Source organism: Salmo trutta, chromosome 30, assembly GCF_901001165.1.
Source record: "Salmo trutta chromosome 30, fSalTru1.1, whole genome shotgun sequence".
NCBI lineage: Eukaryota > Metazoa > Chordata > Actinopteri > Salmoniformes > Salmonidae > Salmo > Salmo trutta.
The window spans coordinates 372,884-656,893 of NC_042986.1; the positions used below are offsets into that span (position 1 = coordinate 372,884).

The 284,010-nt window shown below is 41.7% G+C and overlaps 2 protein-coding genes and 1 pseudogene across 2 annotated transcripts; 2 read left to right on the forward strand and 1 right to left on the reverse strand.

The window, feature by feature from the left end:
* The first annotated feature begins 22,745 nt into the window (after positions 1 to 22,745).
* On the forward strand, positions 22,746 to 35,660 carry LOC115168924 (large neutral amino acids transporter small subunit 1-like). The gene is made up of 12 exons (XM_029724447.1): positions 22,746 to 22,974; positions 23,783 to 24,180; positions 24,314 to 24,485; positions 24,852 to 24,977; positions 26,928 to 27,033; positions 29,118 to 29,162; positions 29,537 to 29,660; positions 29,998 to 30,101; positions 30,251 to 30,347; positions 30,986 to 31,135; positions 32,872 to 33,046; positions 33,449 to 35,660. The coding sequence occupies exons 1-12, from the start codon at positions 22,896 to 22,898 to the stop codon at positions 33,556 to 33,558; spliced, it is 1,686 nt and encodes a 561-aa protein (XP_029580307.1). The 5' UTR covers positions 22,746 to 22,895; the 3' UTR covers positions 33,559 to 35,660.
* Positions 35,661 to 40,184: 4,524 nt separating this feature from the next.
* LOC115168841 (ladderlectin-like) lies at positions 40,185 to 41,426 on the forward strand (annotated as a pseudogene).
* A 1,392-nt stretch (positions 41,427 to 42,818) lies between these two features.
* On the reverse strand, positions 42,819 to 172,757 carry LOC115168925 (TOX high mobility group box family member 2). The gene is made up of 9 exons (XM_029724448.1): positions 172,132 to 172,757; positions 118,264 to 118,359; positions 102,199 to 102,258; positions 88,382 to 88,642; positions 66,931 to 67,158; positions 54,329 to 54,409; positions 47,641 to 48,012; positions 47,307 to 47,443; positions 42,819 to 44,324 (listed from the first exon to the last, which is right to left on the reverse strand). The coding sequence occupies exons 1-9, from the start codon at positions 172,219 to 172,221 to the stop codon at positions 44,282 to 44,284; spliced, it is 1,368 nt and encodes a 455-aa protein (XP_029580308.1). The 5' UTR covers positions 172,222 to 172,757; the 3' UTR covers positions 42,819 to 44,281.
* Positions 172,758 to 284,010: the final 111,253 nt, after the last annotated feature.

Consider the following 284,010-nt stretch of genomic DNA (forward strand, 5'->3'; position numbering starts at 1 on the left):
TATTGTTAGATTCTAAATAAACAGAGTAAAACTCATGGATGACTAGTAAAGCTCAAACCAAGTTTATTCACCCACTGGGTCACACAGCTGCATAAGACAAAGACAAATTTACACAAGTACTGATATTTATACCTTCCTCCTATGCTGAGTCTCCTCCTTACACATCTGGACAGCCAATACATTTCTGTTGCTAGACAGGACTTTAGTGAGACCTGTTCTTTCTCACTTCATCTGACCTCACCTCAGACAAAATTCCTCACTCCTCCCCAACTCACGGCTGTCCTACCTTATCGGTTGACTGAAACCAGACTGTGGCCCTTCTCCTGTCCATAGGATACCTGATGTCTAACAATAACATGGTCTTACAGAATGTACACTTTCTACATTCCCCTCTCTCTTCACTTGAAAAAGGATATTTCATATTTCAAGTTTAGAAGTCAGTACCCATCAATATACATATATCAATCCATTTCATATAAAAGGCAATGCTCTGTCACATACAGTTAGGCTGCCATACTTCAGCTACATTCAGTTCTTCTCATGACTGACTGAAATATTTATGCTTCCATTTGCAGAGTCCACATCTGGAACCATTCAAAGAGGACACGTTAGCCAGCACATAAGTCGGTGAGTCCAACTCAGACAGCCTATGGCCACTTCCTTTTAGATTTGGAAAAGTTTTCTATGTATATCTTAAAAGGTGTTACCCAAGACTTAAATTAGTTGACATAGTGAGATCCATGTATCTCTCAAAATGTATCTCCATGTATCGCTCAGTGTTTCTCTGCTACAGCGTCATTCATTATCAACACAGGTAGCATATCTCGAGTTTGAGAGTTTTAACATTAGAATGTCCAAACCAGTAGTTTCCCCCTCAACAGCACATCCTGCTGGTGCAGAGACAGATGTCTGTGAAGGACAAATACAAAGAGGAGTTCCAGCAGGCTCTGAAGATCTACACAGATGCCACAGTCTGCCAGACCAACAATCTGCAGTGGGTCTCTCTTCTAGATTGAAAAAATTGCCCATTGTTTTGATTTACACTTAAAAATGTTAGGCATTTAGCAGACACTCGTATCCAGAGCGACTTACAGTTAGTGCATTCATCTTAAGATAGCTAGGTCGGACAACCACATCTCAGTCATAGTAAATACATTTATCCTCAATAAAGTAGGGGGGAGGGTGAAGTGCGAGTGTTAGTTTACAAAAGGCAAGGGGGTGCCGAGGGATTATTTAAGATACTCTTTGAAGAGGTAGGGTTTCAGATGTTTTCGGGAAGATGGGCAAGGACTCTGCTGTCCTAGCTTCAGGAGGAAGCTGGGTCCACCATTGGGGTGGCAGGACAGAGAAGAGCTTTGACTGGGCTGAGTGAGAGCTGCCTTGCTGTAGGGGTGGAAGGGCCAAGTGACCAGAGCTTGCAGGATAGAGTACTTGGGTTGGGGTGTAGGGTTTGAGCATAGCCTGAAGGTAGGAAGGGGCAGTTACTCTTGCTGCTCCATATGCAACTGCCATGGTATTGTAGTGGATGCGAGATCCGACTGGAAGCCAGTGGAGTGTGCGGAGGAGCGGGGTGATATGGGAGCCCAGCCAACAGAGAGTTGCAGTAGTCCAGATGGGAGATGACAAGTCCCTGGATTAAGACCTGCGCCGCTTCCTGTGTGAGGCAAGGTTGTACTCCACGGATGTTGAAGAGCATGAACCTGCAGGAGCGAGTCACTTCTTTGATGTTTGCAGAGAACGACAGGGTGTTGTTCAGGGTCACGCCAAGGTTCTTTGCACTCTGGGCTGGGGACACCGTGGAGTTGTCAACTGTGATGGAGAGGTCATGGAGCAGGCAGGCCTTCGTCGGGAGGAAAAGAAGCTCTGTCTTGTCGAAGTTGAGCTTGAGGTGGTGGGCCGACATCCAAGCTGCCAGGCACGCAGAGATGCATGTCGCCACCTGGGAGTCAGAAGGGGGGAAGGATTAAAGTAGAGTGTCATCCGCATAGCAATGATAGGAGAGACCAAGAGAGGATATTGGACGAGGGGACCTAGAAACAAGCCTGAGGTGACACCAGTAGTGAGAGTATGTGGTGCAGACATAGATCTTCTCCACGTCACCTGGAAGGAGCAGCCTACCAGGTAGGATGCAATCCAAGAGTGTGCAGAGCCTGACACCCAGCCATGAGATGGTGGAGAGGAGTGTTGAAGGTAGCGGATAGATCTAGGCAGATAAGCACAGGGAAGAGAGAGAGAGTCATTTTTGGCGGAGTGGAGAGCCTCCGTGACACAGAGGAGAGCAGTTTCGGTTGAGTGACCCGTCTTGAGTCTGACTGGTTAGGGTCAAGAAGATTGTTCTGAGAGAGATAGTGAGAGAGTTGGTCAGAAACACTCGTGTTTAAAAAAAAGAAGGGATACAGTGTTGGTTTCTTGAGGACTCAAGCGTTGGCTTGAGGATGGGAGTGACTTTTTGAAGTCAGAAGGGACGCAGCCAGTGGTCAGGTATGAGTTGATGAGGGAAATGAAGAATGGAAGAAAGTCTCCAGAGAAGGGAGGAGAGGATGAGGTCGAGCGGGCAGGTTGTCGGGCGGCCGGACTTCACTAGTTGCACGTTTTCGACTGTAGAGAGAGGGTAGAAAGTGGTCAAGACCAGACGTCCGCAGAGACGGAGGAGGGAGGGGGTGGAGGATTAAGGAGAGAGAAGGTGGAAAAGAGTTTCCCAGAGTTAGAGGCAGAAGCTTAACATTTAGAGTGATAGAAAGTGGCTTTAGCAACAGATACAGAGGAAAAGAAGGTAGAGAGGAGGGAGTGAAAGGATGATAGGTCCTCCGGAAGTTTAGTTTTCCTCCATGTCAGCTCAGCTGCAAGCAACGCTGTTCTGTTAGTACGTGTATTGCCTGCCTTGTGAGTGGGAGGGGACTGGGAAAGGGTGAGGTCAAAACAGGCAAGGAGGGGAAAGAAAGAGGTGGAAAGAAATTAATTGAAAGTAGACGATGTGAGGTTGAAGTCACCCAGTACGATGAGCGGTGAGTCATCGTCAAGAAATGAGCTTATCAAGGTGTCGAGCTCATTGAGGAATTCGTAGGCCACCTGGTGGGCAATAGATAACGACAATATTACGCTTGAGTGAACAAGTGACAGTGACACCATGGAATTCAAATGAGATAGACAGGTGAGTGAGGAAGAAAAGAGAAATCTCCACTTAGGAGAAATGAGTAGCCCTGTGCCACCACTGTGATGACCAGATGCTCTTGGACTATGAGAGAATGCATAGTCAGATGAAGAGAGAGCACCTGGTGTAGCAGTGTTCTCTGGGGGCCAAAATCCGTCAGGGCCAAAATGTATAGGAACTTAAGGGTAACATAGGCTGAGATGAACTCGGCATTCTTGACCGCAGATCGGCAGTTCCAAATGCTGTCAGAGACCAGGAATTCCACATGGCAGCCTATTGTCAATCTCTTTTCCTGACTAAATGGAAATCACCCTAATCCTGCATATAGCTACTCTGGATTTGGCAATATAATTTGGGTGTTTCAATACTATACAATATACAATACAATAGCTGTCAGAGCAGCTCACAGATCACTGCACCTGTACATAGCCCATCTATAAATAGCCCGAACAACTCCCTCTTCCCCTACTGTATTTATTTATTTTGCTCCTTTGCACCCCAGTGTTTCTACTTTCCACACTCATCTACTGTCAAATCTACCATTCCAGTGTTTTAATTGCTATATTGTATTTACTTCGCCACCATGGCCTATTTATTGCCTTTACCTCCCTTATCTCACCTCATTTGCTCACATTGTATATAGGCTTATTTTTCTACTGAATTATTGACTGTATGTTTGTTTTACTCCATGTGTAACTCTGTGTTGTTATATGTGTCGAACTGCTTTGCTTTATCTTGGCCAGGTCGCAGTTGTAAATGAGAGCTTGTTCTCAACTTGCCTACCTGGTTTAATAAAGGTCAAATAAATCAAAATAAAATAAAAATACTGGAAAGTGGCTTCCTATCCTTCATAAGTATTGTTTTGGGATACTTTCAGATAGGTGCTTGTACTTCCTGTACCATGAAGGAAAGAATGTACAAGAAAATTACAATAGTTTAGACATTTTTGTGATGCAAAGTACAGCCCCTACTACAGGTAACTTCAAATGTTCGTCATCAAAATGCTCAGTTCATTACGTGACATAAGAGTTGTGACTTCATTATCCCACAGTGTGTCCGTTCAGAGACTTCCAAAGAGATCCTGCTTCATCATGTATGAGTTCTGGCAAGGCTGTTTCTCCTGGATGAGGTAGAGCATGTGTTCTGTAGTCCCAACAGTGTCTCAAATGAATTCAGTCAAATTGGTGAATGAACTGTAATGGTCATCCATGTGAATGTTAAGTCATCTGCTTTCTGAATTGACAACGAAAATGGGATTGCACCTAAACCTTGTAAGAGACTATGATTTAGTATAGCTGTTCGGAATTCTTCCAAAATCTGTTTTCCTGCCAAAAGTCTTGATATAGATGGGATATTGCAATGCTGTTGGGCTTGGCTATGATTAAAATACCTTCTACGAAGCCTCATTGACGGTGTGACAGCACTGACAGAGCAAGGCCACCCATTGACTCCTCTTTCCTCTTTCTCCATCCCTTCCTCCCTTCCTCCTACAGTTATTTGCAGTGCCCCTCAGCAAGACATTCCAGTGCAGCATCATTGACATACTGGGGGACCCGGAAATGGTCTCCACCATGCTCCTAAGTGTTGCATGGGTGGATGGGCTTTTGGGGGAGTGGATGGGGTGGGGATGGGTGGGAGAAGACATGAGGAATGGTTATATTGGACCTCAGAGAAAAAAAATATAAAAAAATAAATGAAGAAAAAAACTCAAACCTACCTGAGAGGATGTGATAATGCATGCCACTTTTTATGATAATGTATTGTTGTCAAGGCCAAATATCAAAATGATCAATCTATTTATTTTGGTCATTTGTTTTTTCAGCATCGTGGTGAATTATGAATAACAACTGAAATAAGTAAAGTTCCCATCAAAAGAATAAGAGGAGAAAGTGTTTTCTTAATTTGATTGTTTTGTAATGGTATGCTTCACTTAATTTGTTTACTCCAACATACTAAAAACTATTTCCTAGACATTATACTGTATTTACTGTATTGTAATAACTTCAGATAAACTTATGCACGACTTAACCATGACTGTTTAGTTAAATCAGTCAAAATCCTGATGCGTTAGAAAGAGAGAGTTTTGAAATATTGCAATAACTATTGTGTTATTGAAATCCATATCATTATAATAAGTATTTTTTCCTGTGCATCTTTCGATACATTGACATGTATTTTAGATGTAGAAATAGACGTACAAAAACAAAAATGTTTGCATGTATTTGAAAGATTTCCCAATGCTACTTTACTACTTTCTAAACAAACGTCATGTGAGTTGCTTTAACATCCCATTATATACTAAACTAACATGTCATGTGAGTTGCTTTAATTTCTCATTATATACTAAACAAACATGTCATGTGAGTTGCTTTAACTTCCCATTATATACTAAACAAACATGTCATGTGAGTTGCTTTAACTTCCCATTATATACTATGTTAGTTACCTCTAATGCATATACATGCAGGTAGCCTAGTGGTTAGAGCATTGGGCCAGCCAGATCGAATCCCCGAGCTGACAAGGTAAAAATCTGTTGTTCTACCCCTGAACAAGGCAGTTAACCCACTGTCCTAGACCGTCATTGTAAGTAAGAATTTGTTCTTAACTGACTTGCCTAGTTAAATAAAGGTAAAAAATAAAATATTGATTATGGTCTATGGTCATTCAATACACATACTAAAATAACAGCAGATAACTAACTAGAGGTAGAGTTTACCAGTGTGTGCAATGTTGAACCCTAGCTCATAGAAAAGGTCAAATAACAAAATACCACAACAGTGATTTCCTATAAGGTGGTTCTTATAGAATGTTGTTGCAGAACGGTTGGTTTACACCAAACCATGACTTGGATAAACTACATTGTATTTATAGTTACTGTATGTCACTCCTGCACTTTAGTTGTGAACAGTGGTTAAAATTAATGAATGGATCTATATGTTTATTTTTCTGATGATATGTTGATGCTTAAGTATGTGAAGGGGCAACATGGCAGGTGTTCAGTAACACCAAAGTGTAATCTCAATCTTGTGAGATAGCACTGATAAAGTAATATTTATAAAATAACAATACGAATATGGAACCTGTACTGCTATCCCTCAGCTAAAACAAGCTAATCTAAAGCCATCAGTGTTTGTTTATGGTAGATATTTTCCATTGTGAAAGGAAATGCAACCAACATTATATTATGAATGGAGAACAAAACAAAAGCAACATTGCTTACCCTGTAAGCAGTCCATGGACAACATGAAACAGCAATAATTTTGTAATTTGGGTGAACTATCCCTTTAAGAATATAACAAATAAGAATTTTCATGAAACTATAGGTAATTCAAAAATTGTAAAGGAGCATTAGTAGATAGGTTTGATAGCAGAGTGTTGATCATGTCAAATGGAGATTTAATTTTTTATTTATTTCACCTTTATTTAACCAGGTAGGCTAGTTGAAAACAAGTTCTCATTTGCAACTGCGACCTGGCCAAGATAACGCATAGCAATTCGACACATACAACAACACAGAGTTACACATGGAATAGACAAAACATACTGTCACGTCCTGACCAGTAGAGGGAGTATTTGTTTTTTCATTTTGGTCAGGAGGTGGCAGAGGGTATTTGTTTTATGTGGTTTGGGGTGTGTGTGTGTTGTATTTAAAGGAGGTTTGATTTGTTAGTTCCGGGTTTTGGGTTATGTTCTATGTTTATATTTCTATGTTCTTTCTAGTTCTTTGTATTTCTATGTCTAGGTTTGGGTGTTGGACTCTCAATTGGAGGCAGGTGTTTTTAGTTGCCTCTGATTGAGAGTCCTATATATAGGTATGTGTTTTGTTTTGTAGTTTGTGGGAGATTGTTCCATGTATACCTTATGGCCTTACAGGACTGTTTATTTGTCGTTGTTGTGTTTATTTTGGTTTTTCCTTCTTTCCTTAATAAAAGAAGATGGGTACACATATACCCGCTGCGTTTTGGTCTCAATCCGACGCCAACCGTTACACATACAGTCAACAATTCAGTAGAAAAAAGAAAACAAAAAGTCTATAGTTAAGTCAATAAATAGGCCATGGTGGCGAAGTAATTACAATATAGCAATTAAACACTGGAATGGTAGATCTGCAGAAGATGAATGTGCAAGGAGAGATACTGGGGTGCAAAGGAACAAGAGAAATAAATAAATACAGTATGGGGATGAGGTAGATAGATGGGCTGTTTACAGATGGTCTATGTACAGGTGAGGTGATCTGTGAGCATATAATATAATTCAATTAATTAAAAAACATAATTCCACTTTGACGTTATGGGGTATTGTGTATAGAGCAGTGACAAAATCTAAATTTAATCAATTATGAATTCAGCTGTAACACAAAATGTGGAAAAAGTCCAGTGGTGTGAATACTTTCTGAAGGCACTGTAAATTGCACACACACACACAGTCTTGAATAACTAACCTTCTTCGGACATACCATTCAGTCCCCTTCAAAATCGTATTTTCCCTAACCCTAAACCTAACTCTAACTCTAACCTCTAAACTTAAATCTAACCCTAGCTTCTAACCCTAAAACTAACCCTAGCTCTTAACCCTAACCCTAACCTTAACCCTAAACACCCTAGAAATAGAATTTTACCTTGTAAGGACTAATAAAATGTCCCCAGTTGGTCAAATGTTTGTTTGTTTACTGTTCTTGTAGGGACTTCTGGTCCCCACAAGTATAGTTAAACATACATGCACAAACGCACGCACAGTAAATCAAGGATAGTTGAAATCACAGTGTTAAAATTTTTGGGGTTAAATTGACTACTGGGAGTTACAGTATCTTAACCCTCAAAATTGATAGGCTCCCTGGAGTTAGTGTTGATAACTGAAGTTCATTGGGACAGAGTACTTTTAACTCCATTAAGCGTAACCAGAGACAGGGAGTTAAAGATGTCATTGTTTTATTTCCCATAATGCTTTGTTAAAGGTTGCTAAAAATATATCATACCTGTGTACATTGATTGATTTTGATCTTATGCTACAGAAAGATAAGAAACATATTTTTTTCTAAATTAATCCAATCTGTAAGTGGTTGGATGAATAGCAAACATTATTGAGATCTTCATGTACTGCATTTTCTTCCATACTCTGACAGGCATTCTAAATGCAAGTTGTGAGTGATGTAAAAGTGCTGGCTATCTTCCTGCAAGTTATAAAATATAAACTCAACATGCAATAATTTAAAAGATTTTACTAAGTTAAAGTTCATATAAATAAACCAGTCAATTTAAATAAATAAATTAGGCCATAATCTATGGATTTCACATGACTGGTCATGGGCACAGCCATGGATGGGCCTGGGAAGGCATAAGCCCGCCCACTTAGAATGATTTTTCCCCACAAAAGGGCTTTATTACAGACAGAAATACTCCTCAGTTTCATCAGCTGTCCGGGTGGCTGGTCTCAGACGATCCCGCAGGTGAAGAAGCCGGATGTGGAAGTCCTGGGCTGGTGTGGTTACACATGGTCTGCAGTTGTGAGGCCGGCTCGACGTACTGCCACAAGGTTGGAGGCGGCTTATAGTATAGAAATGTACATTCAATTCTCCGGCAACAGCTCTGGTAGACATTCCTGTCAATTGTATGCACCATCAAAACTTGAGACGTCTGTGGCAATGTGTTGTGTGACAAAACTGCACATTTTAGAGTGGCCTTTTATTGTCCCCAGCACAAGGTGTAATGATCATGCTGTTTAATCAGCTTCTTGACAGGCCACACCTGTCAGGTGGATGGATGATCTTGGCAAAGGAGAAATGTTCACTATCAGGGATGTAAACAAATTTGTGCACAAAATGTGATAGAAATATGTTTTTGTGCGCATGGAACATGTATGCGATCTTTTATTTTATCTCATGAAACATGGGATGAACACTTTACATATTGAGTCAATATTTTTGTTCAGTATAGATTGGATATCACATTGAAAACCACCATAAGGTGATACATTGAGAAATATTCAAATAAGGCTTTACACCCTTATAACTCAAAGGAAGTAAACTGAAAGAGAAATTTACTCTGCTGTAGTTGATTTTAAATTTACTCAATTTAGTGTTGTTTTAACTCCAACAATATCAACACCATGATCAGAGTAGTTTTAACACAAAATTGGGGTGGGACCATATAAACCCCAAAATAGTACTACATTTTACTCCATAGGAGTTGCATTAACTTTTGCAATTTTGTGGTGCACAAATGCGTGTGAAAAAGGAGCAATTCAGTAGACTTACAGGTAATTATTCTAGGAGAAATAATCTGTGGCGACCCGTCATTTTGAGCCCCACCTGTTTAACTATAAAAAAAAAAACATGTTTTGCATGTTATTTTTACATTAATACATGTCACATATCAGTTTGCAAACAATGTAAAAAAAAGATTGAGTTAATAAAGCCGCATACAAACATGGTCTAAAATGCCGGTGTTTCAGCCTAGCTCAGTGTTTTCTGTGGTGGTGGGGCAGCCTGTGGAAAATACAGAGTGTAGGGGTTATTAATGTTCTCTATTTGCTCCATGATTGGCTCAGTGTTCTGTCACTTATGGGGACACTACGTCACAGCAAAATCTATGGGGAGAGCTCGAAAATTCAAGCCCCATGGGTGCTTCCATAGCTTTACATTAGAAGTGTCCATCCAAGAAGGCTCAAGGTCATTGTCCACAAATAAAATGACGTCAAATCATGTCATATCTGCCGTAACTTTGATTGAACTGATCATGTCAACATCATTCTTTCAAAATCTTAACTAGCAAGCAGATATTTTTAAATCCTTGTCATATGAAGAGAAATTATAAATAAAATGTATCAGTGCTCATCGGCCATTGGACATAAATATTACACAAGGTGGAAATCGCAAATTCAACAATGAGCGGTTTGGAAGGAATCAGTGGCTAACTCGAGCGTTGCAAAACAATCACTAGCCTGCTATTCAGTGGAGTGGTCTCTTTTCCAAGCTTAAAAGGATAAACATTCACATGCAACACCATGGGCCAGAAAAGGTTGAATACAGTGGCCATGCTGTCAATCCAGCATGACTTCTGCCATGTTCAAAACAACTGGAAACTGAGAAATCTCAGACTTCAGTGAGTTCAAGACAACAGGGAACTCTGAAAAAAACTATCTACAACTAGGAAAAAAAACTATCTACAATTAGGAAAAAAAAGGTGGAACTCGGGCCTCTTTCTAGAGCTACAACCTGAAGATCACTGACATCATGATTCTACCTTATTTTTTCAGAGTTCCAAGTTATCTTGAAAGCACCGTAAATCCAGAGATTCCAGACTTTGATGACTGTCACGACTTCCGCCGAAGACCGGCTTTCTAGCCATCGCCGCTCCATTTTTCATTGATCCATTTGTTTTGTCTTGTTCCCTGCACACCTGGTTTACATTCCCCAATCACACTGCATGTATTTATTCCTCTGTTCCCCCTCATGTCCTTGTGTGATATTATTTGTGTTACTTCTGACGCGCCAGACTGGTGTTCTATTATTCCTTGTTGTTCACGAGGTATGTTTATTTGTTAAACAAACATTTTGTAAATGTTTGCACTTTTGCCAATTGGCTGGAGGTTTTGATACAGTTACATTTTTCATTTACATTTTAGTCATTTAGCAGACGCTCTTATCCAGAGCGACTTACAGTAGCGAATGCATACATTTCATTTCATGCATTTTTTTTTTAATTATTATTTTTTATCTTTTTTGTACTGGCCCCCGTGGGAATCGAACCCACAACCCTGGCGTTGCACACACCATGCTGGCGTTGCAAACACCATGCTCTACCAACTGAGCCACAGGGAAGATGTTGCGTCTGTCTGTTGGTTTCTCCTGCCTCAATAAAGTGTGCGCCTGTTCACAACCCTCTGCTCTCCTGCACCTGACTTCGCTACCGGTACGCACACCCTTGACAATGACAAAATTTGCCCACAACAAGGACCGCAGCACCACTTTCCTGTTCAAGTGAGCACAACACAACAAGGTGAGTCCAAAAATGTATTGTATGCTGCTGCATAAATGATGTAATATGCCATTGAGATATGCATACTGTAGCTAAGAAAGTAATAATTTAGTGTAAGCTGTTAGTAGCTCATGTGCCTCACCCTAATAATTTGGTCAATTACTCCCTCAACTTAGCCTACTGTTCTGACTTGTTGTTGCACATGTAGCCTATAGCCTGTTTCAGAGAAATGTAATCATCAAATATTGTACGAGCTTTCATTGTCTGCTTATATGCCCCCTTTATTTATCCTACGGTTCTGACTTGATGTACAGGGAGAATATTGTAAGAACTGCCCCATGTACTGAATTCTGTCACTGTACATTTCAAAAGTGATGAAAAATAGTTATTATGACTACGTCCGTCCTAGCTCGCTCATTAATGTCTTAATCAAAATTACGGATTGCCTCTTATTCGCTCTTCATTCCCTTATGTCATAGTTTGTACATCTCAATTGTAGAAACCACATTTGTTAAGCAAGTCAGACATATCAGCTATGTTTTTTTTAAAAGCAGTAAATGAGGCTGAATGAATTGTTTCGATGCCAGACAAGGATCCGCTGATAGCTAGGTGTAGCGGTGGTAAGGATTCACTCCATGTGCTGAAAAGAAAGCTCTGCTGTTGGGACAGTTTTATTTACAACAAATAATACAACAATTACAATACACAATATAATATTTTTAACAACGTACCTGACAGAAACAGCACAAAATTGCATGGCTCACCATCCAACTGCATTCACGCACTCTATAAAATATACAACCCACTCACCGGACACAGTAAGTTGCTAGCTAGCATTAGCTGGAATTCTCTACAACAAAATTCACAACAAATATGTACAAACACTGCCTCTTATATGTGATGTTCTAATAATATATACAAAGACATTTATAGAAATTGTACATTCAAATCATCAATTGGGAGTATAAAAATCACTTTTGACAAACAGTGCTTTGCAATCAACAACTTACCTCTGGTTTGGTGCTTGTTCACTGGGACGATTCTAACTTAAACATCCTCCCTCGTAAGCAAGCCACGCAAATCAGCCAATAAGATGCCATGTTGAGTAGGTGAAGGGAGGCAAAACTAAAACCAAAAACCCATTGGTTTAACAACAAAGTGGCAAGGGGATATAACCCTGTTAAATTCCCCCTGACTGCACAGCACAAACACACCAGGTATTTGCAAGAGGTGTCACTGCAGTACCTGGTTCGAATCCATACTGAATCACATACAGTCGTGATTGGGAGTCCGATAGGGTTGCGTACAATTAGCCCAGCATCATCCGGGTTTGGCCGGGGTAGGCCGTCATTATAAATAAGAATTTGTTCTTAACTGACTTGCCTAGTTAAATAAAGGTTCAATTAAAAATGTTTTAAATACAGACACTCAACATACAGTATGTACAGAATAATCCAGATATAAAATATATATACAGTAACAGTCCAAAGTTTGGACACACCTACTCATTCAAGGGTTTTTCTTTATTTTTACTATTTTCTAAATTGTAGAATAATAGTGAAGACATCAAAACTATGAAATAACACATATGGAATCTTGTAGTAACCAAAATAAGTGTAAAACAAATCAAAATATATTTTTTATTTGAGATTCTTCTAATAGCCACCCTTTGCCTTGACGACAGCATTGTACGCTCTTGGCATTCTCTCAACCAGCTTCACCTGGAATGCTTTTCCAACTGTCTTGAAGGAGTTCCCACATATGCTGAGCACTTGTTGGCTGCTTTTCCTTCACTCTGCGGTCCAACTCATCCCAAACCATCTCAATTGGGTTGAGGTCGGGGTGATTGTGGAGGCCAGGTCATCTGATGCAGCACTCCATCACTCTCCTTCTTGGTAAAATAGCCCTTACACAGCCTGGAGGTGTGTTGGGTCATTGTCCTGTTTAAAAACAAATTATAGTCCAACTAAGCCCACACCAGATGGGAGGGCGTATCGCTGCAGAATGCTGTGATAGCCTTGATGGTTAAGTGTGCCTTGAATTCTAAATAAATCACTGACAGTGTCACCAGCAAAGCACCATAACACCTCCTCCTCCATGCTTTACGGTGGGAAATACATATGTGGAGATCATCCATTCACCTACACCACGTCTCACAAAGACACGCCGGTTGGAACCAAAAATCCCCTATTTGGACTCCAGACCAAAGGACAGATTTACACCAGTCTAATGTCCATTACTTGTGTTTCTTGGCCCAAGCAAGTCTCTTCTTATTATTGGTGTTCTTTAGTAGTGGTTTCTTTGCAGCAATTCAACCATGAAGGCCTGATTCACAGTCTCCTCTGAACAGTTGATGTTGAGATGTGTCTGTTACTTGAATTCTGTGAAGCATGTATTTGGGCTGAGGTTGGTAAGTCTAATGAATGCATCCTCTGCAGCAGAGGTAACTCTGGGTCTTCCATTCTTGTGGCGGTCCTCATCAGAACCAGTTTCATCATAGCACTTGATGGTTTTTGCGACTGCACTTGAAGAAACTTCAAAGTTCTTGAAATGTTCCTTATTGAACATTTCAAGAACTCTTAAAGTAATGATGGACTGTCATTTCTTTTTGCTTACTTGTCACAACACAACGGATTGGCTCAAACACATTAAGAAGGAAAGAAATTCCACAAATTAACTTTTAAGACGGCACACCTGTTAATTGAAATTCATTCCAGGTGACTACTTCATGAAGCTGGTTGAGAGAATGCCAAAAGTGTGCAAAGCCGTCATCAAGGCAAAGGGTGGCTATTTGAAGAATCTCAAAGCTAAAACATATTTTGATTTGTTTATTGTTTAACACTTTTCTGGTTACTACATGATTCCATGTGTGTTATTTCATAGTTTTGATCTCTTCACAATTATTCTACACTGTAGAAAATAGTAAAAATAAAGAAAAATACTTGAATGAGTAGGTGTTTTAAAACTTTTGACTGGTAGTGTATATAATAATTTTACAGGCCTACAAGCAACAGAAGACTATTATTATGGTGGGAGATTATAATATGGTTTTAAATATTTCAATGGACCATAAGGAAAATCACACTATCACCCTCATGCACTTAAGGAAATCATGAATATCATGGATATATTGGAACTAGTGGATATATGGAAGCTTCCATATCCTGACCTAGTGAGATATACATGGAGGAGGCTCAATCAAGCTAGCTGTCATATGCCTTTTACAGAGGAGTGGCTTTCGTCTGGCCACTCTACCGTAAAGGCCTGATTGGTGGAGTGCTGCAGAGATGGTTGTCCTTCTGGAAGGTTCTCCCATCTCCACAGAGGAACTCTGGAGCTCTGTCAGAGTGACCATCAGGTTTTTGGTCACCTCCCTGACCAAGGTCCTTCTCCCCCGATTGCTCAGTTTGGCCAGGCGGTGGTTTGGTGGTTCCAAACTTCTTCCATTTAAGAGTGATGAAGGCCACTGTGTTCTTGGGGAACTTCAATGCTGCAGACATTTTTTGGTACCCTTCCCCAGATCTGTGCCTCGACACAATCCTGTCTCGAAGCTCTATGGACAATTCCTTCAACCTCATGGCTTGGTTTTTGCTCTGACATGCACTGTCAACTGTGGGACAGTGAATCAATTGAATATTCCACATGTGGACTCCAATCAAGTTGTAGAAACATCTCAAGGATGATCAATGGAAACAGGATGCACCTGAGCTCAATTTCGAGTCTCATAGCAAAGGGTCTGAAAACGAATGTAAATAAGTATTTCTGTTTTTTATTTGTAATAAATTTGCTAACATTTCCAAAAATGTGTTCCTTTGTCTTTATGGGGTGTTGTTCGTAGATCGAAGGAAAAAAGTATTTCATCCATTTTAGAATAAGGCTGTAACGTAACAAAACATGGAAAAAGGATAGGGGTCTGAATACTTTCCGAATGCACTGTACATCACTTATTCAGGGGATGCACAATGAAGTCATTTCAGCAAATTAGAGAAGAGTTCAACCTCCCTAGAACACTTAAGGAAATAGACAGGGTTAATTCTCCAACTGCATTAGAAAAGTTATTTGTAAACCTGCAACACAGGAGGGAAGGTAATATCTTGCATTTATCAGACACTGCTATCCATGGAACCGAATGGCTCCCTCTATATAAAGAGAAAGGGGGAAGCTGAAATAAATTAAGAAATACCTGTAGAGATATGGGACAATCTGCTCTGAGGCCCACCTAGTACCTGTTCAAACACTTGGAGGGAATTTAAATGGAAGATTCATTAGAACACCACATATAACAGGCAAAATGGGTCCTTCATTCTCTAGTGGGTTTTGGAGGAATTGTGTGGAACAGGTAAGCAACTATGTACATACACTTTGGTCATGACCAGAATGTATTGGGACGATGTTTTTACAGCTTTAAATTGAGGTTTACCATGTGGCTGTCCTGGGGGCAATTCCAGAGGGCATAGAGGGAAGGAGTCAATCATCTTTTGCAGATTTTGCTAACAGCCGCCATAAAAGGTATTACAATGAATTTGTTAAATCCCAATAACCAATGTGTAACTTCTTAATTTGTATCCTGAAAAACTCCCCAGTCCTTGCCAATGACAAGCATACCCATGATGCAGCCACCACCATGCTTGACAATATGGAGAGTGGTACTCAGTGATGTGTTGTGTTGGATTTGCCCCAAAAATAACGCTTTGTGTTCCGATAAAAATTCCTTTGCTCCATTTTTTTGTGATATTACTTTAGTACATTGTTGCAAACAGGATGCATTTTATGAAATATTTGCTTTTCTGTACAGGCTTCCTTCTTTTCACACATTTAGGTTAGTATTGTGGAGTAACTACAATGTTGATCCATCCTCAGTTCTCTCCAAACACAGCCATAAAACTCTTTAAAGGAAAGGTTCACCTATTTTCAAATGTTATATTGTTTTGTGCATCTCTGAGTGATGTTCTATCGATTCCCTGGGTCATTTCATACTTTCATGTGTGCATCTGAGTTATTGGCGTTCAAGCAGGCAGAAATCCGGCCGGTATTATGTAGAACTGTGAAAAGTCGCTCTCACTACACTGGAAGTTAATAGGAATACAAGTTTTAGATCGCAAAAACGTCTATCATACATGTCAGATTTCAATACTGGCCGATGTCATAACTCGGGAGAATGTCTTCTCTCGAATGATCATATTTTTGCAATATTCTTACCTCGAGAAATGTGAATTTGAATTCAGGCTGTAACAACAAAATGTGGAATAAGTCAAGGGGTATGAATACTTTCTGAAGGCACTGTAGGTTGGGACATAAACCCAACAGCTTCAATGATAAATATATATGATAATCGGATGTTAGGTAGTATAATTATTGAATATTATATGAATCCTATAAGTTAAAATGGCCAATTTGGGTGTAATCAATTAGCTTAATTTCTCAGAGATCCAATTATATTTCAACAAAATAATGTTTCAGGAATGATAATCTTATCTGTTTCTAACAAACGATTTCAGAACAATCTGAGACGGTGGGTGTCGACTTTTATCTTGTGCTTTTTGAGGTTGAACGACCCAGTAGCCTAATCAGATTAAAACATTGTGAATAGTTGTGTTTATGCCACACATACTGTAAAAGGTAATACATGTTCAAAGTTAATTGACAAATATTTAGGCTATATTGAACCGTTTTACGTTGAGTAATAGCCGCTCGGATCGGAAAGGACGCAGAACACGTGTTACGTTTTCCTGAATAACTGGGCCTGCTGGGAGCATAGGCCTGTAGAACAACTTCAGAGAATGATTGGGAAAAGATGCATCAGAAGTAAAAATACAGACAATCTGGCTTGCTACTGTGCCTATCTATAATCTGTCAAGAGTAGACCCACAGTTTATCCAAATGGAATGAAACATTCAAATAACAGGGCTTTTGCACCATTATTCAAATGACATTTTCACTACAGTTTACAGCTAGAGTAGAATTGTACTCACTTGACAACAATAATACAATTATTCAGTGTTGCAGGATAGTCTGGGTAGGATAATTGTATTGTCCCTAAACAACAACAACAGGGAAGCTGCATGTCTTCACTGTTCTTTCATGTGCAATGACACCTGGCAAATCAGCTATTCTTCTATCTTGTGGATTTATACTGAACAAAAATAAAATGCAACAATTTTAACATGCAACAATTTCTACGAATTTACTGAATTACAGTTTACATAAGGAAATCAGTCAATTGAAATGCGTTCTTTACACCCTAATCTATGGATTTCACATGACTGGAATACAGATATGCATCTGCTCACAGATACCTTAAAATAAGTTAAGGACGTGGGTCAGAAAACCAGTCAGTATCTGGTGTGACCAGAATTTGCCTCATGCAGCGCAACACATCTCCTTCGCATAGAGTTGATCAGAATGGAATGTTGTTCCACTCCTCTTTAATAGCTGTGCAAAGTTGCTGGATATTGGCGGGAACTGGAACACTCTGTCGTACACGACGATCCAGAGCTTCCCAAACATGCTCAATGGGTGACACGTCTGGTGAGTATGAAGGCCATGTAAGAACTGGGACAATTTCAGCTTCCAGGAATTGTGTACAGATCCTTCCAACATGGACTGCGCATTATCATGCTGAAACATGAGGTGATGGCGGTTGGTTGAATGGAATGGCAATGGGCCTCAGGATCTCGTCACAGTATCTCTGTGCATTCAAATTGCCATCGATAAAATGCAATTGTGTTTGTTAGCCGTAGGTTATGCCTGCCCATACCATAACCCCACCGCCACCATGGGGCACTCTGTTCACAATGTTGACATCAACATACCGCTCTCCCACACGACTTCATATACACGTGGTCTGCGGTTGTGAGGGCGGTTGGATGTTCTGCTAAATTCTCTAAAATGATGTTGGAGGCGGTTTATGGAAGAGAAGTTAACATTAAATTCTCTGGCACCAGCTCTGGTGGCCATTCCTGCGGTCAGCATGCCAATTGCTCGCTCCCTCAAAACTTGAAACTTGATCAGTGTCTTCTGATCCCTCCTGTCTCAGCCTCCAGTATTTATGCTGCAGTAGTTTGTGTCGGGGGGCTAGGGTCAGTCTGTTACATCTGGAGTATTCTCTTGTCTTATCCGGTGTCCTGTGTGAATTTAAATATGCTCTCTCTAATTCTCTCTTTCTCTCTTTCTTTCTTTCTCTCAGAGGACCTCAGCCAAAGGACCATGCCTCGGGACTACCTGGCATGATGACTCCTTGCTGTCCCCAGTCCACCTGGCCATGCTGCTGCTCCAGTTTCAACTGTTCTGCCTGCGGCTACGGAACCCTGACCTGTTCACCGGACGTGCTTGTTGCACCCTCGACAACTACTATGATTATTATTATTTGACCATGCTGGTCATTTATGAACATTTTAACAACTTGACCATGTTCTGTTATAATATCCACCCGGCACAGCCAGAAGAGGACTGGCCACCCCTCATAGCCTGGTTCCTCTCTAGGTTTCTTCCTAGGTTTTTGGCCTTTCTAGGGAGTTTTTCCTAGGGAGTTTTTCCTAGCCACCGTGCTTCTTTCACATGCATTGCTTGCTGTTTGGTGTTTTAGACTGGGTTTCTGTACAGCACTTTGAGATTTCAGCTGATGTACGAAGGGCTATATAAATAAATTTGATTTGATTTTGTGTATTCTAGAGCTATGCATGTCTATGCCATCACAAATAAGGGTTCTTTCTCAAGCTTTGTTAGTCTATGACATCACACATTCTAGCACTGTGTGAGTACATGACAGCACAAATAATGGTGAGTTCTATTGTCTTGTAGGGTACATTATAGAACTTAGCCAATGACATTGATCACACTGTCTCTCAGGAGACCTCAATAAAGATATAAACCATATAATTACTACAGTATAGTATTAGTATGCTTATTGTAGTATTCTGATCATTTATTTTAACACTAACAGATTTTGTAGCCTACCCCCCATAATTTGAGGTAATTTAATAGGACTCCTTTGGAAAGTATAATTGTTACCAAAGCAATTTGGCACAATGTCACCATGAAAAACCAGCATTCCACATCGTATTGGGGTTGGTTGACGTTTGTGGCACAGTCAAAAGTGGTTGCAGCCGTAAATGTACCACATTAAAATTGATTCAGTTGGTTTTAAAATTTGATTTAATGTTGAAGATAATTCAAGCACATTTTGCAATATTCTGAGTAGATAGCCCGGCATCACAGGCTAGCTATTTTGACACCCACCAAGTGTGTCAAAAGTCTCTCCTGTAGTGTGTACAAACTCACCACAGATAGGGAAACAATTACTGGGTGATTGGGGTTTTTCAGAGATGGCAGATTGATTTGCTCCATAATAGCCTTGAACCTATGGTCGTGACGTTCCGTCAAGGAACTGAGCCCTTCCAAAAGGCCCTGTAGCAACTCCTGATGTCTCCCAATGGTGGCTCCCTGCAGGGAGACAGCTTGGAGGAGCTGGTCCAAGTCTGCTGGGTCTGTCATGGCCAGTTCGTACTATCCAGGCACAAGGCGAGACCCAAATGCAGACACAGGAGGCAGATGGTTGGAGTCTTACAATGTTTATTAATAACCTCTTACATCTAGACGTTCCGCTAGCGGAACACCGCTCCAATATCCAATGATAAGGCGTGGCGCGAAATACAAACTCCTCGAAAATCCGAAAACTTCCATTTTTCAAACATATGACTATTTTACAGCATTTTAAAGACAAGACTCTATTTTATTTAACCACACTGTCCGATTTCAAAAAGGCTTTACAACGAAAGCAAAACATTAGATTATGTCAGCAGAGTACCCAGCCAGAAATAATCAGACACCCATTTTTCAAGCTAGCATATAATGTCACAAAAACCAAAACCACAGCTAAATGCAGCACTAACCTTTGATGATCTTCATCAGATGACACTCCTAGGACATTATGTTATACAATACATGCATGTTTTGTTCAATCAAGTTCATATTTATATCAAAAAACAGCTTTTTACATTAGCATGTGACGTTCAGAACTAGCATTCCCACCGAACTTTCCGGTAAATTTACTAAATTACTCACGATAAACGTTCACAAAAAACATAACAATTATTTTAAGAATTATAGATACAGAACTCCTTTATGCAATCGCGGTGTCCGATTTTAAAATAGCTTTTCGGTGAAAGCACATTTTGCAATATTCTGAGTAGATAGCTCGCCATCACAGGCTAGCTATTTTGACACCCACCAAGTTTGGTACTCACCAAACTCAGATTTACTATAAGAAAAATTGGATTACCTTTGCTGTTCTTCATCAGAATGCACTCCCAGGACTTCTACTTCAACAACAAATGTTGGTTTGGTTCCAAATAATCCATAGTTATATCCAAATAGCGGCTTTTTGTTCGTGCGTTCAAGACACTATCCGAAGGGTAACGAAGGGTGACGCGCGGACGCGTATCGTGACAATTTTTTTTTAAATATTCCATTACCGTACTTCGAAGCATGTCAAACGCTGTTTAAAATCAATTTTTATGCGATTTTTCTCGTAAAATAGCGATAATATTCCGACCGGGAGTCGTTGTTTTCGTTCAAAGACTGATAATCTAAAATGGACTCTTCATGTGCACACGCGCACCCGTCTCATTGTTCTCAGATCGACCACTATCCAAATGCGCTACTGTTTTTTAGCCATGGACTGCACAGTCATCATTCAACGTTCTGGCGCCTTCTGAGAGCCTATGGGAGCCTTAGAAAGTGTCACGTTACAGCAGAGATACTCTGTTATCAATAAAGAGAATAAAGAAGGCCAAGAAATGGTCAGAGAGGGTGCTTCCTGTTTGGAATCTTCTCAGGTTTTGGCCTGCCATATGAGTTCTGTTATACTCACAGACACCATTCAAACAGTTTTAGAAACTTTGGAGTGTTTTCTATCCAAATCTACTAATTATATGCATATTCTAGTTTCTGGGCAGGAGTAATAAACAGATTAAATCGGGTACGTTTTTTATCCGGCCGTGAAAATACTGCCCCCTATCCCAAAGAAGTTAAGGGGCCTGGTCTCAACCAACCCCACTACCTGGAGCCGTCAACTGGTCTGGGTGGAGTATGCCCGGAACACTCTTCCCAGTTCTGCCACGGGACTTTCCCCTTTCGAGTGCTCCATGGGGTGTCAGCCTCAAGTCTTCCCTGAACAAGAGCAGGAGGTCAACATTCCCTCAGCCCAGGTGTTTGTCCGCCGCTGTTGACGTACCTGGAGAAGAGCCAGGGCGGCTATTCTCAAGACCAACTTCAGGTATCATTGATGAGCGGACTGTTGCTGGAGCCCTGCTCCCTGCTACTGCATTGGGCAGACACAGGCTTAATCCTAGACACATGGAAGGTAGGGTGAATATAGAGGGTACGGGGTAACACAAGAAGGACAGCAGTGGAACTCAGGACTCTGGAGATGGGAAAAGGACCAATGAACCGGGGAGACTCTACCCAAAGGGGCAGACCTCGAGTTGAAAGCCATACGAGGCGAGGTGCTGGGTTCCTGCTAAAGACATCTTGGATATGTCGATAAGGTGTCATGTACAGTAATTTCCTTATTTTCCTTATTTGAGATATATTGGTTTAATAGATTAATCCTTATCACCTTTACCTTTTATGTTATGCAACCTGTCCATGCATTACCATCTGTAGATGAGATGTTCCGTCATGGATCGGAGCTTGGTACTCACAAGTCACCTTTGGCAGTGTGATAGGTATGCAAGTAATACTAGCGCATTAAAAGAACATGGCTCATTCTCAGAATGCACTTTTATGAAAATGCACTACTGGTTTGCAAGAACACTTGTGCAGTCAGCTTAGAACAAATGTTCTATATGTAGCTAACAGGAATGGGCAGCAAGAAATCACAAGCCATAATCACTTTATCTCTCCCATATGCATATGTAAGAGTGCCATCTAGTGGAGATACGTCAGATACATAAGTTGATGACAGCCATGCAGGGTTTCAACTTCATATTCAATCACACATATCCAGATATGAGGGCTAAAAAGTTGTAGTTACTTCCATAGAATCGTTATTGGATAGTGTGACTTGCAGTCATTAATTAGGCCTAATGGTGGTCAAAGGGTATCCTCCTGGAAGGATTGTATCCCAAGGGAAATGCGGTACTCTCTGTAAATATTTGGAAAGTGACATCCAAGATGGCTTTTTGGGGCTTTAAACTTCATCAAATTAGATTTGATGCATTCTATATGACCCATTCTATTCCCCCTGTCATCGTTCTGCATGGGAGAGAGAACAAAGACAATGGACTTCCCTGTCATGGCCACTAGGTGGAGTGTCGGAGCTTTTTGCATTCTTTGTCCGTGTGTCACGCTCGCATCAAAGCACACAGCCACACACACATCGTTGCCTCACACACGGCACAAAAAGATTTGTCACGTGGCTGCAGTCCCTCCATAAGCTGACAATGACCGAGTTCCCCCCTCTCTTGCTGAGCTCTCCATCTCTCCCATCATTCATCAGAAGTGGGCGTAGGCTAGGTGGCAGCATCACCATCACCACATCAGGCACCACACTAGGTCTGCTGCTACCTCTCCTGCACTCACTATCACACTGGAGAGAGGGAGACAAGCGGGACAAGAGATAGAGTGTGCAGGAGAAAAAGAGGGAGGAGGAGAGAAACAGAGGGAGGGTGTGTGTGAGAAAGAGAGACTCTAAGGGAAGCCTAGCTAGGAGGAAGAGAGCAAAAAAGGAAGGGTAAAAGAGATAAGGGGGCTAAACGAACAACAGGATGGCAGAGCCGGAGCTGAAACCATGGAGCAGCCAGGAGAACTTGAAGACGGCAACTGAGGGCCAGGAGAAGATGGAGGGTAGGTACACCGCTCCAGCACAACACACACAAACACACACACATCTAGGCCTAGCCTAGATACCACAAGGTGCAGAGTTGCATCAGATGCTCAGGCTACTGCATAATCTGGTGTAGCAATGCATGCATTTAAATATGGATGTTCATGTACTGTATATGTATTTGGTCATGCACAGCTTTCAGGCACAGCTATCTTGAGGTGGTATGAGGGCTAGCTAGGGTTTTCTAATGTTGTGATTTGCTGCAGGGCTACTGAGAGGTTAAGAGTGGGGATATGTTTTGACTTGTGAAATTGATCTGTCTGAAAGGCCTATGACAGCGCTTATACACACACACACACACACATACATACATATATATATATATATATATACATACATACACACACACACACACACATATATACATACACACACAGACAAACACTCAACATTTCTGCATTAATGCATTAATGAGATCTAGTCTGTCTTGGTAAACAGGTTCGAAGATACACTGGAGTGGTATTAGTCAACTTGGCATTCATCTGATGGCATCTGTATTATAAACCACAGATTTTCATAAGCATCCAATAGAAGTCATGGTGCTTGCATCATCCTACTTTCCCTTCATGGCATAGCTTATCAATTCCTTCCCTGTCTGTTCAGTCTATTTACAATACAGGGCCATGTAAAGTCAATGTGCTGCTCAACTCCTGAACTATCATCGATTGGAGAGTGCCAGCAATCCCTTTTCATGAACTCTACCCTGTCCCCCTCTTTCCCACCCTGTCACCCCCTCCCCTCCCTCAACCTTTCCCCCTCCTCCTGCAGCTGAGGCGGCTCCGGACAACCCTGACCAGACTCCGTCGCTGGACAAGCCTCCATTCAAGCTTGCCTCCCCATCCACCCCTACCCCTACGGCTGCCAACGCAATGGAAGCCACCACCCCTACCGCAGAGGCCTCCATCCCAGCCAAGGTGGCAGGCGGCAAGATTGAACTGAAGCGCAGCATCACGCTCTTTAACGGTGTGGGCATGATCATTGGCACCATCATCGGCTCGGGCATCTTCATCACACCCACCGGGGTGGTTAAGGAGGCGGGCTCGACCGGTCTTTCGCTAGTGGTGTGGGCCGTGTGTGGCGTGGTGTCCACCATGGGCGCCCTATGTTATGCCGAGCTCGGTACCACCATTACCAAGTCGGGCGGAGACTACACCTACATCCTGGAGGTGTGTGTGGGGGTGGGGTGGTTGTATTGGGGGTTGTGTTTGTGTGTGTCTGTGTGCTATCTGCGGGGCTTGAGAAACAAGCAGAAGCCAAAACTCTGTTGTTTGCAGCTGGACAAATAAAGTTGTATTGTAGGTGTACGGTGAGCTGGCCGCCTTCCTCAAACTGTGGGTGGAGATGCTGATCATCAGGCCGTCCTCCCAGTACGTGGTGTCGCTGGTGTTCGCCACCTACCTGCTAAAACCCCTCTACCCAAATTGCAGTGTGCCCGATAGTGCCGCCAAGCTCATCGCTTGTCTCTGCCTCAGTGAGTATAACCATCTCTACCTCCGGAATCAGGGTGGCCTGTACATTGCAGAAATAATACTTTTAAAAATATTATTAGTGAACTATACAAATACTGACACGTACTGCAACACACATCAACCAAACAGGTGTTTCTTAGCCAGCTGCATGATTTAATATTTGTTTACCGCTACTACTTCTGTATTCACTCAATTACTATTTTGCTGGCCTCCCTTGTCTTTTTTAAGGGACTGTTTTCCCCCACTGATGTTCTCTCACTTCTGCTGTATATTTATTTTTAAATAACAAATTACATTAATAAAAAACAAACATATGCAATTTACATTTGAGGGTCAATCATGTTCTACCCGGTGTTTCCCTCGGTCAGCATCGTTGACCTTTGTGAACTGCATCAGCGTGCGGGCTGCCACCAAGGTCCAGGACTTGTTCACTGCGTCCAAGCTCCTGGCCCTGATCATCATCATCGTCTTCGGCTTCATTCAGATCGGAACCGGTAAGTTCACACACCCAGTGCACACATGTACCGGTGTCTGTGGGTAAGTCAGACACACGTCTGACACATCCTGTCTATAGGTGCTTGTTATACATATTTCACCACGGCTCAGCTAGTCATGTGTATTATCCAGTGTTTTTGCAACCATCTCTTAATAAAATACTAAAGTGAAGCTGCAAATTATTTTGAAATTTCATAGCCTACTGTCTGCGATATAGCTAAACCATCTGCACCCTCATGAATTCCTAGCAAAACAGCTTTGTATTTAAAGACAACCCACCCATCGATGATACATTGTGCAGCCACCCTTTTCTCCCTACTACATCTGGTCCCGCTGCCACATGACCACACCGGCTACCTTGGTGCTGCACATATGGTTGCCATGGAAACTAAAACAAATCAATCAATCAAATCTTATTTGTCACATGCTTTGTAAACAACAGGTGTAGACTAACAGTGAAATGCTGTTCCCAAATCCATTCCCAACAATGCAGAGAAAAATAAAAAATTATATTTAAAAAAATAACTAGCCAATGAGCTTGTTCCTTGTGCTGTGCTCTAAAGATTCTTAAGACTAGAGTGGAGGACGGGGATATATGAACGCTCTGCCATCTGAAAAGAAGGGGTGTCTGTTTTAGTTCTCTCTCTAGCATCTTCTACCTCTCATGTAGATTCTAGAGTCGGAGAGACAGGACAAGGTGAAGGCAAGACTCATAGCTTTACATTGTACAGATATACTGTGCACACAAGAGAGCAGTGATAGAGAGATCAGCAATCACCAGTGCATACTACTCTAAGATGGGGTCCAGCTCCCCTCTTCACTTTTAATATGTCAATGTGTCATTGAACCCAAATTTATCATTTTAGGAGTCAAGGACATGTGGTTTCTGTTACAAAGCAAGTTAGTATATTTTACCCCACTTTTCTCCCAATATATGCTTGAAAATAAGCAAAGTAAATATTTGCCAAAGATAAATGATCTTACCGCTTGGGCGGATAATTTGGCATGTAGATTATCTTGAGTTCAAAATCAACACAACTATTTAAAAGAAATCTTGATGAGATTGCCGTTTTGCAGTGTTGTAAACCCTCTTCATCTTATCGCCACTGCACCTTTGATATAGGCCTGGATGACCACAAATAGCCACAACTCATAGAAGTCTCATTATTTGCCTCTAGAGATTACGTTCATTTATTCCAACATGGTCAATAAGGACTAAACTCTTCCAAGGTATGCACCCTTCTGCTTGTTCAGGGACGAGAGAGAGCTAGAAAGACAGAGGGGCAGAGAGAGAGAGAGAGAGGTACAGTATACTAAGCAGTGCTTCTATGGCAATCCTAGCAATGGAAGCGCTGTCATTTACAACTAAAATGGAAGCGCTGTCATTTACAAATACAATGAACAGGTAGACAAGACAATGGATTAGAAAACAAACATTTTCCATTTTCCAATCCTGACAGCATGTTCCCTTTCGGATGTAGGCCTCTATAGTAGGCTTTTCACTGGCCTGGATATTATGTGAATAATTGAGTGGATAGATGTTTGTTATCATCAAAAAGGTCTCCCTCCTCATTTTAAAATGTCAACTCCCAAACATTATTATATTCTCAGCGCATCAATGGCAGATGGACTAACCCAGGTTTAGGTGTTTGGAGGGTGCAGCCTATGTAAAAAAAAATGTCATCTCTATCAGTCAAATGTAGTCATACATAGCAAGTGTGCAAAGGCAAAACATATTGGGCCAAATCATCACAACAATTGTGACTTTATATGGCTTCATAATAAAACGCTCACTTGTGCGTGTGTACACGTGTGTGTCCACCATATTCCATGCAGCAAACGTCCATGCATTTAATATACTGTTTATATTCTCAGTTCATTGTTCATTGGAGTCAGTCCCTTTTGCCAAGTAGTGACATCTAATGCTGCTTTCTTGTCTGTCTAAACAGGTGATGTGCCATACCTGACACCAGAATTAGCATTTGAAGGCAGCAAATGGGGAGTCGACAACATTGTGTTGGCTCTATACAGTGGACTCTTTGCTTTTGGTGGCTGGTAAGGCCTTTGCAACACCACATAGGGCACATTTACACCTGAGTCGTATTAGGTTCCAACATTAAAAAAAAAGCCATATGCAATGGAAAGTGTAAACAAGCACTTCTTATTGGACAATTTCAAATAGTTTGCTTCCGTTTGCTTCTATTTTGTGCGTGGTGAATACGACCCTGGTATTATCATATGACTTTCGTTAATCAAGATGATCTAATCACAATTGATCCAGGGTTCAATGCATCTACACATGGTATTAAAAACATGTCTATTACATTGTGACAACAGTGACAGCATGTGTTTTGACTGTCTACCTACACAATCAGAATGTGGACACAAACTGATCACGGGATGCTTGTTATAGATGTAATTCCAGTGTGTAGCCTATAGAAGGTTGATGCTATGCTACTAATCTAAACGGATCTAATATTAGATGCTGTAATGTACAGTTGACTTCGGAAGTTTACATACACTTAGATTGGAGTCATTAAAACTAGTTTTTCAACCACTCCACAAATTTCTTGTTAACAAACTATAGCTTTGGCAAGTCGGTTAGGACATCTACTTTGTGCATGACACAAGTAATTTTTCCAACAGTTGATTACAGACAGATTATTTCACTTATAACTCACTATATCACAATTCCAGTTGGTCAGAAGTTTACATACAATAAGTTGACTGTGCCTTTAAACAGCTTGGAAAATTCCAGATAATGATGTCATGGCTTTAGAAGCTTCTGATAGGCTAATTGACATCATTTGAGTCAATTGGAGATGTACCTGTGGATGTATTTCAAAGCCTACCTTCAAACTTGACATGGGAAAATCAAAAGAAATCAGCCAAGACCTCAGAAAAACATTGTAGACCTCCACAAGTCTGGTTCATCCTTGGTACGCCTGAAGGTACCATGTTCATCTGTACAAATAATAGTACGCAAGTATAAACACCATTGGACCACGCAGCCATCATACCGCTCAGGAAGGAGACACGTCCTGCCCCATAGAGATGAACGCACTTTGGTGCGAAAAGTGCAAATCAATCCCAGAACAACAGCAAAGGACCTTGTGAAGATGCTGGAGAAAACAGGTACAATGTATCTATATCCACAGTAAAACAAGTCCTATATCGACATAACCTGAAAAGCCGCTCAGCAAGGAAGAAGCCACTGCTTCAAAACCGCCATAAAAAAGCCAGACTACGGTTTGCAACTGCATATGTGGACAAAGATCGTACTTTTTGGAGAAATGTCCTCTGGTCTGATGAAATAAAAATGTAATTGTTCGGCCATAATGACCATCGTTATGTTTCAAGGAAAAAGAGGGACGCTTGCAAGCTGAAGAACACCATCCCAACAGTGAAGCATGGGGTGGCAGCATCATGTTGTTGGGGTGCTTTGCTGCAGGAGGGACTGCTGCACTTCACAAAATAGATGGCATCATGAGGTAGGACAATTGTGGATATATTGAAGCAACATCTCAAGACATCAGTCAGGAAGTTAAAGCTTGGTCGCAAATGGGTCTTCCAAATGGACAATGACCCCAAGCATAATTCCAAAGTTGTGGCATAATGGCTTAAGGACAACAAAGTCAAGGTATTGGAGTGGCCATCACAAAGCCCTGACCTCAATCCTATAGAACATTTGTGGGCAGAGCTGAAAAAGTGTGTGCGAGCAAGGAGGCCTACCAAGCTGCCTCAGTTACACCAGCTCTGTCAGGAGGAATGGGACAAAATTCACCCAACTTGTGGGAAGCTTCTGGAAGGCTACCCAAACGTTTGACTCAAGTTAAACAATTTAAAGGCGATGCTACCAAATACTAACTGAGTGTATGTAAACGTCTGACCCACTGGGAATGTGATGAAAGAAATAAAAGCTGCAATAAATCACTCTCTCTACTACTATTCTGACATTTCATATTCTTTAAATAAAGTGGTGATCCTAACTGACTTAAGACAGGACATTTTTACTAGGATTAAATGTCAGGAATTGTGAAAAACTGAGTTTAAATGTATTTGACTGAGGTGTATGTAAACTTCCGACTTCAACTGTATATGTTGGAATATAATGCATCATGTTGTTTCCTCTCCTTTAGGAATTACTTGAATTACGTGACAGAGGAAATGATCAATCCAGAGAGGTGACTTATGTGTGATTAAAGGTTTTGTTGAGGATTGTACAGAGTTAACATAACTACCCTGTCAATATGTGTATGATTATCCATTTTGATTGGGTTTAATTGCACTTGATTGACTGTATGGAGGTGATGAAGCATGGGATGAACCATGGTGCATTTTAGATCGCAAGACAAATCACAGTACTACTAATCTAATATTCAGTATTTATCAAATATCACACTCATGTAATCACATTGAATACAGTCATAAAATTGCATGAATTTGAACACAATATTAGATCAAATCACACTGTTGACTCTGAACCTCAAATGTGATTGGCTGGCACATTATGAGTGCCCCCAATGACATGATCTTTAATTGATGACCTTGTTTCCAGAAACCTGCCCCTGTCCATCATTATCTCCATGCCCATTGTGACTGTGGTGTACGTACTGACCAACCTGGCCTATTTCACCACTATCCCCCCGAGTGTGATGGTTGAGTCCGAGGCAGTAGCTGTGGTAAGGATGGCTTTATTAAAGATCACGTTTTGGAGCAGGAAAATAGTGAGCTCATATTACCTTAGTTCCTGCCATTTATTTTGCTAACAAAAATGTAACAGACAGCATAATAATGGTAAAGATAATACATTTACATTTTAGCAGACGCTCTTATCCAGAGCGACTTACAGTAGTGAATGCATACATTTCATACATTTTTTTCCGTACTGGTCCCCCGTGGGAATCAAACCCACAACCCTGGCGTTGCAAACACCATGCTCTACCAACTGAGCCACACGGGACATTGAGATGTTGAATTGGAATGAGAGTATTCAATGGTAGTGCTTTCCCATTGCAGATCTTTGGGGAATACCATCTTGGTGTGATGTCCTGGCTCATCCCTGTCTTCGTGGGCCTGTCCTGCTTTGGAGCTGTCAACGGAAGCCTGTTCACCTCGGCACGGTCTGTATCTAATCAACACACAGATATCTTGACAGAGTGTGTGTTTTTAATTGTCCTTTCATACTTTAATTAAAGCCTAGAGATTTTATCAAAATGCTGCACAACTCCAGAACACTCAATCATCAGGGTTCGTCTGCCTCTTCTTATAGGCTGTTTTATGCTGGCGCTCGAGAGGGTCAGCTCCCTGCTGCACTGGGATTGGTCCACACTGACCTCTTCACCCCAGTGCCCTCCCTAATTTTCACAGTGAGTACTGCCATTGGTCCCTGAATTGATCTCAAATGTAATGCCATCCTTGGTTAAACAGAATTTTACATTTCAGAACCCAGAATTGGGCAAAGCTATAATCATAGTAATCTACTCAAGTCAATCTGGCACAGATTATTAGTTTGTACATTACATTTACATTTACATTTAAGTCACATAGCAGACGCTCTTATCCAGAGCGACTTACAAATTGGTGCATTCACCTTATGATATCCAGTGGAACAACCACTTTACAATAGTGCATCTAAATCTTTTAAGGGGGTGGGGGGGTTAGAAGGATTACTTTATCCTATCCCAGGTATTCCTTAAAGAGGTGGGGTTTCAGGTGTCTCCGGAAGGTAGATACAGCACATCTAAATATCTTCCATAGTAACTGAATAGCAGTTATTTCCATTGCAATAAAAAAATTGTATCAATAAAGTGGTACATTTACTGCATTTTAATGGTAACCTTTCACTGAAAGAAAGTTGGGTGTGGAGTAAACGTGTAAAGTAAATGCAAATGTATAGTCTACGTACTTATGCAGCTGGAGAACGCAATTAGCTATCACAAAATGAAATGAGGAATTCGGGTTAATACATGAGCCCAATGTCTATATATGATTCCTCTTCCTGCAGTGTTTCCTGTCCATGCTTTATGCCCTGTCCAAGGACATCTTCTCGGTCATCAACCTGTTCAGCTTCTTTACCTGGCTGTGTGTGGGCATGGCGATCGCCGGCTTGCTGTGGCTCCGCTGGACTAAGCCAGAGCTCAGGAGGCCCATCAAGGTACTGTTACTGTACACAGCTCTATGACCACAAGAAGTTGAAAATACATTTCAAAAACTTAGAAAATACATAATTCAATCAATTTTGCTCATTGGGAGGCTCAGGTTATGGTTTGAATACTCTTCAAATGCATCCTTCCTTCATCCCTACCTTGAAGTAATCACTGATCTGACATGGCTGGATTGGTGTACACCAGATTTTCTATACATTTCTTTCACCAGTTATGTTATGTCAGATAAGTGCATTTCAAAAGTATTGAACAGGGCATATGTCTTATGGCCCTACTCACGGCCGGCTACGTCATTAGGCAGGATTAGGCGGATCGACAGCTAAACTGAAGAAGACGCACCTCCAACAACAACACATAAAACCTCACATAATTCTGCCCAAAAACAATGACAGTTTCTCTCAACCAGTGACATATGGGCTTTTTGGGTAAATGCTGATGCCGCCCTTCGATATGCAGTACACACTTTGTCAAAGGAAGGTGCACGATATATTTTGCTTGTCCATTCCCAGCATGCCTCTCCAGCGTGCTGTTGGAGAGACGCATCTCTGCAGCGCTCCACCAACGTTCCATCAAAAACAATTATCTAACATAAATCATGTAGCAGATATAGGATATGGTAGAAAGAGTATGTGGCCTTTTCTGCAGCTGGAGATAAAATGTATGACAATGTAATGAGATGGACACTTTTTACATCAAGCAGGTTTCTCCGATCAAATAGCCTAACCTAAATTGCACTCAATCAAATAAAAAATGTGCTGTCATGTTATCAAACAAAATATCATAAAAACAGGACAGGTCAAAGAGAAATGAACAATATATAATGGACAATCACAACTGTTGTCCAGGAGGTTCAAACCATTGTCAGTGGTTTCAAGTTTGAATCTGTCCATTTTTGAAAAGCTGATCATAGTGAAAAAGAAAATATTTCTGCATTTCACACTGTGTAACCACAGGCTTGCAAATAGGCTCGCGATAACTCCTGATAAAGTTGGGTATATATTTAGAGCTTAAATAGCCAAATTGATTAGTCACAGGCATCAGGAATGCCAATACCTTTTGGACTTCTTTTTTTGGTGCTGTTCTGGACTGGCCTTGATTTCCACATCCACGGACATTGGTTTTTGGTCCGGTCCGGACCAAGTCTGAACCAATCATAAATGTCTTGATTTGACCCAAACATAGACGTCTACAAATTCATGATTTTCAACTTTCATTCAGAACCAACAATTAGCTTGATTTCAACGTCCGGAAAATACATATTTTCAATGTCTGTAAAATAAGTACTTTCATCATCCGGAAAATAAGTATTTTCAACTTTCATTCAGAACTGAAAAGGAACCTAATTTCAACATCCGGAAAATACGTTTTTTTACGTCCAGAAAATATGCATTTTAAACCAAAAGACTTTTCACCTTTCATTCAGAAACTAAATTGAATGTCTGGAAAATACGTCTTTTACATGCATTTTCAACTTAATTTTGCTTACTGGAACTATTCTAGTTTTTTGGGGGGTGGCATTTTTTGGCCTCACCTATGGCGGTAGAATGGCAAGGACCGGCCCTGGTCCTACTCAATTAAAATATTATGTTCCCGAAGGAAGTCGAATACATTTTTCCATCCACAGTGCGATAGAACATTTGAAGTGATATGAAGCTGAGCTCATTTTTGTTTCATCCAGTAACCATTGGGTTTGTGTACATGAATCCTATCTTATTTTCCCTGGCAGATTTGGTTGGTGGTCCCTGTGGTGTTTGTGCTGGGCTGTGTCTTCATGATTGTGGTGTCCTTCTGGGCAGCTCCCTTCGAGTGCCTGATAGGCAGTGGGATCATCCTCACTGGTATCCCCGCCTATCTTCTGGGGTACAAGTGGAAGAAGCCCCACATTGTAAAGAAGATCTTAGGTGAGCTGGATATACATTTAACTCTTCTGTCTGTATGTACAGTACTGCAAAGTTAAGGCCGGAGATTTTGTTCCTGTTTTTTATTTTGTTGCAAATGGCATTTTTGTTTTTGCACGTATAGTAACAAGCTGTTTTGTGTCTAAGGTTAATATCCACTCAAATAGATTTGTATGAAGTTTTTACTCAAATGCAAAGTTTGCATGTTTAAACCCAAATTAAATTGAACATACAAAGTAAATAAGGGTTTGAAAGAAAAACAATCATACAGGTTAAGGCAATTTAAAATAGTCACATTTACACGTTTCTACATGCAATCTTTCCATTCCTGCAAATTAAATGTGGCCTTCAGTTTTAGACTACCAGAAAATAACTCATGTGAAATGGGTGTTTTTCTATTTTCAGAGATCTTTACTCTGTTCTGCCAGAAGATTTTTATGTCCGTTCCAGAAGAACGTGAAGAGAAGGAGTCAGCTGAAGTAGCTGAAGAAGTCGAAACAACCAAGGATGACTGAGTCAATGTTTTAGTTGGAACATTACATGTTTACACTCATTGTTGCTTTTGTTACAGAGTTCCATGACTCTTGGTAAAGTAGGGGTTTATGCGAATTGCTTCGGTGTACATATTTTGTATTTTACATGCATTTTCTTACTGTATTGTCTCTTTGTACTCTCTCCAGCAATTCAATTCCACTTTTCAGTCATATAGTTTTCTTTCGAACTTTTTCAAATTTTTCCTAAACTAACCTTTTTTACTTTTCATATGTTTTAACCTATTTTGCACAGTTTGCAATAGGCCTGAATTAAGCTAAAAACAAATATTTGGAAAATGTATTTCTATTAACAAAAGTCATATGTGTTGGTATGTTCTCTAGACAATTATCCAAGCATCTTTGATAATGCGTACAATAGCCTGCTTTGTCTTAAAATGGTCTTCATCTAACTAAAGATAATTGCATATTTTGACTTTTGAATTATGTAACTATTAACCCCCACTTTAACTGACGGTATGTCTTTAACTCAGTGTAGTTGAAGGAACTAGCTACTGGTTACCTAAGTTGATTGAACAAGGGCCATAAATCTATGATAAACCCATTAATTTATTCAGGTAACTCATACCACACATTCTGTAAACTACCTTATTTTCCCTTTGACATGATTGCACTCATGATATAGATGTTACAATTTTAATTGTAAATTGTTTTGTGCACTGTATTGCTACAATCAGTTTTAAATCCATTGTTTGGAACACATAGTTATTTCCCATTCTCAAATTCACTTTGAAACATTTTCAAATCATTAACTAATTTATTTGACAGATTACTATTCGAAGCACATTTGTGCAAAGTGGATTTCTGATATGATATCTGTTCTGATGTGTTGCCTTAAGATTGTCACACAAGTCAGTTGCTTGTATTGATACCCAATGCCCTGTATACATAAAGGCATGTCAAACCATGCCTTTATGAAATCTTCGTAAACATTGTTTTATGTCATGGTTTTATGCCAGCAGTTATGAATATGGCATTAAGCCTGTCAATTTTCTTTGTCTCAACTTGCTACCGGTTTCCATACATTTTATTACCATTATATTCGCGATTACATTTGATAAATGTTTTTTTATTGCTTGTACAGATACCATGCCAGAAATGTGATTATCAACATTCAGCCAACATGACAATTTTGCTACTGATGTATACTTTTGTCATGTTGTGAGCATCATAAGTGGATATTGAAGGGTCTTTTCTCTTCGAATGAGCGATTACTGCAAGTACAGATCTAAGATCAGCTTTCCCTACCCCAGTCTAAACCTTTTCTGACCCCAAGCCAGTTCAAGCCAAAAAACAAACAAACAAAACACCTAAGGGCACTATACAATCCGTATCGCTGACGCATTACACATTTAGCATTAGAAATGTGAAGGTAATTTCTGATTGAGCCGACATATCCAGAGTTTACCATGAATGCCATCTCTGCCAATACGGGAACATTGCCTTTACATTTTTGTTGGGCTTTAGCACTACATTTCCGTGATATGGGTGGAATAGAGCCTTAATGAAATTCTGGAGGCACAAAATATTAGCACAAACATGTACATGTTACTGAATTAGGGACACAATGCAGTATAGAATGTTAACTGCTCCTATTATTATAAAAAAATATTTTCCTCATTGAATTCTTGAATTGCTAGGAAAGTAGGGACAATAGCACAATAGGTCACTGCACTTACAGAAAGCACAAACCGTGAAGTAACTTGACAGGCACAGAGTTTACAGATAGAGTAAACAAGGAAGTATAGGGAATAGGGACGTTTAAATAGATTACTGATATCTTTGTCTTGTAAGAGTATATTCATGACTGACAGCATGAAGGAGAAACTGTCGGGGTACCTTCATATTTTTGTGGCCCAAAATGCACCGCACAACATAGTTCAGGTGTGTACAAAGTCTTGCGTATTATGTACGGTAAAGCCTTTGAATGTATTGAATGTTATGGTAAAATACTTTTTATTATTTGAATCGGAAGAAACAATTGTACCTCTGTCAGCTATTGTGACTTAAATGTCAGTGACCATGACGGGTATGTACATGTACCATTAAACTATTTTTGTTCAAAAGGTCTGTGTCTTTGTTGCGAAATTAATAAACACATTTCTATTTCACATATTTCACACATTTTATTGTATTATCATTCTAATTTTAAAACCCATCTAGGGAGTGATGCTGGAAATAATTGCGAGCTAAAGCATGATGGTGCAATGCTTTGAATGTGTCAACATCTTTATTGCATCTGTCTATTTAAAATAAATAAGGATTTGTATTATTATGTACTTTCATGGGAAACAAAGTCAGCTATTGCAAAGCTCAGCAGACACTGGCTGCATACAGACAACAACCCATTCCCTGAGCGTAAGGGACCACACTAAAATCATTTTAAAAAGCATGGCACAACAAGATAACACATCTCCAAAGAACAAAATTGGCTATATGAGGGTCTCAGAATACAACCACTATACCCAGTACTCCATGATCATCATCTGATATGAAGTGTTTGGATAATATTAGTCTTGACTTTTGCGATTGTTTCTGTGTTGATTTCCAAAGCTAGTATCCCAAACGGTAATAAGATTGAGGCATGCTCTGGGAAAGGAGTTCATATCCGCTAGGAAAGGAAATGAGGATGCTGCCTCTGTGATTTGAAGCCAGTCGCGGATCCACTGAGGATCATATTAAAGATGGTAGATTGGTTCATAGATTTAGATAGTGGGCCCACTTGTTATGAAGCCTGTTTTAGCATGGCCTGAGCCATTGAGGACTTTTACAATTTTGAATTAGTCAAATGGGTGCATCTTCCTATGGGCTACGGAAGGATACCATAATTCCAACACTCCTGAGCAAACATTTGATAACTGCAGGTGGCAGTAAATCACCATAGCTTGGCTTCATGCCTGTTCAGAAAACACACTCCAGGTGGTGGTATGCACCCTTGATTACTGACTGTCGATAAACTTATAGAAGTAGAAGAAGAAGAAATGTACTACTTTAAAATGGACATTGCCCTCAGTGGCACTGCTCATGATGTCACGGATGCCATGATGTCACGGATGCCATTATGGCAAAGATGCAAAGGTGTGGCCTCTATCCAACTCTATGGCCTAGAAATACAGCTATGCATGGCGTGATGCCTTTTGACCAAAAGTCTTTGTCAGGCACCATAGAGATTGAGGGTTAATGTGTCACTAAAATCAAGGTGGAGCTCAGTTGGAATGTCAACATTAGATGATAGCAATAACAATATCTACACAATGTGTAATAAAGAGCAAAGAAAATAAAGACAGGGTTGTCGAAATTGAGAGTGAATTTGTTCCATCAGTCATCATTACAGAGGGACTGTTTGTAACTTTCACTCTTAACATGATACACAACTGGAATTTGTCTCTTGACAAATTCACCCTGCTTCAGGCCAGACTGGCTGGGCTGAAGCAGGAAGAACAGCAGAGGAGAAGAATATTGCCAGAGAGATGGAGAGAATTCATGAGCAGATCTCTCTGAAACAAGACCCGTAGAAAGACGACCTTACATTCCTCATGAGCTACAAACACACCCAGAACAACGCACACCCGGGTCCACAGCTGGTCTCAGGAGCGCTTCTCAACGTGGCCAAACCCCTGGGAAACCTGCAGTTCAGAGTCTGAGAGAAGAAGGAGTTGGTCCAATACACTCCTGTGATTCTGAACCCTAACACTGCAAACCCCTGTCTCTCTGTGTCTGATGATCTGACCAGTGTGAGATCCGAGCGCAGCTGGACTTCACCAGTGGGGAGGTGTCCTTTTACGACCCCAAAGATATGACACACATCTATGCTCACAAAGACACCTTTACTGAGAGACTACCCATATTTCCTTGTTGGTCTGGCTGATGACAACAAAAACCTTGATATACACATCTGTCAAACAGAGGTGACTGTAACGGTCATCGTACGTAATGGACCAAGGCGCAGCGGGTTGAGTGCTCATCTTAACTTTATTGAACACGTAACAAACAAAACAAGACCACGATCGAACGAACAGCGTTGCATGCTAATACACAGCAGTACAACAACAACTTCCCACAAAGGGACAGGTGAAACAGGGCTACCTAAGTATGACTCTCAATCTGCAACAACATTGTACAGCTGTTCCTGATTAAGAGCCATACCAGGCCAAACAAAGAAATACACAACATAGAAAACCCCAAAAACCGGAACACATAAATCAAACACCCCTCTTACATAAATACATATCCCATAAAACCCCGAACCACATAAAACAAATACCCCCTGCCACGTCCTGGCCAAACTACAATAACCAATAACCCCTTATACTGGTCAGGACGTGACAGTGTCTCGGACTGTGATGTCATCTCACCATTGAAATTGTAGTTAAAAAACGGGCTTCAATTTTTTTCTGTTTAAGACATTATTTCAAATCATCATCCCAAATGGTCATTTTTTCTGTATAAGATTCTAGACCTTGAATTCATTTTTTATAAATGTAAAATGTATAAATGTAAAATTATGTTTAGCTAATCCCTCTGTACGAGACATGTGATGTTAACAGTTCTGATGTGAACATGGCCCTAAAGTTGGCACTTAAGTAAAAAAAAATGGAATATGCAATCAAATCAAATGGAAGGTCAAATCAGTGAACCTTGGGAAATAGTACAGTGAACACCATTGTGCCTTTTGGTTGTCTTCTGTCACCTCTATATTAGCCAAAGAGTCAGAAATTCACAGATTCATTTGCATTATTTTTTGCCAATGCCTTACTTTATTATTTATTGGCATTATGGCATAATGTTATTGATTATAATGTGATTGTGCACAACAATCAATGGTATTTTGAATTTCTGATCATTATTGTCTTCTTCATCTTATTCCTTCTTGTTCATGTTCTTTTTCATCATCTTGTGCTTCAAATGTCAAAGTAATTGAATGCAAATGGATTTATCCACAGGGGATTGGGAGAATATATGGCAATAAGGAATGAACAGGGATACAAGATGCAATGAGTACAAAAGGGACAGTACAGAGTCAGGGGGATAGAAAGAGTCTGGGAAAGAGGAACAATATTCAGTATTCATAAAGCCCTTTTTACATCAGCAGTTGTCACAAAGTGCTTATACAGAAACCCAACCTAAACCCCAAAGACCCCAAAGAGCATGCAATGCAAATCTAGAAGCACGTGGCTAGGAAAAACTCCCTAGAAAGGCAGGAACCTAGGAAGAAACCTAGAGATGAAGCAGGCTCTGATGGGTGGACAGTCCTCTTCTGGCTGTGGAGCGTGGAGGTTGTGTACATGTCTATTAAGGTCAGATCATAGATCAAATAATAATAATAATAAATAATAAATAATAATCACAGTGGTTATAGAGGGTGCAACAGGTCAGAACCTCAGGAGTAAATAGCCGAACATTCAGAGGTCGAGACGGCAGAAACGGTAGAGAGACAGAAGATGACACAGGACACTACATAAGACAGGATAATTATACCAGATTTAACAGACTGACCCTAGCCCCCTGGCACATAGACTATTGAAGCATAGACACTAGGGACTGAGACAGGGGGAGTTGGGGGGCACTTCTTCTTCTTCTTTACCACCATGATCATCATCATTATGAACATCACGTGAAGAAACACATAGGTTCATCAGAGGTGGTTCCCTGCTGGTCATAGCACGTGTAACGTTTTCAAATGTGTATTTCTTCCTGTAATGTAATAAATCAACTAATCACCTGAACTAGTTACTCGACTCACCGCTTCTGTCAGACCCAACAACAACCTTGTAATGACTCGGTTTATCAGACAGGTAACTAACTGATTAAGTATAAAAAGAAGAAACGTGTGTGTGTTCGCGCGTGTGTGTGCTCGTGCATGTGCTCGTGCATGCGTCTGTTCATACGTGTGTTACGGGAATAGCTACCCAATAAATAAATCAGCATTAGTTAACTATTGTCAGAAGATTAGTGTTGCTTCCTTGTGGCCAGGTGTATAAAAGCTATCCTCTTTCTCCAGCTTAACAGAATATATAGCTGACTCCCTGAAGAAACTACCTGTGATTCACTCTGAAAGGTATACTATTCAACTACAGCTACTCGTCTGAACTACTCACTGAATTTGTATTTTCTCTCTCTCTCTCTCTCTCTCTCTCTCTCTCTCTCGTAACTATTACCATGGCGATGTTGTTGACCATCCTTCTGCTTCACTTTACATGATTGATTCATTGTGTGTGCGTCAACATTTGTATTTGGTAAATGCTATCATAAATCTGATAAGACCTGTTGCTATTTCAGATCCCTTACTGGAGGCCAATGATGGGGAACAACTCCGCCCTTTTGATAAGTGGTATATTGCCCCCTGCTGTAACAAGTCTGAATTGACCTCTTCACTGAATTCGCTAACACTCCATCATCATCATAATTGATCACATATGATATATCCCTGTTACAGAGCCCTTACTGCAGACTAACCTTAAACAGATACCTCCTCTGGGTGAGTGTTTCATCTAACAGTAAGGCTGGGATTCAATCCAAGGTGTGTTATAGAGATTTGCACTGGACAACCATCAACACGCCTTTTCAAGGTAATTTACGCAGCATTTACAATGAATGCGATCTCTGTGAACGTCGGCAGTCAGTGCGCTTCTCTGTAGTGGGCCTTGAATTGAACCCGAGCCTAAGAAGAAGTCTGTCCCAGCCAGGCTATGTAACCTATGATGAGGTGTGGTGTTTATATTGAGTGATGTCGCACTGCCTGTGTCTTTCTTCCCTACAGAGACTGAGGAGGTGAAGACACAGAGCAGGTTATGTCCTTCCAGCTGGACCAGATATGGATCCCGCTGCTTTATGTTTGTCAGTACGCAGAGGACATGGCTTGAGGCAGAGGTACACCGATATTTTAAAACATGTCTTCCACTCGGAAAGATTCCATTGTCTACTCTATATTGAGTCTAAAAAATATACAATTTTGAAACAAACTCACTTGTCGGTACTGACTCTCTCTCTCAGTCCTCCTATAGTGATACTGCATGCACTTTGGGACAAACCTTGCATCTGTACACAGTTCAGCAGAGAATCACTTTGTGCAAGAGTTGGTGAGACGACATACGAATGATTTAACCTATCCTTGGATCGTAGGATTTGACCATGTTCAGGTACAGTGCCCATGAATTACGCCACACCAAGCTATACAGTATGTTTGGGAATACTTCGCACAGAGCCACACACGCAGGTTGTACAAATTATGTACAACACATTTGACACATTGGTTGTGATACATCTGACATTTTTGTGATACAACATAGAGTTTGTATGTACAGAAATTATTACACAACCATTATCTGGTGTCTTCACAAAGCTTGTGTAGTTTCCAAAAAACTCTTAATTGTATCACAACCGTTGCCAAATGCGTTGTACATCAGTTGTACAACTTGAGTGTGTACGGAGCCTAATTTTGTGGCTTTAAAGAGATTCCCATCTGCTCTGGTTGAATAAATTAAATGTTTCCTACAGAACCGGGTGTGGCTTTGGAGTGACGGGTCAAGATTGGATTACGCTAGCTGGCACACAGGAGAACCCAACAATTACAATGGCAAGAGGGAGCCTTGTATGATGATGAACTCTGGAGGTACAGTAAACCTACTGTCATTTGAGCCTAATCACTCACGTCACCTTAAAAATCTATCAATTTCAATTGGAGATGTGATTTTTTATCCTTGTTTCCCCTATAGGTGAGAAACGCTGGAAATATAAAATATGTAGAAACAAATATTATTTTGTGTGTTAAAATAATCTGTTAATAAATCCTGAGAAACTTCAACGGGAACGAAAAATGAAACTTTATGTAGTCCATATATCTGATACTGTATAGTAAACATGTTTTCAGTAAACATGTTTTCATTCAGTGCTATTCAGAATCTTTGTACAGCATCACTGCTGTTGTCTGGACTACGTGATGATTCATGACTGAAATGAAATGTAAATATATATTTTTTCATCATTAGTATTTCCCTAATGCTGCCTTTAATGCTAAATGTTTTTGGATGTAACTGCTAAGAAATGCATGATATTTGCTGCTTTCTATTTTATACAGACATTTTGTCAGACACGATTAAAAGGATAGTTCAGTGTAACGGCCGTCGTTAGAGAAAGACCAAGGTGCAGCGGAGGATGTGTTCATCATGAATGAATTTTAATACAAAAAGAGAACACTTGACAAAATAAACGAAATGACAGCCGACAGTTCTGTCAGGTACTAACAACGAAACAGAAAGCACTAAACAGAAAACCCACAAAAACCCAAAGGAAAAACAGGCTACTTATGTGTGACTCCCAATCAGCAACAACAAACTACAGCTGTGCCTGATTGGAAGCCACATGGCCAAAATCAACGAAACAAACCAACCTAGAAAAAAGAACAGAACGCCCCCCCCAATGTAACACCCTGGCCTAACCAAAATAAAGAACAAAAACCCCTCTCTATGGCCAGGGCGTTACATTCAGCCATTTTCCATATTTAGATATTTGTTTCCTTACCTTGAAAGCAGTCTATAGACAAGGAGTGACTGCAATCCACACTTTAGTCTCTGAAAACAATTAACAACATTAGCATTTTGGGATCAATTCCTAGTGAAATCGAATTGTCCCTGTTAAGGATTCAGAAACATTCGTTTTACAGCAGTTATTGTTTAAAAACATGTTTCACGCTAACACTAGAGGACACTATATTGTCATGTTTTGCAGTTACAAGCCGAGAGAGAGAGAGAGAGAGAGAGAGAGATGATAGATCCAAAAAAATTCTACCTCTAATCCAACTGTGAAATTCAGAAGTGTTCTTTTTTTTCATTTTCAGGTAGGCCTAGCAGTACCGCACACACTGCATTAACTCTCATAGTCTTCTTATCTTCATAGTCTAACCTGATGAAAATGAAAACATGCTGTGTGAACAAAAATGTCTACATTGGTTCAGCCAACTAGCAGCTAAATAACTGATATACAGTATGCACATAAAACTGTACATGATGGGTATACTTTAAGGATTAGTTGTAAGAAGTTACCACCATTGTAAAATTCTTGAGAGAAAATGTGTAAATGCAGTTTTCAAGCAGGGTGAAGAATTTGGAGTCAGCCTATTACGTGAGGCAGCCAAGCCTTGAGAGGAAATAGCTGTCCACTCGCTAGCCTCACCATATAAACGTGAAAAACCCCATAAGAACAAGTCAAAATAAACAGAGACAGAGTTTATTTTCCACTTACATTTTATTACTGACAAAAGAAAACAAAAGAAGCATCGCCACACAAAATGAACCAAATGCTGGCAAAAAGCCAATGCACCAGCAACAAGTGATGTACAAATAATAATTATTCAAATTACCATGGAATTTTATAATAATAATAATAATAATAATAATAATAATGCACCCTGATGAAAACAAGCCAAAATGTTACTTCATATCATTCATAAATATGTGAAACCAGTCAATCGATTTAAATAGAATGACCATATTGCGTCCATAAACATGTTATTCAACAAAACTAAATGGGTTCTTTCATCGCTGGCTTTACAATTAAAAGTACATTTCGCAGGTTTGTACACAAATGAAATATCTACCAGTGACCATTCCTTATAAACTTAAATTGTGCTACAGTGAAAAACAATTTTTTTAAGAATGACATTTTTTCACAAAAAAGTGTAAAGATGAATTCAACACAATTTCTAAAACACCTAATAAAACTAGTCAAAAACTTTAAAACCCACTGTTATGCTTTTATCTTTAGTAACATTTCACATTTAGCAACAATTTTTTTATTACACCTATACAAGTGGTGCTGGGGAGTGGGGGGGGGGTGGTCCGCTGGACCAGGAGAGGTTTAAACTAAGGAAGAGGTTTCACCTTTGACCTCTTCAGTCCAGTCACATCCTGAGGACAGGCTAGAAAGTAGCAAGACCAGTGAACAGAGCTTTAACACAAGATTTAGTGTGTGTATTCCCTCACTGAATCCAGCTCGCACAAAAATCACATAACCAAACAAAATAATGTTAAAAAAAAATAAGCAAGGGACTGTGGCTAGATACACACATCTAGGCTTTGAGGGGCAGGTTCCATCTTGGTAGATATTTACAATCACTTTGAAAAAAAAGAGGGGAAAGCTCTTAATTAGAGCTGGGTTGACGTAAGGATGTTGTCTTTTTCTAATTTCACTTTGTGTTTTTGCTTTATTTCAGGGGGTGTCTGTCTTTGCTGAAATAGTTGTATCCTCCCTTAGTGAGGTGACTAGGTTCTAGGGTCCTGTATGAGAATCTTAACATAGACCCCTACAATGAATATGCTTACAGCATTGTTTCTCCCAAAAGTGGGCAGTACGTGGCAAAACTGAGTAAGACCAAAGGAAAAGCAAAAGAGGAGAAAAATGAAAGACTTTGAAAATGTCAAAACAAAGCCAGAAGACATTTTTTTGTCTTTGTGTACAGTATGTTGATGTGAGCTTGAAGCTTAACCCCCCACAAAATGGAACATTCATGTCAAAAAGAAGCAAGGCTCCTGTCCAGTCTAAGTGCTTGGCAAATATGTGAAGTAGTAGCAGTCTCTGGGATTTTAAAAATCCTTCAGAAAAAAACAAGGAGGAGAAAGATACATTGACGTTGTTGTTAATGAACATTGGTAAACTCCCTGGAGTCTTGACTTTTGGAGGTCCTTCAGCTTCAAGTGAGGTAGAGAGGCTTGTCCCGAGCTCCCATGCCACTGCTGATGAAGAGAACACGGAGAAGATGGCATCAAAATCCAATGAATTGAATGCGACTCAAAAAACATATATTTATTCTATTCAGTACTATTTATTTGGCAGAGAAGGAGAGCTGTGCATAGCAGTGGAAGCATAGCATAGCAGTTGAAGTGAATGAACATAGCAGTGGATGCATAGCAGTAGAAGTGAATGAACACAGTGAATTTGGATGATCTTGTCCAAGGGAGGGAGGTAAATTGTGAAGAGGAGTGGATTCAATATTGACCCCTGAAGGACACCTTGTGTGACAGCCACACACCCTCACCAGTGGTTTTTCAGTAGGACAAACTGTTGCCGGTCAGTGATGTAATTATTAAATCAAATACGGAGTTACCTTTTTTTCAAAAGTATGTTGTGAATTTTCAAAGTAGTACAAAACTCTAAACTGGTAACACTTGTAACGCAGTCAGTCTTACATTTAAAACCTTTCATTGTGCATTCTGTAGACATCTTTCACCACACAACCATTGATCCAAAATATGTTTACTCTGAAATATAATGAATACATTGGTTTAATCACCAAAACACAACATAATGATACCTTCTTAATTGAGTTATTCAAACAACCAGTTAATCCAATAGCAACAAAAAAAAGTAATATACATGATTCAAAATTACCCTTTCAATGTGGTATGCTACAGTACCATAAACTACAGTACATTAAACTGTTTTCACATTAGGCAATACACTTGCACTCCCTATTTAAAAATGATTGAACATCACATTTTCATAATTTCTATCCCATGTGTGATCAAAGGTGTGCTCATCGAAGACATCTTTCACAATATAATCAAATGAAAGAAATTAAAGGCACTAGTTTGCATCAAGCCTGTCTTTAGCATTTGGTCATAGGTTCTCATCAAAATCGCAGTGAATATCCTCATTGTTCACGCACCTGGGGAAAACCCTTTTTGCATGGTGAATCCAAGTCTGACATACACTACCGTTCAAAAGTTTGGGTCACTTAGAAATGTCCTTGTTTTTGAAAGAAAAGCACATTTTGTTGTCCATTAAAAGAACATCAAACTGATCAGAAATACAGTGTAGACATTGTTAATGTTGTCAATGACTATAGTAGCTGGACTATCTACATAGGCATACAGAGGCCCATTATCAGAAACTATCAATCCTGTGTTCCAATGGCACGTTGTGTTAGCTAATCCAGGTTTATCATTTTAAAAGGCTAATTGATCATTAGAAAACCCTTCTGCAATTATGTTAGCACAGCTGAAAACTGTTGGTCTGATTAAAGAAGCAATAAAACTGGCCTTCTTTAGACTAGTTGAGTATTAGCATCGGCATTTGTGGGTTCAATTACAGGCTCAAAATGGCCAGAAACAAATACCTTTCTTCTGAAACTCGTCAGTCTATTCTTGTTCTGAGAAATGAAGGCTATTCCATGCGAGAAATTACCAAGAAACTGAAGATCTCGAACAACAGCGCAAACGGGCTCTAACAGAACAGCGCAAAGTGGCTCTAACCAGAATAGAAAGTGGAGTGGGAGGACCCGGTGCACAACTGAGCAAGAGGACAAGTACATTAGAGTGTCTAGTTTGAGAAACAGACGCCTCACAAGTCCTCAACTGGCAGCTTCATTAAATAGTACCCACAAAACACCAGTCTCAACGTCAACAGTGAAGAGGCGACTCCGGGATGCTGGCCTTCTAAAGCAGTATGAACCCCCCAACCCATCAAGCAACTTCATTTTGGATACATGTTTACTGTTTTGGACTTTATGGATTATTTGTGTATTGTATTGATATTGTATTACTGCACTGTAGGAGCTAAAAATGGCAATCATACATCTTCCATCATGTATTGTATTTCAAAGTATCGTTTTCTACATAATTATTGTAGTGGTCCTGTACATGGCTAAGTTCATAAGCACATGGCACTAGCAACACCAGAGTTTTGGGTTCGATTTCCACTGGAGTCACATACCCCACTGCGTGAACTGTTGTCACATTGGACAAAAGTGTCTGCTACGCAAATGGTATACAGTATATTATGGTATTACAGTACTGTATTGGCCAATGCAATTTTAGTAAAGCAGTGTGAACCCCCCAACCCATCAAGCAACTTTATTTTGGATTCATGTTTACTGTTTTGGACTTTATGGATTATTTGTATATTGTATTGTATTGATATTGTATTACTGCATTGTAGGAGCTAAAAACACAAGCATTTAGCTGCACCTGCTAACATCTGCTAATATGTATACACAACCAATACACTTTGAATTGATTTGCTACATATAATACATCTCTGATTTTGTCAATATCAGATTAAAAGAAATGTACTGTGAAGTAAAATCATAATAGTCATCATCATAGTAGTGCATTCGAGTATATATAACTTTCTATGTTTCTACTTTACAGACATAAATGTTCATTATGTAGTTCTCAAAAATCTGTAGTAGACAAACCAGTTTACATGTAAAATCTCTAGGTTTACCAAATGTTTAAGTGATAGTATTAGTATTTAGTATTAGTAAAATTACTTTTAACAAAAGATGAGGGAATCATTACAAAAGTACTGTGAGCATTGCATTGTGAAAGGCAATTACTTTATATAAAAAAATGTATTGCAATGTGAAACATGTATGTGAGACACTGAGTAAGTTTGGTGAAAAAATGGGTTTATGATGCTTTGGTGCTTAGAGTTTTGAAACAAAAGCCTTTTTGATGATCTGTTTTGAGTTTTGTTGTAAGAGTTACCATAAACTTGTGAAAATTGCACCAAAGCGGTAAAACATATGGTTGATTTCATCAGAATAGCAACTGTGAGTCACACTTTCTCACAGTGTAGGGAAAAGTGCTTTTTCACTACTATGGCTTTTGAATAAACAGTACAGTGTCCATTTTAGGACACCCTCAGCCTCACTCTAGCAAAGGACTGTTGATAAGACTGTTACTCGTCCCAGTAGGGTATCAGGGCATGCTCACCTGCAATGGTTGGGCCCACAGTCCCGGTTGCAGTACTCGCCGTCCCAGTCTGGGTTCTGTCCATGCCCTGGGTTGGGCGCCCCCGGGGACTGGGACCCCCCCACACTGTTCTGGTAATCCTGAATGTGAGAGAACCCCTGGAGCAGAAGAGAAAACAGAGGAGTGCTCTGTTAAAAAACGCTACCACTTCAAATGCTCCAATTTGGTTGGTGGGCTTCCCAGTAGCATGACGTTCACGTCTACTGCAGGCAATGGGGGCAATGCTCAACTTGTTTCCCCACAACTCTGAATGGCCAAGCAGGGCTGAATGCTGGAGAACAGAGATTGGACTAACCTGTTGGCTGAGAGGAGGTGAGTGCAGAGATCCCTGGAGCCCCATTGAGTGCGACTGGACCTGCTGCATGCGCAGGGAACTCTGGTGCAGGGCGAGCTGGGACGGGTGGAGGGGCGGGCTGATCTGGAAGGGGGAGGGGGGTGAGGCACTCATGCTGGGCGGCAGCATCTGGGATTGGCTGAGGGTCCGGGCCAGGGCGTGGTGGGGCGGACCGGCGAAGCTCTGCAGGTCCGACAAGGGGAAGGAGCCGGGGCCCAGACCGTAGGGGGAGGAGGCCTGCGGAGGCACGCTGTACAGGGGCTGCTTTGGGGGCAGCATGTGGGAGGGCTGGCTGCTTTGGGAGCTTTTTGGTTCGACAGGGTCATTGTAGGGCTGGAGGGGAGAAACACAAAACAAAGAGGATGTAGGAAGTAGGAAGGTTAGGATATTTTGTAAAAGCTGTAAAGGTGTAAAAACTCTCAAATTTTTGTTGTGATTTCATATACTGTTGACACCCCCCCAAAACTAATCTCTGATACATGATAAAGGCCCTATAGCACCATTCAGTGTTATTCAGGGTCCTATTCAGGGTCCTATTCAGGGTCCAGGCAGTGTCAGAGGAAGGCATTAAAAATTGTCAAAGACCCCAGCCACCCCAGTCATAGACTCTTTACTACTGCATGGCAAGCGGTACCGGAGTGCCAAGTCTAGGACAACCCCTCTTTTTACGCTGCTGCTACTCTCTGTTTATCATATATGCATAGTCACTTTAACTATACATTCATGTACACACTACCTCAATTGGGCCGACCAACCAGTGCTCCCGCACATTGGCTAACCGGGCTATCTGCATTGTGTCCCGCCACCCACCACCCGCCAACCCCTCTTTTACGCTACTGCTACTCTCTGTTCATCATATATGCATAGTCACTTTAACCATATCTACATGTACATACTACCTCAATCAGCCTGACTAACCGGTGTCTGTATGTAGCCTCGCTACTTTTATAGCCTCGCTACTGTATATAGCCTGTCTTTTTACTGTTGTTTTATTTCTTTACTTACCTATTGTTCACCTAATACCTTTTTTTGCATTATTGGTTGCACTATTGGTAAGTAAGCATTTCACTGTATGTATTTCACTGTTGTATTCGGCGCACGTGACAAATAAACTTTGATTTGATTTGATTTATTCATAAGGACACACCATAGCAAATGTTTCAAAAGGTTGAACAAAAACAAATGTTTCTTTTTGGACAAGTTCAGATAGTCTCTCCCTATGATGACCCGTTTCCGTGTCGTGCCAAATGAATGCGACCAAGTAGTGCTAGGTCATCTGTGATACACAGGATTACAAAGCTAAAGGTTTACCATAGTTACAGGAATCTTCAGTAATTTTGGTAATTAACAGAAAATCTATGGCAATCACTCGGAACTTTCATAATTTATGCTTGAATAACTTCATAAAAAGTAATTATATATATATAGTATACATTTGTTATATCTGTGTCCATATTGTCCATTAATTTCTAGTAGATAGACCATATGGTTCAAGAGAAAATAGCCTAATTAATGAAAAGAGCATCTAATCAACAATGGCATTATTTTCAATTAACTCTGCAACTCTTCCAACTACAGTACTGACTTTTTTCACAACGGCTATCAGTTTGACGCCAAAACTTTGACAAATACATACTGACATAGTAAAATAAATTAATTTATAATTTATTTTATTTGTTAATTTCTTGCTTACCTCCTCGGTAACACTTTACTTTACGGTCATAACCATGTCATAATATGTCATTACAGCTGGTATAACTGTGATATGTGTCATAACACTGTCATGACACATATTTTGACCTGTTGTGACATATATTACATTATTTTATGGCTGGTTATGACACCTACAGTACATACAGTAAGAGTGTCAAAACCCACAAAACCTACCACACAAGGCAAAAATATTAAATTAAACCATAGCCTACATGTCAATAGTATGTGTATGTTAAATAACATTTTCTGAAACTGACCATATTGACCATATTAAATGATCATTGTAATTGCACAGAAAGTGAAGTCAGACATGCACCTACCCCAATGCTCTGTTGCTGATGACTGGGATGAACGCAGGAGCAGATGTCAGGAGCAGGACAAGACAACCTATTGACTGATGACTGACATAAGGCTTTGTAAGTAATTGGCCTATCTGGTTTATATGACTATGGTGGTCATAATGTTTTTTGACAGTGTCATAAAGTGTATTTTCTGAAAGTTATTTAAAATATTACAAAAAAAACATGACTATAAACATAATTTATTTGAGCTGTTCTTGCTATAATACGGAATTGGTCTTTTACCAAATAGGGCTATCTTCTGTATACCACCCCTACCTTGTCACAACACAACTGATTGGCTCAAATGCATTAAGAAGGAATTAAATTCCACAAATTAACTTTTAACAAGGCACACCTCTTAATTGAAATGCATTCCAGGTGACTACCTCATGAAGCTGGTTGAGAGAATACCAAGAGTGTGCAAAGCTGTCATCAAGGCAAAGGGCGGCTACTTTGAAGAATCTCAAATCTAAAATATATTTTGATTTGTTTAACACTTTTTTTGTTACTACATGATCCCATATGTGTCACGCCCTGACCATAGAGAGCCCTTGTTTCTATATGGTGTAGTAGGTCAGGGCGTGACTAGGGGGTTATTGTAGTTTAACATTTCTATGTTGTGTTCTAGTTTTATTTTCTATGTTGGTGTTTTGTATGGTTCCCAATTAGAGGCAGCTGGTAATTGTTGTCTCTATTGGGGATCATATTTAAGTAGCTATTTTTCCCACCTGTTTTTGTGGGATATTGTTTTGTGTTTGTGCATGTGCACCACGTAGTCACGTTTCGTTGTTCGTTTATTGATTTATTGTTTTTGCTTAAAGTTTCACTTTGTAATAAATATGTGGAACTCAACATCCGCTGTGCCTTGGTCCCGTTCTTACGACAACCGTGACAATACGTGTTATTTCATAGTTTTGATTGCTTCACTAAAAACCCTGGAATGAATTGGTGTCCAAACTTTTGACTGGTACTGTGTGTATATACACAGTTAAGTCGGAAGTTTACATACACTTATGTTGGAGTCATTAAAACTCGTTTTTCAACCACTCCACAAAATTCTTGTTAACAAACTATAGTTTTGGCAAGTCGGTTAGGACATCCACTTTGTGCATGACACAAGTAATTTGACCAACAATTGTTTACAGACAGATTATTTCACTTATAATTCACTGTATCACAATTCCAGTGGGTCAGAAGTTTACATCACTAAGTTAACTGTGCCTTTAAACAGCTTGGAAAATTCCAGGAAAGGATGTCATGGCTTTAGAAGCTTCTGATAGGTTAATTTACATAATTTGAGTAAATTGGAGGTGTACCTGTGGATGTATTTCAAGGCCTACCTTCAAACTCAGTGCCTCTTTGCTTGACATTATGGGAAAATCAAAAGAAATCAGTCAAGACGTCAGAAAATAAAATGTAGACCTCCACAAGTCTGGTTCATCCTTGGGAGCAATTTCCAAATGCCTGAAGGTACCACGTTCATCTGTACAAACAATAGTACGCAAGTATAAACACCATGGGACCTCGCAGCTGTCATACCGCTCAGGAAGAAGACGCATTCTGTCTCCTAGAGATGAACATACTTTGGTGCGAAAAGTGCAAATCAATCCCAGAACAACAGCAACGTACCTTGCGAAGATGCTGGAGAAAACAGGCACAAAAGTATCTATATCCACAGTAAAACAAGTCCTATATCGACAATCTGAGAGGCCGCTCAGCAAGGAAGAAGCCACTGCTCCAAAACCACCATAAAAAAGCCAGACTACGGTTTGCAACTGCACATGGGAACAAAGATTGTACTTTTTGGAGAAATGTCCTATGATCTGATGAAACAAAAATGTAACTGTTTGGCCATAACGACCATTGTTATTTTTGGAGGAAAAAGGGGGAGGCTTGCAAGCCAAAGAACACCGTGAAGCACGGGGGTGGCAGCATCATGTTGTGGGGGTGCTTTGCTGCAGGAGGGACTGCTGCACTTCACAAAATAGATGGCATCATGAGGCGGACAATTATGTGGATATATTGAAGTAACATCTCAAGACATCAGTCAGGAAGTTAAAACTTGGGCACAAATGGGTCTTCCAAATGGACAACGACCCCAACCATACTTCCAAATTTGTGGCAAAATGGCTTAAGGACAACAAAGTCAAGGTATTGGAGTGGCCATCACAAAGCCCTAACCTCAATCCTATAGAAAATGTGTGGGCAGAACTGTAAAAGCGTGTGCGAGCAAGGAGGCCTACCAACCTGACTCAGTTACACCAGCTCTGTCAGGAGAATTGGTACAAAATTCACCCAACTTATTGTGGGTAGCTTCTGGAAGGCTACCCAAAACGTTTGACCCAAGTTAAACAATTTAAAGGCAATGCTACCAAATACTAATTGAGTGTAAACTTCTGACCCACTGGGAATGTGATGAAAGAAATAAAAGCTGAAATAAATCATTCTCTCTACTATTATTCTGACATTTCACATTCTTAAAATAAAGTGGTGATCCTAACTGACCTAAGACAGGGAATATTTACTAGGATTAAATGTCAGGAATTGTGAAAAACTGTGTTGAAATATATTTGGCTAAGGTGTATGTAAACTTCCTTATTTCAAGAATATATATATATATATACTTAAGTATCAAAAGTAAATGTAACTGCTAAAATATACGTAAGTATCAAAAGTAAAAGTATAAATAATTTCAAATTCGTTATATTAAGCAAACCAGAGAGCACCATTTTCTTGTTTTTTATTTGTTTGCGGATAGCCAGGGGCACACACCAACGCACATACATATTTTACAAACGAAGCATGTGTGTTTAGTGAGTCCGCCAGTTCAGTGGCAGTAGGGATGACCAGGGATGTTCTCTTGATAAGTGTGTGCATTTGACAATTTTCCTATCCTGCTTAGCATTCAAAATGTAACGAGTACTTTTGGGTGTCAGGGAAAATGTATGGAGTAAAAATTACATTATTTTCATTTGGAATATAGTGAAGTAAAAGTAAAAGTTGGCAAAAATATGAATAGTAAAGTTAAGTAGAGATACGCAAATAAAACTACTTAAGTAGTAAATAAAAGTATTTTTACTTAAGTACTTTACACCACTGTATATATGTCACGACAGGTGTAATATATTGGTCATGACAGTGTTACGATCATATTATGACAGTTTATGACAAGTTATGTTAGCTGTTATGACATATTATGACATGGTTATGACCATGCCATAACATGTTATGATGCTGGGTGTCAAGTAAAGTGTTACCAAACCCTCATATTAAACAGCAAAAGGTATTCACTTAGTCGATGGTTTATTTTTAGGTTTTGTCAACAACAACAAAAATGTAATCATCTTATTTAATAATTTCATATATTTTGATAATGAGGCCTCACAGAGGACCAGAGATCATTACAAAACACCCAGAAGGGCCAAGTACTCAGAAGGGCCAATAGATGTCTTGTGACAGATTACATAAAATCCTTGAAAGATATCAAAAGACTTATTGACTCTTTATGTATATCATGGGTGCATCATTCAGAGCAGGTGCAGCCCTCGCCTTGCTCCCCCCTCCCTCACCCAACACCTATGATGAGCTGTCAGATTGCTTATCTGAACCTATCAGTGTTGATTACAGGGGCAACGGTGCCCATTTGTATGAATTGTTGCCGGGCCACCGGATAATGATCAATGGACACCTTGACAGATGGATGGGAATGGAGAGGGCACACACACACACACACACACACACACACACACACACACACACACACACACACACACACACACACACAGGAAAATGAGACTGTTTGCCAGAAGAACAAATGGAATGACAAAAGGAATCTCCCCGACGCTACATTGTGGGCTGTTAACGCGACCCGGCACTAAACAACACAATTTCACCATCCCTTCCTTCCTCTCCATGTTGCTGCGTAAGAAATAGGGTGCCATCACTCATAGGAAAAAAGAAGAATGCCATACATCTAAATTAGCAGCAAGGTGTCACACTGAAAAAATGCTACAAAAACCCAAATATGTGTAGCGTTGAATTGGATGCACACTCCCAAGCAATGCAACAGAAGACACAATGGGTGCGTCAATAACAACAACAAACCAAGAGTTCCATGCATGTGTCTTGTATGAATAGCCATAGACAAGATATATCCTATGAAGACAGATACAGATAATGGCCCAATGAAATATATATAAATAAAATAAAATAAAGTAGTATTTGTGACATGCGCCGAATACAACAGGTGTTGACTTCACCGAGAAATGCTTAATATATTATATACAAATAGTGGGCATACATACAGGCCCTACAACCAATAACATCAAAATATGCCCTTTCAAACCAAGCTTCTTTACTGAATAGCTCTTTTGAATACAGGAGGGAATAGTATGACATTCCCTCTATCAGAACAACTGTCCCAACACCGACCCCAACCCCAACTCCAACTCCAATCCCCAACCTATGGAAATATGCTATAGTCTTGTTGCATCACCCTACCTCCACTCTCCGTTAGCCCCTCCCCCATCATTAGCTGCGATTTTTCATCCAATCCATCATCACTTTAAGCAAGCCTGGCGTGTCATAAGCGTTACCTTGGAAACGAGACTGGCTCTGTACGTGGCGAGGGCTTTCAGGTACTCTTTCTTGGCCGCCTCGGTTTTCCTCTTGTATGCCTGGAAATCAAAGGAAAAAGAGAGTGAGATGAGGTCTACCCACATACAAACAGAAATGTGCACATAAACACACTCTCACAAATGGTTCACTTTCCATTGGAGCCAATGGAACAGAACCCTTCCATTTCCACATCATACTACTTCCTTATTTCAAGAATAATTTCTATACTAGAGAAATTAACTGGCACTCTCCATCATTTTAACACTGCAACACCCATTGCATCATACACTCATAAACTGACAAGGTAAAAATCTGTCGTTCTGCCCGTGAACGAGGCAGTTAACCCACTGTTCCAGGCCGTCATTGAAAATAACAATTTGTTCTTAACTGACTTGCCTAGTTAAATAAAGGTAAAATTCTATAAAAATAAATAAATGGTGTGTGCACGTTTGCCTGTGTATGCATGTGTGTGCGAGTGTGTGTGTGCGCATGTCGGCATGTGTGTATGTCGAGGGGGGTTGTAAATAACAAGCACAGTAAGCCCCAAGAGACCAGGGTCGTGGGGTAAATAACACTTAAGCCCTGATGCACCATTGGTTGCTTCCAGTGAATACATCATAATGGATTAAAATTCCAGAAGGACAGCATTGCAGCATTTTAATTGACAGTTGATTCTAAAATGGATATAAATACAAACAGTATTCAGACCCCTTGACTTTTTCCACATTTTGTTACGTTACAGCTAGGAATGCATGATATAATCAGTGAACATATCGGAATCGGCCAATATTAGTGAAAAATGCCAACATCAGTATCGGCCCGATGTCTAGTTTAATGCCGATGTTAAAAACCGATACCAAAGCACCCGTGCATACATATTTAACGTAGGTACATTACGTAATGACGCCACGTAAAATCTTGCGCTACACGTGCAACACAGCATTCTTAACCTAGCCCACAATGTCTGCTGTGTGGATTGAGCAGTCAACAAGTCGAGCAGTCATTTGAAAGAGTAAGACAATTTCAGCCAGACAACTCAAAGGCGAAATCCATTAAAGCCAAGATAATGGAATTCATTCCCCTTGACAATCAACCATTCTCTGTCGTGGGTGATGTTGGCTTTCGCTGACTGGTCGAGCACCGGTACACACTACCAAGTGCGCTATTTTTCAGATGTTGCCTCTACCGGATTTACACAGTATTAGGGTCACTGCTATTAGCTTTACAACATACATACTATGGAACACCGTTTGGGTCTTGGCGTGTCTAAAAAGATACAGTAGCACTGTCAAAGCTGTACAAAAGTCTGCAAACAAGCAAACACCGGCCACAAACGATGTGTTTACAATACCGCGTTGTAATAAAGCATAATTTGTTCGACCGCAACTTCTGGGATAGCTAGTTTTAGCTTGGTACCTAGCTAGCACTAATACAACCAGCCTGAAAACAATGACCAGTAGAAACTGCAGTCATTTTCATTATTCTTAGCAATGATTTAGGAATCCTTGTGAGTAAGTATTAGCTAGGTTGCCACTTGCTGTTCGCCTATTGAAATTGAACTTCAGTTCATGAAAATAAATGGCTAGCCAGCTACTTAACCCTGTTGCCCAAAGCTAACGTTATAAGCAGCCAGCTAGCTTAATCTGGCTAGTGAGGCTCAATCGAACCGGGTTATGTGTTGTGAAGCTAGCCACAATAAGGATTAGGCACAATAGTGGAATTTGCGGTTTGCCATCAAAGTATAAGAACTCAACATAGATGGGTACGACCACCATTAATAATATAATAACTTTCTTATAAATTAGGGTTATTTTAGATTATATAGTTAGCTAGCTAACTATAGCTACTGAAACAGATTATGTCGTTTTGCTATGTTTTTGGGGAAGAACATTGTTTGCATCCATGAGCTAGCTAGTTTTTTTTTCTGACCAGCAATGTAGGTGCGCAAGACAACTTTACCAGCATCATAGCATACGTATCTATGAATCGTTATGACATATGAAATACGAGTGATAGTGTAATCAATGTGTAATAACTACGTAAAAAATGTATGAACGCATTAAATTATTATGTGACGTGCAGTCATATTCAGGTCCTGATTGGTCAACAAGCTTATTTGACACGTCAAGTAGTGTTATTTGACACGCAAAGACCCAAACGGCGTTCCATAGAAATCCTGGTTGAGAATAAAACAACTGAACAAATGAATAATGAAACAGCACAGCAAGTAAGTGAAAGAAATATGGGGACATATGTAAATGCTAACAAAATAACTTTTTGGTCAGTGTGGTGTGTGTGTGTGTGTGTGTGTGTGTGTGTGTGTGTGTGTGTGTGTAACCTTAATTTAACTAGGCAAGTCAGTTAAGAACAAATTCTTATTTACAATGACGGCCCGGACGACGCTGGACCAATTGTGCACCGCCCTATGGGACTCCCAATCATGGCCGGATGTGATACAGCCTGGATTCGAACCAGGGACTGTAGTGACGCCTATTGCACTGAGATGCAGTGCCTTAAACCGCTGCCTCATTGCGTGTGTGTGTGTTAACTATTTAACTGTAATAGAATGTATAAAAGCCCACTAAAATTGTAAATATCAGTTATCGGTATCTGGGTTTTTTTGTCAAGGAAAATATTGGATATCGGTATCGGTCAAAAATATCATATCGGTGCATCACTAGTTACAGCCTTATTCTAAAATACTTTTTTCCCTCTAAACACAATACCCCATAATGACGAAGCAAAAACACATTTTTGGAAATGTTTGCAAATGTATTAAAAATGAAAAACTGAAATACTTTATTTACATAAGTTTTCAAACCTATTGCTATGAGACTGAAATTGAGCTCATGTGCATCCTCTTTCCATTGATCATCCTTGAGATGTTTCTACAACTTGATTGCTGCCCACATGTGATAAATTAAATTGATTAGACATGATTTGGAAAGGCACACACCTGTCGATATAAGGTCCTACAGTTGACAGTGTATGTCAGAGCAAAAACCAAGGCATGAGGTCGAAGGAATTGTCCATAGAGCTCTGAGACAGGATTGTGTTGAGGCACAGATCTGGGAAAGGGTACCAAAACATTTCTGCAACGTTGAATGTTCCCAAGAACACAGTGACCTCCATCATTCTTAAATGGAAGAAATTTGGAACCACCAATACTCTTCCTACAGCTGACCGCCCGGCCAAACTGAGCAATCGGGGGAGAAGGGCCTTGGTCAGGGAGGTGACCAATGGTCACTCTGACAGAGCTCCAGAGTTCTGTTGTGGAGATGGGAGAACCTTCCAGAAGGAAAACCATCTCTGCAGCACTCCACTGATCAGGCCTTTCTGGTAGAGTTGGAAGCCACTCCTCAGTATAAGGCATATGACAGCCCGCTTGGAGTTTGCCAAAAGGCACCTAAATGACTCAAAGCATGAGAAACAAGATTCTCTGGTCTGATGAAACCAAGATAGAACTTTTTGGCCTGAATGCCAAGCGTCATGTCTGGAGGAAACCTGGCACCATCCCTATGGTGAAGCATGGCAGCAGCAGCATCATGCTGTGGGGATGTTTTTCTGCTGCAGGGACTGGGAGACTGAAAGATGAATGGAACAAAGTACAGGGACATCCTTGATGAAAACCTGCTCCAGAGTGCTCAGGACCTCAGACTGGGGCAAAGGTTCACCTTCCAACAGGAAAACGACCCTAAGCACACAGCCAAGACAACGCAGGAGTGGCTTCGGGACAAGTCTCTGAATGTCCTTGAGTGGCCCAGCCAGAGCCTGGACTTGAACTCCATCGAACATCTCTGGAGAGACCTGAAAATAGCTGTGCAGCTATGCTCCCCATCCAACCTGACAGAGTTTGAGAGGATTTGTAGAGAAGAATGGGTGAAACTCCCCAAATACAGGTGTGCCAAGCTTGTAGCGTCATATCCAAGGAGACTCGAGGCTGTAATCGCTGCCAAAGGTACTTCAACAAAGTACTGAGTAAAGTACTGGGTCTGACTAATATTTCAGTTGTTGTTTTTTTTATACATTTGCTAACATTTCTAAGAACCTGTTTTTGTTTTGTCATTATATGGGTATTATGTGTAGATTGATGAGGGGAAAAAAACGTTTCAATCCATTTTAGAAAAAGGCTGTAATGTAACAAAATGTGGAAAAAGTCAAAGGGCCTGAATACTTTCCAGATGCACAGTACATGGGGCATGTACACTGATTGTATAAAACATTAAGAACAGCTGCTCTTTCAATAACATAGACTGACCAGGTGAATCCAGGTGAAAGCTATTATCCTTCATTGATGTCAGTTATTAAATCCACGTCAATCAGTGCAGATGAAGAGGAGGAGACAGGTTAAAGAAGGATGTTTAAGCCTTGAGACAATTGAGACATGGATTGCATATGTGTGCCATTCAGAAGGTGAATGGGCAAGAAAACAAACGTTAAGAACGTGTTCCTAATGTTTTGTACACTCAGTGTGTATAGAAAGACATCACAGCCAAAAGTATATGGACATCCCTTCAAATTAGTGGATTCGGCTATTTCAGCCAGACCAGTTGTATAACATTGAGCAAACAGCAATGCAATCTCCATAGACAAACATTGGTAGTAGAATGGCCCGTTCTGAAGAGCTCATTGACATTCAAAGTGGCACCATCATAGGATGCCACCTATCCAACTAGTCAGTTCGCATAAAAATCGTCTGTCCTCGGTTGCAACACTCACTACCGAGTTCAAAATTGACTCTGGAAGCAACGTCAGCAGAAGAACTGTTCATCAGAAGCTTCATAAAATGGGTTTCCATGGCCGAGCAGCTGCACACAAGCCTAAGATAACCATGCGCAATGCCAAGCATCAGCTGGAGCTGTAAAGCTCGCTGCCATTGGATTCAGGAGCAGCGTTGTGATGAATCACGCTTCACCATCTGGCAGTCCGACGGAGGAATCTGGGTTTGGCGGATGCCAGGAGAACGCTACCTGCCCCAATGCATAGTGCCAACTAGAAAGTTTGGTGGAGGAGGAATAATGGTCTTGGGCTGATTTCATGGTTTGGGCTAGGCCCTATAGTTCCAATGAAGGGAAATCTTAACGCTACAGCATACAATGACATTCTAGAGAATTCTGTGCTTCCAACTTTGTGGCAACAGTCTGTGGAAGGCCCTTTCCTGTTTCCGCATGACAATGCCCCGTGCACAAAGCGAGGTCCATACAGAAATGTTTGTCGATGTAGAAGAACTTGACTGGCCTGCACAGAGCCCTGACCTCAACCCAATAGAACACCTGGGGGATGAAATGGAACACCGACTGCGAGCCAGGCCTAATCGCCCAACATCAGTGCCCAACCACACTAATGCTCTTGTGGCTGAATGGAAGCAAGTCCCCGCAGCAATGTTCCAACATCTAGTAGAAAGCCTTCCCAGAAGAGCGGAGTCTGTTACAGCAGCATAGGGGAGATCAACTCCATATTAATGCCCATAAAGCAAAGATGTGGGAGCCGTTTTACGGGCGCCTAACCAATTGTGCTATTATGTGGGGTTTTTTCGGTTATTTGTAACTTATTTTGTACATAATGTTTCTGCCATCGTATCTTACGGCAAAAAAAGAGCTTCTGGATATCAGAACAGCAATCACTCACCTCGGATTAGACAAAGCTTTTTTCTTCAACAAGCAGGATGCACTGGATGTACTTCAGACACCCGACAAGGCCAAAATCCCCGTCATTGGCAAGAGAAAGAGACGCAGGCGACGGCGAGTGGGAAATCTGCCCTTATCATCAGTATTACTTACCAACGTACAATCATTGGACTATAAATTAGACGTGGTATGACCACGAATATCCTACCAATGGGACATCAAAAACTGTAATATCTTATGTTTCACCGAATCGTGGCTGAATGACGACATGGATAACATTCAGCTGGCGGGATATACGCTGCACCGGCTAGATAGAACAGCACACTCCGGTAAGACGAGGGGGGGTGGTCTGTGTATATTTGTAAACAACAGCTGGTGCACGAAATCAAAGGAAGTCTCTAGTTTTTGCTCTCCTGAAGTAGAGTATCTCATGATAAGCTGAAGACCACACTATTTGCCAAGAGAGGTTTCATCTATATTTTTCATGGCTGTTCATTTACCACCACAGACGAATGCTGGCACTAAGACCGCACTCAGTCAACTGTATAAGTAAATAAACAAACAGGAAACCATTCACCCAGAGGAGGCACTCCTAGTGGTTGGGGACTTTAACCTGTTTGGGATAGGGGGCAGTATTTTCACGGCCGGATAAAAAACGTACCAGATTTAATCTGGTTACTACTCCTGCCCAGAAACGAGAATATGCATATAAGAATGATTTGGATATATTTGGATAGAAAACACTCTAAAGTTTCTAAAACTGTTTGAATGGTGTCTGTGAGTATAACATAACTCATATGGCAGGCCAAAACCTGAGAAGATTCTATACAGGAAGTGCCCTGTCTGACAATTTGTTCTCCTTCTAGGGCATCTCTATCAAAAATACAGCATCTCTGCTGTAACGTGACATTTTCTAAGGCTTTCATTGGCTCTAGGAAGGCGCCAGAAAGTGGAATGAGAGCTCTCCAGTCTCTGGGCGAAAAACAGCTGGGGTTTTTGTGAGTGGTCCTTCTGAGAACAATGACACTGGAGCGTGCGTGCACAAGACGACTCAATTTTTTTCTTTCAGTGTTTGAACGAATACAACGTCGCCCGGTTGGAATATTATCGCTATTTAATGAGAAAAATAGCATAAAAATGTATTTTAAACAGCGTTTGACATGCTTCGAAGTACGGTAATGGAATATTTTGAAATGTTTTGTTACGAAATGCACCGGCGCGTCACCCTTCGTATAGTGACTTGAACGCACGAACAAAACGGAGGTATTTGGATATAACTATGGATTATTTGGAACCAAAACAACATTAGTTGTTGAAGTAGAAGTCCTGGGAGTGCATTCTGACGAAGAACAGCAAAGGTAATCCAATTTTTCTTATAGTAAATCTGAGTTTGGTGAGGGCCAAACTTGGTGGGTGTCAAATTAGCTAGCCATGATGGCCGGGCTATCTACTCAGAATATTGCAAAATGTGCTTTCACCGAAAAGCTATTTTAAAATCTGACACCGCGATTGCATAAAGGAGTTCTGTATCTATAATTCTTAAAATAATTGTTATGTTTTTGTGAACGTTTATCGTGAGTAATTTAGTAAATTCACCGGAAGTTTGCGGTGGGTATGCTAGTTCTGAACATCACATGCTAATGTAAAAAGCTGGTTTTTGATATAAATATGAACTTGATTGAACAAAACATGCATGTCTTGTATAACAGAATGTCCTAGGAGTGTCATCTGATGAAGATCATCAAAGGTTAGTGCTGCATTTAGCTGTGGTTTTGGTTTTTGTGACATATATGCTTGCTTTGAAAATGGCTGTGTGATTATTTTTGGGTACTCTCCTGACATAATCTAATGTTTTGCTTTCGTTGTAAAGCCTTTTTGAAATCAGACAATGTTGTTAGATAAAGGAGAGTCTTGTCTTTAAAATGATGTCAAATAGTCATATGTTTGAAAAATTGAAGTTTTTGCATTTTTGAGGTATTTGTAATTCGCGCCACGCTATACCATAGGATATTGGTGAGGCGTTCCGTTAGCGGAACGTCTGTCCCTAACATTAATGCAGGGAAACTTAAATCAGTTTTACCTAATTTCTATCAGCATGTTAAATGTGCAACCAGAGGGAAAACAATTCTAGATCACCTTTACTCCACACACAGAGACGTGTACAAAGCTCTCCCTCACCCTCCATTTGCCAAATCTGACCATAATTCTATCCTCCTGATTCCTGCTTACAAGCTAAAACTAAATCAGGAAGCACCAGTGACTATACAAAAGTGGTCAGATGAAGCAGATGCTACACTACAGGACTGTTTTGCTAACACAATCTGGAATATGTTCTGGGATTCTTCCGATGGCATTGAGGAGTACACCACATCAGTCACTGGCTTTATCAATAAGTGCATTGAGGGCGTCGTCCCCACAGTGACTGTACGTACATACCCCAACCAGAAGCCATGGATTACAGGCAACATTTGCACTGAGCTAAAGGTTAGAGCTGCCGCCTTCAAGGTGCGGGACCCGGAAGCTTACAAGAAATCCTGCTATGCCCTCCGACGAACCATCAAACAGGCAAAGTGCCAATACTGGACTAAGATTGAATCGTACTACACCAGCTCCAACGCTCGTCAGATGTGGCAGGGCCTGCAAACTATTACAGACTACAAAAAGAAGCACAGCCACAAGCTGCCCAGTGACACGAGCCTGCCAGATGGGATAAATCACTTCTATGCTCGTTTCGAGGCAAGCAACACTGAGTCATGTACGAGATCATCAGCTGTTCGGACGACTGTGCGATCATGCTCTCCGTAGCCAAAGTGAGTAAGACCTTTAAACAGGTCAACATTCACAAGGCCGCTGGGCCAGACGGATTACCAGGACGTGTGTTCCGGGCATGTGCTGACCAACTGGCAGGTGTCTTCACTGACATTTTCAACATGTTCCTGATTGAGTCCCTATGCCCAAGAACACTAAGGTAACCTGCCTAAATGACTACAGACCCGTAGCACACACGTCCGTAGCCATGAAGTGCTTTGAAAGGCTGGTCATGGCTCACATTAACACCATTATCCCAGAAACCCTAGACCCACTCCAATTTGCATACCACTCAAACAGATCCACAGATGATGCAATCTCTATTGCACTCCACACTGCCCTTTCCCACCTGGACAAAAGGAACACGTACGTGAGAATGCTATTCATTGACTACAGCTCAGTGTTCAACACCAGAGTGCCCTCAAAGCTCATCAATAAGCGAAGGATCCTGGGACTAAACACCTCCCTCTGCAACTAGACCCTGGACTTCCTGACGGGCTACCCCCAGGTGGTGAGGGTAGGTTTGCCACACATCTGCCACGCTGATCCTCAGGGGTGCTTGCTCAGTCCCCTCCTGTACTCCCTGTTCACCCACGACTGCATGGCCAGGCACGATTCTAACACCATCATTAAGTTTTCAGAGGACACAGTGGTAGGCCTGATCACCGACAACGACGAGACAGCTTATAGCGAGGAGGTCAGAGACCTGGCCGGGTGGTGCCAGAATAACAACCTCTCCCTCAACGTAATCAAGACAAAGGAGATGATTGTGGACTACAGGAAAAGGAGGACTGAGCACACCCCCATTCTCATCGACGGGGCTGTAGTGGAGCAGGTTGAAAACTTCAAGTTCCTTGGTGTCCACATCACCAACAAACTAGAATGGTCCAAACACACCAAGACAGTCATGAAGAGGGCACAACAAAACCTATTCCCCCTCAGGAGACTGAAAAGATTTGGTATGGGTCCTCAGATCCTCAAAACGTTCTACAGATGCAACATCGAGAGCATCCTGACTGGTTGCATCACTCCCTGGTACAGCAACTGCTCGGCCTCCGACCGCAGGGCACTACAGAGGGTAGTGTGTACGGCCCAGTACATCACTGGGGCTAAGCTGCCTGCCATTCAGGACCTCTACACCAGGCGGTGTCAGAGGAAGGCCCTAAAAATTGTCAAAGACTGCTACCGCATGGCAAGGGGTACCAAGTCTAGGACCAAAAGCTTCTCAACAGCTTTTACCCCCAAGCCATAAGACTACTGAACAGTTAATCAAATGGCTACCCGGAGTATTTGCATTGTGTCCCTCTTTTATGCTGCTGCTACTCTTATGCTGCTGCTACTATTTGCATTGTGTCCCGCCATCTCCCATCCGCCAACCCCTCTTTTACGCTGCTGCTACTCTCTGTTTATCGTCTATGCATAGTCACTTTAACTATACCTACATGTACATATTACTTAAATTAACCCGACTAACCGGTGCCCCCGCACATTGACTCTGTACCCGTACCACCTGTATATAGCCTCGCTACTGTTATTTTCACTGTCATTTTACATTTTTTTTTATTTCTATACTTATCTATTGTTTACCTAATACATATTTTTTACTTAAAAATTGCACTGTCGGTTAGGGCTTGTAAGTAAGCATTTCACTGTAAGGTCTACACCTGTTGTATTCGGCGCACGTGACAAATAAACTTTGATTTTATTTTATTTCATAATTTTGTATTTTAGATGGGTCTGATTGCAATGTGTGACTTAGAGATATTCCATTGCGATGCCTTTACATTAAAACTTATAAGTAGCAATACATATTCTGTCTTTCGGATGGGACGTTAAACGGGTGTCCTGACTCTCTGAGGTCAATAAAGATCCCATGGCACTTATCGTAAGAGTAGAGGTGTTAACCCTGGTGTTCTGGCTAAATTCCCATTCTGGCCCTCATACCATCACGGCCACCTAATCATCCCCAGCTTACAATTGGCTCATTCATTCCCCTCCTCTCCCCTGAAACTATTCCCCAGGTTGTTGCTGTAAATGAGAACGTGTTCTCAGTCAACTTACCTGGTAAAAGAAAGGTAAAATAAAAAAATAAAAAATATGCAATGTTGTAGTGCGCAACCATTAAAAATACAATACAAACTTATTGTGCATGTTACAGCACACAACAGAAATGTTTTCTGCTTTACTGAGACAAGCACAGGGTTAAGCTACAGTGCAGCGCCCCTGGATGAAGAGCATGTTAAAGGCTTTGCTCAAGGGCCCAACAGTAAGGGAATGTCTTCAGGATGTGAACCTAGTAGCCCTCCAGTTGCCACACCAATTCCTGCCTTTTTTCCAGAGTCCGTCCTGGGATTCAAACCAGCCCCCTTTCGGTTACAGGTCCAACTCCTTAGCCGCTGGGCTACATACAGCCCGTAACCCTTCACTTGAGTATACGTAGATCATTCATAACACTATTCATGACACCATTCATGACATGAGTGTTGCAGTTTCATCCATAACAACTTTAATTCATAACAACTGGTGCTCTGAAGATCTAGGATGGATACTTATGGACGGGATTACAATGGGCAATGGATAGCATCACTGGACATTTATGGAAATTATTTTTGAAGGAAATTGGTCAAAAATGTGGTCTTCAGTTCTATGTAGAATATTTGGCTATTGGTTAATTCGTCATACCTCCCTGATAGCTAGAATAATTTTTTTATTTTGACAAAATAACTATAATATTAAAGACAGATGAAACCAAATGCATGGTGAAAGGTAAAATCTTAATTTTGCAATTTGATATTGAGACTGTTTGGTGGAGATGAAGATGAAGAATACAGCTTATTGTCCAAAATAGAGACAGATTCAAGGCCATTTTTTTTTGCGTTCTGTATTCTGGGCAGTTTCAAAATGCCAGGCAACAGAAATAAATAAAAATGGCCGGAAATGAAAACGTCACATTCTCGGCTGTCAAAAGTGCAATTCATCACAGAAGAAGAGCTGAGAACATAGCGGCTCCAGTACAGTACAACAGACTGCCTGTACTCATATACCTCATACTGTACTGTACACTGTAGACAAGACCAACATAACGTCTTATTCCTTACACTGTACTGTACATTGTAAACAAGAACACTGTACTGTCCTATACTGTACACTGACTGAACACAAAACACTGTACGGCTGTCCTATACCTTAAACCGCAGGATTGGTGACAGGGAATGCTTCCTTTCTTCCTCCTTTCCTTGGAGTAATCGTTGATCTAACGTGACTGGATTGGTGAAAACAAAGGTTCCACTATTTACCTTTCATCATCTAGACAGATCCCTGATCCATGTCCGATCAGTGATTACTTCAAAAAGGGTTAGGGTTAGGGAAGAAGGAAGGATGCATTAAAGCAGTGGCCAAGATTTCACTTTCCCCTGCCTTTATCCAACCCCTCCCCATCCCTCCTTCTCTGATCTTTGTATCCTACTAAATCAAATTGAGCTTCAACTGCTTTCAATTGAAAATCCAGGTGACAACAACAGCTGTGGATGCCACTTCAGGCGACTTACTTAGCACCCTGCCCTAAAATACAGTATAATATAGGGGAAACATAATATTCCATTCTAGATTATAACAAGATTGGCTCTGCTCTGTATCAGCTGTTATCAGGACTGTTTGAAGGGGGTACTCCATTGCTAAATAAACAGTGGGTGTTTATCGACATTGGCCAGGTTTTTCTGTCAAATGACTTTTCTACAGTTGCTGCTACACATGGAGGCTCTTCTCTTTGGCTCTAATTAAATGTAGAAAATAAAATAATTTTAATGAGAGCCAAGGGACCGGGGATAAACGGATAGATTATCTTTAGAAAGAGCAGAACTAGCTCATTAAGTTGAGTTCTATCTCTGTGCACTGTGCTCTGGTAATTACTACATATAATGGCTTGGAATGTCTGCTAGTGCACTTGCTCCATCTACTGGTAATGTGTGTCTGAGTGTGTGTGTGTGTGAGTGTGTGTCTGAGTGTGTGTGTCTGAGTGTGTGTGTCTGAGTGTGTGTGTCTGAGTGTTTGTGTGTGTGTGTGTGTGTGTATGTGTGTGCGGGTGTGTGATCGTGCGCGTGCATTTGTGCAGACACACCTGTGTATGTGTGTTTGTGTGTGTGCACCTGTTTTGCCTCCTCCCCCAGGCTGTCCCACATGGAGGCCACTAGCTTGGACACATCCCCGAACGTGGCGTTGGGGTTTGAGCCCTTGATGGCCGCCTGGGTGTCCCTGAAGAAGAGGGCGTAGGCCGACACGGGCTTCGACGGCTCGTTGGGGTCCTTTTTCTTCTTCTTCTTCTGCGGTTTGGGCTTGGGCTTCATCATCTCCGATGATGGCCGCTTCTCCCCTATCTGGAAGGGAGAGAAAAAAGGAGTGATGGAGGGAAAGAAGGAGAGGAGGAAGGAAAGAGGGAGAAAGGGAGAGGGAGGATTGTAAGCAACAATGGACATAACATTTTCCCAACAAATAAGGATCTCAATGAATTTGGTTGTTGGTTCCACCTATTGTAATTCTATGGTTAGTCTGTGGAAACTCAATTTCTGTTGTTGTTGTCTATGTAGAAAGGGGGGTGCTGTAAATGTGAAAGGTCAACACTACTGAAAGAAACTGAACTATAGAACCGATGTCCTCACAATGGTATCACCATCGAGACAGTGGAGAGACAGGTAAGATCACCTCTTGTAGGTAAAACCCTCGACAAGGAAAGAGAGCAACACTGTTTTATTATTGACAAATACGACATGGATGGAACAGGACTACTCAATTTCCTCCACAAACAAAACCACATAACGAGCGGACGAGAAAAGGAGGGTTCTGAGAAAAGCAACAGCCCCTTCTTCTGAGAAGAGAAAGAAAACAAATCAATTTGGCTGAGGATGAGGGAGAATGGAGTCTGACAGAAAACTGACACTGGTACGGAGCACATTTTAGGACACACTCACCCTCAGCCCAGTATCTCTACCTCCCAAAAGTATGGTGAACATTTTAGGACACCCTCTGAGGGAGAGAAACTTGGCAGAGTACCCGTGGTCTGGAGGAGGACACTAGGCAGTACCTTATCACAATGAAATGTTGTTTTATACTACTCATTCGCTCTACATGCTATTTTATACTCGACTTTGTGTGTGTGTGTGTGTTTGTTGCTTTTAATGTATTTAATATTTGGGAGAAGAGAGAAGATGAGCAAGGTAATTGAAAGTTTGGGATGATTAGGTGGCTATGATAGTATGTGGGCCAGATTGAGAATTTAATCAATAAAATATATTCCCGGGATGAGATTACCTAAAGGATTTGAGTAGACAAATTCCAAACTGCAGCTCTAAATAGTAATTTGTTGGATAAATAAAAGCACATCACAATCTATTTCAAGGACTATGTGCTGGGTTATTTAAGAATGATGATAAATGGCCATCATACTATATTTTCCACAGTAAAGTACAGCTTTTGTGCATATATTTGACATCGACGTGAATCAAATGCATATGAATACATCTGTCATTTGGCTCATAAAGCTTGGAAGAAGTCAAATCCAGGTCAACGTAGCCTCGGTGTGATTGTTTATGGAAATTGCATTCCTCCTGAAGTGAGTAGAGCCCATCAACCATTTGAGGAGAGGGAAGCAATTCAAACATTTAGTGGAAAGAGGCTGTAGCTAATGGAGGATGGAAGGGAGAAGTGACTGTGACTTGATGTGCCATTAAGATCACCGCAACCTGAGTCCTGGGGAACATAAAGAAAAATAATCACATTTGATAGCCTACATAATGACTGAATATATAATGATCAACTACAGTAGATGATTGAAAGACGGAATGAGGTCTCCCGAGTGGCGCAGCAGTCTAAGCCACTGCATCGCAGTGCTAGAGGTGTCACTACAGACCTGGGTTGTATCATAACCGGAAGTGGTCAGGATTTCCATAGGGCAGTGCACAATTGGCCATGTGTTGTCCGGGTTTGGCCGGGGAGGCTTTACTTGGCTCATCACACTCTAGTGACTCCTTGTGGTGGGCCGGGCGCTTGCAGGCTGACTCCGGTCGTCAGGTGAACAGTGTTTCCTCCGACACATTGGTGCGGCTGGCTTCCAGGTTAAGCTGGCGGATGTTAAGAAGTGCGGTTTGTTGGGTCATATTTCGGAGGACGTATGACTCGACCTTTGCCTACTGAGCCCATTGGGGAATTGCAGTGATGAGAAAAGATTGAAATTGGGGAGAAAAGGGGGATAAAAAACAAAGATGGAATGAAAGATGCATGCATTCAGAATGTCCCATGACTCAAGTGGGACCATTTTCAGGGCTTTTTTTCAGGTGGCATGGTCACCGTCACATGATTAGTCTATACAATCCATTTATCTCCAAATGCCATTTTAATGTTAGATTTGACTAAATAAAAGTACTTAGAAAATGCTCCGTAAAAAAAAAAACATTAATCCATACTGCTCTCATTTTAACAGGCAATCAGGGACACAAACCATGTGAAAGAATTCTGAATGATCACTTGACTAGCAACTATGAAACGGCAACTCCATGATGTTTAAAAGCATTCCCATTTCATACAATCATCATGCATACTAATCATGGGATTAAGAGCTGGGGTTGTCTTGCTTTTAACTTTGCTTTCTAAACAGAAATGATTGCCTTTGAAATGTCATTGTTTAAGAAAACATTTGAAGCTGAAACAACATCTTCCAAACAGCATGAAATTAGCTCATCAGAATCGGAGGCTCCCGAATGTTTGGGTATAAGAAAAGGGGTCACTTGAATATAACTTTAGATGTGGAGAAGATTCCCCTATTCAAAGTGAAAATGCACCCATGCCTTCTCTCTCTCTCTCTCTCGACTGGTTTGGATATTTTTTAATTTTTTATCTATGAGTGTGTGGTTTCATAAAAAAAACAATCATCTCCCACGTTTATGCAATGAGGCAAAAAAAAGCGTTTGAAATGACATCTGTTCCCCTCTGCCTTTGATGTGAAGGGTGAATAAATTGGAGGAGAGCTAATGGAATGACAAACTGAAAAGCAAAATAATCTCCAGGAAAAATCATTTATATTTATAAATTGAAAGTGCGGCAAAACAAGCGAACTGCTAGAGAAAAAAAGGAAATTCTCTCATTTTCCCTCTGTATTCAGAATGATAGTTGGCTACACTAGATAGACAAGACATTACACTTCAATGGAACATTGACTGAGATGGAATAGAATACTGATGAATTGGGATGGATGAGTAGCATTTGTTAAACTGGGTAGTCTATACATTCAAGTGTCAGTACAGTAAAAGATGCTTACTGAAGGCATAAAGCAAGATGGTCTTTCAAATTAACTGAACTTGAAGATATATCCAGTCTTGTTTACAGATCTAAATATCTAAATAGCCACTCTCCAACCACTACACCACACGGTCACCAATTGCTTATTGCACTTTACTATAAACATATAACAAAATGGTACATAGGCAGTAAATAGATTCAGTTTGCAAGTCAAGGACTGGATTTGAAAGTGTCAGGCCTAGGCCCATACAATCAGCATGGCTGTTGTCAGAAATTTCAAGAGGGAGAGAGGAGAAGAGGGAGAGGGGGGTTGCTGTAATTCTGAATGGACAGCACTGCACAGAGAAGATGAGATTAGATTTGACAGCCTGATACCTGCATCACTATCAAAACAGGAGAGAGAGGGGTAAGAGAGAGGGGGAGGGAGAGAGAGAGAGAGACAGATAGATAGAGCAAGTGAGAGAGAGATGGGGAAGAAGGGAGGGGTTGTTTAATCAGAGGCTCCAGCACATACCTATATTTACACATAAAATGAAAAGCAAAATGAAACCCAAAAGGGTAAGGTTATCCCTATAACATTTCCCAAGTGCTGCGTATCGATTTCAAATAGGTTGGAATGTATACACGCCACGGGCAGCGTATAGAGCTGACGAATAAGATCTATTGCTTTTTGGAGTGAGTGGAGTCAGTGAGGTACTTGATGCAAGTGGGAGCTATACGATGCAGCCAGCAAGACTGGTTGAGAGGTACAAGCATAACTCAGCAAGTTAAATACAAATCCTCGAACATCAACTAAAGATTGGGGAGGGGAGGGGAAAACTAAAATCTGTGACCTGTTCTAGCAAGAAAAGTTAGAGCAGTAACCAAAGCCTTCAACTCTGTGGAAAATAGACCCTTCCAACAGCACACTCCATAAGAGGAGTGCTTAATGCAGCTGTTGACCAAGCCTTTGTTGGTCCATAAATAGCCAAATGGGCATTGCTTTACTGTGGTGACAGATCGCAATGTGTTTAAATTTACAGAGGAACATACACATCAAATCCGGATGCTCCCAAGGTGCGTTCTACAACTCTACATTATCTAGTTATTGCTGGTTATAGATAAGGTCCAGAGTTTTTCCTAGTCAAGTCACATGGTCACAAGGAAAACCTCCCAGCCCTACCTAAACCAACAAGAGACTGACGTTTATGTTTAAAATATAAACCACACACATCTGGAAACCGTTTGAACTCTTGTCATACTGTCAATCTGTAAGTAATAAGTCTGACTGAACGTCATAACCCAGGCATATGTCCATAGAACCACACAAATCAAATGGAAATACTGTTCAGCCCACACAATTATGAAGAGGAAGTGTAAATGCACATGTTATGGTATTGGCTCAGGAAATTGCAACCAAGGCAGACATCCAGCAATTGAAAACCTCAGAACTCTTGATGATTTATGGAAAAACATTTACATTGTTTTTCCTCAAACATACAGTATACAGACTTAACTTGCACACCGGACATAACATCGACCAATAACCTCCCATGAAGATGATAATTGAACAGCTAAAAATGAACCAAATCATTATGAGTGATCCTGTGTGGCTCAGTTGGTAAGATCATAGCACTAGCAATGTGAACGTTGTGGGTTAAATTCCCAATGGGGCCACTAATATGAAAATATATGCTGTCAATATAAGTCGCTATGGATAAAAGCATCTTCTAAATGGCATGCATATTATTATATTATGCACAATGGCACTACTGTCAATATTAAGGAGATATATAACCCGTTTCAGGAAGCTAGGCGTATGTCGCACGTCACTACTTCACAGGAGAGGCATTTGAACGTCTAAAAAAAACGAAATGCATTTTTGGGCAGAAATGCCTTCTGGAACATGTGAACTTTCATGTGCCGTAATAACAAAAGTGTATTCCATCTGCAAATACAAATAAAATGTGTAAATTACGAGCCTAGTTGGATTAGCCACAGAAATAGCCAGGAACCTTTCTGCTAGCCATGATTGTCTGAGATAATGGATAGTCTGGACATGAGTTTGGATTGGTCTACCATGTAGCGTGCTTCTGTCTATAACTTGAGCTGCTCAGTATGTGTTCATAGTCCTTTCTACCGAAGGGTTTTTGAAAGATATGTTAGCCATCGAGAACTACAAAAGTTTGCTACTTTTCTCAACAGCATTGATACCCTGAATTTAGCAGGCGCTATCGACACATTTGTTGGAATGAGTTGTGATGGGCTACTTTCTGCACACGCCACGGTCAGTGTGAGCCGGAGTGACCTGACACAATGCTGGCCAAACATGTAGCTACAAACAAAACAGAGTTAAATGGTTCCAGTCTGCCGTGAAGCGTTCATCCATGTACACGGGTAAGAGTCTAGCTACATTTTCAGATATTATACATGTCTAATTTTATCAGAAAGTCATTTTCATTGCAAGTTAAAGTGCACTTTTAGCTAGCAAGCGAACGTTAGCTTGCTGGCTCGCTAGCTAACATTACATGTATTATATGTGAAGTAATATTATTCTAATCAGAAATCAATTTGCCAGGATATCTGCTAGTTATAGCCTAATGTTAGCCAGATAACATTGAACCTAGTTGGTTAGCTTTAGCAACCGGCAGATTCATGCTGCAGCTATGACAATGTTTGTATTGGTAGTAGTATGAGTTGGGATTATCCTGGTTCATTGTTTAGCTAGCTAGCTACACACTTCACCAGATGATTACATGACATATCAAGTTACCCAGTTGTGTCTGGGGTTGGTTATAGCATTTCTTGTGTGTCTTGGTAAGCGTCATCTAAGAATTATAAATATTTATAAAATCTTTTTATATGGAGACTTTCTGGTTTTGATATTGCTACTATGAAATTAACCATTTCACTGTACCGTTTACACATTCTGTATCCTGTGGATGTGACAAATAAACTTTGATTTATTGTATATAGTGTGTGTTTACCAGAGACGGTAATGTGAATAACAACATGACCTGCACCAAAGATTAGGATATAGGCCAAGGACTAGATAAAGTGTATTTTTATCTGGAGTTTTTCCATATTGTAGGCTACTACTTGTCACTCTTAGTCTTAAAATCTTTGGTTGTTTACTACACTACTCATTCTGTTTAGCACATGGCCTCACATATGAATCCTTAAAGACATGGGTGGGGCTAAGACTTAAGAGGGTGTGTGCAGACAAAGAAGAGCTCTCCAGTAGGTGGACCAAACATTCAAGGGCCATTTTCTCAAAAGTGGGGTTACAAGTTTATCAACTTTCAAACCAGAATTACTTTCCCATTATTCCTCAACTGCAGTGTATGACATACTGTTTTCTAGCTCTGAGTCTCCACTTGTATCCACTGTAAAAAAAAACACGATTTCAAATTTTGCTACATAGGACCGAATCCAGGTGGTGGGTCTCATATTTCTAATGCCTCACCCAGAGGTGGACCTAACTAATCAGCACAAATTGCTAAAGTTGAGGACTCGTATTTGGTAATGTGGCGAAAACAGTCCTAAGTGAAAACTAATTACATTAACACTTCGCTAACGAGATGTTGGAGAGGCCCCTGCAGGTTGACCCTTTATAAAGAGTGGCAAAGCATCTGCCACACACTTCCTGGCTTCGCTAGCGTTCTAATTGGCCCCAGTGGGTTGCTGTAGACGCAACCGTGCAGTTTAAAGGGGGTGGGGGAAATAATTCTTGTTTTCAACTCAAAATGGTATTCAGTGCCCCCAAAAATAAAAATAACCTGAGTATTGGATAATATTTATCTTTTCTTTGTTTTATCTGACATGGTCCTCTGAACGGGGCTTTGCAGACTGAGTGGCAATACAAGAAGAGGAAAACAATTAGTCAAACACGAATGGTCTACCACGGCTGGGTTATTTCCATAGCAACAGCCTGAGGGAACAATTCAAACCCTTTATTGGCCGTTTGCTATGTTTCTCTGTAAACATCAGACCAGCAGGAGAGATGGCCGGCAACGGAAAGTCAGGCAACAGAGTCATCACAGGACCCCAACCTGTTCATATCAATCAACCCTTACAAAAAAAGATTGCCGTAAAAGTACAGTGACTGCAGTCGACTGTGGTATTATGGATGCAGTAATTGCAGAATAACTGCAGTTATACTACACTGTAACTGCAGTTATACTGCACTCTAACTGCAGTTATACTCATAGGGGAACTTTTATGTTCTATTGGAGAGAAAAAAGGAAAGTACTCCGTAGAGCATTCTACTGCATTTTGAGATGACATATCCGGAGAGTGCCTTACCACTTTAAAGGCACAATATGTAATTTCAACAGGCTAACCCTGCCACTTTGCTGAATGGGGATGGGTAACTACACTTACAGTACATACAGTGAATTCAGAAAGTATTCAGATCCCTTGACATTTCCCACATTTTGTTACATTACAGCCTTATTCTAAAACTGCTTAAATTAGATTTTTTTCTCATCAATCTACACACAATACCCCATAATGACAAAGCTAAAACATAATTTTTGAAATATTTGCAACTGTATTAAAAGAAATACTGTATTTACATAAGTATTCAGACCCTTTGCTATGAGCAGACCTTTCGAAATTGAGCTGAGGTGCATCCTGTTTCCATTGATCATCCTTGAGATGTTTCTACAACTTGATTGGAGTCCACCTGTGGTAAATTAATTGATTGGACATGATTTGGAAAGGCACACACCTGTCTATATAAAGTCCAACAGTTGACAGTGCATATCAGAGCAAAAACCAAGCCATGAGGTCGAAGAAGGTGTGTGCCTTTCCAAAGGTCCGTTAGAGCTCCGAGACAGGATTGTGTCGAAGCACTGACTCTTCCAAGAGCTGGCTGCCCGGCCAAACTGAGCAATCGGGGGAGAAGGGCCTTGGCCAGGGAGGTGACCAAGAACCCAATGGTCACTCTGACAGAGCTCCAAAGTTCCTCTGTGGAGATGGGAGAACCTTCCAGAAGGACAACCATCTCTGCAGCATGCCAGCAATCAGGCCTTTATCGTAGAGTGGCCAGACGGAAGCCACTCCTCAGTAAAACACACATGACAGCCTGCTTGGAGTTTTCCAAAAGGCACCTAAAGGACTATCTGACCATGAAAAACAACATTTTTTGGTCTGATGAAACCAAGATTGAACTATTTGGCCTGAATGCCAAGCGTCATATCTGGAGTAAACCTGGCACCATCCCTACGGTGAAGCATGGTGGTGGCAGCATCATGCTGTGGGGATGTTTTTCAGCAACAGCGACTGGGAGACTAGTCACGATCGAGGGGAAGATGAACTGAGCAAAGTACAGAAAGATCCTTGATGAAAACCTTTTCCAGAGCACTCAGGACCTCAGACTGGGGCAAAGGTTCACCTTCCAACGACCCTTAACACACAGCCAAGACAAGGCAGGAGTGGCTTCGGGACAAGTCTCTGAATGCCCTTGAGTGGCCCAGCAAGACCCTGGTCGAACATCTCTGGAGGGACCTGAAAATAGCTGTGCAGCGACGCTCCCCATCCAACCTGACAGAGCTTGAGAGGATCTGCAGAGAACAATGGGGGAAAGTCCCCAAATACAGGTGTGCCAAGCTTGTAGCGTCATACCCAAGAAGACTCAAGGCATAAATCGCTGCCAAAGATGCTTCAACAAAGTACTGTGTAAATGGTCTGAATACTTAAGTAAATGTGATATTTCATTTTTTTCATTTTTAATACATTTGCAAAAATGTCTAAAAAACAGTTTTTGCTTCATCATTATGGGGTATTATTGTGTGTAGATAGATTTGTATACATTTTTTAATAAGACTGTAAAAATAAAAGACTGAAAAAGTCAAGGGGTCTGAATACTTTCTGAATGCACTGTACTGTAACTAGCCCTCATTTAAAATGTAACTACTTTTAAATTGATAGACAATATATGTAAAGACTGAAGTTATGCATTGTGGTTTAGAAAGACTCAGGAGGTAATCAGGAGGTCCTTAGAAATCAGCAATAGTTTCCCTACTAAACAAGGCTTGACATATGCCCATGTACAGTAGGAGCTAACTGCTTGCTACTCCCTGTTGCTGCAGAAAGCCAAGCTGATTTAAGCTTCTGCTGTAACCCATTAATTCAAGTCAAGGGTTATGTTCAACAAAAAAAGCAGTATTTTCCTGCGAAGAGCATCAGTGAGCTTAGTCACAACCATAATCTCCTCCATGTGCACACCTTATGCAACATGCTCTGCCAGTAAGACTCATACCTAGCCTCTTTCTCTCTGCGTTTCCTGCTGAGCCATGAGATGGTACAGCGATGGTGCCCAAACATAACGAGACAGGCTATTATGATGGCAGCTGGTTGCCATAGGTACTATATGCTAATTGTGAGGAGGGGGTGGGGTATTGTCAGAGCAACAGGCTTTGTTTGGCCGCTGACGTGCATTGTCTCATACGAAAAGACTAGATGATAAAGGGGTGTCAAAGTCACTTCACCAGTGTAGCACCACACCAAACATTTGGATCCCTTTCAAACATGATTTCACAAAAGAAAGAGAAACACATAGCGAGTTATAGATCAAATTATAATAAAAAATATATATTATAAGACAGTGTATCTAAGAATAACATTTCAGTCTGTCTCAATGTTCTTTGGTTAAAACAGGAAAATGAGCAACTGGTTCTGTGGCTCAGAGTTCAGGCCTGTTATTCTCTCTCGTTATTCTAGCTCTATAATCTTCACTTCTTCGCCCCAAAGCATGTGCAGGACAAGTGACGTTACTGAGACATAAGGTAAATATTAACTTGCGGTTGTTGGGATAAAGAAATACTCATGTACTGCTAATGATAATGTTATGTATGGGTTATGAATGTGTTATGAAGTCCCTTCAAATAAAGTGTCACTGGTTGTACTGTAGGCCTATGTATGCTACACCCTCTCTTGCTTGCAGGCCTAAAGCAGCTGTGTTAAGCGAACGCTACTGCTGGTGAAAATAGGTAGTAGGGCCTAATCCTGAGAACTGACTCAACCCGAACCACAGTCGCTCCCTGGGTGAGAGTAATGGCTTCCTCGTGCACGGGGCCGCGGCTGCTATTGTAGAATCACAAAGCATTTAATTGAAACAAATGACTCTGATAATGGGACATTATCCCCCACAGGTTCGCTGTGTGCTAGGCTTAATTAGCGTCGCACTACCGATCGAGGACGAGCTCGCCATGCTGATCCTTCAAAGGAAAAAGCGAGACCCTTTTAAATAGGCAAATGGGCAATTTGTCCCACTGTCGATGTGTACTGTAAGCAGGTTCCCCTCTTCAGACTAGCGTAGAAAAGCAACATGTTTTGTCCGTCTGGAGTGTGTCCCAATCTGGTAAGTCGCTGCCTTCCCTCTGCCCTAGATTTCTGGATATTGGTATTAGAAACGTATGAGGTTTATGTTAGTTATACTAAATAGTAAGTACTCTTTTCCTTGTTGTGCGTCTTCTCTCCATGATAAAATATTAGTACTTTACTGTACTGGAACTATTATGCACTGCAACATGAAACAGCAGAACTTTTTTCATCATGATTAAAAGCGGTACTCCAGATTCAATTGTTTACTCTTGTACATCTTAGAAAGTCAGCTAATGCAATGTTCAAAAACTCTACGACCATGCTGTTTTAAATATTCATTATTCTTAACAGTTGCCTAAGGATATTTGAATTAGCAGCATGGATATTCATGAGCTGCAATAATTGCTCATTTGTTTTTAATGTTCAATTCTTTAATACACTTCTTCATTACTTCACTCTCATCCATGCATAATAAGCCTCTAAAAGCAAAGATTTACTTTTATTAAACACTTTCTTTAATAAGATATTTGTTTTTATTCAAAGCGAATCATAGTGCCCTGACAATTATTATTTTCAGAAAGACATATTGCTCACAACCTGTTGTCGAGAGAATACCATTAATGGACATCCATCTTTTGTCAAATGAAACACCCACAGCAAAAAACATTCCACCTGTAGCTAAGAAAGTGATTTAAGAAAGCGAAACAAGATGTCACATTATTCCAGTTGAAGGCAACAGTGCAGGCAGGTCATATGAGATGTGTCTCAGGCCTGCACAGACTGTATGGTAGAGACTTCATTGCTTTCTTTACTTCAAATAGCAGAATTTGTCAATTTTAGCCACAAATGTAATCAGTATATTCTTGAGGTTATGCTCTTTGAATATGACCATTAATGTTTTTATAATCACATACTGATTTGAATAATGTGTTGATTGGCTAATTCTGACCGTAAACATTTGATTCACCTTCCATATACTCACTATGATTCTGTCAATAATGGCAGCCAACAATAGGCTTTTGATGTTGCTGCTTTTAAAATGGTGGTGCTGTTTTATCCTGTCTGTCTAAAATGCCAAGTGACGCAAAATACGTCTTTTAAAATATTAAATGAAATAAAATTAAGTCAAGCTCACATAACATTGTAACAGTCAGTGAGTCTGACAAAAATGTATCCTGAAAACACAAACAAACAACCACAGACACTTTCAAAACGAACACTTCGTGTAGATCTAAAACTGGCTATAAAGAAAGCAATGAAGTCTCTACCATACAGTCTGTGCAGGCCTGAGACACATCTCATATGACCTGCCTGCACTGTTGCCTTCAACTGGAAAAATGTGACATCTTGTTTCGCTTTCTTAAATCACTTTCTTAGCTACAGGTGGAATGTTTTTTGTTGTGGTTGTTTCATTTGACAAAAAAATGGATGTCCATCAATGGTATTCTCTACTGTATAACATCCAACAGTAATAAAGTGATATTTCATCCAAATGTAAGAATTGCTTACCTGTTTTCTTACCCTGAAAGCAGTCTATAGAGAAGGTGAGACAGTTATCCATGCTTGGGCATGTGATTTGAAACATTCTAAACATTGACTTCCATTGATATTTGCTAAGAAAAAGCTTATGTTAACTATTGGTTACAGTGGCTAGGTAAACACTCCCAAAGCGTGGATTGTTGTTTCTCCTTGTCTCCTAGACTGCTTTCAGAGTTATGAGTAATTTTGTAATAAGAGTGAACTATCCCTTTAATATGTTATTATTGCATAGGAGCATAATCAACAGTTTTTTATATTGATTAAGCAAGTATGGCCTTCAACAGTCTGAAGATAACATTAGCTTTGCATCACAACAGTAATGCCAACTGGACACTTCATATTCTTTATTTATTTGATTTATTTTGTAGTTATTTATTTTTCCCATTTCGCTCCTCAATCTCAAGATATTCAGTTGGTAGTTACGATCTAGTCTAATCGCTGCAACTCCCCAACGGGCTCAGGAGAGGTGAAGGTCGGGACAATACTTCCTCCAAAACATAACACACTGCTTGCTTAGCCCGTAAACCAGCCGCACCAACATGTCAGAGGAAACACTGACTACCGAAGTGATGACCGAAGTCAGCTTGCAGGCAGGTGCCTGGCCCACCACAAGGAGATGCTAGAGCGTGATGAGCCAAGGAAAGCCCCTGGCCTATGGGGCATCCGGTCACGGGCCGGCTGTAGTGACGTCTCAGCACTATGATACAGTGGCCAGCCTGTGGTCTAGTAACAGATGCACCCTGCCAAAAATAACTATGTAGCGCCACATGTTTAACAAGATTGAACAAATCTTGCTACATGAACTTGCAGATTTGGCTGAGCTTTTTTGGCGGTGGGCTTTTTCCCAAACCACCCTCATTACGCTTATAATGAGATGTCGGCAGGCGTTCAGTTTCCAAATTTAAATGTGCCGTCGTTCTCCTCGGCAACATGCTCAGCCCCCTCCTCGACCCTCATTACCACCTGCCAGGGAATTCCCTCCTCTTTTTCAAAGAGACAATTCTCACTCCCATCTCCCCTCTCGCAAAAATGAGCCAGACCAGCCAGGCTCGGGGATCTGGGGGCCTGTCAAACATGAAGCCCCCCCGCAGTAGCACACTGGGGTGAGCAGGCAACATTGACAGTGAGGCCTAGCTGTGACAGTGTTTTTAAATGCAGGCATAATGAGCGCTCCATCCCACTTCGAGAAATTATGCATTGTTCAATGTCCCATCTAAACTTTGTGTCTGTCTGGCCTTAGACAACAGAGGGCAGGGGTGGGTTGGGATATCACACTTGGCTAAACACCTAACCATCTTATAAAACATTATCCAGCCAGCAAGCACCTATTGGACCAATGATGGCTATGAGGCTGAGCACACCACTATAAGCTGATAATGGACCCATGTCGATAGCCTATACTCTATAAAGTAGTGTTGGCTACTGCCGTCTGAACCTCTGGAAAACCCATCAGCCAAATGAGTGGTGGGCCGCTGACTTTACCAATGGCAAGCCACTGTATGTTTCTAATCAAGGATAACATATCCAAACCATTCCCTCATGTTATGGAAACTTATCTTGCTAGCTGTATAACCACATTTATGATATGTCATTATTGTAATTAGCAATAAAGACAGTTTGGTGTTAGCTACTACATGCAAATGCATTGTAGAAAGGCAGGCTTAGATTAAAAGTCTAGATAAATTAAATATTCTGAATAAACATACAGTATCTTGATGTAATATGAATTCCATTGAACCATCATAAAACATACCACTACTTTTATATCTAAGTCCAAGCTACATATCATATAAACAATCACATCAACATAGCTTTTAAATACCTAAATATAACTATTTCTCATCATTGCTTCAAGTCCATTTTTCCATCTACTGCACATGTCATCCTGTGATTTAGCAGCTAATACTTCTGCCTTCAGAGCAGTCAGAATGAACTGAGAGGGAGGAGGCTGTCAAAAATGAGATGAATTCTGAGGAAAAAAGAAGAGGGTTCTGATGGAGAGAGGAAGGGTATTACTATTATCATGTGCTCCACCAGTGATCAGAGATCTAAGATATTTGTGACATACTTTACTCTCAGTTAAAAAAGATGTGCTATTTGAGACAACTACAACAAAAACTGAACAAGTGGGCATTTCTAAAAATGCTATTGATGGTCATGGTTAGATCTACTGCTCACAATACTGTAATGCCTTAAAGGGATAGTTCAACAAAACGGCATATGTAGATATGTACAGTATATATACAGTATAGTGTCTAGTTAAACAAAAGAAAGGGGATTGCAGATCACTCCTTGTCCAAAAGAATGCATTCAAGGTAAGACAACAAACATAAAGAGAATGTAATTTCTCTGAACAATCCCATTAACCGTTTGCTGTGTGATTGGAAACCATGAGATGCATGGTGGAAAAGAGGATCCCTAAGCAGAAAGAAGTGTACTGAGCTTTAGCCTTAGGCTAAATGTTGTACTAAAACAAGTAACATCATCCCGGGAGATGAGCAATATCTATTGCTCCAGCTGAGCTTGTATTTGTAAGGGAGTTTACATACAGCGTAAGATAGTTATCATTGCTGATATGAAATGTATCCTTGAGGCATTGTTGTTGAATAAAAAAGTACAGCTACAATGGAAGAAAACAATTGACACAAATTTATGTTCAGGATCAGTGGCTCAGTTGGTAGAGCATGGTGTGTGCAACACCAGGGTTGTGGGTTCGATTCCCACGGGGGGCCAGTACAACAAAAAAAAATGCATGAAATGTATGCATTCACTACTGTAAGTCACTCTGGATAAGAGTGTCTGCTGAATGACTAAAATGTAAATGCCTTCACCGAATACTAAGGGAAACTTTTTTTTTTTTTTACATTTCCCCACTTTGCAAAAACCTAACATTCTGCCTTATTTCTACAGTACGTTCCTAAAACACAAATACTGTGCAGTGCCTATGACAGAAATATGAATTGAATCTGTCTATTATGCCTTTATTGGCATGAAATTAAGGTTAATTGACATCATAGGAAAAACGTCAAATCCTTTCTTAATGGAATGAAATTGAAAATAACCTCATCTTCAATTCCTTTAAGATATTTCAGCTTACTTTTCTATGCCTCAGCCTGAGAAATAAGCTCCTCTTGTCCCCAAAGATAATAAATGAATTGAATTTTTTCCCTTATCGGTCATCTATTTTTCCAGCGTAAGCTATTACTTGCTCAGGTTGCTAGGCAACAGGAAATATTAATAGTCACTATTATTAGCCAGGCTCCAGTAGAGTAGTACTAAAATGAGGAAGTGGAAAACATGAATGTGTTACATAAATCTTTGGACCTTTCACGGTGTGTGCAAGTCTCTGTTTGCAGTGATTTATGGCAATGACGGTTCATTTATGAGAAAAGGGGGTGTGAAATAAGAAAATGGAACATTACCCTGAAGGACTATTTGAAAATAAATAATTGCAAAGGTGAATCGAAAGCTGTTTAAAAACCAGGACTGTCTTTCATACGGAAATGTTATTGGCATTACACCAAGAAGAAAAGGGAGCTGCTTTCTCCCATACATGTTTGTGCGTGTAACCACGTACGCATGGCATGAACATGAACACGCCCAAATGCACGCACACACACACACACCTCCGTCACCAGCCTCACACCAATTGTATCAATTAAAGCTTTATTTGCTATGAAAAATTGCCAAACTGCCAAATATATAACGAAATAAATAAACACATAAATACTCTTGCACATTATGTACTACATTACTGTGCATCTCCATGGCACCAGCTATATTCAGCTCACTAGTATGTTCAACACAGTGACTTAATGACCTTTTCACACGTACCAACAAACGGGAGTGATCATTCTACTGTGGTCCCTGCAGCGTACGCTCAAACCCGTGTGATTAGAATGCTTATATAGAACGTCCAGCTTCGATTGACGCAAGTCAGCATTTGAGCTAGCCACACTGTTTTTTCACAGAAACATTTTGCACAAACACAGTCCTTACAAAGTTATGTCCTGAATGTGACCAGTTTATTTTTGGATGTGTGAGGAACGACGCTGGAGACGAGAAGCAAGTACAGGGAGTGAACATTTAATGAAACACAGACAGGAACAGAATACAGACAGCGTCTGGACAGAGGAAAACAAAACAACAATAATGCTGACACGGGGAACAAATTGAGGAACAGACAGATATAGAGGGTCAATCAACAAAGTAAAGGAGTCCAGGTGAGTCCAATGAGCACTGATGTGCATAATGAATGGTGACAGGTGTGCTTAATGAAGGGCAGCCTGGCGCCCTTGAGCTCCAGAGAAGGGAGGCGGGAGCAGGCGTGACAGGATACAATGTTCAGACAGTCACAGAAGTAGCGACAACATACACTATCATCCAAACCGGAAAATGTAGGTTACATTAGTCCTAAGGTCATATTTAGATAACTCCCGGCTGTCAGAAACCACAATATGAATTAACTAATAGCAATTACTATTTATAATTCATCACATCACGGGTGAGCTCAGCATTGATTGAAATAATTGAGTAAAACACCCCTCTAGAAATCGAAAGTAATCCGACGATGCTAGTTTGTGCGTGCTGCCATGTTTGTTTTTTCGCGTGAACCAAAGAGGAGACGAGGAGTTTGGTCTGTTTACAGTATGCATGTTGAAGGGGGTGTGTCGTCTACGATCATTCACTTCCCTTCATTCACCTCTGGACGTTTAACCTTCACCTCATTATAACATATTTTGTCTGACAGACATTTACGTGACAACCAGAATGCATTGTGTAATGTCAATGGCACCACACATAGCTTAGCATAAACTCATTATAATCAGTAGAACATTCAAAAAAATATTTTACACACATCATAAGTGTCCATTACAACCTATGCAATAATCAGATTGCATTATTTGTCACCAGTACTTGAAAATGTGAATACAACTGTAAATACACTATTCTCCATACATAGAGTACCAGTCAAAAGTTTGGACACACCTACTCATTCAAGGGTGAAAATAACACATATGGAATCATGTAGTAACCAAAAAAGTGTTAAACAAATCAAAATATATTTTGATTTTAGAGTAGCTACCCTTTGCCTAGATGACAGCTTTGCACACTCTTGGCATTATCTCAACCAGCTTCACCTGGAATGCTTTTCCAACAGTCTTGAAGGAGTTCCCACATATGCTGAGCACTTGTTGGCTGTTTTTCCTTCACTTTGCGGTCCAACTCATCCCAAACCATCTCAATTGGGTTGAGGTTGGGTGATTGTGGAGGCCAGGTGATCTGATGAGGTGCTCCATCACTCTCCTTCTAGGTCAAATAGCCCTTACACATCCTGGAGGTGTGTTGGGTCATTGTCCTGTTGAAAAACAAATGATAATCCCACTAAGCACATTCCAGGTGACAACCTCATGAAGCAGGTTGAGAGAATGCCAAGAGTGTGCAAAGCTGTCATCAAGGCAAAGGGTGACTACTTTGAAGAGTCTCAAATATAAAATAAATTTGGATTTGTTTCACACTTTTTTGGTTACTACATGATTCCATATGTGTTATTTTAAAGTTTTGATGTCTTCACTATTATTCTACAATGTAGAAAATAGTAAAAAATAAAGAAAAACCCTGGAATGAGTAGGTGTGTCCAAACTTTTGACTGGTACTGTACATACATACTGTATGTTACAGTGGAAACGACAACACAATATACAGAAAATAAGGCACTTAGTTTGATAGTGTAACGCTCCTCTTCGTCTGAAGATATAGAGAAATCGCTGTCGGAAAAGGTGGACCAATACGCAGCGGGTTGAGTGCTCATCATTAATTTATTAAACAATGTGAACACGAAAAAACAAGAAAATCAGAAACGACAGGTACAGTTTAGCAGGCTAACATAAAGCAGCAGTGCTAAAGACAACAACCCACAAACCCCAGGTGAAAAACACACACCTAATATAAGACTCCCAATCAGGAACAACAACATACAGCTGTTCCTGATCGGGAGCCACACAGACTAACAAAGAAACAGAACAACTAGATAAACCATAGAAAACCAACACTAGAACAATGACTCAACCCCCAGACTACATAAACCAAACACCCCTTAAATAACACACACAACCCAAACCATATGAAACAAATACCCCTCTGCCACGTCCTGACCAAATATAATACAATTACTCCCTCTGCTGGTCAGGACGTGACAGTACCCCCCCCCCCCCTAAAGGTGCAGACCCCAGAATGCACCTCAAAAGAAACACACAAAACAAAAAAATTTTTTTTTTAATTCCCCCTAAACTAAAGGGAGGGAAGGGAAGGTGGCTGCCGTCAACGACGGCACTTGTGCTACACCCCGCCTCCCCAACCCACCTACACTGGAGGAGGCTCTGGTTCTGGCCTCCTGTCCTCCCGACTGACGACATAGTCTCTTGGTTCCGGACCGTAGGCAGACTCTCTCAGTTCCGGGTTGTAGGCAGACTCAATTGGTTCAAAGCTGTAGGCAGACTCACACAGTTCATAGTTAATTTCAATTTCACCCGGTTCCGGGTCGCAGGCAGACTCACCCGGTTCCGGGTCGCAGGCAGACTCACTCGGTTCCGGGTCGCAGGCAGACTCACTCGGTTCCAGGTCGCAGGCAGACTCACTCGGTTCCGGGTCGCAGGCAGACTCACTCGGTTCCGGATCGCACACTGTTGCCGGATACTCTGGACTGGACACTGTTGCCGGATACTCTGGACTGGACACTGTTGCCGGATACTCTGGACTGGACACTGTTGCCGGATACTCTGGCCGGGGCACTGTCTCCGGACTCTCAAGGCTGGGCTGACGCACTGGAAGCCTGATGCGTGGGGCTGGTAGAGGAGGTACCAGGCTGGAGACACGCACCCTAGGGCTAGTGCGGGAAGCAGGAACCGGCCGAGAGGAAATACTATTACGCACTAGAAGCCTGACGAGTGGTGCTGGTACTGGAACTGCCAGTTTGAGAACACGCACGCCATGGCTAGTGCGAGGAGCGGGAACAGGCTGAGTAGGACTAGGCTGACTCACTGGAAGCTTGATACATGGTGCTGGTACTGGACGTGCCAGACTAGAGGTTCGCCCTTCCGGGTCAGCACAAGAGGCGGGGACTGGAAAAACTGGGCCATGGAGGCGTACAGGTGGCCTTGATCGCACCTCCTGCACAACCCGTCCTGGCTGGATGGAACTAGTAGCCCTGTACGTGCGGAGTGCTGGTACAGGGCGAACTGGGCTGTGCAGGGGCCTGATGGTTGCCGTGCGTACAGCGGGAGTAGGGTAGCCTGGTCCTAGGAGGCGTACCGGCGACCAGACACGCTGCGCAGGCATCCTCCCACCAGGCTGGATGCCCACTCTAGCACGGCATCTGCGAGGGGCTGGAATAACTCGCTCCGGACTGTGCATGCGTATGGGCGAGATCGTGTGCACTTCAGCAAAACAAGGCGCCCTCCACTCCATACGCTCCTCCAATAAGCACGGGTAGCTGGCTTATGGCTCTTCCTTGGCCTAGCCAAACTACCCGTGTTCCCCGCCCCAAAAATTTATTGGGGGTGCCTCTCGTGCTTCTCCCTCAGCGCGTACATTGCCTCATACCACCACCTCTCTGCCTTAGCTTCCTCTATTTCCTCCCGTGGGCGACGGTATTCCCCAGCCTGGTGCCAAGGTCCAGCCCCATCAAGAATCTCCTCCCAAGTCCATCTCTCTCTATAGTCCATGTACTCCACCTGCTGCTCTTTCCTCCGCTGCTTGGTCTTTGTTTGGTGGGTTGTTCTGTAACACTTCTCTTCGTCTGAAGATATAGAGAAATCGCTGTCGGAAAAGGTGGACCAATACGCAGCGGGTTGAGTGCTCATCATTAATTTATTAAACAATGTGAACATGAAAAAACAAGAAAATCAGAAACGACAGGTACAGTTTAGCAGGCTAACATAAAGCAGCAGTGCTAAAGACAACAACCCACAAACCCCAGGTGAAAAACACACACCTAATATATGACTCCCAATCAGGAACAACGACATACAGCTGTTCCTGATCGGGAGCCACACAGACTAACAAAGAAACAGAACAACTAGATAAACCATAGAAAACCAACACTAGAACAATGACTCAACCCCCAGACTACATAAACCAAACACCCCTTAAATAACACACACAACCTGAACCATATGAAACAAATACCCCTCTGCCACGTCCTGACCAAATATAATACAATTACTCCCACTGCTGGTCAGGACGTGACAGATAGGAATGCACACATGTCCAAAGTTATTATTTGTAAGGAAAACAACAAGGAAGGTAATGCGAGCGCCAGCCAGAAAATATGCCAATTTGTGCAAGACTGCGCTAATGTCTGCATACTTGATCTGCGGAAACATTGGTGGAAGTGCTTGAGCTCTCCTCGAAGAGAGAAGTTTGTCCGGCTCAGTATAGCCTCAAACATAACTTGTCCACAACACTGAAATGGGATACTTCTATGTGAATTAATGAGGAGGTGGAACACACCTCAATTCAAACTGTTAAATAAATAAAACTTCTTCGAAAATAATGAGAAATTGACAAGTTGAAACATAGCCTATAGATAATTAGCAGGCAGCGCGTGTCAACTGTCCTATTGCATAACAATCACATTTTGGAACAGTGAGTGCATTCTGACATCACGTGCATAAAACAATTCACGCTGTGGCGACTGTTAGAGATATTTGCAGCTCACATGTGAAAAGGTTAAGCCCAAGTCTGACTTTAAATGGCACACTCTCTGCCACACATAAAATGTACAACTTATGCACTTTGATTCCGAAATCACACAAGACCTGATTAACCAAGGATAAATGCCACGGATACTCACATTAAAGCATGAATATTTATGACCCAGAAGTTATATTTGTGTCAGATGAAAGTATATAATGCTGAATTATTCACACGTGGGCCATTTATAATTCATCTCGTTCGATTCTATGATTAAAGGACTTGAATGTGTACGCCAGGGGTGTTTGCTCAGTGTGAACCATGTTTAACACATGAAATAGTCGCTTACTGGGGTTGGAATGGACGTCCTCTGCATCATTTTGAAAGATAAAAGTAGCTGACAAGGGAGAACCCTTTTCTTTTCTCCTCCAAGACCCCCTTTTTGTTTTACCAATCAGAGAGCAAATGAAATGTGTACTGTACAGCTCCTTGCTCTCTTTATGTGCTCACTTTGAGGGAGTCAAATATTTTTGAGTGTGGTGATTGAATAGATATGAAGGAGTCTGTCACAAAAAGCAGAATGTGTAAAAGCATAAATGATGCATGTGTCTGCTGGGGTCTCCTTAGCTTTTGTTCAACACACTTGCTAATTAAAACAAGTGTGTATCCCTGTTCTAAGACAATAATATGTCCCTTATAAAGCCCGCTGAAAATAACAAAAACATTGAATTGAATCCTAGGAGAAGTACTGTAACAGGTGAATCTTACCGAGTGCATATTATGCCCCGAGAGAAGATGGCTATCCTGGCCCAACATATTGGACATCATGAGGGCAGCAGGCAGCTCTGGGTAAGAATAGGGGTTGAGCAGGCCGTTGTGGGGCAGTGAGTGGAAGGTGTAGCCCGACTCGGGGTCCATGAGGTGAAGCAGAGAGGGGTCAGCGTGGTTGGGAGGTGTGATGGGGGGGATCTCGTAGTCTTCATCCCCTCCTCCTCCGCTGTTGTTTCCTCTGCCTTGACTGGAGTAGTTCTGAGAATGGGGGCAAGATGACAGGACAGGTTTCAAGTTCAAGATTCACATTTATTCGTTTATTTACCATTTGTGACAAACAATATTGGAAATCTTGCTCACTGAAGATAAAAAGGAGCAAGATGGTAAGTGTGTAGACCATAGGAGTTGAGATATTCAAATCAAACATACCAGCAAATGCCATCAGACATGAAGCCACTAATTATTAGAAGGAGATTAAACTATCATTATTTAACCTGAAAAGCAAAGGTGAATGCACCAATTTGTAAGTCGCTCTGGATAAGAGCGTCTGCTAAATGACTTAAATGTAAATGTAAATGCAAACTGCATTTGCTTAACTATGTAGCTAAACAGTAATAAAGTGATCCTGGTTTTAATCTCCAACACTGATGTGCTCAATCAGCTTTTAAAATCAATCCTATAGCATGTTGTAATGCAGAATGTAAAGCTCTCGCTGCCTTGGGTGCCTCCGTGTCAGTCCAGAAAGCAAGATCATGTACAAAGAAAGAAATGTGTTTGTGATGAAGAAACTCATTTCTGTTAAAGGTTAATGGCTTATTAATGAGGAACCCAAACAAAGCTTTACTCATAAAACATTGGCAACACCGGTTGGGGTCTATTCCTTTTAACTCATTGAATTTTAAATAGAAAATCCTCACAACATTCCTCAATGTTATGATTCATATTGGGATTTCAATCAGATTCCTGAACTGAATTGGGTTGAGATGGAATTGACCAAATCCCCCTGACATAGCCTCTATGTTATAAGCTGTATCTAAGGTCAATAAATTACCTCTTCTCTCCCGACATCACAACAAGGTAAAATACGTTCTTATGATTTTGCAAATGCAAATCAGGTGGTACAGGAAGAAGCCTCACTGTGGTATCTCCAAGGGCTATCTTGACATAATATTGTGCTGAGAAATATGGTTTTGCACTCTCAAAAGCACACCGAGGGTATTCACCAGGGAATGAAAAGCAATTTTGTCAAAGGCAATCTGATGCTGACTCCCTTTATAATGACTAGGGAAAATTAATCATCACAAGTAATATTCCAGTGTCAGCCATTCAAGAGCTTTTTAATAGAATTTGTATGATTCATGTCTCACGGTACACATCAAGCAGTCCGTTCTGCAACATTTCAGAAATCAATTCAATATCATCTTCGTGTAGGCTGTCATCTCGCCTGTCAGAGCAGCCATTTATCTTGCAAACAAATACTTTTAGCAAACAAATGGCAAGAAATACTGAGGAAAATCAGGCATGCTCCAACCGGCTGTGTTGGTGCATGGAACCAAGAGAAAACTCTCATAAAATAGAACATTGTAAGCAAAGAAAAAGAGACATAAAGCTACATTAGACTGAAATATTTTCGTTTTCTTTTCAATGGGAAATTGAGTTAAAAATACTGGGGGTTTTTTCTTTATGTTTTCATAATAACATACACTTAACATGAAGATTATCTTGATGTGGATGTTCTTACAACACTATCGCTACTATTACTATATCCAACGTCAGGGAGAGCTTGTTTTCGCACATAACAGGTTATTATTAACCTACATTTATATTCCACTTTGTCCATTGGAATTGCACTTCTCATAAAACTTTCAAGGACAGTGTAGCTGTAGTTATGTCTAATAAGTGAGATAAATATTGTATGTACTTGTACAGTGAGGGAAAAAGTATTTGATCCCCTGCTGATTTTGTCCATTTGCCCACTGACAAAGAAATGATCAGTCTATAATTTTAATGGTAGGTTTATTTGAAAAGTGAGAGACAGAATTACAACAACAAAAAATCCAGAAAAATGCATGTCAAAAATGTTATAAAATTATTTGCATTTTAATTAGGAAGGAAAGTATTTGACCCCTCTGCAAAACATGACTTAGTACTTGGTGGCAAAACCCTTGTTGGCAATCACAGAGGTCAGACGTTTCTTGTAGTTGGCCACCAGGTTTGCACACATCTCAGGAGGGATTTTGTCCCACTCTTCTTTGCAGATCTTCTCCAAGTCATTAAGGTTTCGAGGCTGACGTTTGGCAACTGGAACCTTCAGCTCCCTCCACAGATTTTCTATGGGATTAAGGTCTGGAGACTGGCTAGGCCACTCCAGGACCTTAATGAGCTTCTTCTTGAGCCACTCCTTTGTTGCCTTGGCCGTGTGTTTTGGGTCATTGTCATGCTGGAATACCCATCCACGACCCATTTTCAATGCCCTGGCTGAGGGAAGGAGGTTCTCACCCAAGATTTGACGGTACATGGCCCTGTCCATCGTCCCTTTGATGCGGTGAAGTTGTCCTGTCCCCTTAGCAGAAAAACACCCCCAAAGCATAATGTTTCCACCTCCATGTTTAACGGTGGGGATGGTGTTCTTAGGGTCATAGGCAGCAATCCTCCTCCTCCAAACACGGCGAGTTGGGTTGATGCCAAAGAGCTCCATTTTGGTCTCATCTGACCACAACACTTTCACCCAGTTGTCCTCTGAATCATTCAGATGTTCATTGGCAAACTTCAGATGGGCATGTATATGTGCTTTCTTGAGCAGGGCGACCTTGCGGGCGCTGCAGGATTTCAGTCCTTCACGGCGTAGTGTGTTACCAATTGTTTTCTTGGTGACTATGGTCCCAGCTGCCTTGAGATCATTGACAAGATCCTCCCGTGTAGTTCTGGGCTGATTCCTCACCGTTCTCATGATCATTGCAACTCCACGAGGTGAGATCTTGCATGGAGCCCCAGGCCGAGGGAGATTGACAGTTCTTTTGTGTTTCTTCCATTTGCGAATAATCGCACCAACTGTTGTCACCTTCTCACCAAGCTGCTTGGCGATGGTCTTGTAGCCCATTCCAGCCTTGTGTAGGTCTACAATCTTGTCCCTGACATCCTTGGAGAGCTCTTTGGTCTTGGCCATGGTGGAGAGTTTGGAATCTGATTGATTGATTGCTTCTGTGGACAGGTGTCTTTTATGCAGGTGACAAACTGAGATTAGAAGCACTCCCTTTAAGAGTGTGCTCCTAATCTCAGCTCGTTACCTGTATAAAAGACATCTGGGAGCCAGAAATCTTTCTGATTGAGAGGGGGTCAAATACTTATTTCCCTCATTAAAATGCAAATCAATTTATAACATTTTTGACATCCGTTTTTCTGGATTTTTTTGTTGTTATTCTGTCTCTCACTGTTCAAATAAACCTACCATTAAAATTATAGACTGATCATTTCTTTGTCAGTGGGCAAACGTACAAAATCAGCAGGGGATCAAATACTTTTTTCCATCACTGTAATATATATCTTAGGATTTCTTGACAAGAGACAAATATGTAACTTGGCAAGCATTTTCAAGGATATCATTTGGGCAGCCCATACCCTCAAATAACTGTCTACAGAACACCCTATACATTTTTTGGGGCTCTATTCAGTTCTATTGGCCTCCGATTGTGTCTTCCAGTAGGCCTAGTTGGTATTGAAGGAATAATTTATGGTTTGTCAGAGCTTACTGTATATTTATTAAGACACTTTTATGACCATTTTCTATTTTCCTCATAGCCTATAGCATCAATGAGATATTTGTGTCATGGTTATTGGCTGTTGTGTGGGTAAGACATTATGAAAAATTAAGAAACACTTATTCTTACATGGGTTCACCACTTTCAAATGCTCAACAAAACTAGCTTTCCATGCATTTCATCTAGCTTTGATCCGAACAACATCATGTATTTCAGACTATTCCTTCTCCAAGATAAAACGTAACTAATGTAGGATGCATGTTCGAAGATTTGAATGCTGCGTGAGGCGATTTTACAATCAGGCCTTCCATTGTTTTAAGTCCTTTCCTACCCTTGGGGATAATATCTTGAACAAGGACATAAGTTTAATAATTTCAAAAGTAGATAATTAATTCATACATCTACTGTCTTTCAGGTCATGGCGGCTTGTGGATAAAACAAAAGGGTCAAAACTAAATATCAAATGTTGATTCAGTCTTACTCCTCCACCTTAGCCCTCCCATGAAAGGTGAAATTTAAGCAAATCTTTCCTATTTATGGAAAGAAAATGCTTGTAAAGCTCTGAGGACACTACATATCTCCCTCCTCTCTACAGTTCCATTGTACGTGTCGGCTGTCCACATGAGATAATCTAACACTAGTGGTTATATGGATTAATGTCTATGTTGAATACTATCGGATAAACACACTAACGATAGTATTTGACAGCATACATTTGATATACTTGAATACTGCATTCCATTTGCTTAATCAAACACCCTCTACCTTTACTAAACATAGCATCTATTGAAAGCAGGTCCAGTAGCCATATGCCATGTCGAGAAAACAACAGATCGGCCTTGTTCTGGCGATGTGCAGCAGCTTGTGATGCATAAACAGAGATGTCAGCCATCTCTAGATAAGAGATAGATATAGGAAGAAGACACTTGGGTTAGAATAGGTTACTCAAACACAACACAACATTCTAGGAGTGCCAAATGCCAAAAAGAGCCTCTTGAGCAGAGAGAGGACAAATAAGACACCCATCAACTAATGGCGAGGACAAATGGCTGAAGGGTATTTCAGAACGATCGTCAAATAGATGAAGGACAGTGTGTTGAAGCACTTGACCTAGCCACCATGCTCTGAAATGACAAGAAACTCCATTGGGGTGATGCATCAGCAGAACTAGCCAGTGTAATACAATAGATGGCGATGAATAGCCCTCGATTGAAAAAGAGCAGAAGATAGATTTCAGAGCTGGCTGACTGACAGCCAGGTAGAACTAGGATAAGTGGATTGAAAAAGGCGGTTTTCTCCATCCAATCCCGTCAGGACAGGTGGGCTTGGGGGGGATGGGGACTGAGCTATCCTCCACCCTGCTCCCCCAACTGGAAATTCCCTCAAATATCACATCAAAATAGATCTAATTTAGTTGGGTAAAAGACCCCCACACATTACAGCTGTGTGTGGCCTATTTGAGTTGAGCTTGAAATCAGACCAAAAACACCCCAAAAAGGAAATGTGAGGAAGCTGAAAAAGAAGCACACCATAAAGTCTTTGTTAGTTCAGTTACAAATCTGGACATATTTGTGGGGTTAGTATTGTGGTGCACCACACTTCCCTATTTCATCCCATCATTATTGCTGAAATTACATAAATAAATAAAAGATGTCAGCCTGTAGTCACTCATCCCCCCATGGGAATGTGGAAGCCCCGGTAATCACATATGGCACAATAGCCTAGCCATAATCCCCCTTTATTTTTATTTTTGTGATGTCATTCTCTTTAAGCCATGGCAAACGGAGGGAGGGGGGAGGAGGGAGGAGAGAAAAACAAATGGTGTGGATCCCTCATTGTTCTCTCTCTATGCCCTCATTCCAGTCAGGGTAATAAGAGAACATTGTGATTTACTGTCACTGAACCGCGAGGAGTGCATCAGAGAGAATCCACTGCGGCAGGGCCATTAAAATAGATTTAACTTCCCACAGTATTAGACCAGATGTCTACACTTCTATTATATTTCAATCAGGCATGACCTTGGTCTCCATATGAAGAGAAAGATCACTGGGGAGGAGAGAGAGAGAGAGAGAGAGAGAGAGAGAGAGAGAGAGAGAGAGAGAGAGAGAGAGAGAGAGAGAGAGAGAGAGAAAATAAATCCATGGAAAACCAATAGAAATATCAAACTACTTAGTCCTCTCTAAATCCCTCTGCAGCAGCAGCAGTAGTGCATATAAAGCGGAACCCAAAATAGATCCATGGTTTCAAGTTCTCTTAAAAGAGTGTATGAATCATTCAGTGTACTCTCACTGCTGATAAGTTCTGTTTTGGGGTGGTTTTAAGGTTTCAGAATTATGTACATTACGTTGAGGAGGACCAAGTGGCTCACAGCCATAAGAGGGCCTTCTCTGAATAATCTTCATGCACTGTTCTCCAGACCTGGGTTCAAAATGTACTATTTTAAATAGTTTGCTTTAGCCTGCCTGGATTGCCTGATATTTTGCAACTAAGCTATTGGTTCCTTTGTGCCCGGTAAGCTCAATCAAGCCCAGCAAAAAATATTTGTAAAAGTATTTCTTAACCAAGGTCTACTGTACTCATGACTATTTTGTGGTAGGCCGTTATTGTAAATATACGAATTTGTTCTTAATTTACTTGTCTAAATTAATAAAGGTAAAAAAACTAACAATTGTATATATTGGGATAGTCTTGTATCGGTCATGTTGTTTAGTCTAGTAGAACCTGAAATATGAAGAGACATCGTGGATAAAACTGGAACTTACTCATAGAGGTAATGGAGACCCTAGGCTTTTTTATTCTTGTATTTCTTCTCTTTCAGAAGCTGATCATAATTGGATTTATTGGCTGACATAGACTGACCAAGATAGGACATCCATAACAAATAGTCTCAGCATGGGTGTGGGCATCCTGTTGTCTCAATGTCTCAATGTTGTTTCAATGTCAAAGAAGAATTTTTCACTGAGAAACACCGTAAGAATGTATACAGCTAATGTTCAACCAATATAACAAGATGATTAGGTTTTAATCTCAAAACTGAAGAAGGCACTGCGTGCCAAAACATTGGTTAGGTTCACCCGTTCAATTGTTGGGAGCATGCAGTGCATTCGGAAAGGATTGAGACCCCTTGACTTTTTACACATTTTGTTACGTTACAGCCTTATTCTAAAATGGATGAAATTGTTTCCCTCCCAATCAATCTATACCCCCTAATGACAAAGTACAATACATGTTTTTAGAAATGTTTTACATAAGTATTCAGACCTTTTACTCAGTACTTTGTTAAAGCACCTTTGGCGGGCAATTAATAGCCTCGAGTCTTCTTGGGTATGACGCTACAAGCTTGGCACACCTGTATTTGGGGAGTTTTTCCCATTCTTCTCTGCAAATCCTCTCAAGCTCTGTCAGGTTGGATGGGGAGCGTTGCTGCACAGCTATTTTCAGGTATCTCCAGAGATGTTCGATGGAGTTCAAGTCCTGGCTGGGCCACTCAAGGGCTTTCAGAGACTTATCCCGAAGCCCCTCCTGCATTGTCTTGGGTGTGTGCTTAGGGTCATTGTCCTGTTAGAAGGTGAACCTTTGTCCCAGATTTTCATCAAGGATCTCTCTGTACTTTTCTCCGTTCATCTTTCCCTTGATCGTGACTAGTCTCCCAGTCCCTGCAGCTGAAACACATCCCAACAGCATGATGCTGCCACCACCATGCTTTACCATAGGGATGGCGCCAGGTTTACTCCAGATGTGACGCTTGGCATTCGGGCCAAATAGTTCAATCTTGGTTTCATCAGACCAGAGAATCTTGTTTCTCATGGTCTGAGAGTCCTTTAGGTGCCTTTTGGCAAACTCCAAGTGGGCTGCCGTGTGCCTTTTAATGAGGAGTGGGTTCTGTCTGGCCACTCCACCATAAAGGCCTGATTGGTGGAGTGATGCAGAGATGGCTGTCCTTCTGGAAGGTTCTCCCATCTCCACAGGGGAACTCTGGAGCTCTGTCAGAGTGACCCTTGGGTTCTTGACCAAGGCCCTTCTTCCCCAATTGATCAGTTTGGCCAGACAGCCAGCTCTAGGAAGAGTCTTGGTGGTTCTAAACTTCATCAGTCTTAAATAGAAGGAGGCCACTGTGTACTTAGGGACCTTCAATGCTGCAGAAATGTTTTGGTACCCTTCCCCAGATCTGTGCCCCGACACAATCCTGTCTCAGAGCTCTACGGACAATTTTTCAACCTCATGGCTTGGTTTTTGCACTGTCAACTGTGGGACCTTATATAGACAGAGATGTGCCTTTCCAATCAATTTAATTTACCACAGGTGGACTCCAATCAAGTTGTAGAAACATCTCAAGGATGATCAATGGAAACAGGATGCACCTCAGCTCAATTTTGAGTCTCATAGCAAAGGGTCTAAATACTTATGTAAATAAGTTATTTCTGTTTTTTACTTGTAATAAATTAGCAAACATTTCGAAAAACCTGTTTTCGCTTTGTCAATATGGGGTATTGTGTGTAGATTAATGAGGAAAAAATCCCATTAATCAGTTTTAGAATAAGGCTGTAACGTAACAAAATGTGGAAAAAGGGAAGGGGTCTGAATAATTTCCGAATGCACTGTACATAGAGTGTTCGATTTTCTTTCTCAACTATATCACATTTTTCTATGCATCGCACAGAGTTTTCTAGTTGGGCTTGGGAAAAGAGTGTGTTGTGTGGGAAAGAGTGTGGTACCAGTGTGTTCTGAGGTGTCTTTGCTCTCTGATATAACATTTTTTATATTATTGTAATGAAATGGCAGGGAGCAGGCCTCGAACCCTCGACCTTGTATCCCGAAGTCCAGCGCGCTATCGACTGTGCCCCAAAAGCATGCTCGAGCGGCAGAGTCGATATCCACGCTTATAAACCCAGGGTCGTTAGATAATATATGAATTCATTTTTTTTTAAAGTTATTCAAGTATAAATGACCAGTTACCATAGATTGCTATAGCTGACCTGTTATTTACCAAAATGACTGAAGATTCTAGTAACTTTGGTAAATTACCGGTAGCTTTGCAACCCTAGACTTGACCAAGCTATTGTATGGGTCTACCTGGAGTGTATGTGTGTGTTAGTATGAGGGGGAAAGTGAGAGAGAGAGAGAGAGAGAGAGAGAGAGAGAGAGAGAGAGAGAGAGGAGACACTTTAACCAACAGGTGAAGTTTCTATTCTAATCTAGACCATAAGCAACTGCTCCCCTGTGGTTGTGACTAAATCAATAGAGGCCCACGTTGTCTCCTCACATTCTCAACAACAAAAGAACCAAAGGCAGAAACACAGAGAAGCTAAAAGTATCTAGTTCTTGAAGACCCTGGGTTTATTTCTACAGCAAGGCAGAGAAAAGTATTTCTCTCTTGTTCTTTCTCGCCTTCTGCCTCTGCCTCTGGCTCTGCACACAAGACCTGGGTACCAATACTATTTTAAATCATTTCAAATACTCATCTCTAAATACTCTAAAGTATAAAGGCTAAAGAAAATGCTCAAAGTATTTTAATGATTTCAAATAGTATTTGAACCCAGGTCTGCTCTCTGTACAGTGACTGATAACAACATAAGGAGGAAGTTGTAAATCCCATCAGTTAAAACTCTATTGTAAATTAAACCCCAGTTGGATAAGGACTGTAAAAACAGAGAGGAGGCGGGCGATGTAATGAACCAAACGTATCACCCTCACCGCTGATTGACAGACCAATCCCAATCAAAGTATCTCCTGTCCGTCAAATTGGCCTGATCCCCAATCAGCCTGATTATTTGGGGCACCGCTGGACACTCAATGCGCTGAGCTTGAAAGAGGAGACTACACTACCCACAATCCCACAAGATAATTTCCTTCCCGTCACACTTGCCTGATGCCCAATCAGCCTGATTATTCGGGGCACCACCGGACTCATAACGCGCTGGATAGACGCAGGCTAGATAAAGACTTGAATGGGACACTACACTACTACACTACCCATGATGCCACACAGAATATGGTGGCCATGATTGTTGATGTTAACACACAATGCATACTAAATGTACTTTACATGTATGTATAGCAATGAACATTCTTGCACTTGGAGATGAGTGCTTGTGAACAATGTGCATTCAATGACAGATTGAAAACATCAAATGATAGATTTTATGCTTTGTGGTAAGGAATATATCAAATTAGCATAATTGAACAAGCTTATAAAACTCTTATAAAGCCTATATTTCAGATAAATCCCAGATTCAAATGAAACGCGGGACACAAATCAAAGTCCATAGGGTGAATTATTGATATTATTAGTTATATTGGTATGCAGTAGAAAAACACATTCAACACTGATCAAAGTAGGTCACCCACAAGAATTTCAGCTGGTAAACAAACAAAAAATGTACCTTCCATGTACTGTTACAACAAACAAATGAAAACCTTTTGGAAGAAGCCACTGAGTGACTAGACCTTTTTCCTAGCTTAGAATCAATGAAAGCTGTTTCTATTTAGTGTTTTTCTCTTGAAAGGGCCTGAGATTACATGTGTAATGTAATCTCCTGACTATGTGCTGAAGTGTGCTAGCTAGACACAAGAAGCTCTGGACACTCACAAAGGCAACTCTATAATAGACTTTACATTTTTTTCCACAGACATACAACATTGATGGGCCGGTGGGACATCAAAAGTATATTGGCATATGTGCAATTGAAGTTGCACATTTTGCAACCCACAAATGTCATGTTACGACAAAAAAAACCTGACATCATCCCCAAGACATCACCTAGAGATTGCAATGCCACTCTAATCAACCACAAAGGGGGTGGGGGAGTCTTCCTGGGGTGTTCCTGCATGGGCGGGCGGTGGATGGTGTCTTCCTGGGGCATGCATACAGTGCCTTCAGAAAGTATTCACACCACTTTACTTTTTCCACATTTTGTTGTACTACAAGGTGGGATTAACATGGATTTAATTGTAATTTTTTCCCCCAACAATCTACACAAAATACTCTGTAATGTCAAAGAACAATTATAGCATTTGTAAAAAAATATATATAAAAAAATAACACTAAAAACTAACACTTGATTAAATAAATATTCAACCCCCTCAGTCAATACATGTTAGAATCACCTTTGGCAACAAATACAGCTGTGAGTCTTTCTGGGTAAATCTGTAAGAGCTTTGCACACCTGGATTGTACAATATTTGTACGGTACTATTTTACAATTCTTCAAGCTCTGTCAAGTTGGTTGCTGATCATTGCTCGACAGCCATTTTCAAGTCTTGCGATTTAAGTCAAAACTTTAACTAGGCCACTCAGGAACATTCAATGTCGTCTTGGTAAGTGACTCAAGTGTATATTTGGCTTTGAGTTTTAGGTTATTGTCCTGCTGAAAGGTGAATTTGTCTCCCAGTGTCTGCTGGAAAGCAGACTACACCAGATTTTCTTCTAGGATTTTGCCTGTGCTTTGCTCTATTCAATGTATTTTTATCCTAAAATAACTCCCTAGTCCTTGCCGATGACTAGCATACACAGAACATGATGCAACCACCACCATGCTTGAAAATATGAAGAGTGCTGCTCAGTTATTGTAAGGGTGTTTAACTGGCGGCAGAGAAGTCAGACGCAGGAGAGAAATAACTGTGTTTCCAACGGCGCAGTTTATTTACAAAAACCCACCGGAAAACATAATAATAAAAATCAATGGGTAACATAACCCGACGCACACCAGTACTGATGTACACATACACTTACAATAAACAATCTCCGACAAGGACATGAGGGGAAACAGAGGGTTAAATACACAACATGTAATTGATGGGATTGGAACCAGGTGTGATGGAAGACAAGACAAAACCAATGGTAAATGAAAAATGGATCAGCGATGGCTAGTGTTAAATGTGTTAAAGTCACCATTGGCCTCATGGTAAAATCCCTGAGCGGTTTCCTTCCTTTCCGGCAACTGAGTTAAGAAGGACACCTGTATCTTTTTAGTGACTGGGTGTATTGATACACCATCCAAAGTGTAATTAATAACTTCACCATGCTCAAATGGATATTCAATGTCTGCTTTTATTTTTATTTTTATTGACCAATCTACCAATACTTCTTTGCGAGGCATTGGAAAAACTCTCTGGTCTTTGTGTTTGAATCTGTGTTTGTAATTCACTGCTCAACTTAGGGACCTTACAGATAATTGTATGTTTGGGGTACAGAGATGAGGTAGTCATTAATAAATCATGTGAAACACTATTATTGCATACAGAGTAAGCCAATGCAACATATTACATGACTTGTTAAGCACATGTTAGCTCCTTAACTTATTTAGACTTACCATAACTAAGTGGTTGAATGCTTGTTGACTCAAGACTTTTCAGCTTTTAATTTTCTATTAATTTGTAAAAATGTCTAAAAACATTATGGGGTATTGTTTGTAGGCCAGTGACACAAAATCGCAATTTTATCCATTTTAAATGCAGGCAGTAACACAACAAAATGTGGAAAAATTCAAGAGGTGTGAATACATTCTGAAGGCACTGTACATCTATACATCTACATTATATTAAAACAAAATATAGAAAAACAATTGGGCGGTGCACCGCTGCTAAATGCATATAGGGGAAACACTGACATCAATGGCTATTCTCATCACAGAAATGAAAGCAGCAAAGATCCAGTACAAGAAGCCCCAGTTTGTCTCATTCATCTTCAAAGGCCATGATTATATACAGCAAGTAAATGCACATCTAATGTACATAATTAGATATCAATTACGCAATAATTGCCTCATCTTCCAAACACATGCATTGAGTATCTGTAATGATTTCTGTGTGGAACGGAGGGAAAATACAGATGTCATAAGCGTGTGGAATCTTTGAATTATTTTCAGATGAGAGGTAGGCTAGGCCTCGAGGCAGTATGCTCTGAAGAATATTGGGAATGGGCAACTTTCATAAACTCAGCTCTAGATTCCATGTTTTGGAAAGCCACGAAGTCTTAAGTTCAAAGAGATGTCAGTTGAGACCTTTGATCATTAAAGTAGATGTTGATTGACATATCACCAGCCTGATGGACAACAGTGCTTGACAGTTTGCCCAATTAAAGCAACCAATGTGTGTCCAGTGATGTCGTCAGAGAAGCCAACACGGTAGACCTTGTGATTCTGCAATGAGCCATGAGCAGCCAATAAACTGCTAAATCTATCGCTCGACCCCTCATTAGAGTGAGTCAATCCAGACATCAAAGAAAATACAATCTTATTAGGAAAGGTTTAGGGGGGCTCTACTCAGCCTTTTGACTTCTGCACTTTGCACTCATGCTCCCTCTTTCTCTCTCCCGCTTCCTCTCCCTGCCTCCCTCCCCCTTCACTCTCTCCCTCCCCCTTCTCTCTCTCCCTCCCCCTTCTCTCCCTCCCTCCCCCTCTGTTGGCAAGTGCTAATTGATGAGGAGTTGTAACCTTGTCATGTTTTGTTAAAGCATCAAGGTTTGCTGCAGTATCAACAAATCCTCCCATGTGTTCCAACTCTAGAGTCCTCTGCTCCCCTCCCTCTAGTCCACTGGAGTGAGTGTCGGGTCAGCTCCTATCTTAGCTACACTCCTAAGCTCCCAACAGGCTAGTTAGACAAATCTAACAACACCTTATAACACCTTTTAATACTGTAAAACCTCAAAACACCAAGTCTGGAGGAAGTTTGTGGATGGCCTATGCTCTCAATGGAACGAAAGGGTTTGAGACAAGTAAGTCAGGGAAAACTGTTTTGGTAAAAACAAATCCACACCTTACCTTGCCTGGACTAGGTAACACAGCTATGGGTTTGGGAACTCCATTAATCTCCATGTTAGGAATAGTTTACTGTCAAACGTATAGAAGAAGAGAAAACTACAACATGTGGATGACCAGAAGGGTGGTAGCTCGGAAGCAACATTGTTCAATTGTTTTTGCTTTTCAATCTTTGCTATTAGACATTTAATTGCTTCAGTTTAGCTGATGCAGCCGCCACAGATTGAATGGCATTTGACCATAAGGGAGAACCTGTTTGTTCAAACTTTAGTATAAGTTGGTGAACCGGCCTACTCACCTGGCTTGGTGACCGAAACTCCTGGTTATTGTCATTCATGTACATGTTGTCACCATCAAACTGTAAACAGAAATAGAAAGAAAACAAATATTATGTGAATAACAGTTCTAAACACAGAGAGAGAGAGAGAGAGAGAGAGAGAGAGAGAGAGAGAGAGAGAGAGAGAGAGAGAGAGAGAGAGAGAGAGAGAGAAAGAGAAAGAGAAAGAGAGAAAGACAGAGAAAGAGAAAGAGAGAAAGACAGAGAAAGAGCGAGAGAAGTAGTGATGGCTCTACGGGTGGCCTGAAGCGTGAGTCTAATTACTTTGTCACATTCTCTAAACCTCGTTGTGGCAGTGTTGGTAATTACAGTTCATCAGTGGGCGGTAATTAGGCTAGTTGAGCCAAGTGACGAGCAATGGGCTTTCCCCTGTGGGGTCGAGAATACCCTGTGTGTATGTGTATACTGTGTGTGTGTGTGTGTGTGTGTGTGTGTGTGTGTGTGTGTGTGTGTGTGTGTGTGTGTGTGTGTGTGTGTGTGTGTGTGTGTGTGTGTGTGTGTGAGTATTTGGCTGTTGAAGGGAAGGGGATGCCATGTCTCTCACATGAGGTATAAGCAATGAGGAGTATGCTAAGAGAAGAGAACACTTGATGCTAACCCTAATGCTAAACACTAATAAATGAGGGGGCGTGCCTTTACTGTGGTTTTAGCATGGCTGTGCTCCAGTCAGATTGCGTGGCTGAACTGTTTATGACATGGCCCTGAAACTAGACAAACTACAGTGCTATGCTGTTTTAGCTACATTGCTATGGTTAGCTTGACTTACAGATGGTCCACTATTTAGGAAAGATTCCTACTCAGACAGAGGCCCCTTTGAGGACTCAGGGGCCATATCAAGTGTCCCAGTACTGATTTAAGACCAGTTTGTCTTTTAGATCACAATTAAAAAGGTTACATGGACTGGTGGGACATGATCCTAGATCAGCAATCCTACTCTGAAATGCTTTATGAATCAGGCCCAGATTTCAAGCAACACAGAAATACCACTTTTCAGTTGGAATCTTCTAGCCTGATAGTCATCCAACATCTTAAAACTAATTTCTTAAGAATGAGGAAAGTTCACAAAGCCCAAACTGAAGATACTTCAAGAGAATTTAATGAAGCCATTGTGATGGAGAATTTTTTTTATGGCCCAACAGAAAGCAATATATTGCCGTACAACCTTGGACTCTCCATAGCACTCAGATCTGTCATGAAGCAGTTTATACGGCAAATGGGATTAACCTTGACAGTGCCCTTACCGTGCATCGGGTAATACAGAACATTCATAGACATATATCAATACCAGCTCTAAAACACTATGGAATTATTTAAAGGCATGAAGGAGAGACAATGTTTTCTTGTTTGTTGACAAAAGTAATTATTTGCATAGCGTGGGCCACATCACCTAGCTCTGTGGGTTTAGGAAGGAGAACAGACATACGGCAATGAAAACATGATCAAACAGCATTCTATTTCAAATTCCACAGATGGGGAGATACAGGGGGATTTAATGGGTGGTCTTTTCCGATCCAGAAGAAATGGATTGAAGCTAGATAAACTAGCTAGATAAACACAGGTAGAATATCAGTGAACACAGATGGGCCACTGTGATTGGCTAAGAAATTATGACCTGCGAGGACTAATGGATACGATCCCTGAGGGTGAAAGAAAATATCCACAATGGAAGACATTAAAAAGAGGGAGCTAGAGAGAGAGAGTGAGAGAGATAAAGAGAGATAAAGAGAGGCAGAGAAAGAGAGAGATTCACAAATTACACCAGATTATTAGTATTAGCTAGTAATGACTGGGGAATGAGCAGTGACCCGCGGCAATGGTTGGTTAATGATGCATTCAAAGGAAACCTTGTGATGATCTACTTGCTTATTCTAACGAATACATTACTGTTCTTAACTATAGATTCACCACCCAGACACATAAATAAGTCGTCTCAATGACACCTCAGTTTCAGAGGGGTTGGGTTAAATGCAGAAGACACATTTCATTTGGAGGCATTCAGTTGTACAACTGACGAGGTAAGCCCCTTTCACTTTCCCTTTCTTGTCTCCAAGAATATATTCAACACGTTTTAGCACGGCACAAAACACGCTTACAATATTTTTTGGGGGGGCAACTATGCTACTTAAAGAGAACTATACTGAACAAAAATATAAAGTCAACATGCAACAATTTCAAAGATTTTAATGAGTTACAGTTCATATAAGGGAATCAGTCAATAGATTAAATTCATTAGCCCCTAATCTATGGACTTCACATGAATGGGAATACAGATATGCATCTTTTGGTCACCGATACCTTAAAAAAATGTGCCTCACGATCTTGTCAATGTACTTCTGTGCATTCAAATTGCCGTCGATAAAATGCAATTGTGTTCATTGTCCATAGCTTATGCCTGCCCATAACATAACCCCACTACCACCATGGGGCACTCAGTTCACAACATTGACATCAGCAAACCACTTGCCCACACAACGCCATACACATGGTCTACGGTTGTAAAGCCGGTTGGATGCACTGCCCAAATCTCTAAAACGACATTGGAGGCGGCTTATGGTAGAGAAATAAACATTAAATTCTCTTCAACAGCTCTGGTGGACATTCCTACAGTCACCATGCCAATTGCACGCTCCCTCAAAACTTGAGACATCTGTGGCATTTTGTTGTGTGACAAAACTGCATATTTTAGAGCGGCCTTTTATTGTCCCCAGCACAAGGTGCACCTGGGTAATGATCATGCTGTTAATCAGCTTCTTAATATGCTTCACCTGTCAGGTGGATGGCTTATCTTGGAAAAGGAGACATGCTCACAAACAGGGATGTAAACAAATTTGTGCACAAAATTTGAGAGAAATAAGATTGCTGTGTATATGGAATATTTCAGAGATTTTTTTTATTTCAGCTCATGAAACATGGGACCAGCACTTTACATGTTGCGTTTATGTTTTTGTTCAGTTTATAGTTTAAATGCTTAGCATCAACATTCTGTTTGCTTTGAATAAGTATTATATTGTCAGACATTTAGCTTTGTGAGATCATAGGCTTATCTCCTTTCAAAACCACACCACATTTGTGAACAACAACTTGATCAATGAGTGGTGCAGGGTAATATAATTGTTTCATATGAAAGCCTCTACAGCACGTATACTGTATTTGGACTACTGTATTTCATTTAATGTATCAAAAAGCACTGTCATGTCGGCGATTAGATAAAGTGAGATAAAGAGGTAAGGTTGGAACAGACTCTCTTCTGGGTCTCATAGTACAGTCAACAAATATACACATTTTTGATATTTTATCCTCTTGTTTTAAAGCTATGCCATTAAACAAAATGGGTAAAGAATTAAAGTGTTTATTTCATGTCACAGTCTTGTCTTTTCAACACTGAGGTGGGATGAAAATCTGACGTTCAAATTGAAACGATACAACTACCAATCAACCCCCAAGACAACAGATAAAGGTCAGACATTTTGTAATTCAACATGGCTGCTCATATATTCCAATGTAAGCCTTTTCCTATGCTCTGCTATAGCTCTCCTTGCACTGGCTCTCCCATTTAAAATGCCAATTTATCCTCGGCTGAATGCTATCAGTGCAGCCATTACTCCACATTCACTGCAGAAACCATCCTCTTTGCCTCTCCCCCCCTTCTCTCTCTCTCTTTGCCTGTCTCTCTCCCTGCCTCTCTCTGCCTACCTCGGTCTCTGCCTCTATCTTTCTCTCTGTCTCTCTCTCTCCAGTGGGCACTGGCAGTGCTTCCCCATTGCCGGTCTAATTGTGCATTCTGACTAGACAAGGGAGTCATTAAGCAGTAATTACACACATGTTGTTTTTGGCAAACATCTCTATTTGGATTGCTTTGCATGGTAATTGTTCAGCAGGGACCACCTCTCGCAATGTTTCACAGTGTGAAACGTGGTAGAGAGTAAGAGAGACAGGGAGAAAGAGGGAGAGTGTGAGAGACGGAGAGAGAGAGAGAGAGAGAGAGAGTGAGGGAGAGGGGGGGAAAGAGTGATGGCCCAGAACTAGGTCAGGCCTTACCATCATCGACGAGCATGGCTCTTCAAAAATAATGAACCCACAAGGTGGAAGTAATGCTAACTAGCGTATCTAGGGAATACATGTAATATTTACAGAGTGCTAATGGTAGAATACAATGTTGCTGTCTTTTCATCTTGGCTTGCGGGATTGTTCAATGCTGGATTTGAAAAATACAGGCTGCATTGAAGAAACCCTTTGATGGATGGGGTAATATGACTGCCATAATGCTCCATGCTACTATGGAACATCTGGGGAGCTGTATGTCCTTATTTCCTCTTGCACATCAATACAACTATCCCACAGACCTAGGTTCAAATACTGTTTAAAATAAATTCAAATAATTTAGAAGGGTTTGATTGAGCTGGCCTGGCGGAATGGAACCAAAAAAGTAGCTGCAAAAAGTGCTAACAGAGATGGATAAATTAAAATATCCCACTATGTTTAAAACGTTTTTAACCATTGAAAAAAATGGTCAGTTCTGGTCTGCCCAATGGGGTGGTTCTCCCATAGGCAACAATGCATTAGCAGTTGGGTCTGGTCTGCTTAGTTCATTGACTGTAACGTAACCAGAAATAAATTAGGGAGTGGGATGTCTCGCTTCCTCTTCCATCTCTGGTGCTAACCTTGGTACTCTGGTACTCCTGGTAGGTTACAGCAAACACTCAAAGTATTTGAAGATTTCACATTTGTACCCATGTCTGCTATCCCACCATTACACTAAAGAATCCATTCCCCTGGGTGGGTTAGCCAAAGTTAAAACACTTCAAACACCTTACATAGGTCTGACTTCACATTTTAGCTTGCAGCATAGGCCTACTGCTGAACGGCAGTAAGAAAACAAACAAGCTGATCAATTAGACCACTCCATTGGGTTCTATTCACTAAGCACCAAATGGGACTGAAGAACTGAAGGGGAAAATGTTAAGGTCCAATGCAGCTGCTTTTATCTCAATATCAAATAATTTCTGGGTAACAATTAAGTACCTTACTGTGATAATTTCAAATAAAATGGTCAAAAATAAACAAAAATAGCTTCTTAGCAAAGAGCAATTTCTCAAGCAAGAATTTTTCTAACAGTTTTTTAATGAAATGTTTTATGTTGACGCAGAAAGTAAACAACGTACTGGCTCAATAGTGTGACTGTGTGAGAGCGAAGTCTTGCATCTCGCTCATTTCAATATCCTAGCCTATTCATTGATGATACTGTTGGCCCTGCTTTACTGAAGTTGCAAGACATTGCAAGCCAAGAAATTGTGAAATACAGCATTCCATTGCGTAATACAGCTTTTGATTGCCGATAGATAGGCCTAGTGCACGGTTCTGACTGTCTGCCAGGTGGCCGACCTGCCTATACTGTGTCAATACTGAAAGATGCAAGTGTTTGTGTACTAGGAAGTACAGCAACTAATCAGTCTCCTCCGTTCCAAAAATACTGAATCTTTGGAGTCTTGACACTCACAAATGGGAGTCGACACCGGGAGTCGACATGCAAGGAGTCGAGGAATCAATCATTTTGGACAACAGCTGTCCTGTACGGCAATACTTTGAAAAGTTAAATGAATCAAAAATGCTAACTTTGCGGGGTGGAATTGAGTGCGCAAAGCTGTCATGCCAAGAGTGTGCAAAACTGTCATTAACGCAAAGGGTGGCTTCTTTGAAGAATCTAAAATATAAATATATTTTGATTTCTTTAACACTTTTTGGTTACTACATGATTCCATATGTGTTATGTCATAGTGTTGATATCTTCACTATTATTCTACAATGTAGAATATAGTCAAAATAAAGAAAAACCCTTGAATGAGTAGGTGTCCACACTTTTGACTGGTACTGTGTGTTAAAATAAATAATTTAGATACAGTAGTAAAACCAGATAAACAGTTTTACAACTGAACATCAAGATTCAACAAAGTGCTTGCCTTGCCATAAAAGGCTGAGTGATATGGCGTATCTATTATTATAAACTGGGTGGTTTGAGCCCTGAATGCTGATTGGCTGAAAGCCGTGATATATCAGACCTTATGCAACGGATATGACAAAAAAGTACTGTTTACTCTTCTAATTATGTTGGTAACCAGTTTAACATAGCAATAACGCACCTCTGGGGTGTGTGGTATATGGCCAATATGCTTTACCACGGCAAAGGGCTGTATCTCCAGCACTCTGCATTGTGTCGTGCGTAAGAACAGCCTTTAGCTGTGGTATATTGGCCATATACTACACCCCCTCAGGTCTTATTGCTTAATTATAGTTCAGGACTCTACAGTGACATTTTTTTACAAGGAGTACATGATGTTCTCCTAAGTAGAAATTTAGAAGCACACAAATAAATCTAGGGAAACAATTAATGTATTTAAGTAATTTACCTTCTCTAGGGTAGGGGGCAGTATTTTGACGTCCGGATGAAAGGCGTGCCCGTAGTAAACTGCCTGCTACTCAGGCTCAGAAGGTAGGATATGCATATTATTAGTAGATTTGGATAGAAAACACTCTGAAGTTTCTACAACTGTTTGAATGATGTCTGTGAGTATAACAGAACTCATATGGCAGGCAAAAACCTGAGAAAAATCCAACCAGGAAAAGTGGAAATCTGAGGTTTGTAGTTTTTCAAGTGATTGCCTATACAGTATACAGTGACTTAGGGTTCATTTGGCACTTCCTAAGGCTTCCACTAGATGTCAACAGTCTTTAGAACGTTTTTTACATGCTTCTACTGTGAATAGGGAGAGAATAAGAGCTCCTGGAAGTAGATGAGTGAGAAAATGACATGAGCTCAGTGGCGCACCCTCACGTGAGAGTTAGCTGTGTTCCTTTTCTTTTTTGAAGACATTGGAATTGTCCGGTTGGAATATTACTGAAGATTTATGATAAAAACATGACATGTTTCTACAAACGTAAATAGAACTTTTTTAGACTTTTTGTCGTGACATTTTGCGCGCGCTTCCTGCATTTGGAGTAGTGGACTAAACGCGTGAACAAAAAGGAGGTATTTGGACATAAATGATATCGAACAAAACAAAAATTTATTGTGGAACTGGGATCCCTGGGAGTGCATTCTGATGAAGATCATCAAAGGTAAGTGAATATTTATAGTGTCATTTCTGTTGACTTCAAAATGGTGGGTATCTGTTTGGCTTGTTTTGATATCTGAGCGCTGTACTCAGATTATTGCAAAATTTGCTTTCGCCGTAAAGCTTTTTTGAAATCTGACAGAGCAGTTGCATTAAGGAGAAGTGTATCTATAATTCTTTAAATAACTGTTGAATATTTTATCAACGTTTATGATGAGTATTTCTGTAAATTGATGTGCTCATTCACCGGAAGTTTTGGGAGGCAAAACATTTCTGAACATTACACGCCAATGTAAAATGGGGTTTTTGGATATAAATATGAACTTTATCGAGCAAAACATACATGTATTGTGTAACATGAAGTCCTATGTGTGCCATCTGATGAAGATCATTAAAGGTTAGTGATTCATTTTAGCTGTATTTCTGGTATTTGTGACGCCTCTCCTCGCTTGGAAAATGGCTGTGTGGTTTTTCTTGTCTCGGCGCTGTCCTAACATAATCTAATGTTATGCTTTCGCCGTAAAGCCTTTTTGAAATCGGACAATGTGGTTGGATTAACGAGAAGTGTATCTTTAAAATGGGATATAATAGTTGTATGTTTGAGAAATTTGAATTATGAGATTTTTGTTGTTTTGAATTTGCCGCCCTGCTATTTCACTGGCTGTTGAATAGTGTGTCCCGCGGGTGGGACGCTAGCGTCCCACATACTCTAGAGAGGTTAATGATAAGAAATTACAAAAAGTTCATGAATATGTTTTTTAGGAGTGATCCATTCTCAATCAAGCGCAATCATTTGGTGAATCAAAAAAAGTCAGCTGCCCCTTTAAGGGACAGATCGTTACCATGGTAATGTGGGAACTCGCTTGTCTGTGATGAAAAGAATCACCTAGCGTGTGAACAAAAGGATATAACTGGCCAAGAAACACGAGAACAAAGTCACATTTTAGGAGCTTTCCTTGTCATTTTGACCAACTTCTACATGTCGCCTTTGGATAAAAAAAACTGTTCCCAAATGCTCTGTGTAACCCCCCGCCAACGTGGCTGGTGAAATAGACATTCTTACCAATGACAAAATCTACCTGTATTTGGCGGGTGGCGGGTGTTAATTTCCAACCTAGCTCGTAGTGTAGAAACATACATAAAACATATGGAAATCATGTTTTTGACTGCACTGGGCCTTTATGTAAAGTGATATCTCAATCCCAGGGGAAGTGGTCTCGGACCCATACACATTGGTGGCTACATGTCACCGTGTACCATGGTAGAAAGAAAAACTTTTGACTGCGATTTCTTTTTTGTCAATTTATAAGAGAATCTATAAAGAGAGTGTGTATGATACTTCTGACTTTAAAAGCTTTTGCCAGTACAGTACACTAACTCTCACTAAAAATAATTATCTCACCGAGCGGAATTAACAAGCACTGCTCAGCCATTCTGTGAAGAAAGGGGTGCAGTAGAGGGACTCATGCAATATGCATGTCTGTTTGAGCACCCTACTTCTCCATCTCCCCCTTCTCCCTTTTTCTTTCTGTGCAATTAACTGAACAAGGTCCTCGCCAACCTCAACCTCAACAATTCCTGAAACAATGTGTGACTGAATTTTGTGAGGGCCCAACCTGTCACAAAGAAAGAAAGAAAGAAATAATGTAATTTAGAAAGAAAGAAAGAAAGAAAGAAAGAAAGAAAGAAAGAAAAAGGAGAAAGAAGAGAATGAGAACAAGAAAAATGTTTCTCAGAGTTATAATGGCGACAAGGAGAGAAAAGTGTGTCTACTAAAGTGACAATTTTGATGTTTTAACACACCCGGAGCAAACAATGGACATGGCACACACACACACGCACACGCACACACACATGCACACACACACGCACACACACACGCACACACACAAGCCCATAAAGAGAGCAGCCTGTGGCCATGGCAACATGTGCTCTGTTGTCGTTAGATAAGGGGAAACAGGGCCTCTTCCTGGTTCTGACTGCTTGATCCCAACTACACAGACAGAGCTGCTGCAGCAGTGCTAGTTAACATCCACCACTAGTGCCTCACATCCACCTTTTGTTTTCACCCTCTCTACCACATAATTCATCTGCAGATGCAAATATGTCTTCAGCTATACATAGTACACAGATCTATATTACAGATATGATCATCTCTACAGCTAGCAGTCCACACGAGTTAGACGGGTGAGTGTCAAACTCTGTGGCATTACACCTGAATGATTCCCACTACAATTGTTTATGAAATACTCCCTGTTTGCCAGACTCATTAGCTTACCTTAGGGCCAAACTTCTCCCATTAAGCAAGGTATGCCTAATGCTACAAAACACTTGAAGACAACAAGATTCAACTCTATAACAATAAATACAGAGAGTCAGAGAGAATATGTTCCATTGGTATTGTTATTTGGTCGAGGAATCAATGTAGTCCTAATTCATAGTAGAGTGCTATTATTATTATATATATATATATATATATATATATATATATATATATATATATATATATATATATTCATATTCTAATATGAAGAGCAAAAGAAGGATGGATTCAACTTTTGACAATCTATGGAGGCATGTTTTCACTGCAAATATGTATGGGTGGTAAAAAAGAAAATGGCAGCCACCTGAGATGATTTTCATCCCTCCACTTTCTGTTGCAGTCAAACCACTAGAACACAGCCGAGTTTGAACAACAGAGAGATTGAAAGAGAGATTGAAGAGAAAGGCACTGTGGAATGGGGTTAGGTGGGGTGGTGCTTAATAAGGTCTTGTTTTCACTGCGAGAGCGTACAATAGAATAAGAATCTTGACGTCGATGCGATGCCCAATCTCCCAATCAAGCAATGCTCACAGGTCAATAGTTGAAAGATAGATTGAATCAGTTTTTAGCAGGGTCATCATGCACCCCAAAAATCAGATATGGCACAAAGTACGTGAGGATGACTGGGGGGTGGTCCGAAGTGGGGCTAGCCCCCCCATCCAGAGAATGTAGCATTTTTCAAACACCAGAAACAGCTTTTTACTGCAATCTAGAGTCATAATCACTATGATTAATTTGGTGTAAAAAAATATGTATATTTTTCTCCATATCTAAGCATACTTCTTGAGCTGTCCTCCTGACTTGTGGTTCTTTTTTAAAATAAAATATATATGCTTCTCTGCATCTCTGCTAAAATCTGGGTAAATTGAAAGGAATATGATTTTTACTCAGTGCATTTAATTATTGCTTGCTTTTCTACAGTCTACCAAACTTGCCAGCAGGCATGCCAGCTTAGATAGTTAGACAAGCTACCTACCATAATTTGATTGATAGCCTGAAATGGCTTATTGGTACATGTAGCTAGTTATGAGGATGGGAGATTGGGAACCTACAGTGCATTCAGAAAGTATTCAGACCCCTTGAGTTTTTCCACATTTTGTTTTGTTACAGCATTATTCTAAAATGGAATAAATATTTTTTTCCCTCATCAATCTACACACAATATCCCATAACGACAAAGCACATTTATCGAAAAAAAAGTATTCAGACTTTTTACTCAGTACTTTGTTGAAGCAACTTTGGCAGCAATTACAGCCTCAAGTTTTCTTGGGTATGGCGCTAAAAGCTTGGCACAACTGTATTTGGGGAGTTTCTCCCATTCTTCTCTGCAGATCCTCTCAAGCTCTGTCAGTTTTCAAGACTGGGCTCTGGCTGGGCCACTCAAAGATATTCAGAGACTTGTCCCAAAGCCACTCCTGCGTTGTCTTGGGTGTGTGCTTAGGGTCGTTGTCCTGTTGTAAGGTGAATCTTCACCCCAGTCTGAGGTCCTGATCGCTCTGGAGTAGGTTTTCATCAAGGATCTCTCTGTACTTTGCTCCATTCATCTTTCCCTCAATCCTGACTAGTCTCCCAGTAAAACATCCCCACAGCATGATGCTGCCACCACCATGCTTCACAGTAGGGATGGTGCCAGGTTTCCTCCAGACGTGACGCTTGGCTTTCAGGCCAAAGAGTTGAATCTTGGTTTCATCAGACCAGAGAATCTTGTTTCTCATGGTGTGAGAGTCTTCAGGTGCCTTTTGGCAAACTCCAAGTGGGCTGTCATGTGCCTTTTACTGAGGAGAGGCTTCCGTCTGCCCACTCTACCATTAAGGCCTGATTGGTGGAGTCCTGCAGAGATGGTTGTCCTTCTGGAAGATTCTTCCATCTCCACAGAAGAACTCTGGAGCTCTGTCAGAGTGACCATCGGGTTCTTGGTCACCTCCCTGACCAAGGCCCTTCTCCCCCGATTGCTCAGTTTGGCCGAGCGGCCAGCTCTAGGAAGAGTCTTCGTGGTTCCAAACGTCTTCCATTTAAGAATGATGGAGGCCACTGTGTTCTTGGGCTCCTTCAATGCTGCAGAAATTCTTTGGTACCCTTCCCCAGATCTGTGCCTCGACCCAAACCTGTCTCGTAGCTCTACAGACAATTCCTTCGACCTCATGGCTTGGGTTTTGCTCTGACATGCACAGTCAACTGTGGGACCTTATATAGACAGGCGTGCGCCTTTCCAAATCATATCCAATCAATTGAATTTACCACAGCGGGACTCCAATCAAGTTGTAGAAACATCTCAAGGATGATCAATGGAAACAGGATGCACCTGAGCTCAATTTCGAGTCTCGTAGCAAAGGGGCTGAATACTTATGTAAATAAGGTATTTCTGTTTTTTATAACATTTATAAATGCATGTTTTTGCTTTGTCATTATGGGGTATCATGTGTAGATTGATGAGTAAATCAATTTTAGAATAAGGCTGTAATGTCATTTATTTGTGAAAAAGTTAAGGGGTCTGAATACTTTCCGAATGCACTGTATCTGGGCAAGCATGTATTTATTTTTAGCAGGACTAATCTGAGAGGGCACGTGCTCCTGTTCCCCCTATAGGCATGACGCCTTTTTAGACACTCACCCATTTCGCCGGAATTTAATTTGGCCACAATGACCAATCTCAACCTTAACTTTCAACTCACTTGCAATGTAAAAATAATAATTTCACAATTCTTACAGATAGAGTTTGGAGTTAACTCAACATGGCCTTTATTTTAGAACCAATGCCAAGACGATAGTAGAGCAACATACAGTATGCTCAAACACAGTACTAGAAAAGATTGAAGCATAAAGAAGAATCTAATTTAAAACTACTGCCATAGTATAACAAAAAGTGTCATTGACCTGGTCTTTTGTATAACATGGTCTAGTCAGCCCACAATAGGGGATAGGAAATGTAAAATAGCTTCATAATAAATACTGTTTATACGCAGTGAGTCTTGGCCTATATGTTTATGTTTGCAAGTATCTCATGTGTGTGAGGGTGCATGCATCTGTGTGTGTGCCTCTTCATGAACTTGAGTATCTGTTGGTTTGACAGTGTGACGAGGATATGTGTGTACATCAGAGAAAGTGTGTGAGCATGCGAGTAAAAGAGCCCACATGTGTGTGTGCATGGGTACATGTATATAAAACTTGCTCACACCCCTGGAAAACGTGTACCACCCACACCGTCTTCCCCCATCCTCTCGCTGTGGCCTCTGACAGCCCACCTATTAACCCGTGTCTGAGGAAACACTTCCTTAGAAATGAACAGCATCGGATCAAATTAATGAGCAAAATACAATTAGCCAGCCACTTTAGAGGGAATATTAGGTGAAACTGTAAGCTCATTAGATTTGGTTACAAAGCTAAGATTTCAAGTGGGCTTCTTTTTTTGCCTCTCCCTAAATAGCAGGAAACAGCAGATTGTGCAGTCAACTTTCCTGCCAGTTCTTGACATTTGCAACACCACTTATCGGAATACAACAGCCACTACTCTTAAACCTTTGGATGCCGTCTACCATAGAGCCCTTCGCTTTATCACTGGTGACAGTTTAAATACACATCACTGCATCCTGTATCAAAAGGTTAGTCCTGTTGGTAACTTCATTACTCCCTCTTTGTTTACAAAGCTCTTCTGCACAAGCTTCCAACATACCTCACTTTGTTGTTGAAGTATAAAGACATGAGTCAATAAACACGTTCGCAGGGTTGTTTAACTCTTGAGCTTCCTCAGGACTTCCCCGAATTGGGTAGATATGCTTTAAGTTTTGATGTGCCCCACCGCTGGAACAATCTGTACAACTCGTTGAAATTGGATGTTCTGGTGCCGTTTAGGCAGTTTAGGGTGTTGACTGAAGACCTGGTAGCTGAGATATGTTGATGTTTTCCTAGATTTTTTATTTTTTGTATTTTTGTATTTTTGTGTATTTTAACTGTTGCTTGTATTCTAAAAATGTTTAAAGTGTAAAATGCAGGGCTCCCTTGTAAAAGTGACTGTGGTCTAAATGGGACTTCTTGTTGAAATAAAGGTAAAATTAAATTAAATATATTGTAGTGTAGGCTAACCTGTGCACTGGCAGAAACCTAAACATGAGCATACATAGGGTAACAAGTGGAAAGGTAGACAAGAACTGAACACAGACACAGAGACACACGCGTACACACTTGCGCATGCACAGACACACGTGTACCCGCACACACACACACAAACACACACACAAACAAACAAAAGTTACACTACACGACCAAAGGTATGTGGACACTTGCACGTCAAACATCTCATTCCAAAATCATGGGAATTAATATGGAGTTGGTCCCCCCTTTGCTGTGATAACAGACTCCACTCTTCTGAAAAGTCTTTCCACTAAATGTTGGAACATTTCTGTGGGGATATGCTTCCATTCAGCCACAAGAGCATTAGTGAGGTCGGGCACTGATGTTGGACGATAAGGCCTGGCTCGCAGTCTGCGTTCCAATTCATCCCAAAGGTGTTCGATGGGGTGAGGTCAGGGCTCTGATCAGGCCAATCAAGTTCTTCCACAATGATTTCGACAAACCATTTCTGTATGGACCTCGCTTTGTGCACAGGGGCATTGTCATGCTGAAACTGTAAAGGGCCTTCCCCAAACTTTTGCCACAAAGTTGGAAGCACAGAATCGTATAGAATGTCATTGTATACTGTAGCATTAAGGTTTCCCTTCACTAGTACTAAGGGGCCTAGCCTGAACCATGAAAAACAGCCCCAGACCATTTTTCCTCCTCCACCAAACTTTACAGTTGGAACTATGCATTGGAGCAGGTAGTGTTCTCCAGGCATCCTCCAAACTCAGATTCATCCGTCAGACTGCCAGATAGTGAAGCGTGATTCATCACTCCAGAGAACGCATTTCCACTGCTTCAGAGCCCAAGGGCGGTGAGCTTTACACAACTCCAGCCGATGCTTGGCATTGTGCTTTGTGATCTTAGGGTGGAAACCCATATCATATCCAGATTAACAGTTCTTGTGCTGACGTTGCTTCCAGAGGCAGTTTGGAACTCGGTAGTGAGTGTTGAAACCGAGGACAGATGATTTTTACGCACTACGCTCTTCAGCACACAGCAGTCCCGTTCTGTGAGCTTATGTGGCCTACCACTTCGCGGTTGAGCCGCTGTTGGTCCCAGACATTTCCACTTCACAATAACAGCACTTACAGTTGACCGGGGCACCTCTAGCAGTGCAGAAATGTGACGAACTGACTTGTTGGAAAGGTGGCATCCTATGATGGTGCCACGTTGAAAGTCACAGAGCTCTTCAGTAAGGCCATTCTACTGCCAATGTCTGTCTATGGAGATTTCATGGCTGTGGGCTCGATTTTATAAACCTGTCAGCAATGGGTGTGAAATAGCCGAATCCACTAATTTGAAGGGGTGTCCACATACTTTTGTATATATAGTTTATATCTACCTCACCCATCCACCCACAAACTACACCAAAGAGTATACTGTACTGTAGACACACACAAAGCCACACACGCATTAAAATATAATGGCAAGGTGCAGCCGTGGAGCAGGGAGGGGAAGGAGTTTGTGTATGTGTGTGTGTGTGTGTGTGTGTGTCTGTATGTGCGTGCGTGTGTGCATGAGTGTGTGTGTGTGCGCGTGCGTCTGCACGTGTGTGTGGGTGTGTATGTGGGGTTTCTCTGGCGGGGGAGAGGATGCAGAGCAGAACCCACTTTTAACTGAATCTGGTAAACAGCGATGGGGAGATAAAGGGCAGAGTGAATGTCACATTACCCCAGCCCTTTGCCTCTGCTCACCGCAACATAAGATAACGGCAGTGGAAGAAAAAAAAGTCTGGTTTCCTCTAGCATATAATTGGTTATCTTAATGCAATCTACTGCTCTCTTGCCTCCCTGCACCATATGAATGTATGAAAGAGAAAAGGAAAATAAAAAATGTTTAAAAAAAGTGCGGCTGAAGTTTTGACTGTTCTGGCAGTGACAAAAATAAATCATTACAAGCAAAGGAAACGTATCAGTCTATTTACATCTCTGCCTCTTTTTTTCCCCCTGCATGGTTCCGTGTCAAAATGTAGACTGTTGTGTTACTGCCTTGTGTGACCTATTGAAGAGTGCAGTGTTGTTGATGTGTTTATGTGGGATTGGACGTTTGGAGAGACAGACTACCATGGAGAAAACACAAGGGATGGTTTCATTAACTACTAGACTATAGTCGCGCCTATTTAGAGACTCGTCGATGAGTGTGTGTCTGTCTGTGTCTGTGTGTGTGTGTGTGTGTGTGTGTGTGTGTGTGTGTGTGTGTGTGTGTGTGTGTGTGTGTGTGTGTGTGTGTGTGTGTGTGTGTGTGTGTGTGTGTGTGTGTGTGTGTGTGTGTGTGTGTGTGTGTGTACCTTCCCTTCATACAAGTGCCTCTGGGTTTTCTTGTTGGCATGTCGGAGGACCACTAATGCGCTAATTCTCAACTCTAGAGAGTGTTAATTCGTGGCTCACAACCTTCAAGGGGCTCAGCACCGACCCATGGGGAACACCCTCTGGGGCTTTAGTATAGAGGAAGGTTATGGGGGCCTTAGCCATATCTCACCCCAGCAGTGGGCAGTCTTTTCCCAGCTGGGTTGGAGCCTGGGGGTGGGGTACCGTGGAGGAGCCGAATTCCTCGTTCACCCACACCGTACCGGGCCTGTGGTGAGAGAGACAGGAGGGAGAGAGAAAGAAAGAGTGAGAGAGACAGGAGAGAGAGAAGAGCAGGAGGGGAGAAAAGAAGAGGGAGGCCCTTTAGGAGTTACAAGCAGGGCATTTTTAAAAGGAACATATCAATCCGCGTAATATACCTCCCCTCTCCACCCTTCCCTTCACATGCGTGCAGGGGGAGGGGTAATGACATGGGTCTCAAACAGTGGTTCCATACAGTGCAATGCTGCACGAGGAAGAATGGAGCTTAATGAGCTGACATTACCGGCCACTCCCCATGCCCCTCAACCCCCAAGAGAGAGTGGGGCTGAACACTGGCACAGAGCCAAGGCTCTGGAGACTAGTGGAGAACCATAGAGCTCTCAAGCCTCATAGTAGTGGCTGGCTGGCCTAAACTAGAGCAATCTATACGGCACTGGAGGCTGCTGAGGGGAGAACGGCTCATAATAATGGCCGGAACGGAGCAAATGGAATGGCATCAAACACCTGGAAACCATGTGTTTGATGTATTTGATACAATTCCACCTATTCCGCTCCAGTCATTAACACAAGCCCATTCTCCCCAATTAAGGTGTCACCAACCTCCTGTGCTATTCGGGCTAGGATGAATGGCAGGAAAGAGAGGTCACTGTGAATTGTAACCATTGAGGATTCGTAATCAAATGTATACACACACACACAAAAACACACACATGAGAACACACACTACACACTCACAGATGCAAACATAAAGTATTCAGACCCCTTGATTTTTTCAACATTTTGTTACATTACAGCCTTATTCTAAAATGGATTAAATAAATAAAAATCCTCAGTAATCTACAATACCCCATAATGACAAAGCAAAAACATTTTGCAAATGAATTAAAAATGAAAAACAGAAATACCTTATTTACATAATTATTCAGATCCTTTAATATGAGACTCGAAATTGAGCTCAGGTGCATCCTGTTTCCATTGATCATTCTTGATATGTTTCTACAACCTGATTGGAGTCCACCTGTGATAAATTCAATAGATTGGACATGATTTGGAAAGGCACACACCTGTCCATATAAGGTCCCACTATATAAGAACCCGATGGTAACTCTGACTAAGCTCCAGAGCTCCTCTATGGAGATGGGAGAACCTTCCAGAAGGACAACCATCTCTGTAGCACTCCACTGATCAGGCATTTATGGTGGAGTGGCCAGACGGAAGACACTCCTCAGCAAAAGGCACGACAGCCCGCTTGGAGTTTGCCAAAAGGCACCTAAAGACTCTCAGATCATGAGAAACAAGATTCTCTGGTCTGATGAAACCATGATTCAACTCTTTGGCCTGAAAGCCAAGCGTCACGTCTGGAGGAAACCTGGTACCATCCCTACAGTGAAGCATGGTGGTGGTAGCATCATGCTGTGGGGATGTTTTTCAGTGGCAGGGACTGGGGGACTAGTCAGGCTTGAGGGAAAGATGAACGGAGCAAAGTACAGAGTGATCCTTGATGAAAACCTGCTCCAGAGCGCTCAGGACCTCAGACTGGAGTGAAGGTTCACCTTCCAACATTACAACAACCTTAAAACGTATTGGGGCTAGGGGGCAGTATTTGCACGGCCGGATAAAAAATGTACCCAATATAAACTGGTTACTACTCTTGCCCAGGAACGAGAATATGCAGAGAATTAGTAGATTTGGATAGAAAACTCTAAAGTTTCTAAAACTGTTTTAATGATGTCTGTGAGTATAACAGAACTCATATGGCAGGCCAAAACCTGAGAAGATTCCATACAGGAAGTGCTCTGTCTGACAATTTGTTATCCTTCTGTTGCATCTCTATCAAAAATACAGCATCTCTGCTGTAACGTGACATTTTCTAAGGCTTCTATTGGCTCTCAGAAGGCGCCAGAAAGTGGATTTGATGTCTGCAGTCTCTGGGCGAAGTACAGCAGCTCTGTTTGTTACTGGTCAGGCTGGGGACAGTTACACTGGAGATGCGCGTTCATGTGAATTCTCCATGTTTTTCTTTCAGCCTTTGAATGAATACAACGTCGCCCGGTTGGAATATTAGCGCTATTTTACGAGACAAATCGCATAAAAATTGATTTTAAACAGCGTTTGACATGCTTCGAAGTACGGTAACGGAATATTTTGAATTTTTTTGTCATGAAATGCGCTCGCGCATCACCCTTCGGATTGTGACCTGAACGCACGAACAAAACGGAGCTATTTCAATATAACTATGGATTATTTCGAACCAAAACAACATTTGTTGTTGAAGTAGAAGTCCTGGGAGTGTATTCTGACGAAGAACAGCAAAGGTAATCCAATTTTTCTTATAGTAAATCTGAGTTTGGTGAGGGCCAAACTTGGTGGGTGTCAAATTAGCTAGCCGTGATGGCTGGGCTATGTACTCAGAATATTGCAAAATGTGCTTTCGCCGAAAAGCTATTTTAAAATCTGACACCGCGATTGCATAAAGGAGTTCTGTATCTATAATTCTTAAAATAATTGTTATGTTTTTTGTGAACGTTAATCGTGAGTAATTTAGTAAATTCACCGGAAGTTTGCGGTGGGTATGCTAGTTCGGAACATCACATGCTAATGTAAAAAGCTGGTTTTTGATATAAATATGAACTTGATTGAACAAAACATGCATGTATTGTATAACATAATGTCCTAGGAGTGTCATCTGATGAAGATCATCAAAGGTTAGTGCTGCATTTAGCTGTGGTTTTGGTTTTTGTGACATATATGCTTGCTTTGAAAATGGCGGTGTGATTATTTTTGGCAGGGTACTCTCCTGACATAATCTAATGTTTTGCTTTCGCTGTAAAGCCTTTTTGAAATCGGACAATGTGGTTAGATTAACGAGAGTCTTGTCTTTAAAATGGTGTAAAATAGTCATATTTTTGAGAAATTGAAGTTATAGCATTTATGAGGTATTTGTATTTCGCGCCACACGATTCCACTGGTTGTTGACTAGGTGGGACGCTTGCCCAGGGAGGTTAAGCACACAGCCAAGACAACGCAGGAGTGGCTTCGGGACATGTCCTTGAGTGGCCCAACCAGAGCCCGGACTTGAACTCGATCGAACATCTCTGGAGAGACCTAAAAATAGCTTCGCATCAACACTCCCCATCCAACCTGACAGAGCTTGAGAGGACCTGAAGAGAAGAATGAGACAAACTCCCCAAATACAGGTGTGCCATGCTTGTAGCATCATACCCGAAAGAGTTGAGGCTGTAATTGCTGCCAAAGGTGCTTCAACAACGTACTGAGTAAAGTGTAAAAAAAATGTTATTGTTAATAAGTGAGCAAAAATGACTAAAAACCTATTTTTGCTTTGTCATTATGGGGTATTGTTTGTAGATTGATGAGGGAAAAAAACGATTTAATCAATTTTAGAATAAGGCTATAACCTAACAAAATGTCAAGGGATCTGAATACTTTCCGAAGGCACTGTACAAGAACCACATTCACACATGCACACGTTTCAGAATGTATGCACGCCTCTGAGCACCACACTTAAAAACATCTACCAAGCCACACTGCCTTGCTGTACAGCAGTTAGGAACACAGCACGTGCAGCCGAGGTACACACACACCGAAACCAGGGCCTCAAAGCGTTGTGGTGTGGCTGTGGCCTATCACCTTGAAGGACATGACGAAATAACCAATCAGGCCATTGACAGCTCCCCTATTTCTCGTTTGTCACATGGTTTGTGGGTGAATAAAAAGTTAAATAAAGCCTAAGCAGCCTTTTATTTTGCATCACCGGAAGCCAGTATGAAGATGCCTCCCACACATGGGTAGCGGAGAGTAGGGTAAGTTGAGCAAAAGGTGTAAGTTGATCAAGCCTTGTTTCTAGGAAACCATACACAAAATATATAATTTGACCAAATATTTAGGAAGAGGTCATCATTTCATGGAGTCTGTGAAGGAATAAACCACATAGAAAAAGTGGTAAGCAAGTCAGCTCCAAAAAACGTAGTCGAATTTACCAGGGGTCCTTGGAATGCCATCAGGGGTACGCCAAATAAAAATGTGATTCACATTTTCAAACAGGCCACTTAGATTTTCCAATGGGCTATACATTTGGGTGATATTTTTTTGCACCTGAGTAGCCTCGTTTCACTGCCAAAAATAAAATTAAAACATCTAGTGTTCAGCGAAACAACAACACAGTGTCAAATGCAGGTAGCCTAGCCAAATAATGAACATCCAATCACGTTACCCGTTACTCTCTCGTGGAAATTCCACTAACGGTCCATATGTAGCCAAACGTAGCTGCTGCTCATTCTGTTTGCTCGAAAATTGATAAATGGTTAAGAAAATGTAAGGCCCGCATCCATAAAGACACATACCAGCTCCACTGGTAGTACCAGTGGTACTACACCTGCACCTGTCGACGACACAAGTTGCTCTGCTTCCACGAGCACATCCAATGCTAGCATCAGTAATTCTACATTTGTTGCTAGCCCAGCTAGCATGGACACTGACAGTTGTGAATCTGACGCAGCCGAAGAGCTACTGCCCCATTACCTGGGAAAGCACCGAACAACAGACAGGGACGTTGGTCAATCGAAGAGGTGCAAATGTGATGAGAACTACATTGATTTGGGGTTCAATTATATTGGGAGTAGTGCCTTTCCTCAGCCACAGTGTGTTATACGTGCAAAAGTACGATCTCACAACTCGATAAAGTTAGGCAGACATTTAGAAACGAAACATGCTAATTTGAAAAATAAGCCACCGGAGTTTTTGGATCGAGAATTAAGACGACTTTCGAGTAGTAAGACATGTATAAAAGCAACAGATACCATTAATAAGAAGGGGCTAGAAGCATCTTATATGGTGAGCTACCAAGTGGTTAGGACAGGCAAGCCCCATACTATTGTGGAGGACTTAATTCTTCCTGCTGCCGCGGATATGGCTGGGACAACGCTGGGGGGAAAAGGCCAAAAAAACTATACAGACAATGACTTCATCAAACAACACTGTTTCACGACGCATCAGTGACATGGCAGGAGATGTTTTGAATCAATTACTGCTTCGCATACAAGCCAGTGAATTCTATGTGTTACAGCTGGATAAGTCAACAGATATGGCGGGACTGGCACAGCTCCTGGAAAATGTCCGTTACGTTTATGGGGGGGTCAATTATGGAAGACATCCTCTTCTGAAAACCATTGGAAACCAGGACAACAGGAGATGATATCAAATGGACTTTGGTGGTCAAGATGTTTTGGTATCTGTACTGATGGCGCAAAAGCCATCAAACTCTCGTGTATTTTCTGCATTATGCAATGATATGGGCAGTGACCATGTAACGCTTTTACAACATACAGAAGTGTGCTGGTTTTCAAGGGGCAAAGTATTGAGACGTTTTTTTTTAATTGAGTGAGGAGCTTAAAGTTTTCTTTACTGACCATCATTTTCACTTGTCTGACCACTTGCATGATGACGAGTTTCTCAAACGACTGGCCTATCTGGGTGATGTTTTTTCTCGCCTGAAAGATCTGAATCTAGGATTACAGGGACTCTCCGCAACTATATTCAATCTGCTGGACAAAATTGAGCCTATGATTAAGAAGTTGGAGATCTTCTCTGTCTGCATTTCCATCATTGTATGATTTTTTTGTGTGCAAATGAACTCAAGCTTACGGACAATGTCAAATGTGATATAGCAAATCACCTGAGTGAGCTGGGTGCGCAATTACGCAGGTACACACACAACTGGATTCGTTATCCCTTTAATGCCCTGCCTCCAGTCCACTTACCAATATCTGAACAAGAGAGCCTCATCAAAATCGCAACGAGCGGTTCTGTGAAATTTGAATTTAATCAGAAGCCACTGCCAGATTTCTGGATAGGGCTGTGAGTATCCTGCCTTGGCAAATCGCACTGTTAAGACACTCATGCCCTTTGCAACCACGTACCTATGTGAGAGTGGATTCTCAGCCCTCACTAGCATGAAAACTAAATACAGGCACAGACTGTGTGTGGAAAATGATTTAAAAGACTGAGTCTCTCTCCAATACAACCCAACATTGCAGAGTTATGTGCATCCTTTCAAGCACACCCTTCTGGTTAACCTGTGGTGAGTTATTCACAATTTTTGATGAACAAATAAGGTTTTATATGTAAGATGGCTAAACAAAGAGCAAAATTATTGATTATTATTTGTGCCCTGGTCCTATATGAGCTTTTTGTCACTTCCCACGAGCCGGGTTGTGACAAAAACTCTCACTCGTTCCTTTGTTTAATACATTTTGCGTAGAGTGTGTGTGTGTGGCAGGCTTACAATGATGACAAAAAACAACATTTGCGAGTGCGCTGACCCTGGTGCTAGAGGGAGTACGCAGCTGGAGGTTGAATGTTTGAAGGGGTACGGGACTATAAAAGTTTGGGAACCACTGTTTGAGGTTTCATGATGCTTGTATCTAAACCAAAGTAGATCATTTTAAGATTGTTCTATACATCAGTTGGGGTTTCAATAAGCTTCAATATGAGGTCCTAAAACTAGCATGAAAGTGCATCCTTGTAGCTGTGTGGGCTAATATAATAAAAATGTTAGCCTTGGTGTAAGCTGAGCAAATGGCTGAGCCAATGACAAGTTGAGCAAATTGTTGCGTTTTCTTCCCAGACGTAATTCAAGGCATTATCACTGGGATATTGGGTAACAACAGGGCCGGGCATTAAAAATATTTTTAAAAAGTGAAAAGTGTTTGTTAGGTTTTAAGCCTGTGTTAAAACATGCTTAAAATAATTAAAATACAAAAAAGCTCATGTGATTGTGTTCAATTGTGTTTTGGAAATAAAGATATACATGGATTGAAAAAGGTAGCAGTAATATTTAATTCAGTACAGAAATGTGTAGGTGGCTTAACATACCTTGTCCCAAGGCTCAACATACCTCATACCCAGGGTAAGTTGTGCCAAGAGACCACTTTTATCGGACAAGCTATGTTTTCAAAACTGTAATGTTTACATGAATTCTGATTATTTCCAGGGATGCACAACATCCTGAAATATATAGAAAGAATACTATTGTTAGAAAGAATACTATTGAAAGAATACTATTGTTCCCTTGATGGAGTGATGCTGAATGTAAAAATGGCTCAACTTACCCCACTCTCCCCAAAGTACGGTGGTGAGAGAAAGAGAGAATGAGAGTGAATGAGAGAGAATACAGAAAAAGAACAAGAGGTAAAGCAAGGTTAAACCGTCATAAAACTTAAATGGGTTCGCAAACAGATGAGAAATGAGCCTGGTGCTAGCTACTGTAAGCAAACTACATTTGAAGACCCTACCTATGTTAAAAAAATAACAGAAAAAAGACTCAGCGTTGGCACAGGGCAGATGTGTTTGTTTGCCAGTGAGACTTCCCCTCTGAGAGCTGGCGCATGTAAGCCCTGGCTACTCATCTACCAGCCTGTCGCCAGTCTGGCTTAATGAGGAGCTCCATTACCCCCCTATTGGGAGAAGAAGTGGATCCATCCAACCCCACTGATATGGAGATATGTCTAAGGCTCGGTGGTCACAACCACAAGATGCTACTCACTTGGGGATGTGGGGGTGCTGTGGGCATGGTTCTGTATTTCCTCATGATTATTTCTCAATCTAATGCTACTGTGTGTGTGTTTGTTGGTCGACAGGCAGCTTCCATTTTGACCTGTAGGTAATGTCAACTTCATGGCAAACATGTTGATGATTCAAAACAAGAAAGAATGGAAAAGTTAAGAAATTGAGGACAAATGATTAGGTAGGTAGTTCACAAAGCGTTCTTGTGCACAAATAACAAGACAGTTGTGCTCAATGTATTTTCCTTTAGACATTCTCCTTGCCATAGCCTATGGCCCCAAATGGAAATTACATTTTTAAGAACCTCTGCAAATACAATTCTTTGAACATTTGAAGAAGGTTTTACCTTGCAATGTTTGTGTCATACGGTTATTTGAAAATTATTCTGTGTAATTAGAAATGTAAAATGCAGAGAAGATAAAGGATATACCAAGCTATCTGCCGTACGGGAAAATACGTGACAGAGGGAAACATCTAATTTTATCAATTTGAAACAATGTGGAGCTGAATGGTTAGTTATTAAGGCCAATAGCAAATCTGTCAAGTGAATAATTTGTCAGAGGGTTGTACATTTTTAATACTCCTAACTGGAAAGCCCTAGGAACACTAACTTTATAAAATAATAAGAGGCTAATTTCACCTTGGTGCTACACTATCCAAGCAGTTCTATTATTTACAGTTAATGAATATTGCCTCGGGCCACATTTGTTTTTTAAATATCAAAGATTCCACTGAGACAGTGAATTATCTCTGTAAAATACCTGCTCAAGCAAATATGACTAACATGAGGAGATGTTCGATTTCCTCTAATTTCTTTTCTATACCAGACCTGGCTACATATACTATTGGAAATCGTTTAAAATATGTTATCTGTGTGTGATTGAGCTTGTCTGGCTTAATTGACCAACAAAAAATTCCCAATGACCATAACAACTTCAACTAGAGAGGAATACAGCTCATGGACCAATGAAGTGAATGATGTCTTACAGGATACTTGCCTTTGGGGACTCTGCTGCTCTCTTCACCAACATTTTTGTAATATGTCTGCAATGTGACATACTGTATATTTAACATGGCATAATAGTGAGTGACATAAAGTTTGTTGGGGCATGGACTCTACAAGGTGTCGAAAGTGTTTCACATGGATGCTGGCCAATGTTGACTCCAATGCTTCCCACAGTTCTGTCAAGTTGGCTGGATGTCCTTTGGGTGGTGGACCATTCTTGATACACACGGGAAACTGTTGAGTGTAAACGCTCAGGCAGGACAGAATTATAGTCCAATTCACACACCTATCAATATAACGCCTTGTCATCCCTACTGCCTCTGATCTGGTGGACTCACTACACACAAATAATGTTTGTAAATTATTTCTGAGTGTTGGAGTGTGCCCCCGTCTGTCTGTAAATAAAAAAATATATACAAAAATACTGCCGTCTGGTTTGCTTAATATAAGGAATTGATGTATTGCATTTACTTTAACTTTGTACTTTTACTCAAGTATGACAATTTAGTACTTTTTCAACCACTGTACTTAAGTACATTTAAAACCAGATACTTTTACAATTTTACTAAAGTAGTATTTTACTGGCTGACTTTTACTTTTACTTGAGTAATTTTCTATTAAGGTATGACAAGTATGACAATTCAGCACTTTTTCCACCACTGGTTGTCTTTGCTCTATGTCATTCTAAATCACATATAATTAATAATTAGATTGTTCTCTAAAATATTATAACCTTATACTTGTACTTGACAGTGTTGATGAAATAAAAACATTAATTTGTTGTGACCGTTGCGAGTTTAGACTGCACTGCTCTTGGTTGTATCTCTTCCATATTTGGTGTTCGGAGGTTGTACCAATTGAAGGTGTTTCCATGGGTTGGACCAATCAAAATCAACTTGATACCATCTTCATTTTCATCTCCAGATCCTTGGCTTTCATTGGCTATATTGGCAATCAATCTACGTTGTGAAGAGCCGTTTCTGGTGATTTAAAGGGAAAGAATCAAAAACAAACAATGAAAACAAGAATATATTATCTTCGTGGAGGGTGGGATATTGAAATTCAGTCTGTTAGCTTTGTAAATAGTTCCCATTTTTTGTTGTTTTTGTATTTAGCAGATTTCATTTAGAAAAAGCCCATGTTTTCACTCACGAACCTGCAGCGACTGGTTAGCTTGTCAGTTGACGTTCAAAGCTGCTTATTTATAAAACCCTCTTAGGCCTCACTCCCCCCTATCTGAGATATCTACTGCAGCCCTCATCCTCCACATACAACACCCGTTCTGCCAGTCACATTCTGTTCAAGGTCCCCAAAGCACACACATCCCTGGGTCGCTCCTCTTTTCAGTTCGCTGCAGCTAGCGACTGGAACGAGCTGCAACAAACACTCAAACTGGACAGTTTTATCTCAATCTCTTCATTCAAAGACTCAAGCATGGACACTCTTACTGACAGTTGTGGCTGCTTTGTGTGATGTATTGTTGTCTCTACCTTCTTGACCTTTGTGCTGTTGACTGTGCCCAATAATGTTTGTACCATGTTTTGTGCTGCTACCATGTTGTGCTGCTACCATGTTGTTGTTATGTTGTGTTGCTACCATGCTGTGTTGTCATGTGTTGCTGCCTTGCTATGTTGTGTTGTCTCTCTTGTTGTGATGTGTGTTTTGTTCTATATTTATATTGTATTTTTTATTTTTTATTTTATCACAGGCCCCCGTCCCCGCTGGAGGCCATTTGCCTTTTGGTAGGCCATCATTGTAAATAAGAATTTGTTCTTAACTGACTTGCCTAGTTAAATAAAGGTTAAATACAATAAAAAAATTTAATAGCGCCATGCCATTCTGCCGCGGTGAGCACTTTTTGATAATGTCTGTGATGAGTCTGGACTATTTTTCTGACCTAATTCTCTATTGAACGGACCTATAAACCTTGAATCAATTAATAATTGTATGGGTGAACATCCTATATCGTATTGTGAGGTCCCTGGCAATTCCCACCCTACAATAATCCCTTATAACTGTACCAAATGTCCGTGGGGCTATATCCTGATAAGTCGCATACAATATTACAAACACAAACACATTGAATGCAATTTGACCAGTAAGGCCTTGTTCATTGAAAAACAGGGATAGTGTTTAAGTGCAAGTCCATGTAGTGTCCACTTATGTAGTATATAAGACTACAGAATATATCCAGTATATCATTTGAGTAAGTGCAAAGAGCTTTTCCCATATGTTGCCTTGGAGTCTATAGGGGATAACTGACACAAGTGACTGATGTGTGGGCATCCTTTTTTACATTTAGAATTAAAAGATACTAAGTACAGATACATAGATACAGAAAATGTTCTACAAGTATCATCATCACTGTCAAATAACATTTAAAAAGGAGCATTAATTTGTCTAGGATATGTGGGTATCCTTTTTATACCCTGTTTGAATTAAAAGTAGTAACATTTAATGTAGCCACGAAAGTTCAATCATTAAGGCTGGACTGAATGGATCGTCACTTAATTTATCTAGTAAATTCTGTAATTCACACCGCTTCCTATCTCACTCATCAGCATAGCAGGTATTTAAAAGATAGTGTCTATAATGTTACCTCATTAGCATAGCAGATATCCGTGGTAGAGGTTATAATGGGACCTCATAAGCATAGCAGGTATTGATATGGGAGTGGCCACGTTACCCCATCAGCATAGCAGGTATTTACATTGAGTATACAAAACATGCTCTTTCCATGACATAGACTGACCAGCTGAATCCAGTTGAAGCTATGATTCCTTACTGACGGCACTTGTTAAATCCACTTCAAATGGTGTAGATGAAGGGGAGGAGACAGGTTAAAGAAGGATTTCTAAGCCTTGAGACAATTGAGACATTGATTGTGTATGTGTGCCATTCAGAGGTTGAATGGGCAAGTGCCTTTGAACGGGGTATGGTAGTAACCTACAAAGCATTACATGGGCTTGCTCCTACCTATCTTTCCGATTTGGTCCTGCCGTACATACCTACACGTACGCTACGGTCACAAGACGCAGGCCTCCTAATTGTCCCTAGAATTTCTAAGCAAACGGCTGGAGGTAGGGCTTTCTCCTATAGAGCTCCATTTTTATGGAATGGTCTGCCTACCCATGTGAGAGACGTAGACTCAGTCTCAACCTTTAAGTCTTTACTGAAGACTTATCTCTTCAGTAGGTCCTATGATTAAGTATAGTCTGGCCCAGGAGTGTGAAGGTGAACGGAAAGGCTGGAGCAACGAACCGCCCTTGCTGTCTCTGCCTTGCCGGTTCCCCTCTTTCCACTGGGATTCTCTGCCTCTAAACCTATTACAGGGGCTGAGTCACTGACTTACTGGTGTTCTTCCATGCCGTCCATGGGAGGGGTGCGTCACTTGAGTGGGTTGAGTCACTGACATGGTCTTCCTGTCTGGGTTGGCGCCCCCCCCTTGGGTTGTGCCATGGCGGAGATCTTTGTGGGCTATACTCGGCCTTGTCTTCGGACGGTAAGTTGGTGGTTGTAGACATCCCTCTAGTGGTGTGGGGGCTGTGCTTTGGCAAAGTGGGTGGGGTTATATCCTGCCTGTTTGGCCCTGTCCGGGGGTATCATCGGATGGGGCCACAGTGTCTTCTGATCCCTCCTGTCTCAGCCTCCAGTATTTATGCTGCAGTAGTTTATGTGTCGGGGGGCTAGGGTCAGTCTGTTACATCTGGAGTATTCTCTTGTCTTATCCGGTGTCCTGTGTGAATTTAAATATGCTCTCTCTAATTCTCTCTTTCTCTCTTTCTTTCTTTCTCTCGGAGGACCTGAGCCCTAGGACCATGCCTCGGGACTACCTGGCATGATGACTCCTTGCTGTCCCCAGTCCACCTGTCCATGCTGCTGCTCCAGTTCCCACTGTTCTGCCTGCGGCTACGGAACCCTGACCTGTTCACCGGACGTGCTTGTTGCACCCTCGACAACTACTATGATTATTATTATTTGACCATGCTGGTCATTTATGAACATTTTAACATCTTGACCATGTTCTGTTATAATATTCACCCGGCACAGCCAGAAGAGGACTGACTGGCCACCCCTCATAGCCTGGTTCCTCTCTAGGTTTCTTCCTAGGTTTTTGGCCTTTCTAGGGAATTTTTTCTAGGGAGTTTTTCCTAGCCACCGTGCTTCTTTCACATGTATTGCTTGCTGTTTGGGGTTTTAGGCTGGGTTTCTGTACAGCACTTTGAGATTTCAGCTGATATACGAAGGGCTATATAAATACATTTGATTTGATTTGAAAGAATTGCAATGATGCTGGGTTTTTCACACTCAACAGTTTCCCGTGTGTATCAACAATGGTCCACCACCCAAAGGACATCCAGCCAACTTAACACAACCGTGGGAAGCATTAGAGTCAACATGGGCCAGCATCCCTGCTTTTAAAAACTTGTAGAATCCATGCCCCGACGAATTTACTCTCTTCTGACAGCAAAATGGTGGGGTGCAACTCAATATTAGGAAGTTCCTAATGTTTGGTATACTCAGTGTACTGTATATGGTAGTGTTAATAATGTTACTTCATCAGGATAGCGTCACATCTCGCCTCCTCTTTACCGTTAACAAGTGTGTGGAATGTCATTCACCTATTAACTTCAGCCAATAGCACACTAAGGCAATTCCGCCACGCTTGCTGATTAACCTATTGGCTCACTCGTGCAATAATCACTTCCCCTTCAGTTAACCAATGGGCATAAATCTATTGGAGTATTTATGTCAACTCACCCCTTGTCTCTGATTTAATGTTTTTCCGCAACAGTCTTCCAACGACTTTCCACCTCCCCACCACCAGCATAATAACCTGAATGCCCATCATCAGAACTCGTTCTCCAAGCGATACCAGCTGCCCAGCATAGGGCAACCTGTCATCAGCATCTAGCTCTGAGGAGCATTCCTCAGAGATAAGGCCTACCTCAAACTATTCAATAAAATTCTCTGTTGTCATTCAGTTAAGCCTGTACTCGATTGAACTATAGATTGATTCCACAGTGTCATCACAATTATCATTATCATCACTGTCAAATAACATTTGAAAAGGATGGTTTTGACCTAACCACACTAGATGACCAAATGTATGTGGACACATGCTCGTCAAACATCTCATTCCAAAATCAATGGGCATTAATATGGAGTTGGTCCCCCCTTTACCGCTATAACAGCCTCCACTCTTCTGGGAAGGCTTTCCACTAGATGTTGGAACATTCTTGCGGCGACATGCTTCCATTCAGCCACAAGAGCATTCATTACGTTGGGCACTGATGTAGGTGATTAGACCTGGCTTGCAGTCGGCGTTCCAATTCATCCCAAAGGTGCTCGATGGGGTTGGGGTCAGGGCTCTGTGCAGGCAAGTAAAGTTCTTCTACACCTATCTCGAAAACCATTTCTGCATGGACATCGCTTTGTGCACGGGGGCATTGTCATGCTGAAACAGGAAAGGGCCTTCCCCAAACTGTTGGAAACACAGAATCGTCTAGAATGTCATTGTAGCGTTAAGATTTCCCATAACTGGAACTAAGGGGCCTTGCTCTAACCATGAAAAACACCCTCAGACCATTATTCCTCCTCCACCAAAATGTACAGTTAGCACTATGCATTCAGGCAGGTAGCGTTCTCCAGGCATCCGCCAAACCCAAATTCGTCCATCGGACTGCCAGCTGGTGAAGCGTGATTCACCACTCCAGCCGACGCTTGGCATTGTACATGGTGATCTTAGGCTTGTGTGCGGCTGCTCGGCCATGGAAGCCCATTTCAAGAAGCTCCCGATGAACAGTTATTGTGCTGACGTTGCTTCCCGAGGCAGTTTGGAACTTTGAAGTGAGTGTTGCAACTGAGGACAGACGATTTTTACGTGTACGCGCTTCATCACTCGGTGGTCTCATTCGCAGCTGAGCCATTGTTGCTCCTAGACATTTCCACTTCACAATAACAGCACTTACAGTTGGCCCGGGGCAGCTCTAGCAGTGCAGAAATGTGACGAACTGACTTGTTGGAAAGGTGGCATCCTATGACGGTGCCACGTTGAAAGTCCCTGAGCTCTTCAGTAAGGCCAATCTACTGCCAATGTTTGTCTATGGAGAATGCATGGTTGTGTGCTCAATTTTATACACCTGTCAGCAACGGTTGTGGCTGAAATAGCTGAATCCACTCATTTGAAGGGGTGTCCACATACTTTTGTATATATAGTGTATGTCCATTCCATGTTACTTTGCAGTATAACTGCGCCACAGTGGAATTAAAGTGCATAGGATCACATTCCTAGACAGCTGGTAGTTGTAAATTCCTATCAGGAAAAAAGGGGGAGGGGGTTACTTTGAAACCTTTCAAACTGCTTTAGGGATTAGAGATTCAGCACTAGAAAAATTCATTAAAATAATCCACAATTTGCATGTTTTATCTTCACACAAAGGGAGCCCAAAACGCTAAGTCCCACACCCTCCCTCCTCCTCCTCCTCTCACCCCCTCCCCCAACAACACACAGACATGCATGTTCCATCCTCAAACACACACACACACTATAAAATCGTAGCAGAATACATTATTCACCACAATACTGTACATCACTTCACAGAGATGCAGTCTCTCTGTATAGTGGGTGAGAAGATTAAAGCTTGTTTGATTTGGTTTTGGGTGAAACCAGTTCGTCAGAGAGGGGTCTACCTGTTATAGCTAGTGGGCAAGATGGAAAAAACAAGAAAGTAACAATGGATGACAATGGGTAATAACAATATCTAATAATGGCTCACAGGAGTGTGTTTGTGTGTGTGTGTCGGCATGTATTTTCATTTGTTTGTGGGAGTGTAGCAAGGGGACGAAAAGCTGCCTCACCCATACTTTACATTATTGACCTGTTTTGTATCCACCTGTTAGTGAGCTGACCCAAATATTTTCCACTGGTTGCGTGTAGCGCTCCTGCCCTCCAATTAACCTCAGAGCAAGGCAAGCATTTGTAAATCTGGTGTGTCTGGTGCAACATTCAAACCCTCAGTCATCCTCTGCACTGAACCACACTCTACCCTTTCACCAAATGGTTCCTAAAGGCTTCTTTCAGGATTCTTCATTGGGTGAAAAGGTTCTATCTGGAACCAGAAACAACCCAAGAACCTGTACTTGGTGCGGTGAATTTCTATCCAAAGTAATATGATCAACCAATCGTAAACATGTTATTCTGCCGCCCCACATCGAAATCTACTGCACTGGTATGAGGTTGATTTATAAAAGCTTCACATAGGACATACAGTACTTGTCAAAATTTTGGACATACCTGCTCATTCAAGGGTTTCTCTTTATTTTTACTATTTTTTACATGTAGAATAATAGTGAAGACATCAAAACTATGAAATAACACATAGTAGTAACCAAAAAAGTGTTAAACAAATCTAAATATATTTTATATTTGAGATTCTTCAAAGTAGCCACCCCTTGTCTTGATGACAGCTTTGCACACTCTTGGCATTCTCTCAAACAGCTTCATGAGGTAGTCACCTGGAATGCATTTCAATTAACAGGTGTGCCTTGTTAAAAGTTCATTTGTGGAATTGATTTCCCTCATAATGCGTTTGAGCCAATCAGTTGTGTTGTGACAAGGTAGGGGTGGTATACAGAAGATAGCCCTATTTGGTAAAAGACCAAGTCCATATTATGACAAGAATAGCTCAAATAAGCAAAGAGAAACGACAGTCCATCATTACTTTAAAACAGGAAGGTCAGTCAATGCGGAAAATTTCAAGAACTTTGAAAGTTTCTTCAAGTGCAGTCGCAAAAACCATCAAGCACTATGATGAAACTGGCTCTCATGAGGACTAACACAGGAAAGGAGGAGGTGCTTTGCTGGTGACACTGTCAGAATTTTAGAATTAAAGGCACACTTAACCAGCATGGCTACCACAGCATTATGTTTTTCAACAGGACAATGACCCAACACACCTCCAGGCAACAAGTGCTCAGCATATGTGGGAACTCCTTCAAGACTGTTGGAAAAGCATTCCAGGTGATGCTGGTTGAGAGAATGTCAAGAGTGTACAAAGCTGTCATCAAGGCAAAGTGTGGCTATTAGAAGAATCTAAAATCTAAACTACATTGTGATTTGTTTAACCGTTTTTTGGTTACTACCAGATTCCATATGTGTGATTTCATAGTTTTGATGTATTCACAATTATTCTACAATTCTACAACAAAAAATAAAGAAAAACCCTTGAATTAGTAGGTGTGTCCAAACTTTTGACTGGTAATGTATATGGCATCCTTAGCATAGTAGGTAATAAGCCATATGAGTCCATTGAAGTAGTCATTTGACTGTCTAAATAACTATTTGAATTGGAGAGTTGCTGCGTCAGGATGTTCGCTTACTTGGTCCTCCCCGCCCTCCTCTCCTTTCCTCTCTTCTTTCCTGCCTATCATTTTTTCCCACCCTGCCTCCTTTTTTCCCAGATGCTCTCCCAGCACTGGCTCGTGTTTGGGTTGCGACTGTGAGGGGTCACCGGCTAACTTGTTCTCACACGTGGAGCATGTGTGTGTGTGTGTGTCTGTGCATGTGTGTGACTGTGTGTGTCGGGGAGTCTGCTAGCTCAGTGCCAGCTCTCTCTAATGAGTCTGTCAGGCACTGTTAGCGACGGCGTGCTCCCCTGGCTCACCGTGCTCCTACAGACAGACTATGATTAGCCAGGCCAACGGCACGCCACTGGGCCAGATTAAACAGTCACTGTGCACACACACACACACACGGCTATCATCTCCCATTAGCCTCCTTTGATATAATAACTCACACTTGCCCGCCAGAGTAAGGAAAGGTGATGATGTCACTAGAGTTATGGTTGGATGTAATAAATGCAGTGTAAGGCAGGCAGCACACTGAAGCTACTGGGCCTAGCTTACATTTCATGGAAAATCTGCACTGAAGGACAGGTTAGGTGTTTACTTAGAGCAGAATACAGAATATGCCTATGGCGATCAATGGTCTGTATTGTCAGCAGGTCAAATGCTGATTGAGTGCTGATTTAGGATTAGTTTTGCCTTTTAGATCACAATTAATAAGATTACATGGACAGGGAAGACCTGATGCTAGATCAGCACTCCTACTTTGAGATACTTGATACATAACGCCCCTGATGTGCATGCAAAACAAGTGGCCCACACAGGCTTCAATTAATTTGAGTCGTGCACCGTCTTGCACATCATTCCAAACCTGGACTGCTCCTTCTGGCAGCTCTTACCATCCTCATTAACATGACATGATTCACTAATTATAGGTAATTACCCATTAATGAGGAGCGCAGATGAATGGGAAGATCTGTGGAGGAGGATGCATCATTTGGCATCACTTCTATCTGGGCCAAGTGATTACTTTCCCTGGGGGCTACCTGTTTGACCATTATTACATGTTCAGTAATGACCGGACTGTTACCAGTCCGTGACCGGAACGTGACCTCCGTGAAACAGTACTCAGATAGGAGAGCGTTCATAGCATGGTTCCAGATCTGTGTGTGCTGTATGGCCAACTGCTATGGTCGTTGGTGGTAGTAGCAAATATTAAAACGAGAACTTTGAAGGCCGAAGTGGAGAAGGGTTCCATGTGAACAGCAGTTGAACATGGGTCAGTCGGTCCTAAGAGATGGCCGAACGGCGTTTGGAAAGAAGGGTGATGGCCTCCGTCAGTCGGGTTCAGATCCACGAATTCGGAGCGGCAGAGACAGGCGCCGCAAGGCGTCCAGTGCGACAACGCAATCAATCCCGGAGAAGCTGGCGGGAGCCACAGGGAGAGTTCTCGTTGGTCTCAACGTCACTGTTGAGATCAAACTAAACACTCTAATGTACTTGCCCTCTTGCTCAGTTGTGCCCCCGGGGCCTCCCACTCCTCTTTCTATTTTGGTTAGAGCCAGTTTGCTCTGTTCTGTGAAGGGAGTAGTGCACAGCGTTGTACGAGATCTTCAGTTTCTTGGCAATTTCTCAGAACAAGAATAGACTGACGAGTTTCAGAAGAAAGTCTTTGTTTCCAGCCATTTTGAGCCTGTAATTGAACCCACAAATGCTGATGATCCAGATACTCAACTAGTCTAAAGAAGGCCGGTTTTATTGCTTCTTTAATCAGAACACCAGTTTTTAGATGTGCTAACATAATTGCAAAAGTGTTTTCTAGCCTTTTAAAAGGATAAACTTGGATTAGCTAACACAACGTGCCATTGGAACACAGGAGTGATGGTTGCTGATAATGGGCCTCTGTATGCCTATGTAAATATTCGATAAAAATCAGCCGTTTCCAGCTACAATACTCATTTACAACAGTTTCTACAGTGTATTTCTGATCAACTTGAAGTATATATATCACAAAAAATGTGATTTTCCTTCAAAAACAAGGACATTTCTAAGTGACCTCAAACTTTTGAACGGTAGTGTATATAACCGTAAAAAATGGTTGCAGGTCGGAGGTCCATCTAACAACTGCAATCGGAGGGCCATCAAGCGAAACAGACCAATGAAGTGCGGGTAAATGGCGGGAGTACCTATGACTCTCTGAGGACTTCCCTCAGGGCGCGGGGTTCTTCGGCCCTCGCCCGTGCTCGGTTCCCCGCATCTCCATGTCGCCTCGGATGTGCACCACCGGCTCCATCCCTCCTTTCAATGTTAGGCACGGCGTCTGAAGGGGATCAGGGGTTGCCGGTGAACCGGGTCTTCCCACCTCGGTCTCCAACATCAAGCGCTTGAATCTCGGCCAGGACCCTATTGCACGGCTCCGGGTACCTAGTCAACTGTTCCAGCGCAAGCGGGGGTTCAATGTCTCCCCTCACGTCGGCGTTGGAGCACCCGGATGCTTTCGTTTCAACCTCAAACCTTTTTGTGAACTATGGCCTCTGGCTCTGGTGAAGGGCAGGCGGGGGAAAGGAGGGCAAACTCCCCAACACCGCCTAGCCACTAGCCTCAACGTATAAATATACTGTCTATGGACGTGTTCCATGTTCCCGGGCATTCTGGGGTAATAATTACCCTCATGGTGACTAGAACGGATAAGAATGCAGGCCGAAGGGTGTAGGCCAAGAGGATCAAAGGTGGTCGTCAGAGTATGTAGGCACTCTGACGACGATGCAGGCCGAAGGGAATAAACATGGGATGGCAAGGTAATGAAAGCGACTTCCGCTCACAACCCACATCCAAACACAAACATCCAAACACAGGGGCGGAATGGTAACAAGTATCACTCACACCGGCAAAGCTTACACATAGTGATGGGCACTACCATCCAATTCACGCCCGAATAATCCCTCTCTTTTGTTGCCCTCAGGTTTCTCGGAATGCCAGATGAAATAAAGCAGTAGGAAACGGATGCCCACCCTAGCCGGAGGACCCTAGATAGCAGGGTCAGCCTTGGCTCTTCTTCAGGTAAGTAGTGTGTAGCACATCGATGACTAGTAGGTTGACTTACAGACAGTCTGTAAGCCGAAAAATAGTCTACTCCGCCATGCGGCTCAATGGCTGACATTCAAAGGAGACGAGCCCCGTTTCGCCGGTGCTCCTCATGTCAAAGTGAAGAAATTCAACGAAGCGTGGGTAAACGGCCGGAGTAACTATGACTCTCGAATGGGTCCAGCAAAAACATCCGAGACCAGGCTAAGAGAGTTGCTTTTCCAAAAATGGCAACTCCCACACAAGATTGTACAGTACGCCACCTTTTTCAAAACAGAGGTTATGACTAACACTAGGCCTTGATTAACCAAGCAACATTCTTGAGAAATGTAGACGACAATAACACAGGTGAAAGATTGAACCGAAAGCCCACACAGACACCAAAGGGTTAAGTTTCTTTGCTCCCCAGAAGAAAGTCCCCAAGTAGAAGCCACTGTCCACTAACTTCCTGCTCCTCTTGCCAAGTGACCTATTTTTACTCTCTGCTCTACTGTGTGCTACTGACAGGGTTTTCCTTGTTACCGACAAGTTTCCTGTCATTTCAGTGTTGGCTCACGGTACAGTAGATGCACTAACCCAATTCAGTCTCGACCACTGACCACGCATTTGGTAGCTATACCTCTCCATAGACATTATGTTGTACCTACAGCAAGTTAATTTGTAAATCATCTAACAATAACCCATTGGAGGAAATGTATTTTGAAAATATGCCCCTGATGGTGCAGTTACATGCACCTATAGTTACATCCACTTTGAAGGACGTTTTTACTTGCACTGCAATACAGGCAAAGTTACGAATGTCCCGAACTGTACTGTCAGCAACACACAGTACATTGTGGACTAGATAGTTTGAGTTTCTGGATTGAGGAATAAAAGCATTCCTTACGCACTGCCAGATAGTATGTTAGGATCCCTGTTTGGAATTGCTGTTGAAATACTGTATCTATCTACTGCATATCAGCACTCCCAAATGGACTAAATAATGATCAAATCAATCCTCGGATGGCATTTTGTATATCGCAAATATTCTTCAGTTGATTTTTTATACAGTTCACTCCCATTTAATATAGAAACACTAACTGGAGTACCCCAAAAAATAACCCATTGTTCACAATATGTTAATCCAATCACCACACTATAGTTCGTTCAATTTATGCCCTGACAGTGAACCACCACCCTCCTCTTCCTCTCAACCATATTTATCATGATGCCATATGCCACAAACAACAGCGTCTCTGTTCCCGGACTGAAATGTGCAGAATGTGATATACTGCTCGGCACAATGGAGTAATTGTGTTTTTTTCCTTTGAGGGAAAATGTGTATGTGTGTGTTGAGTGGGGTGGGGTGGGGACGATGATGACGACATAACTGTTAAGTATGTTTGTATTGCAGTCTCATGGCTACTTTATGTGAGTGTGGAAACTCGTTGTGGAAATACATTATAAACTACTTAATTTCTGCATTAAATTATATTGTGCTGTCAACAATAGATATTCTTGAGGTCCATGGGCTGCTTTTAATATCACATGGGACATCAAGCAATCTTAGATCCGTATGCCAGATTACTACTATGACTCTTAATAGACACTTTGCTGTAAGGCAAAACTTAAGTCTATATTGCCACCTCTGAATCTGCTTAAAAGTTTGTCAGTGAAATGTTGTCATTATGTTGTCTTTCGGATGGGACTCTCTGAGGTCATTAAAGATTCCATGGCACTTATCGTAAGAGTAGAGGTGTTAACCCCGGTGTCCTGGTTAAATTCCCAAGCTGTCCTTCATACCATCATGGTCACCTAATCATCCCCAGCTTACAATTGGCTCATTCATCCGCCTCCTCTCCCCTGTAACTATTCCCTGGGTCGTTGCTGTAAATGAGAATGTGTTCTCAGTCAACTTACCTAGTAAAATAACGGTAAAATAAAAAATACAATTACTGTACACGGTTTGTAGTGAAGAGCCTAGTTAGAACACATTTCTCCTCACCATGTAGTGATATGCTAAGGGTAAACTCATTCTTTGCACATATTTATTGCACATGCTGCTGTAGATCACTAATGTCACACAGATCAAGCTCACACTTTCCATTTCAACACAATGTGCATCGCCACACATTTGATCCTTTGATATCAATCTTACGTTGCCAACACAAAGTTCCATTTAGTGAAATGTTCACTGAGAGCTGAGGACAGGTTACATTGGTCACTCAGTCCTAAAGTCATCCTATAACAAAACAATTACTACATCTGTTATATTGAGGGTCTTTGCTTACAATAAGAGCACACAAATTATCCCTCTCATTTGCCTCATAACAAATATCTAAACATAACATGGCCTATGTCCTTATATAGGAACATGAGTCAAAGCTACTTTTTTTGTAAAATAGACACATGCACGTCTGGCATCAGGTTCATATCAATCAAGTTGACAGACAACTATCAATGCCAGCACAGAAAAGGTATCTTTATTGTGGAAAACAATGACCAGGTCTAACTGGTTTAAAATATAAAACTGTTCCACAGCAGCAATGAAGCGAGAAAGGTCATAAAACATGTTAATATGTCAATACAACGATAAGGCAAAAAATACATGAATAAGATAACAAACAATGAGAGCTGCCCACCAGTCTTGAACAAACAAAGCGGCAAAAATCTATTTCCTTCCTGACAGGATGTCCACCTCATGCTATAATTCTTAATGCCCACAGCAGCTGAAAGGTGTAAAAACTTACCATGTTTCAACTGAGAAACTTATCATTATATTATAACAAGCCATCTGGTATGACTTGGTGCGTCATGACAAAATTCTGTTGGCAATATGTCATCAGACCTACGTTTGGAAAATTAGCTCAGTTATTTGAAATGTCTGAGATGCAACTAATTGTTTAGAATATGTGTTGGATGCCAGGAAGAAAATCAGGGTAACACTTTACTTGACACCCAGCGTCATAACACGGTCATAACATGTCATAACAGCTGACATAACTGACATAACTGTCATGAAACATATATTTAGACCTGTTGTGACATATACTGCGTTATTTTATGGCTAGCTATGACACCTACATAAGAGTTTCAAAACCTACCACACAAGGCAAAACATTCCATTACACCATAGCCTACTTGTCAACAGTATGTTCATGTTCTATTTTACATTTTTATTGACCATATAAAATTGTCATTATAATTTCACACACATTGATAGACATGCACCTACCCCAATGCTCTGTTTCTGATGACTGGGATAAATGCAGGAGCAGATTTCAGGAGCAGGACAAAGCACCCTCTTTTTGACCGATGACTAATATAAGGACATGTACGTGATAGACTTGTCTGGCTCATAGTATAATGCTTCTTGACAGTGTCATTAAGTGTATTTTCTACAAGTTATTTAAAATATGATGAAAAAAAACATGACTGTAAAGAATTCATTACAACAACAACAAAGGAATTTAGAAACAAACTTTCAAACGAAAGGAACCTTCTTGGAAAGGAAAAACTAATTTGAATGAATATAGGTATCATAACCTGCCATAAAATAATGCAATATATGTTACACAGACACACACGCACACACACCTGCAAGAAACATCTCCTGCATCGGATGGCCGCATCATGACGAGCAAAATCAAGTAAAAAAACGTGAGTTTCCTGCAAGTGAAGCCCTCTTAATAAATATAAATATATATAAAAAATATAAAACCATGCCATCATTTCCTCGAGAGGAATAATCTCATTACCTTGTCTTCTTGGCAAGAGGGAAAACATATTAATTTGAGTGTGGCAATCGGCAGAGGGAAAAATTCAATCACACGTCCCTGTTTAATTTTCTGTGTAATTAAATCAGTTAAACGTTATAAAAACATGTAAACTCGTCAATGACTTAAATCCATTTGCATTTTTAATCAGGCAAGATTAATTTTAATAAGCAAGTCAGTATATGGCAGTGACAAAGCAGGCTATTGTCTGTCTGTCACAGGCATTTAATTCTGCCATTATAATCCCTATCCTATTAGGCTAATTGGCCCCTCTTTATTATGGTTTATTTCCCAATCAACAACCAGCCGAGGCTATTAAATAAACATCTCGGTGTATTGCACTTTTCACCTTCAGCACCTTTGACTTCACGTCGTTTCAAAAGGAAAACAGGGTACGAGAGTGACTCAGTTTGTGTTAATTTATGCCAAGAATGCAACAGGAAATGCTTTAAAGTCCAGATAGTCCATCCTGTTTTAGTCATTTTTCTTACGTTTGCTGCCTAATGAACACCACCTAGATCTACATAGCACTCCTGTTCCACCATCTTCTCTTAATAAACTACATGAAATATACATTGTGAGATAAACAATGCAAAAGCGCCAAAACATGAAAAACATAGTTTTGAATAACAACCGATCACAAGTGATACGTGAAATAGACATAACCAACGCCCCTAGAATGCTAAGTGGCCATGGAAGTTCTAATATGTCTAATGTGTTCAGATTCCTCCTTGGAGTCATTCAACAGTTCCATCTCAGACATTTTGATTCTTATCAGACATGAAAATGGGGGGAAGTGGAAGTGTCTACAGATTACAGTACACCAGACATACTGTGTAGACTTTCCAGTTCAATGAACACAGCGGAATACTGTTGTAAATTCAGCTTCATGAGGAGAACGTTTAGCAAAACTAATTTTGCATAAAGACATCCTAACATGACCAGGCTTGACTAATATAGGCAAATGTACACTCACACTGTACAAAGGCAATGACATAAACAGAGGAAGTGTAAAATATGTGCTATGGGTGTATTTCTTCAAATTTGAGTTAATATTCAACTAGAAATGTGTTTTTTTTCTCGGAACCACACGTAAGTGTCTATATGAAATGGGTTACAATTTCCAAACAAGACGGTAATCAAAACCAACCATGAGAGGAAAGGAAGCATGTTAAATTCTAATGTGCCTACATCTAATCTTTATTTAAGTTGGCAAGTCAGTTAAGAACAAGTTCTTATTTTTAATGAAGACCTAGGAACAGTGGGTTAACTGCCTTGTTCAGGAGCAGAATGACAGATTTTTACTTTGTCAGCTCAGGGATTCAATCTTGCAACCTTTCAGTTACTAGTCCAACGCTCTAACCACTAGGCTACCTGCCAGTTATGAAAGTGCAATGTGAAGCATGGCTAGCTTCTTTTGCATATTTTACCACACTAATGAAACCACAGTCTAACTTTTTCAGGATGTTTATATAATGAAACATATCTCTTGACTTTGAAGAATATGACAATGACAACTTACTGAGATAAGTACAAAGACAAAGACCAGGCGCTTAATTTATATTTATAAATGCGGTGTACGTAGAAAATAAACCCTAAAACGTGCGTGCACCAGTTTCCACGTAAAAGTTGTCAATTATAAAAATGTTACATGAGATAAGAATGTGCTGGGGCTAGGGGGCAGTATTTTCACGGCCAGATGAAAAACGTACCCAATTTAAACAGGTTACTACTCTGGCCCAGAAACTAGAATATGCATATTATTAGTAGATTTGGATAGAAAACACTCTGAAGTTTCTAAAACTGTTTGAATGGTGTCTGTGAGTATAACAGAACTCATATGGCAGGCAAAAAACCTGTGAAAAATTGAATCAGGAAGTGAGAGAAATTAGAAACTTTGTTGTTTTTTATTTTTCTTCTGGGATGAATACCTATTGCCCGGTTGTAAAATTATCGCAGTTTTACGTTAAAAAATACCCTAAAGGATTGATTGTAAACATTGTTTGACGTGTTTCTACAAACGGTAATGGAACTTTGAACATTTCGTCTATGGATTTGCTTCCACGCCACATGGCATTGTAAAGTGTTCTGGATGGGTCAACAAAACAGACGTATTTGGACATAAATGATGGACTTTGCAGAACAAATTAACATTTCTTGTGGAAGTGGGTGCCCATCCGAGTGTATTCCGCCGAAGATCAGCAAAGGTAAGTAAATATTTCGAACATATTTTTAGAGATTTGTCGACGCTGTGGTTGTAGGCTAACTGTATAGCTTAGCATTGAAGGCTAAGTTCTGTACTCAGAATATTGAACAATGTGCTTTTTCCGTAAAGTTATTTTGAAATCTGACAAAGTGGTTGCATAAAGGAGTAGATTATCTCTAATTCTTTAAATAATTGTTATAAATTTTGTCAACGTTTATGAGTTCTTCTGTAAATTAAATGTGCCTATTCACCGGCAGTTATGGGGAGAAAACATTTTCTGAACGTCACGCGCCAATGTAAAAATTGGGTTTTTGGATATAAATATAAACTTGATCGAACAAAAAATGCATGTATTGTCTAACATGATGTCCTAGGAGTGTCATCTGATGAAGATTGTCAAAGGTTAGTGCTTAATTTTAGCTGTATTTCTGGTTTTGTGATGGCTATCCGTGCTTGGAAAATTGCTTTTATTTTTTTTGATAAGGTGCTATGCTAAAATAATCTAATGTTTTGCTTTCACTGTAAAGCCTTTTTGAAATCGAACAATGTGATTGGATTAACGAGTAGAGTATATTTAAAATGCCGTATAATACTTGAATTTTAATTTTGAGATTATTTTGTTTTGAATTTCGCGCCGTGCTATCTCACTGGTTGTTGTCCAACCAATCCCTTTAGCGGGATTGTATCCTCTAGAGGTTAACTTCCCTCAAACTTTAGACTAAGTGTGTGCGCAATTTCTGGTGGTTGAAGTATTGGTTTGCAAGCAGGCAACAAGTATTTTGTGCAAATGGGGGATATGATGACACATTTATTCATAAAAAACTAAAAAAAGGGAAAATATAACAACAAGATGCAATCAATTTGCCGTTACTGAAAACAGCAAAAATGTATTTATATTATCATTGGAATCTAAAAAATTTTTTTTTAAAGGAATCTAGTTCCTGATTATTTTATTTCAATGATCATTGCAGAAAAAATTCCTTACGCTTTCTGACTGTGATTGTTTCATACTCCTGAAGTGGCCTATACAACAAATTAGTATACAATTCGTCCCATCTCTCATTTAATTGGACCTAGATAAGCTATTTCAAGTATTTTGCATATGATCTGATCCAGAGCGCTGTAAAAATTGTGGCTACATTAGGACGTAATGGTAGACAGTTCAGTCACCTTGTAATTTAAAATGTCTTGAGTAGGCCTAGACAATTATTCAGAATTCACGGGCAGTGCAGCGTATTTAGGTTAGGGGAAAAAGTCAAGGCAAAATATTGTTAAATAAACTGTCCTGCAAACTCCACAACAATTTGTCATAGTTTTTTTTCTTCCTTTGCTGAATACCACAGCGAAAGTCAGTGACTGCAAAACATTCTGGCAACACCTCCAAGAACATTTGATCAAATTTTTCATGGCTCATTATTTTAGAAACTGCTGTTGCCTAATTCAAAAATGTCGAAATCAAACAGCAAATAAGGGCGTTATCACCACCATAAAAAGCGAATGATGTCTGTATCCAGGACGAATTATAATGCTCGTTCACGATTCGCACAGTTTACAACAGGTCTGATTTATAATGGGAAACATGTGCATATATGGCGTGCACCAAGTTTATAAATCTCAATATTTTTTGAAATACGCAGACTTTTCAGAAATGGTGCATGCAGATATTTAAAGTGAAATGTATGCAATGGTTATAAATGAGGTGCCGAGATTTCCATTGTGTTATGTTTTTGTTGTGATTGGAGAATTTGCTTACAAATAAGCTTCAAATCAAATTTATAAAAAGTAATGGAAAGTCAGTGCTAGCTGTGTCACTAGAGGTTCAGCGTTCGAGTCCAGGCTCTGTCGCAACCGGCCTGCGACTGGGAAACTCATGGGGCGGTGCACAATTGGCTCAATGCCGTCCGGGTTAGGGGAGGGTTTGGCCAGCACGGATGTCCTTGTCCCATTGTGCATTAGCGACTCCTGTGGCGGGCCGGGCGCAATGCACGCTGACACGGTTGCCAGGTTTACGGTGTTTCCACCGACACATTGGTGTGGCTGGCTTCTGGGTTAAGCGGGCATTGTGTCAAGAAGCAGTGCCTCTCCCGAGTCTGTAACTACAAATTGGATACCACGAAAAAGGGGTTAAAATGAAATTAATGAAGTGAAATTCCCTTTCTTGCTTGCTCTTTCCCAATAATGCAGTAATCAATATCAGTGGTACTATAAAAAAGTCAAGTAGAACAAAAACACATGAGAAATAGAAGAAGAACATGAGAAAGTAAGTAAGCTATATGCAAGGTCAGTTCCAGTGCCAATACCATAGTTACAATGTGCAGGGATAGTGGAGAGGTAGGGTTAGATATGAATAGGGCTAAGGTGACTAGGCATCAGGATATATGTTATAACACAGAGTAGCAGCAGCGGATATGATGATTGTACGTGTGTGTGGTTAGAGTCAGTATGAATGTGTGTGTGAGCAAATTATGTGTGTGTGTGTGTGTGTGTGTGTGTGTGTGTGTGTGTGTGTGTGTGTGTGTGTGTGTGTGTGTGTGTGTGTGTGTGTGTGTGTGTGTGTGTGTGTGTGTGTGTGTTGGAGTGTCAATGTTAGAATGTGTAGAATGTGCATAGAGACCGTGCAAATTAAAAAAAATTAAATAGAAGGGTCAATGCAGATAGTCTGTGGAGCCATTTTGTGGGCCTTACTTTCATATCTGCACCACCCTCTGTAACGCCACGCGATCGAGGGTGATGCAGTTGCCATACCAAGCAGTGGTGCTGCCAGTCAAGAAGTCACTTGAGGGTTTTGAAAGGGAAATAACCAGAATTTTCAGACACATAAAAACCACCACCCATTGATGGCAAGACAAATATGACAGCAAACTCTGCATGACCGCTATAATCTCTACCCATACATATCTATTGCATTGACAATCTCTCAACTCCGAAACATATGAGTATGTTTTAAATCTTCTTTCAACTCCTGTATATTACATTACAGTCATTTAGCTAGTACACAGTCACTCATGTAAACAATTTAAAGCCTGTACTTACAAAGACCTATTCTGTGGCCTGTAGATAGCCTAACCACTTACATATCACACTATCCATCTCTGTTAACCTCAGTTATAAGTTCTCCTGGATGTAGAGAGGGTGAACATTACTATTTTAGTTTTTTAACCATTATTTAACTGCCTTGTTCAGAACAACAGATTTTTACCTTGTCAGCTCAGGGATTTGATCCAGCAACCTTTTGGTTGCTGACCCAGCACTCTAACCACTAGGCTACCTGCCATCCCTATGGGGAGTGTTCCACTTCTCTTTGGCACAGTGAGGCTGTTCAGTTGTGGCAAGAGAAAGAGAGAGAAAGAACGAGAGAGAGAGAGAAAGAGAGAGCAGCTGTCTTTACCTTTGGCAGGCAAACAGGCTCATTAAGGGCATCCATGTTTGCTTTTGTGCCCGATACCTAGCCCTGAGCAAACATTGCCCTATCTCCTCTCTGCAGCCCTCACAGTCTCAACATTTCCTTTCCTATTGTGTGAGGCACTGGCAGTTCGGAACCAACCACATGTTTCCCTGCAAGTTTCTTGCCAAGCAGGCAATGCCTTTCAAAGAATGTATGGTTAATTGAGAAATGTGTTGAGGCAGACGATCACTGATGTATTGCTTTGCAGAGTGGACTGCAAAGCAATACACCTTTGTGTGATGTATAGTTAGTAGAGGTGTCTGAATGCTTTTCCTTTGTTTGCTTGTGTTTTCAGATGACATCACACATCACACATCATATCTTAGGATTGATTCACATGTTTCAGCTTCCCTGCACTGCCAATGCTTTTACAAACAATTTTGGTTATATTCACAATACTACAGTAGAAATGGTCACACCAAAGACATTGACTTGAAATTATTTAACAGAAATGCATGATGCATGTCTGACTTGTATAAACCCCCAAGAAAGCAAAAGCCCCCTTTTTCTATCATGTCCATGTTTTAGGAATATTTTTTCAGCCATTTTCCAGAGTATTTCTCTAAAACGAGTCCACCCCACTTATTTGATTTGGTCTCTGTCCCTTGTTCGTCAAGCAGCCGAGTCACAATCCAATCCGAAATGAGTCCTTAATGTGGAATAATGAGGATATCATGGCGGAGCAATCTCTGCTTGTTTGAGTTTGAGTCATGTTGTAGATTCAATTAAATCAGCCGAAGTCAACCTGGCCTCAGGCCAAATCGGTAATAGATGACCTCATTCAAACAATGCCTCTGACATATTGAAACAATAAGAGGAAGGGCCTTGAGTCAGTTGCAAAAACTTGACTCAAGAGCACACAGTAAATGACAGTACATTCACTAGTCCTTGTGGAAGAATTAATTTGGTGGGGCAAAACAATCGGTGTTTGGCTTCATGAAGAAATATAACACACAGTATAGGCCGAGTCAATCCTTTAAATTGCCTGTCGCTGGTCTATACAATTCAAAAGCTCTGGACTGCATTTTTAGAAAAAGTCACATTTAAAAAAAAAAAAAAAAACATGGCTCTGTTCCCTGCCTCAAACACACACACTGTTCATCAGTATCTTCATTCATAATTTGACAATGAATATAGGCTATTAATAATATTGTCACACATCAGACTACTCTTAATTTAATATTTTAAGTTTACGACTATATACTGTATGTGTACACTGCAATTAGTTACAATGATATCCTGGACGGGATCCAGTAAAACTGAGAGGCTGCTGGCCCTATTGTGAATTGTGCAATGGCATGCATGGCATTATGATCTAGTTCTAGCCTTTACTTTATTGTGTATTGTGTAGACTCAGCCTACATAGGAGCCATGAATTGACATTCTAAATAAATTATTGTTTGGTACATAGCACAGTAGTAAGGTGGCCAATATGCTTTTAATGATCATTTAATTTTACATTAATGGCAGTAATAAAGCCTCTCTTGAAAAAAGCCAAACCTTGACCCAGAAAATATAAAAAACTATCGCTTCCTGTTTGGAATCTTCTCAGGTTTTGGCCTGCCAAATGAGTTCTGTTATACTCACAGACACCATTCAAACCGTTTTAGAAACTTTGGAGTGTTTTCTATCCAAAGCTAATAATTATATGCATATTCTAGTTTCTGGGCAGGAGTAATAATCAGATTAAATCGGGTACGTTTTTTATCCGGCCGTGAAAATACTGCCCCCTATCCATAACAGGTTAACTCAGACAGGTTAAAAGTTGAGACCGAGTCTGCGTCTCTCACATGGATAAGCAGACCATTCCATAAAAATTGAGTTCTATAGGAGAAAGCCCTGCCTTCAGCTGTTTGCTTAGAAATTCTAGGGACAGTAAGGAGGCCTGCATCTTGTGACCATAGCGTATGTGTAGGTATGTACGGCAGGACCAAATCTGAAAGATAGGTAGGAGAAAGCCATGTAATGCTTTGTAGGTTAGCAGTCAAACCTTGAAATCAGCCATTGCCTTAAGGGGCAGTATTTTCACGGCCGGATGAAAAACGTACCCAATTTAAACAGGTTACTACTCTGGCCCAGAAACTAGAATATGCATATTATTAGTAGATTTGGATAGAAAACACTCTGAAGTTTCTACAACTGTTTGATTAGTGTCTGTGAGTATACCAGAACTCATATGGCAGGCAAAAACCTGAGAAAAAATTCAAGCAGGAAGTGGAAAGTCTGAGAATTGTAGTTCTTCTTTTGATTCTCTATCGAAGCTACAGTGTCTGTGGGAAGACGTTGCACTTCGTAAGGCTTCCATTGGCTGTCTAAAGCCTTCAGAAAGTGGTTTGAGCATTCTCTTGTCACTGGGCAGAGTATAGGAGCTCATTCACTGAGTGGTCTGCCTGGCAACAAAGGGATTGGACATGCGCGGTCACGCGAGCACGCCGTTCCTTCTTTTTCTTCTTGAATGAATATGCTATTGTCCGGTTGGAATATTATCGCAATTTTACGTTAAATATACCATAAAGATTGATTTTAAACAGCGTTTGACATGCTTCTAAGTACGGTTATGGAATATTTTGACTTTTTGTCTCTCGTTCCGCGCTCGCGCGTTATGCCTTTGGATAGTGATCTGTACGCACAAACAAAACTGAGGTATTTGTACATAAATATGGATTATTTCGAACAAAAACAACATTTCTTGTGGAACTAGCAGTCCTGGGAGTGCATTCTGACGAAGATCAGCAAAGGTTAGAGAATATTTCTAATACTAATTCTGAGTTTAGGTTGCCCCGAACTTGGCGGGTGTCTGAATAGCTCACCGTGATGGCTGAGCTATGTACTCAGAATATTGAAAAATGTGCTTTCTCCGTAAAGCTATTTTAAAATCTGACACAGTGGTTGCATCCAGCGGTAGCCCATCTATAATTCTTTAAATAATTGTTATTTTATTTATTTTTTATTTCACCTTTATTTAACCAGGTAGGCAAGTTGAGAACAAGTTCTCATTTACAATTGCGACCTGGCCAAGATAAAGCAAAGCAGTTCGACAACATACAACAACACAGAGTTACACATGGAGTAAAACAACATACAATCAATGATTATATATTTTGTCAACGTTTATGATGAGTATTTTTGTAAATTGATGTGCACATTCACCGGGGGTTTTGGTGGGAATACATTTTCTGAACATCACGCGCCAATGTAAAATGCTGTTTTTGGATATAAATATGAACTTTATTGAACAAAACATACATGTATTGTGTAACATAATGTCCTAGGAGTGTCATCTGATGAAGATCGTCAAAGGTTAGTGCTTCATTTAGCTGTGTTTTGGGTTTTATTGACACATGTCCTTGCTTGGAAAATGGCTGTGTGATTATTTTTGTCTATGTACTGTCCTAACATAATCTAATGTTTTGCTTTCGCTGTAAAAGCCTTTTTGAAATCGGACAATGTGGTTACATCAAGGAGAAGTGTATTTTTAAAATGGTGTAAAATAGTTGTATGTTTGAGAAAGTTGAATTATGACATTTTGTTGTTTTTGAATTTGCCGCCTTGATATTTCACTGGCTGTGTGCCGCATAGAAGTTAAGTCTTTATTGAAGACTCATCTCTTCAGTAGGTCCTATGATTGAGTGTAGTCTGACCCAGGAGTGTGAAGGTGAACGGAAAGGCACTGGCGCAATGAACCGCCCTTGCTGTCTCTGCCTGGCCGGTTCCCCTCTCTCCACTGGGATTCTTCACCTCTAACCCTATTACAGGGGCTGAGTCACTGGCTTACTGGTGCTCTTTCATGCCGTCCTTAGGAGGGGTGCTTCACTTCAGTGGGTTGAGTCACTGACGTGATCTTCCTGTCCAGGTTGGCGCCCCCCTTGGGTTGTGCCGTGGCAGAGATCTTTGTGGGCTATACTTGGCCTTGTCTCAGGATGGTAAGTTGGTGGTTGAAGATATCCCTCTAGTGGTGTGGGGTCTGTGCTTTGGCAAAGTGGGTGGGGTTATATCCTGCCTGTTTGGCCCTGTCCGGGGGTAACGTCGGACGGGGCCACAGTGTCTTCAGACACCTCCTGTCTCAGCCTCCAGTATTTATGCTGCAGTAGTTTATGTGTCGGGGGGCTATGGTCAGTCTGTTATATCTGGAGTATTTCTCCTGTCTTATCCGGTGTCCTGTGTGAATGTAAGTATGCTCTCTCTAATTCTCTCTCTCTTTCTTTCTCTCTTTCTCTCTTTCTTTCTCTCTCTCGGAGGACCTGAGCCCTAGGACCATGCCTCAGGACTACCTGACATGATGACTCCTTGCTGTCCCCAGTCCACCTGGCCGTGCTGCTGCTCCAGTTTCAACTGTTCTGCCTGCGGCTATGGAACCCTGACCTGTTCACCGGACGTGCTACCTGTCCCAGACCTTCTGTTTTCAACTGTCTAGAGACAGCAGGAGCGGTAGAGATACTCTGAATGATCGGCTATGAAAAGCCAACTGACTTTTACTCCTGAGGTGCTGACCTGTTGCACCCTCGACAATCACTGTGATTATTATTATTTGACCCTGCTGGTCATCTATGAACATTTGAACATCTTGGCCATGTTCTGTTATAATCTCCACCCGTCACAGCCAGAAGAGGACTGACCACCCCTCATAGACTGGTTCCTCTCTAGGTTTCTTCCTAGGTTCTGGCCTTTCTAATTAGTTTTTCCTAGCCACCGTGCTTCTACACCTGCATTGCTTGCTGTTTGGGGTTTTAGGCTGGGTTTAAGAAGGGCTTTTATAAATACATTTGATTGAATAATAATTTGAGTGCTTCAATTTCGGCCCACCCAAATTTCGGCAGGTCCACACACCAACACATTTCTGGCTACGTTACTGTGTGATAGAGAATCACCTACTAGATTGTGACTTTTACAATTGTTCCCATTTGTAAGCTGAAACTGTAGGACATGAAACACTTTTTTTAAATTTGTGAAATACTCTTCATAAATTGAACTTCTCTTAATGCTATTGATAGGCTATTTTAATTTGCATTATTTGGCTTTTGGCCATTAAGTTCGCAACAGCAAGGAAGAGGGATGTATGCATCATTTATTTTATAAACGACTAAACTTTGCTCAACTGTAAGGTTTGTTCATACTACTCGTTCGATTTTTATAGCTTGCTATTGTTTGTTCTACCTCTCTTATTATTACCTTATGAAAACTGAAGTCATATTCATATCAAGTGGAGAGAAAATACAACATTTGGCTTTTTAAATTATTACACACTGGAATGTCCGCTTAAAGAAATAAAATAGGCTTCGGTTTCAGGGGCAGGCCACCTTTGTCACGGCTGTCGTAGGAATGAGAGGACCAAGATGCAGCGTGTGTGTCGTTCCACATTTTTATTTACACTGTGAAACTATGCAATACATAAATAAACTGAAAAACAAAAACAACAAACCGTGACGCAGAGGTGAAATATACACAACTCAAAATTAATCACCCACAAAACCCAGGTGGAAAAACCCCTACTTAAGTATGATCTCCAATTAGAGACAACGAGGACCAGTTGCCTCTAATTGGAGATCATCCTAAACAAACCCCAACATAGAAATACAAAACAGAACCTAAACATAGAAATAGAAAACATAGAAGAAGAAAAACCTGTCACGCCCTGACCTACTCTACCATAGAAAATAACATCTTTCTATGGTCAGGACGTGACAACCTTCCTCGCTCTGTACCCTTGTTACTACTGTAGCAAATGAAATTATTCAACACAGTTGAAAAGCAAAACAACTAAGACAACTAAGAAATTAGCTTTGGAACAACTTAAAAGCATCATATTGAAAGGAACACAGTTACTATCAGTCTATCACTGATAATGGAATACAAGTTCTTGAACACAACAAATCCACCTATTTAAAAGAATTCAGAAGTCTAATAAAATCCTCTGTTTTTTGTGTGGAATTAAGACAGATGATGAATTAGTAATGAAAGTAAACGCCTTAAAGTACTGATATGGAGTCAGTCGATCTTAAGCTCTGGAGCAGTTAAACACAGAAGAGTGAAATAAATAAGACCCACAAACGCACTTCATTAAGCTCTGTTCCCTCTGGTCCTTATTCCATTATAAATTAAAACTCAAGACAATTAGCACCAGATTGGTCTCAGCTCGGTGCACGACTCGTGTGCTCAAGGATCTGAGATGACTTAATTACAGTCTCATGTGGAAATCACACAGTCAGTGGCACTGCACCGGGTCACAATGAGAATACCTGGCAATGCTGCATCATCAATGGGACTACACAGGATCACACTGAGAACACTTGGCGACGCTGCATTGTCAAGTGTCCATTCACAGCTTGGGAATGGGGAACAACAAGGTTAGCTAGCAAGCCCAGCAAACATTGAAGGATCCTACAATGTTAGATAACATTAGGTATTATTATTTTGCCTAGTTTATGTAATACTTGACTAATCTTATCTTCAAGCAAGCAATAGAGGCACATAGCCTAGTAGCCATGAGTGGTCACATGACTCCATCACATACCATTATATATTCCTATGTTGTCAGAGCAAGGGAGAGGAAATGGAGTGCCTTGCAGCACTATGGAGTGTGTGTGTGTGTGTGTGTGTGTGTGTGTGTGTGTGTGTGTGTGTGTGTGTGTGTGTGTGTGTGTGTGTGTGTGTGTGTGTGTGTGTGTGTGTGTGTGTGTGTGTGTATTTGCACCATAAATTGTCTGAAATGTACAGTTCTAATTGGGCAACCTGGGAATCATATCAACTCTATTGTAACACCTGCTCTAATAGAATAGCCCCCTGTGGTCCTTAACATGACCAGTTTCTAATAACTTTCTACAGATTTGATAAGGAGAAAAAAGAGATAGCTAGGCCCAAGTACTTGTGAATATATAATGCATTAGGAATACTGTGTGTTGGTAATTATTTTAGGTAAGCGTTTTGAGAATTTCCCTAGTGTGCTTTGTACTATAAATGACAAGTCAGCATTTGGTAAGAAGCAACAGTGGTCTGATGTCCTATGTGAAAACCAAGGGCACACTGTATCAAGTGCTATTGTTTGGGTAAGAGTGAACGCTGGGCACTTGCCAGAACGCATTAGTCATTCATCTAACAAGTTACACAAAACAAACCGCAAGTGTTCTACTGCAACTTCCTCTAGTTGAATTTTGTGCACGTAGGCAAATTTGCAAATATCTTCTTGCAATTGACTCATATTGTACACTGTACAGCCGCTACTTTTGAAGCGCCTACAGGTAGGTACATGGTTGTTTGTTTGTTTTTGGTCTCAGATGGTGCCATTTTATGGGAAGCATGCCGTTCAATGAAAAGCGGAGGGAGGTGGATGAGAGAGAAGGGGGAACGAGATTAGGGAGGAGAGGGGTGTCATTTTTCAGCGAGCCTTGTGTACAACATGATCTCTAATTACCCACAAAGCACTGGGTAACCTGAGCCAGAGATTAGCCCGCGTTATCTCATTTAATAAAACATGACGACGATCTCTCTGTTGGCTCTGTTGGCTTCATTCAGTTTCACTTGATATCACATGACCTGTGGGACCACAAACATTTGCTCCTGTTTACGACAAGAGCCACTTGGGCCCATATTCAAACAGTGTCTTAGTATAGGAGTGCTGATCTAGGTTCAGTTTCCCTTTTAGATCATAGTGATTTAAATTATATTAATAGGGGAGACCTGGGCCCGTATCTACAAAGCATCTCAGAGAAAGATTGCTGATCTAGGATCAGTTTTGTCTTTTAGATCACAATGAATAATATTATATAGAGAGATTCTAGATCACCAATCCTACTCTGAGACACTTTATGCATACAGGCCCTGGTGCTTTATTTTCAAAGAGCGCCTAACTACAGCATTGGAGAGAAAAGGCCAATCAGTAAACAAAGTGTCTTCCTATTTTCTGACAATATTACCTTTATTGACTTGTTATTTCAGATAAAATGCCAAAATCAAACATTCTTATTTCACGGGCCTTCCAATTATCTTGGCTCTTCATTGAATCATTGATACTCAACGAGCCAAAGTATGACGGTTATTATGTTTTTATAACCTCTCTATATGGGGCTTTTAGAAAATGGTAATCTACAGTAAGAGTGAAGATGTCCAATTCATCAGCAGCCTATTTTCGTCTATAGTACGCTAGACTTGACAGAGCCAGTCTTCTGTGTATTTTCAGACCTGTGCAGTCTAGCAAATCCCACCAAAGATCATATTGACTTCAGGCATCATGGTTACACTGTTTATGAAGGAAAGGAATCAAGAAAGTAAGACGCATGTTTGCCATATGATTACTGGGTACCATACAGTTCAGTAAATTACATCGAGAGAGTTGGACCCTAAACCCCTTTAAAAGTGTTATCCTCAACATATTATGACCCACCCACCACAAACACACACAACTGGGCCCTGTTCACGTGGGTTATGCCAGTAAGTGCAGCTCCAGACGGTGTTTATTCACAACTGTCTACTGTTCTATAAAAAAAGATGCTTGATGTTCTCTTTCCTGTGTTTGCAGTGTTAACAACCTTACTAAGTTGTCCTGCTGTTGTTCAGATAAAACAGAGTCAACTAAGCACAGCACGGTTGCCTCTAATAGCATTTCCAAAATCATACTTTATTTCCTCTGTTTGTTTTTCTTACCACTCAACAGGATGGCTTGTGGCCAACCTGAAACTAAATAGCCGGACAAAACAAAGACAAAGAGGGCCTCTCTCTCTCTCTCTCTCTCTCTCTCTCTCTTTCTTCCATTCTCTTTCATTCTCTCTCTCCGTCTCCATCTCTCTCTCTGTCGCTCTCTGTGTGTGTCTCTCTCCTCTCCTCTCCTCTCTCTCTCTCTCTCTCCTGCCACACCACTTCATAATAGCAATGCAGTGAGAAAAAGATGGCTTCAGCTCAGCTCTGCCATACACTGCAATGTTTCTCTCTGCCCATTGTGAATGAATCTCATCATTAAGTCTCAATGAGGAAGAATGAGACTCAGATTTGATCTCGCTGTCGCGCTGCCGGCGCCCATCTCCAGTGACTACATTGGACGCGGGCTATCATCACCTCGCACAGGCAATTATATCTGCTAGCTAAATATAGTACACACAATAATCAGGCATTCCTGACAGACCAGGGACAAGGCAAGAGACACAGACCCGTATAAGAGGGAGGCACAACAGTCTATCAGGTCCATCTCCTACCTACCAACCAACGGGATCGATAAACTCAATGGATTTCCGAAAGAGACTGATACTAAATATAACACACATCCTAGCTAGCACATAATGTTCTGAGAACCATATGTTTCTTAGAGCTTGGTGAGAGTGTGGTTTCCCTATGGTTATTTTGCATCCTTCCCACAACTTTCTGGGAATGATGCAGGATAGTTTCTTGGCTTTGCAACATTCTCAGCACATTTATGGAACTTGACAAAAAAATATATATTTTCAGAGTATTTCATTACTTTACTGGATGTTTCCTAAAAGTTCAAACATGGTTACATTTAATTTACATTTTGGTAATGTTCTAGGAAAGTTCTCCAAATGGTTTGACATTGATAATGTTCTCAAATAGTTCAGAGAACATTAAGAAACAAAGTTCTTCTGTGGGAATTTCAGTATTTCAGCATAACGTTTCCTACAGGTTTCATGTTCTTAAATTGTTCCAAGAACGTTAACAAACAACGTTTAACTGTGGGAATTTCAGTACTTCAACATAACGTTTCCTACAATTTTCATCATGGTTCTATTTAAAGTTATGTTCTCAAATTGTTCCAAGAACCTTAAGAACGTTCCATTTAAACCACAAGAAAACGTTTCTAAAGTTTGGAGAACGTTCTAAGAATGTTATTTAAAAACATATACATTCTGTTTTCAGCATCAACAAAACTCTCTCTATCCTCTATTTTGTTAAGTGTGTTCAGGTGTGTTGCGTCGCCCACTAATTGGCCACATCTGATCTTAATAAGTGCTGAAATGGGTTCTGTTGGAATAGACTAAAATTAACAGCTTCGTATGCTTAAAAAAACCCACTGTATGCTAGCTCCATCCTGGTGTTGCAGTGGACTAATTCCATGGATAGAGAACAGATGATTTTACGTTCAAATCTCACTGATGCTGTGTCACAATAAATATTGTAATGTGTTATCATGAGTAATACCTAAGGAAATGAATTTCCATGTGCCCTATCTGTTCTTGGAGGTCAAAAAAGTTAACCGAAAATAAGCTAGCAGTGTTATTAAAAGACTTATTGAAAGAAGTTTTAAGGAAGTTATTCAAAAACCATTTCCTTTCTCAGAGCGTTAATAAAACCTCATTGGAAAACTTTCAAGGAACCCGAGTAAAATGTTCTCAGAACCTCCCTGCAACCTAAAAATAAACGTTCACAGAACAGGCAAAATGTTCCGGTCATGACACTTTTGGCTTCGTTCCCAGATCAATGGGAAACCAAAAACGTACATTCCCACAACTTCCAAGGAACCAAATGTCCTAGCTGGAATTATAAGGCATTGTGATTCATTGCATGTACAGTATCGTGGGCACCATATATTAGTAGGCATGGTTTGAATACCCAAGCTGACAAGGTAAAAAATCTGTCGATGTGCCCTTGACCAAGGCACTTAGACCTAATTTGCTACAGGGATGCCGTACTACTAAAACATTCCACTCTTACTGGAACAAGCCGACTGGTCCTAATTATGCCAACAACGTATTACATTTTTTTTTACACTTAGATAAATTACTAAACTGGCTCCTCTTCCAATCTCTAGCTGTTTGTTGGTTTGCATTTGGACCTAGATCATTAATTAATCAAACCTTTTTTTGTTGATACCATCCCTCCAGGTCATAGTGCAAACACGGCACTGATACCCACCTGATAATGTTCGGAAAGGATATTACGAAAAAACAAGTGTGGGGGGGGGGCTTTTAAGCCAAATGAAGAGCTTGCCATCACTGATACTATTTGCACATGACTTACTGTACCTCAGGAGGCTGATACAAAAGTGTGGATGTTTGTCCAGCTCACAGACTCTTCCATACATACATACAGCCCAAGCCCAGCTTGCAGTCCTCCCCATTCATTCATTTCCACCCTCGTATTATCTGCCTCGTTGGTTGATCACCTCAAATATGAGAAAAGGAAGGTCTAAAGGGGCAAACCTCGCTCAAAGTTCATACACTGGTACATATGCTTCTTTGACTTTGAAATTGACTACATTGCAATCGGACTGTGCAGAATCACTGATCTACACAACACCTAGCCTCGGAAGCCCAGGCTTCCCTCACGAAATAGCTCACTATTCCAAATGTCAAGTTAATGAGACACAATTTGGAAGGTTGGCTTCATGAGACTACAAAACACCTCGGCTGCATTTACACAGGCAGTCTTGGTATTTGGAACAATCAGATTAGCTCTGAAAAAGATCTGATATGAAAAGACTTGATAGGATTGGTCAAAAGACCCAAAAAGATCCGAATTGGGCTACATGTGTAAATGAAGCCCTTGCATCCCTAATACCTACTTATTATGTGATCAGGAAAATCACATAGAACAACAGGATCACATTGGTTCATCACATTGACCATGCATCTGTCCTCCTGCAGCAAGAAGTTGAACCAATGTGATGGATTTACATCGTTATTAGCGCATCCATTTTAACAACCCCAGCTTTTGACTTCTTGGCACTCGTAACCATTAACAAACATAATCAACGCTTAATAGAACACCCAGGGGCCTACTCCACAGCAGGTGTTGGCGTGGCGTTCTTTCTTTTCTGCAGGTAAAATTAGAGTGCATTGGAGTTGCCCCATGGGAGGCTTGTTCTGACTAACGCAGTCTTACTGGAACAAGCCGACTGGTCCTAATTATGCCAACAGCCTCTCAGAGGAACAGACTACTACTCTCTCTCTCTCTCTCTCTCTCTCTCTAATTAGTGCACAGGCATCCCTTTTTCTCTCCCTCTATCCAAGTCTCCCCTCTCTCTCTCTCTGAATCTCTCACGCCCTCTCCAACTATCCAACACACAGAAAGAGAGACACTCAAAAACAAATACTACATGCACAGTACTGATTGAGGAGGCCTCCATAAGGATTATTGCATTATTTGACTGTTATTTCTTGGCTTCATTCACTCATAAATAGGAACAATCCATGTTCTCAGATAAGCTGGATGGAGACCTTCTATGCAATGATTACACAGCCCTACATTTTTTTCATCTGTCTGTCTTACATTTAAATGGATGTCACACCAAGCATTTCTCCTTTGCCAAGAAAATCCATCCACCTGCCAGGTAGGGCATATCAAGAAGCTGATTCAACAGCATGATCATTACACAAGCGCACCTTGTGCTGGGGACAATAAAAGGCCACTCTAAAATGTGCAGTTTTGTCACATAACACAATGCCACAGATGTCTCAAGTTTTCAGGGAGCGTGCATGTTGGCATGTTGACTGCAGGAATGTCCACCGGAGCTATTGCAAGAGAATTGAATGTTAATTTCTCTACAACCAACTGGCCTCACAACCGCAGACCACGTGTAACCTCGCCAGCCCAGGACCTCCACATCTAGCTTCTTCACCTACGGGATCTTCTGAGACCAGCCAAACAGACAGTAGAAGAAACGGAGGAGTATTTCTGTCTTTAAGAAAGCCCTTTGTGGGGAAAAACTCATTCTGATTGGCTGGGCCTGGCTCCAAAGTGGGTGGGCCTATGCCCTCCCAGGCCCACCCATGGCTGCGCCCCTGCCCAGTCATGTGAAATCCATAAATTAGGGCCAAATTAATTTATTTCAATTAACTGATTTCCTTATATGAACTGTAACTCAGTAAAATCGTTGAAAATGTTGCATGTTTATAATTTTGTTCAGTGTATCAAACAGTCTTAAAATGATCTACTTTGCTTTAGATGCAAACATCATGCAACCTATAAGACACATTAATTTGACTGTGTGAAAATCAGTTTTTTGGACCTAACTTGCTAACCACTTCTTCCATGTGGTTTCTTCCTTCCCAGATGCCATGAAATGATGACCTCTTCCTAAATATTTGGTCACATGATACATTTTGTGTATGGTTTACTAGAAACAAAGGGTAGCTCAACCAGTGTGTAGTGGTGCCTGGAGAAGTGGGTATACTCTAATTTGAAAACATTTCCCAAACAAAGGTGCTGTGTGGAAAATAACATGAGAAACAGTAACATCCACTCTGAATGACCTAAAATTATCAACCCCATATTGGTCTTTCACAGTCAGGCCAACCTAAGCTGTTCTGTGCAAGTAAGCTAATAGTAGGCCTATTCTTGAAAGATAAATTAAGCTGCCAACTGAGTCTTCTTCAGGTTTTTGCTTGAAAGTCAAACTTTTTAAATAGAAAAACAACAAAATTGGATGTTCTAACTTCAAAATGCATAAACCATATCCAAAGACCACTTTTAAGGTCTGGTAAAAATCAAAGAAGTTTGTGTAGTTACCCATTAATTCAAGTTTGCAGGCATCTACAGTTGAAGTCGGAAGTTTACATACATTTAGGTTGAAGTCATTAAAACTCGTTTTTCAACCACTCCACAAATTTCTTGTTAACAAACTATAGTTCTGGCAAGTTGGTTAGGACATCTACTTTGTGCATGACACAAGTCATTTTTCCAACAATAGTTTACAGACAGATTTTTTCACTTATAATTCACTGTATCACAATTCCAGTGGGTCAGAAGTTTACATACACTAAGTTGACTGTGCCCTTAAACAGCTTGGAAAATTCCAGAAAATGATGTAATGGCTTTAGAAGCTTCTTATAGGCTAATTGACATCATTTGAGTCAATTGGAGGTGTACCTGTGGATGTATTTCAAGGCCTACCTTCAAACTCAGTGTCTCTTTGCTTGGCATCAAGCGAAAATCAAAATAAATCAGCCAAGGCCTCAGAAAAAACATTGTAGACCTCCACAAGTCTGGTTCATCCTTGGGAGCAATTTCCAAACGCCTGAAGGTACCACGTTTATCTGTACAAACAATAGTACGCAAGTATAAACACCATGGGACCACGCAGACGTCATTCTGCTCATGAAGGAGACGCGTTCGGTCTCCTAGAGATGAACGTACTTTGGTGCGAAAAGTGAAAATCAATCCCAGAACAACAGCAAAGGACCTTGTGAAGATACTGGAGGAAACAGGTACAAACATATCTATATCCACAGTAAAACCAGTCCTATATCGACATAACCTGAAAGGCCGCTCAGCAAGGAAGAAGCCACTGCTCCAAAACCACCATAAAAAAGCCAGACTACGGTTTGCAACTGCACATGGGGACAAAGACAGTACTTTTTGGAAAAATGTCCTTTGGTCTGATGAAACAAAAAAAGAACTGTTTTGCTACAATGACCATCATTATGTTTGGAGGAGAAAGGGGAGGCTTGCAAGCCGATTTATGTGTGTATATTGAAGCAACATCTCAAGACATCAGTCAGGAAGTTAAAGCTTGGTCGCAAATTGGTCTTCCAAATGGACAATGACCCCAAGCATACTTCCAAAGTTGTGGCAAAATGTCTTAAGGACAACAAAGTCAAGGTATTGGAGTGACCATCACAAAGCCCTGACCTCAATTCTATAGAAAATGTGTGGGCAGAACTAAAAAAGCATGTGCAAGCAAGGAGGCCTTACAAACCTGACTCAGTTACACCAGCTCTGTCAGGAGGAATGGGCCAAAATTCACCCAACTTATTGTGGGAACCTTGTGGAAGGCTACCCGAAATGTTTGACCCAAGTTAAACAATTTAAAGGCAATGCTACCAAATACTAATTGAGTGTATGTAAACTTCTGACCCACTGGGAATGTGATGAAAGAAATAAAAGCTGAAATACATCATAAAGTGGTGATCCTAACTGACCTAAGACAGGGAATTTTTACTAGGATTAAATGTCATGAATTGTGAAAAACTGAGTTTAAATGTATTTAGCTAAGGTACAGGTAAACTTCCGACTTCAACTGTAGCACTGTTAGGTTTTTTTGTGTGTTTCTGTAGCACATGACAGGGAGTTAGCAAATAAAATGGCCACTGGATTGATGCAAATAATTATGATATCATTCTGCCAGATAGACATAGGCTACATTTAACAGAAGACTGTTAGTCCTATCATTAGCATCACAACATTTTTCCTATTCCTTATTTGTTTGAAAGCTGGATGTTTTACTTCATATTATGAGGCATGTCTTACCTTGCTTCAAAGTACCCTATAGACAAAATCCCACCTTAGAAACATGGAGGCAATTATTTTGTAAAGACTTCCTCATTATGCGTTCTCTGTTCTATTGTTTTTCTTCTAATTTTCTTTCATTGTCCAGCAGCCAAAGGTCATATTAGCAACTCATGATAGTTTTTGCATCTTAAGATCTCCCCTCTTTCTAAATTTCAAGCTTTTATTTTTAAATCTCTGTCTATGAATCCGCTCACAAGTGCGGAGTGCTTTTTAGAAGATGTTTTCTTGCTAATTGCATTTTGGAACATTCATGCGTAGGCCTACCGCCGTGTGCACATTGCTGCACTTAAAATGTGAAGAAAATAATAGTTTATCAACATTTTAAGCTAAAGATTTTGATCTGTTCCATCAGCCTTCTTAATTGATACGTTGTATACCTCCACTACACTACTTCGATACGCATTGTGGGGATTTAGAAGTGAGTATACACAATGCTTACTGAAAAATAAGTGGGTATACGGCGTATACCTCCGTATACCCTCCACTACACCACTTGGCTCAACTAACCCTTGGCATGACTTACCCCACTCTCCTCCACTGTATTGTATTGTACTGACCTATACTCCCAAGCTCCCAGGCTCCCGAGTGGCGCAGCGGTCTAAGGCACTGCAGTGCTAGAGGTGTCATTACATACACCCTGGTTTGAATCCAGGTTGTATCACAACCGGCTGTGATTGGGAGTCCCATAGGGGGCGGAGCACAATTGGCCCAGCGTTGTCCGGGTTTGGCCAGGGTAGGCCATCATTGTAAATAAAAAAAAATTCTTAACTGACTTGCCTAGTTAAATAAAGGTTCAAAAAATAAAATCTCTCTTCCTTGTTTTTTATGCGAACACGTTTTCCAATAATTCTTAAATATCAGTTCAGAATTAAGATTCAAAGGTGCTGAAAGAATGGGGTGTCAGCTATGACATGACACCTTGAGTTTGAACATTTTTATTTTGGTTATTGAACTACAGTAGGTGAAGTGGATTTGCTTCCAGTAACGGAATTACAGTGACGGAATTACATCATGGGTCCCTGATCTGTACTATACAGAAATTGAAAATTATGGATATGAATATCATTATCATCAAGGTGATGTATCCTGAATAGGTACACAAATGTTGAAATATGCAATTTCCTTTTCCATATTTGGATATTGTTCTACACGCTGGCTGTTGTTGTAATGAGCTGCGCCCCCAAACAAGACTACATTTGGTTGGTCTGGACTTGACCAAATCTGAAACAATCATAGACGTCTACGTTTCACAAGTTGGGCATCACAGTACAGCACAGTAGAGCACAGTAGAGTTCAGTACAGTAGAGTACAGTACAGTAAAGTAAATATGTTCAGTAGAGTACAGTACAATAAAGTACATTTGAGTAATTTATACTGTACTCTACTTTAGTGTGCTCTACTGTACAGTACTGTACTGAACTCTAATCTACTGTACGGTACTGTACTCTACTTTTCTTTAATGTACTGTTCTGTACTGTAATGTAATGTAATGCCGGTGACGTGGATGTCGATTATGGCAGCCCCCCACACCTCTCTGATTCAGAGGGTTTGGCTTAAATGTAGAAGACGCATTTCAGTTGAATGCATTCAGTTGTACAACTGACTAGGTATCCCCCTTTCCCTTTTTCCTTTACTGTTCTCTACTGTGCTCTACTATACTGTCCAAACTTGTGAAACATAGACGGCTATGATTGGTTCAGATTTGGTCCGGCCAGTTCAGACTGACCAAATTTCAACAGATTTTCAAAGTTCATGGACGTCCGGTGTCGGTCAGTTCTCAGTGGTTGAGAATGCTTATTACTGTCAATAGGTGGTAGGTGTCATAGAGGGTGTCAGTAATAGCCGGGAGAGATGACATTAACTGGAGAAAGAGAGGAGTGAGAGAGTGAGAGAGACCTGCAGAGAGAGAGAAAGGGAGAGTGAGGGGCTTTCCAGACTGTTTTCACAGTCTTGCTTTGAACACCTGATGATACAGTTATGAGCTGAACATAACAGTATGCCAGTGGAAGGGAGGACAGTAACAGGAGACACTATGAGCTGAACATAACAGTATGTCAATGGAAGAGAGGACAGTAGCAGGAGACACTATGAGCTGAACATAACAGTATGCCAGTGGAAGAGAGGACAGTAACAGGAGACACTATGAGCTGAAAATAACAGTATGCCAGTGGAAGAGAGGACAGTAGCAGGAGACACTATGAGCTGAACATAACAGTATGCCAGTGGAAGAGAGGACAGTAACAGGAGACACTATGAGCTGAACATAACAGTATTCCAGTGGAAGGGAGGACAGTAACAGGAGACACTATGAGCTGAACATAACAATATGCCAGTGGAAGAGAGGACAGTAACAGGAGACACTATGAGCTGAACATAACAGTATGTCAGTGGAAGAGAGGACAGTAGCAGGAGACACTATGAGCTGAACATAACAGTATGCCAGTAGAAGAGAGGACAGTAACAGGAGACACTATGAGCTGAACATAACAGTATGCCAGTGGAAGGGAGGACAGTAACAGGAGACACTATGAGCTGAACATAATATGCCAGTGGAAGAGAGGACAGTAACAGGAGACACTATGAGCTGAACATAACAGTATGTCAGTGGAAGAGAGGACAGTAGCAGGAGACACTATGAGCTGAACATAACAGTATGCCAGTAGAAGAGAGGACAGTAACAGGAGACACTATGAGCTGAACATAACAGTATGCCAGTGGAAGAGAGGACAGTAACAGGAGACACTATGAGCTGGACATAACAGTATGCCAGTGGAAGGGAGGACAGTAACAGGAGACACTATGAGCTGAACATAACAATATGCCAGTGGAAGAGAGGACAGTAACAGGAGACACTATGAGCTGAACATAACAGTATGCCAGTAGAAGAGAGGACAGTAACAGGAGACACTATGAGCTGAACATAACAGTATGTCAGTGGAAGGGAGGACAGTAACAGGAGACACTATGAGCTGAACATAACAGTATGCCAGTAGAAGGGAGGACAGTAACAGGAGACACTATGAGCTGAACATAACAGTATGTCAGTGGAAGGGAGGACAGTAGCAGGTGACCCAACTGTGGTTTGTGACTACTATGATTTCCCACTGTAGCCAATTCAATTGCCGTTACAGATTTTTCAGTAATTCCGTTAGCGATTTGGTAACATAATTACGAGTTCTAATCACTTAATAAAACAAACTTGATATCAGTAAAAACACCATAACTAATTGGTAGGTCAACCTTTACTTGTTACTACTTATTTGATCTTTCATTATCTTCCCCCCTCATGAGGGAGAGAAATTAGAAAAATAAGAGAGCTTGGGTCTATAAGGTAAGGTTCTAGCTATCTGCAGACAGATGATTGTGAAATAGTTGGTTTGAATGGTGTTTTTTGCTGTGTGTGCTGTCATTCTGTGACCAAACTTTGCATATGCACTGTTCTTCAAGTAAATGTGTTTTTGTAATATTTTCTGTGGATATTCTTAAAAGTAGTCCTTGTGCATAGAGTTGTATGGTTTGTTTAACTTTGCAATCATTGGTTTTTGTTTGACATACATTTTACATTTAAAAACCAGTTCACTCTGTGTGGAATTGCCCTCTATTAACAGTAACAGGTTCATAATGGCATGGGGGACATTCTTGCACATCAAAAACAATCCAGTGGCTCCAGTGTGCAAAACATCTGGCCCATTGATGATTTGAAATGGTAGGAATTCCCATTAAAATCTCTTCAGAGGACAGTGTGTGATTTACTGCATGTTGTTCCTACTGTGCTCTCTGTGTCCACACTGTGGTATGTATGTATGGCCTTCCCCTCACAGGGTAGAAAATCAATTGTGATTGTGATGCCATAGTCAGCAAAACCAGTAAATGGCTGAAGTCGGAGTGAGCACACACTGGCTGCGTCCCAAATGGCACCTTATTCCCTACAAAGTGCAATCCTTTTGACCAGAGCCATATGGGCCCTGGTCAAAAGTAGCACACTATTTAGGGCATAGGGTGCCATTTGGGAAGCATTCACTGTCCATGTGCTGTGTGGCACTGATTACTTCAACCCATTCTGCTCACTCTCCTTCCACCACATAACACAGAGCTTGTCATTAGCTAATAGCTATAATACTCTGTTGCCCTAGGATATAAAACTGTGCCATAGCTTGTATTATTTCAAGGATCTCCTTCAAGGACTAACATCTAATGGAATTGACAATATTGCAAATGCTTCTGATCAACAAGTTTAGGTTTCATGTATACAGCATATTATGGAATATGTATACTTTGCTAAAGAAAAATATATATCATATATATCATATAAGCCATCCAATTTTATAATAAACAGCTCACTATGGGACTTTGGGAGCCAGAAACAGCTCCACTTGAAGCATTCGACATACTGTAGAACAGAAAGACAACTGCACAGGTTTGATTTAGGTATACAAGCATACCTTTATTTCCCAGAGCAAACTGAACGTGCTGGATAACAGAATAGACAGCCATACATAATGACATCTGTAGAAAAACTTCTAGAAGTGGCAGTAGAGGACAATAGAAAAATACAGTTCAATTCCATATTAAAACATGATACTGTTTCATATTTCCAAAGCAGCACAAAGATTGCAGTAATTACAATGTTTGATGTTATTTCTAGGCTGTGGGAGCACCACAGAGTAAGGGAGCGTATTATCACAGACATGTCCGAGTTATTCATGGGCACGTGCGAGTCGATTGAGGAGCTTGAGCTTCTCTGCACTTGTACAGTATCTCAACTCTTTTGCAATTCCCCTTTTCATCCTCCAACAGCCCCCTTTTGTGATTATTTCACAGAATTCCATTTGCCCTCAAATGTGGAAAGTTTAGCTCCACCAAGCCAAATGGCTACCTATAGGATGTAAGAGACATTATGGAGGAATGAACATACAATACTACGGGGCTATATTCAAACAAAATCTGAAAAAAATACTTCACATTTTCTCTTATCAAGACATTTCAACCAATAATGGAGAGTGCCATGGTCAATTGAAGTGAATAGTATGGTTATTGATTAACCTTTTAGGGTAATTAATTACCTTTAAATACCTTTCAAATCCGCAAGAGCATTCACACTAAAACTAACAATTGTATGCTGAAATAGAACCATGCCATTCCTGTTCCTATGGATGTCTTGTAAGCATACTAATTAGTTACCATAACAAGGTTTGTAACCCTTTGTGGGTTTACCTTTTTGACTATACCCCCCAACTTTCAGAGATATGATTCGGCTTGAGGATGAACATTACAGGCGCACTCTGCAGACAGCAAACTATCTTGCCGGGACCTCTTTTTATTCAAATCACCTCAACGTTCTAAGGTTTGACCAGGGATCACAATGTCTAATTCTAAAAATGTCACACACTCATAGGAAGTGTGCAACAAAAAAGTAAGACGGCACCAGTGAACCTGTGTGGCTTAGTAAAACATGGCGCTTACAACGTCAAGACAGTGGATTAAATTCCCGCTGGGGACACCCGTATAAAAACGCATACATGCACTACTGGAAGTCGCTTTGGATAAAACGTCTACTAATGGCATATATTACCGTTTAATGGAAATATGAGCATGCATGAGACTCATTTGCCTCCTTTCCATCTCTGAAAGGGTCTGTAGCAAAATTTCTGAGGAACTCAGCAGCAGAGTCCGCATAAGACTATCGCCACTGAGGGATTAGATATACATTCGAAGCCTACATTAGAGAGGCTGATGCAACTCTTAAAAGTTGCAATATGTAACTTTTTGGGTGACCCAACCAAATTGATAATTCTCATTGAAAGCAAGTCTAAGAAGCAGGTAGATATTTTCCATATTGCTCTATTTCTATGCTTCCCGTTCTTAAGTTTAGTTTTTGCGTCTTTTACTTTCGGTTTTGTACACCAGCTTCAAACTGTTGAAAATACAAGATTTTTGGTTATTGAAAAGATAGTACAATGTAATGTCTCTCTAGTCTACACATTGCTTGTTTTGTTACATAAACTGAAACTAGGTGAACTATTAGAATTTTTACAACCAGGAAATAACGGAGCGATTTCTGCGTATTGCACCTTTAATGGGACAACCATTTTGACAACGCTTTGAGGATAATAAACTGACCCAACGCACCTTGTTAACATGAGATCAGAGATCAATGGCCTCCGTCTAATTTGCAACACCAGTGAAGGTAGTTAGTATTACTTGTTGGATGATTGTAATCTCACTTTGCTATTTGACAAAGTTTTAATATTTCAAATAATTACCTGAGATTCAAGGGACTAAAGACACATTTAGGAGCATTCCAATATAGCCCAGCCAACTTCATGTGTGCTTTCTTTCTGAGATACTCAGCTTCACACCACTGAAGCAGTGTTGTTAGTCTACATTCAGGCATAGCTTTATCAGTACATTCTTATAAACTCAGCAACAAAAAACAAATGTCCCTTTTTCAGGACCCTGTCTTTCAAAGATAATCTGTACAAATCTAAATAACTTCACAGATCTTCATTGTAAAAGGTTTAAACACCGTTTCCCATGCTTGTTCAATTAACCATAGACAATTAATGAACATGCACCTGTGGAACAGTCGTTAAGACACTAACAGCTTACAGATGGTAGGCAATTAAGGTCACAGTTATGAAAACTTAGGACACTAAAGAGGTCTTTCTACTGACTCTGAAAAACACCAAACGAAAGATGCCCAGGGTCCCTGCTCATCTGCGTGAACGTGCCTTAGGCATGCTGCAAGGAGGCATGAGGACTGCAGATGTGGCCAGGGCAATAAATTGCAATGTCTGTACTGTGAGACACCTAAGACAGCGCTACAGGGACACAGGACGAACAGTTGATCGTCCTCGCAGTGGCAGACCACGTGTAACAACACCTGCACAGGATCGGTACATCCGGACATCATACCTGCGGGACAGGTACAGGATGGGAACAACAACTGCCCGAGTTACACCAGGAACGCACAATCCCTCCATCAGTGCTCAGACTGTCCGCAATAGGCTGAGAGGGTCTGAGGGCTTGTAGGCCTGTTATAAGGCAGGTCCTCACCAGACATCACCGGCAACAGCGTCGCATATGGGCACAAACCCACCGTTGCTGGACCAGACAGGACAGGCAAAAAGTGCTCTTCACTGACGAGTCGTGGTTTTGTCTCACCAGGGTTGATGGTCGGATTCACGTTTATCATCGAAGGAATGAGCGTTACACCGAGGCCTGTACTCTGGAGCGGGACCGATTTGGAGGCGGAGGGTCAGTCATGGGCTGGGGCGGTGTGTCACAGCATCATCGGACTGAGCTTGTCATTGCATGCAATCTCAGCACTGTGCGTTACAGGGAAGACAATTTTAATTGAACAACACATGTAGAGACTAAGTCATTACACAGGTTTTCATCTGTGAACTGCCTCTCAATGTGACTGGATTGAATTCTTAGTAGTGTGAAATTCCACAGTAACAGAATTGTGCTGAGACGTTTCACTTTAAAATGTATGCCAAACAAAATCCTTTGATTTCCAAGTTTAACAAACCATACAACTATACAAAAACACATTTACTTGAAGAACAGTGCAAATGCAAAGTTTGGTAACATAATGATGGCACCAACAGCACAAACCGCCAATCTGTTACCAAGATTTCCATCTGCACTCTTCTTCAAGTAAATGTTTTTGTCAAATTTTGTGTGTACATTTTTAAAAGTAGTCCTTGTGCATAGAGTTGTATGGTTTGTTAAACTTTGAAATCACTCTCAGCGTAATTCCTTTATCGTGGAATTGTCCTAGTGCAATTCCCAAATGCTTATCCAAAGTTTCAACCACCTAATCTGGATTTAATGGATATGATGACTCAATCCAGATGTCGGACTGATTGCGTTCACTTCCTCTTTCTCTTGTTTGCAGGAGTATTGCGGGCTACAATGGCCCATCTCAGGGTAACCTATTAGGCAAACTGTAGTATTTATTTTAGATGCACAAATACTTGCTGTTTCCATCAGCCATAGTAGGCTTTAGGCTACCACTACGTTGTCACTGTGGATGTGATGAAAAACGGACAGATTAGACCTTTTCCCAGCATTATCACCCACAGGACCAGACCTCAACTGATCATGATTTTCTGAAAATGGAAGCTATAGTAGGCCCGTAATGTGAGCAGTCAAAACCAAAAGCAAAAAGTATATCAACGAACTGTCTAATCGTAATATGCATATTCATGGAACATAGGCTGCCACTGGCACACTTGTCTGTGATTGTGAAGTCAGAGCGGCGCAGTTCGAGAACTGAAGCAGTGGGGTGTAAAAATATGCTTCTAAAGACGTGGCTCTAAAACCATTTTAGTATTCATTTCACAGTGGGACATCGTGTTTGTGACTCAGAATCATCAAAGATATGGGTAATATTGACTAATAGCCTATTTTAATCCAACATGCTCATTCAACTGACGGGATAGCCTCTCAGAACGAGAGCAATAGCCTACTCTACCAGCTGATTAAAAAAGATGGTTAGCCCTCTAAGGTTAGAACAAGAAAAGTTAAAAATGTAGGTAAATTCAAAGTGCATGGATATGCGCAAGAGCAATGTCTTAAGATTCCATCAACATAGTTTATCAAACGCCGCGTAGACTGGTCAATGTAGACTAACAGCAATCAAGTAGGCTAACGTTACATTGTAGCAGTCAGTATATTGTCGCAGGTATCCAAATTGTAGCAGGTATGCAAAGTGTGTTACATTATAGCCTAAACGTAAGCAAAATAATTATGTTATAGCCTGGAATACTTATATTACATGCCCAATATGTTGACTGAAAAAGAGATAGAGAAGAAAGTAGAAGTAGAAGTAGAAGAAGAACAATAAATAAAAAACTGCTTCAGGCTATCTGGAGGTGTGGGGTTGTCAGAGAACCCCATCTTAAAACGTGTAATTGTTGTAATAAGGAATAGAATCACATGGAATGGAAACACGCGTTGGTGGAAACACATCCAGTTTCAGTTAAACACCACATGCCATGCATGTCTATTGCACAAATGTTGCAGGCTGCTGAACAAGAAGCAGAGGCAGGTGAGAAAATGTGTAGACTTCCATCTCTAGGCAGTAACGCACTAGGAGGACTGCACTTTGTATTTACCTTGTTCGCGTGGTAAAAGTCCAACGAGCTTAGACAACTTGGATCAGAACCCACACTAGACGGGTGCGCAGGATAAAATCTCACGTCCATATCAGGTTCTGCGAGACTGACGGCATGAAATCCGTTTCAGTGTCTTTGACTCACTCTATTGTTTAGCCAAACAAAATAAGAAAGAAGTAAAGAAAGAAAAAGGGGTTGAGTTTTCTGTGCACTCTGTGCACTCTTCCCTCACATCCGTTTGCGGTCGAACTTCTGCACCAACTCGCGTCCTAGTGATGAACAGTCCTTTTTTTGCTTACTAGAGCGCGTCCACTTTGGAGAACCAAAACAGTTATCACTTAACGGTAGAACAAAAATAACAGCACATATGCAGATTAGTTATTCTATTAAGTTAGGCATACTCCAGAACAAATGAAATAAAATATTCCCCCTTGGTTTATTTAAAAAAGCATAAAATGAGCCCTCTGAATATGTTTGTTTTTTCCCGTTGTTCTCATACTCCATAGGCTTTGTGACGGAGGTGCATATTCATGCATTGATTCCAGGCAATGGTTCGAGGACAGAGAAGTGGTTGGACTGTTCTTCACCATATGCCATGCGACCTCTGCTGATAATAAATGGGAAAGAGGAATGGAGGGAAAGGGGGAGGGGAGGTTGGTGGCTGCCTTGGCAACCGCTCTCCTTTCTGCAACTGCGCGTTTCAGATTAGCAATGTAGTAGTGTGCAGGGCTCTGCATTATAAAGCACACACAGATTAGCCTATACAGTATATTGCGTTCCAAAGGTTCCATATGCTTTATTTAGTGTGCCAAGCCGAAAGGCATGAGGATCCACAGTCAGCATTCAATGCATGGTTTCGTCAACATACATGTTAACTTAAACACAAACCTCTGTATAGAAATATAGAACTATGAACCTATAGAATTCCAAACAGTACACAAACATAAAGGTTTGGGTATAAACAGCAGCTATTACACATCCACCGAGGACACGAACAGTTGTAATGAAATGGTACTGCAAAAAGCTGATGGAGCTCTTGGCATTGTTTTATTTTTATGTAAAAGATAAAACAATGTTGCCTTAATTAAAACATCCAATGTTATTTCAGACAAAGCAGAGGAGGGTTTGCATTCTTTCCCATTTTAGCAATGATTATGAAGTTAACAATTGTTATATGGTGTATAGAGGCTATGTCTAAATCCATCACAACAAAAAGGCATCATGGGAAATTACTTTGTAATGTTAAAAGTGTTATAAAAGTAGGCTAATACGAATGGCTATTGGCTATTATTATGCTTTGTCTAAGATCAACATTATTTTTATATGTTTTGCCAATTCTGCTTGCATTTATACAGATAATATAATGGTATAGCAATTGCCACCACTTTGATCAAAACAAAAACAGATAGGCGTATGTTTAATGAATATTTATGAATATAAATACATTGATTATTAGGTCTCGGTACTGATTACTGCCATGAGTTGTGATAAAAATGTTACATTCTCAAAGGAGTGCAAAATATGCACAGGTGCTACATATTATATGGCCAATTGAGTGCAAATGTATAGGGAAAGGTTGAGAGAGCTAGCTCCCTTTGACAGCTCACTGAATTTGATGGATAGCACTCCCTTGCCCTGTGATGTGCATGCACATTTGATGTTGAAATTGCCTATCCATGGGACCATTGTCTTTCAATCATGTCAAGGCAAAGTACAGATTACACTTTGCAGTGTTGTGTTATTATCATACCACTGTTGATCCCATGAACCATGCACAAAATGGTTTATATGTTCATATAAAGTAGGTAAATATTTCAGGTACCCATTGTCAATGTATTGTTGGTTGCAGCATAAAAAAAGAATCCTTCCACACTAGTCCTTAGAATTATTATGATTTGCATTTACTGATAGTAAAAACATGAAAAGAGTATGGATCTGAATAAACATTTTATTTGTAGTAGGCTATATGTCATAATGTTATATTGACAGGATGATTATGATTGGTTGTGGAACAGTTCCGTTCTGGACCCAATAGTACATGCCCGTTGTTTAGTATGGACCTGACTGTGTAGATGTGCTTTACCACTGTCAGCACACACAGGGTTAACCCCGTGGCCCAGTGCCATAACTTCATGGGAATGGAATGTGGAGTGCTGTATGTATAGAGCTCCCTTCCCAGAAGCCTTCACTGCCCACCGAATGCTAATGATCAGTATTATTGAAGCACAATTGATGGGCTAGCAACCAAACAAGATAAATGAATTTCTGCAAAATATTTATTGTTCTTTAATTACTGAATGCTCAATGGCAATTAATGGAATAAACAACACTAGCCACTTTAATGCTAAACAAAATAAGATGTGAATGAAAGAAAACAATAGTAAAGATGAAAGCTGGATAACGTATTTTCGCTCGCAGTACTGCTTCTGCCGATGCAAAAAAATATTCATCAAGTTGACATCTTCACTGAGACAGGTTATTATAATACTACAATTTATTCATTAAGCAGACAGTCTTATCCAGAGGGATTAAGTGCCTTGGTCAAGGTCACATCGACAGATTTTTCAATTAGTTGGCTTGGTATTCAAACCAGCAACCTTTCGGTTACTGGCCCAACACTCTTACCGGCTACTCTACCTGCCATCCCATACTATGCCTCCCCATTCTATGCCACCCCATACTATGTCCTATTATCTCACACCACTGTCTGTATAATGATTTAGTAATTAGTACATTTAAAAAACATATATATTTAACTAGGCAAGTCAGTTAAGAACAAATTCTGATTTACAATGATGGCCTACCCTGGCCAAACCCTAACCCTGACGACGCTGGGTCAATTGTGCGCTGTCCTATGGGACTCCCAATCACGGCCAGTTGTGATACAGCCTGAAATCGAACCAGGGTCTGTAGTGACACCTCTAGCACTGAGATGCAGTGCCTTAGACCGCTGCGCCACTCAGGAGCCATGAATGCAAGTATCTTGCAAACTGCTGCGTCATTGCAAACTCTTGCTTCACCATTTTGTTTTTTAGTTACACTTTACACAAACTACAATTTATAATAGATTTATAGGATATTTCTAAAGTATTAATTAGCTAGATCTGCATAAAGGATGTATAGCCTAAGTGGTGTCTACTTTAGATCTGCAAAAATGATTAATGGACAGTGTGAAAAGAGAGGCACATATTGTGAGTGATTTAACACTGTATGCACATTTCAGCACATTTCAGTGATGCCCTGAAAATGTTATTACACTTAATGTTCTGGATAAGCACAGCGCACGTTGGACAATTACATTTAATTGTTTGTTTTCTGTCTGTGTCTATAGCTTGCACAAGAACATCAGGACTCGTGATTTCACTTCTCACAGAGCAATTAGTTGATGGCAACACCAAGCTGCCCTTGACGTCTTTTCAAGGTACTGAACAGAACAGCACATTCCTAGAACATGTCTTCTATTTAATTTCCCACTGAGTTCTATACTGAGTATGGTTTGTCACCTAAACGGCTTTGGAATAACACGTATTTCATAAAATCCATCAAAAACCTCTGGAACTAGGAAGCTGTCCAGAAAGCAGGATCAATTATTTAGCGAGCTAATTTTATTTAGATCCCAAATAAACTTCAAATGTCTTGCTCCTGTCCAAAATATATAAACTACTTACAGTATATGACCTTTACAAACCCTTTATAAGGGGTGCCTTAAAAAGCTAGACTTAGCTAAATGAAATTAGCATTAGCAGTGGAACAAAAGTGTACCAAACGCGTTCCAGCCCAGCTTGAACAACAAGGGAACAAGGTGCTCGACTGAGGAGTATTAGCAGTATTGGGCCGACTTCCACAACAACAAAGAGCACAAAGCGAGAGGCTAATCTTCTCTGATTGCACATGCACAGATACTTTTAAACAGTATGTGTGGGTGCTGATGAGTGAAGCCTTTTGACTCAAACTCTCCCGACAATATCATTATCCAAAACCTCTGGCCGCACTGATGCCCGTTTAATGCAAAGTGTTATGAGGATGTCATTATTGGGGGTGCATGGTGCCAGGAAATATTACAACACATCTATCGCTACAAATTGTCAAATCTCTTTTTTTTGCACTTTAGCTAACCCTAACCTAACCCTTATTTATAACCTTAACCTAATTATCCTAATTATCCTAACCTGCTACGTTAATTCTCCTAACCTGCTGCGTAAGTTAATTTGATAAAAGCTGGATCCCTTCTAGCCATGACCACAGTCCTGGGAAGAGCAGAGTAACTGACCTTTGACCCCAGTGTAGAAGGTCACAGGTTACCCTGTGTGTTCTACAGGGGCATGGGAACCAATCCGAAGTCTTCAGTGAGTCAACATTCTGGTCACATAGTATAAACAAAGGCTGAAATAACTCATAACTCTGCAGTTAGATGTCCATGGAAGGAGAAGAGGAGCATTAGTGTCTCTCCAGTCAACTTTGGATATTGTGTTTCCTACACACGTTGATATTTGTATCAATCTGTCCCCTCCTCTGTCTGCTTTCTATCGGACCCCGTCATACACCAGTGGAGGCTAGTGAAGGGAAGACGGCACATTACAATGAGCCAATACAACAAGCCAGTCCTCCGATTTAAAGTGACACTAGCCACCACTGCCTTACCACTGCCATATACCCAGGCAGCTCTAGTTTGGGCTCCATTCACAAGGTCACTCACTACATCCTGCAGAGGTCAACAACGGCTCCCATCCTCCTTTGCAGGAGATGTAGGTTTAGGACTTAATGCCACTGACATCTGAACCACCCATCCAGTAGGGGTTTACCCCTGATACATTGCGTAATTCTACATGAAAAGGAGAAGTAGGTCAAACATCCATGAACATTACAGAGATGATGTAATTTCTCTGATCTCATGTCTTCATTATGTCATCCTCATCCACCTTGAAAACAACCTTCAATACAGGCAAATTTTGGCAAATCTTTATTTGATAAAGTAGGGATGCAATATCTGCCTCTGCATGCAGGATAGACTGAAGAAAGACAGAGGAGCTCCTTTTAAAAATGACCCAGTTTGTCAGTCCAACCACGTTTCATTTACCACTTCATTTGAAGGAAACTGAAGAGACTACGTTAATTGCTTAGCTTTTCAGCTCTCGTTGTGGAGTGTGTATTACCAGTCTGAATGTTTTCACATATTAAAATGCCAACTTGTAAAAAATAGTATGGTCGTTTTTTTAATCTACTAAACCAGAACTCCAGAAAAGAACCTAAGTCACAACGCAAATTTATGACATTAGCTTGTAAAAATTATGACAACAATCACACTTAACCATGGATTTGTTACAGTAATGCCAGAACCCTGAATTGGTTAAGTTGAGGATAAATTATAAGATAACATCTGAACATGTTTTCTATATGACCCAGCCTTTTACCGTCAGTACCTTGTAAAGCACTTGGGATTTTTCACATGAGAACACAGCATAATTTCAGCAGTGGAATGATGATTCATTTTTATATAAAGAAAGCAGAACATCTATATAATCATGCCCCTTTCAAGCGAGCAATTAAGAGCACTTTTGAGGGGCCAGAATCAAATGTGTTTCCATCCAGAGGAAAAAAACACTAAGGTAATTTGGATGAACATGTTAATACCTAAAAGCATTGTGTTATAGATGTGAAGATTTTGATATAGGAATACACTTTCTGCTATTACTCTAACAAAATGCTAATAGTTTAGAGTGTAAGTACTTCATTTTTGTCAGTGATTTATGTTGACAAATGATTGTGAACAGATACATACAGCCCAAACACCAAAACTATCAATTGTTAAACCACCTTATGTCATTCCTGGCTTCCATCCAGTTTCATTGGGCAAAACAGGAAAAATGAATAGGGACATGCAAATGGAGAGTGTTTTAAAGATGTACTGTATTTAATCTAAAAATCCTGGATATTAACCTGAGGGGCAGAATGTGGCACATCTGGTCTTTGGTCATGTCCTGGGCTTAATTGAATTCCCTCTGCCCTGGTTAATTCCCCCTTGCAGACTTGGTAGGGCTGAATAGTTAAAAGAAATACAGAACAAAACACAAATTATTTATCAATTCATCTAATGATTTTAGGAGATGTTTAGCCATAGGAACTTTTAAAATTGTTACACAAAGGATGTCCACATTCTGGCACATACTGTAATACATTGGTTGACATAAAAGCCTGTAAATTTGAATCATTTAACCCAATGAGTCCAACTGTAATGGCGGTGCATTTTAGACTTCTAATCCCTTTTACACATTGTGTGTTTGAGCTACAGATTGGATTATACCGTATGATTTTTCTATTTCTTCTGCATCCGTCGGTACCAACCAGTAGTCTGTGTGATTAACGGGGGCTGACCTAGAGTGGTGTTTGTGAGACAAGGGTGGATTCCATAGGGGCCCGGGCCGGGTCTTGTATACAAACATGTCTGTAGAGTCCGAATGGTTTGAGGTACAAACTATTAAAAGCTATCACGAACATGCACATGTAACCTGTTTTGCACTATGATGCTCACAAGCTACACAGGAATCGTTAGAAGGTAAGGGGTTCTTCAACATAGAAAATCATAGGAAATCCCAGAAAATATTATACTGTAATAACATAGTTGCTGTCACAAACTCAAGTCAGATAAATGAAAAGCCGATTTTTGCTGGGATCTCGGGACTGATAGGGTTAAAAGCCTGTAAAGTGAAATAATTGAATTCATCTATTTGAAGGACAATCCAATGGATTCAGAGTTTCAGGATAAAACCTGTGAACGTGCATGGTTGTAGAATGGAATGTTAACCTTGCATACATTAAGTATTGCTCTCATGCTAATATGACTGAAACTAAATATTTTCCTGTGATATCATAATGTACAATCACATGTACAATCACATTCTAATCCAAGTCCATCAGTGTATTAAAATGGCCAGCACTTAGAGTGAGAGAATAGAGGCTATTGAAACCAATGACGCACATTAATGGCCATGGTCAAGCATTGAATGCTAAAATACAAGCCCATTCCTGTGGAATCCTATCACAGTCCATTAGTGCAAATTCTTGTGATTCCTTTCCAGTGTTGTTCATCCGTGGAAGGCGATTACATGAAGAGCATTGACTAGTCCAAGTTCCGCACCTAGTCCAGAATTCACACGTGGAATAGCCTGCAGCCATTCTCTTAATATGTCATGGTTATAAAGGTTTGTAATGTGCTAAATTGTTAAATAAATGTTTCATCAGTTGTATGATGATTTTGTAACGTTTATTGAATGAGTGGATAAACGTGTTGACATCGTACCGGTGCTTGCAGTAGCTACTGTAGCTAGCTAAATTAGTGAAAAATAGGTAAATGCTAGCTAGCTTGCTGTACCAACCTGTGTTAGTATTTTTTACTAACTAAAATAGTTATTGCTTTGAGTCTGGAATGAGAAATTGAATTTGAATAGTTTTAATATAAATCTTTGTCAAATCCATTAAAGAAAATTCAAACTGAAACATTTTCTCGTCTCCTTATTTCTCCTGTCCAGCCTATTTTCTGCAAAAAAAGTAAATTCACTATACATTATGTTGCATTGTAAATACATGTATATCCCTTGTAACAACATTGTAATTACAATGTAACTAAAATCTAAAAAGGTTATACTTAATGTTCTCCTGTCTCCGAATTTCTGCTGGCCAGCCTATTGTCTGCTAAGGTTGTTACATTGTAACTATATAGTAATTATAAAGGTTATACCCTACTGTGTTTCACTTTACAATAAGTTGCGTGCTCTTGAATAGGTACATGATAATTACAAGTATATCCTATGCAACTTCATTGTACTTGATTCGGAATAGCCTTTGAGCCATGTCATAACATAGAAGTAAACAAATTGAAAATGACCGGTAGTTAATGACAGGGTGTACCCAACATCATTGGGTGTGCCTTGTTACAATTGTTGTTATCAGGCCCTAGCCTATTTATCAACCCTGCTAATACATGTATTCAATAGTAGTGGCACCTTGTACTTACATGTAGCAGATTTTGTTCAAGTTATTTAACAGGTGACTTTTAAATGTGTAATTACAAGACATTAGTCACATAGTAAAACAAGAACATGTGTAATAACATCATTAATTACACATATGGAATAACCATCAGCAAGTGGATGTGTAATTATACGTTCCTTGTTACAATTGTGTAATAACTACAACCCGTGTAATTAAATAGTAACACCTATGTAATAATAATAATGTAGTAGTTCTTATATGTGTCCTATTTGACACATGTACACATGTTTGAATTGGAAATGCGTTTTTTGCAAACACCCTCGGAGAATGGAGTCACAGCCAGAGTCTGCCATTATGAATGGCAACCCTGGAGTAATTAGGGTTAAGTGCAGTGCTTAATTTTTCACCTTGTCGGCTAGGGGATTCGACTAGCGACCTTTCGGTTGCTGGCACAACGCTCTAACCACTAGACTACCTGGTTTCCCACTACTATTTAACTACTATGTTGTTACTACATATATTACTGTTTTAATTACATAGTAATAGGGGAAACTTAATGTAAAGTATTGCCTTTTTTTGGCAAACTAATAAAGCTACTGTAGATAAGGTATCTGCGTTTGAAATATCACATTGATATGAATTGCCATTACATGCTAGGTGTTGAATCATGTTTATCATTGCATTTTGCTTGCAATATGATGCATACATACAGCGCCTTGCAAAAGTATTCACCCCCTTGGCTTTTTTCCAAAAAAAATTGCATTACAACCTGTAATTTAAATTGATTTTTATTTGGATTTTACATACACAAAATTGTCCAAATTGGTGAAGTGAAATTTAAAAAATTACTTGCTTCAAAAATGAAAAACAAATGTAAAACTGAAAAGTGGTGCGTGCATATGTATTCACCCCATTTGCTATGAAGACCCTAAATAAGATCTGGTGCAACCAATTACCTTCAGAAGTCACATATAATTGAAGTCGGAAGATTACATACACTTAGGTTGGAGTCATTTTTCAACCACTCCACAAATTTCTTGTTAACAAACTATTGTTTTGACAAGTCGGTTAGGACATCTACTTTGTGCATGACACAAGTAATTTTTCCAGCAATTGTTTACAGACAGATTATTTCACTTATAATTCATTGTTTCACAATTCCAGAGGGTCAGAAGTTTACATACACTAAGTTGACTGTGCCTTTAAACAGCTTGGAAAATTCCAGTAAATTATGTCATTGCTTTAGAAGCTTCTAATAGGCTAACTGACATCATTTGAGTCAATTGGAGGTGTAGCCGTGGATGTATTTCAAGGCCTACCTTCAAACTCAGTGCCTCTTTGCTTGACATAATGGGAAAATCAAAAAAACATCAGCCAAAAAATGTGTAGACCTCCACAAGTCTGGTTTATCCTTGGGAGCAATTTCCAAATGCCTGAAGGTACCACGTTCATTTATACAAACAATAGTACGCAAGTATAAACACCATGGGACCACGCAGCCGTCATACCACTCAGGAAGGAGACGTGTTCTGTCTCCTAGAGATGAACGTACACTTTGGTACGAAAAGTGCAAATCAACCTTGTGAAGATGCTGGAGGAAACAGGTACAGAATTATCTATATCCACAGTAAAACGAGTCCTATATCGACATAACCCGAAAGGTCACTCAGCAAGGAAGAAGCCACTGCTCCAAAACCGCCATAAAAAAGCCAGACTACGGTTTGCAACTGCACATGGGGAGAAAGATCGTACTTTTTGGAGAAATGTCCTTTGGTCTGATGAAACAAAATAGATGGCATCATGAGGGAGGTAAATGATGTGGATATATTGAAGCAAGATCTCAAGACATCAGTCAGGAAGTTAAAGCTTGGTCGCAAATGGGTCTTCCAAATGGACATTGACCCCAAGCATACTTCCAAAGTTGTGGCATAATGGCTTAAGGACAACAAAGTCAAGGGATTGGAGTGGCCATCACAAAGCCCTGACCTCAATCCCATAGAAAATGTGTGGGCAGAACTGAAAAAGTGTGTGCGAGCAAGGAGGCCTACAAACCTGCCTCAGTTACTCCAGCTCTGTCAGGAGGAAAAAAATTCACCCAACTTATTGTGGGAAGCTTGTGGATGGCTACCCAAAACGTTTGACCCAAGTTAAACAATTTAAAGGCGATGGTACCAAATACTAATTAAGTGTATGTAAACTTCTGACCCACTGGGAATGTGATGAAAGAAATAAAAGCTGCAATAAATCATTCGCTCTACTATTATTCTGACATTTCACATTCTTAAAATAAAGTGGTGATCCTAACTGACCTAAGACAGTGAATTTTTACTTGGATTAAATGTCAGGAATTGTGAAAAACTGAGTTTAAATGTATTTGGCTCTACAAAGTATTGACTTTGGGGGGGTGAATAGTTATGCACGCTCAAGTTTTCAGTTTTTTTGTCTTATTTCTTGTTTGTTTCACAATAACAAATATTTTGCATCTTCAAAGTGTTAGGTATGTTGTGTAAATCAAATGATACAACCCCCCCAAAAATCCATTTCAGTTCCAGGTTAGGTTGTGAGGCAACAAAATAGGAAAAATGCCAAGGGGGTGAATATTTTCGAAGCCACTGTACAGTACTGTAGATCCATGAATTCGGTTTAGTTTCAGTTTATTTTCAGAATTGATTTACTCATTTTTATTCCATTTCAGTTTGATAAAAACATTTCTATTTTGTTTTTATATTATTCAGTTTCTGTATTAGTTTTAGCTTTCCGGACAGAAAGTAGCCTTATGCACGGGAGGCTCAGAGACAATTATGTGTTGTAGGCCTATAACAGGGGTACTCAAGTGCTATTTGGTCACATACATTTGAAAGGTGGCAAAGGTTGGAATGGATATTGGCGTATATTGGCGTAGTAAGAAACTACCACTTCACAACCCATGTGACCCCAAACTGTTCAAACTGGTCAAACACTTCTTGTTGGCAGAGAAAAATTCAGTTTTAAAACTAATTTTCCATAATTGTACACATTATTCCATTTAGCGAAGAGAACATTGTGCAGTTTTAAAGCTAATTCAATCAATCAATCAATCAAATGTATTTATAAAGCCCTTTTTACATTATCAGATGTCACAAAGTGCTATACAGAAACCCAGCCTAAAACCCCAAACAGCAAGCAATGCTAATTTCCTGCAATTCTACACATTTTTCAAGTCTTATGGTTGTTCATATGATACCAGGAGTAGACTCCTGACCGAATTCCAAAAATAAAATAATAGGTGTCTTACCTTCTCTTTATCCTGAAAGTCTTTGTGGGTGCTATTCAGATGAACTTTGAGGTTGGTAGAGTTTTCCCTTTTATCTCTGTTCCACACACACTGCCATCTTCTGGCACTACAATACATTTTATTTTGTCCTTTCCAGCAATGTACTCAAAATAATCCCATACGGGGCTTTGCCTTTTGCGACCGACCTTTGCTGGTGTTGGATTTGCTGCCGCCATTGTTCACAGCTATTGTTCACGTTCATGCTTCGCGCTCACCCTCATATTTTTTCCCTGTTAGCTACTGATAGCTTGTGATAGTGAAGCACAAGTTAGGCCTACTTGAAACATTGCCATCTACTGGTAGCATTTATCTGCCCGATTCGGGAGCTCGAAAACCCTATTAGAAAAAATAGCTTGAAAACGCCATTTGATTTTTTTACCTTCCCTCATACACTCAGTATCTTCCTGTCATGAAATGGCTGTTATGAAATTTGCCCATTAAAGGAAAGGTAACATGAGGCTTGAGTGCATTATATAAACTCACTTAATGTTAAAAAACATACAGAGTTGCTATTCATAGAATGGATATTGGACGGGAAAGGGTTTCATTGCACAATGTAAAAACCGGATGGAGAAAATAGTCTTCCGTTGGATCAAGTTGCCTTGAGTGTAAAAGTGTAAGCTTTATCAACGCTTCTTGAACTGTAAGGCTATGCCATGAATTGTCTCATTGTAAAAAACAGGGCGGACAGAGTATGTGTATGCTGAACATCACTGCGAGAACAATGAATACAGAGTGCGAATTATACCGTGACATTTGGGGGGGTCTCTATTTTTATCATGAGACCTCGCTTCTTTTTTTTTTCTTCTTTTTTTTATGGTAAAAATGTATTACCTTTTAATGTGGCATGAACAAAACCAGTCAAGATGTTTTCATCTGATTGTCAAACAAATCACTTCAAAAAGTAGGCTACCTGCTCACGTTTGTCCACTCTTAAATAATGACAGCATCCAAACAGTGCACAGTGCTCCCGCCAATAAATGGTTCAAACCATGACAGAGAGGTGGGGTGTTTAATTTGGAACACGTTTTTATTTTCATACCACTGTAGCAGCACAAACTTGCATTTTAAACAAAAAGGAGAATGGTTAAATTAGCAATATTTAGATCTCCCCCTCAAAAAGTATAATAATGTGCACACTGAATAAATAGATTAATAAAATATGGCAATGAGAGGTGGGAACAACAATATCCTTTTAAAAGTAATTTCGCCCACCCACCCTCTCTCTCTCTCTCTCTCTCTCTCTCTCTCTCTCTCTCTCTCTCTCTCTCTCTCTCTCTCTCTCTCTCTCTCTCTCTCTCTCTCTCTCTCTCTCTCTCTCTCTCTCTCTCTCTCTCTCTCTCTCTCTCTCTCTCTCTCACTGTTTTACACACACATATACACATACACACACACACACACTAACATTTTCAAGGGTGAGAGTGTTACAATGCCATTACCACTGAACACAGAATCTGGGGGAGGGAGGGGGGTAAATCCATCAGATTTGATGGCATGGTGATGTAATGTTCTCTCTCTCCCCACAGCTTAGAGAAAAGAGACCACATCAACACTAGTCACCATTCTCTACACACAACGACCATGGTATTCACTTGCCTAACATTTCTCTTTACGGAAATAACACCCAATCAAATTAGTTTAATCATGAAACCCCTCTCTTTGACATTCATGTTGGGTTGATTGCTAAACAAATACACATTACTAACACACAGCCCCATTCACATTATTTTACTATTTTAGATCTGTTTGCTCAAATATCACACAAAACCATTGAATGCCACGGTAATGCACTGCACAGAAAGGTATGAAAACAAATGATTCCCATACAGGAAATATGCATGGATTTAAGGTCTGAAAGCCACAGCTGCTTGGCAAGCGCAAGCCAGCTCCTTTTGTCTTTTATCTTCTTCTGTAATGTGCACAGGTGCTGCTTAATTCAATTGGAGAATGTTGCCATGGTTTTACATTAATATATTTCCATGTTACCATTATGACTGTTGTCATGGAGATCATATGACCTATTTGAACCAAAAAAAGACATGGTTTGTATGGGGGTATTGCATTCATTCCTGTCTCCATATCAAGTTACATGTTTATATTTTAATCATATTAAAACATAAAATCATATTGTTCCTCCATCAAATCATGCAGAAATATGTTCGTACATCATTAAAAACACAATTATATGACAATGTTTACCATCTCAATGTTCACTCTCCCTCCATTGTTATTGGAATCACCAATGACAATGAAAACTATTTTCCCAAATGTCCCATATTGTTAAATATTACCCTACTAATAAATACTTTACTGGAATTTCAGTATGACCATGACTGAATGCATTTGAATCAGCACTGAATAAGCAACCTCAGCAAGAAATTAACAAGCTAATCATGTAAAAAAGTTTTTCTAAAATGAAATCGAGGCTTCATGAAATGAAGAACCATTATGTTGATCTTCATTTTTTTTTAACATACTTACTGTATCACTACTCACAATAAAGACAGATACACTCTTTAGACAAATAAAGTAATAATATATTATTACCTCTCCACATACCATTACTTGTTCTTTCAATCAATTTAACAACGTTATGTAGGAGGATATTTAAAAAATCCAGCCATTATGGAGGTTGATGAAATGCATTTTTTTGTTATTAAGGCATTGGATGGTTTTTTCTCTTTGTGTACACTCATGGAATATCACCTTTGCTAGATTCAAAGTCACCTTGTTATCTCTTTCTGCTTTGTTCACCATGCACTGTAACTCATTATATTTGTACAGAAGATAAAACAGAGAAGTGTATTTACTTTTTATATGTTTCAAATGTTGTAATTCAGAATGACTTAGTCAGAGTACCCACATACATTACTGCTTGCTCAGTTGAACGATTGCATAGGAATCTCAGTAACTGTATATTTGAACATATTGGTAGTGATTGGAAACGTGGCAAGCGTTATACAGTAAGTATAACAGCAAGTGGCAGCATGTTGGTAGCTAGGTTGGGGGTAAAATAGGACCAGGGTTCAAACAGTGTAGCATAAACTTGTAGCACAGGAAGTCAGTAATACTGTTGTGCAGGTCCCAAGGCTGGGACTGGGGCTCAGTCCCATCTACAACAGCGCAACCGAGGCATCCAGCAATTCCACTGTAGGGTTACAGGGCTGGATGTGTCCTCTAGAGTCTAAGCCTCTAGATAGTGATATCTACTGTACTAAGCTAACATACTGCATGGAATTGATTTAAGATGGTCATACCATGCACAATTTAGCTATTTGATTTAGAATTTTAGGACCCCTGTAGGTCTAAAAAAAAACATAGATTTTTTTCCTTTCATGAAACTTTGAATTTGGCCTTACTACTATTAGCCCATAGAAACATAATTAATAACACAGTCATACATAGCAAAACTGATAGTAAAAAAATAAATCAAAAGGAAGTATGTTTTGAAGTGTGTTTCCTATATCTGAGAGATATAAGTAAGCTCAGGACGCGGAATGACCCATACCTTTATAATGTGGAAAGACCCTATTCACTTCCAGTCATTTTTATCGCACAATTACCTGATGACCTTCTGAGGTTTCTTGTGAAGCTTGTGGGAGTCGTAGAGCAAAACTAGCTCAAACCGTTCGGACTTTAGAGATGTTTTCGTGAGAAGACCTGTTTCTGGGATGTCTCCTCGGGCTGGTTGCACCAGTTGGGTGTAAAAAAGAAGGTCTTAAATGCTAGGGATCAGAATTTTAAAAAAGCCGATCCACCTTCTGCAGTTATACAGCATTTATAGTGATGCGGCCACCGCAGAAGTCAGAGCATTCATGCTTCTTGAGCTTCGGGGTGCTAGCCATCCAGCTAATTATGAGCAACTGGCTAAACAAAAAGACCTTACCTCTTCTGAGATGTTGGAGTCCGTTTCCCGGTGCTGAACATAGGAGCTCAGCCAAGATGAGCCAAGATGAAGTAAAAAGGTTGCACCGTTTTTCCACCTGCATCTCCATCCTGAATCTCCCCATTGCCACCCAGCAAAATTTGCCTACTTTTAGGCTATTGTTAATATGTGTATTTCACACTATGTTGAGGTAAAAATTGTAGTATAATGATTGTATAGATGTCAACCCCAATACATGACTATCAACACCGATTTCTGTATGCTAGGTATGCTACCAGCATATAAAAACAGGAGTTAACATTTAGCAGTCACTTCTTCTAAACCTGAAAAGCTACAACTTCTAAAGCAGTGAAAACAGCCAAATATATACAAATCGTATTTTAGTAACCACAGTGACAGATTTGACAAATATCCACTTTCTTAGATCAGATATGTTGAATGTGTGCCAATCCAGCATCCTTCTATCCCCAATGGGCTGCATTCCATTGACCTCTTTATCGCATCTGTTCCCATTGCCTCCCAAATCTTTTTCCAGGAGTTCAAACTCATTTTCGGGTCTTTGAAATCCCTACACAAGATATCATAAAGATGATTTTATTTGTGAACTTGTTCTGATAGACTTTCATCAAAGTTTTCTATGTTTAATGTCAAGGAGGTTGTCAAGGAAGTGAGTTTGTGTTTATACAGGATGTACCACCCCCACCTACCGTCAACCAATCATGTCAATGCAGAGCTATACAGAGCCCTCCGCATTGTTCCAAAATGTGCAAGTTTGCATGGCATCACCGTACGGAGCTAGATTTGGTCTCTAGATTTGGCCTCCACAAGCCTCCGGAGGCACCGCAATTGCGCCATATGGCACCTCCAGACCGCATTTCCAGGATCAAACATAAATCGGCTTTAAGACTCGTCATAGCTAAGTCCGGGGTAAACCATGGGCGTTCATGAGATTTGATGCTTCATAATGATGGTTAATAGGCAGTACCCGTTACTAGGCTGTTACCATCCTCGTGGCAGTTCTAAACATTGCGAGGCATGTCAGTTTGCCCATCAATTCGCAAAGCCCACCACTATGCATGCACATTTTCCTAACCACAACTGGATGGATCATTCAATAATTACTGTGGGAATGAATATCACTGAATGACGAATAAAGTAGGCTAATGCTATTGAAGGCATTTATCATATTGTTGTTTACTGAAACTCCCAAAGTCATCCAACGTTTTAAATACTTTAAAGCAATAGCCGTGTCACATGTGCTGTCAACCATAATTTCAGCACCATTATGATTGGGACAGCGTTATCACGCTGCTTTGAGACAAGAGTGGGGACTTGTCATGATAAATCAATCAATGTCCCATTTTTGTTTTCACAGAATTAGGCTGGGAAATTGAGTGTTCATGATGATAATTTTTTGTCTAGTTTGCTCATCTGGAGGCGAAAGAAACGCACACCTGTTTAGGCGAGGGGCTGGCTAGCGGAGTAGAACACTTGAAAAAGAAAAGGAGAGCTGCACACTCTAGGAGCTCAGATGCAATAATTCAATAACCTATTAACCAACGTTTCGACAGAAAAGCTGTCTTCATCAGGGTATTAAAATTAGGCTGGGAAATTGAGTGCTCATGATGATAATTTTTTGTCTTATTTGCTCATCTAACAGTGTTGTCAGAACAAAAAAAGGATCAAATAAAATCACCAAACAGTACAATGTACAAAAGTTCCTTGTTGTATAAAGTGTTGTTTGAAGGCCCCGTTATATGTTAGCCTAGTATAACAGGTGGATTATTTTGCTCTTCACTTATCTGATAATCAATCAATGTGATTTTGTTTCACTGAATCTCCATCTGTATATTTGGCTATTTGATCTCTGGCTGGGCAAATAAGTGGAGGTGGCAGTTCATCTATTTGTTTGCTAATATCTGATCAGACACATTTAGCATGCTATGCAGCATAAATCAAGTTTATTATCGACTCACACATAGGCAACTCAAAAAGCCAGAGGAGGTTATGAAATAGCTCATAGAAGGGCTATGCCCAGGTGGTGCAATAGGTAAAAATGTTGGTCCGGCATTGAGCGTATTTTACGTCGGACGAAGAGTTACAACCCACTTACGACCAACTGGTGCAACCGGCCCCTGGTCTCACAAACACTGTTGTAGCTCTGCCGTCTTCCACCGCAGAGATGAAAATTATTATGCTAATTTGATTTCAGCACGGTGTGTGTGTGTGTGTGTGTGGAGGTGGGGTCTTGTGCGTCTGTGGTGAATCCTTTTACCTCCCAAGTAGGAGGAGAATTCTGGAGGCACAAACTAGGGCCTATTGTCTGTATTGATGCTGTTAGGATAACCCCAGTGGGCCAAGGGATTCCATTAAAACTCTGGTTGTGAGTCCACTTGGACTGTCTATGGCTTTAGAAACGGCTAGCTAGACTTCCTACAACCTGCTTCCAGTTAGGTGATGAAACAAATTTGATCTCCTTTTCCAGACACTCCTGACCAAGACATGCAGTGCAGTGCAGTATCAATGTTTCACACTTTTCAGTTGCAGTTTGCATTGCAGTTTGAAGAGGGTAGTAGAATCTTTCCATCCTAAGCAGCCAAACATTTTGAATAAGTTCGAAAACTCTTGGTCTCTTTCCCTCTGTTACACTTGTGTACACACACACAAGCACACACATGCACACTCCAAAAGGCAGACATACCCAAGTGTTTCAGACTGATATTTTTCTCTCTTTCCATCATTTTGCTGATAATGAAAAATCTCTGAAATGAAACTTGAGACTCTCTGAAACAGAACACACAGCATTCTGCTATTCTTATACAAACACAATGTGACAAGATGGTTACTCCCCCTCTGCAGTGACAGTTCATTCCGGACTAGGGAAAATGTCAAAAATGTTTAGTCGCGCTTGAATGGAGTTAATTACAGTCTTCTAGGCTGCCTCCAACTCTGCCACGAATGGTACTGAGCTACAGATACAGTTCCATTTACAAGAATGTTTTAGATACATATCTAATTTGCGCAATATTAAATATTTATGCTGATGTAATTACAGTGACAATTTATCTTCCAAAAGAACAGCAATTCTGCTGTAGTTTAGATCACCATTCTCTTCAAATGTATAGTATTGTTGTTACTGGTGTTGTTGTTGCAACGGTGGTAGTTGCATCTAAAAGTATAGTTCTTAGCAGTGGTTTAATTGGTCAGCCAGTGGTCATGGAAGTGTTGATGAGGGAAGTGAGGAATGGGAGAAGGTCTCCAGAGATGGTCTGGAGAAGGGAGGAGGGGATGGGGTCAAGCGGGCAGTTTTCCCTACTGACGACAACCTTTATCTTGAGCATTTCTGTTTCATGCTCTTCAAGCATTTGTCATTTGAACATTAGTGGAATGCTACATGCATCACTGGTGACACAATGGTGGAGGAGAAGCAAGTAAGGCATTCATGAAAATGTTTGCCATTAAAAACTTGTCTGAACATGGAGTGAGTGGAAGCAGCATTATTTATTTATAGAGTGTTTTTAAGTGACAAACTGTTGATGGTGGCGCTATTTTTAAACTGTTTCTCTTCAGTTCTCCGTTCAAGGCAATTTTGCTACCACTTCACAGTTGTTATGCTTTTTATATTGCTTGAGAACAAATCAACTGCATCCTTGAGGGCGATATGTTGTAGAAATAGGGATGTTACACATGCTGGTGTATAATAATGAGTATAAAAGTATATCTCTTCACAATGTCATGATTATGAAGCCTTTACAAATTGCACTTTTATAGTGATTCCAGTGTTTACTTTATACTCAACATTTGAGAAATGTTATAACCGATTTTAGTCAAAATAAAACACTTTTTAGGAGTGGGGGACTGACCTAGAAGAGACAATAGTGTCACGCCTGCCCCCGCTCCCCATCTCTGGCGCTCGAGGGTGCCAGGTGGCCCATCATTACGCACACCTGTCTCCATCGTTACGCGCATCAGCGCTTCATGGGACTCACCTGGACTCTATTACCTTATTGATTGCCTCCCCTATATTTGTCACTTCCTCAGTTTCTTCCCCGTGTCTGCATTAATGACGTTGTGTTTCCCCTGTCTAGACGCTGTCCTTGTTTTGTTTCATGTCTGTTATTTTTTAAATATTCACTCCCTGGACTTGCTTCCCTGTACCAGCATCTGTTCTCACAAATAGATACAGTACATTGGTCTGGCAACATGTGAACTAAAAGCAAACAGGTTTAACAAGTCTATAACGTAGATAAACATAGTCCCATACGTTGCCAATGGGTAATATTAATGTGTTTAGGGAAACACTCTGTGTTTGGGACAAAGCATGGGAGCATGGGACAAAAAAAAGAGTATTACTTCTCCTTCCATATAATGTATTTATAATTGAAAAGCACTACAGTGTAATTACATTTAATTCAAAGTTATAATTTGTACTTGTTTCTGGCATGAATCTGCTTCCATAATTCTCAGTCCTACTTTTACCAACCCTAGCTGGTACTATACCAGTACATGGCTCTATAGAGGCCTCAATGGGAATACCACACGAACACCCTATTGTGCATTGTCTCAAGGACTTCTCCTCTCTCTGTCTCATAACCTACATTCACTTGCGCAGTGGTCTAATCGATCACGGGGAGTAATTTTTTTCAGTCCAGCAATTTTCTTCTGAGCACAGAGGGGATAATGTGAGCTAACAATGTGGAAAATTAATACTCCACTGGCATAGAATAACTTAGTAGTCTCCCTGGCAGACCACAGGCTACATGAGGCAAGTTGGGGAGACAAAGCCACCCAGCATCTCATTTTGTCTGATAGAGGCTCCCAGCCAGACTTGTCTCTCAATAGCAGCTTAACAGCTTTTTATTCCACATATCCTCACTTCATGAGGTGTACTATACACTGATGCACATGGGGACAGTGTGCTGTGTGTGTTTGTGCATATATATATATATATATATATATATATATATATATATATATATATATATATATATATATATATATATATATATATATATATATATATATATATATATATATATATATATATATATATATATATATATATATATATATATATATATACACACAGACACACAGCACACTGTCTTCCCTGTGGCTCAGTTGGTAGAGCATGGTGTTTGCAATGCCAGCATGGTGTGTGCAATGCCAGGGTTGTAGGTTCAATTCCCATGTGGGTGCCAGTACAAAAAAAAATGTATGCATTCACTACTGTAAGTTGCTCTGGATAAGAGTGTCTGCTAAATGACTAAAATGTATATAGGCCCTAGTTTGTGCCTCCAGAATTCTCCTCCTACTTTGGAGGTAAAAGGATTCACCACAGATGCACAAGACACCATATATATGTATATGTATGCTGCTGACATGCCCAACCCCCCACCTCTCACAAATTACAGCATCATTAGTGTAATGTATGTCATTATTGTTGTCTTCATTTATGAGTCTAGCAGGACTTTCAGCAGAGTCATCTACACAGTGTCCAACCTCAACACTGCACAAGGCATTGACTGTTTGAAACCATGTTATGATAAATTATTATTGTGGTTGACACTTACCGGAAAATGGTAAAGTGTGTATGTGTGTGTGTGTGTGTGTGTGTGTTTGCGCTCGTGTGTGTGTATGCGTGTGTCTGTGTGTGTTTTATTGCCGGTTCTTGTCACCCTCTCTTTCACAACCCACATTGACCCAAAGCTAGCCCCAAACTTGCTGGTATTACTCACAGTGAGTAATATCAAGAAACACATTGACAGAAATACATTGGGTTCGTCTCTATGTGAGTGAGAGTGTTGCAGCCTCCTCAACAGTTTCAGTACTTTCAGTTTCCTTTGTCCTAACAGTCTATTTAGTTACAGATAAATAAGCTGTGCTTTTGTTAAAGGTTGTCTGCTAAAACAAAACAGAAACCTAAAAAAATTGTGTCAACTTATTGGCCAATGCTAGAAACATCATTGATCATTATTGACTTAAAGGGAAATTTCACCCTGGCTCTGCCATGGCTAGGGCTGTGGTGGTCACGAAATTTCATCAGCCGGTAATTGTCAAGCAAATAACTATCGGTCTCAAGGTAATTGACCGTTAATTAACATAAACACTTTTAGCATCTCCTGGCCTCCACACACAAGCCACTGATGCAGACCTTTGGAAGATCTACATTTTACAAAGTCTAGTAAGTCCATGTAATATAGCTGAGTTGTCCTTCTGTTAGGTCCTGATCTGGCTATGCCAAATGGCTGTGGGCTACACTAGTTCATTTAGCAGACAAGATTTGCTTAGAATTCTGTGGCATTATTTTATATTATTTTATAGTATGAAGAATACAATTGAACAATGCTGAATGACAGAGAAAGGATATTTTCTCCAAACAATTTGAGGGAGTGCGCACTTGCGGCTATTCTGTGTTGAGCGGTTAACAAAGAAATAGGTACTCCTATATGCTTCATTTACAGTTATTCATGAAACTTTAGTTGTTCTACAAACGTTGGGTTATATGTTTTGATTTTTAATACATTTTAAGGCTGCATGATGCAACTCTAATGATGATTTGAAAAAAGTAGCTTGAAAGGCATGAGCTCTGCTTAGTTTTTTGAGCAGGCTTTAGGCAATTCATCAGTCTCTCATTCACAATTTGAGAAGCACTTGATAATGCCTTGAATTTCCCAGCGGCATGCTGTTTGTGTGGCCATAATGCACCCTAAAACAATCCATGCCTTTTGCAGCCCTTCTTCCTGAATGCTGCCTGCTCTGAAGCTTCTCTCATCTCACTCACATGGCTCTCCATCAAGTGATCGGGTCTTTCTCACAGGCTACAAGTGAAGACAGACACATCGGGGACACAACTGCGTATGTCAGTATCCAATTCTGAGGTGCAATATTGAAGATATTGGAAGAACTGTCCACATTTACTTTTCTTCAGCCAATAAGATAAGTAGGCCTAACAAACAACAAAAGCTCTACAAAAGTTGACCTATTCTATTCTGTGCGAGAAATATCTGTTCCAAACATAGTCTGAGACAGTTGTGGGATGCGATAGATTCCAAATTAATACAACCACTAGCATCAAAAAACTTTTTTACACAATGAGGCTGACGCAACAGATCAGAACATTTAGCTTAAAATGTTTATAAAATATTAGGCTATTTCTTCACATTATAAGCGCAGCAATGCGCACATTTATTTATTTATTTATTTCACCTTTATTTAACCAGGTAGGCAAGTTGAGAACAAGTTCTCATTTACAATTGCGACCTGGCCAAGATAAAGCAAAGCAGTTCGACAACATACAAAAACACAGAGTTACACATGGAGTAAAACAACATACAATCAATGATGCAGTAGAAAAAAAATAAGACTATATACAATGTGAGCAAATGATGTGAGATAATGGAGGTAAAGGCAAAAAAATGCCATGGTGGCAAAGTAAATAAAGTATGGCAAGAAAAAAACACTGGAATGGTAGATTTGTAGTTTGAAGAAAGTTAAAAGTTAAAATATAAATATAAATAATATGGTGCAAAGGAGCAAAATAAATAAAATAAATAAATACAGTAGGGGAAAAGGTAGTAGTTTGGGCTCAATTAAAGATGGGCTATGTACAGGTGCAGAGATCTGTGAGCTGCTCTGATAGCAGGTGCTTAAAGCTAGTGAGGGAGATAAGTGTTTCCAGTTTTAGAGATTTTTGTAGTTCGTTCCAATCATTGGCAGCTGAGAACTGGAAGGAGAGACGACCAAAGGAGGAGTTGGCTTTAGGGGTGACCAGAGAGATATACCTGCTGGAGCGCGTGCTACAGGTGGGTGCTGCTATGGTGACCAGTGAGCGGAGATAAGGGGGGACTTTACCTAGCAGGGTCTTGTAGATGACCTGGAGCCAATGTGTTTGGCGACGATGATGAAGTGAAGGCCAGCCAACGAGAGCATACAGGTCGCAGTGGTGGGTTGTATATGGGGCTTTGGTGACAAAACGGATGGCACTGTGATAGACTGCATCCAGCTTGTTGAGTAGGGTATTGGAGGCTATTTTGTAAATGACATCGCCGAAGTCGAGGATTGGTAGGATGGTCAGTTTTACGAGGGTATGTTTGGCAGCATGAGTGAAGGATGCTTTGTTGCGAAATAGGAAGCTAATTCTAGATTTCACTTTGGATTGGAGATGATTGATGTGAGTCTGGAAGGAGAGTTTACAGTCTAACCAGACACCTAGGTATTTGTAGTTGTCCACAAATTCTAAGTTAGAACCGTCCAGAGAAGTGATGCTGGATGGGCGGGCAGGTGCAGGCAGCGATCGGTTGAAGAGCATACATTTAGTTTTACTTGTGTTTAGGAGCAGTTGGAGACCACGGAAGGAGAGTTGAATGGCATTGAAGCTCGTCTGGAGGGTTGTTAGCACAGTGTCCAAAGAAGGGCCAGAAGTATACAGAATGGTGTCGTCTGCGTAGAGGTGGATCAGAGATTCACCAGCAGCAAGAGCGACATCATTTATGTATACAGAGAAAAGAGTTGGCCCAAGAATTGAACCCTGTGGTACCCCCATAGAGACTGCCAGAGGTCCAGACAGTAGGCCCTCCGATTTGACACACTGAACTCTGTCAGAGAAGTAGTTGGTGAACCAGGCGACGCAATCGTTTGAGAAACCAAGGCTACTAAGTCTGCCGATGAGGATGTGGTGATTAACAGAGTCAAAAGCTTTGGCCAGGTCAATGAATACGGCAGCACAGTAATGTTTCTTATCGATGGCGGTTACGATGTCGTTTAGGACCTTGAGCGTGGCTGAGGTGCACCCATGACCAGCTCTGAAACCAGATTGCATAGCGGAGAGGGTGCGGTGGGATTCAAAATAGTCGGTAATCTGTTTGTTGACTTGGCTTTCGAAGACCTTAGAAAGGCAGGGTAGGATGGATATAGGTCTGTAGCAACTTGGGTCAAGAGTGTCACCTCCTTTGAAGAGGGGGATGACAGCAGCTGCTTTCCAATCTATGGGAATCTCAGACGACACGAAAGAGAGGTTGAACAGGCTAGTAATAGGGGTTGCAATAATTTCGGCAGATAATTTTAGAAAGAAAGGGTCCAGATTGTCAAGCCCAGCTGATTTGTAGGGGTCCAGATTTTGCAGCTCTTTCAGAACATCAGCTGAATGGATTTGGGAGAAGGAGAAATGGGGGAGGCTTGGGCGAGTAGCTGTGGGGGGTGCAGTGCTGTTGAATGCAGTAGGGGTAGTTAGGTGGAAAGCATGGCCAGCCGTAGAAAAATGCTTATTGAAATTCTCAATTATAGTGGGCTTATCGGTGGTGACAGAGTTTCCTATCCTCAGTGCAGTGGGCAGTTGGGAGGAGGTGTTCTTATTCTCCATGGACTTTACAATGTCCCAGAACTTTTTAGAGTTGGAGTTGCACGAAGCAAATTTCTGTTTGAAAAAGCTAGCCTTGGCGTTTCTAACTGCCTGTGTGTATTGGTTTCTAACTTCCCTAAAAAGTTGCATATCGCGGGGGCAGTTCGATGCTAATGCAGAACGCCACAGGATATTTTTGTGTTGGTTAAGGGCAGTCAGGTCTGGGGAGAACCAAGGGCTATATCTGTTCCTGGTTCTAAATTTCTTGAAAGGGGCATGCTTATTTAAGATGGAGAGGAAGGCATTTTTAAAAAATAACCAGGCATCCTCTACTGACGGGATGAGGTCAATATCCTTCCAGGATACCAGGGCCAGGTCGATTAGAAAGGCTTGCTCGTTGAAATGTTTCAGGGAGCGTTTGACAGTGATGAGTGGAGGTCGTTTGACCGCTGACCCATTACGGGTGCAGGCAATGAGGCAGTGATCGCTGAGATCTTGGTTGAAAACAGCAGAGGTGTAATTAGAGGGCACATTGGTTAGGATGATATCTATGAGGGTGCCAGTGTTTGCGGCTTTGGGGTTGTACCTGGTGGGTTCATTAATAATTTGTGTGAGATTGAGGGCATCAAGCTTGGATTGTAGAATGGCTGGGGTGTTAAGCATGTCATATGGCAGTAAGCACAAATGTTCCATTAGCAGAAAACACCATTATCAAAAGTGACTGCAAATGCGACTACGCATTTAATGCTTTTATTATAAAGGTGCATTTTTATGGTGAAAATGATCTTCCCCAAACTTGACACTCACGCGCTGCTTATGTATGCCAGTTAGGCTATACACCCCTTGTAAAGCAGATTAATGTGCTTAATTTTAAGTTATTTGGCCACTTTAGTTGTGATACAAACCTTACCAAAACATATAGGCTACATGATTATGATACAAATAAGTCACACAAAAAAGGCATTGTTTCTTGCTTTAAACTGGGCATCATTCACAAGTGATAATATATAATTGTCACCCATCAGAATATTCTTGATTTAATCTTGTCTTTACATATACTAAATAATATGCGTGAAATTCATTTTGATTTAGAATGGACCGTTATCATGCACCTGTTTTGAAACAGGTGGAAAAAATACATCTCTGCACTTAAATAGCGAAAGGAGGACGCTTTTCCTGTGGTTAATTTTCATGCCAGCCAGGTGGGCTATTTCCTATTGTAAAGATAAGCAATGTGCTTAATATTTGCTTAATATTAGGAAAGTTGAGAAATAAATATAGTAGGCCTAGCTTATAGAAAGCTGATGGCAGCCTCCTCTTTTTAAAAGAGGCCATCACTCTGTTTTCTCACACAATTGCATATCCTATAAAAATGTTGTGCAACATTAGCTCTCATGAAATGTTTGATTCAATTTTTCGATTACATTTGCATTGATGTCAGAGTGAGTCAAGGAACAATAGAGTGCTGAGTACCAGGCAGTTAGCAAATGGTCACATTAAATTTGACTGCCTTCATGACTTGGCTGTGGCGGTAATACGGTCACCGCAACAGCCCTAGCCATGGCATACAGTCAGTATTATATTAACAACATATTTTTGCCATAAACATAAAAATTATCCAAACCAGAAGCTAGACCGAGCGCATTTTCATTTCACTGGTAGAATCAGGTTTCGACTTCCTGTGCATTTGTCTGGCCATAGTGAACCACAAAGTCTGGCATTCATAGCGAATGCAGATACCGCCCCACTAGGTAGATGGGGTGTGCCCTTGTTTAGTTCGAATGAACAACACACAGCAATCCCAGAATTTATCTAGGCAAGATTATTCTTTTTTTACATTTGTATTCACAAATGTTTGCCATCATGCCGTGTAATGTTCTATGTCCTGCTGTACTAATCACAAACAAGCTCGAAAAAATTAGTTATCTTTCACAGTTCTATCAACCAGAGATTTACCCCAATGCTGCCAGTGGCTTGCGGGTAACAAGAATGATGCTTACGGTGACCAAAGATTATCAGAGGGATTTTCAGGCTGAACTAATGGGGAATCCATTTCAATGACAGACAGTTTAATGCTATTTTTTCCTTCACAACAAAACAGAAGATTCTTGATTTGAGGTAACCTAGCTAACGTTACAGTCCTGTTTGAACTCTGAAAGCCATCAGCTAAATCATACAGCTATCTTTTGGATAAAAACTGTCAATCAATTTCACCTATGCCATGGTAGTCACTGCTACACTGGTAGCTACCTTCAGGAGAGTAAACATGTTTGTTTGTTCATTCTATCTTTGACTAACGTTAGCTAACGTAAGCTAGCTAATGTTGGCAAATAAGAGTAGCTCAATCTGGTAGCCATCTATTACACACTTATCGGGAAAACACTCAGTTTCTAAAAATAGAATTGTCGCTATAGCGAACTCACTCTCTGTTTGTGCGTTGGTAGCAATGATGAATTTGTATGAATTGTCTATGGTTGGTTAGTTGGTTCTCAGCTGGCTAGCCATCTTTCTGCCAGTTAAGTGATGCTAGCTAGCTAACAGCAAGCTGATAATATTGAAATGTCCATGTTAGATGTGCTAAGCTAGCCAGTGTAATAGAGATCAATGCAATTAGTTGGGTGGTAAAATTGTGTAATGTTGTGTATTTTGTTGTAGATGATACAGAACCTGATTCCACCAACATGTGCTTCCAACCCATAGCTCTGCACAAGGTGAAGGTAAATTGGCAACATCTAAAATAGCTCAATTTACAGTAAGCATGACAAACATGAATTGGGTAGTGTTTGCGTTTCAGGTGGTTACAGGTAGCCTGAGGACCACAGAGTACCTTCCAGACCATGTAATCAATTTAGACTGCCCCAGTTCTCTTTTAAATGTACTCTTTGTAAAAATTCAGGTTAGTTGGAGTCCTTCCACAGTGCCCTGCTATAAAATACTCCAAAGCGGCTGCAGTTTGGGTACACAAACATAAGGGAGCGGACACACCTTGCGGTTATGGAGCACAACAAGATTGTGGGACAGAAGCCAGCAAAGGACACTGAAAGGTATAAAATAAAGACTACAACAATAATGACACAACCACCTCATTCTTCTCTTTGCAGATTCTCAAAGAACAATACAAAGATGTCTAAAAAAATCTTCTGATTTGTCAAAGTCAACAGGCTGGGGGAGGTTTATAGACAGGTCTTTGAAATGAGGAAGGAGGGTTTGGTTGTGTAGGGTTGTGCTTAGAGACAGCAAATGTAAAGTTGTGTAGGAGAGCGATTGAGAGGAGCTATTTCTCCTCAATCTCCCATACTGAACAATACAGATTATGTAAGAACTGCCCTGTCATGGCCGTCGTTGACGAGAGAAGGGGACCAAGGCACAGCGGGTTGCGGATGCACCTCACAACAAAAAAAACCAAAATAAACCCCTAACTAAAGGGAGGGAAGGGAGGGAGGCTGCCGTCACCCCCTCCCCAAACCTCCTACAATGGAGGTGGCTCCGGCTCAGGCCTCAGTCCCCTACCTGACCCATCCACCCCCACTGAAATCTTCTGCCTGAGGCCATTCACTGATGACCCTGGACTGATGGGCGACTCACTTGGTGCCGGGCTGTAGGCCGACTCACTCGGTGCCGGGCTGTAGGCGGTCTCATTCGGTGCCGGGCTGTAGGCCGTCTCACTCGGTGCCGGGCTGTAGGCCGTCTCACTCGGTGCCGGGCTGTAGGCCGTCTCACTCGGTGCCGGGCTGTAGGCCGTCTCACTCGGTGCCGGACAGTAGGCCGTCTCAGTCGGTTCCGGACAGTAGGCCGTCTCAGTCGGTTCCGGACAGTAGGCCGTCTCACTCGGTTCCGGACTAGACACTGTTGCCGGATACTCTGGACGAGGTACTGTTGCCGGACACTCTGGACGAGGTACTGTTGCCGGACACTCTGGACGAGGTACTGTTGCCGGACACTCTGGACGAGGTACTGTTGCCGGACACTCTGGACGAGGTACTGTTGCCGGACACTCTGGACGAGGTACTGTTGCCGGACACTCTGGACGAGGTACTGTTGCCGGACACTCTGGACTGGGCTGATGCACTGGAAGCCTGATGCGTGGTGCTGGTACTGGATGTGCCAGTTTGGGGACACGCACCTCAGGGATAGTGCGGGGAGCAGGCACCGGCTGAGTTGGACTGGGCTGATGCACTGGAAGCCTAGTGCGAGGGGCTGGTAGTGGAGCTACCAGACTGGAGACACGCACTTTAAGGCTAGTGCGAGGAGCGGGAACAGGCTGAATTGGATTGGGCTGACGCACTGGAGGCCTGGTGCGTGGTGCCGGTACTGGATATACCGGGTCGTGGAGGCGCATTGGCGGTCTCGATCGCACCTCCTGCACAACCCGTCCTGGCTGGATGGAACTAGTAACCCTGTACGAGCGGAGTGCTGGTACAGGGCGAACTGGGCTGTGCAGGGGCCTGATGGTTGCCATGCGTAGAGCGGGCGTACGGTAGCCTGGACCTAGGAGGCGCACCATTGACCAGATGCGCTGCGCAGGCATCCTCCTACCAGGCTGGATGCCCACTCTAGCACGGCACTTGCGAGGGGCTGGGATCACTCGCACCGGACTGTGCGTGCGTATGGGCGAGATCGTGCACACTTCAGCATACCTCGGCGCTCTCCACTCCAAACGTTCCCCATCATAACCACGGGGAGCTGGCTTAGGGCTCACCCTTGGCCCAGCCAAACTACCCGTGTGCCCCCCCAAAAAATGTATTGGGGGTGCCTCTCGTGCTTCTCCATCGGCGCGTACAAATCCTCATACCGACGCCTCTCCGCCTTGGCTGCCTCTATTTCCTCCGGAGGGCAACGGTAGTCCCCAGCCTGATGCCAAGGTCTAGCCCCGTCCAGATTTTCCTCCCATGTCCAATTCCCCTGATAGTCCATATAATTCCCTTTTTGCTCCTTACCCTGCTGCTTGGTCCGTTGTTGGTGGGTAGTTCTGTCACGGCCGTTGTTGAACAGAGAAGGGGACCAAGGTGCAGCGGGTTGCGTGCTCATCATTATTTTATTTAATTAAAGTGAACACGAAAACAAGAAACAAAGAACGACAGACCGACAGTTTCACAGGCTATAATAACAGCAGTGCAAAATACAACTACCCACAAAAAGACAGGTGAAAACAAGCTCCCTAAGTATGACTCCCAATCAGGAACAACGATGTACAGCTGTTCCTGATTGAGAGCCACACCAGGCCAACAAAGAAATACAAAACCTAGAAAACCTAGAAACCCAAAACAAGAACATACACCAAAAACCCCGGAACACAAAAATACAATTCCCCTCTACATACACATAACCCCCCGAACCATATAAAACAAAGTCCCTCTGCCATGTCCTGACCAAACTACCATAACCAATAACCCCTATTCTGGTCAGGACGTGACATGCCCTCCTAAGACTTTTCACACCATCTGCAGCCCCCGGCCCATTCATTTTGTTGACTGATCTTTCCTCTCAAAATTTCCAACAATGTGTACACAGCCATCTTGTCTATTTCAACACTTCTCTCATTGATCGAGGTGTGGGTGGCCACCCCAAAGTGCTGCATGTCATGAAGACAGACACCAGTCTCGATCAATGAGAGAAGACTTGAAATAGACAAGATGGCGTGGTACAAATTGTTGGATTACTTTATGGAGCAAAAAAGTATTTATTTTATTAACAACAGAGCATTTTCTCAATTCAAACTGGCCCCCTACAATTGGAAACTGCTATTTTATGAGACTCCTGTTTCCCACGAATCGGGGATGAAGACAGCATCGCCAAGCTAAGGTTGGTCAAAAATTATCTGTACACCAAACAGTATGTACAATACCGGTCAAACGTTTTAGAACACCTACTCATTGCAGGGTTTTTCTTTATTTTTACTATTTTCTACATTGTAGATGTTCTACAGTTGAGATTATTTAAATAGCCACCCTTTGTCTTGATGACAGCTTTGCACACTCGTGGCATTCTCTCAACCAGCTTCATGAGGTAGTCACCTGGAATGCATTTAAATTAACAGGTGTGCCTTCTTAAAAATGAATTTGTGGAATTTCTTTCCTTCTTAATGCGTTTGAGCCAATCAGTTGTGTTGTGACAAGGTAGGGGTGGTATATAGAAGATAGCCCTATTTGGTAAAAGACCAAGTCCATATTATGGCAAGAACAGCTCAAATAAGCATAGAGAAACGACAGTCCATCATTACTCTAAGACATGAAGGTCAGTCAATACGGAAAATTTCAAGAACTTTGAAAGTTTCTTCAAGTGCAGTCGCAAAAACCAACAAGCTCTATGATGAAACTGGCTATCATGAGGACCGCCCCAGGAATGGAAGACCCAGAGTTACCTCTGCTGCAGAGGATAAGTTCATTAGAGTTACCAGCCTCAGAAATTGCAGCACAAATATATGCTTCACAGAGTTCAAGTAACAGACACATCTCAACATCACCTGTTCAGAGGAGACTGTGTGAATCAGGTCTTCATGGTCTACTAAATGACACCAAAAAGAAGAAGAGACTTGCTTGGGCCAAGAAACACGAGCAATGGACATTAAACCAGTGGAAATGTGTCCTTTGGTCTGGAGTCCAAATTGGAGATTTTTAGTTCCAACCGCTGTGTCTTTTTGAGACACAGCGGTGTGGGTGAACGGATGATCGACACATGTGTATTTCCCACCATAAAGCATGGAGAAGGAGGTGTTATGGTCTGGGGGTGCTTTGCTGGTGACACTGTCTTTGATTTATTTAGAATTCAAGGCACACTTAATCAGCATGGCTACCACAGCATTCTGCAGTGATACACCATTCATCTGGTTTGGGCTTAGTGGAACTATCATTTGTTTTTCAACAGGACTATGAACACACCTCCAGGCTGTGTAAGGGCTATTTTACCAAGAAGGAGAGTGATGGAGTGCTGCATCAGATGACTTGGCCTCCACAATCCCCGTGATCTCAACCAAATTGAGATGGTTTGGGATGAGTCAGACCGCAGAGTGAAGGGAAAGCAGCCAAAAAGTGCTCAGCATATGTGGGTACTCCTTCAAGACTGTTGGAAAAGCATCCCAGGTGAAGCTGGTTGAGAGAATGCCAAGAGTGTGCAAAGCTGTCATAAAGGCAAAGGGTGGCTATTTGAATAATCTCAAATATAAAATAAATGTTGATTTGTTTAACACTTTTTTGGTTACTACATGATTCCATATGTGTTATTTCATAGTTTTGTTGTCTTCACTATTATTCTTCAATGTAGAAAATAGTAAAATATAGAAAAAACCTTGAATGAGTAGGTGTTCTAAAAATGTTGACCAGTAGTGTATCCTGTAACTCCCAGTAATAGATACCACAAGTCTTTGGTTAAATCACATTATTTGGTGTAACAATCTGTAGCTAAAAGAACTGGTGATCGACAGATGATGGGAGAGGTGGTCATGATGAAACTGTCATTCACAAAGAAAAGTACCGTACAATCAGTGTAGTAAAGTTCAGGGAATACTTGTGTGACATAGCAGATTCTGGGTTGTGTGTGAGTGTGTCTGAGGTATAAAGTGCAGACATCTGTTGATCAACAAATGATGTTGTCATGATCAAACTGCCATTCAGCTCCTCTTGAGTAATCTACTGCTTGAAATCCAGCATAATGTCCAATCCATCAAGAGGAATACTCTTCTGCTACAATGACACATGCAGGCAAAGGAATCCTTTTTCTCTAGATATAGAATCCACTCCAGGAAGAGGCCCGAGCACCACACAATATTGTCTGTAAGACCAAAGAATAAAATCAATTCTACTCTATTGTACAGTCTGAACTACAGTTGAACTGTGCCAGCATAACATCAGCATTAGGGTAGGCGAGTTGAACATGCATACATGTGCATAGGCACAGAGTTAACAATTAGAACAATATCTAGCTTAGAAGAAAGAAATATGGCTTAACCCATAACTTTTGTATAGTGACCATATGTACAAATGTACCTAGGTAGGTAGGCAGACAGTATCTAGCTACAGCCATGTCGATCAGGCAATATTTTTCCAGTAAAACCAGTTTATCAGATTTAGAGATTTACAACAGTAAATTGATGTATTATTGTTTCTCCTCACTGTAAGTAAATGTAGCTAGCTAACTTGCTGGATAGCCAATAATTGTTATTGAACACTTTGGAATCCTATCTTGCGTCATGCCTTTACTTTTCTGAGATTGAAATGCATCAAATGTCATCATCATAACCAATGTCTACCAATTATGTTACATCACTAGCTAGTGCAATTATTTACAGTTGCCGAAGTTACACATATCTGCTAACAAGTTACAAACACGAGGTGTGGTGCATAGCAAGTTAGCAGGCATCAGGCTAAGTAGCTAGCCAACTACAGTCATGTGCTAACGTTTGCTGGTAAACCTAGCTGGTTGTAACATTGTAGCTTGCTGTTTAGTAGCCATATCTAGGACTAAAAAGAGAAGAGGTTTTACAGTTGACGTACAACAGATCTCTGAATGTAAAACCTATTATTTTTTTGTTATACATACGGCTACCAGTAGTTGTTTACCTAACTTAGCTAGCTAGCTACTGTACTAAGTGAGCAAACATAAATATTATTAGATTTCCCCCCTCTGTAACACAGTAGTATATTAGCCAGCAATACATAATATGGGTTTCAGTAGATACACTAAATTTAGCTAGCTAGCTAGGTGGCTTGCATAAAAAATAACTTACTTAGCTAGCCACCGTATTTGTCATCTGCCTTCTTGGTGCTGACATAGGCTGTAGCTGAGTTTCTAGCCAACTCCAACTCTTTGTTTCAAATCCTCTTCGCTATATTTCCGGTTGAAACATGTATGGTTGAATATTACCAAAAGTACATAAAACAATTATCCATCGTCGAATTCGCGTTGATGAGTGGAATCACTTGAAGCCGTTGAGGTCTGGTCAGTTCTTTCAGTTTTGCCCCAAATACTTTGTTTTGTTAGTGTCCCCCTCCCTTTCAAAAAAGCCGGCCTTCGGGGAGGGACAGGGCCAAAGCACAGAGCACCGACCCACACGAGTTGTAGTCTTTCAGAGACTGGAAAAAAATGTGTCACTTTGTATATTTAGCAATGAATCCGCAGATAGGAACATCGCGGAAAGACGTCCAACAAGGACAACTATATCTACAGTACACACAAAAAAATCGAATCAAATCAAATTGTATTGGTCACATACACATTGTTAGCAGATGTTAATGTGAGTGTAGTGAAATGCTTGTGCTTCTAGTTCCGACCGTGCAGTAATATCTAACAAGTAATCTAACAATTTCACAACTACCTTATACACACAAGTGTAAAGGAATGAATAAGAATATGTACATATAAATATATGGATAAGCGATGGCCGTGCGGCATAGGCAAGATGCTGTAGATGGTACAGAGTACACTATATACATATGAGATGAGTAATGTAGGGTATGTAAACATTATATAAAGTGGCATTGTTTAAAGTGACTAGTGATACATTTATTACATCCAAATTTTTATTATTAAAGTGGCAATGAGTCAGTATGTTGGCAGCAGCCACTCAATGTTAGTGATGGCTGTTTAACAGTCTGATGGCCTTGAGATAGAAGCTGTTTTTCAGTCTCTTGGTCCCAGCTTTAATGCACCTGTACTGACCTCACCTTCTGGATGATAATGGGGTGAACAGGCAGTGGCTCGGGTGGTTGTCCTTAATGATCTTTTTGGCCTTCCTGTGACATCGGGTGGTGTAGGTGTCCTGGAGGGCAGGTACTGGGCACGTAGTTTACCCCCGGTGATGCGTTGTGCAGACCTCACTACCCTCTGGAGAGCCTTACGGTTGTGGGTGGAGCAGTTGCCGTACCAGGTGGTGATACAGCCTGACAGGATGCTCTCGGTTGTGCATCTGTAAAAGTTTGTGAGTGTTTTCGGTGACAAGCCAAATTTCTCTAGCCTTCAGCCGCATTCTTGCCTACACTGTCTGAGTGGATGGACCATTTCAGTTTGTCCATGATGTGTACGCCGAGGAACTTAAAACTTTCCACCTTCTCCACTACTGTCCCGTCGATGTGGATAGGGGGGTGCTCCCTCTGCTGTTTCCTGAAATCCACGATCATCTCCTTTGTTTTGTTGACGTTGAGTGTGAGGTTATTTTCCTGACACCACATGCCGAGGGCCCTCACCTCCTCCCTGTAGGCCGACTCGTTGTTTTTGGTAATCAAGCCTACCATTGTAGTGTCGTCTGCAAACTTGATGATTGAGTTGGAGGCGTGCATGGCCACGCAGTCATGGGTGAACAGGGAGTACAGGAGAGGGCTGAGTGTTGAGGATCAGCAGGGTGGAGATGTTGTTTCCTACCCTCACCACCTGGGGGCGGCCTGTCAGAAAGTCCAGGACCCAGATGCACAGGCGGGGTCTTGAGCTTAATGATGAGTTTGGAGGGTACTATGGTGTTAAATGCTGAGCTGTAATCCATGAACAGCATTCTTACAAAAAGTATTCCTCTTGGCTAGATGGGTTAGGGCAGTGTGCAGTGTGATTGCGATTGCGTCGTCTGTGGACCTATTGGGGCGGTAAGCAAATTGGAGTGGGTCTAGTGTGTCAGTTAGGGTGGAGGTGATATGACCCTTAACTAGTCTCTCAAAGCACTTCATGATGATGGAAGTGAGTGCTACGGGGCGATAGTCGTTTAGCTCAGTTAGCTTTCTTGGGAACAGGAACAATGCTGGTCCTCTTGAAGCATGTGGGAACAGCAGACTGGGATAGGGATTGATTGAATATGTCCGTAAACACACCAGCCAGCTGGTCTGCGCATGCTCTGAGGACGTGGCTAGGGATACCGTCTGGGCCGGCAGCCTTGCGAGGGTTAACACGTTTAAATGTTTTACTCTCGTTGAAGGAGAGCCCGCAGGTTTTGGTAGCGGGCTGTGTCAGTGGCATTGTATTGTCGTCAAAGCGAGCAAAGAAGTTGTTTAGTTTGTCTGGGAGCAAGACGTCGGTGTCCGCTGTCACATCTGCGCCTGCTACGCCCTCCTGTATTCATCCGGTGTCTTCTTGACCTGCAGCCACTTCCCCAGTACAACCTCGCTCTTTCCTCCTCCCTCTCTGTGTTATTGTGTGGTTGGAGACAGGTGTGCTGGAGTAAGAACAGATCCCCACCAGCTGCAACCCATTCCATTATCAAGACCTCTACAAATACTCAGTCCTGCCACTTCCACTCTGCCAGATTGTAATCTCTGCTCATTTTGCCGCTCTGACTCTGGTACCTGTCTCCTGTTCCACATCTCACCACCCTGCTACCCTGTTCTGGATTCAGCTCACCATCACTCCCTTGGATTTCCCTCCGGACCTGTTTTCCCTGTCTCAACCCAGCTCACTCCAACCTCAGCCTCCACATCTGGTTTCCTCCAACCCACCCGAGCTTCCTCTGGCCTGCACTCCATCCATTTGGCAATAAATATTTTGGTTTATTTATCCATTTTACTCATCTGAGTCTGCTCTTGGGTTCCCCTGTGCCGCTCCACCTAACAGTCCGCGACGGGGCTGATTTTCTTTTTGTAATCCGTGATTGACTGTAGACCCTGTCACATACGTATTGTGTCTGAGCCGTTGAATTGCGACTCTACTTTGTCTCTATACTGATGCTTAGCTTGTTTGATTGCCTTGCGGAGGGAATAGCTACACTGTTTGTATTCGGTCATGTTTCCGGTCGCCTTGCCATGATTAAAAGCAGTGGTTTGCGTTTTCAGTTTTGCGCGAATGCTGCCATCAATCCACAGTTTCTGGTTGGGGAAGGTTTTAATAATCACTGTGGGTACAACATCACCGATGCACTTGCTAATAAACTCGCTCACCGAATCAGCGTATACATCAATGTTGTTGTCTGATGCTATCTGGAACATATCCAAGTCCACGTGATCAAAGCAATCTTGAAGTGTGGAATCAGATTGGTCGGACCTGAGCACGGGCATTTCCTGTTTTAGTTTCTGTCTATAGGCTGGGAGCAATAAAATGGAGTTGTGGTCAGATTTGCCAAAAGAAGGGTGAGGGAGGGCTTTGTATGCGCCGTGGAAGTTACGAGTAGCAATGATCCAGAATGCTGCCAGCCCGGGTCGTGCATTTGATATGCTGATAAAATTTAGGGAGCCTTGTTTTCAGATTAGCTGTGTTAAAATCCCAAGATACAATAAATGCAGCCTCAGTATATGTGGTATCCAGTTTACATAGAGTCCAATGAAGTTCCTTCAGGGCCGTCGAGGTGTCTGCTTGGGGGCGATATCCTCGGCTGTGATTATAATCAAAGAGAATTCTCTTGATAGATAATGTGGTCAACATTTGATTTTAAGGAATTCTAGGTCAGGTGAACAAAAGGACTTGAGTTCCTGTATGTTGTTATGATCACACCACGACTCGTTAATCATAAGGCACACACCCCCGCCCGTCTTCTTACCAGAGAGATGTTTGTTTCTGTCGGCGCGATGCGTGAAGAAACCAGGTGGCTGTACCGACTCTGATAACGTATCCCAAGTGAGCCATGTTTCCATGAAACAGAGAATGTTACAATCTCTGATGTCTCTCTGGAAGGCAACCCTTGCTCAAATTTCATCTACCTTGTTGTCAAGAGACTAGACATTGGCGAGTAGTATACTCGGGAGTGGTGAGCAATGTGCCCGTCTACGGAGCCTGACCAGAAGACCGCTCCGTCTGCCCCTTCTGTGGCGCTGTTGTTTTGGGTCGCCTGGGATCCGATCCATTGTCCTGGGTGGTCCAAACAGGGGATCCGCTTCGGGAAAGTTGTATTCCTGGTCATAATGTTGGTAAGTTGACGTTGCTCTTATATCCAATAGTTCTTCCCGGCTGTATGTAATAAGACTTAAGATTTCCCGGGGTAACAGTGTAAGAAATAATACATCAAAAAACAAAATACTGCATAGTTTCCTAAGAACGCGAAGCGAGGTGGCCATCTCTGTCTGTCATGACTTCCGCCGAGGTCGGTCCATCTCCTTGTATGGGCAGCGTTCGGCGGTCAACATCACCGGTCATCAAGCCATCGCCGATCCACCTTTCATTTTCCATTTGTTTTGTCTTGTTTTCCCGCACACCTGGTTTGCATTCCCTCATAACTCGTCTTGCCTATAACCCCCCCTGTTTCCCCCATGTCTGTGTGTGGAATTGTTATGTGTAAATGTATGTGTACTCCAGGCTGGTTTGCACCGGGTTATTGTAACCCGTGTGTGTTTAGTTTTCTGAGTGCTGTGTTTTGTTCGGCCCAAATAAGGGCTCCGTTTGCTACCCATTTCTGCTCTCCTGTGCCTGACTTCCCTGCAGCCAGTTACACACTCCATTACAGAAATCCACACCCGAATTATGGAGTCACCAGGAGTAGGTACCCCTGGTAGAGGAGTCGAGGAGCGCGTCCAGGAGTACGCGGCGATGCTTCACCATCTCAGTGCCGCCATGGACCGCGTTGTCCAGACGATGGACCGCTGGGAGAGACAGAGAGTCCCTCCAGCGCCCCCACCTGCACAACAGGGGTCTCCACTACTCACCCCCTCCGCACCCGGTTCCAGTGGGATTCGTCTCGCACTTCCCAGGGAGTACGATGGGACGGCCACACGCTGCCAGGGTTTCCTGCTGCTGCTCGATTTATACATGGCGACCGTTCACCCGGCTCCCTCGTGCCTCCCGGGGAAGCTCTGGAGTGGGCCAACGCTGTGTGGGGAGAAGGAGATGCAGCACTGGACCACTTTGAGGATTTCATCTCTTCATCTCTTCGAGGTGAACATCTCTTCCACTTGAGGCAGGGGACGAGGAGCGCCCAGGAGTTCACGATGGACTTTCGAACCCTGGCCGCCTGCATGACATGGAATGACAGAGCCCTGATCAACCACTATCGTTGCGGTTTGCGCGAGGACGTCCGTCGGGAGTTGGCCTGCAGGGACACCACCCCCATCTTTGACCAGCTGGTGGACCTGTCCATTCGGCTGGATAACCTGCTGGCTACCCGCGGACGTCCAGATAGGGATCTGTCGGTTCCATCCCCCAGCACCACCCCTCCGATACCCATGGAGCTGTGAGGTGCTGCGCTCGGGGAGACCGGAGGAGGTTCCTTCACATGCACCATCTGTGGCCGCAGAGGTCACACTGCCGGTCGGTGTCGGGTTGGTTCCTCTGGGGGTCGAGGCAGCAGGCAGGGCACTCTGGCATCACCCCAGGTGAGCTGGCAAAATTCTCACCCAGAGCCCTCTGTTGCACACCTGTTTTTGCATGTTACTTTTCCTGAGTTTTCCCTGCATTCCCAGCATAAGGCGCTCGTCGATTCACGCACGGCTGGGAATTTCATAGACAGATCATTCGCCCATAGTTTAGGGATCCCCATTGTTCCAGTGGCTATGCCCTTCCCAGTTCACGCCTTAGACAATCGACCAATAGGGTCTGGGTTAGTTAGGGAGGCCACCGCTCTCCTGGGCATGGTGATGCAGGTGGGTCACAAGGAGAGAATCAGTCACTTCCTCATTGACTCTCCTGCATTTCCCGTGGTGCTAGGCCTACCCTGGTTAGCCTGTCATGACCCCACTGTTTCATGGCAACGGAGGGATCTCACGGGGTGGTTGGGAGAGTGCTCAGGGAGGTGTTTAAGGGTTTCCGTTGGTGCTACTACGGTGGAAAGTCCAGACCAGGTCTCCACCGTGCACATTCCCCCCGAATATTCCGATTTGGCTCTCGCCTTCTCCAAGAGGAAGGCGACTCAATTACCACCCCATTGTCGGGGGGATTGTGCGATAAACCTCCAGGTAGACGCCGCACCTCCTAGGAGTCACGTGTATCCCCTGTCACAGACGGAGATGGCGGCTATGGAGACATATGTCTCCGAATCTCTGCATCAGTGGTACATTCGGTCCTCCACTTCACCCGCCTCCTCGAGTTTCTTTTTGTTAAGAAGAAGGAGAGAGGTCTGCGCCCGTGTATTGACTATCGAGCCCTAAACCAGATCACTGTGAAGTACAGTTACCCGCTACCTCTCATAGCCACAGCGGTTGAGTCAATGCACGGGCGCGCTTCTTCACGAAACTAGATCTCAGGAGCGCTTATATCCTGGTGCGTATCCGGGAGGGAGACGAGTGGAAGACAGCGTTCAGTACCACCTCAGGGCATTATGAGTGCCTCGTCATGCCGTACGGGTTGATGAATGCTCCATCAGTCTTCCAAACCTTTGTGGATGAGATTTTCAGGGACCTGCACGGGCAGGGTGTAGTGGTGTATATCGATGACATTCTGATATACTCCACTGCACGCGCCGAGCATGTGTCCTTGGTGTGCAAGGTGCTTGCTCGACTGTTGGAGCATGACCTGTATGTCAAGGCTGAGAAATGCCTGTTCTTCCAGCAGTCCGTCTCCTTCCTTGGATAGGAGGACATTACCCTTTTTCCTGTTTCCTGTTTCCGGTCACAACTTGCAGACTTGTTTACGCTGTTGTGCGTTTTTGTTGCCGTTTTTACTTTGCTACCTGACGGTTTTTACTTTTTCATTACCGTATATTTTTACTTTTTCCCTCACTCAACTTTTTTTTTTTCATTCAACTTTCCTACCCCGGAGGTTTTATCTGGACATGGTTCGTCAGGACTTCAAACAGCCGAAGCTAAGTAACATTAACATGATGCCTTCTAATTGCAGTCGTTGTACTCATAATATACAGGAGAACGATCGCCTTACGGCAAGGATAGCTGTGCTGCAAGCCCAGCTTCAGACGCAATCGTTAGGCAAGGGTAATTTCAGTGTAGGAAAGGATGAAACAGCGTCTGTGCCACCAGCAAGTACAGATAGTAACGTTAGTATAAACCCCCTCGCACGGTCCCCGCAGCCGGACATCTTTCTCATGGCTTCTGGAGGGAAACGCTGTAGGAATGCTCAACCGGTGTCGCTTATTCAGCCGACAGAAACTTTCAACCGGTTCTCCCCGTTAAGCGAGTCGGAGTCGGAGGCCGAGACTTCTCTGGTCTCTGCTCCTCCCGTTGTGGGGTCTGAGACGCCGACGGCTCCCACCATTAGCTCTGACAAATTGAAAACCCTAGTCATTGGCGACTCCATTACCCGCAGTATTAGACTTAAAACTAATCATCCAGCGATCATACACTGTTTACCAGGGGGCAGGGCTACCGACGTTAAGGCTAATCTAAAGACGGTGCTGGCTAAAGCTAAAACTGGCGAGTGTAGAGAGTATAGAGATATTGTTATCCACGTCGGCACCAACGATGTTAGGATGAAACAGTCAGAGGTCACCAAGCGCAATATAGCTTCAGTGTGTAAATCAGCTAGAAAGATGTGTCGGCATCGAGTAATTGTCTCTGGCCCCCTCCCAGTTAGGGGGAGTGATGAGCTCTACAGCAGAGTCTCACAACTCAATCGCTGGATGAAAACTGTTTTCTGCCCCTCCCAAAAGATAGAATTTGTAGATAACTGGCCCTCTTTCTGGGATTCACCCACAAACAGGACCAAGCCTGGCCTGCTGAGGAGTGACGGACTCCATCCTAGCTGGAGGGGTGCTCTCATCTTATCTACGAACATAGACAGGGCTCTAACTCCTCTAGCTCCACAATGAAATAGGGTGCAGGCCAGGCAACAGGCTGTTAGCCAGCCTGCCAGCTTAGTGGAGTCTGCCACTAGCACAGTTAGCGTAGTCAGCTCAGCTTTCCCCATTGAGACCGTGTCTGTGCCTCGATCTTGGTTGGGCAAAATTAAAAATGGCGGTGTTCGCTTCAGTAATCTTACTAGTATAAAGACCTCCTCCATTCCTGCCATTATTGAAAGAGATTGTGATACTTCACATCTCAAAATTGGGTTACTTAATGTTAGATCCCTCACTTCCAAGGCAGTTATAGTCAATGAACTAATCACTGATCATAATCTTGATGTGATTGGCCTGACTGAAACATGGCTTAAGCCTGATGAATTTACTGTGTTAAATGAGGCCTCACCCCCTGGTTACACTAGTGACCAAACCCCCCGTGCATCCGGCAAAGGCGGAGGTGTTGCTAACATTTACGATAGCAAATTTCAATTTACAAAAAAAAAAACAATGACGTTTTCGTCTTTTGAGCTTCTAGTCATGAAATCTATGCAGCCTACTCAATCACTTTTTATAGCTACTGTTTACAGGCCTCCTGGGCCATATGCAGTGTTCCTTACTGAGTTCCCTGAATTCCTATCGGATCTTGTAGTCATAGCAGATAATATTCTAATTTTTGGTGACTTTAACATTCACATGGAAAAGTCCACAGACCCACTCCAAAAGGCTTTCGGAGCCATCATCGACTCAGTGGGTTTTGTCCAACATGTCTCTGGACCTACTCACTGCCACAGTCATACTCTGGACCTAGTTTTGTCCCATGGAATAAATGTTGTGGATCTTAATGTTTTTCCTCATAATCCTGGATTATCGGACCACCATTTTATTGCGTTTACAATTGCAACAAATAATCTGCTCAGACCCCAACCAAGGAAGATTAAAAGTCGTGCTATAAATTCTCAGACAACCCAAAGATTCCTTGATGCCCTTCCAGACTCCCTCTGCCTACCCAAGGACGTCAGAGGAAAAGAATCAGTTAACCACCTAACCGAGGAACTCAATTCAACCTTGCGCAATACCCTAGATGCAGTTGCACCCCTAAAAATTAAAAACATCTGTCATAAGAAACTAGCTCCCTGGTATACAGAAAATACACGAGCTCTGAAGCAAGCTTCCAGAAAATTGGAACGGAAATGGCGCCACACTAAACTGGAAGTCTTCCGACTAGCTTGGAAAGACAGTACCGTGCAGTATCGAAGAGCCCTCACTGCTGCACGATCATCCTATTTTTCCAACTTAATTGAGGAAAATAAGAACAATCCGAAATTTCTTTTTGACACTGTCGCAAAGCTAACTAAAAAGCAGCATTCGCAAATGGAGGATGGCTTTCACTTCAGCAGTAATACATTTATGAACTTTTTTGAGGAAAAGATCATGATCATTAGAAAGCAAATTACGGACTCCTCTTTAAATCTGGGTATTCCTCCAGGGCTTCATTGTCCAGAGTCTGCACAACTCTGCCAGGACCTTGGCTCAAGGGAGATACTAAAGTGTTTTAGTACTATATCTCTTGACACAATGATGAAAATAATCATGGCCTCCAAACCCTCAAGCTGCATACTGGACCCTATTCCAACTAAACTACTGAAAGAGCTGCTTCCTGTGCTTGGCCCTCCTATATTGAACATAATAAACGGCTCTCTATCCACCGGATGTGTACCAAGCTCACTAAAAGTGGCAGTAATAAAGCCTCTCTTGAAAAAGCCGAATCTTGACCCAGAAATTATAAAAAACTATCGGCCTATATCGAATCTTCCATTCCTCTCAAAAATTTTTGAAAAAGTTGTTGCGCAGCAACTCACTGCCTTCCTGAAGACAAACAATGTATACGAAACGCTTCAGTCTGGTTTTAGACCCCATCATAGCACTGAGACTGCACTTGTGAAGGTGGTAAATGACCTTTTAATGACGTCAGACCGAGGCTCTGCATCTGTCCTCATGCTCCTAGATCTTAGTGCCGCTTTTGATACCATCGATCACCACATTCTTTTGGAGAGATTGGAAACCCAAATTGGTCTACATGGACAAGTTCTGGCCTGGTTTAGATCTTATCTGTCGGAAAGATATCAGTTTGTCTCTGTGAATGGTTCGTCCTCTGACAAATCAATTGTAAATTTCGGTGTTCCTCAAGGTTCCGTTCTAGGACCACTATTGTTTTCACTATATATTTTACCTCTTGGGGATGTCATTCGAAAACATAATGTTAAATTTCACTGCTATGCGGACGACACACAGCTGTACATTTCAATGAAACATGGTGAAGCCCCAAAATTGCCCTCGCTAGAAGCCTGTGTTTCAGACATAAGGAAGTGGATGGCTGCAAATTTTCTACTTTTAAACTCGGACAAAACAGAGATGCTTGTCCTAGGTCCCAAGAAACAAAGAGATCTTCTGTTGAATCTGACAATTAATCTGGATGGTTGTACAGTCGTCTCAAATAAAACTGTGAAGGACCTCGGCGTTACTCTGGACCCTGATCTCTCTTTTGAAGAACATATCAAGACTGCTTCAAGGACAGCTTTTTTCCATCTACGTAACATTGCAAAAATCAGAAACTTTCTGTCCAAAAATGACGCAGAAAAATTAATCCATGCTTTTGTTACTTCTAGGCTCGACTACTGCAATGCTCTACTTTCCGGCTACCCGGATAAAGCACTAAACAAACTTCAGTTAGTGCTAAATACGGCTGCTAGAATCCTGACTAGAACCAAAAAATTTGATCATATTACTCCAGTGCTAGCTTCCCTACACTGGCTTCCTGTTAAGGCAAGGGCTGATTTCAAGGTTTTACTGCTAACCTACAAAGCATTACATGGGCTTGCTCCTACCTATCTTTCCGATTTGGTCCTGCCGTACATACCTACACGTACGCTACGGTCACAAGACGCAGGCCTCCTAATTGTCCCTAGAATTTCTAAGCAAACGGCTGGAGGTAGGGCTTTCTCCTATAGAGCTCCATTTTTATGGAATGGTCTGCCTACCCATGTGAGAGACGCAGACTCAGTCTCAACCTTTAAGTCTTTACTGAAGACTTATCTCTTCAGTAGGTCCTATGATTAAGTATAGTCTGGCCCAGGAGTGTGAAGGTGAACGGAAAGGCTGGAGCAACGAACCGCCCTTGCTGTCTCTGCCTTGTCGGTTCCCCTCTTCCCACTGGGATTCTCTGCCTCTAACCCTTTTACAGGGGCTGAGTCACTGACTTACTGGTGTTCTTCCATGCCGTCCATGGGAGGGGTGCGTCACTTGAGTAGGTTGAGCCACTGACGTGGTCTTCCTGTCTGGGTTGGCGCCCCCCCCTTGGGTTGTGCCGTGGCGGACATCTTTGTGGGCTATACTCGGCCTTGTCTTCGGACGGTAAGTTGGTGGTTGTAGATATCCCTCTAGTGGTGTGGGGGCTGTGCTTTGGCAAAGTGGGTGGGGTTATATCCTGCCTGTTTGGCCCTGTCCGGGGGTATCATCGGATGGGGCCACAGTGTCTTCTGATCCCTCCTGTCTCAGCCTCCAGTATTTATGCTGCAGTAGTTTATGTGTCGGGGGGCTAGGGTCAGTCTGTTACATCTGGAGTATTCTCTTGTCTTATCCGGTGTCCTGTGTGAATGTAAATATGCTCTCTCTAATTCTCTCTTTCTTTCTTTCTTTCTTTCTCTCGGAGGACCTGAGCCCTAGGACTACCTGGCATGATGACTCCTTGCTGTCCCCAGTCCACCTGGCCATGCTGCTGCTCCAGTTTCAACTGTTCTGCCTGCGGCTACGGAACCCTGACCTGTTCACCGGACGTGCTTGTTGCACCCTCGACAATTACTATGATTATTACTATTTGACCATGCTGGTCATTTACGAACATTTTAACATCTTGACCATGTTCTGTTATAATATCCACCCGGCACAGCCAGAAGAGGACTGGCCACCCCTCATAGCCTGGTTCCTCTCTAGGTTTCTTCCTAGGTTTTTGGCCTTTCTCAGGAGTTTTTCCTAGGGAGTTTTTCCCAGCCACCGTGCTTCTTTCACATGCATTGCTTGCTGTTTGGGGTTTTAGGCTGGGTTTCTGTACAGCACTTTGAGATTTCAGCTGATGTACGAAGGGCTATATAAATAAATTTGATTTTGATTTTTTTTTTTTTTGATACCGCATTTCCACCTCAGGGGTGGAGATGGAGAGTGACCGCATTTCAGCCGTGCGTAATTGGCCGACTCCCACCACGGTAAAGGAGGTGCAGGTCTAGGGTTTGCCAATTACTACTGGGGGTTTATCCAGGGTTTTGGTCAGGTAGCGGCTCCCATTACCTCACTGCTGAAGGGGGGTCCGGTTCGGTTGCAGTGGTCGGCTGAGGCGGATAGGGCTTTGGTCACCTAAGGGCTCTGTTTACCTCGGCGCCCGTGCTGGCCCATCCGGATCCATCTTTGGGGTTCACGGTGGAGGTGGACGCGTCCGAGGCTGGGATAGGAGCCGTGCTCTCTCAGCGCTCGGGCACGCCTCCCTAGCTCCGCCCATGTGCCTTCTTCTCGAAGAAGCTCAGCCCGGCGGAGCGAAACTATGATGTGGGGGACCGGGAGCTGTTGGCTGTCGTCAAAGTGTTGAAGTCGTGGAGACATTGGCTTGAGGGCGCTAAACACCCTTTTCTCATCTGGACTGACCACCGCAACCTGGAGTACAGCCGGGCAGCGAGGAGACTGAATCCTCATCAGGCAAGGTGGGCCATGTTTTTCACCCGTTTTTTTTCACCCTTTCTTACAGACCAGGTTCCCAGAATGTGAAGGCAGACGCACTGTCCCAGCTGTATGACACAGAGGAGCGGCCCATGGATCCTACCGCCATACTCCCGGCCTAGTTACATACTCCCGGTTGGTTACAGGTTACAGCTTCCCTCCGATTACCGTATTAACCCCTCCTTCCATGTGTCTCTCCTCAGGCCGGTGGTGGCTGGTCCGCTCCAGGAGTCTGAGGTGCAGTAGGTTCCTCCTCCTCCTCTGGACACCGAGGGGGCCCCGGCGTACTCCGTTCGCTCCATACTGGATTCGAGTCATCGGGCGAGGGGCCTTCAGTACCTCGTGAAGTGGGAGGGGTAGGGACTGGAGGAGAGGTGCTGGGTTCCGGTGGAGGACGTGTTGGACCCTTTAATGCTGCGGGAGTTCCACCGTCTCCGGCCGGATCGCCCTGCACCTCTCCCTCCGGGTCGTCCCCGCGGCCGGTGTCGGCGCGCTGCTGGCGCTGCGCGTCAAGAGGGGGGGTACTGTTACGACTTCCGCCGAGGTTGGTCCTTGTTCGGGCGGCATTCAGCGGTTGACGTCACCAGTCTTCTAGCCATCGCCGATCCACCTTTCATTTTCCATTTGATTTGTCTTGTTTTCCCGCACACCTGGTTTGCATTCCCTCATTACTCGTCTTGCATTTAACCCTCTGTTTCTCCCCATGTCTGTGTGTGGAATTGTTATGTGTAAATGTATGTGTGCTCCAGGCTGGTTTGCGCCGGGTTATTGTAACCCGTTTGTGTTTAGTTTTCTGAGTGCCGTGTTTTGTTCGCCTCAAATAAGGGCTTAGTTTGCTACCCATTTCTGCTCTCCTGCGCCTGACTTCCCTGCAGCCAGTTACGCACTCCATTACACTGTCGGCGCCATCCTGTACAGTGCTATCAGTATAACTTAGATGCTTCGCAAAATACCACAAAGCAGGACTACATTTATTTTCAGATCTCGCACCATCGTTCAGTGCGTGAATGCCAGTCCCGCCCTCTTCGTGTACAATTATGTGTGAAACACATCTCATTAACCTAGTAATCACTCGGACATGATAAAAACAAACCCAGGGGTTCCCCAGGGTGAAATTCCCCTTTAAACCAATTACATTATTATGTAAAACCAGTTGTAATATGCTGACAACAGCTGTCATGATGGCAGCATTAACCAGGCCTTGACAGAAGTTGCAATTTAAGTATTAACCCACTGGGCACAGATGTCAGTTCAATGACTAGTTTTGATTTACATTTGGTTGAGTTGTCAACTACCGTGAATCCGACGTGAAATCCCACAAAAAATCACCATGTCATTGGATTTAGTTTAAAAGTTGGATAAAAAAAAATATATATTTCAAATCCAATCAGTTTTCCACATTGACGTCATCACATAGCTTTTTTTTAGGTTTAAATGACATGGAAACAACATTGATTCAACCATTTTGTACCCAGTGGGAAGCCTTCATGGATGATGTCATTTCATTACAAGTCAATCTGAAGCAGTGTTAGATAATAGTATTGAACACAATGTCATCAAACCAGCAGCACCAGTGACTGACTCCTCTCTTCATTTAAAATTCCATGTGGAAACAAAACCAAGTTTAGATCTCTTTCATATCCCTGCTTGCCAATTACAGATTGCATGATTCCTCCCCTAAATTAGGAATTAGCCGAGATTAAAAAAAATTCTTGGCATGTTGAGATAATTAATTAGACAGCAAACAAAATAAAATATCATCCATGTGCGTTTTAATCCACTGTTATCCAGAGAGGAATAAAGCATGCTGACGGACATTATTTGGCCTTTGAGATATGTCAACAGGAATCAGGGAGGAAATGGTGTCATAATGGTGTCATAAGCAATGCATATCAATGCTGGGTTCATAACAGCATTCACAGAACATTCATAACATATTCATGAAGGTGTAAGTAACATTCATAAAGAACTGCATAGTGCATAATGCAGCTCATACGTGAAATGAGTATTTAATAGTATGTCACATGAGAGGAGAACATAACTAGTGTATTCCCTTATGTTACAGCATTCGTTCACTGAAATGCATTTTCTTTGTACACTTTCCAAAAGCCCTACAGTCTTTCACTAAAATCTATAATCATGAATATTGTGTGACTGTCATACTTTTATTACATATTACTATATAGTTTATAGTAAATACTAGGCAGCTGAAACAGAGCTGTAAAATAAAGCAGTACTGTTTAAACTAGCAATTGCAGAAATGTAACCTTAAACCAAACAACTATCATCAACTTTCTTTAAATGCATCACTTGATATGCATGAATGCACAACACAATCAGATACAAAATATATATTTTTAAAGATAACTTAGATATGTATGCATCCTCAAATTTGAGTTTATGGAATACCAGTGAAATAACATTACCATAAGCTTGGTGCAATGCATGCATAATAAATTGTTGTTTTCACTGTGCATATGGTAGGAGCTGGATTCGCTTCAAAGTGCACCAAATTTGCATGATTCGATGTGAGGAATCCTGGGATTACAGAAAACACAATTTCCACCCCCCGTTCACTGTGCTACAGAAAGGTATCACATCCCGACAGATGGTGGAGACCACTGTGGAAATATTGCCATTATGATACAAAAGAGTAAACATGTGAAATAAAAACATACATTTTAACCACATTTGTCATTTGTTTTCAGATCTCAAAAGGGTAAAGCACATTTTTTAACCAAATATTAAAATCCCCTTTGGTTGTAGGTATTGCCAATTTTATCAACATTTTGATTTGAGTTAATATGTATTAGAGAAAACTTGCACAGGGATAATGATCAACGCTTTTGGACACTTAGACTTAAAAGAAATTGAGGGCAGAATCCTAGCTTGAGATATGCACACTTCCTTGACTATCAATGATAGATCTCCGTGAAAACTCAGGTTACGCCCACGGATCTTAGGTCCTTAGAGAACCCCTTGCATCCAATGTACTTATGTCAGTCATTTTGCTTCTCAATGTGATGACACCTGAAATGTCATTTAAAGCAAGCTGCTGCACCTTTATTATGATGGGTTCCAAATCAAATCAAATCAAATGTATTTATATAGCCCTTCTTACATCAGCTGATATCTCAAAGTTCTGTACAGAAACTCAGCCTAAAACCCCAAACAGCAAGCAATGCACGTGTAGAAGCACAGTGGCTAGGAAAAACTCCCTAGAAAGGCCAAAACCTAGGAAGAAACCTAGAGAGGAACCAGGCTATGAGGGGTGGCCAGTCCTCTTCTGGCTGTGCCGGGTGGAGATTATAACAGAACATGGCCAAGATGTTCAAATGTTCATAAATTACCAGCATGGTCAAATAATAATAATCACAGTAGTTGTCGAGGGTGCAACAAGTCAGCACCTCAAGAGTATATGTCAGTTGCCTTTTCATAGCCGATCATGGAGAGTATCTCTACCGCTCCTGCTGTCTCTAGAGAGTTGAAAACAGCAGGTCTGGGACAGGTAGCACGTCCGGTGAACAGGTCAGGGTTCCATAGCCGCAGGCAGAACAGTTGAAACTGGAGCAGCAGCACGGCCAGGTGGACTGGGGACAGCAAGGAGTCATCATGTCAAGTAGTCCTGAGGCATGGTCCTAGGGCTCAGGTCCTCTGAGAGAGAGAAAGAAAGAAAGAGAGAAGGAGAGAATTAGAGAGAGCATACTTAAATTCCCACAGGACACTGGATAAGACAGGAGAAATACTCCAGATATAACAGACTGACCCTAGCCCCCCGACACATAAACTACAGCAGCATAAATACTGGAGGCTGAGACAGGAGGGGTCAGGCGACACTGTGGCCCCATCCGATGATACCCCTGGACAGGGCCAAACAGGCAGGATATAACCCCACCCACTTTGCCAAAGCACAGCCCCCACACCACTAGAGGGATACCTTCAACCACCAACTTACCATCCTGAGACAAGGCCGAGTATAGCCCACAAAGATCTCCGCCACGGCACAACTCAAGGGGGGGCGCCAACCCAGACAGGAAGACCACGTCAGTGATTCAACCCACTCAAGTGACGCACCCCTCCTAGGGACGGCATGGAAGAGCACCAGTAAGCCAGTGACTCAGTCCCTGTAATAGGGTTAGAGGCAGAGAATCCCAATGGAGAGAGGGGAACCGGCCAGGCAGAGACAGCAAGGGCGGTTCGTTGCTCCAGAGCCTTTCCGTTCACCTTCACACTCCTGGGCCAGACTATACTCAATCATAGGACCTACTGAAGAGATGAGTCTTCAGTAAATACTTATAATACTCACGTCACCCCGCTCCTCCGCTCTCTCCACTGGCTTCCAGTTGAAGCTCGCATCCGCTACAAGTCCATGGTGCTTGCCTACGGAGCTGTGAGGGGAACGGCACCTCCGTATCTTCAGGCTCTGATCAGGCCCTACACCCAAACAAGGGCACTGCGTTCATCCACCTCTGGCCTGCTCGCCTCCCTACCTCTGAGGAAGAACAGTTCCCGCTCAGCCCAGTCAAAACTGTTCGCTGCTCTGGCACCCCAATGGTGGAACAAGCTCCCACACGACGCCAGGACAGCGGAGTCAATCACCACCTTCCGGAGACACCTGAAACCCCACCTCTTTAAGGAATACCTGGGATAGGATAAAGTAATCCTTCTAACCCCCCCCCCCCCCCCCAAAAGATTTAGATGCACTATTGTAAAGTGGCTGTTCCACTGGATATCATAAGGTGAATGCACCAATTTGTAAGTCGCTCTGGATAAGAGCGTCTGCTAAATGACTTAAATGTAAATGTAAATGTAAAGGTTGAGACCGAGTCTGCGTCTCTCACATGGATAGGCAGACCATTCCATAAAAATGGAGCTCTATAGGAGAAAGCCCTGCCTCCAGCTGTTTGCTTAGAAATTCTAGGGACAATTAGGAGGCCTGCGTCTTGTGACCGTAGCGTACGTGTAGGTATGTAAGGCAGGACCAAATCGGAAAGATAGGTAGGAGCAAGCCCACGTAATGTTTTGTAGGTTAGCAGTAAAACCTTGAAATCAGCCCAGCCCTAACAGGAAGCCAGTGTTGGGAGGCTAGCACTGGAGTAATATGATACATTTCTTTGGTTCTAGTCAGGAATCTAGCAGCCGTATTTAGCACTAAGTGAAGTTTATTTAGTGCTTTATCCGGGTAGCCGGAAAGTAGAGCATTGCAGTAGTCCAACCTAGAAGTAACAAAAGCATGGATACATTTTTCTGCATCATTTTTCGACAGAAAGTTTCAGATTTTTGCAATGTTACGTAGATGGAAAGAAGCTGTCCGTGAAACATTCTTGATATGTTCTTCAAAAGAGAGATCAGGGTCCAGAGTACTGCCGAGGTACTTCACAGTTTTATTTGAGATGACTGTACAACCATCAAGATTAATTGTCAGATTTAACAGAAGATCTCTTTGTTTCTTGGGACCTAGAACAAGCATTTCTGTTTTGTCCGAGTTTAAAAGTAGAAAGTTTGCAGCCATCCACTTCCTTATGTCTGAAACACAGGCTTCTAGCGAGGGCAATTTTGGGGATTCACCATGTTTCATTGAAATGTACAGCTGTGTGTCATCCGCATAGCAGTGAAATTTAACATTATGTTTTCGAATGACATCCCCAAGAGGTTAAATATATAGTGAAAACAATAGTGGTCCTAAAACAGAACCTTGAGGAACACCGAAATTTACAGTTGATTTGTCAGAGGACAAACCATTCACAGAGACAAACTGATATCTTTCCGGCAGATAAGATCTAAACCAGGCCAGAACTTGTCCGTGTAGACCAATTTGGGTTTCCAATCTCTCCAAAAGAATGTGGTGATCGATGGTATCAAAATCAGCTCCAAGGTCTAGGAGCACGAGGACAGATGCAGAGTCTCGGTCTGACGCCATTAAAGGTCATTTACTACCTTCACAAGTGCAGTCTCAGTGCTATGATGGGGTCTAAAACCAGACTGAAGAGTTTCGTATACATTGTTTGTCTTCAGGAAGTCAGTGACTTCCTGAAAATGTTTGAGAGGAATGGGAGATTCGATATAGGCCGATAGTTTTTTATATATTCTGGGTCAAGATTTGGCTTTTTCAAGAGAGGCTTTATTACTGACACTTTTAGTGAGCTTGGTACACATCCGGTGGATAGAGAGCCGTTTATTATGTTCAACATAGGAGGGCCAAGCACAGGAAGCAGCTCTTTCAGTAGTTTAGTTGGAATAGGGTCCAGTATGCAGCTTGAAGGTTTAGAGGCCATGATTATTTTCATCATTGTGTCAAGAGATATGGTACTAAAACACTTTAGTGTCTCCCTTGATCCTAGGTCCTGGCAGAGTTGTGCAGACTCAGGACAACAGAGCTTTGGAAGAATACGCAGATTTAAAGAGGAGTCTGTAATTTGCTTTCTAATGATCTTGATCTTTTCCTCAAAGAAGTTCATGAATTTATTACTGCTGAAGTGAAAGCCATCCTCTCTTGGGGAATGCTGCTTTTTAGTTAGCTTTGCGACAGTATCAAAAATACATTTCGGATTGTTCTTATTATCCTCAATTAAGTTGGAAAAATAGGATGATCGAGCAGCAGTGAAGGCTCTTCGATACTGCACGGTACTGTCTTTCCAAGTCAGAAGACTTTCAGTTTGGTGTGGCCCCATTTCCGTTCCAATTTTCTGGAAGCTTACTTCAGAGCTTGTGTATTTTCTGTATACCAGGGAGCTAGTTTCTAATGACAAATGTTTTTATTTTTTAGGGGTGCAACTGCATCTAGCATATTGCACAAGGTTAACCTCTCTCGGGTATGTGGGACGAAATCGTCCCACCTAGTCAACAGCCAGTGGAATCGAGTGGCGCGAAATACAAAAACCTTAAAAATGCTAGAACTTCAATTTCTCTAACATATGACTATTTTACACCATTTTATAGACAAGACTCTCGTTAATCTAACCACATTGTCCGATTTCAAAAAGGCTTTACAGCGAAAACAAAACATTAGATTATGTTACGAGAGTACCCAGCCAGAAATAATCACATTTTACAAGCATGCATATATGTCACAAAAACCAAAACCACAGCTAAATGCAGCACTGACCTTTGATGATCTTCATCAGATGACACTCCTAGCACATTATGTTATACAATACATGCATGTTTTGTTCAATCAAGTTCATATTTATATCAAAAACCAGCTTTTTACATTAGCATGTGACGTTCAGAACTAGCATACACACCGAAAACTTCCGGTGAATTTACTAAATTACTCTTGATAAACGTTTACAAAAAACATAACAATTATTTAAAGAATTATAGATGCAGACCTCCTTTATGCAATCGCGGTGTCAGATTTTAAAATAGCTTTTCGGCAAAAGCACATTTTGCAATATTCTGAGTAGATAGCTCGGCCATCAAGGCTAGCTAAACAGACACTCGCCAACATCGAGACTCAGCAAACTCAGAATTACTAGTAGAAAAATTGGATTACCTTTGCTGTTCTTCGTCAGAATGCACTCCCAGGACTTTTACTTCAACCACAAATGTTGTTTTGGTTCAAAGTAATCCATAGTTATGCTCAAATATCCTCAGTTTTGTTCGTGCGTTCAGGTCCCTATCCAAAGGGTGACGCGCGGACGCAAGTCGTGACAAAAACATTCAAAATATTCCATTACCTTAGAAGCATGTCAAACGCTGTTAAAATCAATTTTTATGCTATTTTTCTCGTAAAATAGCAATAATATTCCAACCGGGCGATGTTGTTTTCGTTCAAAGGCTGAAAGAAAAACATGGCCAATCTCGGGGCCGCGCATCTCCTGTCTCTGAGCCACCAGCCTGACCACTCACAAACAGCGCTCCTGTACGTAGCCCAGAGACAGCAAAGATCTCATTCCACTTTCTTGCGCCTTCAGAAAGCCGATGGGAGCCTTAGAAATTGTCACGTTACAGCAGAGATCCTGTATTTTCGACAGAGATGCCACAGAAGCACAAGAAATGGTCAGGGAGGGCACTTCCTGTATGGAATCTTCTCAGGTTTTATCCTGCCATATGAGTTCTGCTATACTCACAGACATCATTCAAACAGTTTTATAAACTTTAGAGTGTTTTCTATCCAAATCCACCAATTATATGCATGTTCTCGTTTCTGGAAAAGAGTAGTAACCAGTTTAAATCGGGTACGTTTTTAATCCGGCCGTGAAAATACTGCCGCCTACCCAAGAGAGGTTAAATTGAGTTCCTCAGTTAGGTGGTTAACTGATTTTTGTCCTCTGATGTCGTGGGGTAGGCAGAGGGTGTGTGGAAGGGCATCAAGGAATCCTTGTGTTGTCTGAGAATTTATAGCACGACTTTTGATGCTCCTTGGTTGGGGTCTGAGCAGATTATTTGTTGCGATTGCAAACGTAACAAAATGGTGGTCCGATAGTCCAGGATTATGAGGAAAAACATTAAGATCCACAACATTTATTCCATGGGACAAAACTAGGTCCAGAGTATGACTGTGGCAGTGAGTAGGTCCGGAGACATGTTGGATAAAACCTACTGAGTCGATGATGGCTCCGAAAGCCTTTTGGAGTGGGTCTGTGGACTTCCATGTGAATATTAAAGTCACCAAAAATGTGAATATTATCTGCTATGACTACAATGTCTGATAGGAATTCAGGGAACTCAGTGAGAAACGCTGTATATGGCCCAGGAGGCCTGTAAACAGTAGCTATAAAAAGTGACTGAGTAGGCTGCATAGATTTCATGACTAGAAGCTCAAAAGATGAAAACGTTGTTGTTTTTTTGTAAATTGAAATTTGCTATCGTAAATGTTAGCAACACCTCCACCTTTGCGGGATGCACGGGGGATAAGGTCACTAGTGTAACCAGGAGGTGAGGGCTCATTTAACACAGTAAATTCATCAGGCCTATAAGAGGTTAAGCCATGTTTCAGTCAGGCCAATTACATCAAGATTATGATCAGTGATTAGTTCATTGACTATAACTGCCTTTGAAGTGAGGGATGAGTAGCCCTATTTTGAGATGTGAGGTATCACGACCTCGTTCAATAATGGCAGGAATGGAGGAGGTCTTTATTCTAGTGAGATTGCAAAGGCGAACACCGCCATGTTTAGTTTTTCCCAACCTAGGTCGAGGCACAGACACGGTCTCAATGGGGATAGCTGAGCTGACTACACTGACTGTGCTAGTGGCAGACTCCACTAAGCTGGCAGGCTGGCTAACAGCCTGCTGCCTGGCCTGCACCCTATTTCATTGTGGAGCTAGGGGAGTTAGAGCCCTGTCTATGTTCGTAGATAAGATGATAGCACCCTTCCAGCTAGGATGGAGTCCGTCACTCCTCAACAGGCCAGGCTTGGTCCTGTTTGTGGTTGAGTCCCAGAAAGAGGGCCAATTATCTACAAACTCTATCTTTTGGGAGGGGCAGAAAACAGTTTTCAATCAGCGATTGAGTTGTGAGACTCTGCTGTATAGCTCATCACTCCCCCTAACTGGGAGGGGGCCAGAGACAATTACTCGATGCCGACACATCTTTCTAGCTGATTTACACGCTGAAGCTATGTTGTGCTTGGTGACCTCTGACTGTTTCATCCTAACATCGTTGGTGCCGACGTGGATAACAATATCTCTATACTCTCTACACTCACCAGTTTTAGCTTTAGCCAGCACTATCTTCAGATTAGCCTTAACGTTGGTAGCCCTGCCCCCTGGTAAACAGTGTATGATCGCTGGATGATTTGTTTTAAGTGTAATACTGAGGGTAATGGAGTCGCCAATGACTAGGGCTTTCAATTTGTCAGAGCTAATGGTGGGAAGCTTCGGCGTCTCAGACCCCGTAACGGGAGGAGTAGAGACCAGAGAAGGCTCGGCCTCTGACTCCGACTCGCTGCTTAATGGGGAGAACTGGTTGAAAGTTTCTGTTGGCTGAATGAGCGACACCGGTTGAGCATTCCTGCAGCATTTCCGTCCAGAAGCCATGAGAAAGTTGTCCGGCTGTCTGTACTTACTGGTGGCACAGACGCTGTTTCATCCTTTCCTACACGGAAATTCCCCTTGCCTAACGATTGTGTCTGAAGCTGGGCTTGCAGCACAGCTATCAGCGACAGCAATTAGAAGGCATCATGTTAATGTTACTACTTAGCTTCGGCTGTTGGAAGTCCTGACGAACCTTGTCCAGATAAAACGTCCTGAGTGAAAAAGTTGAATGAAAAAAAGTTGAGTGAGGGAAAAACAAAAAATATGAACGGTATTAAAAAGTAAAAACCGTAAAGTTGTCAGGTAGCAAAGTAAGGTTGGCAACAAAACGCACAGCAGCACGTGTGCAAATGACTGAATGACTGTAGCATTGCCCCAATAGATCTTGTTCATTGTTCCTCTCAATCACATTCTATGTTGATAAGGTATCTAACAAGTTTGATGACCGTTCAAACATAGTTTGACTTACTGTTCTAATAAGTCACAAAAATATGGATAAAATACAAAGTCATCCACAAAAAAAATGCCACAAATTAATCTCTATCACATTTTCATAAATGCAGAAGGTTTGTTGCTTTCCGCGTGACTATTGTCACCCTCCTCTTAGTTCCATTGTGGTGATCTAGACATAGGTTCATGCTAATTTCATGCCTGTCAATTTAGAGCTGTCCCTCTTCTCATTGGATAACCAGATTATAATTTAGATCAGGTCTTCCATCTGTTTGCACACTCCCACACAAAGTGTTGTGTATGGAGGAATAGTACCACCTCATCATTTGCCCGAAATCCACCCCAAACAACCTGAGAGAATGGCAGTCAAAGGGTTTATTATGCCTGCCTCTCATGGTTATGCTTTTCATTTATGTTCATTTGTGTTTTTTCTTTCCAATATGAATGGATTTTTCACTGAAATGACACCTTTGAAAATGACACAGGCCCGCAAAACAATATTTTAAAAAAAACATAAAACCTCAAATCCATTTTAATCCATTTTTTATTTAATGTTGAAAGAGATCTTTCGACATGGATGGTGTGCATCTGTATGCAGTGTTTGACTGAAAATGTTCAAAATGTGTCAAAATCAACAAAGGACCATAGAAAGGACAACAGAAATATAAGGGATTACATAATGTATGCTGTCATACGTTAAGGCCAAGACATACAAAGCTTACAGTGCTAGTGTGTTAGTGTGAAATTGAACCTGTTAAAAAACAGAGCCCATCTAGCCTGGCGAGCATTCAACCACTTGGCTTCTTGAATGGAGACCAACTGTTTATGGTCCGTCCAGATCACGAAAGGATGAGGTACCCCCTCCAACCAGTGTCTCCAACCCTCAAGGGCCCACTTAACTGCCAAGAGCTCCTGGTTGCCTACATCGTAGTTGCGTCCCTTGGTGAGAACCGCTTGGAGAAAAAGGCGCATAGGTGCAGTTTCTTGTCCTCCTTGTTCCGCTGTGAAAGGACCACCCCTGCTCCGGTGTACAAGGAGTCGACCTCCACCACAAAGGGACGAGTTCGATCATGATGAACGAGGATAGGTCCAGAGGTGAAACATCCCTTGAGCTCCAGGAATGCCCTGTCAGCCTCGTGGGTCCAGCAAAAACGGGTCTGGGACTTGCGGGTTAAGACCGTGAGAGGTGCTGCCACCACACCAAAGTTGCGTATAAAACGCCTGTAAAAATTGGCAGACCCGAGGAACCGCTGGACCTCCTTGAGTGAGGTGGGAGAGGTCCAGTCGGCGACTGTCTCAATCTTAACGAGGTCCATTTCGATGCCTGTGGTAGAGATAATGTGACCCAGGAAGGAAACTTGGATACGTGGAACTCACACTTCTCTATCTTGACATATAGTTGACTCTGCAGGAGGCATCTCAGGACTTGGCGGACATGCAGTATGTTTTCCGGAAGGGTCTTGGAGAAGATCAGGATGTCATCGAGGTAAACAAATATAAACCGATTCAACATATCCCTCAGGGTGTCATTGACCAATGCTTGAAAGACTGCCGGTGAGTTCGATAATCCGAAAGGCATGACTAAATACACAGTATGGACACTAGGGGTGTTAACCTGTTGGGGATAAGGGGCAGTATTTGCACTGCCGGATAAAAAATGTACCCGATTTAATCTGGTTACTACTCCTGCCCAGTAACTAGAATATGCATATAATTGTTTGATATGGATAGAAAACACCCTAAAGTTTATAAAACTGTTTGAATGGTGTCTGTGAGTATAACAGAACTCATTTGGCAGGCCAAAACCTGAGAAGATTCCAAACAAGAAGCACTCTCTCTGACTATTTCTTGGCCTTCTTGATCATCTCTAACCAAAACAGGGGATCTCTGGCATAACGTGACATTTTTTAACGCTCCCATAGGCTCTCAGAAGGCGCCAGAACGATGAATGGTGGCTTTGCAGGCCATGGCTGAAAAACATTAGCGCATTTGGGTAGTGGTCGATCTGAGGACAATGCGACTGGAGGCGCGTGCACGAGCCGACACCATGTTTACTTTCTCTCTCTTTGAACGAAAACAACGACTCCCGGTCGGAATATTATCGCTTTTTACGAGAAAAATCGCATAAAAATTGATTTTAATCAGCGTTTGACATGCTTCGAAGTACGGTAATGGAATATTTAGAATTTTTTTGTCACGAAACGCGTCGGGCACATCACCCTCTTTACCATTCGGATAGTGTCTTGAACGCACAAACAAAACGCTGCTATTTGGATATAACTATGGATTATTTGGAACCAAACCAACATTTGTTATTGAAGTAAAAGTCCTGGGAGTGCATTCGGACGAAGAACAGCAAAGGTAATCAAACTTTTCTAATAGTAAATCGGAGTTTGGTGAGTACCACACTTGGTGGGTATCAAAATAGCTAGCCTGTGATGGCCGGGCTATCTACTCAGAATATTGCAAAATGTGCTTTCACCGAAAAGCTATTTTAAAATCGGACATAGCGAATGTCACGAATCCCACCGAAGGTGGCTCCCCTGCCTGCTCGGGCGGCGCTCGGCGGTCGTCGTCACCGACCTACTAGCCGCCGCTGATCCCTTTTTCTTTTTCGTTTGGTATGTCTTATTGTTTGCACCTGTTCCTCATTTGGTCTTTTGATTTTGGTTATTTAAGCCTGGTTAGCCCGCCCAGTGTTGTGCGGGATTATTTTAGCGTCAGGTTGTACTTTTGTCGTTGGATGTGCTGGCGATTATTTACTTAATATTGTATACATGCTGTGCACCTGTTTTGGGCACTTGGCAATTTTCCCACGCCGTTTGTGTTGGCGTTGATCGTGTTGTTTTTTGTTCAAATAAACACGAAGTTCCGTACCTCTGCTCTCTGCGCCTGACTCCTACCACCACTCCTAGCAACACTGTGACAGAATCCCGCACCGGCTATGGAGTCAGCAGGAGCAGCCTCCCCTCCTCTCCCATCGATGGAGGAACGGGTCCTTCACCATACCACCATCCTCCACCGAATCGGCTCAGCGATGGAGCAGATGATGGAAAGGATGGACCGATGGGAGAGGAGTGGCCTCCCTACCGCATCCCCAGCACCAAATCCCCCTCCACCATCTACCCCTCCACCGACGTCCGGACCCGGAGCCCTACGCCTGGCTCTCCCCAGGGAGTACGATGGAGCGGCGGCTGGGTGCCAGGGGTTCCTGCTACAGTTGGATTTGTACCTGGCTACCGTTCATCCAGCTCCCTCGGGAGAGGAGAGCGTAAGCGTCCTCGTCTGTTGCTTAACGGGACGTGCCCTGGAGTGGGCCAACGCAGTGTGGTATGGCCCAGACTCGGCAAGGGAACACTACCCCAAGTTCACCCGCCGTTTCCGGGCCGTGTTCGACCACCCAGCAGAAGGCCGGGCGGCGGGTGAACGGCTGTTCCACCTGCGTCAGGAGACGAGGAGCGCACAGGACTTTGCTCTGGAGTTCCGGACCTTAGCTGCTGGAGCGGGGTGGAACGACAGGGCCCTGATGGACCACTATCGGTGTAGCCTCCGGGAGGACATCCGCCGTGAGCTAGCCTGTCGAGACACTACCCTGTCACTAGATGAACTGATCGACATGTCCATTCGTCTCGACAATCTGCTGGCTGCGCGCGGGCGTCCAGACGGGGCCCTGTTGGTTCCACCTCCAGGTCCTCCAGCTCCCATACCTATGGAGCTAGGGGTGGCCGCGTCCAGGGGAACCGGAGGAGGAGGCTCCCCTTGTCCCCAGTGTGGTCGGAGAGGACACACTACCGACCGGTGCTGGGGGAGCTCCTCTGGGAATCGGGATGGCAGGCGGAGCACTCCTCGTCCATCTCAGGTGAGTAAGCACCAACCTCACCCAGAGCTCCCTGTTGGTCACATGTTCGTTTTAGTAACTTTCCCCTTGTTTTCTCCCTCTTTCCAGCATAAGGTGCTAGTCGATTCAGGCGCAGCTGGAAACTTTATGGATCGTGGGCTCGCATTAAGGCTAGGGATTCCCCTGGTGTCGTTGGACCAACCTTTCCCCGTGCACTCCTTAGATAGCCGACCATTAGGGTCAGGACTGGTCAGGGAGGCCACGGTGCCACTGGACATGGTAACGCAGGGGGATCATGGGGAACGGATTAGTCTCTTCCTCATTGATTCTCCTGCGTTTCCAGTGGTGCTGGGGATTCCCTGGCTGGCCAATCACAATCACAATATTTCGTGGAGACAGGGGGCTCTCAGAGGGTGGTCAGAGGAGTGCTCAGGCAGGTGTAAGGGAGTTTCCATCGGTGCAACGACGGTGGAGAGTCCAGACCAGGTTTCCACAGTGCGCATTCCCTCAGAATATGCCGATTTGGCTATCGCCTTCTGTAAAAAGAGGGCGACCCGATTACCACCTCATCGATGAGGGGATTGCGTGATAAATCTCCAGGTAAACGCTGCACTTCCCAGGAGTCATGTGTACCCATTGTCACAGGAGGAGACGTTGGCTATGGAGACATATGTCACGGAATCTCTGAGACAGGGGTATATACGGCCCTCCATGTCACCCGTCTCCTCGAGTTTCTTTTTCGTGAAGAAAAAGGATGGAGGTTTGCGCCCGTGCATTGATTATCGAGGTCTAAATTCCATCACCGTAGGGTTCAATTACCCACTACCTCTCATCGCTACGGCGGTGGAATCATTTCACGGCGCGCATTTTTTCACGAAACTGGACCTCAGGAGCGCTTACAATCTGGTGTGTATCCGGGGAGGAGACGAGTGGAAAACCGCATTCAGTACCACATCGGGCCACTATGAGTACCTCGTCATGCCGTACGGGTTAAAGAATGCTCCAGCCGTCTTTCAATCCTTTGTTGACGAGATTCTCAGGGACCTGCACGGGCAGGGGGTGGTGGTGTATATTGACGACATCCTGATTTATTCCGCCACCCGCGCCGCACATGTCTCCCTGGTGCGCAAGGTGCTTGGGCGACTGCTGGAGAATGACCTGTACGTCAAGGCTGAGAAATGTGAGTTTTTCAAACGATCTGTTTCCTTCCTGGGGTATCGCATTTCCACCTCGGGGGTGGTGATGGAGGATGACCACGTTAAAGCCGTGCGTAATTGGCCGACTCCGACCACGGTAAAGGAGGTGCAGCGGTTTTTAGGGTTTGCCAATTACTACCGGAGGTTTATCCGGGGCTTTGGTCAAGTTGCGGCTCCCATTACCTCACTGCTGAAGGGGGGTCCGGCGCGCTTGCGCTGGTCAGCAGAGGCGAACAGAGCGTTCAGTCGCCTGAAGGAGCTGTTTACCGTCGCTCCAGTGCTGGCTCATCCGGATCCCTCTTTGGCATTCATAGTGGAGGAGGACGCGTCCGAGACTGGGGTGGGGGCCGTGCTATCACAGCGCTCGGGCACGCCACCCAAACTCCGCCCGTGCGCTTTCTTTTCTAGGAAGCTAGGGCCGGCGGAGCAGAACTATGACGTGGGGGACAGGGAGTTGTTAGCTGTGGTCAAGGCTCTGAAGGTGTGGAGACATTGGCTTGAGGGGGCTAAGCACCCTTTCCTCATCTGGACTGACCACCGTAATCTCGAGTACATCCGGGCAGCTAGGAGACTGAATCCGCATCAGGCCAGGTGGGCCATGTTCTTTACCCGTTTCCGGTTCACGATCTCTTATCGGCCAGGTTCACAGAACACGAAGGCCGACGCACTGTCCCGCCTATATGACACCAAGGAGAGGGCCATCGATCCGGCTCCCATTCTTCCGGCGTCGTGTTTGGTAGCTCCGGTGGTATGGGAGCTGGACGCGGAGATCGAGCGGGCGTTACGGTCGGAACCTGCACCATCGCAGTGTCAGGCAGGTGTTCAGTACGTACCTCTTGGTCTCCGTGATCGATTGATTCGATGGGCCCATAATCTCCCCTCTTTGGGTCACCCTGGGATCGAGAGGACAGTGCGGAACCTGAGGGGGAAGTACTGGTGGCCCACCTTGGGTAAGGACGTGCGGTTTTATGTTTCCTCCTGCTCAGTGTGCGCTCAGAGCAAGGCTCCTCGACACCTGCCTAGAGGGAAATTACACCCCCTCCCCGTTCCACAGCGGCCGTGGTCACACTTGTCAGTGGACTTCCTCACTGACCTTCCCGTATCTCAGGGGAACACCACTATCCTGGTCGTTGTGGATCGGTTCTCGAAGTCCTGTCGTCTCATCCCGTTGCCCGGTCTCCCTACGGCTCTGCAGACTGCGGAGGCACTGTTTACCCATGTCTTCCAGCACTACTTGGTGCCCGAGGACATCGTTTCTGATCGGGGTCCCCAGTTCACGTCCAGAGTTTGGAGGGCGTTCATGGAACGTTTGGGGGTCTCGGTCAGCCTGACCTCGGGTTTCCACCCCGAGAGTCATGGGCAGGTGGAGAGGGTGAACCAAGAGGTGGATAGGTTTCTAAGGACGTATTGCCAGGACCGGCCCAGAGAATGGGCGACATACGTGCCATGGGCAGAAATAGCCCAAAATTCTCTACGGCACTCATCAACCAACATGTCACCGTTCCAGTGCGTGTTGGGCTACCAGCCGGTCCTGGCTCCATGGCACCAGAGCCAGACCGAGGCTCCTGCGGTGGAGGATTGGGTGCAGCGCTCGAAGGACACCTGGAGAGCCGTCCAAGACGCACTCAATAAGGCGAGTGGACGGCAGAAGAAGAGCGCTGACCAGCACCGCAGTGAGACCCCTGTGTTTACACCAGGGGATCGAGTCTGGCTCTCGGCTAGAAACCTGCCACTCCGCTTGCCCTGCCGGAAGCTGGGCCCGCAGTGTGTAGGGCCGTTTAAAGTCCTGAGGAGGATAAACGAGGTGTGTTACCGGTTACAACTTCCATCTTACTACCGTATTAACCCCTCGTTTCATGTGTCTCTCCTCAGGCCGGTGGTGGCTGGTCCCATGCAGGAAGGTGAGGTGCCGGAGGTTCCTCCCCCCCCGCTGGACATTGGGGGGTCCCCGGCGTATAGGATACGCGCCATTCTGGACTCCAGACTTCGGGGGGGGGGGGGCCTACAGTACCTCGTCGACTGGGAGGGGTACGGCGTGGAGGAGAGGTGCTGGGTACCCAGGAGGGACATTTTGGACCCCCCACTACTGAGGGAGTTCCACCGCCTTCATGGGGATCGCCCTGCGCCTCGTCCTCCGGGTCGCCCTCGAGGTCGGTGGCGGCGCGCTGTGGGAGCCGCGCGTCAGGAGGGGGCTACTGTCACGAATCCCACCGAAGGTGGCTCCCCTGCCTGCTCGGGCGGCGCTCGGCGGTCGTCGTCACCGACCTACTAGCCGCCGCTGATCCCTTTTTCCTTTTCGTTTGGTATGTCTTATTGTTTGCACCTGTTCCTCATTTGGTCTTTTGATTTTGGTTATTTAAGCCTGGTTAGCCCGCCCAGTGTTGTGCGGGATTATTTTAGGGTCAGGCTGTACTTTTGTCGTTGGATGTCCTGGCGATTATTTACTTAATATTGTATACATGCTGTGCACCTGTTTTGGGCACTTGGCAATTTTCCCACGCCGTTTGTGTTGGCGTTGATCGTGTTGTTTTTTGTTCAAATAAACACGAAGTTCCGTACCTCTGCTCTCTGCGCCTGACTCCTACCACCACTCCTAGCAACACTGTGACAGCGAGTGCATAAAGGAGTTCTGTATCTATAATTCTTAAAATAATTGTTATGTTTTTTGTGAACGTTTATCGTGAGTAATTTAGTAAATTCACCGGAAGTGTTCGGTGGGAATGCTAGTCACATGCTAGTCACATGCTAATGTAAAAAGCTGGTTTTTGATATATATATGAACTTGATTGAACAAAACATGCATGTATTGTATAACATAATGTCCTAGGATTGTCATCTAATGAAGATCATCAAAGGTTAGTGCTGCATTTAGCTGTGGTTTGGGTTTATGTGACATTATATGCTAGCTTGAAAAATGGGTGTCTGATTATTTCTGGCTGGGTACTCTGCTGACATAATCTAATGTTTTGCTTTCATTGTAAAGCCTTTTTGAAATCGGACAGTGTGGTTAGATTAACGAGAGTCTTGTCTTTAAAATGGTGTAAAATAGTCATATGTTTGAGAAATTGAAGTAATAGCATTTCTAAGGTATTTGAATATCGCGCCACGGGATTACACTGGCTGTTGAGTAGCCTAGCCCATAGAGGTTAAAGGCGGTCTTCCACTTATCTCCCTCCCTGATTCTCACCAGATTCTAAGCGTTGCAGAGGTCCAATTTGGTAAAGAATTGGGCACATTGGATCAGCACCAGTAGGGGATGTAGAGGGGCGAAGGAAACCTCCATCGAATCCCGGATATACTGTAATTGTCCATGACGGCTGCTTCAGGTGTCGAAAGGGAGTACAGACGAGCTTGGTGAAGTGTGGCACCGGTTAGGAGTTCTATGGCACAGTTGTAAGGATATTGAGGGGGAAGGGTGGTGGCTTGCCTCTTACTGAAGGCCTCCCGAAGGTTGAAGGGAGGAGGAGAGGAAAAGTCGGCAAGGCTCTTGGTGGGGGTATTAGACATTTCGTCTGGCGGTCCTTACCCCAGTCTAGTAAGTGTTCCTGGACCAGGAAACTGGTGGGTTATGTAACGCTAGCCAGGGGTTCCCATAGATAAGGGGGTTCTCGGGAGCAGTGATCAACAGGAAACTAAGAGTCTCAGAGTGGTTCACCCCAACCTGCAGTAGAATGGGCTTGGAATGATATTCCACCTGACCGGAGCCAATGGGGCATCCATTAAGGGCTTGAATCTGCAGAGAGATGGGACATTTTACGCAGGGGATTTGTAACTCTCTGGTGAAGTCTTGATCAATGAAATTATCTGCGGCCCTGGAGTCCACAAAGGCTTGAATCTGGTGCTGACGGCTGTCCCAGTGGAGGATTGCGGGTAGCAACAGTGACTGGGGTAGCCGGGGGGTAACTGCACAACTCATCAGGGTCTCCTCCTGTCCTGGCAAACCCTGGCGTCCCGTCAGCTCTGGGCATGTAGCACGAAGATGGCCGAGACCTCTGCAGTAGAGGCAGCAGCCTTTGCGCATGCGCCTGTCCTACTCCTGTAGGCTTAGACATGTGCAACCCAGCTGCATGGGACCCTCCATGCTGGGCTCGGTGGGCTTGGGGTGCTCAGGAAACCGGAATGCTGGAGGGGTGTCAAAAGGGTGGTGTCAAAAGGGCGCTGTCTCACCCGTTCTCGGATGCGGTTGTCAATCCTGATTGCCAGCGTTATCAGGGACTCAAGGTCCTCTCGCAGTTCCAGAGCGGCCAGTTCATCCTTGATGGATTTAGACAGACCCTGGTAGAAAGCGGTAACCAGTGCCTCCACATTCCACCCACTCTCGACAGCGAGGGTGTGGAACTCAATGGCCAAGTCAGCCACTGGTCTGGCACCTTGGTGGAGGTTGAACAGTCGGCTGGCCGCTTCTTGTCAGCCGACTGGGTGGTTGAAGACTCGTCGCAGCTCTGCAGTGAAGGCCACTATGGATCTGCAAGATGGTGGCTGTTGTTCCCACACCGCCGTTGCCCACTCCAGGGCCTTGCCCGAAAGTAGAGAGATGATGTGGGCGATCATGGGCTGATAGGTGTGGAACAAGGAGGACTGTAGCTTGAACACCAGAGAACCCCTTGCATACTCCCGGGTTGCCGTCATACCGCTCAGGGGCTGGGATCTTGGGTTCCCGGTGCAGGTTCCCTGGAGTGACCATGGCAACATCTGTAGTACTGGGCGATGAGACCTGGGCATTGGGTCCTCCTGGGTTGGAGGCGTGCCATGGTTGGAGGGACTCGGTAAGTGCCCAGAGGGTCTCTGAGATCTGGGAGAGTTGTTCCTGCTGCCGTCTCAACAATGCTCCTTGTTGGGCTACAACGTTCCTGATCTTGGGTATCTCTGCTGTGTCCATGTTGTGGTTAGCTCATGCTGTGACGTGGCAATGCTGAACCCAAGAGCAGAGAATGAACCAGACCAGGAAACAGCGACTTGAGAAAACTTAAAGACTCTACTTGGAAAAAATTGAGAACGCAACAATACAGGAAACTCAAAAACAAAAACAATAAACACTAGTACTCGAAAACTACATGGGGGAAACATACAGGAACCTAAATTCATGAGCTAACAAAAGGGAATAGAAAACACACATATCTTAAAGGGGAAACAATAATGAAATGATAAGAAACACCTAGGTAACAAAGTCTCTAGGGCGGTCTCTGCAACCCTCTGGTGCCCGGTGAAACCATGACAATACGGTGCATTGAAACTAAAAGCAGATTTCTGTAGCTCGGCGAAGACCCTAGGAAACTCAAGAGTTAACCAATCCTGTGAACGGGTTAGGCAACTCAGGTGTCTGTACTTCAACAGCAAAGTTAGATAAGACAGTAATGGCCAATGTAGAGATCAACGGGTCTTTGCATCCAGCCAACGTTTTGATACAGGATGCAGTGAGGAGTATCAAAACTGTCACCTGTAACAAAACAAAGGGTAGTATGGTAGATGGCATCCAAAGGTTTAAAAGTAGTAGCAGCTGCACTTTGATAAATAATATCACCATAATTAAGAACAGATAAAAAAGGCTAATGAATAATCTTCTTCCTACTGCTTAGTGAAAGGCACAATCTGTTTCTGTAGAAAAAGCTAACTTTCGATCTCTTCTTAACCAGCTCATCTACAGTATATGTTTTTAAATGTCAAATTCATATCAATCCAAATGCCTAAGTATTTATATGCGGGAACACGTTTGATTGGAGAACCATCTAATGAGTGAACATGTAGTTAATCTGAAACATTTTGAGTTTTGCCCATATTAAGCACATGTTTTAAATCAGCAAGGGATTCCTGCATAGCAATAAAATCTGACTGTAGTTTTAACACAGCCAGATCAACAGTCAGGGCAATAGCATACATAATAGTATCATCTGCATATAGATGAAGTTAACAATGTTTAACAGATTGACCAATGGTGTTTATATAAATAGTGAAGAGAAGAGGTCCGAAAATAGACCCCTGTGGCACACCTTTATGTACTTCAAGAAATTCAGACTTAACCCCATCAATCACAATGGCCTGAGTTCTGTCACTAAGATAATCATGAAACCATGAACAGGTGTCAGAGCTCAGGTCTATCGAGGACAACTTATTCAATAAAATAGCATGATCAACAGTATCAAAAGCTTTTGACAGGTCCACAAACCAAGCAGCACATTTTATTTTAGTGTCTAAAGCACTAACAAGATCATGAACAACTAAAGTGGTTGCTGTAATAGTGCCATGCTCAGGCCTGATTGGTTTACATTTAAAATACATATCTCAGATAGAAAAGAGCAAAGTTGTACATTTACCAAGGATTCAAGAATACTAGCTAGTCAAGAAAGCCTTCAAATGGGGCGATCATTTTTAAGATCACTACTATCCCCGCCCTTATGGAGTGGCAGCACTCTGCTGATTTCCATACTTTGTGAATATTTCGTGATAACAATGTTAAATAAAAAATGTGGGTTATTGAGCCAACAATGATGGCGCTGCACACGGAAGCAGCCCAGGATCCAATTGGTCAGCCCCTGTGGATTTCTTGTTGTCTATTCCTAGCAAAGCATCCAGGACTTCTTTTTCTGTATATAGTCCATAAGAAAGGCTTTGACTATAATTTCTCTGATCATTCAGCAAGTTTTCCCTATCAGAATCCAGCTCAATATAATTGTGAATAGGCTAAGAATTTATTTCAAAGAGAGAGCCCCCTGAAATAAAATGGTGATTAAATGCATCAATGATGGCATTTTTATCTGTAATGAGGCCAGTGTCTGAATGAATTTGTTATGACAGAGAAGAGGAAGTAGAACCCTTCAGGGATTTGACAGTTTTCCAAAATGTAGCCTGGTTCCCATTACAATCCGAAGTTACAGAAGTTACATAATAATCATATTTAGCCTTTCTGATTTGTCTGACACAATGATTCCTTTTTCTTATTTTAAAAAATTAACCCATCCACACTCTTCGAGGACAAAAATAGCTTTTTTTGTTTTACAGCTTTTTTGTTACATATACATACATTTTGCATATTACATTTTACATATTACTTTTTACATATACATTTTACATACTACAAACATGGTACTTTTATATACAGAACGCGTCTCCTTCCTGAGCGGTATGACGGCTGTGTGGTCCTATGGTGTTTATACTTGCGTACTATTGTTTGTACAGATGAACGAGGTACCTTCAGGTGTTTGTAAATTGCTCCCAATGACGAACCAGACTTGTGGAGGTCTACAATTTTTTTTCTGAGGTCTTGGCTGATTTCTTTTGATTTTCCCATGATGTCAAGCAAAGAGGAACTGAGTTTGAAGGTAGGCCTTGAAATACGTCCACAGGTACACCTCCAATTGACTCAAATTATGTAATTTAGCCTTTCAGAAGCTTCTAAAGCCATGACATCATTTTCTGGAATTTTACAAGCTGTTTAAAGGCACACTCATTTTAGTGTATGTAAAATTCTGACCCACTGGAATTGTGATACAGTGAATTATAAGTGAAATAATCTGTCCTTAAACAATTGTTGCAAAAATTACTTGTGTCATGCACAAAGTAGATGTCCTAACCGACTTGCCAAAACTATAGTTTGTTAACCTGTCTGGGAACCCTAGTCAACAGCCAGTGGAATCGCGTCGCGCGAAATACAAATACCTCATAAATGCTATAACTTCAATTTCTCAAACATATGACTATTTTACACCATTTTATAGATACACCTCTCCTGAATCGAACCACACTGTCCGATTTCAAAAAGGCTTTACAGCAAAAGCAAAACATTAGATTATGTTAGGAGAGTACCCTGCCAAAAAAATCACACTTCTATTTTCAAAGCAACTAGCATGCATCACAAATACCCAAAACACAGCTAAATGCAGCACTAACCTTTGACAATCTTCATCAGATGACACTCCTAGGACATCATGTTACACAATACATGCATTTTTTGTTCGATAAAGTTCATATTTATGTATAAAAACAGCATTTTACATCGGCACGTGACGTTCAGAAAATATTTTCCCTCAAATACTTCCGGTGAATCAATACAATTTACAAAATTACTATTCGAAAACATTGTTAAAATGTAATATTGTCATTCAAAGAATTATAGATTAACATCTCGTGAATGCAACCGCATTGCCAGATTTAAAAATAACTTTACTGGGAAATCACACTTTGCAATAAACGAGGTGCTATGCTCAGAAAAATAGGCTAGGCAATACAGGTTAGCGCCATCTTGGAACCATCTAAAATCAAATATACTATTGTAAATATTCCCTTACCTTTGATTATCTTCATCAGAAGGTACTTCCAGGAATCCCAGGTCCACAACAAATGTAGTTTTGTTCGAAAAAGTTAATAATTTATGTCCCAATAGCTCCTTTTTGTTAGCGCGTTCCGAAGGCTACTCATAATGTACTGAAGCGCGCGGGACTTGTCGTCACGAATGTGCAAAAAATATATATTTACGTTCGTTCAAACATGTCAAACGTTGTATAACATAAATCTTTAGGGCCTTTTTCAACCAGAGCTTCAATAATATTCAAGGCGGACGATTGCATTGTCTTACTAAACGTTTCAGAATGAGAGGGTACCCATGGGCGCCCGCGTCCTAGTAGTAATGGCCCGTCCTAGTAGTAAATTTACTAATTATATGCATATTCTAGTTACTGGGCAGGAGTAGTAACCAGATTAAATCGGGTACGTTTTTTATCCGGCCGTGCAAATACTGCCCCTTATCCCCAACAGTTTTTAACAAGAAATGTGTGGAGTGGTTGAAAAATGAGTTTTAATGACTCCAACCTAAGTGTATGCAAACTTCCGACTTCAACTGTACAGTATATAGATATACAGTCTATATAGCATTCTGTTGGTGGCAAGAATTTTATACAATAATTTAAACTGAAAAACTCGAAGAGTTGAATCAAGTGTTGTTGTTTTTTTGTATCAGTTAATTTACCGTGTGCCATGGAATTGGGACATCGGAAATCTCTTCCCAGCTATTTTTGCAACCTGGATGGCGCAGGTGTTAACATTTTTGTCCTCAAATGAAATCCTTTTCGGCCAATTTTTATCTTTAATACATGGCAGAAAGACAAGTTCCCTACATTCTCTCTCTCCACTTGCCTTCTCTATTTTTGCGGTAATGCTGCAATCAGTTGGCTGTAAATTTGGATTGAGCAAACATTCCCATATATTTTCGATAGCTGCAAATGTGACAGAACTTCATCATCCTATTCAGAATTTCATTAACTTTTTTAAAAAATACATTATAGTCGTACTTTATCAAAGCCTTTTTAAAATCTACTATGAAGACCAGGGATGGTATCTTTGATGTTTCGTAATGTTCTATTGTTTAAAGTAATTGTCGTATATTATCTCCAATAAATCGTCCATGTAAACAACCTGTCTAATCAGGATTAACAATATCTGGTAAAACCTTTTTAATTCTAAGTGTAAGAGACATTGAAGTGTAAGAGGCCTCCAGTTTTTTAAATGGACTGGATCTTTATACTTACCACCTGGGTCCTGTTCAGTAGTAATGAAATCAGAATTCTTGCTGATAGTCTACCATTTTTATAGGAGTAGTTAAAACATGATAATAATGGATCTTTGAGTACATAAAAAAAAGGTCTGATATACGTCTACTGGCATACCATCAAGCCCTGGTGTTTTTCCAGACTGAAAAGATTGACATTCCTCCTCTTTCAGTTGGCCTTCACACAGGTCTTTCTGTACATTTGTTAATTTTACATTGTTATTAGGTAAGAAATCCTTACAGTTAACATCATTCAGTGGAGATGGAGGAGACTATAATATTTAGAAACCTCTTTCAGAATATAATTTGGCGAATCATGGATGACTCCGTCATTTGTAACAAGGTTCTGTAAATTATTTTTGGTAGCATTTCTATGTTGGAGATCCAAGAAGAATTTAGTGAATACGTTTCTCCAATTATTTGTATTTTCCTCTAACTTCTTTTGTGCCTCTATAGTACGGTTTCCATTACCATCCACCTGCACTGTTATTTCCTCTATTTCCTTTATTAGTCTAATCTCTTTTACTGCTTTTGTTTTCATGATGATAAATGTATTGAATGGTCTCTAAAAGTACATTTGAAAGTATCCCATGCAATAAGGGGATCTGCTGTACCTATGTTTTGCAGAAAAAAGTAAATTATTAATTATTTTAACTTAGTTAAGAACAAATAGTAATCCAGTAGGTTTTGATAAAATGGCCAATATCCCCGCCCACTTAGATGGTGTTCCAATCACATTCGGTCTCCTATCAATACCTTTTAAACTTTTGATGCCATCAAGAATGACACAGGAAAGTAGTCAAGAAGGATAGCTTGATTAAACCTCCTCCATGTACATCTCACTAGGTCAGGGTTTTTCTGCCTCCATATATCCACTAGTCCTATTGTATCCATGATATTAGTGATCTCCTTAAGTGCATGAGGGTGATAGTTTGTAGTGTGATTTTATTTGTGATCCATTAAGGTACTTAAAACCTTATTACAATCTCCCACCATAATAATAGATTCATTTGTTACTTGTGAGCTCAATAGGTTGTTATATATATTTTTGAAGAAGTGTGGATCATTATTATTTGGACCATATAGATGAATTAGCCAAATCTGTTTGACAAAAATATATTTCTCCCTCCCAGTCCTTTTTCCACACAACCTCATCTCTAGTTGTAGAGTGAGTTTCATGTAAACAATAGACATTAGATTCGTTCTCTTTTAGCCAGGTAAAAATGTATCTTCTTTTTTATGATCTGCTAAGCCATTACAATTGTAACTGGCTATATTTATTTTCCCACTTACCAGAATGATACCCATGTTTCAGTTATACTTACCACAACCAATGTTTGTAAACTTACCATGAAAAATCACCATGATGATTGAGTGTCCATATAGCAGCACCATAATATCTGTTAAGCATACTGTCCAATTGTCCTCTGATATTCACCCAATTAAACCTCCCCCCTATCTATGAGGTCTGTTGTCCTTTTAAGACCATCAGACCACCTCCCTGACTCATGATTCGCCTTTGCGTCCTAAGCAAACCTTTGGGCATCAACTGGCGTAGGCCCGGTGGAAATATGGGCAGTCCCATGATAACCTAATTCGATACTGCCACCCTTCACTCACACATTCAAAGCCCCATAGGTCTATTGCATGTCTATGAGGGTGCTTCTTAAGAATAATAACCTAATAGCCTAATAACATGGAAAACAGTCAGAAAAACTAAAGAATAACAAAAATAATAATAGATAATAATAGAAATAGAAAATAGAAATGATAACAATAGCACAATGTTATGGATGTATGCTTATATTAAGAACATCCTAGCAAAGGCTATGTGTTCTCTTTTATGAATGTGTTCTCTTTTATGAATGTGTCATCTCTTTTATGAATGACTTCTGATAATTCCGGAGTGTACCAGACATTCAATCTACTTTTAACCCTTCATTTCTTTTGAAGGAAGCATGATTATCCACAATAGTATTGAATACATCTGCAAAAGGTCTTAAAACTAAATCAGGTACAGGGATAGCTGAAATACAATCAAGGTCACTAAAATAAAGATTATGTGAAAGAGGCTATTCACTGAAGTTTCTAAAGTTCCTCTTTGTGATGACACAAGGCTTAGATTGCTGTACTCTCACATCTTTAACACAAACAACTGGACAATGATCACTAATGTCTTGGGCGAAGACACCAGTAGAAAAATTTCTGTGGTGTATTCGATAAAATTAGACAAATCAGAGTTGACGTTAGAGGACTTTAGGATTGGGCCGTGTAGGCTTAGTCACCAGCTAGGTTAGGTTTAGATCAGTGGTTCCCAAACTTTTTATAATCCCGTACACCTTCAAACATTCAACCTCCAGCTGTGTACCCCCTCTAGCACCAGGGTCAGCGCACTTTCAAATGTTGTTTTTTGCCGTCATTGTAAGCCAGCCATACACACACTATACGATACATTTATTAAACATAAGAATGAGTGTGAGTTTTTGTCACAACAAGGCTCTTGGGAAGTGACAAAGAGATCTTATAGGACCAGGGTACAAATAATAATATAATAATAATAATCAATAATTTTGCTCTTTAACCATCTTACATATAAAACCTCATTTGTTCATCGGAAATTGTGAATAACTCACCACAGGTTAATGAGAAGGGTGTGCTTGAAAGGATGCACATAACTCTGCAATGTTGGGTTTTATTGGAGTCTTAAATCATTTTCCACACACAGTCTGTGCCTGTATTTAGTTTTCATGCTAGTGAGGGTATCCACTCTCACATAGGTACATGGTTGCAAAGGGCATCAGTGTCATAACAGCGCAATTTACCAAGGGTAGGATACTCTGAGCACATCCCTATCCAGAAATCTGGCAGTGGCTTCTGATTAAATTATATTTTCACTGAACCGCTCGTTGAAATTTCGATGAGGCTCTCTTGTTCAGATATCAGTAAGTGGACTGGAGGCAGGACATGAAAGGGATAACGAATCCAGTTGTTTGTGTCATCTGTTTCGGGAAAGTACCTGCGTAATTGCGCACCCAACTCACGCAGGTGCTTCACTATATCCCATTTGACATTGTCCGTAAGCTTGAGTTCATTTGCAGACAAAACATCATACAATGATGGAAAAACCTGTGTGTTGTTAATGCAGACAGAGAAGAGCTCCAACTTCTGAATCATAGCCTCAATTTTGTCCCGCACGTTGAATGTAGTTGTGGAGAGTCCCTGTAATCCTAGATTCAGATCATTCAGGCGAGAAAAAACATCACCCAGATCGGCCAGTCGTGTGAGAAACTCGTCATCATGCAAGCGGTCAGACAAGTGAAAATTATGGTCAGTAAAGAAAACTTTAAGCTCGTCTCTCAATTCAAAAAGCGTGTCAATACTTTGCCCCTTGATAACCAGCGCACTTCTGTATGTTGTAAAAGCGTTACGTGGTTGCTGCCCATATCATGGTATAGTGCAGAAAATACATGAGAATCCAGGGGCCTTGCTTTAACAAAGTTAACCATTTTCCCTGTAGCGTCCAAAACGTATTTCAAGCTGTTAGGCATTCCCTTGGCAGCAAGAGCCTCTTGGTGGATGCTGCAGTGTACCCAAGTGGCGTTGGGAGCAACTGCTTGCACGTGTGTTTAAAAAAAAAAAAATTATGTTTAATGTGAATCACATTTTTATTTGGCGTACCCCCGACGGCATTGCACGTACATTTGGGAATACCTGGTTTTGATCATTGCACATGTCTTTTAGATTGTCTGAAGCCTGCATTTCCTAATCATAATTCAGGTCGCCCAGGAAAATAACTTCTGATTTTGTAAAAGAAGACAACAAACTAGTAACTCCTCAATGGCACAAAGGTTAGCCGAAGGAGGACTGCAAGTCCCCTGTCGTGTCTTTGGCTATGCCGGATTAAGTGATATGATATGCTATTCTATAAAATAATTTCTCTGTAATTAATAATACCTGATTAAGCTACTCAGGTAAATAATTAACTAGAAAGTCAGGGCACCACGAAGGAATGTTTATAGAGCTGTTATCTTCCGAATGAACTCTTAATGACCTGGTAATCTTTTATGTCAGTAGCAGTCAATATTTAATCCTCACCTTATTTAGTCTCATCTGAAAGTTGTAAATTATTGGTTCTTCACAAACCCTGGCTAACAAGTTGAATCAGCAATACAAAATTTGGTTAAATTATTTATTTACTAAATACCTAACTAATCACACAGAATTACATATACACAGAATGAATCATACATTGATGGATGTGGTGAATGGAGCCGATATAGCGGCTGGTTACACAAAGAAAAGGGGGGGTTTGAGTGAAAGAGCAGGAAGACTGAGGAACAAAGGGAGAAGCTATGCTACCGTAAATACAGTATCTTATGCATTCTAAATTACTGCCCATTTGAAAAAGGAGAATGCAATAAATATTTACTCTGAGCTGCGCTTCGGTAGATTGGTCGTCGATGGAATGCCGGTTTGTCCTTTGAAGAATGTCTCTGGTGGTAAACTGGATACTTGGTAGTACCGTCGTCGTGTGGTAGAACAGAATACTCTGTCCATCCTCTCCTAGCCCACGTCTACAGTTGCTGCGCTAACGCAACGGCTAGGAGGTATCACTTCTTTAGTGAATAAGGGTTAAAAGTTCATACCAAGTTGCCATGCTATATGCTCATGCTATATTCTGGCTGGTATAGTTGAAATTCATCCTTCCGGCGTGTAGGTCATCACCTTCACATTGAAATTCGATGCTAATTTTGTTAGATTCTTGCTGAGGTTGGCTTAGTTCTGTAGGTGGTCTTTGTCCTTTCAACGTGGGGACTGCCAGTCCACACGTCCTTGGAACAGGTTATTATCTGAGCCCTTTTAATGTAGGATCGTTGCCCCAACGTCCACGGAACAGGAAGTTACATTTTGGTCAAGGGGCTTATATAGGATTGGGAGAGAGGGCCGTGTTTCTTAGTTTACAACCTCTGTCTGTTCACATGGGCGGGGCCACTGAGTTGGCAGAGTTTACTCTATGACAAACCGTTCTCTCATTAAGAAGCTAAATTACATTTCATCTTTTCACATAGTTTCATATTTAAACATTTAAATTGCACAACAATTCCATGTGAATCTGATAACTATAATGTGTAGACTTTCCAAGATACAGTTTATGTCGCCCTATCATCAGTAATCATGTCTCAGACGCCAACTGAACTGACATCACATTCATTAAGTCCCAACGCATATTTGCTGGTTAGATTACCGAAATATGGTTCCGTTTCCCATCTTTTGATGTCACCAGAATCTCTATGTTGGAGGGTATTGTGAGTAGACAAATATGGGAGTACATGGAAAATAATGATCTGATTACAGCCAATCAGCATGCTTATCGCAAAAATCATTCCACTACCACTGCATTGGTTGACATGACTGACCAGTGGCTCAATGCTATGGATAATGGCAAGTTTGTGGGGGTACTATTTTTAGATTTCAGTGCAGCATTTGATTTAGTGGATCATGAAATAATTTTGACAAAATTAATGCATTATGGTTTTAAGGAGGTAGCATTGAATTGGATACAGTCATATCTAACTGACAGGAAACAGTCCACCTATATCAATGGTTCATTTTCTTCCCCTCATGCTTTAAACTGTGGAATACCACAGGGCAGCTGCCTTGGGCCACTTCTTTATTTAATATATACCAACGACCTTTCCTATGCCCTAGCTGAAACTCAAGCTACTATATTTGCAGATGATACTACAATTTATGCAGCAGGACAATCGGTTCAACAGGTACAGCAAGCTTTACAAGGAGATTTGGAGAATATTAGGGAGTGGGTTTGCCAGAATAAACTTGTTTTAAACACCAAGAAAACCAAAGTTATGTTGGTCTGTTCCACTAGGAAAAGGCCAAAACAGCATGGGATACAATTAAGTATGGGAGGAGTACAAATTGAAGAAGTGGCAGAAACCAAACTATTAGGAGTGCAGCTAGACAACTGCTTATCATGGTCATCTCAAATAACTAATCTATGTAAAAACATTATTAAAACAGCATGTATAATCAGAAGGATAGCTAAATATTTACCAGGAAAAATTCTTAAGCAAATAACACAAGCTTTAATTGAGAGTCAAGTGAACTACTGTTCTGTGGTCTGGGGAAATGCATCATCAAGTGAAGTTAGGAGGCTGCAGATTACACAGAACAAAGCAGCAAGGATTATTTTATGGTGGAGATATGGTTTTTCTGTTGCAGTCATACGCAATGTTCTCGGTTGGTCATCAATCGACAAGATAATTGAAAAAAACATGCTTATTTTATTTCATAATATACATCATTTAAAACGGCCAAGTACAATTCACAATGGTAATCAGTTGGTAAGAGACAGACATTCCGTAAATACTAGGAATAGATTGTCCACCATCTATGCGTTATCCAGACAGAAAAGAGAAATAGGCAAAAGAACATTTCGATTTAGAGCAATAAAGAAATGGAATAAATTAACTGAGCAAACCAGAAACATTTCAATATATAAATTTAAACATTATTTTAAAACAATTTAAATATAATACACAGAAATGTTGTGGGATTACAGTAGATTGAGAGAATCCATATTTTTTAGATTGATTATTTATTGGTTAATTACGTTAGTATATTATGTATGTTTGTAATAGTGTGTTATATGTGAAAATGTGTTCGTATATAAATTGTATTTTAATATTTAAGGACTCTTGGAAGATTAGTCCAAATGGGGACTAAAAGAGATCCAAATCAAATCAAATTAAATCTATGTTAACAAAGGGCTTTTTCAAGAGTTCACTCTATAGAGTAGAGAGAGAGAAATGGGGGGGAAGGTATTTATGGGGGTCATAAACCTCCCCCATCAAGCTAACGTCATGACACCCCTATAACAAAGGTTTAAAGATAGAAGCTAAAAATAATTAGCAAGGGAAATGGATATCAGTAAAGAGAGATATATTTTTTTATAAACCTGGCCACTCCACCACCTCTACCCTATCTGTCAGCTCTGAACACATTAGAACCCTCAACATTAATATCCAAGTCCAGAATGTCCCCAGAGATCCAAGTTTCAGTCAATACCAGAATGTCCGGATTCATCTGCATAGCCCAGAACTTGATGTAATCCAGTTTAGAAAGTAAGCTCCTAATGTTCAGCTGCATCAACCCAAGTCCTTTACAATTTTTTAAGTCACATGAAAACTATGTTCAATAGGCGGTTGCAGGCCCTGTCTGATGGTTGATATTGATGTAGTTAGTATGGCTATAAGATTGCAAAGAACTGCACCACTTGGTCCATCCCTATTAGTATAAGAGGAAGGAGAAGAAATGTGAATTACTTTTCCAAGGTTAGCACTATAGGGCCTGACGCTGCAGCCAATGTCAATGTGAGGAACTCTCAGGGTAACCAATGATGGAATGTTATAAACTGACTTACATGGGCTTTGGTTGCTTTCGTGCAACAGCCTAAGCCCCCTACGTGATTTGAAAACTGAAGGGGTATTCAAGTTTATGGAGTTCACATTTGAACTAAAAGCACTGTGAGAGCAGACCACAGTGGGCTTCTCTTTTGAGCTAACAACACATCAATCAAATCAAATCAAATGTATTTATACAGCCCTTCTTACATCAGCTGATATCTCAAAGTGCTGTACAGAAACCCAGCCTAAAACCCCAAACAGCAAGCAATGCAGGTGTAGAAGCACGGTGGCTAGGAAAAACTCCCTAGAAAGGCCAAAACCTAGGAGGAAACCTAGAGAGGAACCAGGCTATGAGGGGTGGCCAGTCCTCTTCTGGCTGTGCCGGGTGGAGATTATAACAGAACATGGCCAAGATGTTCAAATGTTCATAAATTACCAGCATGGTCAAATAATAATAATCACAGTAGGTGTCAAGGGTGCAACAAGTCAGCACCTCAAGAGTAAATGTCAGTTGGCTTTTCATAGCCGATCATTGAGAGTATCTCTACCGCTCCTGCTGTCTCTAGAGAGTTGAAAACAGCAGGTCTGGGACAGGTAGCACGTCCAGTGAACAGGTCAGGGTTCCATAGCCGCAGGCAGAACAGTTGAAACTGGAGCAGCAGCACGGCCAGGTGGACTGGGGACAGCAAGGAGTCATCATGTCAAGTAGTCCTGAGGCATGGTCCTAGGGCTCAGGTCCTCTGAGAGAGAGAAAGAAACAAAGAAAGAAAGAAAGAAAGAAAGAATTAGAGAGAGCATACTTAAATTCACACAGGACACCGGATAAGACAGGAGAAATACTCCAGATATAACAGACTGACCCTAGCCCCCCGACACATAAACTACTGCAGCATAAATACTGGAGGCTGAGACAGGAAAGGTCAGGAGATACTGTGGCCCCATCCGATGATACCCACTGACAACGCCTAACAGGAAGGATATAACCCCACCCACTCTATAGGAGAAAGCCCTGCCTCCAGCTGTTTGCTTAGAAATTATAGGGACAAATAGGAGGCCTTTGTCTTGTGACCGTAGCGTACGTGTAGGCAGGACCAAATCGGAAAGATAGGTAGGAGCAAGCCCATGTAATGCTTTGTAGGTTAGCAGTAAAACCTTGAAATCAGCCCTTGCCTTAACAGGAAGCCAGTGTAGGGAGTCTAGCACTGGAGTAATATGATCAAATGTTTTGGTTCTAGTCAGGATTCTAGCAGCCGTATTTAGCACTAACTGAAGTTTATTTAGTGCTTTATCTGGGTAACCGGAAAGTAGAGCATTGAATAGTCAATCCTAGAAGTAACAAAAGCATGGATGAATTTTTCTGCATCATTTGTGGACAGAAATTTTTTAATTTTTGCAATGTTACGTAGATGGAAAAAAGCTGCCCTTGAAACAGTCTTGATATGTTCTTCAAAAGAGAGATCAGGGTCCAGAGTAACACCGAGGTCCTTCACAGTTTTATTTGAGACGACTGTACAACATCAAGATTAATTGTCAGATTTAACAGAAGAGCTCTTTGTTTCTTGGGACCTAGAACAAGCATCTCTGTTTTGTCCGAGTTTAAAAGTAGAAAGTTTGCAGCCATCCACTTCGTTATGTCTGAAACACAGGCTTCTAGCGAGGGCAATTTTGGGGCTTCACCATGTTTCATTGAAATGTACAGCTGTGTGTCATCCGCATAGCAGTGAAATTTAACATTATGTTTTTGAATGACATCCCCAAGAGGTAAACTATATAGTGAAAACAATAGTGGTCCTAAAACAGAACCTTGAGGAACACCGACATTTACAGTTGATTTGTCAGAGGACAAACCATTCACAGAGACAAACTGATATCTTTCCGACAGATAAGATCTAAACCAGGTCAGAACTTGTCCGTGTAGACCAATTTGGGTTTCCAATCTCTCCAAAAGTAGCACTAAGATCTAGAAGCACGAGGACAGATGCAGAGCCGGACGTGTACCAAGCTCACTAAAAGTGGCAGTAATAAAGCCGCTCTTGAAAAAGCCAAACCTTGACCCAGAAAATATAAAAAACTATCGGCCTATATCGAATCTTCTATTCCTCTCAACATTTTTTGAAAAAGATGGTGCGCAACAACTCACTGCCTTCCTGAAGACAAACAATGTATACGAAACGCGTCAGTCTGGTTTTAGACCCCATCATTAAAAGGTAATTTACCACCTTCACAAGTGCAGTCTCAGTGCTATGATGGGGTCTAAAACCAGACTGACGCGTTTCGTATACATTGTTTGTCTTCAGGAAGGCAGTGAGTTGTTGCGCACCATCTTTTTCAAAAAATGTTGAGAGGAATAGAAGATTCGATATAGGCCGATAGTTTTTGTTACATAGTCTATTTAAAACAAGTTGTTTTTTAGTTTTGATTAGAATTATGTGTTCTCTTTTTCGGCCTTATCAATTATTAATTTAATCTTGTTTATTGACAACATTTGGCATGTCAATGCTCTGCCATAATGCAATTTACAGTAGGCCTAGCCCTACATCAGTGCGAATTCTATGTATATATTTTCACATTGAAGCTATGCAATTACTTAGAACAATGTGGACTGCAAATGGGTTCAAGTTAACGTATTTAGCAAAGATAGGTCTACATTTTGTTTCTGTAAGCCCTTTAACAAACTATAACGGACTTACATTGGAGTTGATTCCAAGGCAATACATAAAAGACCGTAAATACACAACATGAAGCAACCACATATTTCGCCATGGAGCATGTTCTGATTGGCCAGTGAGCATCGACACATCCCCAACTTGTTTATTCATCAAAACCCAACCCTTTCGCGCCAACGCCAGCAAGTGCGCCAATAATTGTGATAGTGAAAATATTTCTGACACACCCCTGAACCTATAGCGCTTAGATTTACCACTGCGTTAAGTTTGTTAAAATAGAGCCCATATTGTCAGACCTGGCTTCTCATACAATAATTGAATGTATTCTACAGACTGCTGGCCATACCTGAACTAATGCATTGCTGAAATTCCAAACAGAACAATTTCCATGATAAATTATTCCCTTAATGAAATGCAAGCAATTAATAATAAAAGCCCTATCAAATAGTGCCTGACTGTCAGTCAACATAGTGACATGTAATTGAAAATGTCCCCTTTCTCTGCTCTCGGTTTGCTCTGTAATACGAATCCATTTAAAAACAGATCAGGTTGCCAGAGCCCACGGGATGTAGATGAACTTAATAAACTAATTGACACAGCAAAGACCTTTTCTAATGTGTGTGTTCAATTAACGCTTATGCAAAATTTAATCATGTCTGGGCATCTTGTGTTAATGCTGAATTATTCAAGAGGAAGACTTGTATGTCCAACAAGCCAGAATTTGGCATTTGAGTGCTGTTGATATTTGGTTTCACTGAAAGCTAAAGACTGTTATGGTGGCAAGGGTAAAGGCAACTAATATCCATAATGACCTATTGTACAATAAAATATATATGTAACTATGTGTTGAAATGAGTTTACGCACATTGATCGACAAATGAAAACATGACTGGGGATCACTTAATTTGGATAATAGTCTACAGATGATCTCTAGATGCTCAAACTAACAAACAAACATGTCATGCTCTAATCTGTTTCACCTGTCCTTGTGATTGTCTCTACCCCCTCCAGGTGTCGCTTATTTTCCCCAGTGTATTTATCCCTGTGTTTCCTGGCTCTCTGTGCCAGTTTGTCTTGTATGTTTCTAAGTCAACCAGCGGTTTTCCTGTTCGCCTGCTTTTTGCATTATCCTTTTTCTAGTCCTCCCGGTTTTGACCCTTGCTTGTTTCTGGACTTTGTACCTGCCTGCCTGCCTGACCATTCAGCCTGCCTTGACCACGAGCCTGTCTGCCACTCTGTACCTCCTGGACTGATCTGGTTTTGACCTTTTTGCCTGTCCATCTGTCTGCATTTGGGTCTCTCCTTGTGCCTTGATAAAACATGTTTCTTTACAGTCAACTTAAAGGGACATTACAATCCAAAGTAAAAGTTTGTCAGACAGTTTCAGACCTCAAATGTAGTCTAATATCAAGATGAATCCACATCCCATGCCATCGATTGTGTAGATCCAGCTATGTGCCACAGACCCCAAATGAATGGAAAGGATAAGCACCATATAAGGTACTTACTTATATTTTCCATTTATTGTGCTTATCTTTTCCATTAATTTAGACTTGTTGCATACAGCTGGATCAACAAAATACACTCAGACATGGATTTATTTTGACATGAGACCACATTTGAGATTTGAGTGTAAATGTCCCTTTAAGCTAATGATATATTTTTTAGCATGGGCTGCGTCTCAATCCACTGAATCTGTCTGTCGGCCTTCCGCATCTGCGGTAAAAGGTGGCTGAGCTACAGCGCTGTTTGTCAGACCATGCGATTCCAAAAATTGTTCTTCTCAGGAAAAAAGTCTGTAGCATCCGAACAGTTTGGCCTAAAAACGAATATGACCACTCTATTGAAAGATGTGACTCTCACGAACATGTTGTTTTGCTCTGGGATGCCCACAAGCCTTTCAAGGCTTGTCTGAAGGTAGCCTGGTACCAGTTTACAAAATGTATACATAACATGAATGTCTTTCCATCGCATAGACTGACCAGCTGAATCCAGGTGAGAGATATGATTCCTTATTGATGTCACTTGTTAAATCCATTCCAAGGCCAGGCAGCCTGATACTTAACTATCCATGGCCCGGTGGTTGGGAAACCCTGTGATAGACTAATAGTCACGACATGGGGTAAACAGTCACTGTAATTGTAAAGGTTGATGATGAATATAATTTTCTGTACAGAGGCTGCCTGGACAACTCATCTTGAGAAGCCCATTATAAACAGGTTGAAAGGCATTTGGAGATGTTGACATTCAACTGTTAGGTATTGATTCACATTTAGATTTAGAAAGAGAAGCATGATGAAAGTAACAAAGGTTCTATCGGCTCTTGTCCTTTTATATGACAAACAACTTCACAGAAAATAGTTTAATTGTGCTGAGATAAGTGGCCAGAATTATTTCTTACCACAATGACACAGATGCATCCATCTCAAAGAGAGGCTGCAACTTCAGATGAAGTTTACTTGATTAATCGTAAGTGGAGCAAGTGTTCAGAAGTGTGGAGTGTGTGCATTTGGGTATGGGTGTGTGTGTGCAAATAATAGCTTACATTTTTCTTTGTTAAATATCAGGCCCTTCAGATTAAAATTATATCAGGATGCCATTGGTAAATTCCTCTTAGCTGAGTTGAAATAGATTGTGAAGCCCACCCTATGGTTCACTATACAATTCAACTGTTTCTGCGTGATTTCTGAGCGAGGTGAATTTTATTGTTGCCATAAACCATATTCCGTTTGTATATGGGTGTTATGTGTAGTCAGTGAGTCACTTTCTCACTATATGAATGCTGTTCCTCCTGCCATCTGGTTAGGGGAAGGGAAAGGGGGTAGAGCAATCAGAGACTGAATCATACACTAAGTCATTCAATGAGCATTTACTTGTCATTGTCAAGGATTGTGATTCTCCCTGTCAAGTTTTTAAAAAGAGACCTCGTGCTCCCAGGTGACGGCACATCTGTTCGATATTATAAGGACGCCTGCACCATAGGAAAGAGTCTGTTTTCGTACTTGGAGTCACATGCCGTCACAAAGATAAGGCATGCCAAGGATACAATATTTCAACATATGAATAGTTTCCGTCGTTGTGGCTGTCTGACTAGGAGCCCAGTGTTGGTAATCTAATGATTTTGCATCACTTTTGAATTTTGATTTTCAAAATGAGAACAGTCCATGAAATGATTACAGCGGAGTTTGGGGTTAAGAGTATATTTGGTCATCAGCTAGGAGGAGCTTGACATTGGCAAGTGTGCCAAAGGAAACAGAGAACGTGGTAAATGTGCATTTTAGTAAAATATTGTGTTATGAAACCAGGCAGCTAAAGGGGTGCTGTATCAATGGATATCAAATGAAACGCTGAAAACATGTTCTTGCCTTTAGTTCTCGCTAATACTTAACTATGTCTTATATGCCTTTTAATTAGGATTACATTACATGTATTTACCTGTTCAAGTTTTATCATTTCAGAAAGAACAGAACAACACACATGGATATAAAGATTTTGTGATTCTGTTATGGTTAGCTGAAACAGAAGTTAGCACGGTGTTGGCAGTACTAAACCATAAAAGTGTAGAATTAATTCAGTGTACTTAAAAAACAAATTTCTTGTACAGCTAATACCATTCAACCAGTTCAACACTTGGCCTGTATTGTTGTTTTCTATAATGGGCAGTGCATTATGGGAAAAGAATGGGGCAATGTACTAATTACTTGTTATGGTAAGTGTTTCTATTGTTCCCTGGAATCCAATTATAGGACAAAGGCATGTCTATTGAAAGCATTTGAGCTCAGGAAATAGTACAACACAAGGAAGCACAATGTTAATGTGAGCTGAACTTTCAATTGTATATGACCTGCACGCACACACATACCTTACATTATATAATATGCGAGTGCATACTGTGTATGTTTGCACTTTTAAAATACCTTTGGGAAAATGAATTTTCTGGGTCACTGCAAGGGGAAATGCATAGCTTTAGATAAATAATGTGTTTTAGTCTCCAAATAGTGACTGCAATCCACACTTTGGTTTTGTTAAACTACCACTGCCAACAAATGCTAATATTAGCATTTTGAGACCAAACCCCCATTTAATCCAATCTCCCCCATTTAGTATGTTTGAAATGTCATGCTCAAATCATCCCAAAATAATTTTAAACCAAGTCATTGACAAACAAAATCCATTTAAAAGATTATCCGAGTTCAGCACTCCTACTGAGACACTTTGCGAATACGGGCCCTGGCATAGACGTTTGGTGTCCTTCCACTGAATTTAAGAAACACTTGATCATTCGCCTGAGGTTGATCATTTGTAGTGCACCCAATGAATATCTATATACTGTTTCTATGCAATGTGAATACAGACATAGCTACAGTGCCTTCAGAAAGTATTCACACCACTTGAATTTCTTAATTTTGTGTTAGTCTGAATTTAAAATGGATTACATTTAGATTTTGGGTCAATGATCTACACACAATACCCCATATCAAAGTGGAATTATGTTTTTATAAAACATTCTAAACCTAAATGTCTTCAGTCAATAATTATTCAACCCCTTTGTTATTGTCACGGTTGTCGTAGTGATGAGACCAAAATGCCGCAGGTATGTGTATACTCATCTTTATTAAAGGAAAGAAGGCAAACCCAAAAATAAACACGTGTACAAAAAGAAAACACACTGCCAATAAACAGTCCTGTAAGGCTTGACGCTATACACGGAACAATCTCCCACAAATCACAAACACACCCTAATATATGGGACTCTCAATCAAAGGCAAATAGACACACCTGCCTTCAATTGAGAGTCCCAACCCCAATTAGCCAAACATAGAAACAGACACACTAGACGAAACAGAATACATGAACATCAAACAGTGCCCAAACACCCCGGAATACTTAAATCAAATGCCCCTTCATGACAAACACCATCCTGAACCACATAAAACAAATACCCTCTGCCACGTCCTGACCAAACTACAATAACAATTAACCCTTATACTGGCCAGGACGTGACAGTTATGACAAGACTAAATAACTAAATGCCAAGAGTGTGGAAAGCTGTCATCAAGGCAAAGAGTTGCTAATTTGAAGAACCTAAAATCTAAAATATATTTTGACTTATTTTACACTTTTTTTGCTTACTACATGATTTAATGTGTTATTTCATAGTTTGAGTATCTTCTGTATTATTCCACAATGTAGAAAATAGTCAAAATAAAGAAAAACCCTTGAATGAGTAGGTGCTTCCAAACCTTTTGACTGGTACTTTATATATATATTTATACTCCGGACTCCGACAATGCTCGTCCTAATATTTCTTAATTCCATTATTTTACTTTTTAGATGTGTGTATTGTTAGATATTACTGCACTGTTGGAGCTATGAACGCAAGCATTTCGCTACACCTGCTAAATATTTGTTGTTACAGATTTTGGTTTTTCGATTTATATTTCGAAGTAGCACGTAGGAACACCGATTGGTGTCACCTCGTTAGAAAGTATGTGTTACACCTGTGCTGGCTTGTCCATCTCGTTAGTCAGAAGGTGTTTCACCTGTGCTAGCCCAGGTGATATTTAAGAGTGGCTGGCTCAGTGCTCCAGTTGAGCTTCAGAGATGTTGGGAGAGCTACACTTCACAGCAGCTGAGGTACGATTTCGAGCTCAACCTTTTAAGTTCGAAAGAAGCCATATTTTTTTTGCTCCATATCCTTTTTATGCCCTAAGTTGTTGTGGGTTTTTCTTTTAGTTTGTCTTTTTGGAGGCAAACCTAGTGGGCATCCACGGTGGGTGTCTTTTAGAACCCCTTACTAGTGGCTTTGCCAACTTTCAGTGGGCAACCATATGAGTGTCTTTCCAAACCCATTTTAACCCCTTTCTGTCTTGTTTTGGTTGTCAAATTGATTTTCGTTGTTAGTTGTCTTTGTTGTGAGTGTATGCGACCAATAAAATTGTATTTGATTTCATCATGAGGCCAATGGTGATTCTAAAACAGAGTTAAATGGCTGTGATAGAAGAAAACTGAGGATGGATCAACAACATTGTAGTTACTCCATAATACTAACCTAAAACACTGAGTGAAAATAAGGAAGCCTGCACAGAATAAAAATATTCCAAAACATGCAATAAGGCACTATAGTAATATTGTAAAAAATGTCAGAGAAATTAACTTTTTGTCCTGAATACAAGGCATTATGTTTGGGGCAAATCCCAACACATCACAGAGTACCACTCTTCATATTTTCAAGCGTGGTGATGGGTGCATCATGTTGTAGGTAGACTTGTCATCGGCAAGTACTAGGGAGTTTTTTTGGGGGATAAAAATAAAAGGAATAGAGCTAAGCAGAGGTAAAGTCCTAGTGGAAAACCTGGTTCGTAAGGCCAAATATACACTGGAGTTGCTTATCAAGACAACATTGTATGTTCCTGAGTGGCATAGTTACAGTTTTGACTTAAAATCGGCTTGAAGATCTATGACAAAACTTAAATGTCTGTTGATCATTGCTAGACAATCACCTTGACAGAGCTTGAAGAATTTTTTAAAGAATAATGGGAAATATTGTACAATCCAGATTTGCAAAACTCTTAGACTTACCCAGGAAGACTCACAGCTGTAATCGCTTCCAAAGGTGATCCTAACATGGGTTGAATACTTACTTAATAAAAATGTATTTATTTTCCATTAATGTATATACACTATGTTCTTCCACTTTGACATTAGAGAATATTTTGTGTGGATTGTTGACAAAAAAATTACAATTAACCCTCCTGCTGTGTTCTGGTCGAATTGGACCGATTTTACAAGTTCTCTCTGAAAAATGTAGTTAATTTAATCTGATTGTCACAAGGTTCCATGACTTTGTCCACACAGGGCATCTGAACACACAAAATACATTTTGATGAATTTCATGACATTTTGGGTGTTTTATTTAACTTTTGTACACCCATGGTGTCCAGGTCAAAAATTACCGGTCATTAGAAATGAATGGGTGATACTACAGTTAGTCTATAAAATTGAGTTCAGGCATATGCCCATTCATCAGATGGACACACTTCCTCTACCAGACCCCCACATGCATATGTGTTTGAGCGCACACACACACAACTCACTCCCCTTCTTGGCTTCCATGGCAACCCCCACGGGAACCTTTCCCCAATATAATCTTTCCCCCACGAGAACCACACCTGTTGGCGTTCTCACAAACAATCGCAACATTGTTTCAATAATATATTTAACTTTTCTCGCAGCTCTGGTATATAAAGCTTTTTTGAGGCCTTGCTCACAATTAATTCTGTGGCAACACAATGACAAAACAATATACTGTATGTGAGGCTCTTGATCATATATTTGATCATGACACTGGTGAGGAGGAGAGAGACCAGGGAACTGACAGTGAAGCTGCATTAGAGGAGGAAGTGTCAGAAGTTGAAGACAACACAGAATATAATCCAGACCAAGAGACAACCGATGTGGAACAATCCAGTGATGAGGAAGAGGGCCCTGCTGAGGTTGTTGTTACATTCTGGTCAAAGAATGGGAATTTGTCCTTTTATTCATCCCCAGCTGAGAGGAGAGGTCAGCTGAAAGAAAATGTTATTAGGATGACCCCAGAGCCAACGAGATATGCCATATCCCGGGTTGATGACATAAAATCCTGCCACTATTTAAACATTTGAAATGGTTTCAAAACAAATGTCCTTGTTAAACTTTGACACAAAGTAGTCTGTGATAAATAGCACAATATGTTTCATCTGAGTATTTGTTATAGTCAAAATAATCCATACACTATACTTTTTTTAAACTCAAAAACGAGTTGTATGAACTCAGGTCGATGAGGCCTACAGGCCATAAATAGAAGTTCAAAACTTGTAATGTTCACAAGAACTTATGTAGATAAAAAGATCTAACACAACATTAGGTGATAATATATGTATTATTATGGATTTATAATCCGCTATAATGGTGTGGTCATTTTGGACCGGGAACACAGAATGAATTAACATGAAACAAACACAAGAGGAGGATTAAATACATTTTAATCCCACTTTAAAACACAACAAAATGTGGAAAAAGCCCAGGGCTGTCAATGCTTTCTGAAGGTGCTGTATGAAGTTGAAAAAGGAAAGTTACATTTTGTAATAGAACAGTTATGTTTGGATATTTTGTCATTTGCCTAACTTGTATTTTTTCCATGAGGAATATATATGTAGCAGAGCAGAAAAGTGGGATCCTAATATTGATATCGGAGAGCTTTATTGCTGTTTCTTGAAGATATGTGGTGGTGGGTGGGTGTACAATGTTAATGCTACTTAAAAGAGTTGACTCTCTTGGTAGTTCTAGGTCAGTGACTTTCATCAAATGTGATGAGGATGGTCAATTATGAATGAAGAACCACTTGGAGGATGAGTGATTGAGGATTACCCACAAGTGATGACTAAGTAGTAGATTATAGTTACAGGCAGGGACTATTATCTCTGGCAAGATTATAATTCTGATGATGATGGAGTGTTTCGCCCATTTTGGAGATGACAGGAATCCATTTTGCACTAGAACAACATTGAGTATGTTATAATTCGATAATAAACTGATTATGGCACTAGGCCGATTATGCAATAGTCATGTAAACACCTTACTCTGTTTAGTCGGCGTAAGGTCAAAATCGAAGCAAACACGCAGAGATTAAAACATCTTGTTTTATGAGCAATCTTATTAGGGCATGTAAACACCTTAATTGGCGTTTCAGCTGTGTATTTCATCTGTGCATGTGCTAGCACCAGCAGGGCGAGCCTCCCTCTTAAGTGCGACTGAAGTGAGTTCGGAACAACTGAATGTATGCGTCTTATAAATAGTTTTCACATACAAACTTTATATGTCCGAACTCGGAATCAAATATCCATCCCAAAAATAACATGGTCACTGTGGTAGAACAAGTATTTTGAATGCAGATTGTCTGCATTTATCAGTGCCATCAGATGTGTTCATGTAAACAGGATTATTAGGGAAATTGTTCTTCTTGCAAAGCATGTAAACGTTTGAAATCAAACTACTTATTAATCTGACTATTCACAAAAAATCACATTATTGTGTGCATGTAACCATACCCATTATTGTCGTACCGAAATGGAAAGTAGGTTGTCAATTCTAAGATGGCTGTTTTACCGCCACCATGATAAGATGACATGTATACAGAAAATAGCCTCCTATTGGAATGTTTTTGTTTCCTTTTTGAGTGGCAGCTTAATGTGAGTGATGCTGGAATTAAATCATACCCATCATAGCAATATTTACAATGTGTCTTTGATTGAATCACAGGTTTCATTGAACTGAGCCCTCAGTAGTAAACACCCCTTCAACGTGGCCAAAGATTAATCATATAACAACAAAAAAACTTTTCTTGAATGTTTTGGTATCAAAACAAAGCACAATCCAACCATGGCCAGGCCTTACTCAGATGACCTAATGACCACATTGAACTGATATCTCAATCATCAAAAATGGTTTCGGAGGCTTTTTCGTGTCTTCCCTAATCTTTTCAGAGCACATGATTGAGAAAGTGTGTCAGGGATCGGGGAGCTTAGAGGGCTGAATATAAAACAAATCACTGATGGATCTTCAAGTCACTGCAGAATCTCCCTCTCTCAGCCTCTGATCCGTCTCTGAATAGTTTCTACTGGCTGGCTGGCTGGCAGGACTGGGTAGAGGAGGGAGGGATAGACAGAAAGGGTTCTGAAACGGTTTAAATTCTAGCATAAAAGTAAATTCCATTGAATAATTTATGGCTCTCTGTGTCAAAATATCATTTACGTGTGCTGTTGACTCATGGCTCGTAAAATGAGAAAAGGGGGACAAAAATAAACAACTTGGGAGCTCTGTCTTTTCCTGGCCTGGAAAGGGCTGTGGCACTCTCCCTAGACTTATTTGGTATCAATTATTTATTGTGCGTATACTGTTTACTATTCTTTATCTGTGTAATAAGTAGGCTCCTTGTCAGGGAGTCAGTTGCTTTGAATGGCATTGAATGGGTTTCGTAACCACCAGGTATGACTACTACAGTAGACTACTACAGTAGAAGTACTATTAGAGAGAGAAAAGAAACCAGCTCTAGTTAGTGTTGACTAATTCTACACTGCCTGATTCACATCTGTAAAAAAACGTGTGCCCTTATTCCTAACTCCTCAGTTTCCTTCCTTATGTGTGATAGCCATTGTTGTTGTTTAATATGAAACATTTATTTTATATGAATTATTGTATGTTAAACAGACATTTTCCCTCTGATATTGTTCACAACTACTGGCATTATATGTAACTCTGTTTTGGAGGGCTTGTCTCATTATTGTACAATTACACAACAGTGGCCCTTAGAGGACCGTTGAGGTACTGTACTAGTAAAAGTGAGCTTTGTTGTTCTCTCTCTGTTATACATCTTGGTTGCATTAATTAAGCACCAAATGGAAGAAAACGGACTGAAACCTGATGCATGGCACATTTTGCTAGGTTGTTCCCTCTATTCTCCCCCCCCCCCTCTCTCTCTCAATTCATTTAAATTCAATTCAAATCAAAGGGCTATATTGGCATGGGAAACATAACTCTCTCTCTCTCTCGATATTAAAGTCTATAATGCCACTTTTCTTTATTGGAACCATCTCACAGTGCAGTAGTATTTAGATGTTGAGGTTCTATGAAGCATTCAGGGAAGGGCAAACACAATTTACAGGGAGAACTATGTACTTACGTCATCATGCAGTGAGACAACAAATGTACAGTGCATATAATACACATCTTGTTGCTGTGATTGGACATTGCAGTATTTCGCCCTAACAGATATGGGAGTTTATCATTGTTTGATTTGTTTTCAAATTCCTTGTGATCTGTGGGAAATATGTGTCTCTAGTGTGGTTATACATTTGGCAGCAGGTTATTAGTAAGTGCAGCTCAGTTTCCACCTCATTTTGTGGACAATGGGCACATATCCTGTCTTCTCTTGAGAGCCAGGTCTGCCTATGGAAAGGATTTTCTTAATTTTGGGTCAGTCACAGTGGTCAGGTATTCTGCCACTGTATACTCTATGTTTAGGGCCAAATAGAATTCCAATTTGCTCTGGTTTTTGGTTAAATCTTTCCCGTGTGTCAAATAGTTATCTTTTTGCTTTCTTGTAATTTTGATGGTTCTAATTGTGTTCTTTTTGTGAACAGAACTCCAGAACCACCCCAGAACCAGCTGGCTGAGGGGACTCTTCTCTAGGTTCACCTCTCTGTAGGTGAGGGCTTTGTGGTGGAATATGTGGACATCTTTTCTGGATTTTGATAACTAGCGGGTGTAGTCCTAATTGTATTGTTTGGGGTTTTGCTTGAATACAAAGTATATTTTTGCAGAATATACTTCTGCACGCAATTTATATATATATATTAATTATTTAACCTTTATTTAACTAGGCAAGTCAGTTAAGAACAAATACTTATTTACAATGATGGCCTACTCCAGACAAACCCTAACCCGGACGACGCTGGGTCAATTGTGCGTCGCCCTATGGGACTCTGGAAACAAACCAGGGTCTGTAGTGACGCCTCTAGCACTGAGATGCAGTGCCTTAGACCGCTGAGCCACTTGGGAGCCCATTATATAACAGACCGTCATGCCAAATTTACTCAAAAGCTTTTTTGAAGTCAACAAAGCAAGACTTTGCTTTTGTTTTGATTTGTTTGTTTGTTTGTCAAAAATGGTGTGCAGGGTTTATACATGGTTTGTTGTACGATATTTTGGGTGAGAAGCCAATTTGACATTTGCTCAGGACATTGTTTTCACTGAGGAAATGGTGGAGTCTGCTGTTGATGATAGTGCAGAGGGTTATTTCCAAGATTGCTGTTGGAAACATTCCACAGTAATTATTGTGGTCAAACTTGCCTCCACTTTTGTGGATTGGGGGTGACTAGACCGTGGTTCCAAATATTGGGGAAGATACCAGAGCTAAGGATAATGTTAAATAGTTTAAGTATAGCCCATTTGAATTGGGATCTGTATATTTGATCATAATTTCGTTAAGTATAGCATCAACCCAACAGGGCTTTTTGGGTTGGAGGGTTTGTATGTTGTCCTGTAGCTCATTCAATGTAATTTGAGAATCCAGTGGTAGTCTTTCATAACTGATTCTAAGTTTTGTAAATTACCATGTTCTGGGTTCTTTGTTATATGTCTGAAAAGGTTGGAGAAGTGGTTTATCCATACATCTCCATTTTTGGATTGGTAGCTCTTCATGTTGTTGTTTGATTAGTGTGTTCCAATTTTCCCAGAAGTTTTTGATTCTATGGATTCTTCAATCACATTGAGCTGTTTTATGACATGCTGATCCTTCTTTGTTTTCTTTGTGTATTTCTGTACTGTTTTAGTGTTTCCCCCATAGTGAAGGCCTAAGCTAGGTTTTTCTGGGTCAGTGTGCTTTTGGTTGGATAGATTTCTCAATTTCTTACTAAGGTTTTTGCATTCTTTATAAAACCATTTCTCATTGTTTTTAGTTTTCTTAGGTTTTCTGCTTGAATTTAAATGTGATATGTTAGCTGATAGGTTAAATATACTGTTCTGACTTCAAACTGCTAAGTTTACACCTTCACTATTGCAGGGAAACATTTTGTCCTGGACGTTGTCTAGGAGGGAAAGGATTTGTTGGTCAATAATTTTTTGGTAGGCTTCTACACTACCAACCTTCCCATCTATTGCATTTCTTAATAGCATGCAGTTTGTTCGGCTTTGATGTTTCATGGTTGAGTATCGTTCTGTTCAAAATGTCATATTGTTCATATTGTGATTTTGTTGTGGTCTGATAGGGGTGTCAGTTGGCTGTCTGTGAACATGCTGACAGACTCTGGGTTGAGGTCAATGATAAAGTAGCCTACAGTACTACTGCCAAGAGATGAGCTATAGGTGTACTTATGGTAGGAGTTCCATTTTAAGTTTACCATTGACTATGTACAGACCCAGCGTGCGACAGAGCTGCAGGAATTGTGACCCGTTTTTGTTGTTGTTTTGTCGTAGTTGTATCTAGGGAGGCATATTGGGGAGAGATGCTGTCACCTTCATGTAGGTGTTTGTCCCCCTGTGTGCTGAGAGTGTCAGGTTCTTGTCCAGTTTAGGCATTTAGGTCACCAGAGACTAGTACATGTCCCTGGGCCTTGAAGTTGTTGATTTCCCCCTCTAGGGTGGAGAAGCTGTCATCCTTTAAGTATGGGGATTCTATTGGCGGGATATAGGTAGTAGCACACAGGAGGAAATGTCTCTTTCATTTCCCTATTCATTTCTAACCATATGTGTTTTGATTAATTTAATAGAATGAGTTGTCTGAACTATACCAAATTAGAATGCCCCCGAGTTCCTTCCCTGTTTTACTCCTGGTAGTTTGATGGAAGGAACTACCAGCTCCCTGTAACCTAGGACAAACAATGGGTCCGTCTCCTCTATACCATGTTTCTTGTAGGATAACAATGTCTGTATTTCATTGGTGAAGTCTGTGTTCCTGCTTTTTAGGGCAAGGGCAGTTGACCTCAGACCTTGTATATTCTAGCATGAGATGGTAAACGCATTGTGTTCAGTTTTGTTATTTGTTGTGGTTTAGTTTTGGACGATTAGGATTTGATCAGAGCATGCTAAGCATCTGGTGAATGCCTCTTAGGTTGATGGATGGGGCTTGGTTGGGTGTAGGAGTTGGGCCTGTTGCTCTGCTCACAACCTGAGCATATATGTGGCTGTCATATTGAGGTCCTTGCTGCTCTCTCTCTCTCACTCGATAATATTCCCACTGGTGTTGTAGTTGGGGGAGATAGGATCAACTTCAGGCCCCTTCTGTCTTATATGCACCCCATATCTGTATGCATGCGGGAGGCGGAGGCGGCCAATATGACCTGCTCCACTTTTATTTTGATTTATAGGGGTGGTGGAGAGCATCATCACGGAATCGCTTCATCTTCTTGGCTTTATTACACCACATTTGTTTTCATTTTACTCCCAAGGCTTGTGCTGAATACATTAGAGATTTCCCAAGGGATCTTGGGGTCCTCGTACATATAAGATTATGGGAAGGATTTCAAAAAAGCATTGTTATTATCACCATTGTTATTATTATCATCAGTATTACTATTGAAAATGCATTATTAGTAGTGGTTGTTGTAATTGTAGTAGTAGAAGTAGAGTAGTAAACTTAGAAGTAGTATTAGTTGTCATAGTATAAGTATACACAATAAATAGTTGTAGTGGCAGAACAGTACTAGTCATTGCATTTGAAATGCACTCTATTCAAGGTTTCTAACTGACAAAGGGCCCTACTAGCCATACGATATGAAAGGTATAAGGCTCTCTCTCACCTCCCAACAATGGGAATCATGTTTCCTCCTAAACCTATCACAGCCAATCCCTTACACCCCCTGCATGCTCTATATCCCTGAATTCCCAATGGGCTTGTCAGATTGATATGACAAGCCCTTTACCCTTCATGTGCCTAACAGTCATTTGAAGATGCCTCAGGGCATTCTAGGCACTAAATCTGATTCTCTCTCTGCGATATGACTAGGATGAGAGGAACATTAGAGTGCAGATAATGGGGCAATTGGGTTTAGCATGGGGGTCAAATCCAGGGCATGTACAGTGCTATACAGAATATTATAGTGTGTGTGTGTGTGGGGGGGGGGCGGGCGGCATTCTCAAAGGTCAAATTCAGACATGTTTGGGTCTGTTGAAAGACAATGGATCCACTAAGGAGTCAATAACAAGAAGCATTGTCATTCTCTCAACCTGCTTCCTGAGGTAGTAACCTGGAATGCATTTAACAGGTGTGCCTTGTTAAAAGTTCATTTGTGTTATTTATTTCATTCTTAATGCGTTTGAGCCAATCAGTTGTGTTGTGACAAGGTAGGGGTGGTATATAGAAGACAGCCCTATTTGGTAAAAGTCTAAATCCATATTATGGAAAGAACAGCTCAAATAAGCAAAGAGAAACGACAGTCCATCATTACTTTAAGACATGGTCAGTCAATACATACAATTTCAATAACGTTTCTTCAAGTGAAGTCGCAAAAACCATCAAGCGCTATGATGAAACTGGCTCTCACGAAAACTGCCACAGGAAAGGAAGACCCAGAGTTACCTCTGCTGCAGAGGATAAGTTCATTAGAGTTACCAGCCTCAGAAATTATAGCCCAAATAAATGCTGAATCAGGCCTTCATGATCGAACTGCTGCAAAGAAACCACTACTAAAGTACACCAATAAGAAGAAGAGACTTGCTTGGGCCAAGAAACACAAGCAATGGACATTAGACCGGTGGAAACCTGTCCTTTGTTCTGATGCATCCAAATTTGAGATTTTTGGTTCCAACCGCCGTGTCTTTGTGAGACGCAGAGTAGATAAACGGATGATCTCCAAATGTGTGGTTTCCACCGTGAAGCATAGAGAAGGTGTGATGGTGTGGGGGTGCTTTGCTGGTGACACTGTCAGTGATTTATTTAGAATTCAAGGCACACTTAACCAGCATGGCTACCACAGCATTCTGCAGCGATACGACATCCCATCCGGTTTGCGCTTAGTGGGACTATCCTTTTTTTTCAACAGGACAATGACCCAAAACACACCTCAAGACTGTGTAAGGGCTATTTTACCAAGGAGAGTGAGGAAGTGCTGCATCAGATGACCTGGCCTACATAATCACCCGACCTCAACCCAAATGAGACGGTTTTGGATGAGTTGGACTACAGAGTGTAGGAAAAGCAGCCAACAAGTGTCCAGAGTATGTGGGAACTTCACTAGTATTCTACAATGTAGAAAATAGTAAAAATAAAAACCCTTGAATGAGTAGGTGTGTCTAAACTTTTGACTGGTATATATTCATATTGCAGTTGGTGGAGTATTGATTTAAGTTCAGTTTACTGAATGGTACCATACTCTACTTTGACCATATTGTTGCATAGATATCATTCACATAAATTGAAATCTGAATCTTTTCATGGTCTTACTTGTGTTTTACTTTCCCGTTTCATTAATTACAATTACCAAAATACTAAAATATGCATGAGAAGGCTTACAGTCCTTTAAGCTATGCAACAATACATTTTCCAGTCACAGACAGTATACTCAACATCGAAAATGACAAATGAAGAGTTTGATCAGAAAACGCTATATATCCGTTTTCAGAAATGTTTGGAAATTAGCTTTACTGTTTGAAGAACTTACATGAAAGAGATTGGCGTGTTTTTTTCCTCATCTAATCATGGCATGGGGTTGTTAAATGACGGACATTTCAGAGAGACAAATAGTTTTGTTGCAAACTGCTATATATCTGCTTCACTATTAAATAAGTAGTACTGCTAGGTTTTAAACAGTCAAATGTGACATAACTACATGTGACATTAGTATTTTAACTTTTTTTTAATCAACATAAGTGAGTTCTCTTTGTAAAATATTTGACATTTTAGTCATTTAGCAGATGCTTTTATACAAAGTGACTTACAGTTAGTGCATTCATCTTAAGATAGCTAGGTGAGACAACCACATATCACAGTCAAATATACAGGATACGAACATTCTATTCCAGCTAAAGAATGAATGTATCGCATTTTGCAACAAACCCCATTTTAGTACACATCTAAAATCTATTAATAAAAAAAATCTGAGAACAGTACTATTTCACACACACACGAAGGTACCCATGAGCAATCATTTCTGATGAAAAAATACAAACGTGAAACATTTGTGAATATAGCGTTTCGTAATGAAACTCAAAGTGAAAACGATATCGTCGAGTGAATCTGACGTATGGATCATGAACAGAATATGATTGCAGATGATTTTGAGCATTACATGTGCAAAAAATGTGTTAATACCCACTGGTCAGACGTCAGTTCAACGTCTATTTTTGATTTATATTTGGTTGAGTTGTCAAGCTAACGTGAATTCAACATGAAATCAACAACAACAAAAAAATCACCATGTCATTAGATTTAGGTTAAAAGTTGGATGGAAAAAAGACCCACGTTGATGACGTTGTAATGAACATGATGGGAGACAGGGAGCTGGTTTCAAGCGCAGGGCACAGCATGTGTTTAATGTAAAGGAACACAGGAGGAGGCAGGTAGCTGGGTCCAGGGGCAGGCAGAAGGTCATACACAGGGGGTCCAAAAAGGTAACAGTACAGGCAGGGAAAAGGCTAGTAACGTCGTCCGGGAGATCAGGCTGATAACAGGAAATCCGCTAGGCTAAAGTACAGGCAGGGAATAGGCAAAAGGCGTCGCTAGTGAGGCAGGCCAAAACTATCCTACACAGGAGGATTAAATTACAGGAAAAATAAAGCTCCGAACAGAAGTGTGTCTCAAATCAAACAATACCTCACAATGATGGGGTGCAAAGACCTGAACTAAATAGCGAGGGATAATGACATACGGGTGTGTGAACAGGTGATCAGAATTGAGGTGACTGGGATCTGGAGAGTGAGCTGCATTCAGGGGATTACTCAGCAAAAAAATAAACGTCCTCTCACTGTCAACTGCGTATATTTTCAGCAAACTTAACATGTGTAAATATTTGTATGAACATAACAAGGTTCAACAACAGACAAACTGAACAAGTTCCACAGACATGTGACTAACAGAAATGGAATAATGTGTCCCTAAACAAAAGGGGGTCACAATCAAGAGTAAAAGTCAGTATTTAAAAATATATATATATATTTTACCTTTATTTAACAAGGCAAGTCAGTTAAGAACAAATTGTTATTTTCAATGACGGCCTAGGGACAGTGGGTTAACTGCCTTGTTCAAGGGCAGAATGACAGATTTGTACATTGTCAGCTCGGGGATTCGATCTTGCAACCTTTTGGTTACTAGTCCAACGCTCTAACCACTAGGCTATGCTGCCGCCCCATATCTGGTGTGCCAGTTCTTGCTGTGAGATGTTACCCCACTCTTCCACCGAGGCACCTGCAAGTTCCTGGACATTTCTGGGGAGAACAGCCCTAGCCCTCACCCTCCCATCCAACAGGTCCCAGACGTGCTCAATGGGATTGAGATCTGGGCTCTTCGCTGGCCATGGAAGAACACTGACATTCCTGTCTTGCAGGAAATCACGAGCGGTATGGGTGGTGGCATTGTCATGCTGGAGGGTCATGTCAGGATGAGCCTGCAGGAAGGGTACCACATGAGGGAGGAGGATGTCTTCCCTGTAACGCACAGCATTGAGATTGCCTGCAATGACAACAAGCTCAGTCCGATGATACTGTGACACACCGCTCCAGACCATGACGGACCCTCCACCTCCAAATCGATCCTGCTCCAGAGTATAGGCCTCGGTGTAACGCTCATTCCTTCAACGCAATTTATTGCCCTGGCCACATCTGCAGTCCTCATGCCTCCTCTACCATTCCAGTGTGTAATTGCTATATTGTAATTACTTCACCACCATGGCCTATTTATTGCCTTAACTCCCTTATCTTACCTCATTTGCACTCACTGTATATAGACTTTTTGTTTTCTTTTTTTATACTGTTGTATTTTTTGTTTATTCCATGTGTAACTCTGTGTTGTTGTATGTGTCGAACTGCTATGCTTTATCTTGGCCAGGTCGCAGTTGCAAATGAGAACTTGTTCTCAACTAGTCTACCTGGTTAAATAAAGGTGAAATAAAAAAATGAAAAAAAACGATAAATGCAAATCCGACCATCACCCCTTGTGAGACAAAACTGCGACTCGTCAGTGAAGAGCACTTTTTGACAGTCCTGTCTGGTCCAGCAACGGCGGGTTTGTGCCCATAGGCAACGTTGTTGCCGGTGATGTCTGGTGAGGACCTGCCTTGCAACAGACCTACAAGCCCTCAGTCCAGCCTCTCTCAGCCTATTGCGGACAGTCTGAGCACTGATGGAGGGATTTTGCATTCCTGGTGTAACTCGGGCAGTTGTTGTTGCCATCCTGTACCTGTCCAGAAGGTGTGATGTTCGGATGTACCGATCCTGTGCAGGTGTTGTTACACATGGTCTGCCACTGTGAGAATGATTAGCTGTCCGTTCTGTCTCGCTGTAGCTCTGTTTTAAACGTCACACAGTGGGGACATTGCAATTTATTGCCCTGGCCACATCTGCAGTCCTCATGCCTCCTTGCAGCATGCCTAAGGCACATTCACGCAGATGAGCAGGGACCTTGGGCATCTTTCTTTTGGTGTTTTTCAGAGTCAGTAGAAAGGCCTCTTTAGTGTCCTACGTTTTCATAACTGTGACCTTAATTGCCTACCATCTGTAAGCTGTTAGTGTCTTAACGACCGTTTCACAGGTGCATGTTCATTAATTGTTTATGGTTCATTGAACAAGCATGGGAAACCGTGTTTAAACCCTTTACAATGAAGAGCTGGGAAGTTATTTGGATTTTTATGAATTCTCTTTGAAAGACAGGGTCCTGAAAAAGGGACGTTTCTTTTTTTGCTGAATTTATGTACTTTACACACACACAAACATACACGTGGATTTTGTGTTGTAGATATGTGGTAGTTGAGTAGGGGCCTGTGGGCACACACACTTAATGTTTAACTGCCTTCATTTTGCTGGACCCCAGGAAGAGTAGCTGCTGCCTTGGCAGCAGCTAATGGGGATACATAATAAGTACAAATACAACTGTGTGTAGACAAACAATATGGAGGAAATCGGAAATACCATAAGTCAGTGTGTATGGCAGATACTGTAGCCTATATACAAAATTAAATATGAAGTGTTATGGTATGTGGCTAAGATGATGCTCTTACAGAAGACACTAAGAGAGCATGTCTTGAACAGACTACAGCAAAAATTCCATTGGTTACTGACTGTGCACTCTAGCTATGCAGTCCTGCATTTTCTTGGGTCTGTAAATTGTATGGGCTTTCCTTTCTTGGAGAGAAATTACTCCTCACTGCACCCTGTATAATAACACTCTGGATTCTGTCTGTGTCTGAGGGATCTGGGGATAGCTGTCAATCCAAATGAACACAGACAGCAGCATTTACTGACAGAAGACAAATTGCAGCCACTGACTGGCTTATTATGTCTTTTCATATTTCACAATAGTATGGGGCCTTTAAATGAATGTTGCACAAAAATCTTTCAAATACTGTGAGTTGATGTTTTAGGCATTTCATTTTTTGTCGAGGTGACTAAATTTGTGGGATTTTCAGAATAGGTAATTATTAGATACAGAAAAATCTGTAGAAGACTTTAAGCAACCACACTGCAGCCCCATCTTCAAGCAAAGACACCCATCTAAAGAAAAACGGTGGTACTGCAGTGAAATCACTACAATGGCTATTTCTCAATTCCTCTTCCTTCGAATTCCCTCTCCTAGCTTCCTTCTTTAAAACACATTGGAGAAGGGACCTTGGATGTTCTCCTCCAATATGGTTGCGGTGAGGAGAGGTGGCAAGGAAAGGATGTAATGAATCGCAGAAAGACTAATTGAGATAGACATGCATGAGTGCACTTGATGACTGGCTATCAAAATGGAGATGCCCTCGTTAATACAGGCCATGAAAAAAATAAAAATAAAAATCAGCTTTGACTGACTGTACTGACTAGTTATTGTTCGTATTCACGCCCTCAGTCTTGAAGTGCCAATACAGTTGAAGTCGGAGGTTTACATACACCTTAGCCAAATACATTTAAACTCAGTTTATCACAATTCCTGACATTTAATCCCAATAAAAATTCCCTGTCTTAGGTCAGTTAGGATCACCACTTTATTTAAAGAATGTTAAATATCAGAATAATAGTAGAGAGAATAATTTATTTCAGGTTTTTATTTCTTTCATCACATTCCCAGTGGGCCAGAAGTTTACATACACTCAATTAGTATTTGGTAGCATTGCCTTAAATTGTTTAATTTGGGTCAAACGTTTTGGGTAGCCTTCCACAAGCTTCCCACAATAAGTGGGGTGAATTTTGGCCCATTCCTCCTGACAGAGCTGGTGTAACTGAGTCAGGTTGGTCGGGCTCCTTGCTCGCACACGCTTTTTCAGTTCTGCCCACAAATTTTCTATGGGATTGAGGTCAGGGCTTTGTGATGGCTACTCCAATAGCTTGACTTTGATATCCTTAAGCCATTTTGCCACAACTTTGGAAGTATGCTTGTGGTCATTGTCCATTTGGAAGACCCATTTGCGACCAAGCTTTAACTTCCTGACTGATGTCTTGAGATGTTGCTTCAATATATCCACATAATTTTCCTACCTCATGATGCCATCTATTTTGTGAAGTGCACCTGTCCCTCCTGCAGCAAAGCACCCCCACAACATGATGCTGCCACCCCCGTGCTTCACGGTTGGGATGGTGTTCTTCGGCTTGCAAGCCTTCCCCTTTTTCCTCCAAACATAACGATGGTCATTATGGCCAAACAGTTCTATTTTTGTTTCATCAGACCAGAGGACATTTCTCCAAAACCATGTAATGCTAACGTAGGGGTTCTCTGCTTCTGGTGAGATGTGACAGAGTGCACTATATTGCTTGAGCAGGCAGACACTACTTTAGATCAAGATCAAGGAGCTGAATCAGAGAGACAGAGCAATCTCAGAGTGGGGAGTCCAAATGGTACCATGTTCCCAATTTAGTGCACTTCTTTTGACCAGAATAGTTTTGACCAGGGCCCATAGGACTCTGGTCAAAAGTAGTGCACTATATAAGGAATAGGGTGCCATTTGGGATGCACATCTAGCCTGGCTCTCATCTGAAATCCAATATCATGTAAACCTTCTGTAATCTCACAGAGAGAAGTCCTAGAAGCCGAAATCTCATGTTTGGTGGAAACAGGGTGCAAAAATGTAGGATTTATCTTAAATTCTTTCAGAATTTTTTGGTGGGGGATGACAATGCTCTAATAGGCTACAAGATAGCATAACTTTGCCTTCAGATAAATCTTGGGAGTTTTATTGCACACTATTAAGACATTTTAAATTATTGCATGTATAATTATGTCTATGACATATAAACATGTCATTTATTTTTATGAGAGCTTTATGGAAACTGGACGGTATAGCAAACAAATGACAAACCCCTGCATGTGGAATAAAACATGATTTTTAACACCAATACTTGGTTTGTTTGAAAAGGAAAAAAAGGATACAGTATTTAATTCTACATGCATATAACATCCTGTGTTTCAGACCATCATGGGGTTAGTGAAATATTTATTTTCAGTATTAAGCCTATCTCCATGTAATGCTGGCAGGGTGATGAGCTACAGTATGGACTGGAAAATTGGACCCTGCTATGAATTGGTTCCTGGTTGACCTTAGAAGTCTTGGTGGCCCTTGACAAATGCAACAATGCTCTGTAAATTGCTGTGTAGCAAGTAGCATATGTTGCTACCCATCTGAAGTCTCAGCCCGATTTGACCAAATTCCCTTCCCCTGATACATGCATTTTCCATCACTATCAACCATAACATGTTATATATTTTCCTATTATTAAGCAATAGACTCCTCTTAAACATTTGCTCATGAAGCCTGTGTTTAACCCAAGTGGAGTTTTATTTAGTCATATAGAATATGACGTGTATAGTCCTACAAATAATTTTGAGGCAAGTTGAAATACAGTAGCAGAATTACTATGTTCATAGAGGTTTACATTGTAAAAGTGATTATAGAAGAAAATCCAATGTAGAGCATTAATCTAGTCTGCTGTCTGCTAAATAGTTGTCCATCCTCAGCCACTAGATGTCAGTGTAGTCAAATGAAAAACACATTGGTCTGCCCATCATAAACATGACAGATACTTTTGGTCATTTAGTGTATGTTGACAGCTGCTCGTCAAACATCTCATTAATATAGATTTGGTCCCCCCTTTGCTGCTATAACAGCCTCCACTCTTCTGGGAAGGCTTTCCACTAGATGTTGGAACATTGCTGTGGGGACTTACTTCCATTCAGCCACAACAGCATTAGTGAGGTCAGGCACTGATGTTGGGCGATTAGGCCTGGCTCGCAGTCGGCGTTCCAATTCATCCCAAAGGTGTTTGATGCGGTTGAGGTCAGTGCTCTGTGCAGGCAAATCAAGTTCTTCCACACCGATCTCGACAAACCACTTCCGTATAGACCTCGGTTTGTGCACGGGGGCACTGTCATGCTGAAACAGGAAAGGGCCTTAGCCAAACTGTTGCCACAAAGTTGGAAGCACAAAATCATCTACAATGTCATTGTATGCTGTAGAGTCAAGATTTCCCTTCACTGGAACTAAGGGGCATAGCCATGAAAAACAGCCCAACCATTATTCCTTGTCCACCAAACTTTACATTTTACATTTACATTTAAGTCATTTAGCAGACGCTCTTATCCAGAGCGACTTACAAATTGGTGCATTCACCTATAATATCCAGTAGAACAACCACTTTACAATAGTGCATCTAAATCTTTTAAAGGGGGGGGGGGGGGTTAGAAGGATTACTTTATCCTATCCCAGGTATTCCTTAAAGAGGTGGGGTTTCAGGTGTCTCCGGAAGGTGGTGATTGACTCCGCTGTCCTGGCATCGTGAGGGAGCTTGTTCCACCATTGGGGTGCCAGAGCGGCGAACAGTTTTGACTGGGCTGAGCGGGAACTGTGCTTCCTCAGAGGTAGGGAGGCGAGCAGGCCAGAGGTGGATGAACGCAGTGCCCTTGTTTGGGTGTAGGGCCTGATCAGAGCCTGAAGGTACGGAGGTGCCGTTCCCCTCACAGCTCCGTAGGCAAGCACCATGGTCTTGTAGCGGATGCGAGCTTCAACTGGAAGCCAGTGGAGAGAGCGGAGGAGCGGGGTGACGTGAGAGAACTTGGGAAGGTTGAACACCAGACGGGCTGCGGCGTTCTGGATGAGTTGTAGGTGTTTGATGGCACAGGCAGGGAGCCCAGCCAACAGCGAGTTGCAGTAATCCAGACGGGAGATGACAAGTGCCTGGATTAGGACCTGCGCCGCTTCCTGTGTGAGGCAGGGTCGTACTCTGCGAATGTTGTAGAGCATGAACCTACAGGATCGGGTCACTGCCTTGATGTTAGTGGAGAACGACAGGGTGTTGTCCAGGATCACGCCAAGGTTCTTAGCACTCTGGGAGGAGGACACAAGGGAGTTGTCAACCGTGATGGCGAGATCATGGAACGGGCAGTCCTTCCCCGGGAGGAAGAGCAGCTCCGTCTTGCCGAGGTTCAGCTTGAGGTGGTGATCCGTCATCCACACTGATATGTCTGCCAGACATGCAGAGATGCGATTCGCCACCTGGTTGTCAGAAGGGGGAAAGGAGAAGATTAATTGTGTGTCGTCTGCATAGCAATGATAGGAGAGACCGTGTGAGGATATGACAGAGCCAAGTGACTTGGTGTATAGCGAGAATAGGAGAGGGCCTAGAACAGAGCCCTGGGGGACACCAGTGGTGAGAGCACGTGGTGCGGAGACAGATTCTCGCCACGCCACCTGGTAGGAGCGACCTGTCAGGTAGGACGCAATCCAAGCGTGGGCCGCGCCGGAGATGCCCAGCTCGGAGAGGGTGGAGAGGAGGATCTGATGGTTCACAGTATCAAAGGCAGCAGATAGGTCTAGAAGGATGAGAGCAGAGGAGAGAGAGTTAGCTTTAGCAGTGCGGAGAGCCTCCGTGACACAGAGAAGAGCAGTCTCAGTTGAATGCCCAGTCTTGAAACCTGACTGATTAGGATCAAGAAGGTCGTTCTGAGAGAGATAGCAGGAGAGCTGGCCAAGGACGGCACGTTCAAGAGTTTTGGAGAGAAAAGAAAGAAGGGATACTGGTCTGTAGTTGTTGACATCGGAGGGATCGAGTGTAGGTTTTTTCAGAAGGGGTGCAACTCTCGCTCTCTTGAAGACGGAAGGGACGTAGCCAGCGGTCAAGGATGAGTTGATGAGCGAGGTGAGGTAGGGGAGAAGGTCTCCGGAAATGGTCTGGAGAAGAGAGGAGGGGATAGGGTCAAGTGGGCAGGTTGTTGGGCGGCCGGCCGTCACAAGACGCGAGATTTCATCTGGAGAGAGAGGGGAGAAAGAGGTCAAAGCAAAGGGTAGGGCAGTGTGAGCAGGACCAGCGGTGTCGCTTGACTTAGCAAACGAGGATCGGATGTCGTCAACATTCTTTTCAAAATGGTTGACGAAGTCATCCGCAGTGAGGGAGGAGGGGGGGGGGGAGGAGGGGGGGGGGAGGGGGAGGAGGATTCAGGAGGGAGGAGAAGGTAGCAAAAAGCTTCCTAGGGTTAGAGGCAGATGCTTGGAATTTAGAGTGGTAGAAAGTGGCTTTAGCAGCAGATACAGAAGAGGAAAATGTAGAGAGGAGGGAGTGAAAGGATGCGAGGTCCGCAGGGAGGCGAGTTTTCCTCCATTTCCGCTCGGCTGCCCGGAGCCCTGTTCTGTGAGCTCGCAGTGAGTCGTCGAGCCACGGAGCAGGAGGGGAGGACTGAGCCGGCCTGGAGGATAGGGGACAGAGAAAATCAAAGGATGCAGAGAGGGAGGAGAGGAGGGTTGAGGAGGCAAAATCAGGAGATAGGTTGGAGAAGGTTTGAGCAGAGGGAAGAGATGATAGGATGGAAGAGGAGAGAGTAGCAGGAGAGAGAGAGCGAAGGTTGGGACGGCGCAATACCATCCGAGTAGGGGCAGAGTGAGAAGTTTTTGATGAGAGCGAGAGGGAAAAGGATACAAGGTAGTGGTCGGAGACTTGGAGAGGAGTTGCAATGAGATTAGTGGAAGAACAGCATCTAGTAAAGATGAGGTCAAGCGTATTGCCTGCCTTGTGAGTAGGGGGGGAAGGTGAGAGGGTGAGGTCAAAAGAGGAGAGGAGTGGAAAGAAGGAGGCAGAGAGGAATGAGTCGAAGGTAGACGTGGGGAGGTTAAAGTCACCCAGAACTGTGAGAGGTGAGCCATCCTCAGGGAAGGAACTTATCAAGGCGTCAAGCTCATTGATGAACTCTCCAAGGGAACCTGGAGGGCGATAAATGATGAGGATGTTAAGCTTGAAAGGGCTGGTAACTGTGACAGCATGGAATTCAAATGAGGAGATAGACAGATGGGTCAGGGGAGAAAGAGAGAATGTCCACTTGGGAGAGATGAGGATTCCAGTGCCACCACCCCGCTGGCTCGATGCTCTAGGGGTATGCGAGAACACGTGGGCAGACGAGGAGAGAGCAGTAGGAGTAGCAGTGTTATCTGTGGTGATCCATGTTTCCGTCAGCGCCAGGAAGTCTAGGGACTGGAGGGTAGCATAGGCTGAGATGAACTCAGCCTTGTTGGCCGCAGACCGGCAATTCCAGAGGCTGCCGGAGACCTGGAACTCCACGTGGGTCGTGCGCGCTGGGACCACCAGGTTAGAGTGGCAGCGGCCACGCGGTGTGAAGCGTTTGTATGGCCTGTGCAGAGGGGAGAGAACAGGGATAGACAGACACATAGTTGACAAGCTACAGAAGAGGCTACGCTAATGCAAAGGAGATTGGAATGACAAGTGGACTACACGTCTCGAATGTTCAGAAAGTTAAGCTTACGTTGCAAAAAATCTTGACTAAAATGACGAAAATGATACAGTACTGCTGGCTGGTGGAGTAGGCTAGCTAGCAGTGGCTGCGTTGTTGACTTTGTTTGACCGTGTAGCTGGCTAGGTGTAGCTGGCTAGGTGACCTCGATAGTTTCAGTACTACACCTTGTCATGATACAAAAGCAACTTTGTAGCTAGCTAACATAACACTAATCAAGACGTTCCTTTGTAATGTATTTAGTTTCTACAGTGTTACTAGTTGGCTGGGTTTGGAAAAAATGGCGTCGCGGGGGACGGCAATAGCTGGCTAGCTAACCTCGGTAATTACTAAACTACACAATTATCAAGCTATGACAAAGACATCTATGTAGCTAGCTAGCCAACACTGCACTAGTCAAATCGTTCCGTTGTAAAGTATTGGTATCTACAGCGCTGATAGTCGGTAACGGTTGGCTAGCTGTTTGCTAGCTAGCTAGCAGTGGGTTAATGATGACTAGGTGTGTTGACTACGTCTGGCGTCGCGGCTGGCTAGTTACTAATAATTACTCTAAACTACACAATTATCTTAGATGCAAAGACAGCAAAGACAACTATGTAGCTGGCTCACTAACACTACACTAATCAAGTCGTTCCGTTGTAAAGTATTAGTGTCTAGAGCGCTGCTAGTCGGTAACGGTTGGCTAGCTGTAGGCTAGCTAGCTAGCAGTGGGTTAATGAAGACTAGGTGTGTTGACTAAGTCTGGCGTCGCGGCTGGCTAGTTACTAATAATTACTCTAAACTACACAATTATCTTAGATGCAAAGACAACTATGTAGCTGGCTCACTAACACTACACTAGTCAAGTCGTTCCGTTGTAATGTAATAGATTCTACAGTGCTGCTAGTCGGTGGAAGTTGGCTGGTTGGCTAGCTAGCAGTGTTGACTAGCTAGCTAGCAGTGATGACTACGTTAGGAGGACGAAGATAGCTAACTTCGATAATTACTCTAAGCTACACGATTATCTTTGATACAAAGACGGCTATGTAGCTAGCTAAGAAAAGAATTGCTCGGATGGCACTATGATGGCACTATGCATTCAGGCAGGTAGGACAGACGATTTTTACGCGCTACGCGCTTCAGCACTCTGCAGTCCCGTTCTGTGAGCTTGTGTGGCCTACCACTTCGCAGCTGAGCCGTTGTTGCTCCTAGATGTTTCCACTTCACAATAATAGCACTTACAAATGACCTGGGCAGCTCCATCTGGGGCAGAAATTTGATGAACTGACTTGTTGGAAAGGTGGCATCCTATGACCGTGCCAAATTGAAAGTCACTGAGCTCTTCAGTAAGGGCATTCTTCTGACAATGTTTGTCTATGGAGATTGCATGACTGTGTCCTAGACTGTATACACCTGTCAGCAATGCGTTTGATATATGTAGGCCTATTCATGTGTAGGCCTATTCCTAAAGATGAATTATAGTTTTCCAAAAATCATAATTACTACACTATACAGTCAACGGACTCCAAAAATTGCCCCAAAATCTCTCCACCTATTTTGACACATTTAGCTTATAAATAGTTAGACATTAGGATTTTCACCCACAGAAATTATTTGTCAGTGACCATGTCTACATGCACACCAATATCCTGTTTTTATTCAGGATACTCAAGTATTGTTTTTTGAGTGGACACATATCATATCCTGTTTACAATAACCCGAAAAAGCTTGTATCCCGGTTATGAGAAACCCAGATAAAATGCCTGGGATATGCTGATCTTAGATGGGATACTGTGGCATGTAAACATCTTATCCCGTTTACTGTTGTTTTTTCAGTTTCACATATCATGGGTGTTGTGTGAGTTTATCAGATTGTTAAACAAATCACTTCAAAAAGTAAGCTACCTGTGCAGTTCGATCCACCATAATAATTCCATAATTTATTTAGCTGATACTCTGTACTTGATTGACTGGTTTAGGCTACTTTCACCCCTAATTCATAATTTCTAACATTTGGTAGGCCATATTTATAATTTCTGACATTTGGTAGGCCTACATGCAGCTTCTCTTCTGTTATAACTTGTTTCCCTAGAATACTAAATCAAATCAAATCAAATTTATTTATATAGCCCTTCGTACATCAGCTGAAATCTCAAAGTGCTGTACAGAAACCCAGCCTAAAACCCCAAACAGCAAGCAATGCATGTGAAAGAAGCACGGTGGCTGGGAAAAACTCCCTAGGAAAAACTCCTGAGAAAGGCCAAAAACCTAGGAAGAAACCTAGAGAGGAACCAGGCTATGAGGGGTGGCCAGTCCTCTTCTGGCTGTGCCGGGTGGATATTATAACAGAACATGGTCAAGATGTTAAAATGTTCGTAAATGACCAGCATGGTCAAATAATAATAATCATAGTAATTGTCGAGGGTGCAACAAGCACGTCCGGTGAACAGGTCAGGGTTCCGTAGCCGCAGGCAGAACAGTTGAAACTGGAGCAGCAGCATGGCCAGGTGGACTGGGGACAGCAAGGAGTCATCATGCCAGGTAGTCCTAGGGCTCAGGTCCTCCGAGAGAAAGAAAGAAAGAAAGAAAGAGAGAATTAGAGAGAGCATATTTACATTCACACAGGACACCGGATAAGACAAGAGAATACTCCAGATGTAACAGACTGACCCTAGCCCCCCGACACATAAACTACTGCAGCATAAATACTGGAGGCTGAGACAGGAGGGATCAAATAAAGCAGTGTTCACCAGAATGTCTTAAATTGATAGGCAGTACACTCGTGGAGCAAGGATGTTAAGGGTCCAGGCCATCGGTAGAAAAATGCAATAACTCCAAAACAGTAGAAAGATTGTGTCATCCGTTTGACCAGTTTAAGGAAATGAAAAGCTGAGAAAACGATACAACACATTTCTGATAATACTTCAGTTTGCCTTGGGTGCATAATTTATTTGGTTGAAATACTGTCTGCTTGCATAACAGTGTCAAAGATAACACATTACATTCACATTTGCATTTTCTCAAGATGCTGAAATAAATAAATCATATATTTCTCCACTCCTGTTCCAGAGACAAAATAAAAATTGTGTATTATTTTACTGCAAGAAATGCATAATTCTGCAGAGTTACAGTGAGGGAAAAAAGTATTTGATCCCCTGCTGATTTTGTACATTTGCGTACTGACAAAGAAATGATCAGTCTATAATTTTAATGGTAGGTTTATTTGAACAGTGAGAAAGAATAACAACAAAAAAATCCAGAAAAATGCATGTCAAAAATGTTTGGTTTGCATTTTAATAAGGGAAATAAGTATTTGACCCCCTCTCAATCAGAAAGATTTTTGGCTCCCAGGTGTCTTTTATACAGGTAACGAGCTGAGATTAGGAGCACACTCTTAAAGGGAGTGCTCCAAACCACAGCTTGTTACCTGTATAAAAGACACCTGTCCACAGAAGCAATCAATCAGATTCCAAACTCTCCACCATGGCCAAGACCAAAGCGCTCTCCAAGGATGTCAGGGACAAGATTGTAGACCTTCACAAGGCTGGAATGGGCTACAAGACCATCGCCAAGCAGCTTGGTGAGAAGGTGACAACAGTTGGTGCGATTATTCGCAAATGGAAGAAACACAAAAGTACTGTCAATCTCCCTCGGCCTGGGGCTCCATGCAAGATCTCACCTCGTGGAGTTGCAATGATCATGAGAACGGTGAGGAATCAGCCCAGAACTACACGGGAGGATGTTGTCAATGATCTCAAGGCAGCTGGGACCATAGTCACCAAGAAAACAATTGGTAATACACTACGCCGTGAAGGACTGAAATCCTGCAGCGCCCGCAAGGTCCCCCTGCTCAAGAAAGCACATATACATGCCCGTCTGAAGTTTGCCAATGAACATCTGAATGATTCAGAGGACAACTGGGTGAAAGTGTTGTGGTCAGATGAGACCAAAATGGAGCTCTTTGGCATCAACTCAACTCGCAGTGTTTGGAGGAGGAGGAATGCTGCCTATGACCCCAAGAACACCATCCCCACCATCAAACATAGAGGTAGAAACATTATGCTTTGGGGGTGTTTTTCTGCTAAGGGGACAGGACAACTTCACCGCATCATTTGACGGGGCCATGTACTGTCAAATCTTGGGTGAGAACCTCCTTCCCTCAGCCAGGGCATTGAAAATGGGTCATGGATGGGTATTCCAACATGACAATGACCCAAAACACACGGCCAAGGCAACAAAGGAGTGGCTCAAGAAAAAGCACATTAAGGTCCTGGAGTGGCCTAGCCAGTCTCCAGACCTTAATCCCATAGAAAATCTGTGGAGGGAGCTGAAGGTTCGAGTTGCCAAACGTCAGCCTCGAAACCTTAATGACTTGGAGAAGATCTGCAAAGATGAGTGGGACAAAATCCCTCCTGAGATGTGTGCAAACCTGGTGGCCAACTACAAGAAACGTCTGACCTCTGATTGCCAACAAGGGTTTTGCCACCAAGTACTAAGTC

Excerpts from the sequence above, each read along its gene's own strand:
- LOC115168924 (XM_029724447.1), top strand. The coding sequence starts at position 22,896 with ATGGCAGAGCCGGAGCTGAAACCATGGAGCAGCCAGGAGAACTTGAAG. Across the intron at positions 22,975-23,782 it reads GGGCCAGGAGAAGATGGAGG|CTGAGGCGGCTCCGGACAAC; the intron begins GTAGGTACACCG and ends CTCCTCCTGCAG. Across the intron at positions 30,348-30,985 it reads TGCCCTCCCTAATTTTCACA|TGTTTCCTGTCCATGCTTTA; the intron begins GTGAGTACTGCC and ends CTCTTCCTGCAG.
- LOC115168925 (XM_029724448.1), bottom strand. The coding sequence starts at position 172,221 with ATGGACGTGAGATTTTATCCTGCGCACCCGTCTAGTGTGGGTTCTGAT. Across the intron at positions 67,159-88,381 it reads CGGGGCATAATATGCACTCG|ATAGGGGAGAAGCGGCCATC; the intron begins GTAAGATTCACC and ends TCTCCCTTCCAG. Across the intron at positions 48,013-54,328 it reads GAGCCAGTCTCGTTTCCAAG|CCCTACAATGACCCTGTCGA; the intron begins GTAACGCTTATG and ends TCTCCCCTCCAG.